This window comes from Camelus ferus, chromosome 22, assembly GCF_009834535.1.
Source record: "Camelus ferus isolate YT-003-E chromosome 22, BCGSAC_Cfer_1.0, whole genome shotgun sequence".
Taxonomy (NCBI): domain Eukaryota; kingdom Metazoa; phylum Chordata; class Mammalia; order Artiodactyla; family Camelidae; genus Camelus; species Camelus ferus.
The window spans coordinates 1,377,805-1,592,922 of NC_045717.1; the positions used below are offsets into that span (position 1 = coordinate 1,377,805).

Below are 215,118 nucleotides of genomic sequence, written 5' to 3' on the forward strand. Positions count from 1 at the left end.
TGGGCCACGTACCAGGAAATCCAGGTATCATCTGAATCCTTAGCCTGGCATCAACGTGCAGGAGTGAAATGAGTGAGGGTCCTGGAGCCCCCGGGCCCGGGCTTCCACTCTGGTGATGCCAATCACTCCTCATTAGTTGGGGCAACTTCACTGGGCAAAGAGCTCCCTTCTCTGAGTATCAGTTTCCTCATCTGCAAAGTGGGCCTACAATCCCTATGTTTGAAAGTCCTCAGGAGAATTAAATTCCCGTCCCTGGACCATGACAGATTCCAAACCTGAGCGGTAGTGTCTCTCATCACGCCTCTGTCCATAGGAGTTCTCACAGCATCACTTCACATGACCCCAAGCCCACTCCCACAGACGGAGGACGGCCAGTGCTGCAGGCCCCTTCTCCCCACGTCCCATTACTTCCCTAACACCGTGCCACCAGGAAAGGGGGGGGAACAGCTGCTTCCATCCTATAGTGGACCTCTCAAGGTAAGAGGAGCTGGGGACACTTCCATTTTTTGAGGTTCCTGGCGCATTAAAAATGAGGAAAGTTTCAGTAATTGTGGTATAATTTAAGTATCTACACCAAAAAGTATGATACAATAGAATTCATGTTATTGATACAATAATTGTAGAAAATCCAACACATTTTCTGGTGAACTCCAAGTGGTACATTCTGTGGCAGGACACCAGCTCAAAGGTGCAGGACGAGCATCTACTTCTTAGATCTGCCGGAGCTGGGGCTGTAACCTCAAAGTCTGAATTTCTAGAAAAAGACATAACCAACTCCAATGCAGAAACATCATTGGATCCCATTCAGAGAAAACGGGGTAGGGCGGCATTTTTAGATATTAGAGAGCATTTGAATAGGGTGGGATATGGGCTGATTTTACAGAATTACTGTTCACTGTCTTGGTCATAGTAATATCACAGAACAGCTCAAAGAGATAAAAATGGTTCAGGAAAACCAATTAAAAATAAAAGGAATGGGTAAACATTTATGACAAAGTGTGAACCATGGTTCAGCCCAAGTGGTGGGGTACAGGGGCTTCACTGTGTTGTCTTCTAACTTTTGTTTTACTTGAAGTTTTCAGTTAAGAAAGGCTAAAAGTTTTGGATTACCGACACAAATGTATTGTACATTTTTCTAAATAAAATGCTGTTAAGCTGTGCCCCTGCTTGCTGTAGGGTTCCTGGTGCCTGAGTGTGCAGGACACTGGCCAGCCTAAAGGTCTACCCCTTCGGGGACGACCTGTTCTGGGTGATGCCTGTGAGAGGGCAGCCACTGGAACTCTTCACAAGTCCCTGTGCCTCCAGCAAGAAGTCAGAGGGAAATGGGGGTGGCTGCAGTAGCTACAGCCTCCAGGTACCTATCATCCAGTTTGCATCTGTCAGAGCTAGAGAGGGAGAGGTCGTTAGGAACACTGCACACTGGGAAACTGACCCCAGAGGGGACAGGAGCTTGCTGAGGTCACACAGCTGACATGTAGTCAAGCAGGGATTTGAATCAGTGGCATTCTGGTAAACCACGCTCTGAAAAATAAGAAAAAGAAAGACAGAGGGAGGAAGGAAGACAGGGAAGGAGCCCTCATTTATAACGTCTACCAATTTCTGTGGTGTAAATATTACTCTACCATGGCTAATTTCAAGTTATTAATGGTTTGACAAATGGCTCTCAAAATTCCTGAACATTTCACAATCAATGCCATTGATTTCAGCCCAGTCCTGGGCATCTGTCTCTGAAGCCCCTATTCTTTTCTCTGTCAGCATTTCCTACACTTTGGTCCTTTGCACATCACTTTTAAAATTTTGCCACATCTGTGTTTCACATGACTACTATTTATTAAATATTTCTCTCTCCAATGCCTCAGTTTTTAAAGACAGGTGACATTACTAACATTGAAAGTGATAGCACTTGCTATCTAACGAAGAGTAATGTTAAAATGAACATTTAATTATTAAAATAAAAACATTCTTTGCACTTCCTAAAATAGTGCAAAGAATGTTGCATGTACTGGCCCAAATAACCCAAAGGCTGCACTCTGGGAACCTGGGGGCTGTCCTTCCCCCTGTCTTCTGTAAAGGCCATCATGTGAAAGGAGCATGGCATGTCACTGGCCCTTCAAAAGGAGGAGACAGCAAATCTGATGTGAATGTAAAAATGTGCGGCCAGTATTTGGAAATGTCTCTTGTACAGTCTTTTTTTTTTTAAAGTATTTACAACAGCTTTATATGTAATAGCTGTAATAGGAAACCACTCAAACATCTATCAACAGATGAATGGATAAACAAGTTGTGGTACGCCCCTACAATGAAATGCAGTAAAAGGAAATGTGCTATTGACACAACAATATGGATTGGTTCTCAAGATCATTGTGCAGAATTTTAAAATTAAGCAAAAAAAAAAAACCTACTGTATGATTCCATTTTTTTTCCCTTTTCAGTTCTCTTAGGTAGAATTATCACAGTCCAACCGCACACACACATTACAGTGCATGTAAGTACATGCAGACTGTACACTGCAACTTTTTTAGTTTACATATGTGTACTGATCATTGTTTCTAAGAACAGATTTGAGCTTTTGCTTTTTATACTTACATAGTTATCAAAGGAATAATGATTTCATTTATATTAAATTCTAGAAAATGCAAACTAATCTATAGAGAATGACAAAAAGAGGATGAATGTCTGAGAATGGGGGTGCAGAGAAGTTTGGATTAACAAGAGATGAGGCACTTTTGGAGTGATGGAGATATATGTTATCTTTTTTACGATTTAGTTTCACTTTATTTTATTTTGGGGGGTAGGTAATTAAGTTTACTTATTTATTTGTTTGTTTACATATTTTTGAGGAGGTACTGGGGATTGAACCCCAGAACTCATGCATGCTAAGCATTTGAGCTATACCCTCCCCCAATCTTCTTTTAAACACCTTTACTGTGGTATGTTTCCTGTAAAGTAAACTACACATATAATCGTTTCTCATGCCAGGGGGCATGGGCACCCCACACTTTGACAGACCCTTGTAAGGACAGGGGAGCAGGGAGCATGAGCTTCTCTAGGAGGGTCAGGCCAGGGCGTGTTAAGTGAGAGGAGCAGAATAAGGAGACCCCCACCAGGGAAGAGCCCTGTGGGACCTAAGTAGCCCAGGGCTGTTTGGAACGGGAATTCCAGGGCCTCAAGTGCCTGAGCATGAGTACCTTGGTTTCAAGGACTCCCTGCCCTATGGGAGGGGTCCAGCTGTGAGAGGGCCAGAGCAGAGCCCGCGTTAAGTACAGGGCCTAGGGAGGTGGCCTGGTTGCTTCCTGGATCCAAGTAAATAAAATCCAGTCTCAGTGAGCCACGACATGGACTGGCAGACTAGGGTAGTGGGGATGGAAGGGAAGGAGCTGGAGGGAGAAATCGTGAAGACTGTCGCTAAGAAGGCGGCAGTGGACATCGGATGTGTTGGCCGCACTGCATCCATACCCCTTCCCTGGAAACAGCGCCTCGGCTTTCCTTTGGGAGACAGCCTCTCTCTGGGATCCTCGGTACATTTGGTTGGGCAAGGCTGACTCCACCCCCTTTCCACTTTGGGAAGCAGGAGATCCAGGCCTCGCTGGTCAGCAGATGCCGTCCTTCTCCCCACCTCGTGGCAACAATCAGTATACCGCCCAGTATCACGGAAGCTTCTGAATTCAGCCGCACCCAAAGCTGCAATCATCCTTCCCTTTCATTTGTGCTTTAGAAGGGCGCACAGCCTGCCACGCTGTGTGTGTGTGTGTGGTGGGGCGACGCGGAGTCTCGCCACTATCTCCACCTCGTCCAGGGCCTCTGTAGGTTCCATCTAGTCTACAGAGATCTTCCCTAATTACTCAGAGGCCCTTAAAGATTCGGGTCTAGGGAGCCCCTGATATTTTTATACGCACAGAATTCTACCCCGTCCCCCCGACTCCGTGATATCAATTACATGACTTGGACTTGATCAGCTGAAATGTGAACTCACACAGATATTTAATTTTAAAACTGATTTCCAAGTTTTAGCCTTTTTTCTTATGCATTCTCGTCTAAAACTTCTCCACAGGCCCTTGGAAAGCCTCCAGGCTCCGGCCCCTTGCGCATCACGCCTGACGTACAAACATGGCCGGACGCGGCGCTGGAGAGTGACCGGGAGAGCCCTCGTGCAGGCGGGCGGGAGCGGGCACGGCCTCGCACGCATGCGCACGTGGGCGGGGCTGCGCCCAGGCCTGCGCGCAGCCACTCGGTGGCAGGGGGCGGGGCGGCGGCGAGCGCGCGCCTGAGGCGGCAGCCCGGCCAGCGGGACTTTTTGCGCCCAAGACCTTCTTGTGGGCGCATCTCCCACCCGCGTCGCGGCCCCGCGAAGTGTGCCCAGCTCGGTGGGACCGGCCCCGGGGTATGGAGAGGGCCCGCCCCCACAGCCGTGGAAGGACCTGGAGGAGACGAGCGCGCGAGGCCTGACCCGCCGTTCTCGCTGAGGGGCCCATGGGCGCGTCCCCGCGGCCGAGCCACCGACGTGAGAGCGCCGAGCGCCGCGGCCTCGGCGCCGAGAACGGCCGTGCTCGAGCCCGGCCCCGCGCCGGCCGCGCGCGCGCGCTCCCGCCGCAGCGCCGGCCGCGCCCGCCCCGCCTCTCGGCGCCGGCCCGGGAGCCCGGTCCGCGAGCGGCGGCGGCGGCTGCCGGAGGGACGATGCGCGGTTTGGCGCGGGCGGGCCCGGCCCGGCTCGCCGCGCTCGCGCTGCTGACCTGCAGCCTGTGGCCGGCGCGGGCTGACAACGCGAGCCAGGAATACTACACGGCGCTCATCAACGTGACGGTGCAGGAGCCCGGCCGGGGCTCCCCGCTCACGTTCCGCATCGACCGCGGGCGCTACGGGCTCGACTCGCCCAAGGCCGAGGTCCGCGGTCAGGTGCTGGCGCCGCTGCCTATCCACGGAGGTGAGTGCCCGGCGGGGCGGGGAGGGCGAGGCCGCGGCGGCGGCGGCGGGGCGGAGGTCCCCGGGCCCGGGAGCCGCAGCCTGGGGTGCGGGGGCGGCGGTCTCCCGCTGGTCGGCCCGCTCCGCGCCGCTTGGCCGCGGCCCCAGCTGGGGTCCAGCGCCCCGCCAGGAGCTCCCCTACCGGCCCGCTCCCGGAACGAGGCCCCCGACGCGCTCCTGGGTCCTGCCTGTCTTTTCGGAAAGTCTCGGAACGCTCCTTTCGGTCTCGGCAGCTTGTTTACGGGAAGGCGCCGAGCTGCGAGTGTGCAGGGGCGGCTCAGACAAAGGAGGTGGCGGGGAGCGCAGAACCGGCCCACGACGGATGAGGTCTTAACCTGCGTTCGGAACCCGCAGGATAGTTGCCGAAATCCCAGACCTAACGCGGCGTTGACTCTCGGATGGGGAGGCCGTTTTCTAACGTGGAAACGCGCCGTTTTCCCTCAGTGGCTAGTGGACGGGGATGGGAGAGGAAAACGGGCATCTTCCCTGCTGCTTTTGGCTCCTGTTCTGCCCTAGTCGCTTTACCGTAATTTGACGCCTGAAAATCTCACGCTGTGAAGAATCAAATACCAATTGGAACCTGTAGCCAAGTCTTCAGGTCAGCGGAGTCTACCGAAGGGAAAATTGGTTAAATTTTGAAGAGTTGTTTTTGAAGCCGTTTGATTTATCCACATGTCTTCCTATAAAGGCAGACTCTGTTTAACTATTTAATGTTAGACATGTATTTGTATGGATTTCTGGTCATATTTTAAAGGAAACTTTTCCCACCCTGGAGGATGATTTTGTTTGTTAGCCCACTGCGAACTTTTTGGGAAATATCTACCGACTTCTTCACCCCCACTCACCCTAAGAATGCTGAGAGGGGATTTTTTTTTAAACTACTATTCGTATTGAGATGACCTAAACTAGGCAACCTAAATAAGGCAACGGTGTTTGTTTTTATGCTCTAAAATATTGAAACATCATGCCCCTTCTGAGATCTGCATTGGAATGCTCAAGTGCTCAGCTGTTTTCTTCTTTAGGGCATTCTAGCTGAGGAAGAAGAATCAGATAAGGCTTTCACGGCAGCCTGTCCCCAGTTTACACCTGCCTTTTAAAAGTTCATTTTTATACCAGTAATCAGGTGCTTAGAGTACATTTCTCACCTCTACTTCGTTAAAAACGGCAGTTTGGGTCTCAACTTCCCCACAGAAATAACTTTGGCCTCTGGTTCATTCAGTAAATATTTGCCTGTTCTGTGCCAGTCACTGTGGTTGGGACACATAATGTTGCCAAACTAAGGCACTGACAATGGTAGTCTATTTTCTGGTGCGGAGATCTGTGAGGGTCACATGAAAGAGGAGGAAGAGGAAGAGAGAGAGGCAAGCTGTTCTGGAGCAAGAGCTGGCCCTGTGCAGTATTTTGAAATCTGTGGTTTGTCTTTGGGGCTTGGTTTCCCCTAGGCACCCCAAGGCCACCACCCTCACTTTAGGTATTTCCCTCCCAAGTGGTCCATGTTGTGCAACTACTTGTTGCTTTGCCTGTCACTTCAGACAAAAGCCCCAACTGTCAGAGAGCTTGTTTTAGGTGTTTGGACAGAAGGGTGTTGGGAACTATGACGTGTGGGTGAAGGTTAGTTCTATTCCCCTGTCAGTGGTGAGGTAGCATTAAAGGATTGATTAAAGGTTCTGGTCATAAACTGACACTAGGAAAGTAATTCAGCCTCTTAGATTCATCTGCAGAATGGAGGGATGAAATGTTTACCCCATAAGGTTGCTGAGAGGCTTAAATGGTTCCTGCATTCTTAAAAGAGGAGACTTGTTAACCTGCGTGAATCTCTAAGTTGGTGGCGTTTTAGACATGGCATCAAGTGTGGACACACTGGGGCGGTGTGTGGGGACTGAGTCTGTGGTCCGTTCCCCGAGCGCCTGTCTTGTCTTCCTCTCCTCTGTTCTCTCGGAACTCATTTTGTATCGGCACAAACATGAGATTGCCCCAGATTTTCTCATGGTGTTGGTGATGAGATCCTACAGGTGGTTTGAGTCTGGCTTTGTGCTAAGGGGTCTGCACACATAGGTTCTTTTAGTCCAGCAAATACTAATTGAAAACCTGCGTACCAGCCACCATCCAAGGTACTGAGGAAGAGGGAGGGGCTCCAGCAGTGAACAAAACAGATAAAAATCTCTCCTCTTCCTGAAGCTCACATTCTAGTGGGGGGTTTTTTTTGAGTCAGTTTTACCTGTAAATTGTTTCTCAGCCTATGAATTAACATGAAATCCAAGACATTTTTTTTTTGCTTTTGTAGCAGGAACTTAGGAAAGTATTTTAAAAACAAGAATGGTGGTAGAAATCTGCTAAAATCTTTCATGTTTAAGAAAATGGCTATGTCAATTATACCTCAATAAAAAAAGAAAGTGGCTTAAAACTGGAATATTTAGGTATTTCACCCTATATATTCTTGATTTAGTCAGTCTTAAGTGTTTGTATTTTTAGAAAGAATAATGCATTCCTCATGACTTTTGTGCTCTTATAATTTTAAATAGAAGGGAATTCTTAACATGTTTATTGAAGATTTCCTGTGTGTTGAAACTAAACAAAGTGATGTTCAAATTAACCAAAAAAAAGTTATGAGACAGAATTCTTGGCAAAAAAACAGCTATGGTCAGTAGGTGGGAAATTAATGAAAATTCATTTTGAGGACAAGTGTTTGGTAGAAATGAATGTAAAGACAAAATTACAGTTTTCTGAGAGCTTAACATGATGACTCATTTTAAATCCATGACTTGGTTTGTGAGAGTGAAAACCTTTCTTGTTATTTTGCGTTGTTACTATCAATTAGGCATGTATGAATCACTGAGCAAGATTTATTTGTCCTATACCTTTAAAGGATAAATTGGCAATATTTTCCTTAGATGCTGTGGTATTTTAAAAGTATGTTTTAGAAAGTGTTAAACTTTATAAAATATTTCATGAACAGGTGTTATATTTTGAAAATATATTCTTTGTCATTAAATAGAATGCATGTGTAAATGGAGATTTGTTTGTTTGGTGGTAACAAATTTCATATTTTTACTGACAAAGAATTCATTTTTAGAATGGGCTTTTGAAGGAACATGTATTTATGCACAGATCAGGGTTGCTTTCTTATTACTAGCTTACTCAAAGCATGAGCTTAGATCTGGAAACAAAAGTAAGCTGGTTAGTATTTACTGTGGAGCAGACTTTGTAAATGTGCTCTATGTGTGTGCACACTGACTTTTTGTTTGAGCCTAGGGTGGGGGTTGGGAGAGGAGAAGGCCGCGTGTTGATGATGTCATTTTGTATGCAGATGTGCTGGTGGGAAGAATTTGGTAACAGCCATTTTTTTGCTTTGCGTAGAAATTTTCAGGATTGGATATTTACAGCCTTGGAGAACAACTTAACCAAATAATAAACTTTTTTTGACCATCTTGCTGACTGTAGAGATGCAATAACATTTTTTTTAAGTCTTAGGTTTTTATGTTTAAAGAAGTGATTCTATCAAATGAATCCAATTAAACCTGAACTTGGTTTTTTTAATTCTGATAAAGAGTGAAGGCAATTGATGTGGAAACAAGACCTTGGATGAAAGGGGCCATGTAATGTTAGATATCATGGTGGTGAAGACGGGGCTACTGGATATAATTAGAGGTTTCAGAATATTCAGAGAAAAAGTAGATGTGATCCTGGAAGCAGAGAGTCTGAAAGGAAAAAGAATTCAGAAGGAGTTGGAGGCTCTAAAAACCAAATTTTGACATAAATTAGATAACCAAGCAAGAAGGTAAAGGAGATATATACAATAAATTATGTTTGTATTAAATTTTGACCGTTTAGAATTTAACAATTTAGAAAACGTTTTTGCATACTGTATTTTCCTTTGCTTTTAGACGTCCATTAGCATATAAATACTTGAATGTATTTTTTTAAATGTTTGATCTCCCCACCAAATCCTCATCCTGCTGTCATCCTATTTCTCTGTTTCTCTTTATGGCGAAGTGTTGGCTATACTCGCTGCCTTCAGTTTTTCCTCCTGCTATTCTTCACATTGTGAGGGTCTTTGCTGTGCCAGTGATTTTGATAAAGGCACGGCATATTTAACTGAAATATTGGACTACAGGATCCTTAGGATCTCAATGTGAGGAATGGTGGGCAGCAACAACCTAAATAGTTAATAGGAATGAATATGTAGTATTGAATTTGGGTAAAAAAAATCAGCTGCCATGAAGGGGGTTGAGGAGGGATAAGGCTTAGAGCTGCATGTCACAGGACAGAGCCTGACCGGCTCAGTCTAATCTTGCATGCGTTTAAGCGTCTGGATCCTTGACAGCACTTGTCCCACTTCACAGAAGTCACGCGCACACGCGCACCTTTCGTTCACGTTTAATTCTGAATATGAGTTTTAAGAGATGAGCAAATTGCAGTGCATTGTCTTGAATATTATAAAAGAGAAATCCTTCCTTTGAAGGAACATTAGATGGCTTCTAAGATCCCTGCATCTGAACAAGGTGTGACTGTAAAGTCCTAAGACACATCATTTTAAACAAACCTCTAGAATGTAACTATTAATGAGACTGACAAGGGTTTAACTTCCAGAATACAGAAACAGCTCGTGCAGCTCAATAACAAAAAAGGAACACTCAATCAAAAACTGGGCAGAAGACCTAAATAGACATTTTTTCCACGAAGACATACAGTTGGCCAACAGGCACATGTAAAGATGCTCGGTATTGCTAATTATCAGACAAATGCAAATCAGAATTACCCATTAAGAAGATTGTTCTTTTCACATCAGTCACATGGGTATGTGTGTGTGTACATAGGATATATACACACATATTGTGCAACAATGAAAACATAAATTTAAACACTTAAAATTTGTTTTGTGAGATTATCTTTTTGATTGAACAATTTAAAAATATGTGCAATGTAAACTGACTATAGCTCAATTTAAAAAATAATTTTTTAAATGTGCAATGTATCAAATCTTTGTCTTTTCTAAATAGATTTGAATTTTGACAATTGAAATTTTTTTTTTTTGAGGCAGTATTCTTTTTTTAAGTGCTTGTGAACTTCCTTTGTGGATAATGCTCAAAGAAGTCCAGTAGTGTTTTGGGCCACATCCACATCAGGGGGATGCGTGGGTAGTCCTCAGAGCTAGTTCTTTTAAGTATAGCAGTCTTGACTTATTTACAAAATGAAACTCTTTTTCAAGATCATCAACGTTTGTTTTACCATCCTTAGAGTAATTTTACGCACTAGACAGTCATTATTTCCCATAAATCGGACTAAGTATGGCTTTCTTTACTGTTGGAGGCAATTTTGAATAAAATAAAGGGGACCCTTCAAATGTCAAATGAAATAAGTTAAAAAGTCCTTAATAAGCACCTACTTTGTGCTTGTGTTATGCACTTTCTGTGGTGCGTGTGAAAGAGTTGGTATGTAATTCCTACCTGAGAGAACTTGGTCTTGTTGAAGAGCTCAGCCTTGTCTGGATGGCACAAATAAGACACACCGTTGTAGAAGATAGTTCAGGCTGTCTGCAGGCTCCAGCCAGGGGGCCAGCCACCCGTTACTGTAAACAGAGTTCATTGCAACACAGCCATGCCCATTCATTCCCATGTCTGTGGCTACTTTCAAGCTACGCCGGCAGAGTTGAGCGATTATTACAGAAGCCTTCTAAGCCTAAGCTCCTTTAAGAAAACTTTTGACAACCCCTGCTCTAAAGTTTCATTTATTACCTTAGTTTTTCCCATGAAAACTACATTATGGATTTATGGGTGAGAATTTAACTCCCAAGTTGTCCCAAACTCTGAGCTCCTGGAAATTAGGGACAATGTCTTCTTTGTTTCAGCTAAACACCTAGGACTGCCTGGCACTAGCAGGCCGCTGTAATATGTGATTTAATCCTGTGGTGCTTAGTCTGGTAGTGAAACTGATGGCAGGCGTCGTTGGAAGCTGTATGGTAGGATAGGGGATGGTGGGGTGTCGGTGGACAGAATGTACTATAGGGCCTCTGTTGTTATGCTCAATCGCAAGTGGTACAGAGACCAGAGAAATGAAAAGTTACTTGGACTTGGAGTCTAGAGAGGTTCATTGAAAATGTGGAAGTTGAAGTCAAACTTGATTAGTTTTATTTCCAGCCATAATGGAGTAACAGACAGCAGCTTTACCTTCTTACCTCAAGTGCCTGGAAAACCTGACAGTTATGAAATGGCAACTTTAGAAATCGGCCAAAAAACAGCACAGGACAGTGTTCCCTGAGAGAAAGGGAGCAAACAGGAGCTCTGTGACTGCCTCGGCTTACCACCTGGAGAGCTGCTGCGGCAGCACAGGGAGGGGGAAATCCAGAAAGAGTCTGCTGGTCTCCCTGAAGCTGATGAGACAGAGTTCAGAGCTCAGGGAGGCCAGCGCAGCTGAATGGGCTTGAATGTGTGAGGAGGTAACATCGGAGAGGAGGGAACTGCACAGAGAGCTGTAAGGGGTCCCCTCAGGCCTTTGGTTCGAGTACTGATCTGCACATTTGGCGAAGAACTGTCAGAAATTAGCAGGTGGAAGAATTCTTGGAGTTCACACAAAGCTGAGAATGGTTCATATTCTCACTAATCAGAGTAGGAAGACCTAATGCACAGGACGTGAAGCGAGGCCAAGTTAGCCCTGGAGGAAAACCTGTTCTGGACCCATCTCCCAAAGCTTAGCAGCAAACCTGAAAAGGATTGGATTGATGCCAAGTAACTGGTCCTGAAAAAAACCCCAACAGTCTTTGAAGGAATACAACAAAATCTAGCTCCCAGAACATGAAACCCAAGACTAACATTCAATCAAAAATTACCAGGCAAGCTAAGAAACAAAAAAATATGACCCATAACCAGACAGAAGACATCGGTAGAAGCAGGCCTGGAGGTGGGGCAAATGATGGAATTGCAGGTAAGGATGTTAAAACATATTATAAGTATACTCAGTTTGTTCAAGGAAGTAAAGAACATAAACACGTTAAGGAGAGAAATGGATCTGAAGAAGACCCACATCAAACTTCTAGCAATAAACTCAAACCTGAAGGAGTGTAGGATTTGTATCGACAGAGGAAAGAGGAGAAAAGGACACTGAAAGGAAGTTTCCTGCTGTGGAGCTCTTTGTTCATCCCCGGCAGTGATGTAGTTAACACGTAATTGGGTACATACTGTGTACCAAGAGTGATGCCAAGTACGGGGCGTGGATTATCATGTAACCCTCGTAGCAGCTCCAGGTGGTACTCTATCCTTGTTCTGTGGGTGAGGTTTAAGGCACTCCAGTCTCTCACTTGGTGCTTCTTTTCTTTATAGCACCACACGTGATTGGAAGTTATGTATCTGATTCTGTTTGTTTCTGCAGGCAAAGATGCTTCTCTGTGTCCACTCTTGTATATTCAGTGCTTAGTGTGGAACCTGAAACATAGGAGGGTGGCACTGGGTAACTAGTGTAGGATGAATTGAAGAAAGTGAGGTGACCCACAAGCAGTGAGCCCGTGGGGATTCAGTCCCTCTGGGGCTTGATGTAGGTCTGTGGCTGCAGAGTCAGATTTCAACCACTTCTTTGTACTGCTTCCCGTGTGGGTTTAATGAATTCTGATCTATCCACCCAGTGGGATGTTACACAGCCGTTAAAAGGGGTCGTTGTGATTCTGTCCTACGGAAGTAAATACATAGTGATCGAACTGTGACTGTGTTAAATACGCTTACAGTGGGTAGGGACTCCAGGTAGTATGCAGGAGTAAAAACGATTGTGTTATGTTGATTGGATCGTGGGTGACGTTTCTCGTTTTCTTTTCTCTCTCTCTTTTTTTTTTTTTTGAATTGTTCATTTTTAATATGAAACTTTCTTCATAGGGGAAAAGTCATACTCTCTAAAGGGTATGTTCTCTACCCTTATACTCTGAAGGGTAAAGTAAGTCTCTGCAGGTTGATTTTTTTTTTTTTAAGTTTATTTCCTAGTGTCAAGAAGAATGGAATGAATGCCAAGCAGTGGTTAGGATAAGTAGAAAACTGGAAGATACTAGGAATATATTGAAAAGGCATGTTTTCCCCCAGTACGAACAGAGGACTCTGAGACCAAGAATACTTGGTCCAAATGTGAAACGAGTGGAAACGTGGTGTGGTTTTGAGCAGCTAGTGGACGCTAGAGTGGGAAATGGAGTCCTGACTCGGCTTTTCTATAATATTTTTATGATGATGATACTGTTGCTTGTATTGGTTTTGCTGATTTTCACCGTTTGAAATCAATCCATAGTTAAAGCGTGAAAACTTAATCACGGGCAGCCCCGGCTTTTCCAAAGTTCCCTTTTGCCACTTTGCTTTTATAAAACACCTACATTACTACCTATTTTTGCTAGCCGGAGGAAGTCTGAAGAGGATTTTCGCTTTTATGAAGAAAGGCAGGAAGCAAAAATAGCGTTCAGTGTTTGTCTTGTAGCCAGACGAGCTGGCATAGAGGCAGCGGCACCCAGACCCGTGAGTGCGGCCCCACCAAGCTCCTTCCCCGGGAACGACACTCACAGCTCAGCATCGAACTGCCGTGGCTGTGAACCTTGTCTGTGAGCATCTGTGTGCTATCTCGATTTATTTTGTGCATCCTTCAGGAGGATGTGGCCTAAGGTAATGGCTTCTTTCCTTTTCACCGTTTTGGTTTACAGGAGGTTTCACAGGAACACTCTACTTTTGTGTAGCAGGGAAACCTGTATAGTTGCAGAACAGAAAGGAAATATTATCAACCTTAAGATTATATAATTAAAAATAGATGACAAAGCTGGAGAAATGGAAGAGAGAAAAGAGATGTTAGGGACAGGTGAGGGCTGGTATCTTTGTCTCATCTCACAGGTGAAGAGTCAAGAGATAGTCTAATTGCAGAAACTAGAAAAGTTTAACCACAGTGGAAAGTAAATCAGGAGAGAGGAAAGATGGAGATGTGTAAGTGAGCAGAATCCTAATTTGTGACATAAATTCACAGGGAATGGCTAAAGTTGAAAAGCCAGGAAATGATGGCTTTAAGCCTTTTCGGAACTGGTGGAAGGTGACCACTGGAAGAACTGTAAAACAGATCGTTGAAAGTGATTGCTTCTTCACAGCTACAGAAACAGTAAAAAGAGCGCGGTTGCCAGGGGTTTGGGGAGAGGGAGGGAAGGAGGGGTGAGTAGATGGAGCACAAGGGATTTTTAGAGCAAATGAAATTACTCTGTAGGACACTGTAGTGGCGGCTACATGTCATTGTGCATTTGTCAAAACCCATAGAATGTACAACATCAAGAGTGAGCCCTAATGTAAACTAATGATAATAATGTGCCCATGTTGGTTCATCGATTGTACCAAATACGCCACACTGATGAGGGATGTTGAGGGTAGGGGAGTATAATATAAATGTGCGGGTGGGGAGGGCTGTGTGGGAACTCTCTATATTTTCTGCTCAGTTCTGCTGTGAACCTGAAACTTCTCTGAAAAAATAGTCTTATTAATTAAAGTAATTAATTAATTAATTTTTTAAAAAACCTAAGATGGTTGACATTCTTCCATTAACCAGCACTTTTTGGGGAGGGGGGTGGGCATTTCAGTTTTCTGATTTACTTAATTGACTGCATTTAGCACATAATTCTTTGTCTTATCATAAAAGATATAATCATTTCTTTGGTGGAAAAAAGCAAATATATTGTGTTTACTTTGTTCCTGATTTGGTAGGTTGAGAACCTTGGCAAGGAAGGAGAAGAAGCAAATCTTTATGGCTTGGCCATATTGTGTTAGTCTTCTGTTGACACTGTAGTCAGTTACCTCACACTAAGAGGCTTAAAGCAACACAAATTATCTTACAGTCCTGGAAGTGGGAAGTCCTAAATGGGTCTCACCCGGCTAGAATCAAGGTGTTGGCAAGACTGCGTTCCTTCTGGAGGGTGTAAGGGAGAATCCGTTGCCTTGCTTTTTCTAGTTTCTAGGAGCCACCTACATTCCTCGGCTCACAGCCCTTTACTCTGTCTTCAGAATGAGCAGTGAGGCATCTTCAGAGCTTTCTGTGACTCTGACCTTCTGCCTCTCCCTTCCACAATTAGAAGACCCTGTGATTATATTGGGCCCAGTCGCATAGTCCGAGTTATTGTCTTTATTTTAAAGTCAACTGATTACCGACCTTAATTCCCTCTTGTCATGTAACCTAATATATTCACAGGTCCCAGGGATTAGGATGGGGACATCCTGGGCGGAGGGCATTCTTCCTCCTCCCATACACAGTGAGCCCGTGCAAGCATCCCACGATTACAGCGTTTTCTTCTGAGTGTCTACAAATTGTTCCTTTAATAATCATTCCTGAAATTTTGCTAAGGATTAATAGTACCCTAGCTAGTCCATAATTTGCACAGTCCATCTCTATCATTTTATAAATATTGGTGTGCTGTTTACACAGGTTAGTTTTCTAATCTCTGTTCTGTGATTCCTCAAAGATCATTATCAGTGATGCAGTTTCTCATTTGCATGTTGTCACCAGACTAATTCATCTGCATCAGAAATCCTAAACTCATGAGGGGCAACTGCTTCAGATGCCCATTCAGCAAATGATTATTAAACACCTGCTGTATGGCAGGCAGGACAGGAATGCATGCTGCGTGGTGCGGGAAGCAGGGTGAGTCAGCACCTATGTGTTGTCGCGTGGTGAAAACAGACCTTAAGCTGATAATGACAGCAGCAAATATTTAATTATTATTATTGGGGAGAGTATCAGGACGCTGAGTGCGTGAGAGCATTAGCCCGGTCCAGGGCGGTCGGGGAAGGCTTCTCCTGAGGGATGAAGTTTAACCTGAGACTGAAACCTGAGCAGATACTAGGTTAAGAGGGGCGCAGAAAGGAAGGCCATTCCAGGCCACAGGAACATACGTGAAGACCACAGGCACAGAAGACCCTTGGTGTGCGTGAGGAACTGAAAGGAGCTCAGAGAATAAGGGGGAGAGGTGAAAGGTGGGTCAGTACTTCCCAGGCTGTGATGGGACTTTGGACTTCACCTCAAGAGGAACAGAAAACTGTCGCAGGGTTGGTTGGCTTGTTTGTTTAATTTTTAATTATAGTAAAATATATTTAACACACAGTTTACCATCTTAACCACTTTTAAGTGTATGGTGCAGTGGTGCTGAGTGGATTCCCATGGTTGTACAGCCTCCAGAACACTTCTCACGCTGCAAACCGAAACCCCTTACACAACTCTGCGTTTCCTTCGCCCTCCAGCCCCTGGCAGCCACCCTGCTGTCTGTCTCTGTGAATCTGAGTACTCTAGAAACCTCATGTAAGTGGAATCATACAGTACTTGTCTTTTTACAACTGACTTACTTCATTTAGCGTAACGTCCTCAAGGTTCATCCATGTTGTAGCATGCTCCCCTAAACTGACTTACAGACTCAGTGTAACCCCAAGAAAATACCAGCTGGCTTTTTGCAGAAATTGACAGGCTGATCTGAAAATGTATATAGACCCAGAATATTCAAAACAGTCCTGAAAAAGAACAGAATTAGAGGGCTCATATTTCTTGATTTCAAAACTTACTACGAGACAGTGTGGTACTAGCTAAGATAGACATACGGATCAGTGGAACAGAACTGAGATCCAGAAATAAACCCTAATATTTATGGTCAGTTGGTTTTCAACAAAGGTACCAATACAGTTCAGTGGGGAAAAGAATTGCCTTTCAACAGAGGGTGCTGGGACAGCTGGATAGCCAAGAAGACTGAGGGAAAGGGAGGAGACAGAGAAGTGTATATTACCTGAGAAGTTAAGCGGTTCCCTGCCTCTACCAGTGCTGAGGAGGATGGGACGCTGAGGGCTGGAAAGTATTCTTTGCATTTGGTGATGTAAACCAAAGTCACTGGAAATTTGGAAGAAAGCAACTATGGCATTTTAAAATTTGCAAATCCCAGGGCAAAGAAAGCTGGGTAATTACAAATTATTTTAATGGGATGATAGAGTATTTGAAGAACCCAACATGAATACACTAAATGTAAACAGCAGTTTTGCTGAGATGAACTGAGAGTACGTAACAGGGAGACCTATCCTAAGGATATATTTGTTTTCTTATAATCTCTGCACCCATTTTCAGTGTCCTTTTAGCCTTGCTCTGATTGTCTTGAGTTCTCGGGTTATTCTCCTTTATAGGGAGAACAAAAGCAAAAAGGTTTTGAGAAATGTTTTCCTCCGTTGTCTTGTTAACCCCGAGTAGTGGACCTGTTTCTTTCCTATTCTTGCTCTGAAAAAACTTAAAAAAAAAAAAATCTTTTGGACAGGGGATAAGAGAAGCCCCTTTTCTTGTTCTTGTCATTATTGGCAACCTTCAGCTCTTTCTGAGCTTTTTAAAAGATTTTGGGAAAAAAAATTGTGGAGGGGGAAATTTCTGTAAGTCTATACTGTCACCCTGCATTTGCCTTTACTTTGTATAAGTCTTCCTTAAAGTTGAATTTATCTTGTGCATTCTTGTTGGTTTCTTCTTTTCTTTCTCATCAAGATTATTTGTAATTACCCAGCTTTCTTTTGCCCCGGGTTTTGCAAACTCTAAAATGTTAGGTTGCTTTCTTCCCAGGTCACTTCACAATCTGGGTCTGTGTTAGGTTCTGGGTAGCTAGACTGTGTTAGTGTCCTCTGGTTATCCCTAGCAGTTATCCTATGGAAGATGAACAGTAAAGCAGATCAGGAACTTGCTAGACATTTGGCTTTTAGCTGAGTGAGATTTTTGCAGTTTTGGAACCCCTGTCAGGACTCTTATCTTGTCTGCCAGTTTTGTGATCTGTTAAGAACTTTCCTATTCACTCTGTTTGGCCAGTTGACCTTCATGTGTTGCCCCATCAAAGTCTCATTTCCTTCTCTCAGATATGTTCTTGAGTTCTTCTTTTCACTTGGATTTTCTTGAAGAACATACCTTATCTTGATGTAAAATAACTGCTTTAACACTTTCCCCTCCAAATAGTAGTTTCTTAGGTAAAGTATACTTTTCCATTATTACAGGCCAATCTTGAGACCCACTTCAACACATCTCATTGATTATTTTATATACTTAGGGTAAACTTTAAAGGTTTTTCTTATTTTTTATTGGTTTATGGACGTCTCGGATTATGAAAACTTTAAACTTCTGGTTCTCATTTGTTTTCTCATGTGAATAGACTCTCACTGTGTTATTTTTTTTCTAGTTGTCCTCCATAGGGACTGATTTCATGGCTTTTTTTTCATGTTCTCCTCTCTCCTTCAGTTTTGCTTGAAGTCCTTTGATCAGTGGTCAGTCAGCCTTTGGACAAATACTTCTGTTAGTGTGAGCTCCACTATTCCTAGCCCAATTTTTTTTTTCCCCATGAAAATGAGTCATCTCTTTTAACTTGCATCTCATTAACAACACTTAACTACCACCTGGGAAATGTAAGGGCTAGTGGGGAACTATGAAATAGAATTTATGCATAAAACAAGGACCCTAAGATGAAAAAAAATGCTTTTGCTATTGAGTTGTATGAGTTCTTTATATATGTTGCATATGAACTCCTTAGCAGATGTATGAATTGCAAATATTTTCTCTCGTTCCATTGGTTGCTTTTTTATTTTGTTGACGGTATCATTTGCTGAATAGAAGCTTTTTAGTTTGATGTAGTCTCACTTGTGTGTTTTGGTTTTTGTTGCCTTTGTTTTTGATGTCAAATCAAAAAAATCATATCCAAGACGAATGTCATGGAGCTTCCTGCCTATGCTTTCTTCTAGGAGTTCTGTGGTTTCAGGTCTGGCATTCAAGTCTTTCATCCATTTTGAGTTGGTTTTTGTGCATGGTGTATGAGAGTGGTCCGGTTTTGTTCTTTTGCATGGGGTTGTCCAGTTTTCCCCCACCATTTATTGAAGAGGCTGTTTCCTTCCCCCATTGTATATTCTTGGCTCCTTTTTAGTAAATTAAGTGACCATGTACGTGTGGATTATCTCTGGGGTCTCTGTTCTGTTCCATCAATCTGTGTGTGTGTTTTTATGCCGGTATCCTAATGTTCTGATTACATACTTTGTAATGTAGTTTGAAATCAGAAGCATGGATGCCTCTAGCCTTGTTCTTCTTTTTCAAGATTACTTTGGCTATTTGGGATCTTTTGTGGTTCCATACAAATTTTAATGTTATTGATTCTGTGAAAAATGTGGTTGGAATTTTTATAGGATTGCATTGAATCTGTAGATTGCTTTGGGTAGTGTGGACATTTTAACAATATTAACTCTTCCAATCCATGAACACAGAATACCTTTCCATTTATTTGTGTCTTTTTCAGTTTCTTTCATCAGTGTCTTAATAGTTTTAATTGTATAGGTGTTTCATCTCCTTGGTTAAGTTTATTCCTAGGTGTTTCATTCTTTTTGTTGCAATTGTAAATGGGATTGTTTCCTTAATTTCTCTCTCTGATAGTTTGTTATTAGTATATAGAAATGCAGCAGATTTTTTTTGTATGTTGAATTTTTATCCTGCAACTTTACTGAACTTGTTTATTCTAACAGCTTTTTGGTGGAGTCTTTGGGGTTTTCTATATATAATATCATGTTATCTACAAATAGAGACAGTTTTACTTCCTCCTTTCAGATTTGGATGCCTGTTTTTTTCCTTTTTCTTGACTAATTGCTACGACTATTACTTTCAGTACTATGTTGAATAAAAGTAGCAAGAGTGGGCATCCTTGTCTTGTTCCTGATCTTAAAGGAGAAGCTTTTAGTTTTTCACTGTTTATTATGTTAGCTGTGGGCTTGTCATTATGTTGAAATACATTACCTCTCTACCCACTTTACTTTGTGGAGGGTTTTTATCATAAGTAGATACTGGGTTTTATCATATGCTTTTTCTGCATCTGTGGAAATGATCATGTGATTTTGATCCTTCTTTTTGTTGATGTGGTGCATCGCATTGATTTGTGGATGATGGACCATCTCTGCATCCCTGATCACAGTGCACGTTCCTTTTAATATATTGTTGAATCCATCGTTCTTACATCTGAAATTACTTTCCAGGTAACCCGATCTTTGTCAACACTGTCTTTTTGTCAGAGTCATTAGTACTAAAAGTAGTAGTACCAGAAACAGGAAGTGATAAACAAATTAGAAGTGCTCCCACGCCTTTTACTTTTCTGCCCAAGAATTAATAATGCTTTCTGAAGTTGCAAACCCTCAGTTATAAAATGAAGAAGTTTTGGAGGTCTCGTGTATAGCATGGTGACTCATTAATAATGCTGTATCGTACACTTGAAATTGGGTATAATAGTAGATCGTAAGTGCTTGTGTGTCCACACACACACGGAAAGGTAACTGTATGGAGTGCTGGATGTGTTAATTGGCTTCAGTGTGTGTTCACTTCACAGTGTGTAGGTGTAACAGATGACTGTGCTGTACACCTTAGATGTGTACAGGTTTTGTTTGTTAATCATACCTCAGTAAAGCTAGAAGGGAAATAATGCCTTCAGGTGCTCCCCTGGGCCTTCGATGGGGCTCAGACATTTTTCTATACACCAACAGAGTGGAGTCACAGTCAGTGGCTTTGCTCTGTTTGGGTGGGCTCTTGGTGACAGCCAAGAAAATGAACACTACTGACTGAGCTGAGTCTCTTTCTATCACTTCCCTGTTTTCAGGAATTTCAGCCTAACGGATTTAGGTAGATGATGACGCTAGCAGTAAGGAATTCCACACAGATCACCTTTTGGGCGGGTGGGGGGAGGATAATGACTCCGAGATACTCAGTATTCATGGAGAAGTACCTAGCAGTTGAAAATTCAATACTGAAGCTCAAGAGAGGTTTAGATTTAGACGTCATCTACATATAGGTGATGGTTGAAGCCACGTGAATGGGTGAGATTGCCCACTGAGAAAAGAAGGCCTGGGGCAGAGCCTCAGTGAGCGCCTCGAGCAGAGAGGCCAGCAGTGGGAAAACGAGAGTGATCAGAGCCGTGGGAGGAAAGCCTGATGGGTGGGAGCCAGCGGAAAAGAGAGCCTCAAAAAGAGGTGTGCTCGGTGCCGTGATGCTTCTATGGAACGGGGAGGGAAGTGGGTTAAATAATTAGCACCTGCAAATGTCATGCTCTGATACCATGACTGTATGAGGACCTAGCAGTGATTTTTTAAGTTACTTTGATTTTTAGCATCTCTCTTGAATGGAGTATTTGTTACATCCATTGTAATAGAAATTATTTCTGAACATGACTTTTCAAGTTAAGTGATTTGTATTAGCCATCATTTAAAATTACTCTTAAGATGCTTTTTATTATGTCTTGGAGAACATCCAACAGATAAATATATATAAATTCTAAGGATGTAAAAAATAATCAAAATCCATTTGAGATCTACAGTAACTGAGTATAGAAGACAAATGATAATGGAGAGCTATTGACAGTTAAACTTGCTGACAATTCAGCTTTGTGTGACTCTTCTTGCAATGTTGATTGATATATCCAGCATTTTAGGTATACAGAATATATTTTATTGTTCCCTTCTTCCTTAAAATTCTATATTAAAAGGTAATTTATTGTAAAAGTTTCTTTCTTTAGAATATACCTGAAGAAGTAAAAATTTCCAATTAATAGAAAATTTTAAAAAACACTTATTTTACTTTTTTTAAGTCAGAAGTAAAAAGTATACACAGTAACATTTGAGCCTACACAATTAAAATGTTTCATTGAGCTGCTTCTCAACATAAGAAGCAGAAGATAATGGAACAATATCTTCAGCGTGCTGTCAGAAAAATAACCATCTGGATTTTTTTTAACCTCATTAAGCTATCATTCAAGAATGAGAGCAAGTTAAAGAAGTTTTCAGATATGTAAAGACAAGCGTAACCTAAAAAGTAAGTTTACCCTGAAATCTTAAATGAAAGAACTTCTAAAGGATGTAGAATAAATAAGAAGGAGGAAACAGAGGGGAAAAGTGGAATGTGAAGTGTGCTGTGATGGTTAATTTTATGTGTCACCTTGGCTGGGCAGCAGAGGTCCCAGGTATTTGGTTAGACATCATTCTGGGTGTTTCTGTGAGGGTGCTTTTAGGCGAGATTGACATATAAATTGGTAGACCGAATAAAGCTGATTTCCCACTCCCACCCCCATTGTGGGTGGGCCTCAACCAATCAGTTGAAGGCCTGAATAGAACAAAAGGGCCGATTCTCCTCCAACCTGACTGCCTTCAAACTGGACATTGATGTTTTCCTGCCTTCAGCCTCAACTGAAACATCATCTCATCCTGAGTCTCACTCCTGCCAACCTTTGGGCTGGAACTCCACCATCGGCCCTCCAGTGTGCTGACTTCCGATCCTAGGACCCGTCAGCCTCCATAATCACATGAGCCCGTTCCTTAATAAATCTCTTTATACACACACTTATCTTACTGGTCTGTTTCTCTGGAGAACCTTGACTGAAATAAGGACTGAGAAGCATCTGTAGGCAAAGTTTAACAAGCACTGGCTATGTGAAACATTGAGTATTAGGGAGGGGATAATTAGATGTAAGGTGCAACTGCGTAGCGGGCAATTACACATCAGAGGGAAGGAGATGGTCAGAGCTGCATTCTGAAGAGGGGTGAATGGTGGCCTGCCAGAAGACAGGTCCATGTCCTAATGCCTGGAACCTGTAGTTACACCTTGCAGGTGTAATTAAATTAGAGATCTTGAGATGAGATCATCCTTGATTATGTGGGTGGGTCCTAAATCCAATGATAAGTGTCTTTATAAGTGATGGAAGTGAAGAGGCAGACACAGAGGAGGCCATGTGAAGGCAGAGGCAGGAGTGATGCAGCCACAAGCCAAGGTCACCTGAAACTGCCAGAAGCTGGAAGAGGGAAGGAAGGATTCTCCACTGGGACCTGCATAGGGAACATGATCCTGCCAGCACCTTGGTTTCAGACTTCTAGCCTTCAGAACTATGAGAGAATTAATTTCTGTTGTTCAAGACCCCAAGTTTCTAGTACTTTGTTTTGATAGCTGTTTTAAGAGCCTTGTGTTCGTCAGGAAGAGGACAAAGATAGTGATTAAATGTCAACTTTTTATCAGGTATGCATGTTAGTATTTAAAAGGTACCTTCAAAAAAATAGAACTTGAGTATATTGATGGAAGAAGAGAGGGAAATAAAGACAGTTTGATCCATACATGCGTTCAGAAGCAGAGAAGAGGAGAAGTATAAAGGAGCTTGAGAATAGTAAGAACAAACTAAAGTAGTGACAACTGATCTGAATGTGTACGTTAAACAAACTAAACCAGGCAGGTGAGACTCCCTTCTGCAGTCTAGTGAAAAAGAAACCTGTTGGCTGCTTCTCAGAATAGTGATGAGTACAAAAGTAAATGGGATTAAAGGAAACCAGGTATCCTGAAACACAAGTATCAGTGTATTCAAAATATTCGTAACATAGTAAAATGTGGGCTTTTTTTTTTAACATATAAAGTAACAAGCTCTAGGGCTGGATTAAATAACTTTAATTACTAGTATTTTGTGATACATGCAAAAATCAATGCAATTGCTATTAATTACAAATTATAGATGTCTTTTTGTCTCCATTGATAGATGAAGAAAATGCTAGATTTCAGTTAGTGTTTAGTGAAAGTAAAGACGATTTCCCTGGCGTCCTGGATTCTAGCCGTGGATCCTTGTCACGAACCCTTGCTCTGGATGTTAGTCTTCAAGTGAAGCTGTCCTCTCCTGGAAAACTACCACTCTGCTCAGGTGTGGGAGGGAGGCAAAGCACTGGCGTCGCAGCTGCCTCCCTGTGTCAGGGGACTTTCCCAGGAAGCTTTCCCCTTAGGTCCGACCGTCCTGCTGGGCTTGAGTTGCCAGTTGTGGATCCTGGTGGGCTGAGTGCCCCTCAGCTGGGAGAAAGCCCCAGTTCGAGCATTGCCGCTTGACTCTCACGAGAGCATGGGTGCTCCAAGTAACAAATCCCTGCTTAGACTGATTGCAAGTAAGGAGGACGTTAATCCCATCTCAGAACTGGAAGCGCCAAGGCAGGGCCACCTCCAGGCTTCAAGGATTCAACAGTTGGCGTGTTACCAACGATCTTGTCCCTTCCATCAGAGTTTCAACTTTACCCAGAGATTGAGCCCCCGTTTATCATAAAATGGCTGCCAGCAGCAGCTGGAGTCACAGGTTTCCTGATTCACATCCTGTGGCTTCTCCTTCATATGTTACTTTTGTGTGGCTCATTTTGGTCTGTCTGCCTTCACCCTCCTAGGCTCAAGTAGGTGTCACTTGAGGCATATGACTGTGTAGAAGTGATGCCCGAATTAAATAAGGTCTTTGGTTTGGGGGTGGGGTTTTTTGGGGGGCAGCTAGTAGAATCTACCTCGAACCCCAAGTTGATCCCATGGCCTTGCCTGGAAATGGGGCAGAGCAGGCAGAAAACACATACATTGGAGAGTGACTGCCTTACCCTTGCCTGTGCCTCCCATGCCTCCTTCCACGTGAACCAGGAAAGACATTCCAGAATATCTGTGAGCTCACCAAGGCCAAGACCTGTCTCTGCGCAGAACGGGAGGGAGTGACTTTCCTCCCTGTGTGGAACTTTCCGTATTTCTCTCTTGAGTCTTAGCATTCTGATTTAGTTGTATGTTTTGGAAACTGTGGATTTATATAAGTAAAGTTTGAAGAATAGTTTCTCAGAAAAGGGCTGATTGGTATGAGAAGTTAGTAAGCATCGTTGTTCCAGTAAGTAAAAAAGTCTGCCCTCCACGTAGAGAGAATTCTAGCTCTGGAGAGTCTCAGGCCTGCGTCCAGATGGTTTGAGGGCTCAGGAGCATCAGCGGTGAAGAATCTGGTGGAGGGAGAGGAGTCAGTCAGGAAGACTAGGAAGGAGGGCCGTTGAGGAGGAGGAGGAAAGCCAGGAGGATGAGGGCTCTGGGAGCCAAGAGAGGAGGGTGTTCAGCTGGGACAGAGGTTGCGGAGAGGTCAATTTGGAGGAGGGTTAAGATTTTTTAGCGTCCTGGGATGTAGCAACACTGAGGTTATTGGTGCCTCTTACAGCTCTTTCAGTGGAGAGGCTGAATGCAGAGATTAAAATGGGATGAGTATAAAAAAGACTAAAATAATGCCATTTGCAGCAGCATGGATGGACCTAGAGAGCGTCATTCTAAGTGAAAGAAACCAGAAAGAGAAAGAAAAATACCATGTGATATCACTCATGTGTGGTATCCAAAAAAAAAAAGGACACTGTAAACTCATCTACAAAACAGAAACAGACTTGCAGACTTAGTAAACAATCTTATTGTTAACAGGGAAAGGGGGTGGGAGGGTATAAATTTGGGAGTTTGAGATTTACAAATGTTAGCCACTGTATATAAAAATAGATTTTTTTAAAAAGTTTCTTTTGTATAGCACAGAGAACTATGTTCAATATCTTGTAATAACCTTTAATGAAAAAAATATGAAAATGATTATTTGTATATCCATGACTGGGATGTTGTGCTGTACACCAGAGATAGACACACTGTAATTGACTGTACTTCAATTAAAAAAAAATATGACGAGTAATGGGTGGACACCGAGGAGATGAGAATAATGAATACAGGCAACTTATGACAACAGCAGAGTAAAGGGGGTCTTCTGAGAGATCTTTTTCCTTGTGTATTTTTAAGATGGAGGAAACGACCATGTTAAAATGAGAGGGAAAGAAAAATAGGGAATGATCATGAAAACAGGTCCTGAGAAATCAGGACAGTCTAGATCATTTTTGCAGGTGATAATGATAATAAATCCTGCCATTAAAAAATGTAACAAATATCTGGGGTGGGGAGAGGGATTAAAAAATGGAACAAAGTTAAGAAGGAAATTGAAATTTACAAATAGGTTAACAGAAAATTAAGAGGAAGAGTAAACATTTTCAACAAGATGAAATAACTGATGATGGTAAAGTAATAAAAAGAAATCAGATGTTTAGATTTAAGTGAAAATGTAGAAATAGTAAGAGAATCAAGTTTATCCATGGAACTAGATGAAGGGATGAAAGCTGGACACTTAAGTCCAGTGGCTGAACATATAAAATTAAGAAGTTGGAAACAAAAATAAAGAATTGTATTTTTTTCTTTGAATCATTAAATTAAAATGTAATGAACAGAAAATAAAGACAAGGTGGAAGCAAGAAATCTAAAGATGAAAGAGATTACAATTTAATGTGAAAATAGGAAAGCAAGTATCAGAATGTACTTGACAATGGAAACATCTAAATTTAGGGTAACTAGTTAGGCCCATTTTTATTTTTACTTCTTTTGTAAGAAACAGCTGACAGAACATTACGTGTCAGAACATTACCACAGGAAACAGAGGTCCCTGGCACAAGCCTTTTCTGTATATCAATTCTTGCTTAATCTCCCACTATGTCACTCTCTTACTCCCTTCAGCAGGTAAATTAAGCACCTACTGTATGTCAGAGATGTTGGAGGACATGCTAGGTCTCACGCCCTAGCAGAGACTCAGAGCAAACAACCAGTTACAAATATAGTATGATAAATGCTAAAATAGATGTAATCTCAAGGTACCATGGAAACACAAGTAAAGCACCCAACTCAGCCTTAGGAGACCGGGAAGGCGTTCCAGAAAAGATAGTTTGGCATAACTCTGAGGCTTAGGAGGTAGTCAACAAAGGAGTGGTAGGATTGGCATTTCAAGTGGAGGAAGCGAGATACACAGCCTCTGGGAACAAGAGTCACACTAGGGCAACTACACTGTGTGCCTAGAGAAGCCACTGACCTTCTGTCAGTGCCCCAGCCCCATGTGGCTGAGGGCATGGAAGGAAACATTACCCACACCACAACATATGGGGATCACTGCTTACTAGATGGGGTGTTGGCATTTTTAAGAAATGGGGTCTTATTAAGTGAAATGAATCAGAGAGCTTCACACTGTTTACAATAGCCAAGTCATGGAAACAGCCTAATGTCCGTCAACTGACTGGATAAAGAAGTTATGGTGTGTTTATACAATGGAATACTACTCAGCCATTAAAAATGTTAAAATAATGCCATTTGCTGCAACATGGATGGGCCTGGAGATCATCATTCTAAGTGAAGTAAACCAGGAGAAAGAAAAATACCATATGATACCACTTGTATGTGGAATCTTAACCAAAAAAAGGACACAAATAAACCTGTTTACAAAATAGAGACTCAACAGACATAGAAAACAAACTTATGGTTACCAAGGTAGGGTGGGAAGGGATAAATTGGGAGTTCGAGATTTGCAGATACTTAGTATATATATGAAATAGGTAAATGACAAGTTTCTACTGTATAGCACAAGAAACTGTGTTGAATATCTTGTAGTCACCTATAATGGAAAAGAATATGAAAAGAAATATATGTATGACTGAAGCATTATGCCGTACACCAGAAATTAACATTGTAAACTGACTACTTCAATTAAAAAAATTTTTTTAATAAAAAATAACAAAATGGAGCGCTTCAGGCTGCTTTGGGGTGAGGAAGGGAGGTTTTATTTACTCATTTACTTACAGAACCCTTTAAACATTTGCCTTTCCTTTGTGCCAGAGTATTCTTCCTCTTTTCCCATTACAGATGGGATCTTCTTTTAAGAGCTTGGTTATTTTGAATTTGTATAGTGTTTTAGTTTCAATCATGTATCATTTTATTTGATTTTCACAAGAATTTGAGAGAAGTGCTTTATCTTTGTTCTGTTTTCTTATGCTAGTCACTTCTGCACCCCCTCCTTTCTGCCTGAGCAGTTTTCAAGGGCTTTAACTGCCAACTTCCACTAAATCTTTACCATTATGTTGCTCTTTTCCTTTCCTAAATTTCTCTTAAACTATAGTATCCTCTTTTTAATTTATATTTTTAAGTTTTTTTGGGGGGGAGGAGTGGTAATTAGGCTTATTTATTTACTTTTAGAGGAGGTAACTGGGGATTGAACCCAGGACCTTGTGCATACTAAACATGTGCTTTTACCACTTGAGCTATATATATACCCTTCCCCTTCCTTTTGTAAATTCTAAGCACTCTTCATGTTGGCACTTGAAACTACCTTGTTGCTATTTAATTTCTGTGCTAGGCATGCCCCATTGATACATGTAGAGGTTCTTGAAGATTCAAGACCAAGGTTTTTGGTTCCATTGTATTTCTCTGGTATTCAGTATGTTGCTGGGCATGGAGGTTAATATTCATTCAGATGAGGATTCCATAATTGTTCCTGTACAGAATTATTTGGTTCTTGTCAAGGAGTAAATAAAAGTCCCATTACTATTTCTGGACTCATCAAGAAAGGCCATATAGAAAGAAATTGAAGTTAAGTTTTTCTGTAATATACAATGTTTTCAGAATTACTGAGGTATAATTGACAAATAAAATTGTAAAATACTTTAATATTTTATATCACCTATAATTTCACATTTTCATTGTGGTTTTTAATGAAAAAAATTTTAGTGGTTCGTAATTACACAGATCTTTTATGCCATACTACTGTCTTCACTGAATAAATTGCTTCAAGTATAAGCAACTGGTATTAAATTTTGAAGTAGTACCACTTAATCACAGTTATCAGTCCTCTTGGAAAGTTGTTTTAGAGCTGTTAACATTATTTTCATTGTTCAAGTTTTTCTTAATTATGGGAAAGAATAGATAAATAAAATAGCATATCATGGTATTGGTTATGAAAACCCCTTATTTTCTTTTTCTGAAAAATGAAAACTACCTCCTTGAGCAGGAACTTGAATTTCTTTTATTGCGTATAATGTTCTTACTGATACACATGTTTCAGAGACCTGTGAACGATGATTTGGGTCAGTTGAGGGGAACAGGAACATTCTTTTGCTCATGCAGTCTGTTGTTGGAATTTGCTTTGATGATGCAGTTGCTCTCAGAATCTGTTCTTAGTGGGTGGGGATTCCTTTAGGAGAATTTTAAAGTCAGCTTTCAGTGTGTTTGATTTTGCTTTGTGGTTGCACCCCGTGATGTGTCTTTTCAGTCTCAGACATTGTGTGTTAGCGAACTGTTGTTCGTCTAAGTGGACAGGGATACTGTCACAGCAGCAGAGGGAGAATGAACCTTGGGAGTGGTAGCTGTCAGGAGCCAGGGGTGTGGGGCGGGGGTGTGCTGCTGGGCTGCGGGTAGATGTCACACACATGCCTGCAGAAGTCCCCATGGCACCAAACTGGATCACTCGGACAAGGTGGGACGACACTGCAAAAACTAAGGGCAGGAGAGTTCATTTTTCATGCTCTCCAAGGGTAGAGGAATATTGTAGACTTTTTAACGTTTATAGCCCTGGTTAGGTAAGAACTGTATTTCAGTCTTTATAAATTAGTCAAAAAAATTGAAGATCAGAAAAATGACAGTTGCTCGGATGGTCTAGAATTTGAATTCCAGGTCTTGCTGATTCCGTTAACTGTGTTGTCTTCTCTTTACTATATACCATGAACGTGTAGGGAATCATGGGGGGACAGGATAAGTCACAGGAAAATGAGTGAGTGTTTCACAGAAGACAAGTGTACAGATCTCTTTATATATTCTTGAAAGTTTTCCCAAGGCAGTGAGGTTATCATATCACATTGCCTAAATGCTTATGTTTTCAAACAGCATAATTATCTGTGAAACAGATACTATTGAAAGTAAACAGTCTGTTTCAGGATTTCAAAGTTTCGTTATGCCGTGTCTGTCAATAGTTGACTACTAAAATCATGACATAGGCTTTTTTTCTCTGTTTAATTCGACTGAGAAAGGACTAAAGTTTCAGAGTGCAGAAACTGTTTAAGGAAAAGAATGAGTCAGAGTTGCCAACAATCATGACAAATTGTGAAATCGTTTATCCCCCACTTGCTATGTATTAGCAGACCTCTGGTAGCAAGTACACTTTCATTGCCATCCATCCGTCACCACGATAGTAAGAGAATTGGGGGAAAGGTATTATTGAAGTGGAAACGATAGATGTAACATTTCTCTGAAGTTAGGGGCACCTCTGTGTTTTATAGTTTAAGTAGTCTAAATGTTTCATTTCTTTTGCCAAGCAGTGTGCTTCCAGGGGTGTAAAAGGCAACCATTGCCCCACTGGTGTTATCTTTTCATATACTTTATTATTGATTAGTATTTATTTAATATTTTCGTTGTTTATTTACATCTAGTAACACCCTTTTGTGGAGTGTTCCTCTTCCTCCCTCCGGCTCAGCCCTGGAAGTACTGGCAGTGACGGGCTCCAGGAGGCTCGGGCCCACCGTCCTCTGGCACCACGTACTCACAGTCTTCAGACTAACATTTTGACTTTCGTCCCCCTTCTGAACCGCCCTTCCCTTTTCATTTTAACCTGTTACAATTGTGAGGATGGGGAGTGGAAAGAGCAGCCAGGGGCAGCTTCCTAAGACTTGCTGAGTGCCGGAGCTACGGTTACCAAATTTGCAGAATCAAAAATCGAGGCGCTTGCCCTGACAAATTTAAGTGTACTTGAAACAAACTGTCCCTCCAAATATAGGATGGTGACCATGGAATTTGTTGTCCCAAGGGATAGTTTTGGTGTCTTTGTGTGTCTGGTTAGACAAGTGGATATAGTTAAATATGTATCCTAAAGTAGAATTGTAGAGTAATATGTGTCAGTAAATATAAATTAGAGGAGTAATCTGTTGATTCTAGGTTCATGTTATTCTGGCTAATTTAAGCTTCCAGACAGCGATCTGAACTTCTCTAATTTCCTTAGACTCTTAGAAGTTTGTTCAATCATATCTGAATTTCAACAATACCGCTTGACAACTGAACCGAAGATGAGTTTGCCTTCCTTGTTTACCCCAAGCAGAATCAGTCTCCTTGTGGTAATGGTGGGAGGTGGGGATCAAGAGATGAGTAAGTGCAAATGAGTGAGCAGAAGTCAGGGAACGTCAGTCACTTGGGTTTCTGGGCAGTTCTCCATGCTTGCCTTCTCTTCCTCGTCTCCACCAGCCTACACTGGATTTTATCACTCTTTGATATTTTTGTAAATCTATAAAGTCAGACAGTTTTTCACTCTTCCAGTTTGCATTGCAGGTAACATTTTAATGGAGCATCTCTCTCCTTGTGCAGATATGGATTCAGAGTCACTGCACTGTCCTCTGTGGATGTATTTTATCGCTCTGCTGGCAGTGAGCAGCGGGAAGTGCTTGAGAGCTGTGTAGTATGCAGAGAGCAGTAGAGCGCTTTGATGAAGGCTTGATTGATTTTTTTATCTTTACTTGAGAAAAAACTAATGTCTGTGTTTCTTACCCCCCTTTTCATCTGTTTAGTTGCTGATCATCTGGGCTGTGATCCTCAAACACGGTTCTTTGTCCCTCCCAACATCAAACAGTGGATTGCCTTGCTGCAGAGGGGAAACTGCACGTTTAAAGAGAAAATATCGCGGGCTGCTTTCCACAATGCGGTGGCTGTAGTCATCTACAATAATAAATCCAAAGAGGAGCCAGTCACCATGACTCATCCAGGTAAACCGGAAAAGGAGATGCTACATTTTGTTTCTCCTCCTAGAAATCATTGCTTTATAGGTAGGCATTCTACCTCTGCTGAAACCGTATCATTTCCAACATTATTCTATGATTGTATTTGTTTTTGGTATTACTGTTTGTTGAGTCTCATATATTTTTCCCTTTCGTTGTGCTTTTTTATCTTTTTTTTTTTTTGAGTAATGACCATAAGAGCCTGTAAAACTTGAACTAATTAACTGGCTGTGATTGAATCCTTACTCATTTTACATTTCTGTATTTCACTTGATAACTTTGAAAAATAATATAGATTTAGAGTCACTCATCCAAGGTGTGTCGTGGGTTCTTAGGGACTGCCTGCTTGAGAGGGGTGCTTTTCATCTTGTCAGGGTAGATGTTGAAACTGACTTAGTAATTATTATTATAAGAGTAGTAATATTTCTTCATTTCTTTTGGAAGCATTTAGGATATTTCCAATATAACTTTTAATAACAATAGTTAGAGTTTATTGAGCACTTATTGTATATACGGCAGGCTCTGTGCTGTGAGCATTTTTGGTTTTTAATAGACTTTTTTTAAGACCAATTTTAGGTTCCCAGCAGAACCTGGGCCTTTTTCAGGCTGGCTTTTTTCACTTAGTATACATTTAGGTTTCCTCCCTGTCTTTTCCATGACTGATGGCTCATTTCTTTTGAGTGCTGTTTGTCTGGATGTACCAGTTTATTTATCCCATCGTCTACTTAAGGACACCTTGCTTGCTTCCAGGTTTTGGCAGTTATGAATAAAGCTGCTGTAAACATCCATGTGCAGGTTTTGTGTGGACATACATTTTTGACTCTTTTGGGTAAATACCAAGGAGCACGTTTGCCGAGTTGTATGGTAAGAGGATGTTTAATTTTGTAAGAAACTGTCAAACTGTCTTCCAGAGTGGCTGTACCATTCTGCACTCCCACCAGCAGTGAGCGAGAGTTCCTGTTGCTCCACATCCTCACCAGCATTTGGTGATGTCAGCTTTTGTATTGTGGCCATTGTAATAGGTTGTTTTAACTTGTGTTTCCCTGGTGACATGTGATGTGCAGGGGCCCCTTGTTTATGTATTTTCTTAGACAGTCCTCACCATGACTGTGTATGGGGTGGATGCTCTCCCACCTTGGCAGATTGGGAGACTGCAGCAGGTAGGGGCCAGGAGGAGAGAGGCTTAGATGCAGGGTTTTTGATACTCTTTCAGTTCAACAGTCTGTTTCTTAAGTTGAAACCTGGATAAAGTTTAATTCTGCATTCATAAAAATTTTAAGATTAATGAAATTTATCTTTAATGAATTAACTTTGTAATCATATAGTTAATATTTCAATAATCAATCTTAGACAGTTATCTTGCAAAGATCTGCTCACCCTAATTGAGGGTTATTGATACCCTTGTATTTTGATAGAATAATAGACAGATTTATATTTTATTGATCTGTGACTTTTTTTTTCTTCCCTTCAAATTAAGCCTTTTAGAACTCAAATATGTTTCCCAAATTGCAGAAGTAACACATGCTCATTGTAGACAGACCGAAACTAAAGAAAAGCACAAAGAATAAAATAGAAAGATTTTCAGTATCCAGAGATTACTTTTTATTTCTTCAGGGAAACCAGAAGGAAATCAAGGGGCAGTCTGATTTTGCAGAACCTCGATGTGAAACACTGGATTCTAGACAGTGGTTTGCTGCTTAGGTCTCAGAGCGGGTGCCAGTCTGCTCTCCTCAGTTGTGTTAGAGGGGAGAAAAAACTTTTTGAAATTTTGGACCTAATCATTCCTTACTGATTTCTTCCTACTGAAAACATGAGGGAAAATGAACTCAAGGCCCCTGCAGTCTTCACAGTGCCTTTTTGTACCTCTTTGACAGTGCTGTCCCTTTTGCTTTTATGTTGTCATTGTTTGCATGCTTAACTGGCAGCAGAGAGAAGACTGCACATTTCTGGAAGTTAAAATTTTTGCCTCATCTTTCTATCCTCTGCGGTAGTCATAGAGCAGAATACCTTGAACAAAATAAGTATGTGCTGCATGGAAATGATTTTGTGCAGACACTTAGCTTTGTTAAGCTTTCTTTGCATATAAGGATATATTTTATAACTAATTTTTAAATTCCACATTGTTAGTTGTAGGTATTTTATTTTCTTGCTTTGTCAACGAGGCTTCAGGAGCCTGCTCCTGTTTGTTCTAATGAATGCCCTTCATCTGGTGACTGAAGGACATGTTTTCCCGGCGCAATGTCCGTGACATCATTGACAGGAAAGACCGCTCAATTTGTGGTTTTATTTGTTACCTCTAGTTAGCAGAATACATTCTTTGTAATGTAGTCAGCGGATATGTGGTAGTATAAAGGGGAAGTTATGGGCTCTTGCATAGTTTAAAATAATGCACATTTGTCTGAAAGTTAAGGATTTATTTTTCTGGTTTTTAAAAATTGATAAAGACTTTACTGTTTAACAGTCATAAATTGTGTCAGATCATTGTCAAGTTGGAGATCTCTTCTATAGTTTTATTTGTATGTCTGTGGACATCCTTTTCATTCTTAATAGGACAATGAGGTAATTTAGATAAACATGTAACCAAATAATAATGTTGCTTTTCTATCTTTATGTCAGTTAGCAGTGTCAAATGTTTCTTACTATTCCTTTAGCTGGTTGAATAGAATTAGTTAAATAACTTCACCGTTTTTCCACTGTATTCTCTTTTTTAAAAAACATATAGCTCTGTATTTATTATCTAACAATCAAAAGAAAAATATCACACTTCTGTAAAATACAGAATATTCACTTTGTGAATATTAAAAAGTCCCACTATGAAAACAAAGATGCATCACATTGCAAAATATCTTTAAATGTCCGTACTTTGGGCCACTTAATGCAAATCTGTTATTTCATTCCAAAAGCCCATCAGGAAAATGAATAATATAATAGTCATACTATTGTTATAACTGTTTAAAGTTTTTAGGTTCTGATTAAATATGGATTTAATCACCTCGGCAAAGATTGAGCCTGCAGTTTAAATGTACTGCCGTGGCAGGAAATAGAGTTTTAATTGTATGTATCTTTTTGCCTGAGTTTGTAAATCTCTCTTCTGTATCTTCCATATGATCCATACACTTTTTCAGAAATTCATGATTATCAAGAAAAGGCTAAAACTGAAACAAGTAAGCAGTAGCTTTTCTTAAATAATAGCTTTTAAAAAAAAATGACTGCTGATGATTCTGATTTAAAACTTTTCCGTATGCTTAAATGTTTTCTTTCCTTCTCTGAACCCTAAGTGGAAGTGGGGAGCCCTCCCTGTGCCGGACACTTGGGGCAGGCCGCCTCCCAGCCTTGCTGTCTCACTCAGCCGTTGCAGGCTCAGTGCCCTGAGCAGGTTGCTTGGACTCAGCAATCGATTTGCCTTTCTGTCTTGCTTGTGCTTATCCCTTCTCTCCAGCAGCAGAAGAGGAGGACGCTAAAGTCATGTAAAGGGTCTGCATGGGTTTAGAATACTGGCTTAGAACTCAGTTCCGTCGGTTACAGGACGGAAGACATTCTTTACTTGATAGCTGTTCTTACTTTGATGACCTGGATTCACAGTTGCAAGCTCAGAGCTCGTCCCAGGAGCACAGCTGCTGAGGGAGATGATACAGCCTGGCTGTGCGTGTGAGAGGCCCGGGGAGGCTCCATGAGGCCTCCTGAGGTTCTTGAGTTGAGGGTTTTCAAGGGGGAGGGTGTGAGGGACATTGGGGCAGGGTCATTCTTTGCTCTGCAGGACTCTTCTGTGTTACGGAATACTTAGCCCCCAGGCCCATGCCTGCTAAATGCCAGGGGCTCCCTCCATGTTTGCAGCACTGTGAAATCCTTCCCCAGAGTTTGTAGGCAGACTGCCTAGGAGGGCTTTTCTGCCCCTATTAAGACCCACTGTCAGACTCGAAGTCCATGGATCCTTTATAAGAGGCATGAGAAGAGACCCTTTGTTGGCGAAGGTAATGGGAACAGCAAAACCGATGAAGGAAAAGGTGATAGGCTTTTGCATTTACCCACAGATCAGCATTTCTGGTGTTCTTTATTTCTTTCTATAGTTCCAAGTTCCATCTGGTGTCATTTCCCTTTCAATTCAGATCTTTTTTTTTTTTTTATCATTTCTTGCAGTGCAGATCTGCTGGTGATGAATTCTCTCATCATTCACTTATCTGAAAGTGTCTTTTTTTTGCCATCATTTTTCAAGGACATTGATATGGAATTCTGGGTTTCAGCACTTTAAAAGTGTTGTTTCTTTGTTATCTAGACTCTTTTTTTCTGATGAGTTATTTCCATTTGTGGAATGAGTTGTTCCCTTTTGTAGCGTGAGTCTTTTTTTAATGAACTTTTTTTAGACCAGATTTACATTTACAGAAAAATTTCAAAGATAGTACAAAAAGTTCCCATAGACCCTACACTTAGTCTCCCCTGTTGTTAACATCCTGTATTAGTATGGTCGGTTTGTTAGAATTAATGAACCCACATTGATGCAGTATTATTAACTAAAGTCCATACTCTATTCAGATTTCCTTAGTCTTTATCTGACATCTTTCTTCAGTGCTAGGATCCCATCCAGGATAGTCCAGGACAGTGAGTCATTCCATCTCCTTAGGCTCCTCTTGACTATGACAGTTTTGAGGACTTCTGTTCAGGTATTTTGTAGTGTCCTTCAGTGGGATTTGTTTGATGTGGTGTTCCCGATCAGACTGAGGATGTGGGTTTTGGAGAGGAAGACCAGACAGGTAAAGTGTCATTCTCATTGCATCACATCAGAGATGTGTGCCGTCACCTCGAATGACCACTGTTGACGTTAACCTTGGCCACCTGGCGGCTTGTCAGGCTCCTGCACTGTGAAGTTCCTCCTCTCTCCTCCACACAGCTTTCTGCAGGAGGAGGTCTCTGTGCACAGCCCGCACTTCAGGAGTGAGGAGTCAGGCTTCCCCTTCTCAGGATGGAGTATTACACGTTGACTTGGAATTATTCTGCATGGATGATTTGTCTCTTCTCTGTTAATGTGTTCAGTCATTTATATGTAGCAATACGAACTCATGGATATTTATTTTATACTTTGTCTTGAAATATGATACAACTTTGCTTATTTTTTTTTGCTCAAATTATTCCAGCTTTGGCCTTTGGGAACTCTTTCAATGGACTTCTGTGTCCTTTGACATATTACCATGGGTGTTGGGCTTTTGGTTTCTTGTTTGTTTTGCTTTTTGAGCACTTCCTTCCTTTCTGGTGCTCTGAGGTGCTCCAGGCTCGTCTCTTACGTATTTCCTATCCTAGCTCTAGGATCAGCCATTTCTCCAAGGAGCCTGTTGGAGAATGATACGAGAAACCAAGCTCTGGGTATTAGGTGTACTTGTTACTATTGAGGTTTTGTTGCTCTGGGCCTTCTTAGTTGGCAGAGCAAGGAAATATATGTGTGTATACAGATAGCTGTATATACACATGCCTGTAAATATTTCTATGTCTGTATTAAGCATGAGTTCACACTAGGTCTGTGACTCTAATCCGTTACCGCATGGATTATTCTAGTTTTCTCCCTTTGCTTATCTGTTAACTCCCATTCCAAAAGTGAGAAACCTGGCTGCCACCACCTACCATCCGTTTTCTTAATTGTTCCTAGTTCACTGAGCTCTCAGACTTAGAAGTTTCTCTTGAACGTAAATAACATATTGTAAGGCCTTTGGAGTGCTGGTGCTTGGTGTGAAAGCTCACGTAAGTTACTTTCATCTCAGCTTACATCTTCCCTGGCTAAGAAAAGAGAAAGAAGAATACCGTATGATATCACTCATATGTGGAATCTAAAAATAAAAAAAAGGGCACTGTGAACTCATCTACAAAATAGAAAGACACTCACAGACATAGTAAACAGTCTTATGTTTACTGGGGAAAGGGAGTGGAAAGGGATAAATATGGGAGTTTCCAGTTTACAAATGTTGGCCACTATATATAAAAACAGATTTTTTTTAAGAAGTTTCCTCTCTATAGCACAGAGACCTATGTTCAGTATCTTGTAATAACCTTTAATGAAAAAATATGAAAACGAATATATGTATGTATATGCATGACTGGGAGGGACATTGTGCTGTACACCAGAAATTGACACATTGTAACTGATGGTGCTTTAATTACAAAAAAAAATCTTCCCTGCTAGAATGCCTAACTCTGTACTTAACTTTTCTTTTTCCACCATTAAAATGTTTTTATCAAAAACCTATAGGAAAACATAAATACAAGTTTCTTAACTTGAAAATAACACAAAACTAGGTAGATCTTGGAACTTATAACAACAGAAGGAAGGTATTCATTAAGTCATCCTGCACATGCGTTCAAAAAAATTAGTAACAAGGGTTTATGGAGACCTAGTTTAAGTAACAGTTCAAGTTGAGGACTCCTGGGGACCTTCAATCATGTAAGCCCAGCATGCGCTAACGTGTGCCATGGCTGCTAAAAGGTGTTGAGGGCTTAGCCTGTATCCCTGTGAACATAATGTTCAGATGAAGGAAGATGTTAGTCTCATGCGGCTCCTGATATTGGAAGCATTGTATTCACTCTTTATTGAAAGAATTGAACAAGACATTGAAAAATAATATCCAAAAAAAGAACAGGATGGAGAAAGTCTATAAGCAATGTTTTATCAAACACAATTTGGAATTTGAGCATCAAAATAAATAATGATAGTAAGTATTTCAGCCCATTAAATAAATGAGGAACCATGAGTTCATACTGATGGAATATTTATCTAGTCTCAGCGTACCTCTGCACAGAATACTTAATAATTACTAAGAGGGAAAAGAGTAACTTATCAGTGGAGATGCCTGGGGGCCATCACTTTTACCAGATGGTCAAAGTGAGCTTCACCAGCAATAGGATGTGTCAGAACTGTACCACCTGGTGGTAGCCACCAAGAAGAGCACAGCGTCACTTCTGTGATGTTGCTGCCCGAGGTGCACAACCTGAACCTAGCCACGAGGAAACACCAGATGAACCCAGAGGGAGGGGCATTCTGCAAGTAACTGGGCTGTAAACTTCACAAGTGTCAAGGCTGCGAGCATCAAGCCAAGTCTGAGAGACTGTTCCAGACTGATGGAGACTAGTGAGACGTGACTGTTAAATGCAACGCACGGTTCTGATCTGGACTGCTCTAAAGGACATTATTGGGAAATTGGGGAAACGTGAATGGCCTCTCAGATTAGACAGTAATCATATATCACTGTTAATTTCCTGATTTCGGTGGCTGTGCTCTGTTTATAAGTATTTGTTTGTTTGTAGAATACACACTTAATATTTGGGGTGATGTGGCATCATGCCAGTAACTTACTCTTGAGTGGTCTGGAGGAAAAGAGGTTTTATTTCCAACTTGTTAGTGTTACTTTTTAAAAAGTGGATTATTTGGGATTCTGGGAATAATTAGTATGGAGAAGAGACTGAAATGGAGTCCCAGGGAGGGTGTCTTTGACTGTCTGAAGGACTGTTGTGTGGAAGAGGAGTTTTCATCGATTCTGGAAGTGGTTCTTATATTTGGTGGCATTTTAGTTTATCGACGGGATTTTTTCCCTTCATGATACGTACAGTAATGATGGCATTTTACACAATCAGTGAAATACAGTTTATTTATTCAGTGGTGCTTCTCCAGAGAAGAGAACGGAGAGTCATGAATTGGCATTTAGGAATCAAGATTTTAGTTTTAAGAAAGACCGATTTAATGCTTAAAACTACCTGTGGATAGAACCAGCTACCTAAAAGAGTCAGTAATTTATAGAGAGGGTTCCTATAGTATGCTGAAGATGACCCCTGAGAACTCTTAACTAAAAGTTAGGTGACTCTCTGGTGTCTGGTGATGTCTTCCTAATATTTTGCCTCCCTACTTTTCTGCCTTCCTACATGGAGGAAGAAAGTGGCTTTCTTTTCCATGCTGGTCTTTGCTCCTACCGTCTTCTCTTTTTTATGATGTGGAAATCACAGAGATGATCTGATGAGGGCATATGGGCAGGAAATAGTGTAAGGAAAAAAAGAAGCTGATATTGGGGTGCTGGGCATTGAGCCTCTGCTCTGCTTGTGTGAGGCTGACCAGCTTCCTGCCCAAGGAGTGAAGGACAGGGGTTCAGTAGCCCTTGTTCTTCCTGAGGACAGTCTGCAGGTCAGCGTCGTCCGGGATTATCGAGTGGCTCTAGAATGGCCTGGTGGCTCATACACTGAGCTCCCAGGTGTCAGCCTCGTGGCAGGAGGGTTAGATTCAGGCATCAGCACAATTTCAAGTTAGTCAGTGTCATGAACCTAGTAGGCATCGACTGGATACTGTGGTGCTGGTGTGGTTGTGAGTACTGCTGCTTTCAAACCAGGGCACCTCCACAGTGACAGAACGTCACCTTCATTCTCGTGCTCCACGCCCTGTGTGCCTCCTTCACTCCCCTGCCTGCTGTCACTGTCAGGGGCCTGGACTCCTGGCTTGCCTACCCGCACACCGTCCTGAGCAACTTTGGAATCCATATGGGAAGTGAACACCCTGAACCTAAAATTCTTCACTCAGGGCCTTTGACCTTTCTGCCTCGTGAGGACCCTGGACTCCTCGCTCCCTCTGGGCCTCATTATCTCCTGTAATTTTTACATCTCTTGAGTCTCAACTCCAGTGTCCTGTTCTCTGACTGTTGCTTCTTTGCTTTCTCTCCCTCTCCTGTCATTTGGTTTTGTTGAGCCTTCAGTTCCTCAGGCCCTATGTTTTCTCCTGATACCTTCCTCCAGGCTTCACTCTATCATTCTGCTTGGATCCCATGAGCCAGGATTTCCGTCTCTTTGATCAACAGTTCCATTTGGTCAATAAGAAAGTGTCTATCATCATGTGACTATCAGGTACCTCTGTGTCCATCTGGCTCCCAAAATGCCCTGAATGTCAAGTTAAGGAGTTTGAACTTTTTTAGTTGACAGAAGGGACACATCAGAGGCTTTGAACAGAGAGATGACACGACAAATGTGTGTTTTAGAAAAAACCACTGACAAATCTCAGCAGGAAACCTGTAACAACCTGTCGTCTATGTCTGTCAGAACTGTTGCTGGATTCATTTCATAAAAGAACGCAGCGTATCTTTTTCCCCCCTTGAATTCTTTAAGGAGTCAGTGAGAGAAGAATGGGTACTAGGTGTGAAGTGAACGTATTGCAGAGAAGCATCTGAGAAGGACTTAAATTTAGTCAGTGGAAGCGAGAGTGAAGGCCTCCGACCACGAGTGAGCAGATTCACCCGCAGGCACGCGGGGCTCGGCCAGTCTGTGCAGCCTGCCCGAGAGGGAGGTACAGAAACTCTCTGACTTACACCTGCCTGTCCCCGCAGCAGCGGCCATTCTAGAACTTAAAGACGCCTTAATCCCTTTCACTTAAAGTATGTGCTCTGCTTTACATAGAAAGAGGTCATTGAACTTTTTAGGAATAACGGATGTGCAGGCAGCCAGTGTGGGAATGCTGCATCCCCCAAAATCTTTCTTATGGGAAATTTCCTCAAATGATCTGAGAGCTTTAACATTCCTTAAAACATTGGCAGCTGATTTGAGCTTAGCAAACGAGCTCATCTGTTAAGGCTCAAATCCTGTGCTAAGTGGGGTTTTGCACAGGGATGCTATTTTCTAAAAAAAAAAAAAAAAAAAAAACAGGTAAGCTTAGAGTACAAAAGTGAAAAAGCTCACCGTCAGTTCACTTTCCCCACTTGTGACCTGGTACCTCAGACAGTGCGTTTGTTCTTTTCCAGCATCTGCCTTTATAGTTAAGGTGCCAGCTGCCCGGCTGAGCTGGGCTTGTCTTGAGAGTCTTCATTTCCAGGATGGGGGCCTGGTTCCTGATACTTCCCAGCCAGGGGGGGCTCACTGAGCTGCAGCTCGAATCCTCGTGGAGGCCTAGACTGATCAGCAGGTGCCTGAGTGTTCCCTGAGGTGATGGGAGGAATGAGAGAGAGGAAGCAACAGTCCCCGAGTTCTGTGGTAGGGGCTTTCTGGCTTCCTCCAGAGAATGCTTTCCTCTACTTCCTATGAATAGTAATAACACAAGTAGGATTGGCTCGGGAAACTGTAGCACTTACTGAGCATCTGCCGTGAAGCCTGCAGGTAACACACCATTTTTTGAAAGAAAAAACAAGTTCAGAGAGGTCAAGTGTCTTGCTGGAATTTGCACCTAGACATTCTGACTTCAGAGCCCAAAGGAGGTTAATTCTGAGGTCAATTTTGTTGTCTCCTGAAAACTGATTTTATAGTCAGGGTTATAGCAGTATTATTATATTTTTCCATTTATTCTTTTTTCCCAATTAAAAAAATAGAATATAATGTGTATGTGCAGTCAAACTGTAATAATTCTACCTAATAAACTGAAAAAGGAGGGGAAAAAATAGAATTGCTAGGTGTGGGGTGGGGGGGCTGTTGGTTACAGAAAAATTGCCCACCCATCATTTCTATTTATTTAATGGGAAAAAAGATAAGTAGAAAAATATGTTAATCCTTCTGATTACAGAACCACTTCACAAAATGGTGAAGAAATTACAGCATTAGAAAAATCACCATTTTGCAGACACTGCTGTGGTAACCGGTTCAGATGGGCATTAGCATGTTCTGAGAGCACTGCATGAAGGCTTGTGGGGGACTGGATATTTTGAAAGCATCACCCCACAGATTGCGTATTAATTAAAAGGAGAGAAGCATCCGTTTATAGTGGAGGAAAATGGCAGGAGCCAGGTGAGCCAAGTGATAAAATGCGCCCCCTCCGATGAAGTGAAAGCCTGGCGCGTGCTTCCTGGCACAGCGCCGTGGGGGGCACCGCATCCCCCTGGTCCCGTTCCTGCCAGAAATGTTCCCTTTGGAGGCCTGGGCATAAGGAAGCGGTCAGACAAATCCAGATTGAGGGACATTTTTAAAACATGTGGCCCGAACTCCTCAGAAAGGTCAATGTCGTGAACTTACAGAAGTGACTGAGCGACCTGCTGTAGATCGGAGGGGACTAAAGACGAGACTGCCAAGTACAGGGCCCGCAAGGCCTGCCTGGGCGCTGGGCGCTGGGCGCTGGGCGCACCTGAGCAGCTCTGAAAGTCACTTCTCCGGGCAGAGGTGGTCGACTGTGGGCTGTACGTTGCAGAGCAGGGTTGTAGCAGAGTTCAGTTTCTTGAGCATTACAAATGAATCGTGTCCTTGTTCTTAGGAGATAATGCTGAAGTATTTAAGAAGGAAATGGCATGATGTTTGCAGTTTACTCTCAGTTGATTCAGAAATACACACGGAAAAGTTAACGTGTTACCAGTTGACAGATCTCAGTAAGAGGTGCATGAGTATTCATGTAGTATTGAAACTGTTCTGAAGGTTTGAAAATTCTCAAAAGAAGAAAGAACAGAGTTGTTTATTAGAGTGTCCAGGCTCAAGCAGGGGAAACGTAGATTCACATTAAAGAATAACAGTGGGGGAGGTTTTCAAGAAAATAAGTGAGAGCAGGGATCACAACTAGGTTTTTATGTAATTCTCGTCTCTGGTAAATTCATCCTGGCAGCTGGGCGTGTTGAAATGCATGGGATTCTGAGGCCACATTCATGATTTATTAGGGTTGCTTGTCAAGAGCTTAGGACGTGAGAGTGTTGATGGATATTCCAAATATTTGTCATCTTTCTTTGAATGTTTACATCATTACAGTCTAAATAGTTCTCAACTCTTTTATCAGTCGCTTATTGATCTAACCCTAATTTTATCCTGAGTTTATATTTTCTCTGACATTAATATCCCCCACCTCTGCCCCAGACGCAGGACCAAAGCTTCACAAATCTTTAAAAGTCAAGTGTCTGGGGCATCCTTAAGTCGGGGTCTTAGAACCCAGGTCTGCTTTATGGAGGGAAAATGAGGAAGTCCATGAACCTCTCCTGAAGTTGGGGTGGGGAGGGCGTTCTTCTAGGAGGGAGAGTCTGGTTAAGTGGTTACGACCTTAGTGCCTTTGCTAGTATGCTGATGACACGCTGTGATTAATGTCCATTTTGTTTGACCATCAGTGTCTCCATCTCCTTTCCTGTCGCTCTTCCCAGGCTCCTCCTTTGTACTAGTGTCACGAGACCCCCTGTGTTTGGCTTCTCCCTCTAGTCCCTTTAAGATTCTTCTTTGCCCCTTGAGGGTAGATGCAGTTTTCATGTAATCGAGATTGGGTGTAAGGGAACAGCCCTCCTGTGTGCATCTCCTTTAACTACTCACACAGAAACCTTCACCTCTGACACTTCTGGTCTCTAAATGTGTGTGGGGTCTTCCCTACACCACGCAGTTCTCAGCAACGCTAGAACACTAGCTGGGTGTCCTGTAATTCAATTTGATTCTGACACTGTCTTCATGGGGTTAACATCAGATCCCACAAGCGAAGGGCTCAGTCCCGCAAGACTCTCCCCCTCCCCCACCACTTCAGAAGCCGGTTGCAAGTCACAGGTTGTCACCTGTAGTTCTGACGCATGAGCTGTAAGTTGAGGTTCCCACAACCTCCTCCTCCGGTTCAAAAATTCGTTAGAATGGCTCACAGAACTGAGGGGGGAAACTTAACATTTACTGGTTTATTATAAAGGATATAAAAGAATACAGATGAGGAGCTACATAGGGCAGAGTGTGTGAGAAGGGGCTCTCTGGCATGCTGCCCTCTCACCCCCCTACTTTTGGGATTTTTATGCAGGCTTCATGTAGGTACGATCGATCCTTAACTCAGTCTCCGCCATCTCCCCTCCCCAGGGGACTGGCAGATGGGGCTGACAGTTCCAAGCTTCTCATCATGGCTTAGTCATGCCAGACCCCATCCTGAAGCTACGTAGGAGCCCACCAAGATTCAGCTCACTGGAACAAAAGGCACTCTTGTCACCCAGGGAATCCCAGGAGACTTAGGAGCTCTGAGTTGGGAACCAGGGGCAAAGGCCTGATATTAGAACAAGATGTACTCCCAGTGCTGTCACTTAGGAAATTGCAAAGATTTTAGGAACTTTGTCCCAAGAACTAAGGACGGAAACCTATCTCTTTTCTAATTTCGCAGCAGGTAATTTTCTACTCTCTTTGAAAGGTGAATGTTAAGGAGCCTCTATGATAACATATGCTCAATAAATACTGAAGGGATGATTGAAATAATTAAATGCTTCTTTCCCACACAGCCTTCCCTTTGAGATTAGATGGCGCTCGTTTAGTGTTGTTTGAATGAATGAATTGCGTGGACTGGTTCCCGTGGCTACCTGTGCAGCTTTCCCAGCTCCTCTTCCAGCTTGAGTCTTCGAGAGGGAACCTCAGAGCTGATTTCTAAAACTGTCTGTACCTGGTGTGATTATAAAGCAACGAGACTGATTGTCATGTGTTGTTTGTGGGATCCGTCTCAGTTACTTTATAGCCATACCTCGTATCTTATACCGCAGATCACTGCCTGTTGAACAACATTTTAAAAGCATAAACTTGAGGTTTCTAAATGGAAATTTAAAATGGTTTAGCATTGTTTTATGGTTTTTTCCTAACTTACTGGTCAGAACACTTATATCTGAAAGATAAATAGATGTTAACTTTGTTGCTTCCTTTTAATTTTGCAGTTTTCTTTGTTTTTGGATTTTTAATCAGTATTCTGATAAATTGCCGATAAATGGCACAGTTTTGAATAAGATTATACAAAGGTATATGTTCCATTGGGTTAGATTTTTCATAAAACTTTTAATAATTAAATTTCTTTTCAATTGCATGTGGTCTTTTGATTGCACATTGTATGAGGACAGTCCTTTTAGTTAAATACAATAAATGAAACATATAAATCAAATATTTAGTAATACTTATTCATTGAAGAAGTCTTTGATAGGACAAGTTTTGGCAGTTTTGTTCTGTTTTGGTGTTTTACATTTATATGTACAAACCTTATTCAAATGTAAATAAGTGATTATAATTTTTTCTTTCCCCAAATAAAATGTTTCTCCTCTTTCCTGACCCCCAGAGTCTTATGGGCTCTTTGAAGAAGGCGGTTGTCAAAAGTTGCATGTTGCCACAGGCAGCTGCACCTTCTGAAAGGGCAATCACTGACAGCTGGATGGGTCATAGAAAGGCTTCTCTTTTTGCTTAAAAGAAAATGGGAAATTATTCCCTTTGTACAAGGGGAAAGGGTTAGAAATTTCATGCTGTGCATAAGAGAGAGAGTCGCTTGCCTTTGCTGTATTACTGCTTCTGGAAATTATGTAAGTGGAAGAATCAGGGGGAGAACAATTTACAGACATTCTTACAATTCATTTAAGTGGTGAGTGGCTGTCGCAGAACCTCTGGACAGCTGTTAGACTCAGGCGTGACCAGTCCGGAACGTGAGGCTTGGGCATGTCTCAGGAGGGGTTTAATTTCCAGAAGCGTTCTGGGGTAAACTGGAAAGGAACCTTCCTCCAGTCTGGTCTACACATAGGACCAAAGTCAGTTTCAACTATTGGTGATTAAAGACGCCACAGCTTGGCACTTTGCTGTTACAGCTCTCTTACCAGATTTGTGTCCGAAGTCAACGATACTGTGAAACTGTATACTTTGTACCCCTTTCTATTCCTTGCACAAGCTCTGCACACAGTAGGTGCTCCATGAATGTTTGTAAGATTAATGCAAAAAGTACCAAATTTTGTACTACAAATAAGTTTTTCTCTTTTTCATAAGGAGTTGGGACCCACTAAAGAACATTTTAAGACGGAAAAGGCTTTACTGTGAAAACCTGCCATGATTTTATCATATTTCTGTTGCTGTATAATACAGTGTTGTGTGCTGTCTTTTATCACATTTGGCTGATTAATAATCTGTTTTTTTAAATATAGTTGTAAGACAAATTAACACGGCTCTTAACACGGCAGTCATTTCATGCTTTAAGTGTGTTTAAGTCTTAAGTAGTACACGGCAGATTTCTGTCCCCCTTGGTGCCAGCATACCCAGCTGCAGCTCCACTGCATTTGAAACGTTGAACCTGCAAACCCTTGTCGGTAGCAAACTGCAGAAGTTTTTCTAAGTAGCGCTTATGTATAGCTGATGTTCTGTTAAGTTGTAAATGTCACTTGAGTATGTATATTTATTTTACGTTACAGGCACTGGAGATATTATTGCTGTCATGATTACAGAATTGAGGGGTAAGGATATTTTGAGTTATCTGGAGAAAAACATCTCTGTACAAATGACAATAGCTGTTGGAACCCGAATGCCGCCAAAGAACTTCAGCCGTGGCTCTCTGGTCTTCGTGTCAATATCCTTTATTGTTTTGATGATTATTTCTTCAGCCTGGCTTATATTCTACTTCATTCAGAAGATCAGGTACACGAACGCTCGGGACAGGAACCAGGTGAGCTCCAAGTACTCTGCAGTGACTGCTGCTTAGAACAGGTGTCACACTCACGCTGCACAGACGTGCTTTCATTTAAGAAAAGCTGTGACCCGTATTTTACTGTATTGAAAACATACCTACTTAAGTATTTTAAGGATATTTTAAATGCCTAAGTGGGGAAATTGTTCAGTTCATGGTGATCACTTGGAATATTCTAGGTAAATGTTTAGCTTAATACCATAATGTGATCTACCTAATGGTAGTAACTTGAAGAAATGTGACAAAGTTGCATTTTTAAGCTGGTAACATTTGTAAGTGACGGGAGAGTTGGGAGGGTGGGGGAGGGAGATTTTTCACTGTATACCTTTTTGTTTCACGTGAAAAATTTTCCCCATGTGAATTTTAAACTGTGTAATATCAATTCAGAAAAAAAATTATTAAAAAATAAATTATCTGTCCTATTTTAGGCTTAGCCATGGGGTGATGAGGAGGTAGGAAAGAACCAATAGAAGACATGCATCTAGATGGTCATCCTAGAAATTCCATTGACCAGCACAGCCTGATACTAGGTGAATGTCACACAGGACACAGGAATAAAGGCACAGGAAAGACAGCGTGCTGCCCTGGGGTAGAGGCCTCGCGGCCAGTGTTTCGGTCGGTCTGTTACTTTGATGGGCTGCAGACCCAGTATCTACCCTAGAGCCAGGGGTGAGGTGTTGGGTCTGTCCCAGTCCTAGGCTTCTCTCCTAGGGCCCTAAGAAGTGAATTTCATAGTGGTTTGAAGCCAATTTTTATGTAACACCATCCTCTCCTCAAACAGTACATCCAGCTCCATGGGGATGGGAGATGGAGGGTAAATATTCATTATTCCTCCTTCTAGTGAAAGGAACACAGACTCTGGTATGGAACACCTCTGAATTCAGATCCTGACCTTAGCACCAATTTGCCGTAGTCCCTCTTGAACAGTTTTTTTAGTGTCTCAGCTTGTTTCTTCATCTGATAATAGATTTTAAAAAAAAATCTGAAGGCTATAATTTATTGAGCATTTATGTACCAGGCTCTGTGCAGCATCCTTTACTTCTTTAAAATTTTTTATTGTGATAATTTTTATTATTTATAATTTCAGACTTAACAGAAAGTTGCAAGAATAGTATGAAATACTCCCTTGCCCAGATTCTCCAGCTGTTACCATTTTACCATATTCCCTTTTCTGTGTGTATAGACTCTTTTGTAACCGTTTGAGAGTAAGTTTGAAATAAGATGATAATTCCCTTGAGATCCATCTAAATACTTCATTGTGTATTTTCTAAAAGCAAGACATGCTCTTACATAACCACAGTATGATTATCAAAATAATGAAATTAGCATTAACACCATTATCTGATCTCCAGACCTTTTCTAAATGTTTAAAATTGTCTTCATAATGTCCTTTATTGCAGAGAAAACCCTGGATTGATCCAGTCAGATCGTATGTTGCATTCAGTTGTCTGATGTCTTTTAATCTGTTCCATGACATTGTCATTTTTGGAGAGTGCAGGCTGGTTGTTTTGGATTTGAGTTTGTCTGATGTCTGATGTTCCTTCATGAATAAATTGAGGTTATATACATTTTTGTCAGGAACCACCAGTCCTTTATATATGCTTAATTATTACTTTGAGATAATTGTAAATTCACATGCGTTTGTAGGAAATAATACAGGGAAATCCCATAAACGTTTCACCCATTTTCCCCTCAGTGGTAAAATCTGGAATAACTATAGTAAATATCACAGCCAGGATATCAGCATTGATGCAGTCCATTGGTCTTATTCAGGTTTCCCCAGTTAAACTTGTGCTGGTGTGTTGAGAATAGTTGTGTGTGGTTGCAGGTGACCACCACCACTGTCAACACACAGAGCAGTTCTCACAAGGATCCCTTGTGCAGATCCCTTTATAGTCACAGCCGCCTTTCTCTTACATTCCTACTCCTCACTGCGCTGAGCTGTTCCCCACTTGATCATTTTATTGTTTAAAGAATTCTATATACATGGGATCCTGTGGTACTTAACCTCTAGAGTTTGGATTTCTTCACCTAACATGATTCCCTTGAGAACCTTCCAAGTCGTTAGGTCTGTCAATAGTTTATTCCTTTTTATTGCTGGCTAATACTCTGTGGCTTGGATGTACCATAATTTGGTTAACCAAATTATTTCCAGTTTTTGGCTATTATAAATAAAGTGACCATGAACATTCATGTACAGGTTTTTGTGTGTACATTAGTTTTCATTTTCCTGGTGTAAATATTCTAGAGTGCAGTTTCTGGATTATTATGATAAGCATGTATTTAATTTTGTAAAACACTGCCATACTCTTTTCCCAAGTGGCTGTGCTGTTCTCCATTCCCGGTGGAAACGTTTCCCTGATAGAGTTCCTCTGTGTCCTTGACAGCGTTTGGTGTTGTCACTGTTTTTCATTTTAGCCATTCTGATAGGCCTATAGTAATACCGTTTTTGTGATTTTTGATTTGCTGTTCTTTAATGGCTATGGGCGTTTACCGTCTTTGGTGTGCTAAATGCCGCCTCTTCAGTGAAATGTTCATTCGTGTCTTTTGCCCACTTTCTACTGGGTTCTTTGTTTTTTGCTGTTGAGTTAAAGAGCTCTTTATACATTCTAAATAGAAGTCTTTAGTCAGAATTGTGGTTTGCAAATATTTTCTCCTAGTTCATCCCAGGGACTCTGGAAGAGCAGAATTCTTTAGTTTTGATAAAGCTTCATTCATCAGCTTTTCCTTTTAGGTATTGTGTGCTTTTGCTTTTAAGCCTCTTTGCCTAGCCCTAGATCATAAAGATTTTCTAATTTTTTTCTAAAAGTCTTAACATTTTACAATTACGTCCATGATCCATTTTGAATTAGTATTTGCATGAAGTGTGAGGTTTAGTTTGTGACTCATTTTTCGGCTTACGTTTGTCCAGTATTGCACCTTTGTCAAAACTCAGGCATGTCTGTGTGGGCACGTGTCTGGGTTTTCTGTTCTATCCCGCTGATCCCTGTGTCTGCGCCTCTGTCCACACCACACTGCCTTTGATTATTGGCTATATGCTATGCCTTAGTATTGGGTAGAGTGATTCCTCCCATTTTATTCTTATTTTTTCAAGATTATTTTATCTATTCTAGGTCCTAGAGTCTTTTCATACAAACTTTAGAATAAGCTGTGTCTCTCCCCCACCCCCCCCAAAAGAAAAAAAAAACCCACTTTCTGGGATTTTGATGTGAATACATTAAATCTATTGATCAGTTTGGGGAGAATTGATATATTTACCATATTGAATCTTCCAGTTCATGAACTCTGAATGTTTTTCCATTTGTGTAGGTCTTTTTTAATTTCTTTCATCAGCATTTTATAGTTTTCAGCATACAGACTCTGTACATATTTTGTTAAGTTTATACCTAACAATTTTGTTTTGTTTGAAATGACTAAATAGTAATGTTATGGTAAATGGACTGTAAATGTGTTTTTAACTTCAGGTTTCACCTGTTCACTGTAAGAGTATCAAAATATGGTTGGATTTTGTATTCTGCCACCTTGGTAAACTCAGTTATTATTGTAAATTGCTTAGGATTTTCTGTATAGACAATCATGTTATCTGCAAATAGTGACCATTTTATTTCTTCCTTTCCAATCTGAATGCCTTATTTCTTTTTCTTGCCTTACTGAACTGGCTAGAACTTCCAGTACTATGTTGAATAGTAAGAGTGTGTGCATCCTTGGCCTGTGCGCAGTCTTAGAGGAGAGGACTCAATCTTTCATTGTCAAATATGTTGTTAACTGTCACATTCTGTAGATGTTTATTACCAAGTTGAGGAACGTTTTATTTCTCGTTTGCTGAGAATTTTTCTCAGAAATGGGCGCTGGATTTTGTCAAATGCTTTTTATGCGTCAGTTGATGCGACTATATGATTTTTTGTTTTCTTCTTTAGCCTGTGGTGGATTGCATTCATTGATTTTTGAATGTTGAGCCAGACTTGCATACCTGGAATAAACTACACTTAGTCTAGTCTTGTATATCTGGAATAAATCCTACTTGGTCATGGAGTATAATTTTTTGCGCATTGCTGGATTCAGTTGGCTAGTACTTTGTTGAGGATTTTTATGTCTCAGTTCATGAGAGATACTACTCTGTAGTTTTGAGAGAGTTGCAAGAACTTAATTTCTTTCATGGTTAAAAGACTATTCATATTGTCTGTTTCATCTTTATTGAATTTTGGTTATTTGTGGGTTTTGAGGAATTGGCCTGGTTTTTAGATGTCGTCATATTTATGAACATAAATTTGTTCATAGGATTTCCTTGTTCTTTGAATGCCTGCAGTGTCTGTGGTGATATTGCCTGTTCATTCCTGATTTTAATCATGTGTATCTTTTTATCTTTGTAAGTCTTCCTAGAAATTTCTCAATTTTATTAATTTTTTAAAAATGCAAGCTCTTTAAAAATTTCATTTCTTAAAGATAGGAACTTAGATTACTTTTCTCTTTCTAATGTAAGAGTTTATTGCCATTTCTCTCTCAGCACTACTTTAACTGTGTCCCGTCTACTTGGATACCCTGTATTTTCATTTTCATTCAGCTTTATGTATTTTCTTCCTCTGAGATGCATGTGTTATTTCGAAGCGTGTTGTTTAGTTTCCACTTGTTTGGAGATTTTGCTGTTGTCTTAGTGTTACTGATTTCTAGTTCAATTCTGCTGTGATCAGAGAAATACTCTGTATGATTTCAGTTCTTTTAGATTTGTTGAGACTTATTTCATGACCTAGGATCTGGTCTGTCTTGGTGAATGTTTTATAGGTGCCTGGGGAAAATGTGTATTCTGCTGTTGGGTGGAGTGTTTTATAGATAAATGTCAGATCAGTGCACTCAGCTTGCTTCTGAGGTGGGGGAGTGAAGGTCACTTTCCCAGTGGGCCTTGCTGAAACCATCGTGGGAGGAGGGGTGCAGTTTTCCCATTGGCATTTGGCTAGAGTAGGAAGGGTGCAGCGCACTCTCCCTGGCCCTTCGGCTAGGGGAAGCAGGCTGTGTGTGTGTCGGCGTGGGGGAGATGGCGGGGTTCTGTTCCTGTTGGCTGTTGCAGATTGGAGGCTTCTGCAGCACCTTGTCTGGGATATGTGAGAGGCCGGGGAACTCACCTCTAGGCGTTCAAGTCTCAGAGTCCCTGGGCAGCCCACCTCGTCTTTCTACCTTTCGGAGATGCCCTGTGCTCGTCTGTTGTGTTATGTCCAGGGCTTTTCTGGATGTGAGCTAGAGGAAGTGGCAGGAGTGGGGCTACTCCATCATGGCCCAGCTGAGAGGCCCTGTAGCATCTCACGCAGTTTGTGACTCAGACACAGGGTTGAAGCGCTGAAGGGATATTAGATGAAAGTCTTAACTGACCTAAAAATAGGCCATTTCATAGAAAGGATTATTGGATATGCATGTACGAAATCAAATTTACAGCCTTCAAATAGGATGTACCAGTTTTATGAGATTTTTGACAAAATGTGTAGACGTGAAATCGAGTTCTGATGAAGTGAAGGAATAAAGGGTCAGATCAGCACTAACAGAAGAACAGCATTTGCGTATTTATCATCAGAGCACCTGACAGTAAATTCTGTCTGATGACGTTTGAGGAAAGCAGGTGTCAGCTGAAGCTCTTTGGCTTCTTGAAGGACAGCAGCTCAGCCCTGGAGTGCTCCGCCCTCTCTAACCAGTGACGTTACCTTCGTTTTTAAATTTAAAGTTTTAACCGATATAATACATGAACGTGATTTTTAAAAATAAATCGCACCGCGAAGTCTGGTTCCTTGCCCAGTCTGTTCCTCTTCCTAAGTCTCGTTTCCCAGCAACAGATCTCCTCTTTCAACACTTTTATCTGTTCCTTCTGTTACTAACGTCATATAATGAAGCAGCATGCTATACTCCTTTGTTTTAATAAATTAAAGATGTTTTTAAAATATATTGCCATTATGACAGACTAAAAGTAAAATGATCATCAGTAGCCCTGAAAGGGTGTTCTTGACATGAAAACCCGGTAATAGTGAGTTGAACATAGCACAACTCAAGGACCTTGGAAAAAGCGAATGATTTGTCCCAGGAGCCTGCTCTTTGACGGTGGTGCTTTAATTAGCGCCCAGTGTGGGGCCTGTGTTGATGAAGGACTCAGCGCAGTCACCATCTGGCACAGACCACCAGCGGGAACTGGCTTCCCAGCGTCTGTTTCGTGGCTGGCTGCGCACAGACTTCCAAAAGCATCCGTCTTCAGACTCCAGTGTAGCGGAACGTAGTCCTCTGACCTTTGTTCCTCCTTCCGTTTTTCCTAAGGTTGAGAAGTGCTTGATGAAATTTTTATGTGGCTTAAAAAGCTTAGCTTATTAAAGTTTAATAAGAAGGTGGCAGCAACTCAACTGGTTGAAACCTCTGGCTATTTTAAAAGAGAAGTCAGAAGTATTAGCAAAGAAAAAACAAAGTTTAAGGAGAGACATTTCCTCCCACAAACTGTCATCGTGAAGCAGTTCTTTCTACCGAATATGCTACCGAAGAAAGCCGTTCGTTGCAAATATCTTTCTAATAAGCACAGCGTAATGTACAAAATTGACACGATTTTACACATGAAATAAGAATCTAATGCTTTGGCTTTTTAGTTTATCTTCCTGAAAACCTGTTCGATTGTATCTTAAGTACAGTGTTCAGGTACAGATAGCTCAGATGTGGCTGATGATAAACCTAAACGTCACCTTACTAATGAGACAGTGATTGTTATTTCACACAAGAGGATAGATGTTTGGTGTGTTTAATTGAAAAGGTGCCTAAGGTTTTTCTGAGAAATGTAAAACTTTTTCACAATTACATAGTTAATAATGCACGCTTAATCTCAAAGTAGTCAAGTTTGATTCCCAAACCAGAACAGTAAAATTTATATTTTACTGTAGAGGAATAAGGCAGTATAAAAAAATTCCATAACCTAAGACTGCCGAGTTTAGAAGGTGGTCTTGTGAAAAATTCCCTGTGAAGATGTATATGGTTTCTAAGGTATTTAAAACTCATTAAAACTTCTTGCCAAAGTGTATGTACCATACTCTTATACTTTATAAATATCTCAAGGTTTCTGAAACGAAATATGCTTTTAAATATTTTGTTAATTTGTTTATTATGTTTACTAGGGATTAACAATTCCAGAAAAGGAAAACAGATCTTTGAGCCAAGAGTGTATTATTTTTACCACTTTTTAAAAATAGTGCAAGTTCTCTGTCTTCTTTTTCATGTCCTGCTATTATGATCAGTTTACATAAATAAATGCCACTTTCTGTATACGGTGACTATATGGCCTTCTAAACATTATGTCAGGAGCTTAAGGTTTTGTTCTTCTAACACAAACTGTGCTCTTGAGATCAGAGTTGTCTCTGAGACATTCAAGTCTGCATCCTTGGGGTTTAATTTAGGGCCTAGCATGTGTCACAGTGACTCAGTTAACACTTAAATGAACTAAAGAATGAGCTTACATTCTATTGGGAAGGCAGACAGATGTAATCAAAATACTGTGTGATTGTAAGAGCTACTCTTTTTGGACAGAGTGATAATACTAGAGTGATATCACAGAGGAGGTGGTGACATTTGAGCTGAATTCTAGAGGATGAATAAGACTTCATCAGACAGAGACTGGGAGGAAAGTCAGGCAAAGGGATCCTTTTCCACAGAGCTGTGGACAGATGAAAGGAGAGACGGAAGAGTCGAATGGCATCAGAAATAATAGGAAGGAGACCTGGGACTGAACTGGTCCTGGGTGAGTGTATTGACCCTGAAAGGTGAAGGGCTTGCCTCTCACACTGAACAGTTTAGACTGTACTTTCTAAGCAGTAAGGAATCATCAGAGGGTTTTTAGCAGCGGAGTGATACGAGATTTTTTTTTTCTGATAGAAGAGGCTTGAGGAAAGAAATTCTTAAAGAGGAAACTATTGAAGAGCAAAGGAAAATAATATTAATAAAGCAAGGTTATGTGGAGAGCCAGAGGGAGGGATTGGAGCACAGACAGACGGTTACCTTGGAAAAGTGTTGGGGATATGTCTTTTCAGACAAAAAGGAAAAAAAAGGTAGTAGTGATGAGAGAGTGAATGAAAGAGAGTGCAGACTACAAGACAGTTTCGATCAGGGGAAAACTGTATTTACAGCACCTGGATTTCACCAGTGTCTAAAAGAAGAAAACCGTGTTACCTGCTGATACAGACCTAATTCTGTTCCTGTGGGAGAGTTCTGATGACTGAGATGAGCTTCGTTAAAGTGACCTGCCCTCAGTAGCTGTGAACCACCTGGCTTTGAGCAGATTATTCCTGTTAGATTAAGCAGTGTGAGTTGTTTTAAATTGTTTTCTACCAATTTAAAACTTTTGGACACTCTGCATCCAAATATAGAATAGCGTTCACACTGATATGTCTTTAACCAAGTGAAAGAAAGTAATCTGGGCCCTGATGATCAGTGTCGCTTCACATTTTATAATACGCGAAGTCTTTTAAGCATTTATAATGGAAAAAGAACTGGACCAGAAGGTCAGGAGACCTGAGGTTCTGGTCCCACTTGTGCTAACTTCAGATGGATCACTGCAGCTCTCTCTGGCTTTGGGTTTCCTCCTTTGTAAAACAGTGCGTCCCTGTGATTTTGTCCCTGTAATGTTGTGTGCGTGGCGAGGTGGAAGCTTGAGTAGCTTTGTTACCTAACGTCAGAGGTACGGGGCATGTGAGGGGGTGGGTAGAGCGTTGTGGGAAGTGCTTTGGAAGGCAGGGTTGTGAGCCTCAGGCTTCACTGTGCAGAACAGTCATGTGGGGGCACTCCCCCCCTTCCTTCTCCTTCACTTTTGAAAACTGCAAATTCCCAAGACACCTCCCAGCTCCAGTCTTTTGAGGAAGTCTGCATAGGGCATACGTACCAGCTCTCAATCTGGGCAAGTACATAAAATGATTATGAAGATTTCATGAGTCAGTACATGTGCAGGGCTTACCACAGCACCCAGCACACAGTGTGGACTGGGTAAATCTTAGTTCCTATAAATATCAGTATTACTCATATTAGTAAGTACCCAAGGTAGATTTAAAGCCCCACAGACTACATCTTTACAGTGATTTAATAGCATGGTAGTCAGATAAGGGAATCTTAAAAAAATGATCTTCACAAAAGGAATCTGTGCTTCATCTTAGATATTTTAGAGTCAGCAGGACGTAAATTGTGTTAAAAACCAAGAGGGGAGGAAGGGTGACTTTTAGACTGATTCAAGTAAAAGAACAAAGTCATAGCTGAGGTGTACCTGTCACAAAATATGGGAAATGTTGAGGGAGGTATTTAAAGCTCCAGGGATGATTCAGAAGAAGGTAGTAACACAGAAGCCAGGTTCGAAGAAAAATATTACCATGAAGATATTTGACATTATTATCAAACACAAAGAAGAGTCTTTTTTACTTTGCCACAGGAGGCTTTGAAGTTCAGAAGTGGAAGGGATGATACATCCAAATATTTGTGGGAGCTCTCTGACTGCGCACCACCTCACCCTTCGTGCGCTCAGATCAGCTTGCTGAAGCTGAGCGGCTCCCAGCAGCACCTGCTGCCTGCCCGTCTCTGGTCTCACGCGATGCCTCTGTCACAGCTAGTCACCCAGCTAGGAAGCTGGGACAGCTTCTCTGTTCTCTTGCCCCCGTTATCAGTCAGTCATTGGGTTCTGTCAGTTTTACCTCCTAAATCTTTCTTACTTTGTTCCCTCCACTTGCCTGACTGTTAATTGCCTAATTCAAGCCCTACTTACCTTTCTGAAGCACTAGACTCCACTGGTCTCACTGGTTCCAGTCTCTCCTGTGTCACATACATTCTTCTCTGGAGGTCAGATCTAAATTCTCCAGAATTCAGATCTCATTCTGGAACTCTTCTCTTTAAAATTCTTACATAGAATCTGATCTCTGCAAGATGGAAGCAGTGGGTATTTTTTTTAATCTTCCCAAATCTCTTTTAAAAAAGAAAAGTACAAAGAGCAACTAGGAAAAACCCACAACAGCATCTCCAGTGATACCAAGCAGGGCATCTCCAAGAGCTCCTGGAACAGGAGTGGTCAGGCCAGACAGGCCAGCAGCAGCAAGAGCTGCACGGTAACTCCAGGAAAGGTAGCCGAGGGAAGGCAAGGAGAGTCCTAAGAGCCAGAAACCCAGAAATCCGAAGGAGAGGGCTTCCTTCACCCAGAGGGCAAACTTCAGCAAATAAATCTGAGAACTGGTGAAATAGAGGCACACCACAGACTCTACTTTGAAAACAAGTTGGGGGAAGACCCTGGAAACCCATTAAGGATTCTCAGGGGACACAGGACGATGGGGCAGACTCAGCCCTTGAGGCAGTCAGTAACACACATGAGCACACATGCGCATACATACACTCAGCCCAAAAGCCAGACTCTTAATAAATATGTAGACATTTCAGCTAAAGTCAGGACAAAACAGAACTGCCCGTATTCTGTTCTTCTGTTCAGTATCGTGCTGTAGGTTCTGTCCCAAGCAGTTAGATGACAAAAAGCAACAAGATGTATAAGACTTGGAAAAGTATCTCTATTTTCAGCTGATACAAATGTCAGTCTGAAAATTCCAAAGGAATCAATGGAACAGCTACTACGAACAGGGTATAAAATTAACATACAGAAGTAATCAAAAGGTATAATGGGAGGGAAGGCACCATTTACAACTGAATGAACAGATGGACGGGCCAATCTAGGTATGAACTTTCAAACTGTAAAACTTGTATGAGAAAAACTCCAAAACACTCCTGAAAGATGTAGGTATATACTTAAACAACTGGAAAAGACACACCTTCTTCCTATTGAATGTAAACATTCAATACATTAAAGACATCAGTTCTCCCTGAATTCTTTCACAAGTTTAACTTAATCCAATAAAATCACCTTCAGGTATTTTGGGGGGTTAGATAGAGTACTTACGAAATTCATTTAGAAGAGAGTTAAAAGTCCATGAATAAACAGAACAATAGAACAAGATGCAAAATCCAAAAATAGACAAAACTGCATATGGAAATTTAACACAAAACATCATCCCAAATTAGTGGGGAAAGGTGAACTTTTTAATAAATGATTGTGGGACAACTGGAAAAAAACAAAATCAGATCCTTTCCTCAGCTGTGCACCAGGGTAAATTTCAAATGAATCAGAGATCTAGTTATAAACAGTAAAACTACAAGTGTTAAAAGAAAACATGGGCTGAATTTTCCTTTTTGATGGAGAATTTGTAAACCTTTGAATTACAGCTCAAAATTCAGTAGAATAACAAAAATAAATGATAAATTTGACTATCTTTAAAGGAAAAAATAAAATTTTTAGAATAAGTGACAGGCTAGAAAAAGATATTTACAATTCATATTATAGACAGAGGGCTAATGACACTAATATATAAAGAAGACCTCACCTCCAAAAAAAGACTGAAAATCTGATAGGAAAAAAAAAATAGGCAAAAAGATAAGTAGTTCACTAAAAAGAAATGCAAATAGTTAACAGATGTTCAGCTGAACCATAAGTTAAATGTAACTTAAAACCATACTGAGACACCATTTCTAATTTATCTGTTTGGGAAAAAAGAATTTCTTAAGGTTTGACAACATACTTGCTTTGACAGGGTTGTTGGGAAAACAAGCATTCTCATATGCTGATGGGAGCACAAAATGGTACAGTTCCTGCGGTGAGGAAGCGGGGATTTGTAGTTATCCTGCAAAAGGCATGTGCTCTTGTCCTTTGTCTCATTAGTAACCTCACCCGTGAGAATGTAGCCTGATGGTAAACTTGAAAAAGTGAAAAATGATGTATTTGTTATACAGCTCGTTGTGATACTATTTATAATAACAAAAGACTTAAACTGTTCAAATGTCCCTCAAGTCCTGTTTGCTTAAATAAAGTAGTGCTCTACACATGAAATACTCTAAATGCAACGGAGCAGTGTATAGATGTAAAAGAGAATGGTGTTCTAAAGATCTCTGTATGTGCTGTGGGGTGACCTCTTGGTGCAGAACAGTTTTAGTATACCAGTTTATTGTAAGAAAGAAGGGGGACTGTGAAAACCCATAAATGTGGATATACATATTACATAGCTATATGTATACACATATATGTGCTTTTATTTTCAAAAGGAAACAATATAAGGATAAAGCAAAAACTAACAAAGAATTATTATTTGGAGGAAAGAGAACAGGGTGGAGGAGACGAGATGGGAGTGATACCTCCTTGTCCTGGTTTTATAATTTTAACTTTGGAATCATTGATGTGTTTTAGGTAATATTTTTTAAAAAGAAATGAAATCATCAAAATTGAAAATAAATGGAACCTAAATATATTTCAAGATGGTGGCATAAGCACATGGACAAAGCAGTTGTTTTAGGGGACCTTTTTTTGGACAGTGTGTATCTGCTGGGGTACATTCTGAGGTTAAAAAATGTCTAAGCTGCATTTAGTAGCCTTGTTGTTAGTATTGATTGTTATTTTGAAAGTATTATATGTAATTGTAGGATAAAGCAAGTAATTATGTTAATGGTATTAGAAACCAAAATTTTCAGAGTAAGAGAAAAACATATTAACATTAAAGAAATTAAATAATGACCATATAACCTTATTTTGAATTGGAAATATAAGTATGAACTCCCGGTTTGTTTTTCTTTTTCTAAAAAGTACAGAGCTCCTCTGTCCATAGCAATGACAGTCCAGTAACAATGAGTACCTCTGTTTATAGAAAAGTTCCAGCTAGTAAGTGAATGACAGAATTGGAAAATTATTTTATATCCTTAATAAGATAATGAATCTCAGCCCTCACCCCATTCCACCCTCAAACTGCTCGAAGGTTGTTTTTAAGTACCATTTCCCACTTTAAAAAAATAAATAAATAACAGGGATCCTTGGGGAAAAGGCTTTTTCCAGGTTTAAGGCAGCAGATGTGTAAGAGGGATATTGTACCAGAAAGCAAGGAAACTATTAAAGACTTCTGTCAAAGGACTTGAGTGCCCTCTTAAAGGAACTCCCTATATCCAACGATGAGACCAAGCAATCAGGGAGTGATTACTGCAGTTGATTGAAACTAGAGGTTGTTAGTGGACCAATTTGTTATTTTGAAAATCACTTAAAAATTGATTCATCTGTTTTTCTGTACAGATTATATTGCGTAGTGGCCAGCTAGTGGTTGAGGGAAACTTCTTTATAGAAGAATTCCAGCTAATAAGTGAATTACAGAACTAGGAAATCACCGCTTTGTGACCCTCCGGGAAGTGACGGGTTTATAGTGGTCAGCCGGGATGCTGAAATCAGGTGAAGGACTGATGGGCGCTTCGTAATGGATGGATCAAGCTCTGAGGACCATCAGGCCCTCCTCTCCCCCCGCGACTCGGCACCGCCGCTGATTCTGAATCTGCAGAGCAAGGCCGCAGCTGGAGGCTTAGCCCCGCCTACTTGTGGGCTGGGGCTTGTGAGACACTCTTTCACCTGGTTTTGTTGAAGGTGTTTGTGGACTTGACTTTTACCCTTAAAATTTCTCTGTGCATTTTTAGAAGGAAATTTGTTAAGATTTTGAAATTTACCCTGATAGCATCACCTTGTCCCTGTTGAAGCCCACTCCATCAGGCTTTTCTTCCTGTCCTTCCACTGAACAGCTCTTGCCAGGGCCACCATGACTTCCACTTCCATCTCCAGCAGTCAGGTCTTAGTTCTTTTTATACTTGGTCTCAAACTTCATGCATCTGTCGGTTCTCTCAGATCTACCTTCAGAATGTGTGCTATACACTAACACTGAACAATTCAGAAAGGAAATTAAGGAAACAGTTCCATTTACAATAACATCAAAAAGAATGAAGTACTTAAGAATAAACTTAACCAAGGAGTTAAAAGACTTATGCTGAAAACTACAGGATGTTGCTGAAACAAATTAAAGATGCAAATAAATGGAAAGTCATACTGTGTTCATGGATTGAAAGACTTAATAGTGTTAGGATGTCAATACCACCCAAAGTGATCTGCAAATTCAGTGCAGTCCCTATCAAAATCCTGATGACTTTTTTGCAGAGATTTAAAAAAAAAAATCTATCTTAAAAATTCATACAGAATCTCAAGGGACCCAAATAGCCAAAACAACCTTGAAAAAGAAGAACAAATTTGGAGAAAGACAACTTTCTTTGAGTTAAGAAAAACAAACTTCTTTATTTAATAACTTACAACAAAGCTACAATAATCAAAACAGTGTGGTTGTGGCATGAAGATAATGGAATGTCATTGAGAGCCCAGAAATAGACCTTCACATATATGTTCAAATGATTTTTGACAAGGGTGCCAAGATCATTCAATGAGGAAAAGGCCGTCTTTTCAACAGATGGTACTGGGAAAACTGGATATCCACGTGCAAAAGAATGCAGTTGGATTATTACCTTACACCATGTACAAAAATTAATTTGAAATGGGTCAGAGACCTTAAGAGCTTAAACTATAAAACTATAAAATCATTGGGGAAATGCTTCATAACAGTGGATTTGGCAGTGATTTCTTGGATATGACACTGAAAGTACAAGTAATAAAAAATACAGATAAATTGGACTATATCAAAATTTGAAACTTCTGTCCATCAAAGAACACAGAAAAGAATGAAAAAGCAACCTACAGAATGGGAGAAAATATTTCCAAATCATGTATCTGACAAGGGGTTAATATCCAGAATATATAAAGAACACCTACAACTCAACAACGACAACAAAAACCCTGATTGTTTTAAATGGGCAAAGGACTTAAAAACACATTTCTCAAAAAGAGATCTTACAAATTGCCAATAAGCGCATGAAAAGATGCTCAACGTCACTAATTATTAGGGAACTTCCAATCGAAACCACAGTGAGATACCGCTTCACAACCATTAGAGCTAATGTCAAAAAAAAAAAAAAACAAGCAAACGATAAATATTTGTGGATGAGGAGAAACTGGAGCCCTTATGCATTGCCTACAGGAATGTAAAGTGATGCAGCCACTATGGAAGATGGCATAGCAATCCTCAAAGTGTTAAACGCAGAAACACCGTGTGAGCCAGCAGTTTCTCTCTGGGTATATACCCAGAAGAACTGAAAGAAGAATCTCAGTGAGATTAGTTTATACCTTTGTTCAATAGCAACTGTGATCATAGTAGCCACAGGTGGAAGCAATTTGGGTGTCCATCAGTGGGTGAGTGTATAAAGAAAATGTTTTATATATATAAATATACAATGGAATATTATTCAGCTTAAAAAGGGAGACAATTCTGACACATGCTCCAATGTGGATGAAGCTGGAGGACGTTATGCCAAGTGAAACAAACTAGTCACGAAAAGGCCAATACTGTGTGATCCCTGACTTACGTAAGGCACCTCAAGCATCAGACTCAGAGAGGGAACGTAGAATGTTGGCTGCCAGGGCCTGACGGCTAGGAGGAGGGAGTGCTGTTCAGTGGATGTAGAGTTCCAGTTTGGAGATTTGATGCATAAATACGTGAATGTACTTAACACTGCTGAAGTGGACACTTAGAGGTGGTTAAGATGGTAGATTTTGTGTTATGTGTTTTTACCACGGTTAAAAACTTTTTAAATTTGTAAGATCTTTGTCTACATGAAGAAATATGATGACAGTGTATGGTGGGGTTATAAGTACGTATAAGTAAAATGGATGACAACAATAGCACAAAGGCTGAGAGGGAAGAAATGAACGAATGCTACTGGAAGGCTCTTACGCTGTATGTAAAGCGCTATATCACCTGAAATCAGACTGTGGTGAGTTAACGTATACTTAAACCCCAGGGTAACCACAAAATAACACGACAAAGAGTTGTAGCTAAAGCCAACAAAAGAGATAAATGGAATTTTTTTTTTAAATACTCAACCCTAAGGAAAACAGAAAAAGCAGGAAAGGGGAATAAAGAACAGGTGGGACAAACAGAGACAAATACCAAAATGATGAACATAAACGTAGTCATATCAATAACCACGGTGAAGTATATGGTCCAGACACCAATTAAAAGAGATTCACAGCATGGGTAAAAAGCAAGACCCAACCATACACTGCCTGCAAGAAACCTACTTTAAATATAAAAATACAGATGGATTAAAAGGATGAAGAAAGCTATAACATACCAACACAAATCAAAGCAAAGCTGGAGTGGCTGATTAACATCAGGAGATTTCAGGGGAAACTGATTGCCAGGGATGAAAGTTACTTAATAATAAATGGGCAGTTCAAGAGGACATTACACTTAAACCTTTATGAACCTAATAACAAAACTTCAAAATATATGAAGCGAAAACTGATAGACCTGCAGTGAGAAATAGACAAGCCTGCAATTATAGTCAGATTTCATTACTCCTCTCTCAATAACTGAAAGAGTTAAGTAGACAGAAAATCATTGAGTATGTAAAACACATAGTCAACTAAGTTGACTTCATTGATGTTTATAGAACACTCCATCCAACAAAAGCAGAATATACATCCTTTTGAGGTGCTCTCTGGGACATAAAACAAGTCTCAATAAATTTTAAAAAGATATCAAGTCATGGGGAGAGGGTAGAGCTCAGTTGGTAGAGTGCTTGCTTAGCATGTGCAAGATCCTGGGTTCGATCCCCAGTACCTCCCCTTTAAAAAAAAAAAAAAGATTTAGAATCATACAGAGTATGTTCTCTGATCTCATGGAATTAAGTTAGAAATCAATAACAGAAAAATCTCTGGAAAACCTCCAGATATTTAAAACTAACTTGTAAATAACCCATGAAATAAAGAAATCAAAAGGGAAATTAGAAGGTCATTTGAACTTAAAGAAAATGAAAACACAGTATATCAAAATTTTAAAGATGCCACTAAAGCAGTTTCTGTATTAGAGAAGAAGGTCTGAAATTAATACTCTCAACGTATACCTTAAGAAACTGAGGGGAGAAGACCAAATTAAACCAAAAGTAAGCAGAAGAAAGGTAATAAGAAATGTCAGAGCAGCAGTTGGTGAGCTAGAAAACAGGAAAACAGTAGAGAAAATCAGTCACACAAAGAAAATAAATTGATAAGCCTCTGGCCAAACTGATCAAGAGAAGAAGGGAAGGCACAAATTAGCAACATCCAAAATAAGAGATGACGTCACTATGGAACACAGGGGTAATGAGGAAACCTTGTGAACAACTTTATGCCCATAAATTGGACAACTTCTATGAAATGAATGAATTCCACGAAAGTCACTAGTGACCTCGTTCAAGATAAACATAAATTTAAGGAAGTTAAATTTGTAGTTTTAAACTTCCCCAAAAAGAAAACTTCACGTACAGGTGGTTTCTGATGAGAAAAATTTAAGGGAGAAATAATAATTCTGTACAAACTCCAGAAAATTTAAAAAAGCAGAAGTATTTCGCATTTCATTCTGTAAAGCCAGCATCATCCTGATACCAAAACCAGACAAAAACATTACAAAACAGAAAGCTACAGGCCAGAATAACTTCTGAAAATAGATTCAAAAATTCTAAACAAATTTTAACAAATCATATCCAACAATATACAATAAGAATAATTCATCATGACCAGGTGGCATTTATCCCAAGAATGCGGGTTGATTTAACATTCAGAAATTAATCAATGTAACTTACCATATTAACAAATAAAGAAAACCATATGATGTCAGCAGATACAGGAAAAAAACAGTTACCAAATCCAGCATCTATTCCTGATTAAAAACTCTTAGCAGGGTGTCCCAGACAGTGCAGGGTCTTGGAGGGGGAGTAGGGGGCAGCTGGCCAAGCATGGGCTGACCTGCAGCATCCCCAGTCTCTCCGGGACGGCCTGAGTGGACAGGCCCCCAGACGGCCGGCTCAGCACATGGGACTCACCTCTCTGAGGCCCTCTGTGGGCCCCAAGCCAGAGGAAGACCTGGCTGGGGGAATGATAGGCTTCTCCTGGCTGAGCCCCTCTACATCTAGAAGCCAAGGGCCCAGGATAGAGCCAGACCCTGTGAGCTGAACCAAGAGAAGTATTAGTCTGATGACAACGTGAAGATCGTCTGCCTAGGGAGAGCACCATGGGCAGGTCCAGATTCATGGTGAGATTTCTCATAGATGGATTTCAGCAACATCAGCTGTCCACGTACACCCTGACCCTGTGTAATAACACGGCCATGGTGGACGGTAAGACCATCCTTGTGGACTTTGAGGACACAGCAGGCCAGGAGTGGTTCCAGAGCACACACACCTCCTACCACAGGGCCCTCGCCTGCATCATGGTGTTTGATGTGCAGAGGAAAGTCACCTACGGGAATCTGAGCACCTTGAGAAATGGAGCTTTGGAAGTTCATGCTGGAGATCCCATGCATCAGGTGGCCAGTAAAATTGATGGTGACCCAAAAAAGCTTCAGTTTTGCCTGGAAGTTCTCCCTGCCCCTGTACTTGGCCTCAGCTACTGATAGTACCGTCACAAAGCTTTTCAACGATGCACTGCAGTTACCTGTGTCTTAAAAAAGAGCACCCTGTGCACTTCATGGACGAGGTTTTGCAGGAGTTTCAAAACTTTGGAAACAGGAGGAGGAGGATACACCCGACTGAGAAGCAGTGGGGCAGCAGTGAGAGCCCACTCCCTCCCCAGTCAGAGAGGGGATCTTCCTGCCGGCTTGTTGGGGGTGGGGGCTTTCCCTTCAGCAACTCAGTGGAGAAAGGACAGCCTTTTCAACAAATGGTGCTGGAACAGGTATATATCATATGGAAAAAAAAAAAAAAAGAACTTGTGTGTCCATACCTTGCACCATATACAAAATTAACACAAAATGGCTCAGAGGCCTATATATAAAGCAATAAAACTTCTAGAAGAGAAATGGTGAGGGGGAAGTTTGTAACCTTGGGATAGGCAAAGATCGCTTAGATGTGACACCAGAGCACAGTCCACAAATGAAGAATTGATAAACTGACTTCGTTAAAGTTAAAAACTTCTGCCAGAGTGAGAAGACATGTGCAAAGGGAGCTGTGTCTAGAGTGTGTAAAGTACTCTCAAGCCAGTAACAGACAATTCAGTAGTGGGGCGGGCAGTGTGTAGCTCAAGCAGTAAGGCACATGCTTGGCACGCACGAGGTCCTGGGTTCAATCCCCAGGACCTCCTCTAAAAATAAATAAACAAGCCAACAGACCAACCTAATTCCCTCCCCTCCACCAAAAAGTAAAAAAAAAGAATTCAGTAGAGAAATGGGCCAGAGATTCTAACAGACACTTCGCCAGAGAAGATACACAGATGGCAAATGAGTACATGAAAAATGCTCAACACCATTGGTCCTTAGGGAAATGCAAAGTACAGCCCCAGTGAGGTACCACTGTGCACCTGTGGGAATGGTTACAATCAGATGATAAAGACTGGCCATACCATCTCTATCGAGTCACCTGTCTTTTTGAATTAGAGTTCCCTCTGGATATATGCCCAGGAGTGGGACTGCTGGATCATACAGTAACTCTATTTTTAGTTTTTTAAGGCACCTCAATATTGTCCTCCACAGTGGCTGCACAAGTTTACATTTCTCACCAGCAGAGTAGGAGGGTTCCCTATTCTCCACACCCTCTGAAGCATTTATTATTTGTAGACTTTTTAATGATGGCCATTCTGACTGGTGTGAGTTGATGCCTCATTGTAGTTTTGATTTGCATTTCTCTGATTAGCGATAAAGAATCTGAAAAAATAAATAGGTACGTATATGTATAACTGAATCGCATTGCTGTATAACTGAAACTAATGCTGTAAATCAACTACACTTCAATAAAAAATAATAATTAAAAACAACAACAAAAAGACTGGCTATACCAAGTGTTGGCGAAGGGGTAGGGTTTTCATACACTGCTGGTGGAAATGTAGAATGCTACACTCACTTCCAAAAACACTTTGGCAATCTCTTTAAAAAGTAACACACGCCTGTCATGTTAGCCAGCCTTCATAGCCGTTGGCCCCAGAAAAAAGAAAGTGTGTGTCCTTACAAAGACCTGTACACTGTTTGTAGAAGTAAAGAATGTTATTTTTAGCTTTATTCATTACAGCCAAAACTGGAACACAATACAGATGTCCCATCAACAGGAAAAAGGATAAGTAAATTGTGGCATATATGTATATATATAGAGAGAGAATATGTACATCTAATATATACACATATATTAATATGTAATATGAGATATAATAGTGATATGTAATAGTGAGCTATTACATAGCATGAGAAAGAAATGAACTGTTGATGCATGCAGCAACATGGATTAATCTCAAGATAATTGTGCCGAGTGAGAGAAAGCAGACACAGCATAGCACACGCACCATCATTCCATTTATATAAAGCTCCACAAAACACAAACTGCAGTAGCAGAAGGCAGATCGTGGGGGATGAAGCAGAAGGAAGGCCAGAAGGGACTAGGAAAGGGGCACAAAGGAATTCGGTAATCATGGTGGTTTCATGGGTCAAGTTAAACATCACATTGTACCCGTTATGCAGTTTAAGTCTATTATATCTCTCTAAGGCTGTTTGAAAAAATATATGTGTGTATATGATAGAGGGGACTCGGATTAAAAGCATCTGGAGACCTAGAAACCAAATCCCATGTTTGGACTTCGTATCCTGATTCGAGCAAGCTGACTATCAAGTGAAGTTCTGGGGACAGCTGGGGAAATAGTCTGAGTATTAGATTATGTTGATGATTGTTAATTTTGTCTCGTTAGACAATGGCACCAAACAAAAACCCGTATCTGTAAGACATAGTTCACTTTGGGTGGCGATGGGTGAAATCATACAGTGCTTGTGATATGCTTTGAAATCCTCTAGCACAGTAAAGGGGGGGGGTGGAAATTCATGAGGACTATAGGTAAAATACTGATCATTGAAGCTTGATGATGAATACAGCTAGAGGTTCATTATATTTTTTCCTTTTGTGTGCTTTAAAATTCCTCCTAAAATTTCACGTCGTTTTTGTTTTTGTGTTTTCCTCGGGATAGAGTGCAAGGTCTCCCTTTGTTTCAGCCTCCACCGTAGTCCTTCGCCCTCACCGTCTGCCTCCCGTCACGGTTTGAGGTCTGTTATGTGCAGGGTGGCCCTCTGTCCCAGGATGTCTGGGGCAGTCATGGTCAGCACCTGTTGCTCCAGTGTAATTATTGTAGGGCTCTCTGACTCTCAGAGCATCTAACTTGGACGATTAAATGTCACTCTACTTATGTCAAACTGTTAATTACCTTCACCTACCTGTGCTTCACACCCACTTGTCTTTACTGGATTATTCCTTTGTCCAGAATCCCCATTTCTACCTCAGTGAGTTCCTTGCCTAACTCCTTCCTACTCACTTTTCCTAGCTAGCTAAGCTCAGGCTTCGTTTACTCAAAGCCTTCCCTGGCACTCCTCCTCCGCCCTGCCCCGCCCCACCTTACCAGGGTGCCTCCTTTGTGCTGCCACACCGCTCGGGCATGCTCTGCTGTACAGCACTCGATTAAAATATGTTTACTAGTCTGTGCTCTAATTCAGTTAGCGTTTCAACGTCTTTTCATCTTTGGGGTCCTTGGTGTCTTAACAGTGCTGGCGGTGTCTGCAAAATGCTAGATGAATTCAGCCTTAGCGATTTCCTGACCGAACCCTCTCAGATAAATGAGAAAAACCCAGGCCTGGGAAGGTAAATGCACCTTCCTGAGATCCCAAAGCAGTAGCAGGGTCAGAAGGAGAGCTCACAACTGCATCCCTTCTCCCACACATGGTGATGTGACAAGCAATTTTAAGGGCGCATTTGATGTTGTCCTTTCACAAAGACGGAGCTTATGTATCTAATGGTGGTCGTCCTTGGAGCAGAACAGAAAAGCTGTCGGGACCCTGGTAGCAGCTCTGACATGTACAAGAATTAGATGTTGACAGTGCTGTAATATTTCAAATGCTTATTAAATACAAAATGCAGTGGGGATTATGACACCTGGCTTTTTCACTGTGTACATTTACTCACCAGAATGCTAAACCTAGGGGGAAACTGCCAGTTTTTCTGATTTTTTAATTGTTTTTTAAGAATCTTCTCACGTGATATGACATGGAAAGTAACGTAGGGTAATAGGGACTTCGTGCATTTAATTTTCTTAAAATACAGGACATCATCTAAAGTACACAGACGTTAACTAGGCTTATTGTGGTCGTTTCAGAATATACACAAACGCTGAATCATTATGTTGTACACCTGAAACTAATGTAATGTGTATATCAATTAATTTAATTTTTTAAATGTAATAAAATAATTGTCAGCTGTAATATCAAGAAAAGAAGAAGAAGAACGCCGAGAGATCTTGCATTTTAATGTCTGTTTTTCTTTGCAATTTTCATAGCGTCGCCTTGGAGATGCAGCCAAGAAAGCCATCAGCAAATTGACAACCAGAACCGTAAAAAAGGGTGACAAGGTACAGTGGTGAAATCACTCTCGATGCTGTACAGACAGCGAAGCGTTTTGCCTTTGAATCGGGAGGGAGGGGATGTGCCCTGACCGTTTACTTGGGTCTTGTCTGTTGGATTATCCTTCTTCAAGCGTGCTAGCTGAGCTCTGTTCTAACCAGCTTCTCTTTGAAGTCTTGTTCTTGGCATGCCTGCCATGTGGAGGCCCTCTGTTCAGTTCCCTGATTTTCCTGGACTTAAGTGCTCTTGTCATTATAGCTTCACTGGACTACTTACAGGTTCCCTAGCTGTGGTGTCCAGCAGTTTTCTTTCGCTGAAGCCTGGCATCCTTCGGGGAAGAGCTCTCCGTAGCCAGGAACGAGCGTTCTCTGCCTGTGCTTCCCGCGAACTCGCCTCTGTCTGGTGTTTTGGTTCTTCACCGGTTCACTAGAGAACTGGCGGCCCACATTTCAAGGGAGTGGTGGTTAGCAAAGTGTTCTCCTTACGGTGGGCTAAGCAGGTTGAAAGAACACAGCATGGGGCCTGGTGGCTTTGGGGACCAAATCAGAGCAGCAGTGATAGCAAGAGGCTACCTGTGGCCGAGACCACCGGCTCGAATTCCCCAGTCGGATCTCAAGTTGCGGTAGAGCCCTGCTTCTGCTCTCTAAGGACAGCATAGCAGCGGGACGTCAGACCCTGTGCTCAAGGTTATCTAGAGTGAAAACACTGCACCTCTGAAGGGATAGAACCAAAATTGTCTTCTGCCCCAAAACCAACTCTGATTTTTTTTTAACAAGGAGCCCTGGAGGGATAATTACAAGTGATTCTCCATCCTCTTAAGTTTTACCACGGTTTTGACTTTTCTCATTTTCCTTCCCACTGCCGTGACACCCCACATCTGGTTTTCCATGACACAGAAGGTTGGAAGCATTTTCAGTGAACTTCATGGTACACTGGGGAAAGAAGAAAGTAAAAATCCTTACAGAAATATAGGCAGCGTTGGAACAGCTGCACTTTAACCTCGGAGGAGGGGTCACCCGTATAAACGCTTTCTTGACCTGGTGGCCTTCAGCTGCCACATGAATCTGAATGTCCACAGAGCTGGTCTGACCTAACCATCCTGCTTTGTCCCCTGTGCTAACACGGAACCCTCTTTCCTTATTAAAGCCAACTCTGCTAGTTTGTGCCTCCTAGACCCATCGAGAGTTGTCCCACTGCGTTTCAGTCCAAGGGCGGTGATGTGGCAGTCAGTCTTGCCTTTTCTGGCTCAGGCTCCTGGTGGTGCTCCATTTTATGACAGCTCTGGGGAAGCCTGCCTCAGCCCAGAGGAGGACGGAAGTCAGTGACCCTGGGTGACCAGACACCTGGCTGACTCCTCCTGACTCTTGATAAAGACCTGGTATAGAGTTGAGTCCATGATGGTTCCCCACCCCAAATCTGTGACCAGACACACAGCTCCCATCCTTGGAGGGGGGTGGTCTCTGGATAACGGTCTTTTGGGGGCTCTCCATCTTTTCTGTCAGCACTTAGCTATGTGGTCCAGTGAGCCTCCTGATGAGAATCCAGTGAAACCTGCCCAGACTGGAACAGTGATGCAGCAGAGTGAGAAGACAGGAGGGTCCAAGGAGACAGCTGATTTGAATCTTGAAAAAAAATTAGTGTTCTTGTTCTAAGACATTTTACAAACAGAATTAGTATTAATTGTTACACCATAGTAAAAGCAAAATAGGTATGATTTGGGCCAATACAGTTAAGCAAATAGAAACATACTACATTTTTGTTTACAACCTTCCCTTTATAATCACCTGTGTATCGTCGTTGCCACAGGAGGACTCTTGGCCGCTCAGGCACCTCTGGCTGCAGCGTGTGACTTCTGTTCTGTGCCTTTCATTTCAGGAGACAGACCCAGACTTCGATCACTGCGCAGTCTGCATAGAGAGCTATAAGCAGAACGATGTTGTCCGGATCCTCCCCTGCAAGTACGTCACCTTTTCTTTGTTTAAAAAAGAGCGATACTAATGTGACTCGTATGCCTCCCTCGTTTTTGAGAGCCACCTCACCCACGGCTTTTCTGGCAGCGGGGGGCCCGGCTGCGCAGGCGGCGAGCTGGGCCACCGCAGCAGGAACTGACTACGGAGCCTTCTCTAGTGGAGAAGCGGGCACAGCCGGCGGGCACATCAGGGGCTTGAAGGCATGGAGGTCGGGAATTTTTTTATTTCTGTGACTTGTGTGGGTTTCAGAACTAGCCACTGTTCCTCTTCTTTTATTTTATTTTTTTTATTGAGGTATAGTCAGTTTACAATGTGGTGACAATTTCTGATGTGCAGCACAATGCTTCAGTCATACATGAGTATATATATATTCATTTTCAGGTTCTTTTCCACTGTGAGCTACTGCTATACAGTATAAACCTGTTTATCTGTTTTATTTATACCACTCAGTAGCTGCAAATTTCGCACTCCCATTTTATCCCTTCCTACCCCTGCCCCACCCCCAGGCAACCACAAGTCTGTTTTCTATGTCTTTGAGTCTGTTTCTGTTTTATATATAAGTTCATTTGTCTTTTTTTTTTTTAGATTCCACATATGAGTGATATCATATGGTATATTTCTTTCTCTTTCTGGCTTACTTCACTTAGAATGACAATCTGCGGGTCCATCCATGTTGCTGCAAATGGCATTATTTTATCATTTTTATGGCTGAGTAGTATTCCATTGCATAAATACACCACGACAACTTTATCCAGTCATCTGTTGATGGACATTTAGGCTGTTTCCATGTCTTGGCTATTGTAAATAGTGCTGCTGTGAACATTGGGGTGCAGGTGTCTTTTTGAATTACGGTTCCCTCTGGATATATGCCCAGGAGTGGGATTACTGGGTCATATGGTTCTCTTCTTTTAAATCAGAGTACATCACTAGGCCCTCCAGTAAAGCCCCAGAGGTGTTCGCTTGGCACTGGGTACCAGAACTCTAGGGCTTGACTTAAATATTTCCATGAACCTGTGCTGTGTAAAGTGGGGGGCACTGGTGTGTGCTGTGTACCTGCCCAACGTCAGGTACTCTGCTCTGTTCGGTTTACATTTACTCTGTCCTGTAAGAGGGTCCGTGTTTCTCTCCCCGTTGTCCATCCAGTGAAGGATGGTGAAGTCCATAATGGATCTGCCGGGGTCACACAATTCAGAAATGGCTGGGCCAGTACAGAGGTCGGCCTTTGTATTATTTTTGCTTTTTACGTGGGGCCACGTCCCTCCCTCCAAACGGAGGTATTCGCCTGTAGTTTGGTGCCCTAAAAAGAGCAGATGTTCTTTATAAGCGCGTGGATGTCTGACACGGTGCTGTCCCAGGCTGGGGAGTATGAAACAATAAGATGCACAGTTATGAGCAGTGGCTGGAAAACCATGAAGTCACCTGCGGAGGAGCCTCAGACAAGAGACTTTTCCTCTTCCTTCTCCCCTCGCCTTTAAACACGTCCACACCACTCCCGCCTTCCAGTAACGCGAAACGTGTGAGTGAGCCAGACATCCGGTGGTCGTGGTCTCCGTGAGGCTGCTGGTATTATCTTACTTATTCACAAAGTCATGTATTTACAGCCTAGAGAGAGCTTTAAAAAAATCATTGAACTTAAGAATAATTTCATATACTAAAACAGAAAACCAAAATTCTAGAAGTCAGGTCATTCTAGTTTACATATAAAGGGAAATCTATAAAACTCAATGTACGCTGTTCTATAGAAAACTAAATTGTGTAATTACCAGTTTTTCCAGTCTTAAAGCATGAGGCTAAAGGAAATACAGTTGACCCTTGAACGACGTGGGTTTGACCTGCACCTGGAATTTTGTCAGTGGTAAATTCTGCAGTCCTGTGTGGTCAGCAGTTGGCTGGATCTGCAGATGCAGAACCGTGGATACGGAGCGCTGATTACAAAGTTGTATGTTCATTTTCAGCTGCATGGGCTGTCAGCACCCCTGACCCCCCACATTGTTCAAAGGTCAACCCTACAAATCAGGAGAAAGATCAAGAGGAAACATTATAAAGCATAATCAGCTTTCACTTGCTTTTACAAAGTGTTTTTACCTGCACAGATGTCTTCCGGCACTGGAATGACTAGGAATAAGCCAAGTCTTTCCAAAGTGCCTTCCTGTCTCAGTCCAGGGTCCCCTGGCACCACCTGGGCAGTGAAGGCCCCCACTGCCAGCGGTGGTTATTTGCAGGCGCCAGCGTCTCCCTCGGGGGGGCTCCTGCTGGAAACAGACTGTGCTGGGACGTTTGCTGCCTGTTCTCTCTGTCCCTCAAGCATTGGGTTTTGGAAAGTTTCATTCTTGGTTCTATTTTTTCCTTCCAAACCCGACTTTGCCTCAGAATCAGTGGGGAGCCCTGGGCGTGTTTATTTCTCATTAAGTGCCTGGGTGACTGATGCTGCAAGGCCCCACCGTCTGTTGAAATGCAGAGCTCTGCTTGGTCGTAGCCCTTTTGGTGGCTGCACCTCCCCGCAGAGGAGTGGCCTCAGCCTTCATGTTCATGGTCCGCTTTTGAGTATTAGGATTTGGCAAACTTGACAGTGTTTCTTTGCACTTGTAGTTAGGGCACTGCTCACCTGGCTGACTTGAGTTCCGAGATCCTGGTCTGGACTGTCCATGCCCACTGCCCTGACACCCCTCTGCTTCAGGGCAGGCTGCAGCTTTCTCCATGTTGCACACCCTGCCCTGCACACATTTCCCCTCCCTGAAATTGTGACAGCAGTGGGATTCTCAGGTGTGGTGAAAACCAACTGGGCGCGTTGTGCAGCGTTTTGTGTGACCCAAGTTGACAGCTTCTGACCTAGAGCAGACTCTCCCCGTGGGCACAGTTGACATTTGGTACCAGATAATTCTTCGTTGGGCATGTTCGGGGGCTGCCTGTGCATTGCAGGTTATAGTATCCTTGGCCCCACTCACTAGATGCCAGTAGCGCCCCCCACACACAGCTGTGACCCCCACGGATGTCTCCTGACCTAGAGGAGGGCTCCACTTAAATACTCATCTTTACTCCAAATCTTCCCAAGCCTGTTTTCCAGGGGTGGCTGCCTCATGCTGCTACTTGCTCTGTTCCTCTGCCTGAGATACCCTGCCCTTCCTCTTTGATCTGCAGGTCTTTTTAGCCGTGCAAGGTGTGACTCTGCTACGTCTTCCTTCAGCTCTGGTTCCTCCCTGAGACGCGGAGCAGACCTCCAGCCAGGCCTGGAGTGCCACCCCGAGCCCCTCCGTCCCCCTGGCTGGCTCTCCCCATCCCCTAGCGGCGCTGCCAGCGGTGTCCCTTCTCCTTCCACACCTTCACGTGTCCTTTCTTCCTCACTCTCATCAGATAGCGTCACCACCCACTTCACAGAGAAAAGAATGGCTCTTGGACACCTGAGCTCCTCTCAGCCTGATGACGTCAGGCCCTCGTGTGTGCCTGCCCCACACCCGCGCCTGCAGCCTTCCCTCATGTCGCAGTGAAGGAGACAGTCTCCGTGGTTCTGGTGTGCTCCTTCCACCTGGGCCTCCGCGTGCCGACACCTTCCCTCATTGGGGACTGTGCTCTGCTGGATCTGTGTTCCCTCCAGCTTTTATTCTTTCAGCACTTCATCGTGCTCAAGCATTTTCTGTCCAGTTTTCATAACTGTCTTTCAAACCCACCTCCAGAGCTGTACCACCCACAGCCTCTCCCCTTCACAGCCAGAGCCCAGAGCGGGTCTGCACCCAGTGTCCGTTCTCCCCTGGCTCAGGAAAGAAGAAAAGCCCACGTGCCTCTGTGTGTCTGTCCCTGCTTCTGTTTAACGAGCCTGTCCGGAGGCTGGGCCGAGACTTCCCGCAGATAGCACACCCATCGGGGACTGCTGGCTTCTTGTTGCATGACCTTTGCTTTTCACCTTCTGTCACATTAATTTACTGTGGACAGATGGCAGCTGGCATCGCTTTGGGACCTCCTACTTGTGTCAGTTGATTACAGTTGATCATCCTTTGGACGTTAGGCAACACAGGTTAGAAACTAAAAAAACTATCACCTTATTTAGACCTCTTATATTTAAAGGTCAGCCACAAAATATTTTTAGTAGTCAAAAGTACTTTTCAGAAGTAGAGTGCTGGCTTGGATAAGGCTTTGTCTAAGATGCCACTTCGGGAGCTAAAAGGGTCAGTCATTTGTCTGCTGGCAGAGGCGTCACTGTGATGCCCCCGCCTCGGAGCAAGGGTCTGCTGCCAGTCCCAGCTCGGGCGGGGAGAGTTCTTGTCTCTGACCTTTGATAATCCTGGATCCTTTTACGTTTGCCAGCTCCTCGCACAGCACCAAGAGGCTGCAGAGCTGTGAAAAGCACTCACCTTCAGTGTAGGCTCCTCTCCCCGCTCCCCCCACCCCCCCACCAGTGTCCTGATCACTCTAGTTTACAGCATGTGTGGGAAGTAGGGAAGGGCGAGGGCAGCCTATTTCCATGTAACTGGTTTTGTTCCTTTTGTTTGTTTGGGTTTTTTTGTTTCTTGGTTTCTTTTTTGGCGGGGGGAGGTAATAGGGTTTTTAAAATTTTATTCATTTATTTATTTATTTTAGAGGCGGTACCGGGGATTGAACCCAGGACCTCGTGCTTGCTAAGCACGCGCTGTACCTCTTGAGCTACACCCTCCTGCCCCCTCCTCCGGGTCTGTTCCTTTTATGTCCCATACGTTTCACATTCTGTATCCCGAAGTATTTCTCGTGGGAATAAAGGACTTTTGTTGAAGCTCTGATGAGCTTGTCCTTTTCATGCTTCACCATTCATCAGCACATCACCCCCTTTCCACCCCTGTACACCGCTTGGCCCAACATACGCCGTGCCCTTTTCTGCTTTTATGCGCGTTTTTATTGTTTTGAGCCTTTTATAACAGCGGGAAGGGACTTCTTTCCAAGGTCTCGCTGGCCCCAGGTGCCACCCTCTGAGGCGTCCGTGGATGCCTGAGGTACGTCTGCAAGCTGGGAAGAGGTCACTGGTGCTGGGCATGCTCGGGGACTCTGACCATTCATCAGGGCATCGTGTGGAACGTTGACGTTACTTTGCCTGAATTTGTGTTTAATGATACTTCCGTTTGCATGTCCCTGGTGCTTTTTCTTCTCTTTTTTTTTTCCTTTTTCAGTTTTATTAGGTAGAATTATTACAGTCCAACTGCACACACACATGGTATTGCATGTAAATACATGTAGACAGTACACTGCACCTTTTACGTATGTGTACTGATCATTGTTCCTAAGAACAGTTTCGAGCTTTAGCTTTTTAAACTTACATAGTTATCAAAGGAATAAAGCCAACTATAAAATAAGAATCAACAGAATGTGGTGATCCAGTCATAAAGGACAGTCAGATGTGCTGACACATATTCAAGGAATCAGTCATCTTAGTTGTACATGATAAGTAGTTCATTTGTGTGCTTTTTCAAAGGATCACACTTACGGTTTTTCGCTTGCTGCCCCAGACAGCCTCACGAGGGGGGTGGCACACCGCCTTCCCCACAACGCCTCGCCCCCCCCTCTGCCTGCAGCTTTCAGACGAGACAGCTGGGAGTGAGGGCAGCAAGTCAAGGCTCAGACAGCTGTAGGAGCAGGACTCCGCTTAGAAGGAGGGGAAGGCCATGTTGAGCCTGGTAAAACGGGAGAGCGGAGGAGACAGAAGCAGGAGTGGAGAGAGTGGGTGATGAAGAGAGGTGTCAGTGAGCGCAGGGAGCCGGTCAGCGCATCCTGTCACGACCGGAGGGAGGGGGATGTGATGGCCTTGGGTCAGAAGAGCCAGCGGGTGAAGACGACAGCCGCTGGGTTTTGTTTGCAGAAGAGAGAGATGTGCTGTGGGAATCAGACTGATGGTCTCTGGGCCAGGTGCCGGAGCTGGACTGTCGAGAGTCAAAGATGGCTCTGGCGGGGGGCGCGGGGGGAGCGAGGGCGGCTTACTGGCCAGGGGTAGGAAAGCCTTGGGGTGGACAGGGAGTCCAAAGAAAAGGGTTTTTTGGGTTTTTCTTTCGGATTTTGAGTTAGGTAAAGAAGGGAGACTTTCTCAGTTTGTCCCTGAAGAACAGTTAGTCTCCGTTTTCCTTCGTGTCGGCGCCCCCGCAGCAGGGCTCCAGACCCTTTCTTTTGGATCAGCACACCTGCAAGGGGACGGCTAAGAGCCCCAGCATAAGAGAGATGCATCCATGACGAAGTTGAAAGGAACAGGTGAACAGAGAACAGCAGCTTACGCGGCTTTGAATGTTAAATACGGGATTATACCGTTTTGCTCTCTGAATAACCAGTAACAGGAAACAAGGCACGACGGTAAGGAAAGGGGAGGCGGGAGCGCTGGTGAGGGCGGGCAGGCGAAGGCAGGCTCCACGCCAGGCCGCCGCCGCAGCTTAGCCGGGGGTCTCTGCAAGCGGCCGGTCCAGGCCAGCCGCCCCTCGCCAGAGTGGCCACATCAATGATCACACGACCTTCTCTCTCCTGCCACTGGTCAGCTGGCTGCACTCCGTCGTCCAGACTGCCTAAAACTGGCTTGGAGCACCTTCCCAGCCGCCCATCCCCATCCCACACTGATCAAACCCTCAGTGGTCCGTGGGCCTCCCAAAAACGTATGCCAGATACTAGAGGGGGCGCCCCTGTAACGGGGAGGGTCTGTCATTTATGTCAGACCTAAGGGAGTCTGCGTCTCCAGGAAGGACTGAAGGCCTCGTTCTAGTCTTGGTTAGACTACAGCCAACACTGGGCACAGTCCCCAGCCGGCTGGGGAGCTACGCCGTCTCTGAGAACACCCTCGGTGGAGGTCCTGGGGCAAGAAGCCTTCTGCCTTAGAGCACTCTCATTCACGGATGTGAGGAACGGGCAATGGACGTGACAATGCCTCATGTGTACTAAGTCAGTTTAGGTCTTGCCTATGATTTGGTGACTTTCACCCATTAAATAAAAACTTTCAGGTTTAAATAAAGGCCTTCAGGGATGATGAGGTCTGGTTCACTGCGTTATGTACGAGTTTCAGTACTAGACTGATACATTTAGTTGTCAGGGTCTTTCTTCTTACCCCAAAGAAATGGGCATAAGGCCACCAGGTGACATTGGGTGGGTACGTATGTGTTGTTGGGGTCGAAGCTATAAACCCAAATGTTTCTTCCAAATCCCAATTAAAACTGAGTTTTCTAGGTCTTTTGCTTTTTAAGATCAAAACTGCTCTTTAAAACAGGTATATATAACTACTTGTAAGCTATATACGAATTATAAATTAAGAGGCGTACCATGGTTCAATTTGATGTTTTTCTCAAATTTTCTTGTATCTTATGCCAAGACTCTGATGATAGCTCCTCCAAAGGTGCCCAGCTGTCCTGGCGCCTGCCTCGGTCCCTGCTGGGCCAGGACCCTGGGGCTTCCGTGCGGTTTCATTTCGGCTACTCAGAACTGCCATGGGGAGGTAGTGAGAGTGAGAAATGACTTCCACAGCTCCCTCAGAGTCTTTTCTCCATTCCAGAGGGCACCAGCCCCTTTTTTAAGAATGCAGAACCCTCCACGACTTACTTCCACCCACAAGGGTGTGACTTTCTTCTCCCCTGAGTAAGAGCGAAACCCCCCCATCCTCTCTCTCCCTTCATTTCAGCTGAAAACGGCTGGCTGAATGTTAGCTGATTCTTAAACACAGTTTATCCCTAAAAACAGCCCCTACCACCCTGGAACTTTACAAACATTTAACATCGGTTGCTTACAAGCCTTTTTAAACACTGTTTTAAATGACATTTAAACAGAGGTCCATGAAACTAGTAATTACATGGAGAACTCTTCCAACTCCTGGTTAGTATCTTTTTGAAACTCCATTTTTCTGCTTTTGCTGTTGTAGAAAACAACTGATGTATAAGGTATAATTCATTTTCTTCATCCTTAATAAATTTCTGCATTTCCTCAAATCTCTTTTGGAATTGGGCAGAAGAAAAATACTTCTTACCAGTTCTCATTTATACGATTCTTTCAGTGTATGACGTTGGGTTCAGGAGATTTTCTTCCAGGTACGTTGCAATACATCCCCAACATTTGTCTCTTAGGGCCTGTGAGTATGTCCTAATGGGGAAGGAAACAGAGTGACTAAAAATTCCATTTCTTTGCATTTTGGCCTAAGAGTTTTTCAGTATATAATTTGTCATACAGTTCTCCACTTTTTTTATAGGCATGTTTTCCACAAATCCTGCGTGGATCCCTGGCTTAGCGAACACTGTACCTGTCCTATGTGCAAACTTAATATTTTGAAGGCCCTGGGAATTGTGGTATGTTTCCTGTTTTGTGAATACTTTCGTGTAGTGTTATCTCTAAGCATGGCACTGACATGGACGAGTGGATGGTTCAGAGTCCCACAAGGACACACTGACTTCCTTTGCTGTATAGCCTTGTGAGCCTAGCACTGACTTTTTTCCCCACGTCACTTAAAGTCCAGCCCACTTTGGAGAACTCCTGGCAGAGAAGGTGAAACACTGTGCTGGTCCACTTCAAAGCGTGCGTCTATTGGGTGGTGAGGGTGTGGTGGAGAACTGAGACAGAGAGAAGGAGACCATTTTCCTTCATTCCAGTATCTTTTTTTTTTTTTAAGGAATTTAGAATATAGACTTTTACACTGGCCAATAATAGTTTTTCTGAGGTCAGCATGATGTAAGATGAGGTCATCACTTATGTTCCTTCGTCTTGAATGTGGTTTTGCTCCCCTGGGCATGGGTCACTGCAGGCCGTGACCTGATCAGTGCCAGCCCCAGGCAGACCTCCAACAGCCTGGCGGGGGCCTTGGGCGGGGGCCGTGTGGAGCAGCACTGCAGCCCTGGCCGGGCGGGTCAGCCGCTGACCAGCCAAGGACCTTGGAGGCTCCCTACGGTTCCTTCCTTGAGAGGAGTATGTATCCAGGATTATTGCTTTTTAGAGGCAAAGGAAGTATTTTCTGGTCTCAAAAAAAGACTGAACAATCTTGTAGAGCAAAACATTTGTTTTGACCCAACAGATGAATTTCCTCACTGTAGCCTTGCAGATCAAAGTAGTCCTATCTGAAAAGTGCCCTCAGATGGCTGTTGAGGTGTGATCCAGTTGGGCAGTGACGCTGATCCTCCATCTCCAGAGATCAGGTCGGCGATGCTGTGTTTAGCACAGTGTGCCTCCGCCTCTTCACCACCGACACTTTGGACTAGACAGTCCCTTCTGGGGGGCCGTCCTGTAGACTGTCCAGCAGCGTCCCTGGCGTCTACTAGTAAATGCCAGTTTCACAACGCCCTGGCCACACAATCAGAAATGTCTCTGGGCCCGGCCAAGTGTCCCCTGTCCACCCCCACGCGAGGAGTGTATCATAGAGCATCTGCCATAATGCCTGGTGCGTAGCAGACACTTGGGGAGATACTAACTTAACTGCTTCTGTTGCCTCCAGCCTTCTTGGCTGTTGTTTTGTTATTTAAGTCCTATTCTTTGAAGGACCAAGACATACTCTTTCCTTCTGTTTTTAATGAAAATTGTTCTGAAATGTATTATAAACTGCCATGGTTCCTTAAATATGAAAAACGTAGCAAGCCCTCTTCTAAATGAGTGTCATTATTAGCCTTGGTTATCACACCGTGCTGAGATTCTTTAAATTTGGGGTGACAAAGAACAGAACTGTTTTGCCCAGGAGGCCACTGCCCTGGGTTTGGCTGGCTGTCACCTCTCTGTAAGCATAAGCTTCTCTCAGCCACCCTTCCCAGCTCTGCTCCTAGTACGCTGTCTGCCGTTGGCTGAAAGCACCGTCGGTTGCTAAGGAAACCAGGTATCCATGCTGTTAAATCAGAAGACTAGCATCCATTCACTTTTTCGCTGGTAAGCTTTGGCTCTACGGCAGCTCTGTACCCCTCCTTCAGAATTAGATGCTTGGGTTTTGCAACAGATAGTTTTCTCAGAGTTCAAGACTCTTTCGATGTTGATTGGCTCTTGGTTGTATGCATTACTTATATTCAAAAGTAGGAGATATTTAAAAACTTGACTACCAGATGGACGGGGCATTACAGAGAAGTTAGTAGGATGAAAGGGGGTATTTACTGTTACCTGCGTTAACATAAGAGCCAAAGTGATACACCGAACTGTTTGTCAGCTTTATAATAATGATAATGAATCACTTTGCCTGTGAGCCTTGTCCATAAGGGGTTGTCATTTCTTTATAAAGATGAAGTATCCAATTTTCTCAGTTCTGCAATGAATTTTGGTTTTCCTTTGTACCATTTTTGGGGAGAAATCATGTTTCTTTTAAAGAAAAACTCTTGGATGAGAGTGGAAAGTGTAGATGAAGAGAAATGAGAGGAAATCACATAGAAAAAACTCGGTAAAGTGTTTTCAACAGGGATGTTGAACTTTAAGAATTTTATAAAAGGAATTCTTAATCTTACAAGTACTTTTAATCTGGAAATGTTTTGCAGCCAAATTTGCCGTGTACTGATAACGTAGCATTTGACATGGAGAGGCTCACCAGAACCCAAGCAGTTAACCGGAGATCAGCCCTAGGTGACCTCGCCAGTGACAACTCCCTTGGCCTCGAGCCACTTCGAACTTCGGGGATCTCACCTCTTCCTCAGGATGGGGAGCTCACTCCTAGAACGGGAGAGATCAACATTGCAGTGACAAGTAAGTGGGCCCTGTGCCCAGGACACGGGACGGCTTTGCTGCTGGTGTTCAGTGTGTGGTGGAGAGCTGAGGCCGTCACCAGGGCCAGTGGTGGCGTCTGTAATGGAGAAGGGAATGGGGACTTGCTAAAGCAGATTATTTGGAACAAGGAAGCTTTCTTTATAATAAGAAGTGTGTGTATTTATGTGTCATGAATAGGAATAACTGCCATTTGATGAGTGGTTGATCAGAGGTCTGTCTTAGTAGCTGTTTATAAGCCTGATTTGAAATGCAGACAGGGACGTGATGTTGAGTATCAGCAGCAGCTCAGGTGTGTGGTGTCGCTGTGAGCTCAGCGCTCTCTAGTTCCCAGGTGGCAGGCAACTCAGTGAAAAACAAATCCAGAATTTGAACCTGAAAATTCACAACTTTAGAAACAGCTGAGATGGCCGGTTGCTGCTCACTGTATTTTACACTTTTTATGAAGTTTGGTATCTTGGCACTTACCTCTTTGGTATAATTGGACAAGAGGTAGGGGAGAAGCCAAAAGATAATCTGCCCTAAAAATGTTCTGGGCTGGTTATGAACGTCATGATTGTTGAACTGTTGACAAGAAGGAAAGTAATACGAGTGTTTTGATGGCCTTGCCTAAGTGTGAGTGGGCTGGCGGGCGTGCGAGTGGGCCTCGGGGACGCTCCCCCGGGACAAGCAGCTGGTTTCAGTTCCATTCTCTACATGTTGCTTCCATCTAACCACCTCTCACCCGTCTTCCTCGCCACCTCTCTGGTGCTGCCTCTCGGTGCTGTTGCCTGCCTGTAGCTTCGAGCCCTAACCCTGGTGGGACTCCTCTCAACTCTGCAAGTCAGGAAAACAGATAAAGCTGTTCCCGGAGTTTCCCGAACCTAGTAAGACTCATGTGGTCTGTTCAGTCTAACCAACCAAAAGGTGTTAGAAAATGAGTTCCCAGGTTTTAGTGTCTCGCTTGTCTAAACTCAAGGAGACCTCACTCAGTTGTAAAGCAAGTAAAAGTAGTCTTTGACACAGTTTGACTCATTTCTTACCATTTCCCAGAGATTTGTTTGTTTAACAGCATCTCATGTTTTCCTGTTTTGGCATTTAGGAATTACGGGTGAGATTTTTAAAACCTGATCTAGCAGTAACAAAGGAGGCAGAGGGTGTCTGTTCACTCCTGCGTTTCGGGAGGCCCTTCGTTGGTTGACATTTATTGAGCACCTGCTACTACATTAAGTGCTGATCCTATTACATTTTATATATAAGTGTCCTTTCAAAACCTTATGCCTTGATGATTAAAATATTACTTCGTGCATCAAATTAATCACCATTAGCAGACTTTATGCACATTAATCAGTGAATTTCATGTGGTTGCACTAGACCAGTGCTCCCTCGACTTCAGTCTCCAGCCCTGTGGTGCCCTGGTAGCTACCGTGCTTCTAGCCAGCGTCCACTGTGTGCAAGGCACTGTGCTAAACACCCCCGGGAGGACGGGGGCCACCGAGACCCCGGCCGCCGTGGGTCGCTGCTGATGTACCCCTGGGCCGCTGGGTATTATTCTAACGGTGTTTAGTCTAACTTTTTGGTCACACTGATTTTTATAGCTGAAATGCCACGCAGGTATGGATGCTACATTCACAATCAGAAACAGACATAATTGAAGTCCTAAAAGTTAGTCTGCTCATCACGTATAAAAGTCTAAGAAGAGAAAAATAAAGACTGCTGTGTCAAGGGTCTTGATGTCAATGACTAGTCATCTCTTAATTTTTTCTTAAATGCCAGTGTACATTTTTTTCCTAACTTAAAATACATGTGGGTGAAAATGGTGGATTCTGCATGGGTTCTTGAGTGTTTATTTTGACTTAAATAAAAGCCTTATATGTTCACGCTGCTGATGAGGAATTTGCATTCCAAGAAGCAGCAGCTGCACTGTTACCTAAAAAGAAAGAGTTTGCTATGCATTTTCACGACATAAAGCAAAGTGGACAGACAAATGCTCACAGAACAACTCGGCATCCTGGAGTCCTGAAGACCAGTTCTTCCTCTTCTGAAGACCGCCACCTTTACAGTCCAGTAGAAGTGTGATGCCCTTTTTCTGGGAGGTCCCAGGCACACACAGTGTTGCACAGAGGCAGGATTCGTGGAACCAGCCTGAGGAGCACCCACGTTACGCACAGCTTTCACATACAGACATTTGGCATTCCAAGTAGGAATGTCTTCTCTCTGCGTTAGCGCAGGTGTGTGGGGCATTTCGCTGTGTGACGCTTTGTCAGACCAGCCCTAGCTCGTGTGTACTCTCGGAAATATTTTATAGTTAAGACTTTTTAGGCACTCAGATTGGCTCTTGGGTTATTTTTGAGGTTCTCAATAAATACTGTATCTGATCCATTACCTTGACAGTACAGACTCTGAAAAGTTAAGGGAAAACATGAACTGATTTCCTGGATCTAGAGAGAAACAAGACAAAAACCCTTAGAGTTCTGTGTACCAGGGGTTTTCAGCTCTTCGATGGGCCATGGACCTTGTGACTCACCTGCCCTTCCTACCCCTGCTTCACAAAGCCCGAGCAGCCAGCGCTGCTTCCCCGCCGTGGGCTGGTGAGGTAGTCCTCTTCTGGGCAGGAGACACCAATAAGAGGCCCTTTTTAAGGAAAGACTGCAAGTACCCACTCGTAACAGAAGAGAAAGTAGACGTGAACGCCACGGGAGGCCGGCCTGCGGACTGCTTGGAATATCACAAGATCTTTGGGAACCGCTGCTCCATATTCCTAAAGCCTTTCTCTAAGAATGAGTGACACAGCCATGCAGCAGTGACCAAATGAAGAAGGAAAGGATAACTATAAATATAGCTGGTCTATTTTGCTGTTATTTAAATTAACAGTTTAAAAAATCTCATGTCCATGAGCAATTTTATATATATTTTTTTACTGCACACTTTTGGTGGCCACGCTTCTCACAAACCTCAGGACGTCAGCGGGAAGAAATGTCTGGGCCGTGCTATCCTTTCTCCCTCACAGCTTTCACCTCTACTTCCACTAACCTTCTGCACTTAGTAGCTCTCTGGCAAACCTCCTCCTGCTTCACTTCCTTGGGCCAGTCTTGGCTTACACCTCCGTTGACGTCTGCTTCGTTGCATTTGAGGGAAATGTTGGCATCGATTTGACTTAAGCCTTCTCCCCAGAGTGACTTCCTCCCTTTCCTTTGTCAACAGAAGAATGGTTTATTATTGCCAGCTTTGGTCTCCTCAGTGCTCTCACGCTCTGCTACATGATCATCAGAGCCACAGCTAGCTTGAATGCTAATGAGTAAGTAACAAATTGTTTTTTTGGATTGCATGTGCCAGATGACCCCCCAGAAAGTATGTTAGAGTAATTTTCATAAAAATCATGAGAACTGACGTCCACCAGTTTCACACTGATCCAGATGCGATCATACCTAGCAAAATAATTTCTTTCACAAACGTATATTTTCAGTCCGTAACACTGGTTGGGAGTTGACCTTGCTCAGCAGCAACCGCTCGGTTGAGAAAGGGTCTTGGGGCTGTCCTTGGCCACAAGCTTAGAGTAAATCAACAATGGAACAAACGCCAGGGGACCCAGTACGGTCAGAGGAGGCAGAGAACGCCCCTTCCGGGCCGCTGGCAGGAGAAGCCCCACGGTCCTGGGTGCTCATCACACTTACCTGGAGGCTTGTGGCTTTTGGTGGATGCTAGCACCTGGGCCTATGCACAAAGGAACACGGATGTTTAACCTGTGAGAAAGAAGCAATCGGGAAGACCTGCTGTTTCCAAATATTAGAAAGAATGTCGGGGTGGGTGGAAATAAGCGTAAACTATATTTCCATAGGGCAAATTGAGGACCTAAGGGTAGGTTCCAGGAAGGCCGAGTTTCACTGCAGTGAAAGGAAGAATGCCTGTTAGCAAGGCTGCTTACCGTTGAGGTGGTTTGCTGTGGGGGCAGGGAGTGCCCGGGACTGGGAATGCAGGCGGGAGCTGGGTGTCGCTTGTCGGGGCTGCCGTAGGTGAGGCGTTTTTCAGAGGATGGAAAATTGGGCTGGATGACTGTTAAGGTCCATTTTGATTCAGTGGTTTTCCAAGAGTAGCTTTCTACAGGGTATGATATAGAAAAGGTTTTTGGTTTTGTTTGTTTTGTTTTAAATTTGGGGCATTTACTGTAGGATATTATTCAGTCCTTTCTTTCAACCATTATTCATGAAAACTGATTCAAGATGAAAGCATCCCTGGGACACGGCCCAAATCTGAACTTAAATCGGTGGAATCCATGTGCTCTCTCTGTTCACTTATGTCCTGGCATTTTAATTGATTAATGACAACCACCCACGCTCATGTAGTTGATTTAACTGAATGCTCATAGTCCAGGCAAGTAACCTCCACTCCATTGACGTGATTTTATTACCTCGAACCTGATCTGCTGGCTAGATGTTTATGTAAGAAGTACCCTTTGACATCCCTGACATATCACGTATTGAGGATGTCTTGGTCCGTGGACATTCCTCAGCCTTCAGATGAGTAGTCTCTGCCTCATCCAGCAGGTCGACAGCTAGTTGCTTCTGTTGGGCCCCCCGATGAGGTTTTACTTGGACATGACACAGCGTTAATTGCTCAGGTTCCAGAGTCAGACGTGCCTGGATGTGACTCCCCGCTCCTCTGTGTTTACTTGTGAGAACTGGGCGGCTGTATTTACCTGAAGCTTGTTTTAGTTGTCCATAAAACGGGAATAACGGCAGGAGTGCATCACAGGGTCGTTGTGAGAATTAGCACATAAAGTGCTTAGCACAGTGCCTCGTACATATTATGTGCTCAATAAATGTTAGGCAAAACAATTCCTCTGAGAGTCTTTCAGAGTTCTGTGAAGATGGCCATCTGCCTTTATCATTTGGCAAGTGAATTTCATTTTCTCCCATGAAATAGACTCATGGGAGCTTGTGACTACCTGTGATTCAAACCACAATTCAGAGGGAAATATTTGTTTCACCTGCAGTCACTTTGCTTACTCCCATGCTGATCCATCAGACTAGATGAGGGGCTTACAGCCAGCCCACTTCCTAAAAATTTCACAAATGACTGAAAACTAGTCACAGCAAGTAGCTGCTCACTGGGCACTTTTACAGAATTATTAAGTCATTTGCTAGTCAACCTTGCTGCCTGCCAGTGGCAGCAGAATCTGCCAGGTGCTCAGTTCATGTATCAGACATTTTAGACAACGTTCAACAGGCTTGTTACCCATTATGAATTGGAGTTCGGTGCGTAAGTGCCTGCGTGACTCAGAATCTATGTCATAGGTCTCAGATCCATGTCTCAGTCCAACTCTTCTCTAATCAGCCTTTGTAAAGGTTTGAACTGCAGTTGTTTACTTGAATATTATTTCTGTGCATTCAGTCAAAACCACGCTGAAGGACAACTTCCATGATCCCATTTAGAGAGAGAAATTGAGAGAGAATGAGAGTGTGTGTCTGTGTGTACTCATGTGGATGCATGAAAACATGGTCACCAAAACATTAATGGTGGTTATCTTAACTTAGTACAGTTTTGCGTGATGTTTTCCTCTCCTGTTGTGCTTTTATGTGTTGGTTTTTCTTTTGTAACCTGAGTTACTTAATTTTTTAAAGGGCATTTTAATTGGGATAAAAGAAAGTTAATAGCCACTCTTACTCAATATCTCTTTCCCAAAAGTGATGAAAAATTCCTATGCGATTTTAATTCCAGCGAAAATTTTATTTCAGCAAATAAATTTATAATTATTCTTCATTAATGAATTCTTTTAAATCTATCTTATTTCCCTTTTTGCCTTTACTGAAAAATTAGAATGAGATTGCCTTTTCAGTTTCATTGCTCTGCTTCGGTTTTCTAAATAACCTCGTCCATTTGTAAGATAATCTTCTGTATAAATAGATTCCGTCTTTTCACAAGTCAATGATCTGTCTGGAAGTCAATAGTAAATTCCACCTCTGTGCATCCTACCTACCATTACAGTTTACTTTTCTGACAGTGTTACGCTGAGCCCGTGTGTTGCGATGTCAGCGAGACCTTATCCCAGGCTAGTCACTAACCCCGGGGCAAGAGAAGCAGCCTGGAGCCAGCAGGTCCAGGCTCCGCGGGCTGGTGGGCAGCTGCTCTGCTGGGGCTGGAAGCCCGCCCATCTCCCGCCCGCGCGCTGCACCGTGTCCCCAGGGCTTGATGCCATTGGCTTGATTCAGAAGCCAATCAGAAGTCCCCATATCTGGGGCCACGCCCCTTCTGTTGTGACGAAATGCTATTTAAGAACTCGACCATGACTAACTGACATTTTTAATACTGCAAACAAATCTCGTGACTTTTGAGACTTTGCCAATATAAAGGGGCTAGTAGTCAAAGAAGCAGATAGAAGCAAGGTAAATATATTTACATGTATTAGCTCCCCGTCTGTTTATTTCTTGGCTCCTAAGTAAGCAAGGTTATTGAACTCCAGTTCCTAACCGACGTTTTCTGCTCTACTTCATTCCTCAAATAAACCTTGTTAACCCCAACATTTACCAGCTTATATTTATATAAATCTACTTTCCCCTCAGCATAACAAAAGTAAATATTTTCATCATTGCTTTTATTTGAGGAACAAGTTGTCAGATTCGCGGATGACGAAGGAGAGGTTTTGAGTTGAATGGGAGGTTCAGCTAGGTGTCCTTCACAGCCCTTTCTCAGCTCCCAGATTCTGATGCATAGAAACCATGTTCTGAGATTTGCAGGAGTGTAGCCCAGGCGTTCAAGATGCAGAATAGTCCCCTAAGGGGAAAATGAGTCTGATGCGGTTAACCTGATGAAGTAGCTGGAACAAATGTGAGATCCTCTGGCATAGCCAGGGACCAGGAAGCCCCACCTCTGCAGCAGGACGCCGCACTTGCGTTGTCTGCACCGGTCTTCTTGTAGAGCTGTCCCCCTCTGAGATTTTGTGGTGGAAATGTAGGGGCCAGCCCAGAGGAATGGGTGTCTGTTATTCTCTGCTGAGTATTTCTGACTTGTTCTGCTCAGACTCTTTTGAAAGGAACATCGACATATTTCAGTATAAAAGGGTCTGAAAATGTAATCATTTGATACCTTAGGAATGCTTACCTTAGAAATGAGGGGAGTGGGGTGATATGAGAGGTGTTTCCAGGTATTTGAAGGATTTTCAGAGGTGAGAACAGCTACTATTTGCTGCAGGCCTACCAAGAGGGTACTCCTGTGTTGGGCTCTGTTACTGCCCACGTTGCCCCATTTAGTGCCCGTGGTCGTCCCACGGTGGCTGACCGGCGCATGCAGAGGGTGATGCCTGCTGTGAGGTTCTGGAGCTCGGGGGGTAGATTTCCTCCTAATGTAGGAAGGAACTTCCTCCAGTCGGAGCTGTTCACCAACGACATGGGCCATCTTGAAAGCTGACAAGCCTGCCAGGACCTGCCTGTTCACACAGAGGCCGCCAGGCTGCAGCTGTTCAGAGGCAGGCCCGGGGTCAGGTGGAAGGAAGTCTGACCCCTCCCAGTCCCACGAGTCCCTCCTGTCCTGAATGGTCCCAGAGCCCAAGGAGAGAGGCTGCCTCTTTTAGAACCTTCAGTGTCAAAAGCGTTTTTAAAACTTTTTTTGCAGCCACCTCCTGCTGTAAGAAAGACACTTTACGCTGTGGCCCAGCACTCCCGCATGTGTACCTGAAACAGAAGTTTCACAGGTTCCCTCACTACCTGCAGTATCTCTGACCTCTCTTCCCTGTGCTCTGTTGCTCACACTGATTTTATAATCCATTAGTAGGTTGCAGCCTGCACTTTGAGAAACACTGATCTAAAGAATTTTGAATTTTGAATTCTCAGCCGGGTACCTCTGCTCACACGGGCACCCATGCCTGGCTGTTCACTCTCCTGAGACAGCCTTTTTTGTAGCAACACCAGCAGAGATGTGCCCCCAGTTTGATCATGAATCCTCTTCTCCCTCTTAGCATCTTCCCCGTTTAGCCGCTCTGAGCCTGAGAGATACACACAGAGGAGCAGCCCTAGGCCAGAGGGGCCAAGGGACCCCCGAGAAATGCCACAGGAAGAAGGGCGTGGGGCTCACGCCCAGTGTCTCTAGTCCCAGCTCTTTCCTTCACAATGCTTGTTTCTGACTGCTCCAGGGGGCCGTTTAAGGGCTCCAAATAATGTGGCTGAAGAAGACAAATTTGCTTTTCTAAAAATGTGATGACAGAAGGAAGATTAAAGCAATGGGCCTTTTGATTGAACTTCTGTACTGGCTTTGACAGTAGTCATTACTTTTTCTGAAGTACCTTTAATGTTTGATTGCATTATAATTTCTTAGAAAGGCAGCAAAAAAAGCAAGATGTAAAAATCTTGATTTGCTCATTCAAAGTCCTTATATCTAAGATCCAGTTTTTCTGAGCAAATATTATAAAAAACCATGTATTTTCTTAAATATGAGCTACAATAAAGTGTAGAGCTTTACCTGAAGCTGCTGTGAGCAGCCTTCATGCCTGGCCGTTCATTCATTAGGCACCATCTCCCTGGTACTCCCAAGGCTCCAGGCCTCGCCCCGCAGGAGCCCTGGGGAGAAGGGGCTGTGCCCCTCGGTGCCCTGCACCGCAGCGCTGGCTGAAGTGACAGGAGATCCAGGGAGTGCCTGTGGGCCCAGCGGTGTGAGAGGAGCGCAGCCACTCAGCATCACACAGACACGAGGAACCGCCACTTCTGCAAAAGGCTTCCTGGAGGGAGTGACTTAGGGACAAGGCCAGGCGTAATTAAGGCACAAGGGGTGGGGAAAGCAGATCAGGTCCAGGGAGCTGTTTGGTTTGATGTGCCTACCGTAGGTGGTGGTGGGGGTGGTAGGTAGACTACAGAATTTGGATTTTATTTTTGGAAATAGCAGGAAGTGTCTAAGGCTTTTCAGCAAAAAGAAAATTCCTGGTGACCGAGAAGTTGCTTTGACAAGGTAGTGACAGGAGGCAGGAAGGTAGGTTAGGTGAAAATGTGGAGCTGAAGGAGGAGGTCAGGGGGATGAAGAGGAGATAAAACAGGAGATGCTGGAGAGTTGTGTGATGCCTAAGGATTGGCTTGAAATATGGACCTGGAACTGAGCATAGAGAAGAGAGAGCAGAACTGAAGTTACAACATGGGAACCACAGCAGTGAACCAGACCACATAGGGTCCAAGCCAGGGCGATCTCCCGGTGCCAGGCTGCAGCATTAGCCTGAGGGTAGCACAGGAAACAGAGAGGTTTCAGGTCCCTTCAGGCACCTGACTTAGGGACACACACACACACTTAAAATCTGGGGAATTCCTGTAAGAAAACCAGACATCTCTGGAAGTCTGTACTGTTCAAATCTTATTTTAAAATAAATAAATGACAAACTAGTTTGAGGTATGAAGGGGGAGCATACTATAAAGACAGCAGCTACAGATTTCAAGACGCTCAGCATTTAGAACATGTGTTCAAACCAGGAAAAGTTGTAATTATATATATGTCCCTGCATTTTCAAACAAGATGCCATTAGCCCATACTTTTCCCTGCATTCCTTTTGGGAGTAGGAACACACTTTTAAGTGACTGAGCCCCTTGACCTCAGATCGGAAGCTGCTGGGTTCAGGAAAATGCTAATGGCTTACTGGCTTTACCAGATACTGGGCTGGGAAGTAGCTGGGGACAGCCCCAGGCCACCCTTCAGTTAGGATCACTTTCTCTGTTATTTTGAAACATTGACAATGACACTCTGACTAACTCTTGACCTCTCTTTTTTCCTTTTATTCCATAGGGTAGAATGGTTTTGAAGAAGGAAAAAACTGCTTTCTGACTGATTGCCTTGAAGGAAAAAAGAACCTATTTTTGTGCATCATTTACCAATCATGCCACACAAGCATTTATTTTTAGTACATTTTATTTTTTCATAAAATTGCTAATGCCAAAGCTTTGTATTAAAATAAATAAATAATAAAATTAAAAGACTGTTATCGAGTGTCATTCACGGTCGTATGGTTGGAGGGCTGATTCTGAGATCACGTGCTCAGCTTCCATCTGTGTGCACTTCAGAGACAGAAAGTGCTCACCCTCCCCGTGGGAGGGACAGTGTTTCTGCTGTGTTTTCTGTTGGCTCCTGCTGTGCCCAGATAGGACCCAGGCTTTGGGGGCATCCTGTGTGGTGATGCCCCCTCGGGCTCTGAATTGAGTGGGTTACTCCATTTTATTTTCTTCAAGGTTCACTCTCTGATAATTTCTTCTTTCTTTCTTTGTGATTGATCTGCCTCTGCCAGAACAGACAGTCACAGGACATCGAGTTGTGTCACTTGCCTCTGTGTCACTGGTACCTAGTAGGGTTCTTTTGCACATAGTAAGTGCTCAATAAATATCTGGTGGGGTGAAAGGATGAGTGTAAGAAAGTGTTTCCAAAACACACACCGATTAGTAATAAATTATGTCTGTCTAAGATTTTTTTTTTACCTAGTTTGTACTGAATTCTTTTAAAAACAGCAAACTCTGTAAAGTTGGATGGAGCAATTTCACATGTGTAAATGAAATGTGTTTTGCATTATTTTTGAGGAAGATGTTGGAATATTTTGTTCTATTGAATCATACACTTGAAGGATTATCAGTATATGTAAATGTTCTGAGCAGTGAATTCTCAATCCCCAACCCCAGCATTCCTGAAAGATGAGAGTATTCCTGTCTGTAACAGGTTCATTACAGCAGTCCTACTCAAATCAGTAAGGGGTTGAAGACTTTGTTTATTGAGATATAATTCACACACCATAATATTTATTCTTTTAAAGGGTAAGCCATTTCAGTAATTCTTGGTATATTCACAAGGTTGTACAACCATTGCAACTATCTAATTCTAGAACATTTTTATCATCCCCAAAAGAGCCTTATTTATACCATGAACTGTAACCTCTCACCCCTGTCGCCCCCACTGCCAGCCCAGAGACCGCTAATCTACTCTCTGTCTTTGGATTTGCCTGTTCTGGGCATTTCATGGGGACAGAATCATACAATATGTGGCCTTTGTGTCTCACTTCTTTCACTTAGTATAATGTTTTCAAAGTTCATCCAGTTGTAGCATGTATCAGTGCCTCATGCTTTTTCAGGGCTGAATACTATTCCATTGTATGGATGTACACCACACTTCGTTGATCCATGCATACATTGGTGGACATTTGTGTTGTTTCCACGTTTTGGCTGTTATGAATAATGCTGCTATGAACGTTTGTATACACATTTTTGTGTCAACATACTCTTTACAGTTCTTTTGGATAGATCCCTAGGAATACAATTGCTGAGGTGTATGTTAACTCTAACTTACTAAAAAACTACCAAAGTGTTCTCTAAGCAGCTGTACAACTTCACATTTCTACCAGCAATGTGCAAGGGTTCCAATTTCTCTACATCCTCACCAGTGCATATTATTTACCTTTTTTTAAAAAAAATTACAGCCATGTCTAGTGGGTGTGAAGTGGCTCCTCATTATTGTTTTGATTGCATTTTCCTAATGAGTAAGGATGGTGAGCATCTTCCTGTGCTTTTTGACCACTTGTATATCTTTATAGAGAAATAGATCTAAGTCCTTTGCCCATTTTTTATTGTACTTTTTTTTTTTTTAAGCTTTTTGTTGGGGGAGAGGTAATTAGGTTTATCTATATCTATATCTTTTTTTTTTTTTAATGGAGGTACTGGAGATGGAACCCAGGACCTCATGCATGCTAAGCATGCACTCTATCACAGAGCTATACCCTCCCCCTTGGACTTATTTTTTTATTACTGAGTTGTAAGGGTTCTTTATATATTCCAGATACTAGGCCCTTAGAAAAACAGTTTGCAAATATTTTCTCCTGTAAGTTCCATTCACTTTCTTGATGGTATCTTTTGAAATACAAGTCTGTTTTGGGGGTATTTTAATGGAGTCCAATTTGTCTTTTTTCTTTGGTTGTTTGTGTTTTAGGAGTCATATCTAAGAACCCATTACCTAATTCAAGGTTGCAGAAACTTCCAAGAGCTTTATAGTTTTAGCTTTTATACTTCAGTCTTTCATCCATTGTGAATTAATGTACGTATATGATAGGAGGGAGAGGTCCAAATTCATTCTTTTACCTGTCAATATCCATTTGTCCCAGTACCATTTGTTAAAGAGATTATTCTTTTTTCCCTGTTGAATGGTCTTGATAACTTTGTCAAAAATCAGTTGAGCATAATGCATAATATATTCTATTTTATTGATCTCTATGTCTGCCTTTTTGCCAGTATCACATGGTATTGATTACTGTTGCTTTGTAGTAAGTTTGAAATCGAGAAATGTGGATTTTCCAACTTTGTTTTTCCCTTTTCAATATGAAATTTATTAATTTTAAAGTAGCAGCAGAAGACTGATAGTGTCTTGACAGAAATGATAAAAACCAGAAAACAGTGTAATGAAATTTTAGGGGGGAAAAAACCTGCCAACCTAAAAACCTCAGGAAAAAAATTCATCAAAAATAAAGACGAAACAAGGCATTTTCCAATAAACAGAAACACCAAGAGTGAGTTCTTCAGACAGAAGAAAAATTATTCCAGATAAAAACATGGAGATGCAGGAAGATTCGAGAGCAACAGAAAGGGTAAATATGCAGACAGAATGATAATTGACGTACAGAACACTAATGTCTTATGAAAGCTAGTCAACATTAATTGCACAAAAGATGGGAGAGGATAAATAGAATAAAAGTACCTTAAGACACTTGCATTTCCAGGAATAATTAAAATTTTTAAATAAAAATAATAAACATAGAATGGGATAAATATAAAACAATAAAATGATAGGTTTAAATCCTAATATGTCATTAATGAATGTAAATGGATGCTTAAATACTCAAAAATTAGACTAGATATAAAATTTACATACAAACATCTATGTTTGTGTGATATTTCTTTAATATACAGATACAGGAATGTTGGAAGTAAAATGATAGGAAATATATATATCATGTAAGTATTAACCAAAAGAAAATTGTTATATAAATAAAGGGCAAAATATGTTTTAAGATAAAGAGGGACGTTTCATAATGATGAAAGAGTCCGTCGTGAAGAAACTAGTTCTCAATTTGTGTACCTAATATGTCTTCAAAATATATGAAGGAAAAATTGACAGAGCTAAAAAGCAAAATAGACAGTTTCACTATCATAATGGGACTTTTAAACACATCTCTCGTTAACAAGCAGAAAAATACTCATTACGGATCTAGATTTGAACAGCACAATAAGTAATATGTAATTGACTATAGGATATATATTATTTTCAAGAACACATAGATCATTTACTAAAATAGACCATATTCTGGGTGTTAAATCAAATTTCAACAAATACGTAAGAATTGAAATCATGCAGAGTATGTTTTCTGACCAGTGGCATTAAGTTAGAAATCAAAAACAAAAAGATAATTGAAATGATTCCTAAATTATTGGAATCAAATAATATATTTCTTAAAACACTCATGAGTCGAAGAAATTGCACTTGTTTTTAAAGTGTTTTAAAATTTAACTGAATGCCAATAAAATCACAATATATCAAAACTTGTGTGATGCAGCTAAAGCAATGTTGGAGTGAAATCTGTGGCCTTAAGTGCGTGTATTAGAACTGAAGAAGGGCTAGAAAATCAGTGTTGTAAGCATTCGTCTCAATTAAAGGACAACAAACTGAATCAAATCAAGGCGATAATAATGCTAATAAAATAATATAGTAGAAAACAAATATACAATAGAAAAAAATCAACCAAGCATGAAGTTGTTTCTCTGAAAAGAATAATAAAACTGACAACCTCTGCTGATCAAGAAAAAAGACTCAAATGACCCATAAAAGGAGCAGAAAGGGGGACATCCCTACAAAGCCTACACACATTAAAAATAATGATTATAAAGTTCATAAAAACAGAAAGTCGGATGGTGGCTACCGGGTTAGAAGGAGGGGGTGAAAGGGAAGTTGTTAAGGGGGTACAGATTTCAGATCTGCAGGATGAAAAAGTTCTGCAGATCTGTTTCACAACAATATGAATATATTTGACACTACTCAACTACACACTTAAAATGGTTAAGATGGCAAATTTTATGTATTTTTTACTGTAATAAAATAATGAAAGTATTATGACAACTTATGTTAGTAATCTCTGAAATGTAAATGAAATGGAAAAATTCCTTGAAAAATACAAAGCACCAACATTGAGAGAAGAAACAGGAGATCTGAATTCTACATCTAGGTAATAAATTAAATCCCTGGTTTAAAATACTCCTTCAAAGAAAAACTCTAGGGGTAGGGGATTAAGAGTTACAGATTACTACGTATAAAACAAATGTGATACAAGGATACAGTGGGCAGCATAGGGAATATAACCAATATTTTATAGCTTTAAATCAGGTATAATCTATAAAAATACTGAATCACTATGTTGTACACCTGAAACTAATATAATGTTATACATAATATTAATATTATAATATTGTATATACTTTAATAAAAGTAATAATTAATTAAAAATTTTAAAAACTCTAAGCCTAGATGGTTTCACTGGTGAATTGTTTATAACATTAAGGAAGAAATAACAACAGTCTTACACAGATTTGTCCAGAGAATAGAAAAAGGAGCACTTCCAAGCCTTTCAATGATACCAGCATGACTTTAACACCAAATCATGACAAAGACAAGAAAAGAAAAGTACAGGTTAATTCACTTTGATGCAAATATTCTAAATAAAATATTAGCTAAATAAATCTGACAATGTATAAGTAGGAAAAAATACCAGGTTAGATTTATTTTAAAGTGCAAAGTTGAAAATCAGTGTGATTCAACACATCAACAGAATAAAAGTGGGAAGCCATGTTTTTATCTTAATAGATATGGAAAAGGCATTTGCTGAAATTCAACACCCACTCCTGATTTTAAAAGAACTTTTAGCAAACTAGAGAAAGAAGAGCACTTCCTTATCTAATAGTGAGTATTTTCAAAACTTCAGCAAACATTATGCTTAATGATGAAATATTTAAAACTTTTCCCTAAGGTTGGCAATCAAGATACCTCCTTGACTTCTCCATCAACATTTTATTGGTATTCTTAGCCATGTGATAAGACAAGAAAAAGAAACAAAAGGTGTAAGGATTGGAAAGGAAGAAATAAAACTATTTACAAACAGCATAGTAGTACATGTAGAAAATCCAAGATTCTGCACATCAGCTCTTAAAATGAGTGAGTAAATTTAGCAGGGTCAACTGTATTTCTATATGCCAATAATAAACAATTAAAAATGAAATTTTCAAAATGATACCATTTACAAAAGCATCGAACATACATCAAGTAATAAGGAATAAATCTAAAAGAATATGTGTAAGAGCTCTGCACAGAAAACTATCAAGCATTATTGAGAGAAATTAAAGGTGACCTAAATAAATGGACATGCTAAGTTGACAGGTTTTTAAGACTGGATAGTATAAAGATGTTAATTTTCCCCAAACTGACCTATATATTCACTGCAGTTTCAGTCAGATCCCTGGAGGGTTGTGTGTGTGTGTGTGTGTGTGTGTGTGTGTGTGTGTGTGTTAGAGAGAGAGAAACTTGAGAAGCCGCCTGTCAAATTTGCGTGGCAATGAAATGGACCAAAAATAACAAGGCAGTCCTGAAGAATGATAAAGTGGAAGGATTTTACGGAACTGGATATTAAGGGTTTTTATAAATGTACAGTGATTAAGACTGTGAGGGGTTGATGTAGGGATGGACAAATAGCTTAACAGAACAGAATATGGTCCCCAAAACAACTATGCATTTTTGGACACTTGATTCATACGAAGGTAGCTCTGTGTAGTAGTGGGGATAAGGATGGGCTTTCCAATAAATGGTGCTGGGTCACCTGCAAATCTGTAGAGAGAGAAACGAATCTTGATTCCTACTTCACACCATTCTCAAAGGTGAATCTGAAGTAGAGCATAGACCTAAATGTGAAAGGCAAAACAATCTTCAAAACCTTGGGATACGCAGTTCCTTAAACAGGACTCAGCTCTAACCGTAAGATAAAAGATAGGTAAATTGGTCCACACTAAAACTGAGAAACTCTGTTTATCAGAATACGCTTTTTTGGAAGAAGATAACTTGTAATACTTGTAACAATGTAATAACTCACACACATTACTTACGTAAAGTCCTAAGAAGTAATCCTGACAGAGGACTCATACTCAGGACGAAGGAGGGGAAGACTGACAGCCTGACAGAAAAATGAGCGAAAGAAATAAGTGCACATTTCAAGATGAGCAAGACGTACAGATAGCCCAAAAGCTCGAGGAAAAGTGCTCACCCTCTTCAGTCATCAGGGGAATGTAAATTAAAACCACAGGGAAATACCATTATGTACCCACCAGAAGTGAAAAAATGAACGAGTCAGAAAACACCAAGTGTGAGTGTAGATACAGGACAACTGGAATTCTCATCTACTTGGGGGGAAAGATTGGAAAGCCGCCGGTGTCTGCTCGGACTGCCAGGACTCGCGTGCCCGGAGCCAGCCACCCGCCCTGGTGCAGCCCAAAAGAGCCGTGTGTTCATGTTTACAAAGGAGAGGCGCAAGGCTGTTCCGAATAGCAGTGTTCACAGTGGCTCCCAGATGGAGACAACAACGCAAATGTCCATCAGCAGAAGGTTAGACAAAGTGCGGGGCAGTCACACGACAGAGTATCAGGCAGCCGGGAAGACAGACAAACCGCTGCCATGTCCAGGGACACGGATAAGTATCCCAACATAGCCTTGTCCAAGAGGGTCCAGACGCAAACGAACATACGCTCTTTTCTGTTCACTTTTATTTTCTGTTTCTGTTTATGTAAAACATGAAACAGAAAATAAAAAGTCTGAAAAGGTCTGGATTGTGGTTTTCTTTGGAGAAGAGAGGACCTAATGATTGACATCAGCAGAGGTCTGTGTAGGGTGCTGGTGGGTGCTGGTCCTTTTTTTTTTTTAGGTTTCTTTTTTTTTTTCCTTGAAGTGTAGTCAGTTAGAGTATGTCCATTTCTGGTGCACAGCATAATGTCCCAGTCATGCATATACACACATATGTTCATTTTCATGTTCTGTTTCATTAAAGGTTATTACAAGATATTAAATATAGTTCCCTGTGCTGTACAGAGGAAATTTGATCTTTATCTATTTCTATATATGATGGCTAACATTTGCAAATCTCAAACTCCCGAATGTATCCCTTCCCACCCGCTTTCCCCCAGTACCTGTAAGGTTGTTTACTGTGTCTGCGAGCCTTTCTGCTTTGTAGATGAGAGGGTCTAGTTCTGGATCCAGTGACTTCATGGGTGTGTTCTCTCTGTGGGGATTCACTGAGTTATATGCTTATGACTTGTGCACATCTATATATACGTTATACCTCAATTAAGACGTTACTTAATAACATTATGTAAACAATAACAAACATAATGACCTGTTAATGAGTAGATAGGGTGTGTTTCCAGGTGTTGAAAAATATGCTGTGCTTTCTGCTTCTTTTTTTTTAATTTAGCTGCTTATGTGTTCCTCTCTTGATATTGTATTTTTCTCAAGTAAACTGGATAACAGCTGAGTAGATTACTGACTAAATTCTGACCCACTTTTTATTACCAAAGATTTGGTGTCAGCTGATCTGTTACTAACACAAAAAGTTAGGTCATTTCCATCTCTGGTGGCTTTAGTTCTTCCTGCAGAAAAGGAAACCTCTTCATCTTTTGCTGGGTGTCTTTTGTTTCTTTGTTTCTATTTTTAAGTCTTTAACCCTTTAGCCCTGTTGGATTATGCAGCTTCCTCTGGGGCTAAGTAATACTCGGTTGCCTGAGCTCAAACATCCCACCTCTTACTTGGGACCATTCTTGGAGGGCTGCTTTGTGCAGACAGCAAGCATCTTTGAATTCATCTGAGTTTTTTAAATGCAGATATTTTTAATATAGGAAAGTTAAAAAAGAAAATAGAAGTGGTCCTATTACTCACAGTAGTGCATGAAATACTTTCATTTGATACTTGTCTATACTCTTTGTAACAGCCTTCCTCTCCTCCCTGCCCATCATACCACTTGAAAAATAGGACAAAGTTGAAAAACTTATAATACTTGATTTCAAGACTTATAAAGCTATAGTAATCAAGACAGTGTTGTATTAATGTAAAGTAGACAAACAAATTGGAACAAAATAGTGCCCCAAGAAGACCATACACATTGATCAATAGGTTTTCAACCAAAGTACAAAGGCAGTTCAGTCGGAAAAGGATAATCTTTTAAACAAATGATGCTGGAACAATTGAATATCCAAAAGCAAAAAACTGAACTTCAACCTTTATTTCCCACCATATACAAAAACGTACTTGAAGTGGATCATCTAAATGTAAGAGCTAAAAATATAAAACTTCTGCCCAAACACACAGGAGAAAATTGTAATGACCTTGGATTTGGCAAAGATTTTTTTGTATTCTGACACAAAAAGTACAAACTATAAAAGGGAAAAAAATCAATAAATTGGATTTTAATAAAATTTAAAACTTCTGCTTTTCAAAGGGCATTGGAAAGCCACAGACCAGAAGAAAATATTTGCAAAGCATATGTCTGACAAAGGACTTGTTTCTAGAATATATATATATTTTTAAATGCTTACAACTCAGTAATAGGAAGACAATTAAATTTTTTTACCAGGCAAAAGGTTTGAACAAAATGCTTCACAAAAGAAGATATACAATTGGCCAATAAGCACATGAAAATATGCCAAATATTAGGGAGATGCAGACTAAACCTGCAGTGAGCTACTACTGCACGCCTGCGAGAGTGGCTGAAATGCAGAAGGTGACCATCTGAATGTCGATGAGGCTGCTGAGCACCTGGAGCTCTCCTGTGCTGCTGGTGGGGCGCCCAGTGGTACAACCATTGAGAAAAGCAACCGTGCACCTGCCCAGTCATTCCACCCCTAGGTATCTCCCCGAGAGGAAGGACGGCACGTGTCCACACTCAGACTTGTACACGTGTTCACAGCAGCTTTATTTGAAAGCGCCAGTAAATTACACTATGCTTCCACTTAAATAAAATTTTAGAAAGATGCAAACAAATCCGTGATTTATGTGGAGATGGGAGTAGGGCTGGAGAAGAGGAGGAGTTCTCAGAGGCACCAGGAAACTCTGGGGGGTGATGAAGGTGTTCACTGTCTTGATTCTGGTGATGGCTTCAGGGGTGCACACACGTGTCAAAATGCATCCAATTGTTCACTTTAAACGTGCATTTTGGTGTATCACATACACTTCAATAAGGCTATAAAAACAAACAGTTATCCAGAAAAGGAAGGGCCAGAGTGAATGTGGCTTGGCTCTGAATAGTCCAAAGAGTCAAATAATGTAAACATCAGATTTTTTAATCAAAATATAGTTATATTGGGGCAATGGAAAGTATGTGTGGATGGCAGAGGGGAGGATGGGGAGGAAATCCTCATTTTCCATAGTAGGGGTGCAGGAGATAAAATCTAAGACAAAGAAGTAGGAAGGACTGATACAAAGTGGCCGCCTGCGAGAAAGGGGCTGGAGATGACAGATCTTGACTTGTGTAGAATTAACCGTGCGGAGGTATAACTTTAAAACAAATAGAAACTTTTTAATGCATTATCAGAGCCCCCAGGTCGCAACCCCAAGTCTGCGCAGCTGAGGAAGGGGCTCTGTGCCCAGCCCCAGCCTCCCCCCAAACAGGTGCTCAGACAGGCAGTTTGGGAGCTCGCCACGTGATCATGTGTCCCAAGGCGGAAGTCTTCACACGTGTGAGAGGAGTCTTTCTCAGAGCACCAGGCAGCCTTTACTTGGAGATCCCCAGCGGCTAATCTCAGGGACCCCAACACTGGGACTTACATGTTTGTGTGCACTGAGGGACGCCTGCGTTCTTTCAGCCATGAGAGTCCAAAATAGAGATATTTGAGAAAACATGATGCTTTGACGATAATCCACGTTCTTTTCCTCAAGCCACGTGGGGAGTACAGCCTGACGACCTATTAAGCCTGTGTTTCGTGTTCCCTTTCCAGGCGGTCACTTCTTTCATCGGAACTCTCTGTCCCCTCGGAGCCTGGTGTACGAAAGTGAATTCTCCACGATCGAGCCTTCTTTGGACATGTATGATGAGAACAAAACCTGATTTTTTTCAAACGGGCTGTTGGGGGTCACCTCTTTTGTGATTTGATTTATGATCACCTTTCTTATTTTGTATTCTTCTGTCAGCGTCCATTTTGGAAGAATGGCAGTGCTTTCCAAGCACAGGCTGGGGCTCAGGGTTAAACTGCAAAGTTCCCCCCCGGTGAGGCTTTGAGGACAGCATTATTGCCCAGGTGGCCTCATGGCACCGAAAACCTACCCGAAGCTGGCCACTGAACGTGGGCCCCGACAAGCTTGGCTGTTTTCGGAGAAGAGGCGGGGCTCAGGGGTTACTGTTGCACTGCGAATGTGTCTGTGAATAATCACCTGCTATTCCGTGTCGGGGTGACGCTGGGGTTTTTTAAATACCTTTTGTGCTCCCCACCTATGATGCATCCTAAAGTCTGCAGGTGCCGCTTCTTACTGATGTGGGGCACAAGTTGCTGCTCCCTGGCCTGCTCTATGTTTTTCTGTCACTTATTCTACTTCTGGTTAATGGGCCTCTTTCTAAAGGTTCCTAAGAGAAAGCCTTGTCTTTTGTCCCTGTCTGAGACTGACCACCCAGGGCACGGTGGAGCTGCAGGCTGTGTGGGATGGGCATCATTCATATTGTCATTTCCAGCCTCCCCCAGAGAGCGTGAGTAAGGTGACAAGGGCTTATGTGGCCGCTGAAACACTGAAGGCCCTCCCTGACCCCGAGGCCAGTGGACTTGCCTTCTTGGCAACCACTGAGGTGTGTGGGATGGTGGTGCTGGGGAGGCCAGCCGGGCGGTCTTCCCCAGGCACAGTGGTCCCAGGGTGGCAGACAGTGGGTGTCAAAGTCAGAACATTCTGAGTACTTTCTTGAGGAAATCAAACCACCTTCTTGCTGTTAGACCCCAGATAAACACCCTCTTCAGCCCTCCCTGGTCCAGCCCAGGCCTCTCCTGCCAGCCTCGGCGTCGCACGGAGCAGGCACGCGAGCTTACAGGAAAGGACGCGGTGGCCAGCGTGGGGGAACGTGGGACACGTGTGCTCCTCCCGCATGCCTGGGATGACCTCAAGCTAACATCACAAGAAATTTGTACCTTAAGAGTCATCCCAACACAGAACCACAATAAGCAAATTTGTAAAACACATTACGCATCCTTTCTGCTCAAGGACACACCATCTCTCATCGACACGAGCCATGTGAAGATGTGAGTGTAAATCCCCAGCCCCTCGGATGAGACTGGAAGCGTCGGTTCCGTGTGCCCGGAGTTAGATCCGGCAGCAAACCGCATGGACTCGCCCTGGTTATGCTTACTGACTCTGAGGGACAGAAGTTTCCAGTGAACACTTGCCATTTCTCCGTGTGCGGCTGGTTTCTCTCTATCAGTGTCTCCTCTTGTGATGTGTTGCCAAGATGCCTGAGGCCCTGTTGTGCCCGGAACAAACCCCCTCAGAGAGCCAGAGTGTGACATTGCCTTGGAGTGACCAGCAGCATTTTATTTCTAATCATTTGAGGCTGAAACAGTGCAGATTTTTAAGGTCTTAGCAGCTTTTTCTTTTTACCTTTAACCAAGGGCTTTAATTTGTTTTTTCCTCTTTATAGTCTTTGTACTATAAAAATATTTTTGATAAACAGTTCCAAGCAAGCACTGTTGAGAAAGACAGGTTTGCCCCACTGGCTTTACAGCAGGAGAATATGTCTCAAGGAGATGCCACGGGTTCCAGACACGCACCTGCGTTTATATTTGGTTTGGCTCATCGGACAGAGAAGAGGGCTCAGTTCTGACCACGTTGTCCACACCGTGACCTTGTTTTCCTGAACCAGAACTCAGATCTCAGCTGCGTGTTTTCTTCTGGTTTGTACAGTCTTACAAAAGCATGTCCATTAAATTTCACTCCAGATATTTATTCCTCCGCTGAAAAGAAATGAAATTACTTCAGAAGAAATTAAAAATTCAAGCACCTCAAAGTCCACCTATTAATACAATATTTGAATTTCTGGTAAATCTAGGGCACACCCTCAGTGTCAAATGACCAATTTCTTACAGGGGATTTCTCTCAGAATAGTGCTTCAGATCCCAGCTTGACACCCTTTTCCTAAAAATCGGGGCCACTTTTCTGCTCAGCTACAGAATGTCTTGCCTTTGTCAGGAGGGACAGTAACTTCTCAGTGAAGGTCATGTACTCCGGGAGTAATGAGGGTAGCACTTTTCATCCCAAACAGCAAAGCCGTCTCGGCTGGCAGCTGGGCCAAGGAGAAGTTCTCGGCGGAGCCACCCAGGGACCCTGGCAGGGCTGCCTGCCCCGTGAGCTTGGTGAGCACACACTTCTCACCATGGGCAGCCCTGCCTGTGAGAAGCTTGAAGTTCGGGGAGCAGAGGTAACTGGCCACACAGCACAGCTGGGCTACAGAGAGGGCTTCTGCTATGTGTGAGTGCTCTCAGCTGCTGCCAGCCTTACAGCTGCAGTGGTTATTAGCCAGGAAGTGCATGATGACCTCTGAGTGTTTTTTGTGGGGTTTTTTGGTGGGGAAAGGTGGGGAGTACATTTTGAAGAGTGGAAGGGACAGAGGAACGAGCTTCTTACACCACAAACCCTCTGTCCCTCCAGCAGACTGCTCTGAGCTGGGTCCGGCTCCAGCCCCTGCCTCCTGGCATGGCCTCCATCCACCTTGCCTCCAGGCCACGCTCGGTGCAGAACCAACAGACACCACAGGACGTGTGTGGATTGGGGTCTGGAGCAGCCAGAACCATCAGCTAATCAGCTTGGAACTGGATTGTGACAGCTGAAATGCAGGCACTTACGATTTGGCGATTTTGAACTTCCTAAGGGGAGAACTGCCCATGGCCCTCCTGTCCTGTCATCTCAGGGAGGGGGGAGAGGCAACTGGACAGCAGGAGGGTCAGGCTTGGGGGAGTGAGTGGGCAGCACGTCTGTCCAGGGCTGCCTGCCTCTGCCCGCTCAGGGGAGGACAAGCTCCCCCCAGGACGGTCAGAACCACCTGGCAAAGTCGGCGAGTCCGGCTTCTGAGGAAAGGCTTCGTCTCCCTGGCCCTCCTCAGGCCCGGCTCAGAGGTGCGTCACAGGGCACTTCCCTGAACACCAGTTTGAACTGATGCACACAACAGCCCAGCTTCGGAAAGATGCAGACGCAAAGGGTTTAAGCAAAGTAAGATTCCTAAATTTCACTAACCTGGTATTTCCCGTGGGCTTCGTAAGCTCTTCTCGTATTTTTATTACCCTTTACATCTAGTTCTTTCCTTGATCTACATGTTAAGTGAAACTGGTTTCAATGGAAGAAAAATCAAAATGTTATCTGGCTTACAGTTCCCCTTTATTATCCAGGCAGCGGTCCTGCTGCAGGACAACAAGGAGGTGGTGTTAGAGTCAGGTCACCTTGACAGAAGGTTGCTGCTTGTAAATGTCATGAAACAGAAATACTGTGTCTCCAGGAAGTAGCATTTAGAAGGAAAAAGGCAGGGCTAGCAGACCTTTAGTCAGCTCCCACTGTGTGCCACACACACACACAGGCAGTTAAGGTGAATCCAGGGATCATCAGGATTTTGGCTGTTGTGGGAAACCGGCACATTAACAACCAGTTGGGATGTGAGACCAGATGAAACGATGGCGGATGGCGAGGGGCGTTCCCTCGGGCAGGTGGAGGGGCGTGGCGCGGTAGCCCCGCCCACGCGACCCGCGCTTGCTGAGGATGCCACAGCCCCCGCCCCGTGAGGACAGGCCAGGTGGCGCCGAGACCAGCAAGGCTGTGGTTTCACCTCCTGGGCAGGGAGGGCTTTGCCGCAGGGAGGGCCCAAGTCTGTTTTGGAGAGAGAGGGCGCTGGGGTGGGAGTGGGCCGGGGAGGCCCTGCTGTGCCTGGGTGCCGGGGTCTGATTGACAGAGGGAAAGGGGGGAGCCACGAGATTGAAGCAGAAGCCAGGAGCTACCTCGGTAACTGGGTGGGTGTCGGGGAGACACAGGGAAAGAGCCACCGTGGGTCTGGGGGCTGCTGGGGCCTCAGGGGAGGCCTGGAGATGCAGCTCTGGGTCTCAGGCAGTGGTTTGGTGAGGCGAGGGTGGCCAGCGTGTGGCCCCTCTGTGCATCAGAACCCTGGGAAGCTGTGTTTTAAATGTACATGTGGCTTCGACCTGCTGTGACCACTTCGACTCTCCATGTGACCGCAGTCCCTCAGGCACCCCGCATCGCTCCCTCTCCCCCCTCCCCCACACACACTCACTAGAATTAGACTCAGGCCTGGTGTTCCTAAGCTAAGTTCAGATTATGATTGAAGCCAGAATGGGGCTAAAATTGCCCAGTGATCTGAGAACCAGGCTTGGGATAAAGCCCTGGGGACTCTGATATTGAAGGTATGGAAGAGAAGGAGCTATAGACAGAAGCTGATTTAGAAAAGCCACTCAGTGTAAAGGAAGGTGGGGCTTGGTGAATCATTCCAAAGCCCACTGGGAAGAGGAGGAAATGAGTATTGAGTACACACGTTCACACAACGTCCATGGGTGCGGCTAGGATCCCCTCCACAGGACTGGAAAATGCCTTAGACGTTCTAAGTTTCATAACATCAGAGAAAACACAGAACGACGGAGACAGAGGTAAGGTGCGTGTTTGCTTCGTGGAATTGTTCTTTTCTTACTGTCCTACAAAACGGCAGGAAAAGCAAAGCAAGCTGGATCCCATAACTAAGGGAAGAAGGGTTTCCCCCACAGGGGCTGTGTCCCCAACCCGCCGGCCCCTATCACTTCTCTGGGGTTCCGGGTCCCCAGCTCACACCAGCCTCTTAAAGCCTGAGTGAGGGAGGCTGAGTGCGGTCAGGAGCCCCACTGTGGCCCTGGGGCTCCTCTGGGGCTTTGGTCAAGTCAGGAGGTTTGTCTTTCTTCGGGGTGCCCTGAAAGAGCCCAACAAACTAAGCCTTGAAGAAGAGAGCCCCGTGGGTCCCCAGCAGACGTGGGGTGAAGGCAGTCAGAGCTGCGTCCCACCAGCCTCAGTGACCGTGCAGGGGAAGGGATGTCGTCAGTCTCAGCTACTAAAAGGACAACGTGTCTGTCCAGGACTTGACTCATGGTCCCACAGGGCCCTAGGGGACCCTCCAGTCCATGACCCGGGACTCATCTGGGGTTTGGCCTCTGCTCAAGCCATTTTTTTTCTTCACTCCAACTTGGGGAAGAGGGAAGATACAAAAAACAAAAACACCTTGAACTTCATGCAAACTTGAGGATTAAAGTCTCAGAAGGATGCAGTGCTGTTGGGGTCACTCAGACCCCTGTCCCAGCCTCTCCTACTTCCTCCCCTTGAATCTTCCACGTGCATGTTCCACAAAGGACAGAGGTTTAGGGCAACACGGACCCAGGCTGGCAGCCTGAAAGGCAGGACTTCCTCAGACACAGAGCCCTGAGAGACATTGCTGGGAGCCCAGAGGCAGGGGCTGGGGCATGCGTGTGCAAGCCAAGGGTGGCGTCCAGCTCAGCGGGAAGCGCCTTTATAAAGCGCACACACTCTTCTTCTGCGGAAAGCCAAGAGCTGGAGGATGTCACCTGCAGCCTTTCCTCAGCTGCGGCAGACCCTTGATCAGTGGGGACACATCTTTCAGGGTCCCCCACTGTTTAACGCTGGGCGGGAGTGGCTCATTTCTCACCGTCCACTGCGGTCCACGTGGGTGGGCGTGTGTACAGGGAAGGGGCCTTTGGGTCAGCTGGCAGCCTGACTGGCCTTCGTCAGCTCCTTACCCCTCAGCTGATCATCGCCCTCTCTCTCCAGCTCTCTACTGGCAGCTGCTGAGAGTGACAGATGAATGATCTGAGCAATGTTTTACAAATTTAACCCAACACCAAGGGAATTCTAATCTGCTTTTGGAATGATCCTTCATCAGTAATTAAGTCCAAGGATATTTACACTATGTGATATTAAAGGACTTTTATAGTGACTGGGCGCTACTGAGCCAAGATGTTTGTCAAAACAGAAATGGGGAGGGAGGTAGACTCTTACATCCGAGGCCATTTCTTTCCCTTAAGGTGAGTGAGCTGTCCCTAAGCAGAAAGGCTAACTGCCTAGTGCCTACCAGCCTGCTGTGCGGACCAGGTCACTGGGTGTGGCCAGTGCCAGGGTCCCAGCCTCCCAGCCTGAGATGACACATGCCATCCTGGAGAGGAGTGGAGAGGGTACCATGTCCATTCATCCCCTGGCAGCCCAGGCCTGTCTTGCTGACCCACCTGGAGGACGGGCACCCTTGGCCCGTGCTTGAGGCAAGAATCTGGTGTCTTAAGCTGAGCGTGCAAAGCAGGGTCTTCTCCTGAGTGGCAATGGCTCTGGCTAAGGAAACTTGACCATGATCACAGGAACAGGAAAAGACTCCAAGCTAGGAAATGCTGTTTGGACTCTAGGGGACACTGTCACACTGTCACCACCTTATGGAACAGTCTGTTCCTGTACAAGAGAAGGAGATGGTCCGAGCCCCAGGCCACATATGTCACAATTGTTTTTGACCCTCAGTAGCTTTTATATATAAAATATTAAAGTCAACCCCTTTCACATTTGGGTCGTTCAGAGAGCTCCTCTTGCTCTGGGTTCCTGCTAACTATGCACAACATCTCAGAGGACGGCATCCAAAGCTATTTTTCTAACTATAGCACAGGGAATTTGGGGTGGGGGAGGCTTGGGATATACCTAAGTGTGGCAAATAGCTTATCGTCCACCTTGATGGATGGAAGGTTACACAGTGCACTTGACTTTAATTCACTATTGGAGAGCTTGTGCCAGAAAGAATGCACATCAAATCTCCAAGAAGCAGAATTGATCATTAGCTTAATTAGGGGGTTCACAACAGGGGGGGGTCACCTTGTCTAGAACACGGGCACCTGCAATGAACGCGAGCTGATTTCTTGGCCATCAGATCTTAGCCCTTTGAAATGTTCTGGCAGCACAACTCCTAGGCCTATATGGTTGATATAAGCATAGTTAAACCGTGAACCTGTACGGTGTATACCTGTATGCCGATAGTGTATACCTGTATATGTGGGATTTACTAATATAACCATTTCAATAAAAACCTATTGAAAAAGATGCTCTGGTCACGTGGAGTCTTGTTGGTGGTTACTTGTATCAGTGAGGACTTCTTTGGTTGCAAATGACAGAAACCCCAACCAAAACTGGCTTAAGCCAAAGGGAAGTGTAGTGCTCACAGAAGCTAAAATGCCATGCTCACCTCAGTTATGGCATGACGTGGCCCTCAGTCACTGACACCAGGACACATTGCAACTTTGGTCCCTCCAGGTAAACTCCACTCTCAGGCTCAGGGAGATGGTAGGCCCACCAGCTCAGGAGCTGGTCTACTTCCCCATGAGGTAACCCAGACCAGAATGACATCTCCTTGACCCTGATTGGCTTGGTTGGACACACATGGCTGTTTCCATCCACTGTGGTCACAGAGGTAGAATGCACCATCAGCCGAGGCCAGCATGGGCTCCACTTGTGCAGCCCAGGAGTGCATTCAGCTTCACCTGAGAGCTGTAAGGCAGAATCATGATGCTTCCTGGGGAGAAGTAAATGCTGGGGCAAACACAGCAAATGTCCAATACATGTAAGAAAGAGTTGGAACCAAAAAGTTCTGGACATTAAAACTACCTCCACCACTTACTAGGATGAACTTGGCAAATCATTTCACCTGTCTGGATTTCAGTTTTATCTCTATAATAGGGATCTTAAAGTACCTGCCTCATAGGGTAAACATGTGAGGATTAGATTTAAAATAATAAAAGAACTAGGTTTAATATTATATATCTGATAACAGTATAGTATCTGGAATATATAAATAACTCTTACAACTCAACAATAAAAAGACAGCCCAATTTTAAAATGGGAAAAGAATATTAAGAGACATTTCTCCAAAGAAGATATGTAAATAACCATTCAAATGACCATCACATATCTAAAAAGATGCTCAACATCATCATAAGTCACTAGGGAAGTGCAAATCTAAACCACATGCGATACTACTTTATACCTGCTAGGGTGGCTATAGTAAAAAAATGTATTAGACAGTAGCAAGTGTTGACTAGATACAGAGAAACTACAACCCTCACATATTACTGATGGGAATGTGAAATGGTACAGCTGCTTTGGAGAACAGTTTGCAGCTTTACCATGTGGCTCAACAATTCCACTCTTAGGGATCTACCCAAAAGAACTGAAAACACATTCACACAAAAACTTATATACAGATGTTCACAGCAGCACTATCCATAATAGCCCCAAAGGGGAAACAACCCAAATGCCCATCAACTAATGAATGGATAAATAAAATGTGGTATATCCATACAGTGGAATATTATTAAGCCATGAAAAGGACTGAAGTACTGACACCTGCTACAACATGGATGAACCTGGAAAACATTATGGGAAGTGAAAGAAGCAAGTCATGAAAGGCCACACACTGTATGATTTCAGTTATATGAAATGTCCGGATGGGAAAACCTAAAGGGATAGAAATAGACTGGTGGTTGCTGGGGGTGGAGGGGGATGGAGAAGGGGGAGTGACTGCTAATGGCTAAGAGGTTTCTTTATGAAGTGATGAAAATATTCTGGAATTCCGCTGCCACCTCTCAGCCATCTATAAGCCTCCAGGGATGATCTTAAAGTGCCCCATCTGGCCTCCTGCCAGGTTCTGGCAGATTCAGTGCAGCAGGGTGATCCTGCATCCCAGTTAGCCCTGTGCTCTCTCCCTGGTCCCCTCAGGGCTTTGCCTTCCTCCTGGAGCTGGATTTCCTCCTTTGCAGACAGATAGTGTTAATTGTTGCACAACTTTGGGAATACACTAATCACTGAACTATGTATTTTAAAAGGGTGAATTTTATGAAATGTGAATTATATCTTAGACAATAAAGGGGGAAAATGAAATAGGCTTAGCACATCCTAAGTGTTCAATAGCTGTTCTTTTCCTTCTAATAAAGAATAGTTCTCAAAAGGTGGTCTCCAGGTTAGTGACATCACCATCATCTAGGAACTTGTTAGAAGTGCAGATATTCTGAGGTGGGTCCCAGAATCTGTGTTTCAGCAAGCCCTGCAGGTGATTCTGACACACACTCAAGTTTGAGAACCACTGGAATGTGGGAACAAAATAACCCTTTACCTCCCCTCAGGGTGTTTACAGGTACAGTTGACCCTTGAACAACACAAGTCAGGGGCGTCTACCCTCTGCGAGATTGAAAATCTGAGTATAACTTGGTCGGCCCTCTGAGTCTGAAGTTCCTCTTTTCTGCAGTTCTTCATCTGTTGATTCAACAAACCACCGATCATGCGGTACTGTAGCATTTACTGTTGACGAAAATCAGAATATAAGTGGACCAGCACTTTCAAACCCAGGCTGTTAAGGGTCCACTGTGTTTCCAAATTCTTGAGAGTAGATCACTCCCCATAGAGCACAATGACACGTTACCAGTTTAAGCTCCAGAGTTCTTAAAACCAGCCTCTACATCTTGAAAGTTGATTCAAGTCTCAAGCAACATCTCAGAAGACTTTCAATCACTCCGGCTATCGGCCATGAAACCACCAATTTGTACCTACATCTATCGTATTAGATTCTTGAATGCCAGTGACAGAAACCCAATCCAAAATCAGCATAAGCCTCCAGGGATGATTCTAAAGTGCCCCCTTCCCTCTGGCCTCCTGCCGGGTTCTGGCGGCCTCAGTCCAGCAGGGTGATCCTGCATCCCGATTAGCCCTGGACATTCTGGAGTCATGCCTGTTGCCCAGACAGAGTAAAGAGCTCCCCTTTCACTCAAGAGTCAGTGTTTGGACTGTGAGGGGTCGACCCCTACAGGTCAGCCTGGGAGAGCAGGGATCCACATTCCCAGCCCCTCTTCCCTACCTGCCCCATCCATGACGGTGCAGACACCTTTGCGGGTCCCAGGTAGGGCGGGTCCTGCCCCCGACCCTAAGGCCACTCAGCCTCCTCTGTGAAGTGAGGGGGCCGTGCGGGTTTCTGAGAACCCTGCCAGCCTCCGGGCTTCCTGACAACCCATCCCGGCCTCCCCGAGGTTGTCTTCATCTTAGGCCCAAGCATCAAAATTATGAGAGTTACCACAATCGACTAAACCTTTTCCAGCCGCCCTTTGCAATGTTAACACGCACTGGGTTGCCCTGCACAATCAGCCAAAAATGCTGCTTTCTTTACATTTTCCCCCCAAACCCTGGACATGTTTTTACAAAACGTCCAGGGCCCTGCTATCTGTAGACTGTGGACTCAGCCATTAAGGCCAGAGGCCTGTGGGCCCGGGACTGGACCGCTCCTCCTAGATGAGGCTGCGGCGCTGGGTCCTGAGGCGAGGAGGGCGAGAGGGAGAGAGGGAGATGGACACCGCCGGGCTGAGCTGGCCTGCGGCCCTTGGCCGCGGCCGGTGAGCGGGGCCTGACCGGGAGGGGAGGGGCGGGGCCGGAGCCGGGGGGCAGGCCGGCGGGCAGGCCGGGGGACAGGCCGGTGGGGGCGGTGGGCGGGCTCGGGCGGGCCGGGGGCCGGAGGTCGGTGGGCGGGTCCGGGCAGGGGAGCGCGCGCCCAGCGAGCCCGCAGCCGGCGTCCGCTGGTCCCAGCGGCCGCCAGGGGGCGCCGCTCGCTCGCCCCGCCCCGCCCACCGGCCCCGCCCGCCCGCTCTGCTCAGCGCGGCGACGGCGGCGGCGGCGGCGCTTCCGCCTGGCGGGCCTCGGCCCGGTGCGCGCGGCCCCACGATGTGGCTGGGCCCGGAGGAGGTGCTGGTGGCCAACGCGCTGTGGGTGACGGAGCGGGCCAACCCCTTCTTCGTGCTGCAGCGGCGCCGGGGCCACGGGAAGGGCGGCGGCCTCACTGGTAAGAGGCGTGCGGCGGCTGGGCGAGGAGGGCGCTCGGGGCGGCGGGGGCCGGTTCGACCCGCCCGGGACGCGCCGGGCCTCGGAGCGGCGCTGCGGACGCGCACGTCAGCGCGCGCGGCGGTGCCCTGGGAGCGCGAGGCCGGGGCCGGGGCCGGGTGGGGAGGCGCGGGGTGACAGCGGGCCGGGGAGCCCAGGACAGACGCGCCCGCGTTCGCAGGCTGTTGGGGAGCCTGCGTTCGGTCAGCCAGGGCGGGAGACGGCTGGCAGCGGCCCCTGCCCGGACTCAGGCCCGAGAGCTTTCTCGTGCTCAGCGGGGGCGTGTGCAGCTTCCCAAAATGAGATTTCACAGCGTAAAGTCCGCGAGATCTCCCAGTCCTCTGCCTCAGTTTCCCCAAGTGCCTCCGAGGGGACAAGTGAAAGAAGCATTTGTTTCCTTTTGCGTCCTTCGTTTCCAGCTCACCCAACAGTTGCCGTTTTAGCAAGATCAGAGTTCCTCCGAGCCGCTGCTGGCCTCAGCCCCCGTCCCTGCACCTTTCCTGCTTCCTGGTGCGTTGGAACTGCAGGCCGAGGCTTAGCCGAATTACCAGTATCTGTGTTCTCGTGAACTAGCCAAGGTGCCCCTTTGCCCGTCTGGGCACCACACAGGACTAGACTGGACAGGCATCTCCTGGAGTGTGTGACATGTGGGATCCAGGGGTGTCCACCGGGCATTCCCTTCACAGGTGTTGCCCAGGGCCCTTCCAGGACCTACCCCAGACACTGGCCGAGCAGAGCTGGGTCAGTCTTAGGGCTAGACCAGTGCCTGTGCTCCTACACTGGCCCGTTGTTGCCATTTAGAACCTTAGGCCCAGAGTTGCCAGGTCTTCCAATTATCAAGAGAATTTTCTGTGACATGTCCTAATTTTAAACATTAGCAGCTAATGCAGTCCTACCAGATGCAGACGGAGGCTTCCCCTGGGAGACCACCAGCCTCTCCTGACGTGTAAGAGGCTGTGCGGTTCCCAGGAAGACTGTTCCCTTCAGTGCCTCTGGCTCCCTCCCTCTAGAATCGCAGGAGCCAGTGCTGGATCTGCCTCCTCAGCTAGGCTGTTGAGTGGGGGTCAGACGGCAGCCCCTCTGGAGAGAATGGCTAGTGGTCAGCCTGGGAAGCTACTCCAAGCCAGTGTAGGAACGCGAGGCATGGGCACCCGGTACCTTTGGTGGCACCAGCATCCGTTGTGTCAGAACACAGGTGCCAACTTAGATTTTTCATTGAAGAGTCTGAGTGTGATGAGATGGCCTGCCTATGAAAAAGCTTTCAGGTCTTGCAACATGGATATGCCAACAATATAGGAATTAGAATAAAATTTCTGAGACCGGAAGAGAAATCTCAACACGGACAGTAAAAAGAAGTTTATTCCAAACACTGATAAGGCTTGAATGTGCCCCTTTAACTGCAATTTAGAGGACATTTTAGAACATGTCAGTACCAGTGGGAGATTACAGGTTCCTGACTTGAATGTATGTGAAGAGTACCTTCTTTTGCAATTAGTAATTTTATTTATTAAAAACTAGAGGGGGAAAATTAGATTAAAAACGGAATATGAAAGTGTTAAGGCCAAGCAATAAAATTGATAGGAATTATTCTGATATCAACAGGAAAATGGAAACAAAATATTTTCAGATCATACCAAAAGCAGCACTTCATTAAAAGAAAAAAATAAGTTTCAAATAGGAACAATGAGCAGGCTTTCCTGTAGCTTGATAATTCAGTTAATGAAGAGGAGTGACTCAAACAGTGGTAAAAGGTAAACATTTCCTCCAGTTCGTTGGGGACATAGTGATACTGACAAGGATGTATGTGATGAGAAGGAAAATATGAAATGTCATAAGGTGCTTCAGTTCAGAAATGGAAAAAAAAACTGGATCAGTGTTTTCCTAAATTGGACAGTTATAAAAATTTGCATGCCCTTTTCAGTTGACCTTTGAGGCTACATTATCTGTCTGTTGTTGATGTGGGAAACCATGTTACAAAATCATCATCTTAATGAAAATACCGTCAGAGTACACGGCCAAACAGGCCCAAAATGTCAGAGAACACGTATCTTAAGAGATGAGTTTGGCAGCTAATAAAATACATTGTGTTATTTTTCTGGATTTTTGTGATATTTGTGGTAATGTCGTTTGTTTTCCACTTGTAACTGTTGTACTTTCTCATCCTAAAGAAATGCTGGTTTTCAAACTTGATGTTGCATTTTTCTTGGAGAGGGCCTTCGGGATTGTGTATGTTCTGGGCCCCGTAAAACCTGCATCTGTCCCTGCCTGCGAGTGCTACTGAGTCAGGAGCAGAAGCAGAAGCTTCTAGGAAGAAGTGGGAGGGGATTTTTCAGGAGGGACCAGACACCAACTAAAGGCCTTTAAGGAAAAAGAAGTAATTTAATGGGCCAGGGTGATGCAAGCTATTTCGCCCTCTGGGCGAGGGCGCTGAAGGCACTGCCCCGGCCAGGCGCAGCCCTCGGTGCAGCCCCCCTCACCACCCCCCTCTCTGTCCTGTTGCCAGGTCTTCTCGTGGGCACCCTGGATGTGGTGCTGGACTCCAGCGCCCGGGCGGCCCCTTACCGCATCCTGCACCAGGCCCAGGACTCCCAGGTCTACTGGACAGTGGCGTGTGGTAGGTGCCCTGAGTCACAGGGGCTGTCGGACGGGGCCCGCCCCAGGAAGGGAAGGGACACAGCCTGCACCCCTGGGCCGGGCTGGACATGGCCTCCCGAGAACCTGACGCGGCCCCTCATCCGCATCACAGCCCAGGCCGGGCTGCAGCCGAGGAAGGCAGCTCAGCTGGGCGCAGTGCAGGGCTGGCGGAGGTGGGCCCCACACAGCCCTGCGCCTCTCTGAGGGCTTGGCCTCGGGCCCTGTCCACATGCTCCTGCTAACCTTTTCTCAAGATGGACGATCTACCAGTATTCATGGACGACATATTTTTGAATTTACCTACTCGCTGAAAGTGATCTGTAAACCCCCAGATCAACACTTGTGGTGCTTTGGGGGTCATTCATGGACGTTTGTGGGAATGCGCAGGTGCAGAGCTGTGAAAATTTTGAGTCACAGACACACAGATTCCCGGCTGAGGCATCTTCCTGCCTCCTTGTTTCAGCTCTCAAACCACAAACAAGCTTCTTTGAGAGGTCTGAGTGCCATGGTTTTCACTGTTGTGTTTTTTATTGGCAACTCTGCTGTTTACAATGGCCCCAAGCATAATGCTGAAGTGCTGTGGGGTGCTTTTAAGCTGGAGAAGCTGTGATGTGTCTTATGGAGGAAACATGGGTAAGAGGAGCTTCCTTCAGGCGTGGGTTACAGTGCTGCTGGCCATGAGTTCGGTGCCAGGGTGTTAAAATCAAACCACCAAAAGGAAAAAGAAAGGAACACATATTAATTAAGTAAGGTGCCTTTAAACAGAAGGACACACAAGACAGAGTGGTGCACCGATGGGCTGACAAAAACGCTGGGATCAGGGGCTCACAGGAACTCAGCCCTGCATTCCCCCCGGGAACAGTGCTGCCGGGTTCGGTGTTGGGAGACTTTGCGGAACATCACCACCGTGAATGCCGAGAATCAGCTGTAGTTGTCCCCCTAGGAGGGCACCCCCCTCACCACTACCCCCAGGAGTCCAGGGGAAGTTGCCTTTCAGGGGCACCAACCTGGCTGGGTCCCCAGGGTAAAGCAGCAGTCGCGGCCGGCACTCGGACAGCACTCCCTGTGTGCCAGACACGTGAACCTCCCATAAACTCCAAAAGGTTGGAACTTCAGTTTTCCCTATTTTGAAGATGAGTAAGCCCAGAGAGGTTAAGTAACCTGCCCAAAGTCACACAGAACTGCAGGCCAGACCCAGAGCGCCCATTCATGTCCACTGTACTGAATACATCTCTGTGTAGAAGCCACAGGGTCACTGTCCCTCAGGATAATGGCTTTCCTTGGAGACTTGAGAAGAGGTAATGATTCCCCAGACCCACATGCCTACCTCTCTCGCCCCATGGGACTTGCCATGTCTCCACTGGCACCTTCACACTGGGCTTGCTGGCTCTCCCACTAGACCAGCCACCCCCTGAGGGCGTGGGTGAGCTCTGCAGCTTGGGAGCCTGGACAAACATTACGGTTTGGTCACTTCCCAACTTGGTGACCTTGGGCAACTTACTTAAGCTCTCTGTGCCTCAGCTTCATCCTATAAAATGAAAATAGCGTTGCCTCTAAGGTGCTCTAAGAATCAAATAAAATACTCCATGAAGAGTTCTGGAAAACAGAAATAGCACTTAATAATTTAATTAGCTGTTCTATTTTTTATTCCCTGTACCTACCATAGAGATGGCGTAGTTTAAGTGTTTACTTAGTACAAAATGAAGATTGAGTTGCTTTTAACTAATAATTTTTAAAGTGAATATAAGAAAATACTTACAATTAGAGGACAGACAGGTCCACACAGGTATAGTGGACAAGATCCCTCTGTTTCAGGCTGCCAGGAACATGGGGGTAAGAGGAAATGATACAGTGGAGTTGCATCACATGCAAATTCAACTTCGGATCCAAATGTGACTTCTTGGCATAAAGAGCAGGAGAGGGAGAAGAAAATCTCTTCCCTACCAACTAGACCGTGGCCTCCGTACACCAGAGAAAAGAGGCCGTAATAGATATGCAAAGAAAATGAAAAAACATTTATGGATGATTTAGCAACTTCCAGGGGTAATTTATGATCATCTGTTATGATTATCACTGTGTAGTTGTATGATTCCAGGTCTAATCATGTTCACATGGGCCCCCTCACATAGGCCCAGAAGGGAGGGTCTTTCCATGGAATTGCTTGTTAGGATGGTGAGCTGCTTGGGTAAATGTAAAGAAACCTACAGATCAACCCTAACTGAGACCGGCTGGACCGTGACATGTGACAGAGCAGTGAGCAGGTGCCTGGGCTGGAGGAGATGACCGGACGACTCGCCTGGCCAGGGCAGAGTCAGCGTCTTCAGCTGGTAGGAGAGTTGTAGCCAAGTAGGGAAGGTTAGGGTGCCCAGGGATCAGGCGCCCAGCAAAAATTGTCTGTGGTCCATAGCTGGGCTGGCCTTGTGTCTCTGCTAAGGCTCCCTCCTTGCTGAGTGTGTGGGCCCTCCCATGGTCGCAAAACTGCCTGGCCATCTGGGTGCTGCAGCCCACAGACTGCCCATCGCAAGGCGTTGAGGCAGGCAGAGCCTTCACTCCTTCCCCTTCTTATTCTTGTGTTAATTCAGTCGGAGTTCTTAAGCGCAAATCGCATGCCAGACACTTGAAAAGCCCCCAGAAGTGGGCTCCCGGAGTGGCGGGGGGCCCAGGCCACGCAGGGCCTTCCTCCTCCCTTCACTTCTCCTCCCGGGGCTCCTTTTCCCAATTTCTTGGCGGAGGCAGAGGTGAATAACTGCCCCACTCTTGGGAGTGGCATCGGGCTGCCTCTCTGAGTTTTTCGACTTCCACTGGGCATACAGTGTCCTCAAGGGCCCCTCCCTGAGAAGGACAGTGACCCCGCAGACACTGGGGGCCAGCCGGAAGCGGAAGGGATCAGATAGGGGTTCCTGGAGAAGACGGGGTCAGGGCTGGGATGTGAACCCGGATGAGGAGGAGGAGCACCGCAGGCGAAGGCCTGGGTGGGGCATCTGGCCTCAGAGAGGGAGGGAGGGAGCCTCTGGCCTGCGCAGTAGAGGACCAGCCAGCCAGGGGCCTGCAGTCCTGCAGGAAGCTCCGGTGCTGTCTGTGGACGCCTGAGTTCACCGGAGAGCTGCAGTCACTTACGTTAGGTCTGTGTCTGGCTTACCACCTATATTTGGAAGATCACATTAAGTCCTTTTGTCTCAAGAAGAAATAAGCAAGCAAACCTGCAGGTGTGTAGACTGTTTCTGGGAGGACGCGTAGGAGACCAGGGGCCCCTCTTACTCTTGGCATTGGAGGGAAACTGAGGCTTTGTTTTCCCTCGTGCCTCTGTGATTTCATCTGAGCTTTTTAATTTTTTATTTTACCAGGACCACTTACGACTTTTGTTACATATATACGTATACATATACATATACATAAATTAAGAAGTAAAGGATAAGCAGTTCAAAGATTGTAGTCACTTTGGTAAAACAAATCAGGTCATGAGTTTATGTTGAAGGCCTGGTGGTTTTATGATTTTCCTTTTCTTTGCTCCACCCAACTTGCCCTAGGTTCTTCCCGCAAAGAGATCACGAAGCACTGGGAATGGCTGGAAAATAACTTACTCCAGACACTGTCCATCTTTGACAATGAGGAAGATATCACCACCTTCGTCAAGGGCAAGATACACGTAAGGTTCACTTTCCGCTGCTGGTTCTCACTCCCTTCTGCCAGCAGCGTTCCCCTGTGTCATCTCCTGTAACCTTCAAGTAACGGGGTGTAGGTCTTTCCCCCCTTAAACAGAGGTGGAAGCAGTGTCTGATCCCGTTGTCCTGGTACTGAAAAGGGCAGCTGGACTCATTGCCCACATATAGGTCCACCTCCTGGCCAGCCACTGGAGTCTGGCTAAGCTTAGTGGGGACTTTCCAGTTCCTGCAAAGGGCCTTAGGGCAAAGGGGCAGATACACACCTCTGACGGCCGGTTCCTTGGCTAACAGGGGAAGTGGGAAGTGATAGGGGAGTTGGGGGTATATTTCTACTGTGAAACTCACATTTACTTCAAACTGCACAGACTCTTTGACCCAGCAGTTCCATCCCTTGGAATTTGCCCTGCAGTGTATGTGTATGTGAAGAATGACGTATGTGTCAGGATGTTCCCTGCAGCAGTGTCAGCAGAAAGACTGGAAGCGGTGCCTCCCAGGCCCGCCCTGAGAGGGGAAGCAGCTGTCCTCTCCTCTGCAGAAGGCGAATGGTCATACTTGCCTGCATAGCATTTATTCAGTACTTTCTGTATGAGTATAGTGCTGAGCACTTTATATTCAGGGGATTTTGGTAAACTTAATGGAATATTTTACAGCAATCAAAGTAATTATGAAGATTATAGCAGTGTGTAAAAATGGCGTGAGGGCTGTTTCATCTTTAGGGAATAATTGACATTATAATGAGCGTCTGTATGAGTGCATGTGTGTGTCTTTTTCTTTCTGTTGGATTATTGCCTTAGGCTAGATTGCTCAGAGTGCTCTTACTGGGTCAAAGTTTTATTGTGCAGACTTGCTTTGGACAAGCCCTTGTGACTTCTTTATGCCAGCACCTCCTAGACCCGGGCAGATGGCACCAAGAGCTCCTCAGCAGTCCCCTGTGCACCCTAGGGCTCAGGGGGGCCCTGTGTTGCCTTTCTAGCTCCAGGAAAACAGGCAAAGAGAGTAGAGGCAAGTCTTCACTCTCCTAACGAGCCAGCTGGAGTAACTAGTAACTGCAGCAGCGATGTTGCGGAATGTTTCCCTTATGCCAGGCCCAAACGGGCTAATCAGCAAGACAGAACAAAGTTCTAGGGGAGTCAAAGGAAAAATGAAAATTAGAAAATATTGAGAACTGAACGTTTTATGGAAATAACACTGTGTATCAGAATCTGTGGGCTAGAGGCTGCCAGGAGGCTGAGGAGAAGCAGTGGTCTGGACCACGACACTGCCTTGAATTACCTTAGTTTATTGAGTCATTGGTCTCCTGGAAAATCTGCCTGTACATTTTGAGCCAAGTGCACTAAGAACCTGTTTTACCCCAGGAGGGTTGGGGCTGGCTCTGTGGCCCAGGGTGATGTCTCTGGGCACCCTGAGCCCAGTGCAGATGCTTGCAAGACACAGCATAGATACGCCCTGAGCTGGGTGGGCCCTGCGGCTGGCTTGTGAGTTGGGGCAAGAGTTGGGGGCCTTCTGGTATGGGAAGGAGGAGGAGTGCCAAATAGAGAATTTCCTCCAAGACGTTGTCATGAGGAAAGCACTTCACAGCACAGTGCAACAGCAAGATCCCATTTGGCTAAACAGAGGGAAAGAGAAGACCATGTGTATCTTTTGAAAGATGCGTCAGTGCCTGCGTGTCTGGGAGGAAAGCAAGGTGGCTACAACTGCAGGGGAGATGGAGGTTCCCTTCTCGCTGAACTGAGAACTCACTGAACACTTTTCTACTATTTGCATTTTTTTTTTACCATATTATACTTTTCAGATTTGTACATTAAAATGTTTCTTTAAAAGCCCCTGCTCCTAGCCAGTGGTGGTAACAGCTCAGGGAGTTGGGGAACCTGCCTGGCACCTGTCCGACCATGTGCACCAGCCAGAGCAGGCGTCAGGGCCTACCTGCTCATGGCCCTTGGGCCAGCGTGCAAGCACCCTGGGTTGCACTGCCTGAGTTCCCTGGGGCTGTGGGAAGGAACCCTGGGGCCTACTGGGAACCAGTCCCCTTGTCCTCCCACAGGGAATCATTGCGGAAGAGAACAAGAACCTGCAGCCGCAGGGAGACGAGGACCCTGGGAAATTCAAGGAGGCGGAGCTGAAGATGCGGAAGCAGTTCGGGATGCCCGAGGGGGAGAAGCTGGTCAACTACTACTCCTGCAGCTACTGGAAGGGCCGAGTGCCCCGGCAGGGCTGGCTCTACCTCACCGTCAACCACCTGTGCTTCTACTCCTTCCTGCTGGGCAAGGAGGGTGAGTGCGGGGGTCTGGGACGCCCCCGTGCTCCCCCAGCCCCACCTCCTCGGTCCCTTCATCCACAGCTCCTCTGCCTCACCTCCAGAAAGTGTGGCCTCCTCAGACTGCCGGAGTTCCTGAGGGCTCTCCCTCTGCGGCCCCTGGACATTCTGTACCCCCACCCCCACCAGAGGGTCTCCCCATAACCCAGTGGCCCACCACTGGAGTACCCAGACTTGAACCAGGAGCACCTGGCTCTCCGGGGCTCCTATCCCGTCTCCATCAACCAGCATGGTCCTTCACATGGGGACTTTCTGCACAGGGCCTCCCCTCCTTCAAGTCACGTATGCCAGGGCACATGGTATCCCTGGGTGGCTCCAGATTACATGGTGCCTTGGACGTGGACCCCTGTAGCCAAATGCTGCAGGCCCCTCTGCAAGGGAAGCCCTGGCCTCTGGACACAAGGCAGACGCCCAGCCACTGCCTCTGCTACCACGTCTCCCCCGGAAGGAGCCCCCAGGACTTTAGTTGTTCTCAGTGTTGCCTTTCCTGGGCCCAGCGAGGCTGCCTCCCTGCCAGGCACGTCACAGCCTCCCCTGCCTTCCTCCTGCCCTTGCATCTTGTTGGGCAGGATCCGGCGCCCTCTCTGTGCTGATCAAGCCATGTTGCAACTTTTGTTCCCCTATCAGTGTGCTTCTACTCAGTGGGGCTTCTCAGGTCCAGGGTCTCAGCTGGCTCACTTCTGCTCTGTTCATGTCATCCTTCAGCTGTTGGGTGGGCAAGCGTTCACCCAGGAGATTCTCAGGGCTAGGCATTGGGTTGGCCCAGGGCGGTGTGGTCCCTCCTTGTGGGGCTCGTGTCGCAGTACCACCAGGCTCAGGCAGGGGGGCAGGCTGTGAATACTGCGTGGCTCCCCCCCGTTGGGTTCCGGGTACAGATGTGAGTCAGAAGCCTGTCCCGCCCAGCCCTCCAGCTGGTTAGACCTGGTGGTGTGTCTCTCCCCTCTGGTGTCCAGTGAGCCTGGTGGTGCAGTGGGTGGACGTCACTCGGCTGGAGAAGAACGCCACGCTCCTCTTCCCTGAGAGCATCCGCGTGGACACCCGGGACCAGGAGCTCTTCTTCTCCATGTTCCTCAACATCGGCGAGACGTTCAAGCTCATGGAGCAACTAGCCAACCTGGCCATGCGGCAGCTGCTGGACAGCGAGGGCTTCCTGGAGGACAAGGCGCCGCCCAGGCCCCCCCAGCCACACAGGAACATCTCGGCTCTGAAGCGGTGTGTTGTGCCTCCCCTGCCCCCAGCAGGGACCCGCCCTCCTCACACTTCCCAGGCTACCCTCGAGGGAAGAGGACTGGTAAAGGGTGGTCTCTGATAGTGGGGGGAGGGTCCCGAGAGATTCACAGAGGTGTTGTCCTAAAAACCCTACCGCTGATGTGGAGGGAGTTCTTACGTGACTTCTCGCAGCCCTGTGCTGGGAAGGTGCCTGCTGGCTCCTTGGTCTTAGACAGGAGCTGAGGCACAGAGAGGTAGAGTGACTTGCCCCGGACCCCCGTGCCTTAGCCGTAAGCCAGGGAGCGGGGCCATCAGAAGGCTTCACTGAGTACTTGCACAGAGTGCGCTGCCGCCATCCCACCATGACTGACAGCTCTTCCTGGGACCCCTCGGCCCTGGCCCCAGGCCCCCGGAGACTGCCCTGCGCAGGCCTGACTGTGGGAGCTGGTGGACAGAGCAGTGAATCGCTGGGGTCAGCCCCCCTGGAGCTGTTCTGTTTGCACTCCTCTGTTTGAGCTTCGTGGAAAACCGCGAGGCTGGTCAGGAGCTCAGAGGTGCCCTGAGCCCCGGGGTCCCATGGTCAGATTCACACCCATGTGCTCAGAGACTGTGCCCTAAGTCTAGACTCTTGGGTGCACCTTCAGAACCAGAATGCCATCCAAAGATGTCACTCTCCTGATGCGAGTGACGGGGGCTCTCAGAACCTTCCAGAAAGAAAATCAGCAGGGCTGGGACTTGACCGACTCTGGCGCCGTCCATCAAGGTGTGCCCGCAGGCCAGCTCAGGCCCTCGGTGGCCCCCAAGGGCTGGGCAGAGTTTATGAGCACAGGGTGTCCACAGGGGCCCAGAGCAGGCTGCCCGGCCCGCACCCCATGCAGCCATCTGACGGGCGAGCGTGTGTTTCTGTTAAGCAACCGCCCCCTGTGTTTTAGTCTTAACTCCACACCTGCCTGTCGGGAGGCCCTTGTCTGGGTTTCTGGGTGGGGCTGGGTCTTCCTGGTGAGAAGCAGCAGGGCGGGTGTGGGCACCCTCTGGGCACTGCCCACCCTCAGTACCAGGTGGGTGACATGTCACACTCGGTCAGCCTCCTGCAGCTGTAGTGTCCCTTGGGTGTGCTGCTGACTGGCTACACCTCCATGCGGCACGTGGGTGTCCACACTTCACTAGTTGGCCGTTTAATATGCATGTTTTATTGAAGTCTGAGCTCCCCGGGCACGACTTGCTCACAGGAGGTCCTCCAAGAGCCTGAACCAATGTGGAAACTGAGGGCATGGGGCCCCCTCGTGGGTGTGCTGGCCCCAACTCTTGTCGCCTTTCCTCCCACCCCCACCTTGGTTTCCCCAGAGACTTGGACGCTCGAGCCAAGAACGAGTGCTACTGCGCCACGTTCCGGCTGCCCAGGGACGAGCGCCTGGACGGCCACACGGGCTGCACCCTGTGGACCCCCTTCAACAAGCTGCACATCCCCGGCCAGATGTTCATCTCCAGCAACTACATCTGCTTCGCCAGCAAGGAGGAGGACGCCTGCCACCTCATCATACCCCTGCGTGAGGTGATCCCTAGGCCTGCGTCGGCTCTGCCCTGACTTGCAGGGCACCTGGCGAGGTCCCCAGCCCGCGCAGCCCCCTGGGGTTTGGTGACGGGCATACGGAGGGCACATGCCGGGTCAGCACCTCCCCAGGCACCCATCCTGTACGAAGCCCCACCAGGAGTGGGGTGCACTGGATGCCCCCTCAGGGGTCAGCTTGCCTAGTGGGGAGACAGGGGGGGGCTTTGGACTGCCAGCAGAGTTCACAGTGGGACATAAGGACACTGCAGGAAGCACCCGCCTCCCTGGTCAGAGCCCAGTGGCCTCCTGCAGGTGAGTGTCCCTTAGTCCTGCCTTCCTGGGCGTTGCAGTTGGACTTTGGCAAAGCCCTGTTTTGACTGAGCTTCGAGGTCTCTGACCCTAGCCCCACCATGTCGCTCTCGGAGGCCCCATCGCTGTTCCTCTCCTGACACCTGCCGTGAGTGTGATTCAGGCTCCAGCAGAATCATGGAAGTCAGCTCTCACCTGTTAGGGGTGGGGGCAGCTGTCCCCTGTCAGGAGTAGGGGTCCGTTCTCACTCACCAGGGGTGGGGGCAGCTGTCCCCTGTCAGGAGTAGGGGTCCGTTCTCACTCACCAGGGGTGGGGGCAGCTGTCCCCTGTCAGAGCAGGGGTCCGTTCTCACCTGTCAAGTAGAATGAGCTTTCCCCGGTCAGGTGTGGAGAGCAGCTCTCACTTGTCAGGTGTTTTTCTTCAGGTTTCTTGGGCTTCCGTGGTGGCTCTAGTAAACAAGGCCGTTTGTCCTGTGCTGCAGTAGAGGGCGGACAGTGAGGAAGAGCCTCCCTCGACCCCAGGCAGAACGCACTGAACCCGCAGTCAGGGTAGATCCCGGGCTCCCTTCCGCTTAACAGCCAAGCGGGGCAAACTGGCTGAGGGGCAGTGAGGTTCTTAAGTTATAACCCAAACCACAGTGCTTTCATTTTAGTTAAAACCCAGAGCAGTGTGATCTCCCTGGCGCTCGTACAGAACCCTCAAGCTGGGGGTGCGGCTGAGAACAGGTGTTGGGTAGTATGCTGCCTCGGTTTCCCCAAGGGACATCAGAGGCAAAGGGCTTAAAACAGCCCCAGCTCCAGGCTGAGGGGCTCAGAAGTGGCCCCTGACCCCACGCTGTCTTTTGGCGCTGGGCTTGACCAGGCCCTGAGGCCTGGGGGCTGGCTGTGGGGTCATCTTGGGCCCAGCCCCGTTCTTCTTGATGAGTCCTGACATTTCTGACAGCAGAGAACTCTGGCTGAGCCGGGAGGCAGGACCACCTTGCGCCCTCGGGATGGGGCTCTGCAGCTGGTCAGGGTGGAGGCCCCTGCCCTGCACTGACCGGTCCTCAGTGTCCCAGCTGGGGGGCTTCACAGGGGCTCCTCGCACAGAGCCAGCCACACTCGGGTGTCCACTGGGCTCTTGAATTTGCACTCCCAAACGTTCTCTCTTCATCCTCGCCTCCGGGAGCCACATCGCCTCCATTCACCTGCTCTGGTGAAAAGCGGGAGCCGTTCTTGACTGTGACCTGGCCGCATTCGCACGTCCTGACCACGGCACATCCTGCCCGTCCGCTTTCAGAGCACGCCCCTTCCTCTCCGCAGCCGCCACCTGGGACACCGCTGTCTGCTTGGGCTGGGTCCACACCGAAGGCTTTAGGGCCCTTCCTCCCCCAGCAGCCAGCATGATTTAAAGTTCTGCCCACCCTGTGTAGGCTGACCAGCGCCTTCTGTGGTTAGAGGAGCCCCCAGCTGCCTGCTGTGACCTGGGAGACCTTCCACCCCCACTCAGAGCTCGCCTGCACACATGCATGTGCACACGTGTGTGCCCACACTCACACACAAAAATACACCCCGTCCACCCCTGCCCACCTGCCCCAGGTTCTCCAGCCTTTCTTTGTCCATCAGGCCAGTCTGGCCCCTCAGGGTGGTTGCCGGCCTTCTCCCCAGCTCTTCATCTGGCTGTACCAGGTCTCAGCCCACTTGCTGCCTCCCCAGAGGTACCTTCAGCAAGAAACACCCAGGGGCCTCGCAGCTCGCCCTGTGGCCCCCACCACCCCAGGGGACCACGGCCACTAGCCTGCATGTCCACTCTCTCCCCCCAGCCCAGGCTGCAGGCTCTGCAGAGGCGCCCCCTGGAAGCCCTGCCCCGAAAGCGGGGCTGCTCACTGTGCTCTAGGGTGGGGCATCGCTGGCCATCTCGGGGAAGCGGAGCAGGGCCAGCAGCAGGCTCCGGCTTTGCATTCTGCATCCTGCATCCATCCTCATGACGGTCCTGCAGGGCCAGCGTGCTCACACCTGTCGACAGGTGAAAACACACGGCTCAGACATGCACCTAACCCACATAGCAGTGAGCGGCAGAGCCAGAGTGTGAACTGGCCAGGCCCAGAGAGCCTCTCGTCCGGTACCCACACCACGCACAGGAGAGGACGACCTGAGCCCGCCACGCGCTCACCTTCACAAAACCATCCAGCTTTGCGTCCCAAGACACAGACCCTCAAGTGGTGTTTTTGCTTTCTCAGGTTACCATTGTTGAAAAAGCTGACAGCTCCAGTGTCCTGCCCAGTCCTCTGTCCATCAGCACCAAGAGCAAAATGACCTTCCTGTTCGCCAACCTGAAAGACCGCGACTTCTTGGTTCAGAGGATCTCTGACTTCCTCCAGAAAACGCCCTCCAAGCAGCTGGGCAGCAGCAGAGCTGGGAGAAAAGCCAGCGCCGTGGACCCGGCCCTAGAGGTGAGAGGGCCCCTCGGAGCAGTGCCTGGGGGGAAGGGCCCGAAGAGCCCGGGCAGCCCTGTGGTGCCTGCCAGGGGCCTTAGGTGGGGAGGGTCGGGAAACCTAACCCAGCCTCAGTCTCAGGTGTCCCGGCCACACTGCGGTGCCCAGGTCACAGCCTCTCTACCCAACTGCCCTGCAGTCCTCCTGAGCATCCCCCACCTGCGTCAAGTCCCGTTCCACGTAAGAGGCCGTTGCTGGCTGGACCAGCCACCTGCATCTCTGTCCCTTATCAACTGCTGCTGCACCGATAGCCGCCCTCTTTAGGCCTGTCCAGCTTGGGTTTATTTGCCTGGCCCTTGTCTCATCAATGTCTCTTACAGAGAAAGTCTCCCTTTTGAACACTTAACTGCAATCTCTTTACTCACCAACAATGTTAACAATAATTCTTTAACATCAATTACTTGTATTTACGTTTCCCCAAATGCGGGGGGTAAGTTTTACAGTTTAGTCATTTGAATTGAGGCACACATAGGTCATATATACATTACGATTGGTTGATATAATTCCTTTTCATCCGTAGGTTTCTGTTCCCATCTCTCACTCTTTTCTTTCTTTTTTCTTGCAGTATTTTGTTGAAAGAGTTGGGTCGTTTGTGCTGTAGAGTTTCTCACAGTCTGGTATACGCTGATTGCATCCCCTGGAGGCATTTAATGGATTCTTTTGTCCCCTATTTCCTCTAAGTTGGTGCTTGAGTAGTGAAATCCGGATCAGATTTGGGCTCAGTTGTTTGAGCTTTGTGGGGACAGGTCCACTTGTACGTGGGACTGAGGTGCTGTGTGCTTCCAGGAGGCACACAGCGCCTGGTCATCTTGTTAGTGCTGCTGCCGGTCATTGACAGGCACTGCCTGGATGATGCGTTAGGTAGTTCACCAGGGACTGCAGGATGGTGGCTCTGTGATTCTATCAGTCCTTCTGTTCACGAGATGGAATATGTCCATATAGAGGAACTGACCCCATCAACTGTGTGGTTACCCTGAGGCACAGTTCAAATAGAAAAGGCAGAATAAATCTTTTGTTCTTTCCTTTTATTCACCAGTTGTTAAAATGGTGAGTTGGTTTTCTAGTATCCTCCAAATGTGACCAATTTGGTTTTTATGTTTATTTTTTAGTAAAATTAGGAACTTACAGATTTAAACAACTTTAGTCCGTGAGTTACTATTCTCATTCCGTCTGTGACCAGAAGGGACTTATTCAGGGTGGCATCTGAGTCCTTTCAACACGACCCTGGCTGTTTGATAACTCCCTTGCTGCTTGGTAGGACAAGACGTGCGCTATTATCAGTCCGGACTTGTGAAAACACTTCATGACTAGGAGAGTCCGTATAAAAATCCGCACATCTGGCTGCTGTAGGAGAGTCAGCAGCCCTGGCATTGTAAGGCCCACATTCCCCCTGGGTGGCGCTGGAGCCGAGTGCTGGCATGTACCCTCTGGCTCCCCAGAACCCAATCTTTAAAAGTAAAGGCCCATGAAAGCCTTAAAATTTTCCACCCCTGTAATCGACGCTCAGTAAACTATTAAGTAAACAAAGAATGGACGGGAAGGGAGTGGGCAGAATCAGTGAGCATTGGAGACATTAAGAAAGGTTTCCTGGAGGAGGTGGGGCTGAATCTGGGATTTCAAGAAAGAGTGAGGTTGGATTGGGTGAAAAGGGACATGAGCAGGAACATTGAGGCCCAGCACCACGAATGACAGGGCCTGACCAGCCAGAGTCAGCGCAGACCTTGGCCCCTTCTGAGCACCTGCCATTCATTCATCTAGCACACTTTTCATCACGTTCCTGATAGGTGCCAGGGACTCTTCTAGGCACTAGGAATTTAGAGCACATTGGACAAAATGCATGCTGTCTTAGTGCTTATGTTCTAGTGAGACAGACTATAAGCAAATAAACATCCAAGATGTCAGGTGGCAGCAAGGGCCACGGATAAAAATAAAGCAGGATGAAGGGACCAGGAGTGCCAGGGGTGGGGGAGCTCTGACCAAGTGGTCTTTGAGCAGGAACTTGAAAGAAGTAAGAGAACAAGCCATGAGGTATCTGGGGAAAGGGGGTTCGAGGCAGAGCGAATGGCAGGTGCCAAGGCCGGGAGGCAGGCCTGAGCCTGGCACAGGCTGCTGTGATGAGAGGAGATTAGAGGGCGCGGGAAGCGGGATCATGCGAAGCCGCAGCCCTTGTAAGCACGTTAGCTTTGACTCTTAGTGAGGTGGGAGCCGGTGCAGAGTTTTGACTGGAGGAGGAACACAATCTATTTCTGTTTTAATAGAATTACTCTGGGCAGCAGGTTGAGAATGGAATAGAGGGGCAGCTGTCCAATACAGGAGCCACACGTGGCTGTCGAGCGCTCGAAAGGCAGCCAGTCCACACTGCAATGTGCTGTAAGCGTAAACTGCACCCCAGAGGCGGAAGAATTAGTGTGAAAAGGAGAATATAAAACATCTTGATAATTTCTCTATTGGTTGATTTCATGTTGAAATGATCATTTTTTTTACTATATTAAATAAATATATTATTAAATTTAACGTCACAATTTCCTTTATGTGTTTTAATGTGGCTACTAGAAAATCTTTGATTACATATGTGGCTCTCATTGCATTTCTGTAGAACAGAGCTGGACTAGAGAGTGACAAGAATAGAAGCAGAGACGATTGGAAGGCTGTCACAATGACCAGGGCGCAGATGGTAGGACCTTGGTTGAGGGTGGTGGCAGTGGAGTTGGTGAGAAGTGGTCAGATTCGAGATACATGTATTTTTTTTTTATTGTGGTAAAATACATATAACATAAAATTTAACATCATAACCATTTTTAAGAGTATAGTTCAGTGGACAACACTGGTTGTCCAGCCGTCACCACCAGAGCTTTTTTCATCTTGGAAAACTGAAACTCTGTACTCATTAAATACTAACTCCCCATTCCCCACCCCCTAACCCCCACCCGCAGCCCTTGGCAGCCAACGTTCTGTTTTCCGTCTCTGTGAATTTGACTACTCTCAGCACCTCATGGAAGAGAAGTCATACGGTATTTATCCTTTTGCGCCTGGCTTCTTTCACTCAGCATAGTGTCCTTAGGGCTCATCTGCATGTAGAATGTGTCAGAATTTCCTTCCTTTTTAAGGCTGAATAATGTTCCATTGTGTGTACGTGTATATGTACACACCACATTTTGTTTAGCCATTCATCTTTTGATAGATACTTGGGCTGCTGTCACCTTTTGGCTGTTGTGAATAATGCTGCTATAAACATGGGTGTACAAATGTCTCTTCAAGACCCTGCTTTCACTTATTTTGGGGATATACCCAGCCATGGTATTGCTGGGTCAAAGGGTAGATCAGTGTCTGATATCTGCTGGATGGTCTTCCACAGTGGCTAGACCGCTACACGTTCCCGTCGGCAGTGCAGAAGGGTTCCTTTCTCGCCATCCACACCAGCACTGCTGCTGTGGTTTTTCATAATGACGTTCTGGTGGATACGAAATGGTGCCTCATTGTGGTTTTGTTTGCATTTCCCCAGTGATTAGTGGCATCGAGGGTCTTTTCATGTCCTGTTGGCCTTTTGTGTATCTTCTTTGGAGAAATGTCTGTTCAGGTCCTTTGTCTATTTTTTTAATCAGGTTGTTTTTGCTGTCAGGTTGGAGAAGTTCTGGATATTAACCTCTTATCAGATACATGGTTTGTAAGTGTTTTCTCCCACTCTGTGGATTGCCTTCTCACTCTGATGACTGTGTCCTTTGAAGCACATAAGTTTTTGATTTTTATGTAGTCAAGTTTGTTTTTCTTTCATGGCACTTTTGATTTCGTATCCAAGAAATAATTGCCAATCCAGCGTCATAGCTTTTCCTCTTTGTTTTGTTCTAAGAGTTTTACAGCTTTAACTGTTACATTTAGGTCTTGACTCCATTTTGAGTTAATTTTGTACATGGTATGAGACAGGCATCCAGCCTCATCATTTTACAAGTGGATATTGAGCTTTTCCAACACCAATTGTTATAAAAACTGTTTCCCACTGGATGGTCTTGGCATCCTTGTCAGAAACCGGTTGAACCCATACTCAAGGGTCTGTCCCGGGCTCTCGTCCTGTCCCGCTGGCCTGCATCCCCGTGCCAGCGTTGTGCTGCCTCAGCACTGTGGCGTTACAGTGAGTACATTTTTTAATTGGGTAATTCAAGAACCCCGACTTTATTCTATTTCTGGGATTGTTTTGGCTGTTTGGGGTCCCTTGAGATTCCATATGAATCTTAGGTAGATTTTTGTATTTCTGCAGAAGTCATTTGACAGCAATGGCACTGAATCTGCAGATCACTTTAGGTAATATTGACGTCTTAACGGTACTAAGTTTTCCAGTCCATGAACACAAGATTTCTTTCCATTTATTTGCACCTTTAATTTCTTGCGTCGGCGTTTTCTAGTTTCCAGCATACAAGTCTTTCACCTGCTTAGTTAAGTTTAGCCTCAAGCATTTTATTCTATTCGATCTTGTAAATAAAATCATTCTCTTAATTTGCTTTTAGGATTGTTCATTGTTAGTGTGCAGGATAGAGTCTGAAGGAAGATCTGAGAGAACTGATGGATTAGATGGAGGGTATGGGAGAAAGAGAGGGGTTTACAAAAACCTGTCGTTTTTGGCCTGAGGAACTTAGAAAATAGAACTGCCATTTAATGACACGAGGAAGAGCAGGTTTTGAAAGAGAAAGAGTTGGAAAGAATTCAGTTTGGATTTGAGGTCACGTATCATAAAAAGTAAGAACTGACTGCTGGAGATGGCAAGTGGAGGTCACGGCCTTGGCAAGGGTTGTTCAGTGGAAGGACAGGAAGAAAAGCCTGGTGGAGAGGCCTTCAACTGGGACAAGGTGGTGGTTATTAGGGTAGCTTTTCAAATCTTACCGAATTTTCCATAAAAATGCACAGAGCAACCTTAGGAGTAAAAGTTAAAAGCCCACAGACAGCATCTTCAGCTAAGCCAGATGAAAGGGTATCCCACAAACCACAGGCCACAGACAGGTGGGACCAGACCACCAGCTGCAGCCCTACACTGCAGGTCCAGCGTCCGCAGCCGTGCCGAGGTCATGGAGGGAAGAGAAAAAGGGTTCTGACAGTCCTAAGAGCCAGAGTACCCAGAAATCACCAGAAATACCCCGACACGTACGCTGTCCTCAAAAGACTTCTCACTGAACAGAGACCTCAGCACGTGACTGAGAAACCACCAGTGAAACTGGGAGCACATTTCTCAGAATCCAGTTTATAAATGAGTTAACAACACAAAACATGGGAGTCCCCTGACAGCCTGAGGGAAGATCAGAGGACGCTGGGGCAGACCTGAAACACCCAAGGGAAACTCCCTTCCAGGGGAAAGAGCCCTCCCTGAGAAAAAAAGAGCTGCGACTGAGCAGGGCGGGAACCTTGGGGGGTGAAGAGGCGAAGCTTCTGACGCTGGAGGAGGCGGATCAGGAAGTCCTGGAGGGGGCTCCACAGGGAGATGCAGCAGCAGACAGACCCCCCCCCCAAACTGTGCAGTGCAGACAGCCGCCCCGTGCATACAGCATCCTCCTGAACGTACAGAAGTCACGTCATGCAGACACGACAGCGGGAGGTTCTGATCGCACCCTATGCAAAGAGGAAAACGGGCCAGAAAACCCTCCACAGACAGACAGTGCACCAGGATGGCGTCCCCCCAAAGCAGATGAAAACTGTACCCTAATATTCCAAAATGATCTAAAAAAACAATTAGAACAGTGATAGAAACTACTAAAAAATGATGTAAATACAAAATTTTTAGAAAGCTCAGGAACAAAGTGACTAGTCAACAGAAAAAAATGTGAAAAGAGAGTTGACAGAAGTCAGGAAAGAATTAGAAAAAAATGCAGAAATATTTCAGAAACAAACATGTAAGCAAGAGCACAAGAATGAACAGACCCCACAGAAATTCCATTAAGGGAAACAAGGAGGAGATTTGGGGTGGGAGTGGTGGGCAAGAGGGGAGTCCAATAAGAGAGATGAAAAATAGTCAGGAAGTGATAAGGAAGCCAGGCAGAGAAGGCCCAGCTTGTGTATGACGTAGGTCCCCAAGAAAGAGGAACACAGCCATGGGGTAACAACGGATGGCAACCACAATTTGAGAAGAGTCTTCTGAATGTAAAAGAAGACGTGCACCTGCCTGGTGGGAGGGCATGTTGGGCGCCTGGGAAAATCAGCACAGAGTGTTAGCTACTGAGACGTACTCTAGTAAAAACGATTGGACTTTAAAGATTAAAAAAAATTCTTTGGGGCAGCCAGTCAAAAAAAGGCCCAGTCATTTATGAAGGGATGACATTCAGAGAGGCATCAGACTTTCTGATGGCAACACTTGGTGCAAACAGAGTAACATTTTTAAGATATATGGTAAAGAAGCTGTGACCCCAGGATTTTCTGTCTGGCAAACTGACGTTCCAGTGTGAGGGCCTCAGGCCGTGAGGAGCGTGCAGGGACTCAGGGCAGCTGCCAGCTTTCTCAGACAACCATGGAGGGACTGGAGAGGCTCTACCAGGTCTGGGGGAGCACTGAACGTATTTAACTGTAGAAATAAGGTGACAGCAGGGTTACGGGTGACAAGTCATGTGTAACTGTGCATGCTCTGAGCAGGGGGAGAGCATGGTGACAACATGAGACGAGAAGGTACGGAAGGTGGGGTAGGCTCGCTGACCGCCCTGTTAGCTGAGGGCAAAAAGGTACCCCTTTAAGTTGCATGTTAGCGGGGGAGGGGAGGGGGTAAGGGCGGGGCTGCTTGTGAACTTCAGTGCTGCCCATGGGAGGGGATCTGTTGTCCAAAAAGAGGGGGCCCAGGGTACTAGATAAAGACACTATATAAAAGTAACTTAGAACATAAACATACACTTTCTGACCCTTAACCGAGGAAAAAACGTGAGAAGGGGAAAGGATACACCTGAGTTTAAGCCACTCTTTCACGAAATTGTGTAAAAAGGCTCACAGGGGTCCCTTTGGGGGTGACTTTGTCACTGGAGTGTGGCGTGGTCACTCTGAAGTGCGTGCGTCTGAGGCGTACAGCTCAGTGCTCTTCCACAGGGCGAGCACGGCGTGTGAGCGCCGTCCGCTGCAGAACAGGGAGGTCTTGTAGGGGCTACTGCGTGAGTCTGTGCTGATGGCAGTGAGTCCAGTGGAGGGGGGCAGCTGCCAGAAGAAAGTCCGAGAGGCGAGGGAGGCGGGATCTTGGGCGAGCCTGGAGGGAGGGTTGGGCCCGGCGTGCACGGCCGCAGATGCGGGAGGGTGAGCCGGTGGGGGTGGCTGTGGACGGCCCTCAGCTCCTGCTTCCGCTTGCTGGGACCTGGACTAGGAAAATGTGGCGTTCCCAGGCAGCATGGGCCCCGGGAGCTCACCATCACCCCACCCGTCTCACCTGTCTCACCTGTCTGACATGAAGGGCGGTTTATTCCTTGAGGTCACATCCTCAAGTCAGCCTCCTTTCCGGCACTGAGGGTTTTGACTGTCTGCCGTGCTATGCAGCCTCCAAGTCCATCTGTGTCCTGGTCCCTGTGGGGAACCTCGGGCCAGAAGCAGAATCTCTACACCAGAGTTCCGTCGGTCGAGACTGGGGCGGGCCCCTAGATTAGGGCAGTTTGTAATGAAAATGTATTTCAGTCGATCTGAAATCCATTTTGAAAACCCCAGCCTGGCACAAAGGGGTGGGACTGGATGAGAACCTAGCAGAGTCTCTTTTTTTTTCCTGTTGTCTCTTTTTATTAAAAGTGCTTTTACTGAGGTAAAATTGACATACAGTATGTTGTGCCTATGGAAAGAGTACAGTTTGATGAGTCAACAGGGATTCCCTGTGAAGCCCTCATAGCCGGGCTGTGGGAACACAGAGAAGGTGGAGTGCTGGGGGGTGTGCCCAGCACCCCTGCCCTTCCCCGGATAGGACCGCAGCCAGTGGGATCAGAGCTGACAGGCACGAGGGTAGAAACCCTGCTCGGGCTGGAGCACTCAGAGGGGAGCCCCCTGGCTCACGAAGCCGAGAAGTGCACGCAGTCAGTGGCCTGTCGTCAGAGCTGGCCTCTCTCCACTAGACCTGGCTTGCGTCCAGGAGAGCGTCATCGCCGGGGCATGTGTGGCACCAGGATGGTGGCAGCAGCCCCTGCATCCTCCTTGAGTCATCCTGACATTCCGTGCAGAGTGGCCGACACCATCACCCCAGGCCTCAGCAGACCCCACAAAGTGTGAGGCCAAGAGTGGAGAGAGACGTGATGTGCCCCCAGATAAAAACGGGGAGCTGCGCAGGCAGAAGGGGAAGTAGATCCCAGGGAGCCGGTGACCAGTGTTCCCCCGAGAGCAGCGCTGTTCCCGCCCTTGGGCCCTTGGGGAGGGGCTGAGAGCAGAGCAGGGTGGGCGCTGACTCACCTGGCCCCGGGCCGGGGCACAGGCTCCCTGCACAGGCCGTTGCCCACGGCGGCGAGCTCACCTTGAAGTCAGGTGCCGGCAGGCAGAACACAGTCCACAGGCGGGGGCCAGATATATGCCGTCACCCACAGTGTTCCTGAAGGGTCACAGATGCCAGGCTGGGTGAGGGCTGGGGGCAGGGCTTCCAGAAAGCCAGGGGAAGAGCCTCTAGGGCTGAGGCTAGCTGTAAGGCTGTTAGGGCTTCCTTGTAGACCTTTGCCCCTGAGGCAAGTGCCAGCACCATTTTGCCCCTAGATGCGCTCCCAGAACCACCCAGCATCCTTGTCTCTTGCCCCGTGGCCCTCTGTGCCATGGGAAAGCAGCTTCCCAGGTTCCTGCACTGGGGAGGGGCCTGCAGCACACGTGGTCCGTGGGCAGGGCCCCTCCGCACACACCCATCCTAGGTCTGTGTCTTTTATCTTCGCCTCCCGAAGCCCCAGCAGCCTGCTGGGAGCGTGGCAGACGGTTGAGGAGAAACCCGGTCTAGGGCTGCTCGAGTGGCCGGAGCAAAGAGGTGGGGTGGCTGAGAGGTGTGTGGCTGCTGTGGACCACACCACGCACCAGGCACGTGGGCCACAGGGAGGAAGGCGGACATGCGGGGAGGCTTGAGGGAGGGCCTGGGAGCCCCTTCTTCAAGGGGCCCTTGAGAGCACAGTGGACAGGTAGCCTGCGGAGCAGAGGACAGGAGAGAGGACTCCTTCCCTCACTCAGCAGTCACTGGGGGCACCGGCAGGAGGAGTGGCCTCAGGACTGTCGATCTGGAAAGGGCGGGGCAGGCTGTCGGCTGGGGACCTGCTGGGTGAGCAGACCCCGATGTCGCCCCAGCCTCTGCTCCGCTTTCTCCACACGGCTCTGCACTTGGGCTCCTGAGGGGGCCCCACAGCTCCTTCCCAGCAGCCCCAGCCTGAGCCCATCACTGGGCAGGCCCGTGGGGCCGCACTACAGCGGCTTGCGGTCTGAGGATGTCCCAAAACTCAGTCAAAGCTGACACCACCAGCAGCTGTCTCTACAGGGGTTGGCAGGGTCTGCACCCTAGAGGCTGGAGGAGAGAAGGTGCCCCAGGGAGCACCCGCCAGCGCTGCCAGTCAAGTCCTTGTAGGGGACAGAGTTCAGGAGGGGACGCATGGAGCTGTCTCCTTGGGGTTTCTTCTCTCCTGGCCCTGACCTCACAGAGAGAGGGCCTGACAGGGCAGGCACAGACCCCATCCCTGTAAGACACCAGCCAGTGTGCTGGCCTTGGTGAAGGAGGGTGGGTGTCCACTGGACAGCGAGGAGACGGGGCTGGGCTGCAGCACGCCACCCCACAGGCAGCGGTCCCACACTGTGACCGATGAACCCCTCATTCTGGGCAGCTCGCTCACTCGGCGTCTTCTCTCCCCTGTTGTGTTTCCCAGTCTCCCCCAGCTTCTCAGGATGTGTCAGAGCAGCCCGCCAGCCCGACCTCTCCCCTCGATGGCCACCAGAGCTCCCGCGCACAGGATGCTCCAACCGCTTCCCAGGGCCTGCTCAAACTCTTCCAGAGAAACGCGCCCGTGGAGGACCTGGGAGCCAAGGGGGTACGCCCAGACTTGGGGCTCCACCCCGACGCAGGCCCAGGCCTGGGGGGGGTCGGGGTCAGGGCCAGGCTGCGGCCCTTGGGTGACGATGGGCAGCACGCAGGGCCTCCCTGCCTGGCCTGTTCAGTAGTGCTGGTCACGGGCTCCAGCCTCTGCAAGGAGTCCCATGTCCCCCACACCTGAGGGGTGTGGTGTGTGCAGCCCAGCCTGGGCTCATGGGTTTTTCGCCACAAGCCCTTGGAGGAGAGGCAGAGGCCCCGACACCCGGCGTCGGCACCCCGGGTCACACCCACAGAGCCCCCGTTTGCTGCTCCCCCAGGCCAAGGAGAAGATGAAGGAGGAGTCTTGGAACATCCACTTCTTTGAGTATGGGCGCGGCATGTGCATGTACCGCACGGCCAGGACACGGGAGCTGGTGCTGAAGGGCATCCCCGAGAGCCTCCGCGGGGAGCTGTGGCTCCTCTTCTCTGGTGAGCTGCCCCGGCCTCCAGCTGGGAGCCTGGCTGGCCCTCCTGCCATGGCCAGGCAGGAGCTGTCAGCCTTTACAGGGAGGAAATGGGGCTCCAGCTGTGACAGGGCTTGTTTGGGCCCACGCCAGGAGGGGTGTCCCGGGGAGCAGACACCAAGGGCGTGGCACTGTCACCGTCGCCGGGCAGCGCCCTCCCACCCTCAGGAGGAGGCCTGCTCCCCTTGGGACAGGCTCTGACAGCATTCACGCCCTTGGCTGCTCGGAGGGTTTCAGGAGGGGGGCACGTCAGCTGCTCATACTTGGGTGGAGTGACTCCCAGGACAGTCACCAGGGAAACTGCCTGGCACCTTGTCACTTGGCCCCAAAGTGCCGCTTCTCTGCGGTGCATTGACGTCTCCACCCTGCCGTCATCGCCCTCAAAGTCCCGCGAGGGCAGTGAGTGAGAAACAGCTACCAGCTGTGTCTCCACAGGGGCCTGGAACGAGATGGTGACTCACCCCGGCTACTACGCTGAGCTGGTGGAGAAGTCCACGGGGAAGTACAGCCTGGCCACGGAGGAGATCGAGCGGGACCTGCACCGCTCCATGCCTGAGCACCCCGCCTTCCAGAACGAGCTCGGGATCGCCGCGCTCCGGCGGGTGCTGACTGCCTACGCATTCCGAAACCCCACCATCGGCTACTGCCAGGTACACGGGGCTTAGCGGGGTCCAGAGGCAGCATCTCCCACCAGAGACGCGCAGAAGCAGCTCCCCCGGCCCTGGGTCTGAATGATGGCCTCACACACCTGAGCTGTGCCCTGCTCCCCAGGAACGTCCCGACCACAGAAAAAGATGAAGTTACAAGCAACGTTAATTGCTCACCTCATCCCCGTGCCACATACTAAGTTGTCATCTATGTGCTTCTGGTCTAGGTCCTGAGGCATTTCATTGTGTTGTGCGTGGTAAAATACATGCAGCCTAAAACTTAGCATCTTAATCATGTTAAGTGTGCAGTTCAGTAGCACCAGGCGTGTCATTGCACCGCCATCCCCACCGTCCATCTCCAGAACCCTTTTCATCTTTCAAAACAGAAATTGTACCCATTCAACAGCTCCTCTGGTTACCCGTGGCAACCACCGTTATCCTTTCTGTCTCTGTGGTTTTGACTGCTCTAAGGACCTCATAAAAGTGGAATCATGCAGCATTTATCTTTTTTGTGACTGGCTTCTTTCATTGGCATAATGTCCTCAAGCCTCATCCATGTTGTAGCCTGTGTCAAAATGTCCTTCCTTTTATGGCTGAATAATATTCCATTGTATGTATACACCACGTTTTGTTTAGCCATTCATCAATGGCCACAGGTTGCTTCCACATTTTGGCTGTTGTGACTAACACTGCTGTGAGCATGGGTGTACAAAATCTGTTCCAAACCCTGTTTTCAGTTCTTTTGGGCGTATACCCAAAAGTGGAATTGCTGGATCATATGGTAATTTATATTTAATTTTTTGAGGAATTATCAACATTTTCCACAAGAGCTGTACCATTTTACATTTCCACCCGCAATGCGTAAGAGTTCTGATTTCTCCCCACCCTCACCAGCATTTTTTATTTTCTGTTTTTTTGATGATCACCCGAATGGTATGAGATGGCATCTCGTTGTGGTTTTGATTTGTGTTTCTGGGGGCATTTGATTTTAAATCTAGTGGGCATTTTCCTGGCCAGGTCAGATGATTGTCTGTTTCCCTTTGACTGTGTCTGGAGTTCAGGGAAATCACCATCTGTAGGACAAATTACCAGTGTGTGGAAAATCAGTGTGCTGGCTGTAAATAATTTTTAAGATAATTTGCCACCATTGAAGCTTTTTCTTACAAGCCTTGGTATCAGCCCAGGCTGTGCGTGATCCCTGGTTGGCCATGGCCTCCCTGCAGCGTGTGGCCGCCACCTGCAGCTGCGCACACATCCTCCTGGCCCTCGGCCACACCTGTGTCGCCAGACACCACTTAAAAGAAGTGCCTCGCCTTCTCGGGCGTCTGCGTGCCTGCCAGCCCAATTTGCAGAACCTGGCTGACCGTTTTGGTCAAATTGATTTCCTGCAAATTGCCTCTTGGCAGGTTGCCTGGAGTTGGACCGGGCAGTTTTTGTCGCCAGGCTTGCTTGTAGCGCAAGGCTGCACGGGCCCCTTGGGAAGGGACAGCTCCTCTCACCGTCTCTGTGCCCACAGGCCATGAACATCGTCACCTCGGTGCTCCTGCTCTATGGCAGCGAGGAGGAGGCCTTCTGGCTGCTGGTGGCCCTCTGTGAGCGGATGCTGCCCGACTACTACAACACCAGGGTGGTGGGTGAGTGCCTGAGGCCGGCGGCCCCCCCTGGGGGCAGCGGGCCTCCCTGGGCCCGGCCTGCGCTGGGCATGCCCCGCAGGAGAGCGCCTGGAGGCCCCGCAGCCTTGTTGCGGGTGGCAGACAGCCACGGTCCCCACCCTGCAGGCCGTGGAACTGGACCTCACACGGCCAGAAAGTGGAGAGCCAGACACAGGCCTCTGCCAGCCTGCCCAGACTTGATGCTGGTTCCCTGGGAGTTGCTGCCAGCGAGAGGGGATGGTACACATTCAGCAGTTTTCACAAGTTAGCTTGGGGCCTAAATTCACAGCCACCTAATTCTCCTTAAACATTTTTTTTAAACAGGGTTTTTTTGTGTGGGGGAGAAGGTAATTAAGTTTATTTACTTATTTATTTATTTATTTATTTATTTTTTTTTTTTGATGGCAGTACTGGGGATTGAACCCAGGACCTTGTGCATGCTAGGCATGCACTCTACCACTGAGCTATACCCTCCCCGCTCTTGAAACATTTTTATTGTAGAAAATTTCCAACATCACAGCTAGAACATGCAGTACACCCCTATATCAACTGTTAAGAACTTACGGCAAGTTGAACCTGTGTTGTTAGATGGAAATACATTTGGAACATTTGATTACATATACAGTTACGTCTGTTAGTGTAAAATGTCCTTCCCCTACAGTTTTTTTGGGGGGTTTCTACTCTTGGGGTCCTTTGGAATTACATCTATTCACAAACTTCAGGTCAGGGCACATACAAGCTACTGATGCCACTGTTTACTTCTGATGCCCTAGAGAGACATGTGTATGTCCCAGAAAGAAAACCCAAGTATAGTGGAAGAAATCGTTCTTTTCACACAATGGTTTGGAAACTGTAAAAAGGAAACTTACAGGGTTTTTTTCTTTCTTGTTTTCTCCACCCCACCTGCCCCCTCCAGCCCTCCGTTGTAAGCAGAGCTGACCGGGGACAGGGTCAACTTCCTGCACCCTCAGACCCTGGGCTCCCACACGAGAGCCTGCCTGAGCCAAGGGTGTGAGTTCACCATTCAGACTCCTTCGTCCTCTCCGTAGGGGCCCTGGTGGACCAAGGCATCTTTGAAGAGCTCACAAGAGACTTTCTGCCCCAGCTCTCCGAGAAGATGCAGGACCTGGGGGTGATTTCCAGCATCTCACTCTCCTGGTTCCTGACCCTCTTCCTCAGTGTCATGCCCTTCGAGAGTGCCGTGGTCATTGTTGACTGCTTCTTCTACGAGGGCATCAAGGTGATCCTGCAGGTGGCCTTGGCTGTCCTGGATGCCAACATGGAGCAGCTGCTGGGCTGCAGCGACGAGGGCGAGGCCATGACCGTTCTGGGCAGGTAACCGAGCCGGCCTCCTTCCTCCTGCAGGGGAGCTGGCCAACGCTCCCACGGACGGCAGGGCCTGACCCCACCCCACGCATTCCTCAGTCAGCATCCTGGGACTGTGCCCACCAGGTGCCCAGAAAGGGCTAGACCTGGGGACACACCAGGGGGCAGGAGAGAGCCTCCTTCCTGGTAGGCACTGGAGTGGTAGCAAGTGCTAGGAGAACAGGTCTGGGCCAGAGCACACGGGCCTGGAGGGCCTGGTGGGCAGGAGGTGACTGGGACAGCAGGGCCTCCCGCCTCTAGTGAAGGCCGGTGTCTGTTATCCCACAGAACAGTCTGGCCGTGCCTTCCCCAGCTCAGCAGCATTGCTCCCTAGATGGGGGGCCTGTGCTGGGCTTGCTGTAGCAGCTGCGTGATACCCAGACAACCACACCTAAGCCCGGGGCCATCCTGTCTGCCTCCTCCTTCCTCAGTCCCACAGCCCATCCTCAGACTCTCTCTGAAATCCAGCCCCTTCCCTCAGCACCCTCAGCCTCAGAGCAGGTCTGTGACACCCCTGCCCTGGGCCCCAGGCCTGCTTTCTCACGGTTTTCCTCACCCGCCAGCATCTCAAGGGTCTTTCTGATCAGAATCTGACCGTGTTCCTCCCTTGGGACATGAGGACTCCCTGTGCCACTGGTGGTTCTCTGAGCAGAGGATCTGAGTCCCCCAGCCTGGCCTTCAAGGCCCTTACATCCAGGCGCCCTACCAGGGGGTCCTCCCTCTGGCCCAGGCCCTGAGCTCTGTAGTCCTGCTAGCGCATGTGCATGTATTTGCCCAGTCTGGAATGCCCAGCCACCCGGCACAGCCAGGGACGCTGCCCCCTGTCTCCTGAGCCAGCCCAGTGCTTGCTGACCAGGAACCTACAAAGGTCTTCAGCTGGCAGAGTTGCTGCCTCCCTGCTGTGGACTTTACTAGCTCTCTGTCCTCAGTGATGACAAGACACTGCCTGTGGCCAGAGTCTGCAAGCGTTTTCATGCCCGCGTCCTACACCAGGCAGATGGGGCCCCTCCTCAGGAGCAAGGCCTGACCTGGGAGGGGACCGGGGCCAGGGGGTATCGGGGCACCAACCACTGTCTCCCACCTGGGTGTCAAGCCCAGCCAGAGAGCCTGGGAGAACGTGGGGTCGTGGCTGGGCTGGTCCAGCCAAAGTCAGGCCCTGTCCTGAGGCTGTGCTCCCACAAACACCCCCACAGCTGGGCTTCTCCCTCGCCTTCCTCCTGGGACACTCCTTTGGTCCCCGATTCTCCTGGCCAGGGCAGGGAGTCCTCACAGCCCCAGTGTCCCACCAGGTGAAGGGAGTGTGTCATCTGTCCAGCTGGGACAGACCTGGTGTGGTGGGGTCTGGGCCTATAAAGGATCCCCACCTAGGGGCCCCCCGAGGGTAGCCTGGCTTCCTCAGAGTTAGTGCTGAAGCCTCTTAGGGGGCAGGGCCTTCTCTCCACTGCCTTCAGGGGGCACCCCTGGTTTGCTAGGGCACCCCTCTCCCCTCTTCGCTGCAGTCAGTGGCTCACACCCCGCCCTCCTGAGGATGTCCAGCCCTCAGCAAGCTCGCTCGTTAATTGGGAGTCTAGGCAAATTAGGTCCCTCCGCATCGTTCAGCTGTGGGTAAGACACCTACGTCGCCTGTGGGTGGCCTAGACTTCTGTCCTTTAATCCTTACAGATACCTGGACAACGTTGTCAACAAGCAGAGTGTTTCTCCCCCTATCCCACACCTCCATGCCCTGCTGACCAGTGGCGATGCCCCTCCTGAAGAGGTGGACATCTTCGACCTCCTGAAGGTGTCGTATGAGGTCAGGACTTACCAGGGCTGTTTGGCCAGGCGCGCCATCGGCCGTGTGGGTGCAGGTGGCCGTGGTGGGGGGCTGTCCTCTGCGCTGTGGTCCCATCTTACCTCACTGAATCACTTCTGGTGGTAGAAATTCAGCAGCCTGAGAGCCGAGGACATTGAGCAGATGCGGTTTAAGCAGAGGCTGAAGGTGATCCAGTCCTTGGAGGATACGGCCAAGAGGAGCGTGGTAGGGATGGGCCGGGGCCCCGGGGTGCAGCTGGGGCTGGGGCCAGGGTGGCGACCCAAGCGGGCTGCTCCTGCTGTGCTGTCTTCAGACCTCTCTGCATGGGGAGGGGTGCAGAGCCCCCAGCACTGCCTTGTGTGGGACTAGAGTCCAGGAGTGCAGGTACAAAGTTGGGGGAGTGGGGAGAGGCCTGGTCACTATTGCCTGCTCTTAGATTGGTCACAGGGAAGCTGCTCAGATGCCCCGAGGCCTAAAAGCCAAGCACGATCCTGCTCTGGGCTGAGCCCTAGTGCCTGGCTTTGCCCCTGCCCCTGGGTAGCAGCACTCAGGCACCCAGCCCTCTGTCCACCCAGCCCACCAACCTCTGCTGCAAGGCTTCACCCTCCCGACTCCATAGGAAGAAGTTACTGGGAAGTTCTGGGATGCCTTCCAGAGAGCTGGTGCTGGGGTCTTTTCAGGGATCCAGATAGCATCTCTAGGTCACCGCCCCGCACCCTGTGTCCCTGACTAGTTCAGGACAGAGAAGTCCCCGTGTGCCCACCAGGAAGGAGCTCAGGGAGTGTGAACGGAGTGTCAGGGTGGGTGATGTAGGGTAAACGTGTGAACCACGCCTTCTTCCCTGAGTGGACCACTCTCGCGTGATCAGCCAGCTGGCGGCACCAAGAGGGTGGTTTGTATCTTTGCCCTCATCCTTGTGGGGATTTTCTCAAAGAACAGGAACTTGAGAATCCATCAGTACATCATGTTTCTCTTTCCTTCTAGGTCCGAGCTATACCTGGAGACATTGGTTTCTCAATTGAAGAGCTGGAGGACCTTTACATGGTGTTTAAGGTGACAACCAAGAGCAAGGGCAGGGCCAGTAGGACCCCATCCTAGTCCCCTAAATATATTCTCAGCACAGCAGCCTCCTGCCAGGAGAGCACTAGATTTAAAAGCATCCTTTGATGCAGTGACCACAAACCTCACATGGTAGATTTAGTCCTCCTTGGAGTTTAGGCCGACACTCGTTTAAGGGGAAGAAAATCCACTCAAGTAAACTTATACAAGAAGGAATGTATTGGTTCATGTAACTGAAAAGTGTAGGAATATACAGCTTCAGGCATGGCTGGATCCAGGTGTTCCAACATGCCGTCAGGCTCCCCTATCTCAGGTATCATCTAGACTGCCCTTCCTACAGCGTGGCAAGAGAGATTGTCAGCAGCTCCAGGGCCATCCAGTCCTCCCAATAACCAAATGAAAAGAGAATTTTTCTTTCCAAATGGTCTTAGCAAAAAGCCCAGGGGTTGATTGTTGGACTGACTCAGGTTAGGTGCTTTAGGAGGCTGTTTTCTGCTGACCCAAAACTGGGCCATGTGCCCACCCTATGACTTGAGGTGAGACAGGAGGGGTTCTCCAAGAAAAGTTCAGGTGCTGTTGACAGGAGGAGGGGAAAAGGGAGGAAGAGCAGGCAGAAGCAACCTCATCTACACTGTCTTTCTGCTCTCGTCAGGTCCCATCTGCCCCTCCGGCTGCCTCTGGTTCAGCCCCTAAGGTGGCCACCCTGCTGTGGCCTCAGGGTCAGAGCAGTCGAGCCAGCACCTGGCTGTGACCTCCCCTGCTGTGGGCCCTCTCACCCGCTGTGGCTCGCTGTGGCTCGCTGTGGCTGGCGGCCCTCGGGCTCTGTCTCAACTCCCATGTCTGTAAACAAGGGCTGATGGTACCAGTGCAGGAGGTTCTGTGAGATGCTGTCTGGGCCAGTGCTTGATGTCCGAGACTGTGCCAACTCAGACGGAGGAGGGGGGTGGACACACCCACCAGCCTGCTGATCCTGAGCACCCAGGGGCCAGGAGGCCAGGCTGTCTCACCGGGCTGTGCCCCCTGCAGGCCAAGCACCTGGCGAGCCAGTACTGGGGACGCAGCCGCCCAACAGCGGCGCGTCGGGACCCCAGCCTGCCCTACCTGGAGCAGTACCGCATTGACGCAAACCAGTTCCGGGAGCTCTTCGCCAGCCTGACGCCCTGGGCCTGCGGCTCCCACACAGCCGTGCTGGCGGGGCGCATGTTTCGGCTCCTGGACGAAAATAAGGACTCGCTGATCAACTTCAAGGAGTTCGTGACAGGGATGAGTGAGTGGCTCTGGGCCTGCAGGCGCCCGTCCATGCCCGTGCCCTTTCTGAAGAAGCTGACTGACTCCCTGGATGCCAGGCTATCCAGCCTTCCCCCCTGCAGCAAGCCGAGGGCAGCCCGGGGCCCCTGACCCTTGATAAAGGAAGGGCAGTCTTCCCAGTGGAGACACGTGGAGGTCCAGTGGGAGCCCCCCCTTCCCTCCCTCAGATCGGGGCTGCTAGAGGTGGGTCTGCAGGCCCCAGAGAAGGGAAGGTGGGAGGCCTGGTGCCCACTCCCAGTGGCCTCTCCAGGAGGGAGTCAGGCAGTGAGGAGGGTCCCACCAGAACCCACTGGAAGGAGAGGAATTCAACTGTGGCCTGGCCGTGGGACGCGTGAGCATGCCTCCTCGCTGGCCTTCCTCCACAGGTGGCATGTACCACGGGGACCTGACAGAGAAGCTCAAGGTGCTCTACAAACTGCACTTGCCTCCAGGTGAGAGCCTCCCCTCCCCATCCCCAGCAAGGGCTCCTCATGTCCAGAGCTGGGGCTGCAGCGTGCCATGGTGCAGGCACAGGCTTCCTGGGGGTGCTGGGCCTCGGGGCTCTCCGGTCCTGACGGAGAGCAGGGAGCAGCTGGAGGGCCGGGGCAGAGGCCCAGCCCAGTCTTGGTCTGAGAGCAGGGCCATGACCTGGGAGGGGGTGTGTGGGCGTCTCAGGGAGGACCCCGCCCACGGGCAAGGGTGCAGATGGAGCCGGGGACCGCTGGACTGCAAATCCATGAGGCAGGTCACAGGAGTGGAGATTCAGGTTTTGAAGCTAAGACCCCTTGTGTTCATTAGCTGGTCCTTAAGTCTCTCAAGGGTTCCTGCTTATCACCAGACGGGCAGCCGGGAGGCAGTGCCCAGGCCCAAGGGGCGGCCAGGGAGCCCTGTCGTGTGGCTGCTCCCCGCTGGCTTCGCTGTCCGTGCCTGCGCCTGCTGGGACACAGACGGGGGCTGGCCTACGGCAGCTGGTCCAAAAGCAGGCCGAGCCCACCTGCTCAGGGGTCGCCACTCAGAGTTCTCCAAGCGGGGGGCTCCCGCTTTTCGCAGGAGAGAGCTGGGGCTCAGGCAGGTGAAAATTCTGGCCCCAGAGAGGGGCCACCCCGAGTCCCTGCTGCTCCTGAGCTGCCACCAAGGAGTCAGCGGTGCCTCAGAGGTGGCCTGAGTGATCCTTCATCCTGGTGCTCACCTAGCTGGCCTGGGGCCGGCCCAGACTTTAGTCTTAAAGGTGCCCGCAGGGTTGCTCTGTGCATTCGGCGCCGGAGAGCCCTGCTCTCACCTGCAGCTGGTTTTCCCCTGTAATGTGATGAGGAGCAGGGCCTCTTCAAGGGAAGACTGGGACTGGCCACCTCTGATTCTGCTGAGAGAGGGGCCTGGGCTGGCAGACCACTCTGGGCCGACAGCCTGTGGGTGAGGGCACATGGCGCCTCCATCAAGGGCTCTGGTGGTGGCCCACACCTGCCACCTCGCCCTGTGCCACGCCTGTTGAACCTCTCTGACCCCCCCTCCTCCACGTGACGGGCTAAGCCCCCTGCAGAGAACCTCGTGGATCCGAGTCCCCAGGGACTCCTTCCTCACAAGATGAGGCAAGCCAGTGTGTACGGGGTGGAACAGTGCCCAGGGTATGCAGGGTGAGAGCAGGGAACAGGCTCGTCCCCGCGCACGTGCCTGCAGGAGCATAAAACACCCGAAAGGATCCACACCACCATCGGGCGGGAGAAAGGATGGCCGTTCACCTGACTGCCAGCTGCACTGCCTGGATTTTTATTTGGGACATGTATTATGTTACGTTTCAAACACGAGTCAGCCAGAATCAATCGTCACTGTTGGCACCATGGCCACGCAGCTTATCGACAGGGCTGGGAGCGGTGGGCCACATGGTGGGCGTGGTGGGGAGGCCTTTGTCTAGGACTCGGGGAGTTTTGCTTTGGTGAGAATCACTTGTTCCCTCCTGCCCTCACCCTCCTTTCTCTCTGAGTACAGCCCTGAGCCCAGAGGAGGCCGAGTCAGCCCTGGAAGCAACCCATTATTTCACTGAGGACAGCTCCTCAGAAGGTGAGCACTCCGTGTGCCACTGGCCTCAGGCTCTGTTGCCACGCAGTGGCCCGCGGCCCTGCTGGGCTAGGGGAATGCGCTGCCGTGGAGAGCTGCAGAGCGACGGCCAGGGGACGCTGCCTCGCTCCCTGAGGCCAGGCCCCCGGGGCTGTTCTCACTCCTGTTTCTCTTTTTCTCTGCCTTCCTGGACCCTGGCTTCTCCCTCCCTCTGCCTCCGCTCCTCCTCCGCTGTCTCTTCCAGCATCTCCTCTGGCCTCCGATCTGGATCTTTTGCTGCCCTGGGAGGCTCAAGGTCAGTGCCTGGGGGGCAGGGGTGCCCCCTTTGCACTTGGCTTCCCCAGGGCCTTGCATTTAGTCTTCCAAACACTCCCTGGCACCATCAGGAGGCCTGGAAGCTCTTGGTCCAAGAGACACCTCCTGTGTGGCTCAGTCCCAGGGAGGACCCAGAGCCAGCCGTGGGTGGGGGATGGGGAGAGGGGTGGCAGCTTGGCCTGTTGTGAGCGCAGCAGATGGGGACACACAGCACAGTGGGCGTTGCACAGGTACCAGGGCTTCAGCTCCCCGCCACACGCAAAAAAAAAAAAAGAAAGGTATCCTGTCATCACGTCCATAGGAAAAACCACGAAATGCTATCATTGCAAAGCTGTCGTTGTGAAACAGACAAAGCACCGATGATTGGAAGTGGAGAGAGTAATGGATGCTTTCCTTGGAAACAGTTTCATGTCCACACAACTTTTTACATGTGTTAGTGCCAATTAGAAGCCATTCCTGTGCTACATTTAAAGCCCTGTGGGAGTGCTGGATCCCAGGTGACGGGGCATTCTGGGCCTGGGATTTGACAATGAAGCTGGTGACCAAAACTCTCCTACAATTTCTCATGGGGGATAGATCACACGGGCCAAACGTAATTCACACCCAAAAGGGAAGTGCAAAGCAGTGTGTATCGAGATACCCAGAGCACACAGGGAAGTGTGTTCGCTGTCGTGCCGCAGCTCGCAGTGAAAAAGAGTATGAACGTGAATATATGTGTGTTCCTGTATGACTGAAGCATTGTGCTGCACCCCAGAAATTGACACATTGTAAACTGACTATAACTCAATTAAAAAAAAAAAGACCCAGAGCAGTCCCGTTGACAGTGTCAAAGGCTTACTTGACTGTGAAGCTTGAGGTCTTTGATTTCCAGTGCACAAAACTAAAGAAGCAGATGAACCTTGGAACCTGGCAAATCAAAGATGCTTTTGGCTTTTCGCAGGCACGTCCAGGAGAAGCCAGGGACTGGGGCACAGAGCCCTGTGTCCCCAGACCTCACGAGCCTCCAGGCAGTGGTCTGCTGCCTGGTGAGAGGCCTGAGCCCAGAGAGCTGCGCCCTTCCCGGCCACCACGTGGCTGGCAGGGCCATTTAGAGCTGGGATGTTGCCACCACCCCAGTCACACCTCCTTGGGGGACAGGTCTGGGAGAGCTGGGCAGCCTCTTCTCCCCAGGCTCACTGCCAACCCAGGAAGCACAGTGTGTGCGGACTCCAGCAAGTTTGTCGCTTTAAGAAATTCAGTGCTGAGCACAGGATTCACGTGCATAAAAGTCCTCATCAGCTGGTGTGGCAGTTGCAGGTTGAATTGGTAATTCAATTCAATTCAGTTAGTCTCGAACTTTTGCCCGTACATGCATCACCGTTCACTTAAAAACTGTAGTGTGACTTGTATTCTTTTGGAAGAGAGGACGTGAAGGTCGGTGGCTCTCTGGCTTAACGTACCCAGGTGGGGAGAGCCAGCCCTGCTGGGGGCCAGAGAAGCAGCAGCGCGCAGGACCCGCTGGCCCAGGGGCCAGGGCGGGGCCGCTCCTGCAGGAGAGCACAGACTAGGTAGACCGCTCACAGACCAGTGGTTTGGAGTTGTAACGGAAGTATGTTCTTGTTCTTTTTTTTCTTCTGGTTGTCCAGAAACACTACAGCAAGAAGAGCGAGAGGGAGCTGGCAATGAGGATGTCCAAGAAAAAAGAAGAGGTACATGTAGGCCTCTATCCACTGATGCCGGGGGAGGTCTCGGGGTGGTGGGGTCTGGTTGCCCCTTCGCTGCGGAAGAGCCCCCTGCCCGGGGGAGATGGCGGACTCGTGCCTGGCACCCGGCTCTTCCTGAGCCCAGCCCCTCAGCCGCCCAGCGCTCAGCAGCCCCAGGCCTGACTCTTGTAGCTGTGCACACCCCTGGCCATCACCACCTCCCTCTGGGGGTGCCTGCTTTCTGCCAGAACTCCTCCAGGTGCCCAGCCTCTCCTCAGGCCGCCCTCTCTCCAGCTTCCATGTGGTTCCGTCTCCACCTTGAGGTCAGGACCATCCTCATCAGCTGAGCTCAAACCCCCTTCAGCGTAACTCAGGGGAGACCTGTGGATATTCTGGGGTGTTTTTCCATCACCACCACAACCTCCAGATGCCAGGGTGTTTTGCAGTAGGGCCCAGGTAGCTCCATGCCAGACGACACTTAAACCCACTTAGCCCCTGCTGCCAGCCCCCAGCCTTCTTTCATCTGACAGAGATTTATTTTTTTCTCCCAACTCGCAGAGGAGAAAGCATCCAGCCCTCCTGACTGTCGGCACTACCTCCGCATGTGGGCCAAGGAGAAGGAGGCTCAGAAGGAGACGATTAAGGATCTTCCCAAGATGAACCAGGTAGGCCCAGTGGGAACACGCAACAGATGCTTCTGGAAAATTCTGACCACGGCTGGGCTCTACCACCGGCACCCTGCCACCCTGCCTCCCAGCAGCCCCTGGGATGTAGGAATTCCCCTGCCCTCCTCTAGAGCTGCTAGTCCGACGGCAGTCAGGGGCTATTCCAGAAGGACAGTGGTCTTGTCCAGGACACCCCTTGGGTGGTGACTTGCTTCAGTTCAATCGGTATCTATGAGCCAGAGAAGCGCTGGGGAAGGTGAGCCGCGACAGGCGGAGATTCACACCACCTTTCACAAGGCAGGGTCACAGTGCTCCTGCCCCCCTAGCCCAGCCCGGAGCTGGGCACACTCGGGCCTGCTAGGCCCACCGCCCGCCGGCCCCCTCCCAGCCCAGCCCGGAGCTGGGCGCACTCGGGCCTGCTAGGCCCACCGCCCGCTGGCCACTTGCTGGTCCCTAGGTAGGGAGTGTGGCCTCTTGCCAAGGGTCTCACAGCCAGGACCACAGACATCTGACCAAAGGCAGTAGTTGAGCTGCAGCCTGACCACGGCCCACTGTGCCCCGAGAGGTACCCAGCAATTCTGAGCACTCCCTCATCCCCAGGCCTGAAGGATGGGGTACCCGGTGGAGTGAGGCTTCATCCCACTCTCAGGCCAGGAGGCCTGAATGCATAGTTTCGGGACATGGAACCTGACCTCTCCTCCCCTCCCAACCGGCCCAGGCCGCCTGGCCTTGTCATCACTCCAAAGAGCTTCATGAAGGACAGAGCTGAAGTCGCTTCTGGTTAAAGACATAAAAAGCTCAAAGTGACTCTAAAACACAGTGAAGAAGGCCTTGCCGTCACTGGGTCTGGAAAGTCATGATTGAAATAGGCCCATCTCTGCCAACAGAATGGACACAGAGACAGAGAGAGACCCCAAATCTTTCTATCTGTGCTGAAAGAAAGGCAGCTGGAAAAGAAAGCCCTTTCCCTCTCTGCACCTCAGTGTCCTAATCTGTGAAATGGGCTTGTCAAGGCACAGGTGTGTGGAGACAACTAACAGGACAACACCCCCACACAGTCAGATGGGCAGCATTATGAGTGGCTGACCTCAGGGCAGTCTGACCCAGCTTTTACCCTCTCCCTGTCCTTTTTCTGTTTTTCCCCTTAAAAGGAGCAGTTCATTGAGCTGTGCAAGACGCTTTACAACATGTTCAGTGAAGACCCCATGGAGCAGGACTTGTACCATGCCATCGCCACAGTGGCCAGCCTGCTGCTCCGCATCGGGGAGGTGGGGAAGAGGTTTACTGCACGGCCAGGCAGAAAGCCCAAGGACGATGCCCCTGAGGAGGACCAGCCGCCAGCCCCAGACCCCCCTCAGGACACAGCCCGGGAGCTTCAGCTGCCAGCTGCAGGGGACCCCCAGGCCAAAGCAGGTGGAGACACCCACCTCGGGAAAGCACCGCAGGAGAGCCAAGTGGTGGGCGAAGGGGGCGGCGGCGAGGGGCAGGGCTCCCCCTCGCAGCCCCTGTCTGACGATGAGACCAAAGACGACATGTCTGTGTCCTCCTACTCGGTGGTCAGCACAGGCTCCCTGCAGTGCGAGGACCTGGCCGACGACACAGTGCTGGTGGGCGGGGAGGCGTGCGGCCCTGTGGCCACCACCCATTGTGGGGGTGCTGTTGACACGGACTGGTGCATCTCCTTCGAGCAGATCCTGGCCTCCATCCTGACAGAGTCCGTGCTGGTGAACTTTTTTGAGAAGAGTGTAGACATTGGACTCAAGACCAAGGACCAAAGGAAGGTGGAGAGGCAGTTCAGCACCTCCAGTGACCACGAGCTGGCCGCGGGTTTGGGCTGAGGGCTCCGAGGCCAGGGGGATGGCCTGTCTCTCCTGACTCCCTTTCTGTTTTCTCCGTAAGGACACACTCCTCCCGTTCTCCCCAGAAGCAGTGAGTTGTAAATGGAAAGAAGGCTGAACAGCTGCATTTGGGCCCAGGCAGGGGCTCCCCACCCGCTTGTCCTGCCTTGGGGCTGCCTGCCCCTGCATAGTGCCAGGGGATCTCTGACCTGCCACACCCCGTCCTCCACTTCCTCTCCTACAGCCACGTGCTCTGGGGGCTGTCCTGCCACTTGGCACCAGGTAGGGACGTCATGTGCCTGTTGGGCACCAAAGTGGTGAGAACTTTGAGGTGCTCTCCAGGAGCCCCTGCGCCTGAGCTGGCTGAGGGACACCGGGGTGGGTGCCACCTGTGCCAGCATTACACTAAACTCTGTTTCAGCTTGTCACCCTCACCATTAACCTTAAAAGCATATCCCTCAGGTCCTGATATATTTCCTTGTGTTCATTTCAGTTGGCTAAAAATCACACTGTGCTCAATGCCTTAATAAATCCCTGAAAGAACTCAAAACCACACTGTGTACAGAGAATTAATATGGCCCTCAACCACGGCTTCAGCCTCCTGGCTTCTCCCCAGGCAGGTATGGGGCCCAGGCCATGTTCCAGAGGCTCCACTCAGTCCCCCACAGGAGGTGGAGATTCAAGACCCCCCAGGGAGGATGGAGACATGGAAGCGTGCATGCAGGCTGGGCGGGGCCTACGGACCTGCACCGGCAGAGGAAGCCCCGAGCTGCGCAGCCTGGGTCCCAGGTGCAGGAGGTGTGTGCTCGGGCCTGGGCTGCAGCACACCTTTGGGTTCAGGAGGCAGACTGTGGGGACATGTGCAGCAGGCTGAGCCATGTGGAACCCCAAGCTTTGCAGCAGGAGCCAGTCGTCAGTGTCAGCATTTGCACTGACATGGGGTTGCTCTTATTTCTACTAAAAGATACATCTCTGTGGCTGTTTTTTTTTTTAATTTAATAGCTTTAATTGAGGCAAAACTTACATACCATAAAATTCCCTTGTTTTAAGTTATAATTCAGTGACTTTTAGTAAACTTACAGAGTTGTGCAACCATCACAATTCAACTTCAGAATATTCCCATCACCCCAGAAAGACACCTCTTGCCCAGTGCTGCCGACCCCTGTTCCCTCCCCCAGCTCCAGGCAGCCACTAATCTACTTTCTGTCTCTTTAGATTTTATGGATGGTTTTTAAAGTAACAATCTCCATGATTTTACCTTGTTCACAACTGCTGGGTCACATCTCAATAAATGCAGCAAAACAACATCAAGGAAACTGAACAATGTTTTTCTTTCTTAACAACAAGTAATGTAATTTCCTTTATAGTATTTACACAGACTAACATGTTCTGTCATAAATTAATTTCAGCAGATTCATTGCCAGAGAGACTGTTGGCTGTAATTAAGTAAAGATGTACATAAGAATCCCACACAGTTGGCAGTTTAAAGTCTTAAATTGGTTGTAATCAATTAGAAAGATTTATATAAGTTGGAATTTGGATAAATGTTTTATGTACTATGTAGAAGAATAAATTTGAGATATACCAATTAAGCAGAAGAATATAAAAGCGGATGCTAGCCTTTTTATATGATAAAAGAATGTACAATAGTACTTACATCTGTTAATCATTTAACCTGGCATGATATTCAAACTGTTTAACAATCAGAACAGTAACACTAAATATATGGATAATACAAAGTTTTAAATACATTTTTTATTCTGTAAGTAAACATAACTGTGTATTTTAAAACTGCTTACCAACTGATATGTTGTACCAAATCATTCATCAAGGCATTCTTATAATTTCCAAGAAGGAAAAAAATACATGTATATGAATTTTTTAAGGATTACATGTTTATTGCAAAAAGGAAAAAAACACAGGAAAGTAGAAAAACAATTTTCCCTAGTATTTAAGACTCAGTTTTTTGGTGTTTTTGTTTCTTCTCTATCTTTTTCAAAGTTGAACTCATACTATATGAAATTTTTATTCTGTTCTTTTCATTAACCACCTAACATTCTTTGCAAGTTGCCTTCTGCTCTCAGCCACGATGACTCAGACATGTGGAAATAAACACAGACCACCCAAATGAGAACAGGGACCATTTATCCAGCGCTTGCTTTAGAAAAGGAGTCAGCCACCATTACTTACATTTGGCAGAGACTCAAAGGCTGGCAGAGGGAAGGCTTCAGGTGTGCTTTGAATAGAGGCTGCTGGTGGGGACACAGTCTGGCTAACTAGAAGCAGGATGTCTTACATGGTTGGTTTGATGAGCGTAACTGGCTTTCTCTGGTTGGTCCTGAGATGAAAGTGGGGGGTGCAAAGAGGAGGGCAACTGGCAGTCCTTAACCAAGCCTTGACTGCTGTAGAGGTTGTGATTTGAGGGGGCGGTGGGGGGAGGGAGCCTGGTTGCTGCAGAGGTGGTCTGGACACTGTATATTCAATATCAAGCATCATTTTTTTAACTAATTTTTTCTAATATATGCTATTATAGAAAGTTTGGATTTTCCAAAATTTAAAATCTAATCCTTCTCCCCGACACCTGGAAATAATGCCTGCTTTTACCTAATTGAAAATATGTACACTTTGTAACCTCCTTGCTTCCCAACAATACACATGCCAACTTTTTAACTTCAAACTAAAACTCTTTGTAATGGACTTGCATAGTCGTGCATTCTTTAGAATATTTATTTCCATTTGTTCTTGTTACACATCAGTTAACATCAGTGTATAAATTAATCTGGGTGATTCAGATGTTTCTTAGGATAGAGGTCATTTCCAGGTTGTTTTTCCCTTTTACTGTTCTAGCATCCTTTAAGATGGGTTCTTACTTGTCAGGATTGGGCATTTCTGGTTTTCTTTTATACAAGATGATTTATGTTGTCAGGCACATGTGAATGCCTTGACGGGCATGCTGGGTGCAAAATTCCTCCCTGCCCAGAGCAGGACTTGGCCTCCACCTTTCAGAATGGGGCTTCCTCAGGACTGCAGGAAGGACTGATTTCGTTTTCAACTGCTGGCCATCTCTGTTTCTCTCTCTGAGAAGCGTAGAGCTGGTGAACTGCCTACTCTCCTAGGATTCTCTGGCCCAGTTCAAAGGTTGACTGACTACCTCTGCCCAGGGGTCCTGCAAATTCTAACCATGGGCCCAGGTGTAATAGAAAAGAACAAATCTGACTTCATACTAGATTTGCTCCTTTGACTTGAACACTGTGCTCTGTTTCCCAGGCTGAGTCATGCTGATTCTGCACCTTTTGTAAAAGAATGTTGCCCATATCCTGAAATATACAGGAGAGCCTATTTTCAAGGCTCTGACCTTTACCAGTATAACACTTTCCCATTCATATAAAGATAAAAAGTTGCAAAATAGAAAATAACATTTGTCTTGTTGGAGGTTTGCAGCAACATCAGGACCTGACCTAGGTGGGCAACAACCAACCAGACTCCCTCCCCTCCCCTTTTTAGTATAAAAGGAGCCTGAATTTTGACTTGGGGGGAAGATGGTTCTCCAGGACTTCATGGTGTGCCATCTTTTCGGTTGGCCAGCTTTCTGGATAAAGTCGTTCCTCCTTGCCCCAATACCTCGTCTCTGACTTACTGGCCAGCAGACTGGGAATCAGGGAGTGCCAGCTGGAGAAGGGAAGTGCCCTCCAGCTCCCTCTCTCCAACCTGAAGGAGCAGAAGGTAGGGAACCAACAACCGCCAGACCGGAAAGGGGACTTGAGGCCCCGCCCTTGCAAATTCAATCTGCCCAACTAGCCCAAGTGGAAATGGCTCGGGCTCAGAGAACCTGTGACCTGACTGCGGAAACTCCAAACAATGCCGGACTGGGCAGCGTACAGACGGCCTGAGTCCTGAGGTCGCCCTTGGTCCCAACCCACCACCAAGAAGCGCCACGGGATAGAGGGGCCTCCGGAGAGCGGGGGGCGGAGCTTCAGAGGGTCGGGGCGGAGCTTCAATGGCCGGCGCGTGTTGCGCACGCGCAAAAGAAGCTGCGCCGGGCTGGAGGAGCCGCGCTCAGGAAGTGGGTGGGACCGAGGCTGACAGGGCAGCGGAGCGCACGCGCCGCGCGCTGGTGGCCGTAATGGCGCCTCCTCAGCAGGCGCGGGTCCTTCGGTGTTGCAGCTGCCGCCTCTTCCAGGCTCACCAGGTGGGGAGGGCGCCGGCCTCCCCCTCGTCCTCCGAACGCGGGGACCGCGGGCAGGACCGGTGGGGCCGCGGGGGGCCTGACCTCCTCCCCGCGCCCTGCCCGGAGTGGGCGCCGTCCCGTGCGGTCGCGGGGCCCGTACAAGTGACGCTCTGTCCTGAGAACGCGGGTTTATCGATGTCGCGTCTTCGTGACGTTGTTCTGGGCTTTTTTCGGGTTTTTCTTGGTTGTTAGATTCGTTTCTGTAGGGGCAGCTCATGAGTATCTAGCAGGCAGGCGAGCGCACGGGGTGAAGGTGGAGGGAAAGCCTCCTTGCAGAGCCTGGCCCCCAAAGTGGCTCTTTCTTGTTTTAAACAGAAGAGAAATGATAGTTTTTAAAACTGAGGCACGACTGGGCGCCCCTGCTGGCACTCTGACTGGGCGCCCCTGCTGGCACTCTGACTCTGCCCGCGTCTTTACCCGCGTGGGGAGGGACTCGACGCCTGCTTCCCAAAGTGTAAATAATCTCGCGCCTGGACTGTATTAAACAGGATGACCGAAGTTTCTAAAACGTATTGCTTCCCTGACTGTCAGAATGTAAGATGGGAGGTGTCACTTAACCTCTTCTTTCCTGGATCGTGGGTGTCCCCTCCTCCTCCTGGCTGTCTGCTAGTCTGCTGTGCCCTGAAGAATAACGTCTAACTTCTTTAAAACGTTTGCTAAAAAGTCAGATAGAAGCTGAGTGTGCACCGGCAGGTTTGCTGTGGCTTCGTAAGGGCTATTTTAGGGGCTCAGGAACTTTTTGCTTATTTCATTTTGGGGTTCTAGGAGTTGAGACTAAATGGGCATCACTCCCACTGTTAAATTATTGCATGTATATGATGTAGTGCATATTCTCATGGTCATTTTTAATTCTGAAAAGTGCTTTGAAACCAAGTGAAAAAGAAGGATTAGCAGTTTAATTCCAAGTCGATTGTGTACCAGGCAGTTTCACACATCTCATTCAATTTCAGCAACCTCTGAAGTCTATATCGTTTTACAGAGAGAATACTGAAATCCAGAGAAATCAAGTAGTCTCTCCATCTAATAAATGGCAGAGCCAGGCCTGTCCAATTGCAAAGATCCTGTTATACCATGTTCTGCCCGCCCCCACCCAGAGCCAGCCAGTTACTGTGTGTCCTTCCAGAGCTTTTATTATTTTTTGAATGCATTTCTTAAATACCTGTAGAAGGTACACAGTATTTTTATGGTGTTTGAAGGTAGATGCTGAGAAGCAGAATTGCTGAATCTTAGGATGTACCCACTTAAACGTGTAACAGATGTGCTTTTCCTTCTTAGAATCCTTTTGGGTGCTTCCCCAAAAGCCCTGATGATTTTTGTATTAGGACTATACTAATCATATTAGTTTTTATTAATCAACCTAGATGTCTTTGTGATGTGATGTTAAGCATGCTATTTCATTCTATCTCTTAAAACAACTTTGGTGCCCCTTGATAACATTTACTTTGTTGCCATTATAAATGGACTTTTTTCTTTCACTGTCTCTTCTAACTAGATGTTTGCTTGCATAAACTCTATTAATTTTTGAAGATGTATTCATTTTCCACCCAGCCCCTATGTTAGACTGTCGTACTGGTTTTAGTAGTTTTTCATTTGATTATCTTGGGTTTTAAAGAAATAAATCATATCTATACATAATGATAGGGTTTTTTTCTCCTTTTTGTACCTGTTATTGCTTTCTCTTTTCCAGTGCCATCAGCTAGTACATCCAGAAAAAATGGTAAATAATAGTGCAGATCCTTGGCTTGTTCTTGACTTTCATGGGAATGGTGGTGGTGATTCTGCAGCTTTAGAGGTCGACGTCAGGCATTTTATTATGTTAAGAGGGAACTTATCTAGTCAGATTTATTAAGAATCAAAATGTAGGGGGGAGGGTATAGCTCAGTGGTAGAGCGTGTGCTTAGCTTTCATGAGGTCCTGGGTTCAATCCCCAGTACCTCCAATAAAAATAAATAAAAAGTTACACCCCCCCCAAAATAATCAAAATGTTATGCGGTTTTTTTTGATAACCACAGGTAGTAGCGATCTAATTAGATTTTGTTTTCGTATGGATAGCCAATTTCCAAGAATCACTTATTAAAGTCTCTTCTTTCTTCCTTTATAATATACTAAATTTTCATACATGTGTGGTGATTTGTTTCTGGACTCTTCATTCTTTTCCGTTGATGTTTTAAAATTACTATTTTTTGATCCAGTTCCACCGGTTTTAAATAATTATCTTAGTGATATTTCTGAAATTTCATTGTAGGTGAAAAAAAGTCTCAAATGGACATGCAAAGCTTGTGGGGAGAAGCAGTCATTTTTGCGGGTGAGTCACGAGAAGCAGGGCACCTACTGCTTCCACCAGGGGGCAGGTGGGACCCAGCCCTGCAGAAGTATGTTTCTCACGGAGCCCAACTACGTGGTCTCAAGTTCGTTAGATACAGCCCTCCTGCTGCCTGAGTTCCTGTTCCTTGAGGAAGTGAAATGGATGGAGCAGTGCTTGGAAAGGGTCCTTCCTCTGTTTATTGCCTTCACAGCTCTGCTGTCATGTAAGGAAGAGAAACTAAAACACACATGGACACGCCATTTAGAACTGGAGTGAGCACAGTGAGAGGAAGCACAGGGGTCTGTAAGGATAACTGGGGACTCAGAGCTAACTGGGGATGGGCAGGCAGCTAGCTGTTCATAGAAGCAGGTGTGAGAAGGAGGGTGGGCAGGGAGACTTGATGGGGCATGTGGACTGAAGGGAGGAGGTTATAAGTGCTCTTGTTGGTCCACTTTTTTCACTTAGCATCACAGTTCTTTTCAAGTCCATACCTGTTGACCCACCTGGTCTCTTTAAAGCCACAGACTCCTCATTGAGCCCCTTGTTCACCTGCTCCAGCCCTTGGTGCCACTGCTCCAACCTCCTCTCATCATCTTCCTCCATTAGCCATAGGGGCTTTCCCTTCTGACCTTGAAACAGGCCATATCCACCCCCTTTTTGGGGCCTTTGTGCTTCTTGTTGGGACCTCCCTTAGCTAATCCCATCATCCTGATCAGAAATATATTCGAAGGTGAGTGCTGTCCGTCTTCGCAGACTGCAAGTTTCACAAGAGTGGAGCCTTTGCCAGTGTTATTCATGCGCCCTTTTTTTTTCTTTATTGAGGTGCAGTCATTTACAACATGTCAGTTTCTGGTGCACAGCACAATGTCCCAGGCATGCACATATATACATATATTAGTTTTCATATTCTTTTTCATTAAAGGTTATTATAAGATATTGAATATAGTTCCTTGTGCTACACGGAAGAAATTTGTTTTTTATCTATTTTTATATGTAGTGGTTAACATTTGCAGATCTCAAACACCCAAATTTATCCTTTCCCACCCCCTTTCCCCCGGTAACTATAAGACTGTTTACTATGTCTGCGAGTCTGTTTCTGTTTAATAGATGAGTTCAGTAGTGTCCTCTTTTTCTTTTTCTTTTTTTAAGATTCCACATATAAGTGACATATGGTATTCTTTCTCTTTCTGTCTTACTTCACCTGGAATGATGATCTCCAGGTCCATCCATGTTGCTGCAAATGGCGTTATTTTATTATTTTTTATAGCTGAGTAGTATTCCATTGTATAAATATACCACAACTTCTCTATCCAGTCATCTGACAGTGGACATTTAGGTTGCTCCTTTTTTTTTTTAAATCAAAGTGTTGATTTACAATAATATGTTAGTTTCAGGTGTACAGCAAAGTGATTCAGTTATACATATTTTTTTTTCCAATTCTTTTTCATCATAGGTTATTACAAGATAGTGAATATAGTTCTCTGTGCTACACAGCAGGTCCTTGTTTATCTGTTTTATATGTAATAGTGTATATCTGTAAATCCCAAACTCCTAATTTATCCCTCCCCCCATTTCCCCTTTGGTAACTGTAAGTTTGTTTTCTGTGTCTAAGTCTGTTTCTGTTTTGTAAGTAAGTTCATTTGTATTATTTTTTTAGATTCCACATATAAGTGATATTATATGATATTTGTCTTTGTCTATCTGACTTACTTCACTCAACATGATAATCTCTAGGTCCATCCATGTTGCTGCAAATGGCAATATTTCATTATTCTTATGGCTGAGTAATATTCCATTATATATATATATATATCACTATCATATATATTAATATATATATATAAATAAAATCTTTATCCATTCATCTGTTAATGGACATTTATATACCCTTTTTTATGTATGATAAACCCTTGGCACCTAGGACAGTGCCTGTCACATAGTAAATGCTTGCTCAATAAATGTTTGTTGAACGAATAAATGACCAGTCCCACATTGATGGGCATTTAGGTTGATTTTCGTTTTCATTGCTGTGAACAACTCTGCAGTGAAACTTACTACAAATACCTCTTTCTTCACTTGGCCAATTATTTCCTTAGGACAAATTCCTAGAAGTTAAATCAAGGAATTCTTTCGACCAAAGATCTTTTAGTTGCAAATAATAGGGAAAAAGAAAAAACAACTTCAGAATGGTTTCAGCAAAAATTTTAAAGTTACTGACAAGGTCATGGGGTATCTTGGAGAATCCAAGGGAGGAGTTTCATCCTTGACCCCTTGAAGAACTAAACTGAAGAGCAGTCGACAGCACCAGTGCCATCTTGTCCTGTCTGCCTCCTTCCCTCACCCAGTTTCTCCCTGTGCCTTCCTCCCCGCTCCCTACCTCCACTCCTTCCCTTCCTCTCTCTCCCCAGTTCACAGTAACACACTCCACTCACGGACCACAGAATCTCATTTGAAACCCACTGTAAGAGCTGAGTCCCAGTTATGAACTCCTGGGAGAAGCAGTCGGGTTGGTCTAGCTGACTCAGGTCTCCCGCTCTGGTCCAGTCAAGTGGGGTGGGGGGAGTGGGGACAGTCAGGCCACCTGTCGGCAGAGCGGCCGAGGCCCACCCTGAGATTGGGCCTCAGAAGACGGGGGCCTGGCTCATGAGCCAGTGGCTGCTGCTGCTTTTAGATGTCAGCTTGTGTTGGGAAGTCTTGAGGCTCTGCCTTCCTCTCAGCCCCTCCATGCTTGTGCAGTGGTGGGTGGCTTACGATTGACTAGGCCACCGTAACAAATAGTCACCAAACTGTGGTGCTTAACACAAAAGAAGTCATTTCTCTTGCGATTGTAACAGTCCTGGGAGGGACTGAGATCAGAAGGGCAGCTGTCCTTGGTATGGGCATCCGGGGACCCAGGCGCCTGCCGTCTGATGGTTGTGTTATTCCCTGAGATTTGTTTGCTGCTGTCTCTAGCCGCTGAAGGGGCAAGAGCATGGAGGCGATACCCAGGAGGGCTCTGGAAGCGACTCACGTTCCGCTGGAGGGAACCTGGTCTCGTGGCCACACCTGACTGAAAGGAAGACTAGAAAATGTAGTGTAGTTTGTTTCCAGGTAAAGAGAGAACGCATTGCAGTGTCTGCTCTGCACTCTGCCTACCAGTTACGCCAGACGCAGGTCGTCATTCCTTTTGAACCATGCCCTTCCCCCTCCCGTTCCTCTTCTTCTACCTGCACTTGAACTTGCCCCAAACAGGATCTCACTCCCCATCAGTCCACTAACGTTGCTCCTGTCCAAGCCAGCAGTGATCTCTGTGTTGCTAAAAACGATGGTCGGCTCTCAGCCCTCAAGTGACTTGACTTACTGGTGGCATCTGTCCGTTTGTCACTTCTTCCACGTCTAGGCGGTGTGTGCCGTCTATGCCCAGGTACCGGGGTCACCCATAACCCGAGAGGCCAGGCTTTCCCTTGGAACCAGAACTTGCTTCAGTTGCAGAAAGAAGGCAAGGCTGTTCTAAAAATCCTGAACAGCCAAGGATATCTGTCTTGTCTTCTCTTACTCCTGTTACCTCCCTGGAACTGCCAATCACTTATGAAAATACGGCACAGAAAGAGGGAAAGACAGTTCCTTTTCCTCTGAGTCTTCCCTTACTCCTCAGTGAGCTGAAGGCTGAGAACACGGATAGAGTGTCTGTGTACCAAGAAGTGAAGTAAGCGTGAGTTCACTGGAATTCCTGTTCCTGGGGCGTCAGGCATACTGTGTGAAAACGGGCAAGGAACAGTGGGCACCCTGGGTGTCCTCGACTCAGACATGCTTCCTTATCTCATCAGACTTCACTTACACAAGTTCGTGTAAGATGATTAAGAATTTCGGGATGGGGACAGCAGAGCAGGTCTCACAGCCCCTGTAGGGCTGACCTGCCTGTAGCAGGGCCTACACTCCCAAACCTCATCTCCTGCCACCTGCCCCCAGACCGCTCCGCTCCGGCCACCTGGCCTCCTCACTATTCCTCCAGAACGCCAGGCTCGGGGGCTTCGCACTCCTTCCCGTGTCATTGCTTCTGCTGAATGCTCCTCCCCAGGTGTCCGCGTGACTTGCTCCCTCCTGCGTTCCTATTCTGTGTTGAGATGGCACCTTCTCAGTGGTCCAGTCCTTGACCCCTCGAACACCCCATAGAAATTGTCTACTCTGGCCCCACTCCGCCCCGCCCTTCATTGCCTAACTTTCCTCCACAGCCCTTCTCACCACCTGATGGCCACGTGGGTGACTTAGGTACACACTGTCTGTCCCCTGTCACTACAGTGTGAGCTCCACGCTGACAGTGATGTGTGTCCACTGCTGTGCTGTGTTGTCCTTACCTAGCTCCGCGATGACACATAACAAGTGCTTAATAAATAATACTAAGTAAATGAGTGTCCTCTCAGTAAAAGACAGTGTCTCATTTATTTTGTAGTCTTTGGCTTGTGGGTGAGGGGTAAGTATCACTTCATATGTTTATTGGCAATTTGCATTATTTTTCTTCTGAATTTCATATGACCATTAACCAGTTTGTGTGGGTGTTTAGGGGTTGAGTTTGGCTTTGGCGTGAGGAGTCAGGGTAACTGTGGGCAGCCAGACGGGCTGAAACTCTCGGTTTGTGGAACTGTCAGTTTATAAACCACTGCAGACGTGGCAGGCAGTCATTAGGGCCCCTTTCGTGGTGCTGTGGGGCTTACCCGCCCCGAGGTGAATTTCTGATGGATCTGTTTCTTTAGCATTCTGTCAGCACTTTTTAAACTTAATATTTTTGTTTGTTTGTTTCTCAGGCTTACAGCGAGGGCTCTGGTGCAGACTGTAGACGCCATGTCCAAAAGTTAAATCTGCTTCAGGGACAGATTTCAGAGACGTCACTCAGGTACAGCAGTTCGAGAGGGGCTCCGTTATCCTGCCCTGTTTCCATCTGGAGCAGACGGCAACGGCATACAATGGAGACATCCCTGACATGTCTGTGTCTTACAATATGGCGATTAGATATGGAACAATCTTCCCACTGAAAATAATTTAAAATGCAGGCCACGATATTTTAAATGCACTGATATAATGACAAGAAAATAAGTAGCCATCAAAAGCCCAAATCCGGAGGGGGAGCAGCCGGGCTGCTGGGCATTGACACCTGGTGCCCCGCAGCTCCCACTTCGGCTGGGAGGAGGCAGGAGACAAGACAGGGCCCGGAGCCCGCTCAGTGTGGGAAGGCCAATAGGAGACCGCCACATGAAGCCCAGTCCCCAGCGGACCACACCCGCGGCATACAAGTAAACTAGCCATGCACCCCTCACCGCAGGGAGCCCGCCGGGGCTGACCTTGGCACTGGCTGAAGAGGGGAAATATGGCTCCAGGAGTTTATCAGCACAGGGAAGCTGTCACATGGCCTTTCAGCCTTTTACACATGCTGTGTGGAAAGTCTCAAGCTGAGATTTTTTTTTTTTTTTTTTTGTCCCAGGAAGCAGAGGTAAATGCAGCTCTGTTTTGGAGCAGTACGTCTTCAACCCAGGTGTCAAAGAATTCTCACAGATAAAGTTCCAAGGGGCATGTGCCCAGAGGTAAAAAAAAATCAGTATACTTACTTAAAGAAGCACATCACCATGAGCGAAAGACAGCAGAAATGACAGAAAATCTGACCCACACAGACTTCAGGATACATGATTTGTATGTGTAACATGTTTAATGGAATCAGAAGAGCGGGGTTGATAATATGAGCCAGAGATAACCAAACAGTTTTGAAGAAAGAATCAAAAAGAGTTTGTAGAAATGAAAAGTGTAGTCATTGAAATTAAAAATTTAGTGGGCCATCAAAAAAAATCAATTAAAAAAATGAAGTGAACCGTTAAACAGATTATGTGTAGCTGAAGAGAGAATTAGTGAAATGAAAGATAAATCTGAAGATGGTTCACAGTGCAGCACAGAAGGATAAAAAGGTGGAAAATATGAGTTGAGAGACAGGAAGGACACAGAGAGGAGTTCCAGCAAGAGATAATAAAGGATGCTTCTGCAGAGAAATGAACAGAGCACTTCCCAGAATCAAAGGGCTTACGTTCGTAGATTCAGGAAACAGCAAATCCCAAACTGGATAAAGACATGGTGTACACAGAATAATCCTAAAGAATCTACACAAAACCTTCTAAAACTTACATAGTTGGCATAGAAAACTAAATTTTACTTCTATATAAGTGCAGCAAACAATAGGAAAAATGATTTTTTTAATCAAATACCATTTATAATACCATCAAAAAATACAGTACTTAGGGATAAATCTAACCCAAAAATGTGCAAGATCTTTTCAGTAAAAACTACAAAACATTGCTGAGAAAAATTTAAAAAGATCTAAATGAAGAAATTTAACACATTCATGGATTAGAAAACTCACTACAGTGGCCTTGTACTCAGCAACAAAAAGATGGGCAAACCTCGGAAACATTTTCTGTATCTTGCTAATTATATCTCAAAAAAAAGTTTTCAGTATCTCAATTGAGATGATAGTTTCAAAGATATAATTTATTAAAGCTCATCTAACTACAGGGGTGGGCACAGCTCAGTGGTAGAGTGTGTGCCTAGCATGCACAAGGTCCTGAGTTAAACCCCCAGTACCTCCATTAAAAATAAATCAATAAATAAAAGCTTAATGACCTCCTCCCTCAAAATAAAAATAAAAATATGCAATTGTAGCAAAAATTCTTAAAAAGAACCCTCATCTAACTACATTTAAATGGGTATGTGTTAGTGTATGTTAATTATACCTCAGTAAGTTTTTTGGTTTTTTGAGGGGGAGTAGTTATGTTTGTTTATTTATTTATTTTGATGGAGGTACTGGGGACTGAACCCAGGACCTCATACGTGCTAGGCATGACCTCTACCACTGAGTTATACCCTCCCCATTTTTTATTTGGGGTTTTTTGTTGTTGTTTTATTTTTTAATGGAGGTACTGGGGACTGAATCAGGACCTCGTGCATGCTAAGCATGCGCTGTACCACTGAGCTATACCTCACTCCCAATAAGTTAACTGTAAAAGTTAAAAAAAAGTCTGCCCTTAGACACAACAACATAATGAAATTGTGGAACATGGAAGACAAAGGGAAGGGCTGAAAGGTAGCTACAGGAACTGTAGACAGCAGCTTCTCCGGGTAACGCTAAAAGCAAGAAGGCAGACAGTATCTTCCGGCTGCTGAGAGATGGCCCGTGGCTGACAGAGCTGAGTGCCTGCACCAGGGGAAGGTGAGCGGGGCTCTGGCCAGTTGCTGGTGGGACACTGCTCACCTGAACGTTGGGCGTATCCGCCATGCGACGGGGTGGGTGTTTCCCATGCATGAGCTCATCTCATGTCCCGGATCGCTCTGAGCATCACTGACTTCTTTTCATAGATGAAGAAACCGAAGTGGAGGTGGGGTTCTCACCCTAGTTCACTAGAGAGAGTTCCAATTGATCATGTGATGTAGCAGCCCTGTCTGACGTGGGTAGACGTGGCTTTGGGGCTAACCTTGATTCCTTGCAGAATAAATGTTTTCACTGACCCTCCAACCCCACTTGAGGCTGCGGAGACTGGCTCCTCACTCCGCTCTGTGTGGTAGGGCCCTGCTGTCCCTGGGAGGCTGGATGAAGTCACTCTGGGACGTCAGACTCATGAAGCTGCCTTCTCTCTTGTAGTGTGGAGACACAGCCCAACTGGAAAGACACTCATCTGACCCTGTGTGATGGGGACATGTCCATTGCTGATGGGAGGGCCTCTCTGTGCTGCAGGAGTTAGCTAACTTTAGTCTGTGGTCCAGGCCCTGAGCAGGGCATGTGCACACTTACTGTCTCATTTATCTTCATAGTCACCCCAGCACTATTATCCCCATTTGTGGATAAGGAAACTGGGATACAGTGATGTGCCCAGGGTCACACTGTCAGTGACAGCCAGGCGCTGGCAAAGCCAGGATGCAGACTCTGGTCTCTCTGGGTTAAAAGTCTGTTCCTTCTGCCCTGTGTCAGCTTTTCCTGTTGATCAGAACAGATGGTCCCTCTGCCTTCTAAACTAGAAAATTACCAAATCACATCCCAACACCGGAGACAAGTTCTAAGTTCCCCTGAAGAGGCTCTGATGGCCATTGTCAAGTCCTTGCATTCTGCTGCCCCCATCTTCCTTGTCCTTCTTCCTGGTCATTTCGCAAAGGACACATGTACAATTTTTCCCTCAGGTCTCTGGAGGAATCCGTAAGTGCCAACGAGGAGGAAAGCACAGGTCCTGGGTGGGCTGTGCACGCGGGTCTGCAGGTAAGCCAGCAGCGCCGTCTCCACCAGCTCCCGGAGCCACTCCATCACGGAGGGGCTCCCGTGTATTCACTCATTTTATTCATTCATTCATCGTTTGTTCAGCAAACACTTGTTGATGTCACCGAATGACAAGCACGTGGGGTAAAAGCTTCAGGGAACTCAAAAATAAACCTCCCCCTTCCGTAAGTGTGGAGACAGCCAGCCGCGTGAACAAGTAATTACAGTACTCGTGGAAAGGGCTTTTTCTTCTGGCTGCTTGGAGAATTCTGAACTTGGCTTGAACTTCGCCTCCTCGTGCTTCTCCTCTGTCCCTCAGCACTGGGCACACCCCTGGTCAGGGAAGGATGCTGCTGTACAGTGCCTGCATTTCCACGTTCCCTCTCTCCGCACTGAGCCCCACAGGGGGCTCGCGTTCAGTTGCTCTGCCCCGGGGCCTGGTAAGTTAGGTGCCCAAACGGTATTGGATGGGCAGCACGCGCAAGGGTTCAAGTGAGTAGGTGATGCCCTCAGTACATCCAGGACTCCGTGGGTATGCGGAACACTGTCCTGCCAGCAACAGGGAAGTGCGGACAGTTGTCCACAGGCTCCCTGCCTGCCTGAGGGCAGGGCCCCGCCTCTGCTCACAGAGCTGCCCTGGCAGCATCCTCTCTCCAGTTGCTCTTTGAACCTTTATTATAAATGGGAAATGCTCATAAGCACACCATTTTATTTGTTTGTTTGTTTGCTTGATTTCCCTTTTCAGTTCTATTAGGTACAATCATCACGGTCCGACAGCACACACACGTGCCGCACGTGAGTGCATGCAGAGGGCGCACCGCACCTGTTTTAGTTTACACATGTGTACTGATCATTGTTTCTAAGAACAGGTTAGAGCTTTAGCTTCTTAAACTCACAGTTAGAGCACCAGTTGAACACACCAGCTCTCGTATGGTTGGATTACCCAGTTTCTTTAATTACAAGCTTAACCTTTCATCACCTCCACTGTAAGACATACTCGTTCACATCCTGGAATTTTTACCTGTGTCATTCTTCTATGTTCCTATGCAGTTTTCAATGATTTTCATTTTTAAAAAGTACATACAGAATGGAATGGATGTGCCAATATTTATTCCCTTCTTATTGGGCATTTAGATTGTTCCCAAACTTTTGCTGCTATGACTGCTTTGTAAGACTTTGATGAGCATCTTTGTGCCTTTGTCTTCATTTGGAACTGCTGGGCCAGGGAGTGTGCACACTTGCAAACTTCTTGATAAGTTGTGCCCTGCAGCTTCCCCAAGGGGTATGCCAGGGTGCTCCGTCCAAGACACCCATCTCCCATTACCTTCCAACCAAATTCCTTTCCTGGTCACAGGGTAGCCGTGGGTCCTGAGGCCCTCAGGCTTCCGAGTTGGGCTGGGGAATTTGAGTAAAGGTGCCTGCTTTCCAACTCTGAGGATAAACTAACTTCCCAATCCTGTAGGAAAAACCCCAGCCCTCAAAGAACCGCTGGCTGAAGTATCTGGAAAGGGACTCCGAAGAGCCGGGGCCAGGAGGAGGAGCGTGTTCCAACAGACAGCCCTCACCCGAGACAGAGAAGCCAGAGCCTCCCCGCCGCACAGGCCTGCCTAGGAAAAGGTGCCAAGTGGTCACTAACCCAGCCCCTCCCCCGCCCGCCTCGCCCACCCACATTTGGGGGGACTGGTGAGCGGCTTCCTGTGGTCGGCATCGTGGGAGAAACCTAAGGGCTGTGAGCCGGCAGCGCCGTCACTGCAGGCTGTCTGGCCTGGCCAGGCACCGGGTGCTGCCCGTGCAAGGTGAGGGCTGGGCGGATGCCAGCACGGGCGCCATTCACGAGGCTTGCTTAATTCTGGACATCTAGACTGCAGTGACGTCAGGGAAGATCCTGAGGGCAAGGCTGACGAAGTGTGGCCAGAGAGCCGACAAGCCTGGCAGCTTTTAGCCAAGAGCAGGAAAGACCTGACCCTCCGGGGTCTGTTCTCGTCTTCTCTGCGCTTCAGTGAGTTTTCAAGAGACTGTCTCGCCTACATCTAGGGTGTCTCCTCTGGGGCAGATGCCAGTTCAAAATAAGATCTTTCTAGCAACCGCCAGCTGTGGAGCAGAGAAGTGGACTGCCCTGGATGCCACCAGGCAGCCTGTTGTTGGCAGCGGGGCACCTGGGGAGCTACAAGGGGTGACAAGGTCCCTACCTGGGCTGGGGTCCGACCACCAAGTCAGGGTCACGGCCACTGTTGAGCGGTAGGACTGGGTTCTTGACAGCACTTTCCCTCTGCCAGGAAGTGGAGCCAGAGCACGGTCCAGCCTCCGTGCAGCCCTGATGTGCAGGACTTCAGAAACCGTGGCGTCACCTTGGAGCCCCTGAAGGTCAGTGACTGAGGACAGTGTTTCTCTTTAGTCCCAGTGGCCACTGAAACATGCAGGAGTTTTTCATTGTTTTGTGGACAACTGGAATGGGAGACTCACGTGCCCCCAGAGCCCGACTTCCCACCCAGGTGTCGTGTCTTCTGTCTTGAGCCGTCTCCTCTCTGGCTTGCGCTGCCCCCGCCGCACTTCTGCCAGCGACGCTGACCCCGGGCAGGAGGGCAGCTTGGCGCCTTGAGGGCGGCTGGGGTTGACCAGCGGAGCTTTTCTCTTCTCTTCACTCCGCATGGAGAGTCTGTGTCAGACTGTTCAGCATGGGAAGTGCCCCGGATTTCTGGGTACCTGTTTCCTCCCTCACCTTCACTTACCCAGGTGGGCTCCTGTGCACCTGGGGCACCCCCTTTGCCCCAGGCCTGCTCCAGACCCCACCACACCTTCAAGACCGAAGAATGCTGGCCTTGCTTTACAGTCATGGGAGCCACGAGCACCCAGCAGAGGAAGCCCGCCACCCCCTGCACAGGCCAGGGCCAGCCTGGCCAGCTTCAGACACGAGCGCAGGGCTCCAGTTCAGAGCCAGGCGGCTGAGGCCAGACCTTGGTGTTGCTGCCAGCTAGCGGCGTGACCCCGGGTAAGGTCGTGGCCCTGAATCTCCCAAGTGTGGAAGGGCGAGAGTGACAGTTCCTGATGCGCAGTCCCTGGGCTGAACCTTCTACCTGCATCCTGTCTAATGCTCGCCTCAGGCCTGTCCCGTTTTGAAGGTGAGGGACTAAGGCTGGCGAAGGTTCCGTGAGGTCACAGCAGGTCAGGGGCAGAGCTGGCAGTCCTGCCACTAACTGCTGGCCACAGAGCCTCTTCTGTGTGCCTGCGGTGGTGATGCAGGATCCCGCTCGTCCTTGCTTTTAGACTCTTTCGTAGGCAGTGAAACCCAATTTTCAGCACATCTTTGGTTCCTGAGGTAGAAGGAAGCCAGGCCCAAGCGCCACTGTCATATCCCACGGGACCCTGTGCAGCCACTTCACAGCCCAAAACCTTCAACATGCTTCTAGAGACCGTCCCACCCACCTGGAGATGAGCACGCGGTCTTCCCAGGCGGTCTCTGGGCCGCCCCTGCTCGCACTTCAGGGGCTCCCTCACTGGACCCTGTGGTCCCCGTGAGATCTGATCACATGAGGACACCTCCCCTTTTTGGAAAGCCTATCATGGAATTTGGCAGAGGTTTGGAGGCAGAGGGCGTTTATTTGCTCTGCTTTGCTAAACCTCAAAAAGCATGTCCCTAGCCTGCCAGCCCAGACTAGCAGAGCAGAGCAGAAAGCGTCGAGCCCAGACGTGGTGACAACCACTAGTGCAGGCCCCTCCCCTGCCCCTCAGGCCTCTGGGCACATGTTCTGAGTGGAGAACGGGGCCATCGTATTTCCACCACAGGACTGCACTGGCCTGGCAGGGAAGGTCGAAGGAGGACGCAGCCATGAGGACAGGGGCATCAGGGAGCTCGTCGTTCCTTGGGGGGAGCCACCACGTCCTGCCCAGCAGGTCAGGGCCACATCTTCCAAGTGGGAACCATTTCTTCTGCCACATGTGGACGTGGAGCCCCCGACACTCCTGCAGAGGGGCCCCAAGCCAGCCCGGGCAGCACAGGCTGAGCAGGGGCCCCCCGGGGCCCAGACCCCAAGGGAAGGAGGCTTCAGCACGACCCCTGGGGTACAGCCCCCTCCTCAGGCCACACACACGCCCGTGCCTGGGCCCAAGGGGCTCTGTGGGAAGACCCCAGAGCAGTCATGGGGCACAGGCCCTTGGGCAGGGGGTGAGCCCTTGGGCAGAGGGGCGCAGGAGCCTTCTCTCATGCGACTGTGTGACCTCTTTAAAACCGGTGAGGACTTTGATGACGATCTGTGAACTGAAACTAATGTCATTTGTTAGGTGAGCCCTTCTTCACTTGACCTCTGCCACTGGAAACAGGGCCCCCATGTTGCTTTTCAGTAGCAGAACTGAGGGTGATCTACAGGCACTCCCAAAGACCGACAATAAACGCAGCTATCAAACAGATCACCTCTTGCTGCAGTATCTTTGATTAAAGTGCTTATACCATTTAATTAGATTGTTTACAAATAGGATAACAGGATGGCTACAAAGTGATTTTCTTTAAAAGCAGTTGACACATTGGAAAAACAAGAGAAAGCTAGTGGTTACGAAACAGGCAGTACTCAGTGAACACTAACGTCAGCTCCCCTCAGCCCTTCCTCCCAGACACGCAGCGGAAGGCCCGGGCTGGCCCGCCCTCGGGTACTCACTGCAGGCAGCCTCCGCCCCCACAGAATGTGGGCTATACTCTTGCTAAATTCAGAGCGTATCAGGTTTCTAGCAGAGCATCAATTACATGTCAGTGTACTGTTAGTCCCTGGAAAAAAAGAAAAAGCAGAAGGCCCCTAGGCAAGGTGCACTCGGGACTGCTGGTGTCATCCTGGCCGGGGGGTGCAGGAGCACGATGCAGTGTGGCCCCCGCGTCCTCCCCGGGCCGTGAGGAGCCAGGGCGCCCACGGGAAGCTGGTAAACGCTTCTCAGACGTCAGCACACGCGCTTGGAATTAACCTCCTTGTGTTACTTGCTCTACTGCCCGAAATGGCTTCATGCGTCCCCACCCCCCAGATGCTGGAAGAAGAATGCAGAGAAACTCACCCTTACAGAGGCACTGGGGTTCTACACTAGCTCAACACAACTGTGAGACAAGAAAGGGGACACAGAACAGGCAAGCACAAATTGTCACAATGGCGGTGGGTGTTTTGAATACTGGATGGTGTCCAGCGCAGCCCCGATGTCGTAGTTCTTGGTCTGCAGGAGCCTGGTGAGCCAGCCGCCTTCATCGGAGAACCCCATGGACAGCATCTGGGAGAGGGACTCTATCAGCCGGGGGTCAGCTTCTGCCAGAGAGCAATGAGAGCCGTGAGGAGGAGGCCTGGGCCCCCAGTGCGACCTGCACAGGGCAGCATCCTATCCAGCCAGCAAGGACCCAGTGCCCGCAGGGCCTGACCCTTCCACAAGGTCTTAACCTTCACAAGGACCCTCCACAGCAGGGACTGGCAAGCTTCTGGCAGAAAGGTCAGAGGATAAACACTTTAGGCTGCTGGCAGTCTCTTTTCCACTTGAATATTGTCTTAAACATCATTGCCATGTCATGGTAATGAACCGAAGCAGCACGTCAGCTGCTGCTGTTACTCAGTGTGTGTTCTCCAGGCTGCCACACTCTCCACCCGGCCCTACTGCCTTCCACACCACCTGCTTTACACGGTGGCTTCCTGCCTGGCTCCTACTTGGGAGCTTAGCTGTGACCCCGGCTCTAGGTCGGCCCCCTCCCTGAGGACAGCGGGAAGACCCCCAAGTTCCAGTGTGAGGCAGTGCCAAAGCCGGCGCCGCCTCCACGGCACACCTGCCTTTGTGACTCTGCGTCTGGATGTTGTTTTAGTCATTTCTAAAATTAGCTGAGCTTACTAGGGCTCTGTGTAGATACAGAGGACAAAACCAACTCATTATTTTCCCTCATGTCAACAGGCAAGCTCTGCAGTAGAGAACATAACATCCTTCTTTGTTGCTAGAAGCAAATGACAGGATGCTCTGAACGACAGAGGGAGAAATACAAAAGTGCTCGAAATGACTTGCCTGGTGGCAGATGTGGGTACAATGCGGCTTCCTTCAGCCCTGTGGGTCCTTCCTGGGTAGGGTCCAGAGAGCTTGGCCCCTCGGATTCGGGCATCTGGAGAGACTGGAGTTCACCTGTAGATGGGTCCACCTCTTTCGAAGACAAATGAGTCCAGTCGTCATCTCCTCCTGAGCAGTTATCAGACTCCATCTGCTCCTGGAACAAAAGCCCCATGAGCACAAAGACATGGACAGCATGCCCCCCCGCCCACAGCCTCGGTCCCCGCGGGCACTGGGCCGTAGAGCACTGGCAAGAGGCTGTAGGAGTGCTTTTCTTCACAGAGATCTAGCAGAGGGTTCACAGAGTGACCACGTGCCAGACAGGGGGCCCGTGGGCCGCGCAGATGCCAGGCAGCGGCTGCGGCTGCAGTGCTGGGGGGCGCGGGGCAGCGCAGCGTTGGGGGACGGGGCTGGAGGGCGCTTGCCTCAGGCTGCCCCCCTGACTCCAGGGCAATCTTGTTCATTTGCTCCACCAGCGACTGGGCCGTGCCCTCTGCATCCCCATGTGGTTTGCTGGGGTCAGAAGAGCAGCTGCTTGGCCGAGAGCCGCACTTCTCCTCTGTGCTGGAGCCGCCGGGGGAGGCGGATGTCAGACGGCTCCGCTTCCCGCCGTGTTCCACATCAATGTCGACCTCAATGCCTAGAACCCGAGGAGCAAACAAAACCTTGATTAATCTCAGCTAACACCCCAGACCAGCTTCAGAGCCAGAAAGTCCAGAAAGAGACCTTGTTCTCCCCAACGGTGCAGACGGGGCCAGGCCTGCAGAATGGGGGTGAGCGCCAAAGACTGCGTGTGGCCAGAACCCCCCACCCCCGACCGTGCTGAGGCCCACATGAAGCACGGCCCTCGTGTGCAGGGGCCTGGCGATGTGGAAGACACGCACACTGAACACTCCTGTTCTGCTCGTGCAAGGCCCACGAGCCTGGTAGCACAGGGCCGGCGTGTCCACCTCGTCTCACGCTCTGGGACTCACGCTCACTGATGGGAAGGGAGGCCACAATCACCCCAGCTGTGTTTCTAATCAATTTTACTTTCTCAAAGGACTACATGCCCACAGCTTAGAGTCAAACAATTCCCAAAGGCTTAGAGAAGACCCCCTGCCCCGCAGCACCCACCCCTGCCCACTCCCCAGGGACGACTTTCAACCCAGGACACTCTTTCTTTGACTGAGTTTACTGTTTAAATTTTCCTCTCTCACCTCCTCCTTCCCCAATCCTTTGAAAAACTCAAATTTTGGTGAAAACAACATTCAGTGTTCATGTTCGTGCAGCTACACAAACACTGCTCCCAGCAGCGGGCCTGTCCCGTGCACAGCTGCTCTGTTTGTGTGGCGTTAACGACGCCCCCTCTTTCATTTGCTAACTTTCCCCAACAGCTCCAGCAGCTTCTCTAGAATTTTCTACTTGAGTTAAGAGTATGGGGGGGGAGGGGATGGGAAGGGACAGACTGGGAGTTTGAAATCTGTAGATACTGACAGGCATATGCAGAACAGATGAACAAGATCATACTGCACAGCACAGGGAAACGTATACACGAGCTTGTGGGAGCTCACGGTGGAAAAGAATGTGACAGTGAATATAAGTGTGTTCACATATGGCTGAAAAATCGTGCTCTACTCTGGAAACTGACAATATTGTAAACTGACTATAACTAAAATAAAATAAAATAAAATAAAATAAAATAAAATAAAATAAAATAAAATAAAAAAACAGAAAAAAAAAAAAAAAAAAGCATAGGCGAGCCCGTGAGTTCTGGCTTCCCCTGGAGGCCCTCCCTCGGGCTGAGCCTCCAGCCGTGGCCTGGACGGGCGGCACTCTGGGCCAGAGGCGCAGCTCCGAGGCCTCTCCTTCCATCCTGGCAGCTCCCCTGTCACTCTCGTGGGTTGGGGCCCATCTTTAAGCACCCCTTCTTTCAGTCAGGCCTTACGTCTTCATTTGGCCAGAGAGAGGGTTCCAGCCCAGGTACGAGGGCTCAGACCTTGCAACCCTCAACAGCTCTGTCCTGCTCTCACCCTTGATCGTTTTAGTTGGGTACAGAACTCAAGGTTGAAAAACCATTTTAGAAGAGACTTTCGAAGCCAGTCTTCAGCTCCCAATGCTGTGCTCTTTGAATTCCCAAGCTTTTATAGCAACCTACAGTTTCAGGAGCTTCTCTTTATCCCAAGATAAAGTGCTGCCACTTGACAACATTAAGCTTAGGTGTGGGGTCTTCCTCAGTCATTCTTGGTTCAAGGCATCTGGGGGTCCCCTTCCACCCAGAGGTTAACGCCTAGTGCTAAGAAACTCTTACACTCTGCTAACAACTTCCTCCCTTCAGTTTAACCCTGTGCTCTTTCTGGAATTCCTTCATCCTATACTGGGCCTCCAGGCTTAATCCTCAAATCCCATCTTTTCTCTCCTCCAGCCTATTTGTTTTGCTTCTAGAAAATCTCCTTGAAATGATCTTAAAATCTACTTTTCTGGGAAATGTTCATGCCTTATTTATCTGATGACTTACCCCCTAAGCCTTCTTTTGAGGTTTTCTTTTTTCTGCTATTTCTTTAAATTCCCAACTATATTCTTATTCTGTCCCCTTCTGTTACCACTTTCATGGTATCCTGTTTTTCACGGATGCAGCTACTTTTCCATGCCTCACTGAGGATGTGCTAACATTCTCTTCCCTGTCAAGTCCTCCCTCAACTCCCTTCTTTCTCGTGCATAGAGGTTTTCCCAAATGGCTGGTGACCCGTGGCTGTCTGAGCCTAACGCACTAAGAAAAAGCTGACAGGAAGCACTCCCCATGGGGCCAGGGCCGTCATTAGCTTCCCCGTGCAGGTGGCGGGGTGTCTGGCCAGGCACCAGGACCCCAGGGGGCAGAGCCGTCGGACGTGTCCCTGGTGCAGCTGGCCTCTCCGGCACAGGGCCTCCCCAGCTCCTGCTGGGCTCGCTCTCACGCCTGATGCCCAGTTTCAGGCTGGTGCCTCACCCTGCCCTGTGTCCCAAGTGTCCCCACCCTGAAGCTCGCCTGGGTCAAGGGCTCCAGCAATGAAACACTGGGTATCCTGCCAAGGTTGGCAAGGCCGGCATCTGGCTGAGTGGGACCCTGGAGTCTCTCCATGATCCTTAACAGGAACCCCGTGTTCCCAGGCCCTCCCTGGTCCCTGCTTCTCAGCAGCATCCCCGTGCAGGTGCACAGCTTTCTGGTGCCTCCGCTGTCGGTTACTGCCCTCCACCCACTTCCCATCTTCCAAAGTTTGGTGACATCGTTTTATCTTGTCCGCTGTTACTCTGTTCCCTTTTTCTTTATCCATGTTGCTTTATATTTCTTTGTTTAATCCCTTCCCTATTAGCCATTTTCCCCTGACAGACTCAAGCAAACAGAAGAGCTGGACGGACAGTACAGTGAGCACCCACATGTTCTCTCGCTTTTTAAATGAGTGAACGAAGTGACTCTTGTGTAAATGGAGCAGAGAGATTACTGAACGAGGGTTTCTCCAAATTGATAACCTGAGACTACAGGGCTCGCAAGGCTGTTCCAGTCCGTGCTTTGCTGCCCCGAAGCTCTTGTGTGTTGGGGGGTGGACATTTATCGAAAACCCCATGACAAGGAAGAGGCCCGCTGCTGCACGTCCCCGGTATCGCTGACTGTGACCTCCAGCCAGGTGCAGCCCGGGGCTTCATGGTGCCATTCAGCTGGCACCTACCTAAAAAAGGCCTTGGGTTTTTAAAGCCACTGACTCACTGCACAGACCACCCCCGCGAGGTGTCACTGGCTCTGTCCACGCTGGGCCCTGCTCTGGGAACTGTCCCTTCTAGGCAGTTAGCAGACTGTCATCCTGTCAGTTTCTCATAAGAAAGGAAAATACCTGGAACTCCAACAACAGAGTTTAGTCCCCCCTCGCACGGCTCTCCGAAATGGAAGCTACTCAACGGCATGTTTTACTGAAACGTTCCTTGTTTTGCAGGGTTCCAGGCTCCTCCATAGTTAGCAGAAAACAACTCCATCCACTTTGAAAGACCCAAAAAGGCCTTATTTCTTATCCCAAAAGACCCCTGAGCACTCCCAAGATTATTCCCACGTGTCCTGCGCGGGGAACCCAGGTCAAGTTCTGAAACACTGAACAAGCTCAGCTGGGTCTCAGGATGGGGAGCAAGGGTGAGGCGGGTCTCCCGGGGAGCCTTCGGGACACACGGCGCCCAGGCGCCGCCCGGGCCCTGCGCACCAAACCAAGGGGCCTGGAGCTCCCTGCCTGAGCCTAGACTTGTTTTTGTGACTCCCCAGGTTGTCCTGTTCATTCTTTTAGTAAAGGACTTGGTTCTTCAGGGTAGTTTTAAGTTTCCATAAACCAAAATGTATACCAAAAAAAAAAAAATTCTTTGTCGGGGATTCCGACGCTCAGCCAGACTTGAGAACCACTGTCCATTTACTGTCTTCCAAAGAGAAACTTCCCAAGGTCCCTAAGTAACAGCCCATTAGTTGGAATTTCTTAAAATTCTACTCATTGTGTCTTCACTATGTCACTATGTCTTGAGTGAGTGGCAGGGTTCAGGGAGAGCCTCTCTCGGTTATAACCTCATCAGTGCCCACTGTTCTTGGAAAGCATGAGATGCAGGAATTCTTCCTCATTCTCTCAAGAGCCTTTAGCTCCAGTACAGAAACCATGTATGATCTGAGCTGCGTCATGTATCAGCAGTGCCAGGATGTCATTGCTGCTTCAAAGCTGCTTCAACGAGCGTGAGCAGAAATGGCCGCAAGTTGGAAGTGATGGTGGTCACGTCCTGCGGGTTGGGCACCCTCCTATCGCATTCTTTCAGACACTGGACATGGCTTTTGGACAGACCAGGTGGACGCTCCCTGCCACTGCAGTCACAAAGATGAGCTCTCCTCTAGTCTGAGATCACGGGTGCACCACAAGGCACCTGCGTCAGCTGACCCCCGCTGCCGTGACACGGCAGGTGCCTTCTAACGTCTCGGCACTCTGGCCTCAGGCTGGCCACCTGCGAAGGTGCACCGCACACCCACCCTGAGACCTACCCTGGGCCTGCACACTGGGAACCCGGCAGCACACTCAGCACTGCCTCCCTCGCTCCCTTCTCCCCAGTGCCCAAGCCTGGCATTCGGGAAGCACCAGGGGAGCTTGCGGGTTGCAAAAACGGGAGGAAAAGCAAAATGGCGCCTCAACTAATTACTCTCCAAGTCCTTGGGTAAACCCCAAGTCTCACGTTAGAGAAATGCAGACTGGTCTTCTCCCAAAAGACAGACAAGCAGAAGATGACGGGCCAGTCTTGCAACTTGCAACCTTCCCTAGTGGATTACCCCAACCAAACACTGGCTGTCCACTTCACTCCATGTGAAAAGCTCAAGAATTTGTCAGGGAATTCAACCTTAAGTGGCCTACGGAGCAGCACTTGGCAAAGGTTGATCTGAGGCAACAAATCCTTACCAGTCTCGACACTTCAGCTGCCATTCCTCTGCCATCTCCCAGGTGAAAGCCACAGAACAGCTACCCACCCACTGGCTACCAAAATGCTCCTCTGATGTCAAAGGATGGACAAGGGAGCCACTTACCCAGAGGGCTGAGGGCAGCCGCCACACTCTCCCCTACATTCTTAAGGAAATTCACACTGGGATCCTCTGATGGGCCAGAAGCTTTGATTTTAAAAAACAAAAATACAGGTAAGTTTAATTCAAAGCACATTTCTCAATAACTGACACCTGCCACGGTCCTGTCACCTTCCTCCCGGCAGCCTGCACTCCCAGCACTGCCCTCCCTCCCTCCCCAAGCCACCTCCTGGGCTCCTTTGTCCCTCAAACTGCTCCTCCTTCATCTGTCAGCCTAGTGCTCAGGAACCCCACAGGGAGCTCAGTACACACAGCATCAAATACTATTTACTCAAAATCGAACAAGTATCCCCATCCTTGTTCTTAAAGATGAGGTGAATCAAAGGATGTAGTAAGGTTAATAAAATCAGAATAAAACCAAAACTTCAGAATACAAGCTGTGTGTAAGTTTTTAACTTGGGGACTGTGTTTTAAAGACTTGAGCAAATTTGGCCCTGACTTTCCTGACAGCCGACACAGAAGAGAAGGGAGCGCGTGGTAGAGATGCAGGGGCTGGAAGGGCCTCCCTGTCTGCGGTGAGGGCCGTCTCAGAATGCAGCGCAGCGTGGCAGGCAGCAGCAGGTGCAGCTGTGGCCTCGGGCACTTGGGCACCTCAGTTTTTCCACATGTGCAATGGAGACAGTGCTCCACACCTTGCAGGGTTTTGCGACGATTAAATGCTGTGAGTGGCCCTGAACTGCCCAGCCACAGGCATGCAGGAATTCAGGACCTGGGGAAGGTCCTCCAGGTCTGCCGGCCCTCACATCTCACCCTTCACAGGTCAGCAGACCAACCTCACCTGATTCCGCAGCGGGGCCAGGTCGGGCATCCCCTGCTCGAGGCGGACGTGGGCTCCAGTTCCCAGGTGGGCCCATCTCCCAGCCAGGCCACCCGAAGTGGCCGTGTTTCAGCTTCCGGAGCCAGCGGCTGTGAGAGAAGCCCTGCAGAGGGGCAAGCAGAGGGGCAGGGCAGTGCCAGGTCAGGGGGGCTCCGGCCACCCAGTGCCCACCCCGGGCCCATGGGGAGGCCCTGCTGACCTCGGAAAGGTGCCCGAAGGGGCTGGGGAAGGCCAGCTTGCTGTGCTCCCTGTGCAGGCCCTTCCCCTCGCAGACGGCACACAGGTCGTAGTCTGGGCAGACGCTGCACTTGTAGCGGGTCCCCACCACTGGCCCGTTGCAACCATCACAGATCACGTTGGGGTGCACCATGTTGCGGGGCACCTCCTGAGCACATGGAGGGCGGTGGTCCCGCCGGCACTCCTTCTTCTCTGCAGAGAGGGCAATGAGCCATGAGGCTCCCTTCAGGAGCCACGAAGACTCCTCTGTGGGGCCATCACAGTCAGCAGGCCCCTAACCCCACTCTTCAGACACTGAACCCACTTGGAATTCAGTTGCTCAAGGGACAATAACTGCTAGGAGGTTCCCAGTCCCTGTGCCTGTTATCTGGGCACGTGTGGCCCAGGCAGAAGAGAAGCCATAGGGACAAAGCTAGGTCTGCACAGCTTTGGCCTTGCCCGTGCTCAGACCAACTCCATAGCTGCCCCTAGCCCCTGGGCCCAATCAAGAGTGTGCCCACAGACCCTCCAACCTCTCCCAGGTGAAGGACACAGACTCCTTTCTCAGGCCAAGCATAGCGATGATTATGGCCCTGTCTCAAACAGCCTGCAGTTTCCTCACCCCTTCTTTGGGGGAATTTTTCCAAAACCACAAGCTTGTTTTACTTAGCAGGGAGCACCTGGCTTCAGGCAGCACCCCGGAGAAGCCCCCTTACCTTTAATGTAAATACGGAAGATGTCATCCTTCACATATGACATTGCCATTGTCAGTTCCTCGTCGCTGGAAAAGGCAACCAAGTCCCCGTCCTCATCTAGATGAAAGAACAGCATGTGAGTACCCAGGGTGTCTCAGCTGGACACAAACTACCAGCTGCCCTGTCAGAAAGGTGCTGTCTCCACCCACATCCTACCAGACCCAGGCCCACTGTCAACAGTGGGAGATCTCCGTCTGTGACCTGCTCTGGGGCAGTCTGGACCTCTTCTGGCTTTGGAGAGTAAAGTAGAATACTTCCGCCCGCTTCCTCCCCCAACGAAGCTAAAACCATGTATTTGTATGTAGTCTCGTTTTTAGATGTTGCCTCCAATGGTTTAAAGCACCACCATAAGCACAAACCATACATCTACAGGCTGAATCAGGTCTGTGGGCCACAAGACGCAGCACCTACCATAAAAAGAGGCTGCTTTGAAATATGGAAACAACCCAAACATCCATCAACTAATGAATGGCTAAACAAAATGTAGTGTATCTATAAAACTGAATATGATTCAGCCACAAAAATGGCATACTACAACATGGGTGAATCTTGAAAGCATTATGATAAAGAAGCCAGTTACAAAAGACTATATATTTTTACATAAAATGTCCAGAATAGGGAAATCCATAGAGAAGGTAGATTAGTGCTAGCTTAGGGCTGGGTAGAAGGGATGACGAGGATGAGAGAATAGCTAAAGGGTACGGAGTTTTTTTAATAAGGAGGTGAAAAGGTTCCAAAATGATTGTGGTAATGGTTGCAAATCTGTCGATACGCCAAAAATTGGACACTTCAAATGGCTGGATTCTATGGTACCGGAATTGTAGCTGAATAAAGTTGTTATTTAAAAAAAAGGAAAGCTGGGGGCCTGGCAAGCCGGCAGCAGTCCTGAGGGAGGTCCCAGCACGGCCCCACCCACTGCCCGCCTCCTTCCCAGTCACAACAACCTCCCCCAACCCCACCCCCAGCAGCCACCAGTCAGGCCAGCGCCACTCTGTCCCTGCACCAACGCTTCTCAAGAACGCTTTCATCTTGCCCCTCTATCCACTGCCAGTGGGATAAGCTCCGGACTCCGCCCGGCCTTGGGCGTCCTGTGGTCAGCCCCCGGCCTCCCCTCCCCGCCGCGGGCCCCGGGCTCCCGGGCCAGGCCGCGCAGTGCCGAGCCCTCCGCACCCAGGCCTGCCAGCCGCGTCACCCTGTCCGCGGCCCGCCCTTCCTCCGCGCCTGCTGGCCCAGGCTCTTCCGGGTTACTATCTGAAGCCCACCTGGCGCCAGCTGACCCACACTCGGCAGCGACGAGGTGCCAGTGTAACCCGAGTTCCCCTCTGACCACCCCGTGTCCGCCCCGGCGCGCCCCAGCCAAGATCTGCAGCATCACGGCGGGGGGAGGGGAGGCCGCTCACGCCGCCAGGCCGGAGACCCGCCAGGAGCGCCCGGCAGCGCGTGACCCCACAAGGGCCGACCTAACCGGGGGCCGCCGCCCACCCGGTGAGCGGCCAGAGCAAAGCCCGCCGGCGCCCCCAGGCCCGACGAGAAGGCGGGGCAGGGCTGAGGCACGGCCGGCTCACCGCGGTAGTGCGCCAGGAAGCCGCCGGGCCGGAGCACGGGGAACAGCGCGGCCACCCGGCTCAGCAGCCGCTCGCAGGGCCCCGGGCCCGCCGCGGCCTCGGCTTCCGCCTCGGGCTCCGGGCTGAAACAGAAGCTGAAGCGGCGGATCTCGCGCGCCGCGTCCTCCTTGCCCAGAAGGTAGGCCTTCACGGTGAACGACGCCATCGCCGACGGTTGGGGAGCAGGCGCGTAGCGGGGCAACGGTGGGTGCCAGCGCGCGGCTTTTGTAGGGGACGCCGGAAAACCCGCCCCCTCCACGCCTCCTGGGGGCGTGGCTTGAGCGCGCCGCGTCCTGCCCTGGCCCCGTCCGAGCCGTCGCGCGCGAGCCGCCCTGCAGGAGCCCCACGGTCGCTCCCCCCTCCCCGCTGCTGGGCCCCCTCGGTGCCGACCCCTTTCTCACTGCCCCTACGGCACCAGGGACCCCAAGAGACCGGCCCCGCACTCTGACATCTAGATCGGGCGTCCGCCTCTGCACCTGAGGGAAGGAACCGTCCAGGGAGGGTCCCGCCCCAGACCCCTCCCAGGCCTGGTCCTGGCCATGACTCAGCATAGCAGAACCCAGGCCGCCCGGGAATGCCCAGTGCAGAAGGGTGGCGGGGGATAGAGGCCCAAAGCCACGAAGCTCCCAGGCGCTCAGCGGGCACCACCGGCTAGAACAAATTGGCTCCCAAGGTGCTGTCCTGATCTTGCCACTCATGTTGGCCCCCATCCGTTCAAAGAGATCAGCTTCTCAGGTGGCAGCCCACTACACCGCCCCCAGCATCCTCCATGACGGCCCTTACTGGATTGAGGGACAGAGCCCCTAAATCAAGCCTGAGTGCCAGAGGAGCTCCCAGTTTAATAGGGGGTTGGGTTGAGAGGTGCCAGAAGAGCACAGAATCTTCCCCATCCCCACCCAGCCGGAGGTCCTGCTAAGGCTTCCTGGAGCTTCAGTGGCCACAAAGTGGTCACTGCAGCCCAAGAGAGTCCCCATGGGCGCCTGGACACCCACTTGTCAGCTCAGGATTCAGCTCAGCAGGTGGTGCCCAAGGGCCCGAGGGTCTCAGGTCTGTTGGCCTCATGAGCAGTGCAGGGGTCAGACCAACAGCCCCCAAGCTAGGAACCAAGAAAAACTGCTTTGTGACAAAAGTGATACGTTTAAATGGCCTGGGGGAAGGGGGTTTTTAGGGGGTGGTGTCTTAGAAGAAGGTAGGCTAGAAGAGTATGTCGCCCTATGAATCCTCCCAGGTAGAATTCTGTGAGTAGAAAGTCAGACCTGCTGAGTCAAACTCGAGTTTTTCACGGTGGGGTTTGTGGGAGCAGGTAAAACTTCAAGGGGCATTTGGATTTGGCTAGTCAGGTGTGAGAGTGACTTGCTTGTGGAATCACAGCAGGGACTTGTCCACAGGTGTAACTTGTCCTTCCCAGAGAGCTCCAGAGCAGGCAAGGCTTTGAACCCCTGCCCAAAGCAGCCCCGTGGAGAGGGCAGGCCCCTCTCAGGCTTCTCCCCACTTCCCTGCTATGAGCCTGGGGAAGTGGCCCTCTCTGCCCTCTGCCCTACAGACAGGGTCGGGGTCAAAGAGGGGCCAGTGCTGGGCAGAGGCTGCAGCAGCCCACAGGTGCCCCTGCGTGACTCAGCAGCCCGGGAGCCACTAAGCCCAGGGCAGGCCAGGCCAAGAGCCCGGCTCTCTGCCCCCTGGGACTGTGGCGCTTCATCATCTCCATCTGAGAGCGTGGGGGTGCACAAGGAAAGCCCTGTGGTTCTGGGGAAACTTGAGTTTCAAGGATTCCAGGCACAGCCTGTGTCTAAACAAGCAGCTGAGACAGAGGCTGCCACCAGGAACACTTTTGCTTTTTTGCCTTTTGGCTCCGTTTGGAACAGTGGTGGGTTTAGAGAGAGGAATGAAAAGCTCAGGGAGAAAGGGCGTGACAGGAAATGGGGCTCTGGGAAACAGGGAGCCCCCTGCCCTGGGGAGCCCGGGTTCTGGCCTTCCCAGCATGCCCCACTGCTGAGCCCTGCCCTCCAGCCAGGCCTGCTAGAGGTAAACAAGGCGGCAGCCGGGGAACCCCCTGGCAGGGCCCTCTCTGCCTTACAGTCAGGTGGTGTGGCCAACAGTGAGTCAGCGTCCCATGACCAGCGTCATAACAAGGGGATCCCCGGCCCCCTTGCAGCCACCAGTGACATCTTATCAAGCAGCCAGGCAGCCAGGCTGGGGAGCATAGGTCTTGTCAGGACCCAGGAACCAAAAGAGCAAGTAGAGGCCAGGGTAGCAGGGAGCTGGCAACTAGACCCTGTCCCCATGATCCAAGGCCTCCTTATGACATTTGTTTTCCTTCCCTTCCTAGGGCTGCAGGGAGCTCCCCAACCTCCCTGGTGCCCACTGCCCACCTCCCCACCCTCCAGGATAAAACATGCACACTCCGCCAGTGGGAAAGCTTGGTGCCTGAGTCAGGAGACCCACTATCCACCAGCACTGCCCCCACTGGGGAAATGACCAGCCTCTCGGTTTCCTCATCTTTGAAATGGGACTGGAGTGGGACAACCTGAGTCACCCCTCCCAGGTGATGGCCCTTAGGTGTGCTATTTGTTGTTTGGCTGCTTTGGGGGGGTGTCGGCTGGGAGCGGGGTGTCACGGAGGAGACTGCATCCAGGGTTGAGATGAAAGAGTTGGGAGCGCAGAGCAGACCTTGCGTCAAGAGGTTCTGGGAGATGAGACAAGCAGGGGTGGCCAGAAGGTCTTCTGGTTTTATTGCTGTCTCGTGTGTTGTAACCACTCCCTCATTTATCCCTTCCTCTCTTCCAAAAATAATCCTTGACAATGGTTTCCTGAAGTTCCCTTTAGTTTATTTTCTTTGGGGTGTGGAGCCAGGCTTGGAGGTTAGGTGGTGGGCCAGACAGAGACAAGGCCACTGCAGGACTCAGGCTGAGCTGCTCTGGGCCACTTTTCAGACTGTGGATCAGAGGGGATCAAGCCTCTCCCCCACCCCAACGCTGGGCCTAAGGGATGAGTCCGTCTCGCCATGGGGGAATAGAGTCATGGGTAGGGTGCCTCCAGGCCACACTGCCCTGGGACCTGTCTGCCATTCTCTTCCCTCACACAGGAGGTACACACCCCTGGCTTGGGTTCCTAACCATGCCAAACCAATCTACCTGGTGACTTTTTCCCGGCTCCTTCCCCTGCCTAGAACGCCTCACCTCCCGTGGCAGCCTCCCACCCTAAATGTCACCTTCTCAGTAGGGCCTCCCCTGACCACTCCCTTGGGAAAATACCCAGGCACTGGATATCACCTCGCTTTAGCCCTTCCTGCAAAAGCCCACAGCCCAGGCAAGAGGGGGCCGAGGGGGCCTTGGGGGCTGCAGGCAGGCTTCTGAAAGGAAAGGAACTGAAGTCAGTGTCATCCAGGAAATGAAATAAAGCCCCTGAGGAGGCATGGTTGGAGAGTTAGGTAATGCCAGATTGTGGTTCTCGGGAGCCTGGGGCCCTCCTACACGGCTGCTGGCGGGAGGAAGCAGCCCTTCTTGCTGGGCTGCGTGCACTAGATCCGGGGGCAGGCAGAAAATCTGGTCATACCGGGGGACCTTGAGCTGGACGTGGCCGCGCCGTTCCCAAGGGCCGTGGAGCCGGCTCTCGGAAAGGGAGGAGGAGTGAGGCCTAATGCGGGGCCATGTCTGTAAATACGTATCTGAAAGCCCGAGGCCTAAGATTAGCGGAAGGACTAAGCCCGACGGGCGGCACCTAGACCTCTGTGGCTGACACTCCAGCCCTGCATGCCTGGCCCAGAAGGAACGTGCGGCCCGGGGTGGAAGAACCCGGGCTGGGTCTTGGGTGGGTAGAGAGACGACCCTAGAAGGGGGCCGCGGACCGCCTGGGGAGCGGCATCAGCCAGCCAGCCCCTTCCCCTCCAGCGTGTGTCCCTGGGCTCCCGGCGTGGCACCGGGCGGGGTCCTTGCCTGAGAAACCGGAAGGGACTTCGGTTTCCCCGCAGCGACAGGGAGCGCACACCTCGCTTCCTGCGTCAGATCCGCTGATCAGAAATGGTCAGGCACGGCCGCAGGTCTCCTAAGTGGAGCCTACGCCTGCCTAGGGTTGGGGTGGGGATGTAGAGGGGCTCAGACAGGTGTCACGACTCGAATCCAATGGTCCTGCCCCTCGTCGGCCTCTCCAGTCCTCGGTGGAGACCGACCTAAGGGTGGACACGGCTGGGGCCTCCAAAGCAGAGACCCAGTTTAACTACGGAAGGTTCTGGAAAGAGCAAAGGAGGAGCCATGAGGTGTGGGGGAGGGGGGCTGTGAGGAAACCGCGCGGAGACCCCTGACGGGTCCAGGCATCCCCAGGCCAGAGACCCGCGGAGGCGCCTGGGCCTGCGGGACCGGTGCACAGCAGCCCAGGGCGGGGGCGGGGGGGGGGAAGGTCCAGGGGCTCCCGGCTCGGCTCGGGGCGGCAGTCTCCGGGGAGCGCCAGTCCCAGGCCGATAAGTGAGAGGGTGCCGGGGCGGGGCGCGCTTTCTGGAGCGAGTCGGGAGTTTGGGTCACGTGGAACGGACGGCCTCTGCGGGTCAGGCTTAGGATCCCGGCCCTCTCCTCCCCCTACCCCCCGCTTCCCCCCACCTCCCGTCTAAAACCTTCTAGAAAAGTTATCTGGCGTCTTCCTCGTGTTCCGAAGTCCTGCTGCGCGCCCGGGCCGCCCCCCTTGGTGCGGGGCACTCACGGCCGGCCCCGCACGCCCTGAGCACGCGCTGCTCTGCTGCGTCTCCGCCTCCGGGCCGGGCCGGGCCGGGCCGGGCCCCGCGCGCCCTCTGCTGCCGGCGCGGGCTCAGGTCACTCCCTTGGCTCCGCCTGGGCTCCCGCGCCTGGCACCTGGGGGAGCTCAGGTAGCGTTTGCGGGGTGCGTGGGGGCCGTGCGAGTGTTGGACGTAGAATGTGCCCCTCATCGTGTGACCCTGACGCTCTGGAGCAGGTTTCTGCGCGCGATCTTCCTTGGATAAGCGCTCCTCGCTGTAAAGCCGCGTCCCGGGCGCCCCCCTCGGGTCCCTGACCGCGGCTCAGCACAGGAAGGCGGGCTCTGCGGGACTGCGGTGCCGGATGCGGGCTTTGCGCAAGTGACCAGGATACCGGGAGGGCCTGCCGGGGCCCTGGCGGCTGAGCCGGGAGTTAGTCTGGCAGGCCCTGAGTTGAGGAGAGGACCGGAGGGCCCACAGAGCCTGAGCTTCCCGCAGGCCATGCTGGATTTGGCAGGATGCTACGTAGACATTATGACCTGACTAAAAACATGTCTGGTGGGGAGAAGGCAGCAGGGCCTGGGTCACAGCTGCTGAGAAGGGCACAGCCCCCGCCCCTGCGCTGTAGGGACCCACACTTCCGCTCTCAGACTGCGATCCCAGAGGAGCTGGTGTTCCCTTAGACAAGAGTTCTGGAGACAGAAGAGGGCTAAAGCCCCCCGCACCCCAGATTTTATATGCATTCCCCAGTCCCCTTTTTATCGACCTGAGTTCTTGGACTCTTTAACGAGTTTCTATTGATAAAAGGCCAGTTGAGAAATTCCAGGCAAAGCTGTATTGGACAGCAGCAAAAGGGGAGTGAAAACAAGTAACAGGCTTCCTTGCTCCCTCACTGGGGGTCGGAGCAGGGGCTGTCGGTCCCTTAAATGCGGTGAGGGTAGGGCCAGATCAGGGGTGGGCGGGAGTGGTTGGAGCCCTTGGTGGTGCTGTGTGCAGGGGTCGTGTGTGAGACTCTGCTTTTTGCACCCGGCACCTCAGAAGTGGCAGCTGGGTTTTGGCCCTGCTGTACCTTACTGTTCATAGTTTGCCCTAACTGTACACACGTGCAGTTATTTTTAGTTTCTTATAGTGTCTTTGTATGCAGTTGCTCCAGGAGACTTTGCCAGGTGCAAGCACTTCAGTAAAGGGTCCCAGGTCGCAGCCTATCCCACCCTCACCCTGCTCAATTTACATCCCTCTTTGGCAGGCACTTTCCTCTAGGGATTCATTTCCCTTCTACCCTGGTGGGGAGGGTGGGGTGTGCACGTGACCTCAAGCTTGGCCAAACAGAGCACTAGTAGCCCTCTGGATCAGGGTCATATCCTGGAGTACTGACTCACCGCCTCCCCACCCCATGCCTGCCACAGGGTTCCCAATGGCAGTGAGGGTCACCGCAGTGTAAGCCAGAAATGTGGGGGTCAGTTGTGGCCAGGCTGAGCCCTCAAATCCCCAGCAGTTCCTGTTGATTGAGCTTCCCAATAATAAAAGTAATGACACTCTCACAGTGCTTCTCTTATGCCGGGAAGCATTCTGAATATTTTATATTGAGGTGAGACCATGTGATCAGCTCTGGCCAAGGACCTGAGACAGAAGAGCCGTGTATCACTCAGAGGCCAGGGCATTTATTTATCTGCCAATGCCAGAGCTTCTAAAGCTCTCTTCCCCTTTGCCAGGGAAGCCTGCAGTGTTCAGGTGGTTATTCCTGGAAAACCTGGACAGGAACTACCACGAGCTGAACCCCCCCAGGCTTTGAGAAATACACCTTTATTAAATCATAGAACTTTGGGATTATTACAGCAGCATAATCAAGCCTATCCGGATTATTATCCCCATTTGACACCCTGAGGAAATGGGCACAGAAGGGATAAAGTAACTCGCCCAAGGTCACACAGCTTGTGCCACACCCTACTGGAGCCAGGATTATGAAGCCAGGCAGGCTGGCTCTCCACGCCCAACAGCTTGCCTCAAGAGCGTGTCTGTTCACACTCTTGACCTCAGTGATGTATAGTCTCCCAAAGACTGTCCTGAACCCATTTACTTTTCACCTCTAACCCCTGTCCCCCATTCCAGACTGTGTCTCTCTCCTAGCTGCCTATATCAGGGCAGAAAACCTTTTCCTCTACCTTCTTAGACTCAGTGCTTAAGATCTGTGAATTAAACAAACAAGATAGATTAGCAAGAAAATATTTTTATTTACATACTAGGCAGTTAGAATTTGGGGCTAAATTTACCAATTTAATGGGGGCAGCAGAGAAGGAAAAGAAGGAGAAACATGTTTACATGGAAAAAATATGACTTTTAGGAAAGATAAATGGGTCCTTAGGAGAATGATAAGGAGTTTTGTGACAACGTCTGTTTGGGTTATCATGTGAAAAGAGTCAATCTTTCCTTAGTTGCTCCCAGGGAGGGGATTTAGGACAATCTGGAATTCTTTAGAGAGGCTCTGCTTTTAGGCAGATAAGGGGGAAAAACAGCTTATTCTCAAACGCCTTCAGCTCAGAATAATCTTTATGTTACAGTGGCATATTCTGGACTCCTTCCCCTACAACAGCCCCTGGCTGGTCTTCCTGCTTCCTCTCTCCCTCTCTCTAGTTCCTTCTCCATCCCTGCCAAAGTGATCACTTCAAAATGCAAATAGGACTGTGTCAATCCCATCACAGCTCCCACATCTCTCCCTGCTTTGGACCTATCCCATTGCCCCAGGGGTAAAAACCCAAATCTCTGACAAGATGTCCTGGTGCTCTGGCCTGCCGCCGTTGACCCAGGCCTCCTCTCTCACTGAGCTCTGCCCAGGCTGGCACTGACCGCATGTTCTGATCAATCCTTTACTGAGGCAACTCCTCCTCTCCCTGGGTCATGCAGCTAACCTCACTTTCCCAAGGAGGCCCTCTCTTCTCATCGTGGTAATTCCCCACATTAGAAGCTTTCTGAGCCCCAGGGACCTTTCCTTCCCAGTGCTGGGCACGGTGGCTGCAGACGGGACTCTGGGAGGACAGGGACCAGGTCGATGTCAGTACACAGTGTATCTATGTCACCAGCAACTCAAGGGCACAGGGTGGACACTCAGGACATTTGTTATGAATGAATAAGGAAAAGAGGTGTCTAAGGAAAGGACCAGTGGAGGGGTGAGGTGAGTCTTTAGGGCACGACTACCAAGCTCTCACTGTACCAGAGACACTCTTAAGCATCTGGAGAAAATGAAGGACCCCTGCTTGGAACCATGTTTTGCAATGCAGAAAATAAAGGATATCGCATTACAAAAAGACTACTAATATTGAAATGCAAATATCAAAATATAAAAACATACAAATTTGTGATATAGGAATACCTGTGATTCTTTATTAACTCATTAAATTGTAGGATAGAGAGGAAGGACTACTCAGTACCAGAATCACGAAGCAGCAGTGAGTGCCTCACTGCTGTGTTGAAGGGTCTGCAACACCTGCAGTGAGTATGAAAGCCCCTGCGATTTCTGTGTGACAGTCCTAAGCTCTGCTAATTCTGCTGGACTTTGCTGCCCCCATTCATAATTGAAGGAAATTCCAAGTTTCAGTTAGAGGTTAGTGAAAATGAATGCTTTTTTTTTTTTTTCTGTCTCAGCTCTTGGACCTCCTCAATTCTGGATCCCTGGACCACAGGTTAAGAAGCTCCAAGAAGAAGGATGGAAGGACCTGCCACAGCTGAAGGCTGTCCCAGAGAATCTCCAGGAAGGCAAAAAAAAAGCTGAGGGCTGGCATGCAATCCCAATAGGAAAGCACGTTTTCACTAGGTGGGAAGCAAGGACCGAGGAGGAAGGGCTCGCAGCCTGGGGTCTGGAAAGAAAGCAGGACTTTCCTGTGCCCGTTGGGCTCCACCCTCCTTCCTAGTGGGGGCCAGAGTCACTGTCCCCTGGTACAGGAAGCCGAACCCCTGGCAGGGAGACAGGCAGAGCTCACCCACCGGGAAGTGCCTTGAGGGAGTTTGGGTTGCAGGCAGGTCCTGAGGGATTTATAACTACAGGGGCACAGAGAGCAGTGGAAAACTGGCCCGGAGCCAGGCAACTGCCCATTTCAAAGGGAAGAGTTGAGAGTCCAGAGGCTACAGTGAGGGTCAGGCTACAGGCTTGCCAGTGCTGGAACAGCAGGACCTAGGCGCCCCCGCCCCCAGCAGTGGGCAGAATGAATGCATGCATGCATGAAGGAACTAATGAATCAAGAAACAGTGGGCCTTTCCTCGCTGTGATATCACTTCTGCAGGCCCGGGGTGACATCATTCCCTTAGACTTCTGCTCTCTTTCCATGACTGCCCCACCTCCAGTCCCCTTTCGGTGATAGCATCAACTTTCCTTTGGGATGTCCCTTCTCTTCCCCAATGTACAATCCTGGCAGGACAGTCAGGCATGGTGCTGACCCATTCTCAGCCAGGTGGTGGGTGTGTGTCCCTGAGCGGATGTGTGGCTAAGAGGACCCCCTCCTGGAATTCTGAAGGGGCACCGGGGAGGAGGTAGAGGTAGGTAGCCTGGCTGGGGGCATCTAGAAAGACTACTGTCAGTCTTGGCTGCCTGCATCCCTACGGCTGCCCAACCCCAGCCATCAGTTTTGGTGTGTGGCCCCTACCAGCTTGCTTACCCTAGCCCCTCCCCCACTCTTCATCACTCCAGACCTCTTCCCAAAGTCAATCACCACCTTTTTCCACAACCCTAGCGCTGGACAGTCCCATTTCTAACAGAGGTCCTGCATTCACCAGATGTCAGAGCAGAATTCTGTTCCCTTCCTGGGTCTCCCGGTCCCTGCTCTTCCTCCCGAAAGCCAGAGTGTGGAGGGGGACGGGACACAGATGAACTTCCCAAAGTTTTAGTCATTGTCAGACCATCTCCTTAATTTTTACCGGTTGAATAATTTTCCTTAAGTCAACTCACTGTTAAGCTTAAATACACATTTAGAGAAAATTTTAAACCCTCTTTATCATAATCCAAATGAAAAACCATTATCCCTGCCACAAATAAAAGATGCCTGGGAAAACATTGGAACACAAAACAAGTTTACTCCAGAAAGCTCAGACAAGCCCAGTCTCAGTTAACAGAGTTCATTAGCAAGTAGAGCACAGTACCACTGTGTCAGTGTTGGGAATCTGTTCTGCAGGAAAACTTGAAGCCAGTCATTTAATCAGGCCCAGGATAGAGCCGTGTCTCAGTCTCTGGCCCTGCCTCACCTGCTACTGGCATAAATACCTCTTCAGAGGGGAATGCCCAAGAACCTACCACACTCTCTGGCTTCCATCCTGCAGGCCTGGGCTGGAAGAGGAAGGCAAAACCCACCGGCTCCCAGTCTGAACCCAATCACAAGAGGTCTCTCGCCAGGGTCCCTTCGGAGTCCCTGCAGCCAATTCTGGGGACCAGGACTCTTAGGAATGGCGCCCAAGCAGGGACGTGGCCAGGGCACCCCCCAGTGCCCACCCAGAGACTTAGCTGGAGGAATCCCTTTCTTGTTTGTACCCATCTTCGTTCCACAGAGGACTGGGAAAGCTTGCAATTAGTACAGAATAAAGGTGTAAGCGCCCTGTGGTCAAGGGAGAGGAGACGCTGGACCGTTAGGGGCTCGGCCCCCATCACTTCGCGGTTCCACCTGCCTCCCGCCTACCGGCTCGTGGCACCGGGAGGCCAGCCCCGCTCTGGGCAGCTCATCGTGCCCAACACCCCCACACTTCGGCCCTTTGACTCCTGAAAGCAGCCAAGTGCCCTATTTGATGGAGCAGGGCGCCTTTATCCTGCAGACTCGAGACAGCAGCCCCCGAGGGAGGGGGAGTGAAGTGCCCGTGGGCGTCGCGGCAGGCAGCGCCACTCCGGCATCCTCCAGCTGGAGGCACCGCCAGCTCCGGAGCGGCCACACCTCTCCCCCTCCCACTGCCTGGACCCCTCAGCCCTGGGGGAGGAGCCTGAGGGTCCCCGAGTTAACGCGCGCGAGTGGGGTCCGGATCCGGGCTGGGCGAGTAATGGAAACGCTACTGACGAGGGGTTCGGAGGACCCGGCACGCCGCCTTCACCGCAGCGGACCCGCCCTCGCGAAGGCCCCAGCCCCGACCTCCCAGAGGCGGGAGCCCAGGGCGACCCGAAGGCCCGAGCGCGCGAGCCCACGCGCGGGCCGCTGTCCCGAGCAGGGCGAGCGGGTTCTGGGCGTTGGTCCCCCACCCCGCCCCCTCGCGGTGCTGGCGGCGGCAGTGGGTGATGCGGCCCCTTTAAGTCCCGGCCGCCCCGCCCTTCGCAGCCGACTCCGCGGCGGCCCCGGATCCAGGCCGGGCCGCGGCTCTCGCCGCCCAGCCTAGCCCAGCCCGGCCCGGCCCGGCCCAGCCGCCGAGCCGAGGCCGTCCGCTCCCCGCGCCCCGGCCCCCAGCCCGCCAGGCCCGCCCTCATTCCCGCCCGGCCCCGGGCTCCCAGCCCCTCCCCGCCCCGGGGCCGGGGCCCCTGCCGCCTCCCGGTCCCCGCGCCCCGGCCCCGGTCCCCCGGGCCATGCGGCCTCGGCCCCGCCGGCGCCCACCGCGCACCCGAGGAGATGAGGCTCCGCAATGGCACCTTCCTGACGCTGCTGCTCTTCTGCCTGTGCGCCTTCCTCTCGCTCTCCTGGTACGCGGCGCTCAGCGGCCAGAAAGGTGAGCCCCTCCCCCGGCCCGCACCTGGGCGCCGGCGGCCCGCGCGGGGTCCGGGCGACGGCCGCGGGAGGGGGCCGGAAGCCCGCGCGGACGCCCCTTCCCCGCCCGGGCGGCGCGGGAGGACGCCCCTCCCACCCTCGCCCCCACTTGTTTGCTGCCGGAACGCCGGAATCCTCCGGCCTGGGCTGGGGGCTGGGTGGCCGGTGTCCCGTGCCGCGCTCGGACCGGCCGCCGTGAGTACAGTCCTGCCCCTGCTAGGGCGGGCCGCCCCCTCCGGCGAGCTGGGGACCTCAGAGTTCTCAGAGAGGGACGGAAACACAAGGTCACAGAGGTGGCGGCTCCAGAGGGTCCCCAAGGTACCGGCTCCAGGCACCTGGGTACGCTGTTCCTGAGACAGGTGTGAGGAGGCAGCCAGACATCCGGGCAGTGCCCTCACTTCACACCACCTCTCCACCCCGGCCCCCTGTGGGTGCGACTCCCTGGGGCCTCCGCGTTGCTCCTGCATGACATCTGGCCCTAGGACTCCACAGGGTTGTGAGTGCTGCGGAAGCCTTCCTGTGTCTACTGGCCTGGGGTGGGGGTGGGGGGCGTGGAGGGCCTCCCGAGCAGCCAGCCCACCCCTGGCTACTGGCTGAGTTACTTTGTGCGCTATCACCTGAAGTTTGCTTAGGTTGACCAGTCCACTGCCATGGTGGTGGGAGTGCTCCGAGTCTGGCCAGCATACAGGGGTGAGGGGCGGGCCCCAGCACTGGCTGGAGTTGCTCGGTGTTGGTTGGGATGGCTGGGGCCTAGTGGGGCCTTGGCTGAGAGCTGAAGGCCCTTGCAGACTCTTGTCCACCCAGCCTGCAGCACAGGAGGAACCAGGAAAAGCTGCTTCCTTCCTGCCTTCTGGCCTTCCTGCAGGAGGCCTAAGCAGCACCTGGCTGAGGGCCAGCTGACCCTCTGCCTTCCCCCCACCTCCTGCTTCCCTGCTCCCCAACACCACACTGCATGAGGCTGCAGGAGGGCCTGGAGACCTTCTGACCGTCCGCGTCCCGGGGGTCCTCTCCTTGCTCTACCTGCACAGCTCAGTGCAGCCCAGGCTGCTGCAGTCTTCCTGTCTGGATGGGGCCCCCAGGGCTCCAGAGGGCCTGAAAGGGAGACCCTCAGGACTTGGAACAGGGAGGACATGGCTGGGGCAAAGTTCTCCCTGTAGGTCTGTAGGCAGGATGTGTCACCCAGCGAAGGGCATGGCTGGGGCAGAGTTCTTTGCAGGTCTATAGGTAGGTTGTGTCATCTGCGGAATGGCATTTTGGCTCCTTGAGAGAATGGCCACGTAAGCAGACTGGCAGGGAGGCCAAGGTGGGGCCATGTCCGACCAGCTGGGCCACATTTGTTCAGTTGTGTATGATGAGCCCTTGCACACTGTCCTGGGCCAGGCCTCCTGCAGCAGCCACATGCCCTCAGCCAGATGTCAGGAACTGCAACACCAGGCCTCCACCAGGACACCTCCTCTGCAAGCCTGGCCACAGGCAGCCGGTGTCCAGGAGCATCAGAATGACGGGGTACCCATGGCTCCACTGAGGGCCCACTCTCCTTCAGGGGAGCATCCAGGAGGCTGGGACTCCAAGGGTCTGGAGAGCAGGAAGGAGGGCACTCCCAGCCAAAGAAGTGTGGGGCTCAGAAGCCTGTGAACGTGACAGCCAGGTCACCTGGGCCTTCCCTGTAGAGAGCTGTTACTGTTTCTGGAGGCCCAGTAGGGTCAGGTCTTTGCAGGCCCACGAGAAACCTTTCTCATTCTTACAGGGAGACAACTGTATTAAGCCCATAGAAAAGCCAGACTAGATTTTAAGGCCAGGCTGGACCCTGGCTTCCAATTACCTTGAGTCGGAGACTCAAGATAGGGCTGGCCCAGTCACTGATGCTTAGAGGAAGGCCAGAGGGACCCAGATCTGAAGGGAAGGGAGGAGATGGGCAGGAGCAGGAAGCAAATGCAGGAGCAGGTGGCATCCTGGAAGCCAACGTCCAGGAAGGACATGTGGGCCTGGCAAGACATTCCCTGGATTCAGGTTTCGGGCCCAGTTTCACATCCAGCCTTGACCAAGTTTGTGCAACAGCTTCACTGGCACTCAGACTGCAGCCCGCGGCCAAGTACCTGCTGAAGGCCCCCAGGGAAGATATCAGACCCTCCAGAGGGCTGGCCTCAGCTGCACAACCCTCCCCAGTGTCTAGGGTACCCCCTCTCCTGGTCCTGGGCCAGGTTCACCCCCAAGCAGCCTGGATCTCAGCAATGATGGATGCCCTCTTGACCACTGGGAGGGTAGGTGCTAGTCCTGGAGAGGAGGTGAACACCTGCCCCCTCTCCATGCCCCTGCCCCACCAGCAGGTTAACAGCAGACCTTCGCTGGGCCTGGCACCTGCCTGTGCCCCTCTGAGCCTGCTTCCTCTTCCCTAAGTACAGGGCACAAGGCCTGTGCCCCAGCTTGGCTCTTGAATCTGTTTCTTTAATCAAGAGGACACCAAAGGGAATACTGTGGTCCACGGGCCTCAGATGTCCTGATTACTCTGCCTTCTGGTGGAGGGAGGGGTGGGGACATCCCCAATAGTATGGTCACAGCTGCCCACAGGACTTGGGCAGAGGAAGGCTCCTGGGAAGGGAGGCCAGGGTAGGGAGCAGGCTGTGCCCAGGCCTCGGTGGTCAGGGCGATTCAGGACAGCAGGCCCCCCCCCAGCTGCCCACATGGCCTGTCCACCTGGGGCAGGCTAAGGTTGGACAGACCTTGGCCTACTTAAAGATCCCAGAAGGACTGCATTCTATCGAGCCGGCTGCATCGGGGCCAGGCCCTCTGCCCCACCTTCCTGGGATAGGGAGGTATGGATGGAAGGAGAAGCCAAAGTCCCTCAGCCTTAGCACCCAGGAACTTCTGCCCTACTCCTCAGAGGCCAGGGACTCCCCAGGCCTTTGCTCCTGCCAGCACTTGAGCTGCCTCCCCAGCCCACTCACCACTTCAGTCCAGCCACTCCACCCACAAAGGTTGTGGGAAGCCAGGATGGCCTGGCAGAGCTCTGGCATAAGGCTCAACCCATGCAGAGGCAATCAGAGAGCTTGGGTTTCTGCCTTTGACAAGCAAGGACAGAGTGGAGCCACGACCAGAGACACCAGGGATGAGGGTCAAGCCGGGGACCTTGCAGGCAGCAGGCAGGGCAGGAAGAGGGGCAGGCTGTGGAGGGCCAGGGCCTGCAGCGTTCAGTGAAATGACAGACGAGTCAGTCTGAGCAGGTGCCAGGCCCAGGAACACCCAGGGCCCATCACTTCCTGGTAAACAGAAGCTCAGGACTTGGGCAGGGAAGACCCCTGGGTAGGGAGCAGGCTGTGCCCAAGCCTCGGTGGTCAGGGTGGTTCAGGTCAGCAGAACCCCCCACTGCCTCCCTGGCCTGTCCACCTGGGGCAGGCTAAGGCTGGACGGAGCTCACCTGCGTAAAGATCAGAGAAGGCCCCAGAGCGGGAGCACGGGCAGCAGTTAGAGGGGGACAGGCGTCCTTACCCTTCCTGCAGCTTTACAGGGCCCCACTGCAGGGGGCGCCTTGGGTGTTGCCAGTGGCACAGGGGCTGCCCCTATGGGACTCAGTGGCTCCCCAGCACTGGGGTGGCATTGGGGTGGGCATCAGGGACAAAAGGTGGGTGGGTGGGGACTCAGCTACGCAGAAGGGAAGCTACCTGCCCTTTTAGGCAGCTCTGAACTCCCTCCTGCTGGGCCTGAGCACCTCCAGTCCCCACTCCCTGTCAGCGGCTGGGCAGGTGAGTGTTGGGGGTGGCTGACTGCCTGTTGAAGGGGTCAGGTTTCCAGGGTAACCTGGCCTCAGAACCCAGCTGGAAGCTCTAAGATCCTGTAACCCGACTCCTGACTCCCTCCCCAGTGGGGATGTCCCTGAGCACAGAAGCTTGGAGTGGCCTTGACCTTTGGCCCCAGGCAGGCAGGGTGTGGGGAAGGAGATGGGAGCAAGCTACAGAGTCTGGAGTGCCTCGTGGAGGATCCACTTGGCTCCTGGCTCCCCCCCAAACCCCTCCCTCCTGCCTATGGGCTATGGCTCCCTCTTCCCCTGGGACTTAGCTCTCAGACTAAGTCCTCCTGCAGAAGGGGGATGTCTTGAGGTGAGCTTTGCCTTGGTCATGACCTTTGGTGTACCCAGCTGTGGGGAGGTGACACCATCCCAGGGCATTCTAGGGACTGTGACCCCACAAGGGATAAGGAACATAAGAGCTGTCTGGGGGTGAGAGGGGAGATCTGGAGAGCTTCTTAGACTTGGGAACTTTGCTGCTAGGCCTTGAAGGCTACAAGAGTTTTCATTAGGCCCAGAAGAGACAGCATGTGTGAAAGCATGGATCAGACAAGGAAAAGGAGATGTGTGTGATGGGAAATGAAGAGGGCAAAGCCGAATTGGAAATGGCCTTGAGTGCACAGCCTGGCAGGGCCTGGCTGCCTCAGCTGCAGGCAGTGATGTCTTTGACTTATTTTTGCTCGCTGGGCCCTGCCAGACCAGTGGAGCCAGGTACTTGGCACCCTGGGGATCCCTCTTCACTGTCAGGGAGCCCCTCCTCTGTGCTGCTGCTTCTGGCCCATGTGCACCCCTAATGCCTGCAGCTGGGACCCAGCTGGAGGTTCTGACACAGGTCCCCCTGGGATGGCATGGTGCAGGCCTGAAACAGATCTCCAGAGAACCAGGCCTTGGGGCACTGAGAGCTCGTGTCCCCTCTCTGCCGCTGACTTATTGAGGGACCCTGGACTAGTTTCTCAACTTCATTTGTTCAGCTAAGCACGGGGGACTGTAACTGCAGCAGTCACCCCCTGGGGCTGGCTGAGACTATGAATCGTGAGCTGGTGCCTGGTGTAGAATGACAAGCGTGATGTGAAGACAGTGACAAGGGGGCCCCTGGGGCTCAGTCGTACTTGGAGGATGGGTGGGGGAATCGAGGGAGGTTTTCTGTGCCCCGGGGGCCTTGGGGATGGGGCTGCCTGTGCTCTCAGTGAAGAGGGGCAGGGAGCGAAGTGCAGAGGCTGAGGGGCGGGACAGGGGGAGGCTGGGGGGCTGAGTTCCTTGAGGGAGGGTTGGGTCCTTGTGCCCTGGATGGGACCTTGGGTGTCCTACCTCCTGGAAGGAGCAGATGCTGCAAGGAGAAGCAAGAGGGGCTTTGGAGCCACTGGATAGAGAGGATTTGTCCCACCTGGGGCTGGAAGTGATCCTGCAGCCCTCCCACTTCAGATGCCTCCTCAGTGGAGAAAATAGAGGGGCAGATGGAGAGCACTGGAGAGGGCAAATTCCCTTAGTGGAGGCTTTTCTTCCCCAAGTGTGTCAGTGTGACTTCAGAGTGACCCTTATGTAACCCCATGTGGCTTGCATGTGGCAGGCGTGAGAACACATAGATGGGCTCTCTGTGTGTGGGTATACTGGTGACGGTGCGCACACCCACAGGCGATGTGGTGGACGTGTACCAGCGGGAGTTCCTGGCGTTGCGTGACCGCTTGCATGCGGCTGAGCAGGAGAGCCTCAAGCGCTCCAAGGAGCTCAACCTGGTGCTGGACGAGATCAAGAGGGCTGTGTCGGAGCGGCAGGCGCTGCGAGACGGAGACAGCAATCACACCTGGGCCCGCCTAACCGGTGAGCCTCGGCCAGCGCGAGAAGCAGCAGGGCACATGGGGCGGATGGCGGGCAGCCAGCCTTGTCTGACCTGTCCCTTCCCGACCCACCCAGAGGATCCACGCCTAAAGCCGTGGAACGTCTCCCACAAGCACGTGCTGCACCTGCCCACTGTCTTCCATCACCTGCCGCACCTGCTGGCCAAGGAAAGCAGCCTGCAGCCGGCGGTGCGTGTGGGCCAGGGCCGCACAGGAGGTAGGGACAAGCCTGGATGGGGCAGGGGGCGGGGCGGCCGGCAGAGTGCCCGGGACCAACCCTCCGCACCCCCACAGTGTCGGTGGTGATGGGCATCCCCAGCGTGCGGCGCGAGGTGCACTCGTACCTGACAGACACGCTGCACTCACTCATCTCAGAGCTGAGCCCACAGGAGAAGGAGGACTCGGTCATCGTGGTGCTGATTGCCGAGGCGAGTGGGCTGGGGTAATGGTTGGGGGGACGTTCAGAGGAGGACACAGGGCACAAAATAACAAGGAGAAATGAAAACAGAGCAACATTTAAGAGGGAAAACCTATCAGAAGGTCAGTCGTCAGTTTCATCCACAAACACCATGATAAAGTTGAAGGAAACATGCTAGTGCCCCCTCGTGGAAATGCCAGTTACTGCCCACACCACCCCTTGGCTGGAGTATCTAAAAGGGCTTTTTCTGAAGGCACCTGTGGCCCGCAGGCCCAGCCTTACTTAGCCTTCAGGATGGTGGGCTCACTCTTTTCGTGTGTAGGATGGTAGCCTGTGCCCTTCCACCCATCCCTTTCAGGCCATTTGGGGTGTCAGCCTGGCTTAGGGAGGGCACTTGGTCTCCCCACAGACTGACCCACAGTATACCTCGCTGGTGACAGAGAATATCAAGGCCTTGTGAGTACTGGGGGCCAGACGAGGCTGGTGGGGGGAGGGGCCTTTGCGGGGTGTTGGGCAGGTGGGTGCTGGCCTCCCCTGCAAGATGTGCCTGCCCTCTGTGGAAAAGGGTACTTCCCCTCTTGGCTAAAAGGGGGTGAATATGCAGAGGTTGCCCAGCCCCTCTGGAGTCTCACTGCCTCAGTAGGATGAGTGTGTATTGGGGGATGTCTGCGTGGTGGGTTTTAAGAAAGGGACGGGGTCTGGCCAGCTCAGCTCTGCCCCTGCTCCAGTCCGTGGCAGCTGCACACCCACTGGGCCTTCCTGTCCCCCAGGTTCCATACAGAGATCCATTCCGGGCTCCTGGAAGTCATCTCCCCCTCTCCCCACTTCTACCCTGACTTCTCCCGCCTCCGAGAGTCCTTTGGGGACCCCAAGGAGAGAGTCAGGTACTATCACTACCCTCCTCCCTGTGCCCCCAGCAACCTGCCCACCCGCACTAAGAACCTAGTCTGTTGGCGTCTGAGTCCCGGGCACTTCCCTGCAGTGCCTCCATTTTTCCACTGGGGGACCCCTGCATGAGGGGGCACCTACCCACTCAGTGGCCTCTGTGGTAGCCTCACTGGAGGTGGAGGGGTTTGAGCTCCTGAGGCCCCTGCCCCACAGGTGGAGGACCAAACAGAACCTCGATTACTGCTTCCTCATGATGTATGCACAGTCCAAAGGCATCTACTATGTGCAGGTGAGCGCTGAGACCCTGCTCTGCCCCCCTTTCCCCTGGATCCTGGCTGGGCCTGGGTGGTGAGCCCTGCCCTGCTCCTGTGCCCATGCTGAGTCCCAGCCCCTTCTGCCCACTGCTGTGCAGCTGGAGGATGACATCGTAGCCAAGCCCAACTACCTGAGCACCATGAAGAACTTCGCACTCCAGCAGCCCTCGGAGGACTGGATGATCCTGGAGTTCTCCCAGCTGGGCTTCATTGGTGTGTCACCCCCCCCCCACCCCGCCCTCTGACCTGACCAGGATGCCTCCATCCAGCCCACCTCTGCCTCTGTCATCATCTCTCAGCCCCTGCCCTGCTTTGAGCCCCAGTGCCACGCAGCGTCCTGCTGTGAGCCTTTGCCTGGAGTGCCTGCTGCAGCCCCACATGGCCTGTTCCTGCCCATCCTCTGCATCAGGATGTTCTGCCCTCTTGTACCTATGCCTGCCTGCAGACAGTGTCCCCCACGGGGATTAATTCAGCACCCTTTCCCCCTACTCCCACCCCCAGGGAAGATGTTCAAGTCGCTGGACCTGAGCCTCATTGTGGAGTTCATCCTCATGTTCTACCGGGACAAGCCCATCGACTGGCTCCTGGACCATATTCTGTGGGTGAAGGTCTGCAACCCTGAGAAGGATGCGGTAAGCAGGGCCAGCACTGAGTCAGGCAGGGCAGTGGGGCACGCGGCCTCCAGCGTGGGCTGTGTCGGCACCCCACGCAAAGAGACGGTGCTGCGGGGGAGTTTCTGTCTCGGAGGTGGAGCAGAGCTAAGCCTAGCGTGTCACCCTCCCACCACAGAAGCACTGTGACCGGCAGAAGGCCAACTTGCGGATCCGTTTCAAGCCATCCCTCTTCCAGCACGTGGGCACTCACTCCTCACTGGCGGGCAAGATCCAGAAGCTGAAGGTGGGCTGTGCCATGCTCGAGCCTGGTCGAGTGTGGGCAGAGCCTGGGCTGAGGTTGGGCAAGGGGGTGGCAGGGCAAGTCTTGGGGCCCAGCTAGCACCACTGTCCCTCCTTGGCTGTAGGACAAGGACTTTGGGAAGCAGGCCCTGCGGAAGGAGCACGTGAACCCGCCGGCCGAAGTGAGCACAAGCCTCAAGACATACCAGCACTTCACCCTGGAGAAGGCCTACCTGCGCGAGGATTTCTTCTGGGCCTTCACGCCTGCTGCAGGAGACTTCATCCGCTTCCGCTTCTTCCAGCCCCTGCGACTGGAGCGGTCAGTGCCCACACGTCCGCCCCGGGGGTGGGGCAGGGTGGCTGCCGGGCTGCAGGCCTCACCCACAAGTGTGTGGACCTGCAGATGCCCCTCTGTGACCCCCAGCAAACTATTTAACTTCACCATGCCTCAGTTTTCTTACCTGAAAAGTGGGACTCAGAACATTAGCTACCTTTAAGGACTAAGTCGGGCAGTGCCCACAGGAGCTCAGTGACATCGTCCTTACACGTAAGGCCCTGGTTGCCTAGCACAGTCCAGCATCTGCCCCTGGAGATGCCCAGCCTCATCCAGAGCCCCAGGGCCCAGCACTGCACTCCCCGGCCAGGCCTGGCCTTTTCGCTGCTGGGTAGTGTTTCGGGGCAGTGCCACACCCCTGCAGCAGCTCACAGGCCTGTCTGGCCACAGGTTCTTCTTCCGCAGCGGGAACATTGAGCACCCAGAGGACAAGCTCTTCAACACATCTGTAGAGGTGCTGCCCTTTGACGTGAGTGTGGTAGGGGGTGGTGTGCACTGAGGCCTGCTCCTCCCACAGCCACTGGCTTCAGCCCCTTGGTTTTGCCCTCAGAACCCCCAGTCAGACAAGGAGGCCCTGCAGGAGGGCCGCTCAGTCACTCTCCGGTACCCACGGAGCCCTGACGGCTACCTCCAGATTGGTGAGTAAGGGGCAGTCAGGTGGAGGTGGGGGGAGAGGCTGGACTGACCAAGGGTCTTTGGGCAACCTCTCATTGCTGCCTTCCCCCAGGCTCCTTCTACAAGGGTGTGGCACAGGGCGAAGTGGACCCTGCCTTCGGCCCCCTGGAAGCACTGCGCCTCTCCATCCAGACAGACTCGCCAGTGTGGGTCATTCTAAGCGAGGTGATGCAGGGCAGGGCCGGGTGCAGGGAACAGGGAGCTGGACCCAGCAGCCAGACCAGGGCTACGTTCTGAGGCCCCTGCTGACTATGAGCCCTGCTCTTCTAGATCTTCCTGAAAAAGGCTGACTAAGCTGGAGGCTTCCGAGGGTGCACTTCCGCTGGCCCTGAAGCCCATGAGACCTGGGATATTGTCGCTGCTGCCCCAAGAGAGCCAGGCATAGCCACCCCGGCCCGAGGGGTTCCGGCCAGCCCCAGCTCTGCCGGCCTGGGGTGGCCGCTGGCCCGGAGGCCCCAGGAGCTGGTGCTGCCCCACCCGCCGGGCTGCGGGAAGAGGCAGGCAGCCCCCACACTGTGCCTGAGGCCGGCCCGCGCCGCCCAGAACGGTTCACACCCTGGCCAGCTTGAGCCAGGCCGTTTTAGAAGAGCTTTTTCCTGGGCGCCCGCTGTCTCCGGCGCGAACACTGGAATGCATATACTACTTTATGTGCTGTGTTTTTTATTCTTGGATACATTTGATTTTTTCACGTAAGTCCACATATACTTCTATAAGAGCGTTACTTGTAATAAAGGGTTAATGAAGTTTGTGCCTCCGAACTCCAGACATCTCCAGACATCGTTGGACGGGCATGGGGAGAGGGATTGCGGACTTGGGGAGATGGAAGCGGGGTGGGGCGGGTGTGGGGCGAGGCGCCAAGCGATGTCACCCGGCGCCCCTATGCCACAGAGTGGGACTTGCCCTCCGCGCAGCTCCGCACCACCTCGCCCCCATTTCCTGGGAGGGTCATGGCCGGCCGACCGCTGGGTCGGTAACTCACTGGAAGTAATTCCGCTGGTGCTGAATCTAGGTCCAGGCCTCCAAACCAAGCCCCCTGGCGCCTATCATCCCGCTTCAACCAGCTGGAGCCGCCTCTCACCCGAGGCAGCCCCCACATCCTCATCCCCCTCCCTGGTGGGTCTCAGCCCCACCCTCGTCCACTGTCCCCAAGGCCCTGCTCCTGTCCCTACTCTCTGACTCATTTTAATGTCTCCCATCCACCTCGGGGTCTTTGCACACGCCGTCGCCCTGCTTGGAAAGCTCTTCTCTGCAGGCTGGGCTAAAGGTCACCTCTTTCGGGACGCTCTGCCCGGCCAGCAGGCCTTCTCCGGGTCTGGTCCCCCAAGGAACCCGGGCGTTTTCTTGAGAGCGCCTGTCACAACTACATTGACTACATTTATGGTCGTTCCCACTGCTCCACGGGCCACGGCTTGCCCTGAGTACCTACACTGTTCTAGATGTCGGTAACCGAGTACTGACAAAAAAAGCTCCCTCGTGTTGGCTGTGAAGGCCAGGGTATGAGGACTAGGGCGGCTGAGGGTTAATGGAGGGGGCCAGGCCAGGGCAGAGCTGACCGCAGGAAGGAGGAGCCGTGGGGTGAGCCCTGCTAGGAAAGGGCACCCGCGGGTCGGCTGTGTTAATCCGCCGTCTCGGAGCAGGGCGGGAGAGGGGCGGATCCAGGACCCGACGGAGCGCTTTTCCCGGGGAAGTAGCCGCGCCCGACGGCTGTGGCCCGGAGCTAGGCCCCTCCAGGCTCTATAGCCCTCTGACTCAGAGAGTGCACTCGGGGTCCGGTCACGGCACTTTAATGAGAGACTGCGATGGGAACGAGCACCCTCCCCGTCCTCCAGGAGGCTCCGGCTCTACTCCAGCTCTGCCCACCCGGCGTCCTCAGTCTCAGGCTGTCTGCAGCATCTTCTGGAGCGTTCCGAGGAGCGCGGCGCGCAGGGCCGCCGGGAGGAAGTGGGCGAGCAGACCCAGCGCCGCCAGCGCCACGAGAAGCCAGAGCGCGCGCGCGCTCGCGTACAGCGGAGCCAGCCTGCGGGCGGCGCTCAGCGGGGGCCAGGCGGGGCGGGGCGTGGACGGGGCCTCCCCGACCCCACGGCCCGCCTCCGCCAGGACTCGCCCCCCTGCCCTCCCAGGGGGACCCACCGCCCAACTGTCGCTTGGTCCCGCCCGCCACTCGCTCGCGGCCTCGGCCGCCGAGGCCCCGCCCGCAAGCCCCCTTTCCCCGTCCCGCTTGACCTCCCGGGAGCCCCGCCCCGGTTCTCACCTTTGCTGCGCGGAACGCGCGTAACCCTGGAAGTAGCGGAGGCGCGCGAACAGGTAGACTAGGCCGCACAGCGCCGCCGCACCTGGGAGAGGGCCGGGCGGGGCGCAGGGGGTGAGCCCGCGGACCTGGGGGCTCCCGGAGCCGTAGTGCGCGCCCCTGCCCCGCACCCGGACCTTCGTGGAAGAAGATGCCGGCGACCCAGAGCGTGGCGAGGAACAGCGGGAAGTACTCGCTGCAGTTCACTCTGCGGCGGGGACGGGGCGGCATGAGGGCCTCGGAGCGCCCGCCCGGGGCTGCCTCGCTCCCCGCCCCGCGCCCTCCCTCCGCGCCTCACTGGGCTCGGTAGACTCGCTCGAACTCCGGCGGGCCGGTGGTGAGCGGCGGCGACACGCGGAAGGCCCTACGCGCCGAGATCACCTGCAGGGAGAAGTAGGCTGGGGGAGGGGGAGTGCAGGAGTGAGACCTGGCACCCCGACCCCCGCAGCCTCTCCCGGGCCCCCGCCTCCGGTCTGGCCGCGCGTCTTCTCTTCTCTCTTCCCCACGCGCCGCTCGTCCCGACTCCCCTTTAAAGTCCGGCCGAAGGGACCCCCGGTCCCCGGTCGTCTCCGGGATTGCCCTGTGTCCGACACTCCGAGAGTCCCTGCCCCACCCAGTGTGTGGAGGAAGAGGGGCTGACACGTCTCAGGGCAGCTGTCCCCTGGAGGACTTTGCTCCTGAATCATTGACTTGCAAAACACAGGCAAATGTCCACTTCTATCTCTCTAGACGTGAACTTTGGCCCAGGTCCCTGGACGGGGACTGTTAACCTGAGGGCACAGCTGGCTGCATCCTTCCAGGTGCCAGGGAGCACACACCTTGTGGCCAGCAGTCCTTGCTCCCCAACCCACAGAGCCCACCAAGAGGGACCTCCCGACCCTTCCTCAGGCCAGGGTCAGCCACGCCAGTGTCTCTGTGCCTCCAAAGGGTGGTGTGGGTTCCTGCTTCAGTTTCTCTGTTCAAGCTCTCTGGACCCTGCCTTAATCTGACACTCTCTCCTCTATCCCCAGGTGGTTGGAGCTGGGACACTTCTAGTCCAACCCCAGGCCACCAAGGCTCTGCCCCTCTCCATTCCAACATGGATGCGCACAGAGAGTAGACTGGCCCTTGGTGGTCCGAATGCACAGGAGCCCTTTTCTTGGCCTCAGTCCAGATACCCACTACACACACAGTCCCAGCTCTGGGCGTCCCCAGCTACTTTCCTGCAAGTCCTGTGGCCCTGCTGCTTTTGGTGCCAGACCCTCTGCAGACCTCTACCATCCTGAGTGCACTGTGGGTGCCAAGGGTGGCCGTGCCAGCACGATGTGGGATCTGCATGAGGAGGGGCTGTGGGCCAGGTGCGCCAGGGTGGCTGGACATCAGGTCAGTCTGTCTGCTCAGCTCTTCCCCAGGCTGTGTCTTGTCCAAGCTTATGCAGTGTGAGGGAGCGGTGTCCCAAGTCAGAGTATCTATCCCAGGAATGTGTGGTCTAGGGCCAGTCTGAGAAGGGCACCCAGCAGACACCTCTGGGGGCCGGGAAGCAGGTTCCAACCCTGTCTAGCTCCACACTGTCCCAGCATAGAGAGGGTGCTTTCGAGGGCAGGGCCAGGGGATAGAGCCCTTCTATTGGGACACCCAGAGGAGAGTCAGCTGGAGTAGGGCTGTCCCATGCCCATGGCTGTTCCACTTCTGTCCCCGCTGTCAGAATACCCAGAACATCCCGGCACCCTGGCACCATGCGCCACTGCTCAGCCCAACATAGCCGGCACCCCACCTGCTCCCTGAAAGCCCTTGCCCTCTTCCAGGGTTTTTTTAATGCTGGTCCAGGGGCCACCCCCTCAACCCCAAGCCAGGTAGCTAGCATGCCTACCTCTCTTGTCCCTCAGGGGCCTGCCATCCCCTAGGTCAGGCACCTTGCACAACCTTGGCTCCTGTCCAGGGTTTCACAGTTTGCCCTGCAGACATCCCTCTAGGGCTTCCCCCCTCCCCACCTCGGGAAAGTGCAAGCCCCTCAGCCCTGGGGCATCCCACCCTCTAGTGGGGGACCAGAAGAGCTTGGGCACCAGGAATCTGGGCTGGGGCCCTGCCTCTGCCCTCATCTGGGCCTGGAGGGCAGAAGGCAGACTGCAGGGGTCTGAGGCCCACCCACCTCCCGAGCAGGGGCCAGCCCACCTTGCAGCAGGACTCCCAGGAGGGTGACAGTGGCCAGAAGAGCCACCTCATCCTTCATGGTGCTGGTGGCTCTGTCAGGCCAGGCTGGCATGTGAGAGGGCTGTCTGCGGAGCTCTGATCAGCCCAGTCTGCTGCTCAGAGGCTGGCCCCAAAGAGGAAGAGTGGCCTGCTCTCCCCGCCTCTTTTCAGTGGAGCGGGTGGGGGAGGGGTGTGGACATGGCCTGAGAGAGCCAGGAGCTGGGGCAGGCCTAGGCGGTGGAAACCAGGGCCAGATGGAGCCTGGGCAGGAGAGAGCAGCCGACTGGGCACAGCCCGGCCACCTCCTCCCAGTCCTTTTGTCCCTTCTGTGCCCAGCCTCGTGCTGGCAGAGCCCAAGCTGTCCACCCAGGCTTGCTCCAGCCTGCGGTATGTCCAGCTGCCATGTCATCTTACTGTCCCCTAGACCCTGCACTCTCAGCAGGTCCCAGTTGGCCCAACAGACCTCCCCTTGTCCTGGGTCTGGGCTAAGGGAGAAGCTCCAACCTGAACCACGCACTGCCACCGCTTCCCATCTATCACCAAGTCCCATGCATTCTCAAATCCACCCCAGTGCCACCTTCCAAGCCCTGCCCTCCTCAGTCATCTCTTGCCTGGCCACAGGTCCATGGGCTCCTCACAGGTTCCCAGCCCTGACCCTCCCTGTGGCTCGGTACACACGCATTGATCTGTTTCCTCCTCCCCAAACAGAACTGTTTTGAACATCCAACTCTGACTGCAGGGCAGTCCAAGTGTTAGAGCAGGCAGATAGCTAGATATGAGCAGAGAAAGGGGGATGCAGGCCAAATGGCAGGAATTGAGTAAAAAGGGAGGGGCACAGGCCAAACGCAGGAAAACATACATCATGCAAACAACAGGGGTTCCTGGGCAGACAAAGAAAAGCAGGAACCTCTGGGCTGATAAGTGGTCACACATTTTGGGGTGATAAGAGGCCTGGAGGCCAACAAAGGAAGGTGGGAAAAGGCAGGAATTTCCAGTGTCTGAACGTAACTTTTTGCTCTCATTTTAATAAAATTAGCCTTGCAGATTAGAAGTACCCATCCTGCACCGAAGCCATGACACTTCCTATCCAGACTAAATAAGGACAAAACTCCCTCCCTCTTCTGGAAGGTGGAGGCGGAATGAAAATTCAAGGAATACGATCCCAAACCCTTTCCACCCCAGTGAATGTTCTGCCCATTCATTTTTACACCCTATGTTACCAACTTGCCAGAGAAGCTGCACTGAGCCTGCCTGCTCTCCCCTTGGCAGTGTACTATCCCTTCATCCTCACTTTATTTTCTTAACCTCTGTGTCTTTTCTCTGAATTCTTTCTGCAACAAGACAAGAACCTACTTGCTGGCAACACAAGCACCTGGCCTACACCAGGCACAGCCAAGTCCTTGCTGCCTTCCAGGAAACCTGATGCCCGCCAGCCTCACAGCTACATCGTGCACATGGTCCATCCCATATGCTGCCTGGCTGGCCTGGCAGGGCAGATCAGCACACTCAGGACGGCTGAACCCATCGTCTCCAGGCCCTCAGACCCCAGAACAGGCACCTGCCATTTCTGCCTGCCCGGCCTCCCTCCTTCCTGAGGCCCCAGCCCTACCCACACTCAGGTCCTGTGGCTTGGACAGAGCTGCCTCCCACCCCTTCCAGGCCTGATGGATAGACACTTGGACCAAAAGTGACTGAGTCAAGGCTGACTAAAGATGATGAGTCTCAGTTCTGGAAACTTTCTTAGAATTTTGGGAAGGGAACTCAAAATGGGGAGGGAGATTACCGAGGCCACTTACGGCCACTTGCCACCCTGAGAAGGATGGAGCCAACAGGGCTAGGATTTGAGAAGAGAGATGGTTTATGTCCTGAAGCCCTGGGGCCAGCTTGCCTGGAACAACCCTCTTGGGTTCAGCCTTCCCATTTTGTAAGATGGCCACTTCTCCTTTTTGCTCAAACTGGTTTGAAGTGGGTTTTAGTCAGCGGTAACAGAGTCCAGACTGGTACACAGCACAGGCAGGAGCCAGTGAGGCCACAGGCAAGCACAGGCCATGCTGTGGGAGGGATGGAGCAGCTGGACCCTGGGGGCAACCGCTGCTGCCCCCATCATGGTCCACTGTGATGTCCTGGTGCCCCTCTGCCTGGTCACTCTGGGGAGTCTCTGCACATCAGGGTCATGTGCCCTTGGGAGGTTGGCCCTTGCCATCTACCCAGCCTCCTTCCCTGCTGCGCACAAGCCTGGGTTCCAACCTGAGGGCTTTGTTACCTTCTAGACTCTCCAGGAACCACTTTTACCCTCTCATCACCTGGCCAAAGCCCAGTGAATGCCCTTTGTCTGTCACCACCCCCAGGGAACCAGCTGTCCCCCTGGCTGGGGGCGCTGCAGAGCTGGGTCTCCAAGTCTGTGCCCTGCTGTGGACCAGGTCTCACCACAGCAGTAGTAGGTGCTCAGTGATGTGGGGATGACTGATAGACACTCGGGAACAAGATGGGAGTGCCAGGGAGCAGATACCAGGAGCATTCTCCAGCCCTCTCTCGGCCACTCAGCCTCCTGACTAAGCCCCCTGCTCTGGTTCCCCCTCCAGCCCCAGCCAGGCCCTCCTGAAATGTGGGACATATGCTAGGCGGGCCTCGTGTGTCTGTGTGCCCTGATCACACCGGTCAGCGTGTTTGTGAGCATACTGGTGCTCATTCGTGGGCCAGCCGTGTGTCTGTGGGTCTCCGCACGTCTGCAGGCTCTCCTCTCTGCCAGGCTGCCATTTCCTCTGAGGCCTAGACATACTCCCTTCTGAGCTCATCCCCTTCTGCCCTGGCAACAGGAAGCTGAGCCCTAACATCAGCAGGTTCTGAGGAAGTCCCTGGGCAGATGTCCAGGCAGCAGGGGCCGGGGTCTCGGCCCCTGAAACCCTCCCCAGGTCCCTCGGTCTGTACTTCCCTCCCTCTGAGCTTGCCCAGCCTCTCAGGTCCCTGCCTGGGGTGGGCCTGCTCAGACTTACAGAGGTCCAGCCTAAGGCCCTCCAGGCAGAGGCCACCCACCCACCCTCCTGGGCAGCCCTGGAGGCACCGGCATCACAAGGGAAGTGAAAAAGCCCCTCCCTGAACCCCTGCAGGACAGGCCTCTGTGACCTTTGCCATCTGTGCCGCAGCCCCTGCATGGCTCAGAGAACACCCTGGAACCTGGGCTCATCAAGGGCCTCTGGGGAGTGGAAAGGTCAGCCAACCATTATGTTGAAAAGAAACCACAATTTCAGTGCCATAGACTGTCATAAGCAGTGTGCAACTCAGACCCTAAACTTAAACTAAAAAAAATTTTTTTTGAAATTATTGTATCTACCAAAAAGTTGCAAAAATGGCACATAGTTTCCATAAATCCAACATCACCCAGCTTCCTCTAATGTTAAAATTGTATATAATCAGAATTAAATTTTTGGAAACTAAGAAATTAATATTGATACAATTCTATCAGCCATTTTACACATTCAAGTTTCACCAACTGTCCCACTAAAATGGCACAAAGACCTCAGAAACATTACAGGAAGTTGTGGCAAACACCAAACATGTATCGTTTGATTCCTTTTATATGAAATGTCCAGAAAAGGTAAATCCATAGAGACAGAAAACAGATCAGTGGTTTGGATTGTCTGATGTCTCTATGTGATTAGACAGAGGTTATTCATTTTGGGCGAGAGTGCCACAGAAGTAGTGAGTGTCCACACTTATCACAACCCTAAGCTTTCTGCCCAAGGAACTAGCATCCATGATGGTGACCCATCTTGCTCTTGACTTGACCCAGCTCATGCTCACCCTGCAAAGTCACCTTGTGAATGCACGGCTCTGACCTTGGCCCTCCTTAACCTGATGCTTTTTGGGCACCTGGGGTCCCTTACACTCCCCCAGGACCCCTGAGCACCCTTCCCTGGCAGCCTTTGTGCCTCTCTGTTTTCTGTGTTGGATCTTATCCCCCACCCTTCCAGGAGAAGATGAACCAGACCTCTGCCTGGTCCCCAAGCTCCGTGTGTTGGTGCTCAATGAAACATGCCTATGGATGAGCAACGAGTAACTATCCAGCTGCCCTGGCTGCCCTCCCTCTACGTTCCCCCTGGAAATCACTGAACTTTGCCCCGCCGCCACCATCTTATCTTTTCCAGAATGTAATATGGTTGGAATCGTGCAGCAGGTAGCCTCCTCACGTTGGCTTCTTTCACTTAGTAATATGCATTTAAAGCTCCTCCATGACTTTCCTTTTCTTTTTATTCCCCTCCATGTCTTTTCATGACTTAATAGCTCATGTCTTTTCAGTGCTGAATAATATTCCATTGTCTGGATGTACCACAATTTATCCATTCACCTGCTGAAGGACATTTTGGTTGCTTCCAAGTTTTGGCAGTTATGAATAAGGCTGCTATAAACAACTGTGCACAGGTTTTTACATGGATGTAAGTTTTCAACTCATTTGGGTAAACACCAAGGATTGCAATTGCTGGATTATATGGGAAGAGTATGTTTAGTTTTGTAAGTAACTATCAAGCCGTTTTCCAAAGTGACTGTATTTCACATACTCATCAGCAATGAATGAGAGTTCCTGTTGCTCCTAATCTTTGCCAGTATTTGGTGGTGGCAGCATTCTGGATTTTGGCCATTCTAGTAAGTGTACAGTGGTATCTCATTTTAATTCGCATTTCCCTAATGACGTATGATGTGAAACATCTTTTCATATGCTTATTTACCATCTGTATATTTTCTTTGATGAGGTGTGTGTTAAGGTTTTTTGACCTTTTTTTTTTTTTGGACCATTTTTTAAAAATTGAGTTGTTTGTTTTCTTATTGTTGAATTTTAAGAGTCCTTTGTCAGATTCGTCTTTCGCAAATATTTCCTCCCAGTCTATGGCTTGACTTCCCATCATCTTGACAGTATCTTTGCCAGAGCAGAAATTTTAAATTTTAATAAAGTCTACATCATCAATTATTTCTCCATGGATTGTGCCTTTGGTGTTGTATCTAAAAAGTCCTCACCATACCCAAGGTATCTTCTAAGAATTTTATAGTTTTTGTTTTACATTTTAGACCTATGATTCATTTTGAGTTAATTTTTGTGGAGAATGTAAATAAAGTCTATGTATAGACTCTTTTTTTTTTCGCATGTGTATGTCCAGTTGTTCCAACACTTTTTTTTAAATTATTTTTTTTTCTCTATTGTATTGCCTTTGCTCTTTTGTCAGAGATCAGTTGACTATATTTATGTTAGTCTATTTCTGGGCTCTTTATTCTGTCCCATTGGTATACAAATAGTCTATTTTCTTCTTTCACCAGTACCACACTGTCTTGATCACAGTAGCTTTATAGTGGTTCTTGAAGTCAGATGGTGTCAGCCCTCCACGTTTGCTCTCCTTCAATACTGAGTTGGCGATCCTGGGTCTTCTACTTCTCCATGTAAACTTTAGAGTCATTTTATTGATGGCCACAAAATAATTTGCAGCAACTTTTACTGGAATTGCATTGATCAAGTTGGGAAGAACCGACATCTTGATGATATTGAATCTTCCTATCTATCTATGAACATGGAATATCTCTTTGTTTATTTAATTCTTCTTGGATTTCTTTCATCAGAGTTTTGAGTGTAGCTTTTTAATAAGATTTGAAACCAGAAAGTGTGAGTCCTCTAAATTTGTTCTTCGTTATCAAGATGGGGCCATTCTGGATTCCTTGAATTTCTATATGAATGTTAGGATCACCTTATCAATTTCTACAAAGAAGTCAGCTGGGATTTTAACTGGGATTGTGTTAAATCTGTATATTAATTTGGAGAGTATTGCCATCTTAACAATATTAAATATTCTGATCTGTGTACATGCTATGTCTTTCCATTTATTTAGGTCATCTTTCATATCTTTCAACAATGGTTTGTAGTTTTCACAGTGTAAGTTTGCATTTCTTTTGTTACACTTATTTCCAAATAGTTTGTTCTTTTTGATGTTATTGTAAATGAAATGATTTTATTAACTTTAACCTTAGATTATTTATCAAAACGTATAGAAATACAATTAATTTTTCTGAGCTGATCTTGTATCCTTCAAGCTCACTGAACTTATTTAGTTCTATTAGTTTTTTAATGAAGTTTTAGTATTTTCTATACAGAAGATCATGTCATCTGCAAATGGAGATAGTTTTACTTCTTCCTTTTGCACCCTCTCATTTTCTTGCCCAACTGCTCTAACTAGCACATCCTGAAGGGGCAGACGAGTTATCTTGTTCTCAGTCTTTGGGGAACACACTCATGTTTGTGCCATTAGGTATGAGGTTAGCTGTGGGTTTTTGTAGATGTCTTGTATCAGATGGTCCTAGTTCATTGGGACTATTTTTATAAAATGATGTTGGATTTTGTTGAACGCTTATTTAACATCTGTTGGGATGATCTTTTTTCCCCCCTTTATTCTGTTAAAATGACATATTATGTCACTTGAGTGTTGAATGTTGAACCAACCTTTCATTCCTGATGTAATCTCCACTTGGTCATGGTGTATAATCCTGTTTATAGGCTGCTGGATTTGGTTTGTTGGTATTTGTTGAGGATGACAAATATTTTTCTTTAAATTTTAAAAATAAACTTTATATCATCATCATTAAACTAAAATCAATATTATTTTTCATAACTGGAAAACAAGACGCCATTAAGTTCTGGCTAGATACTCTTATTTGCCATGGGCTTAAGGCCTATGCTCTGTCATCACTGTTGTTTAAAATAGAGACCAGAAGGGAAAAGGCACGAGTCAATAATGGCTGCAATGTACTGAGATATCAAATATGTGAATATTTAAACATTCATGAATTTATATTGATACTTAAAAACCTCACTGGACACTTTCGGTGGCTGCTAAAGGACTAACTTAGTCTTCTGATAATTGACAAATAAAAAGAAAAAAGTAAGCATTTGTCTTGTGTTCTCTTCTGTGATGGTCAGTCCAGTGTGGCCGCAGGGGGCCACCCCACACAGAGCCATGTGGGAAAGCAGCAGGGTGGTCAGGTGAGGGAGGAACGTCATGGCCACAGCCTTTACTGGGGTTCCTACAGGGAAGGGAAGGCAGAGCGGGTGAACCGCTTAGGACTGGCTAGGTGGGACACTGTGAAAGGCCCTAAACCATAGGGGTGGTCTCTAATGGCCTGGTGCCTGGCCTTGGGATGATCAAGGTGGAGCAGCGGTGCCCCTGGGGTGGGGGGCCCCACAGAGGTGCGACAGCTCAGGACTGGTTAATTTGCACATCAAAGGCAGGTGGGGGGAGGGTGTAGCTCAGTGGTAGAGTGTGTGCTTAGCATGCACAAGGTGCTGGGTTCAATCCCCAGTGCCTCTGGTTAAATCAATCAATCAATCAAATTGCCCCATCACGGAAAACAAAAAATAGAGACTCAACCAAGACAGACATTGGAAAAAAAAAAAAAAAAAAAAAGGCAGGCAGGCACCCTGCTGAATTTGCTATCCCTAAGAACCGGTTAGCCTGGAGGAGTAGTCTGTCACCAGCCAGGAAAGGTTTTCAAGACGTCAAGACATTATGATAAAAAAAAATTTAAAAACGTACATATATATACACACATTACAGCATTTATCCTGCTTCGTTTTGTTCAAACTGAATATCGGGGGTAGGTAAATAAAAGAGGAAAATGGTTCCTTTGTAGATGAATTCCACATAATATGTGCAGGAGGGATGGACTCTTCCCTTTGTTTCTTTTTGCACAAATGAGCAGACATGCGTACATTTTCTTACACAAAATGTAGGACACACAAAAGGCTCCCGGGGGGTCAGCTGGGTGTCGGAGGCATTCTCCGGCCCCATCGTGGATATGTTCTTCTGCGCTTTGCTTTCTTTCCTAACGAAATATCCTGGACAGTGCACTGGACCAGTTCACAGAAGTCTTCCTTGTTCTTTCTCACCGCAGCAGGCGACCCCGCTGTGGGGAGGTGCTGGAGTTTATTCGATGATCCTGTTGCGTTGGGCAGTTTGGGTGATTCCAGTATTTTGCAATTACAGGATGAAGCTTCCCTGAATACTTAGGTTGTATTTTTTTTAATATAATGATTTTTATAAAATTTAACTTTTATGAATAGCTAATACAGTCACTTGATCAAAATATAAATATATAAAACCCAGCTATCGTTATAAAATGATATTATATCAATATTGATTTAAACATCACAGGCAATCAGACCCTTTGATGACATTCACCAAAATCCTCTACCTGGAAGTTTTAAAGATCTTGAAATCAGTTAGAAGGGAGATGCCCACGACGCTGAAAATGCTCACTTCCCGGAGGCCCCATGCACGCGCTGGGAGGCCGCAGTGGTGGGAGAGAGCGGGTCTCGTTCCCGCGGGCTCTTCTAGAGGCTGAAGGAGGGTGGGCTTCCAGCTGACCTGTTCTGGGCCCCCGAAGCTTTTGAAACGCCCATAAACTTATCCCCAACAAAAGCGTACGTACGTAAACGCAAAACCTGCCGCTTGTATGGGACGCGTTCCTCAGAAACAGGATTTGGGTGCTGGGGCTTTCTTGGGACTGGAAACACTGGCTGTCAAAGAGGCGAGGGGAGCATAGGGGACAGACCCCCTGGGAACAGCCCTCTGACACCACGGATCTTCTAAAAATTTTACCGTGGAAAGAAGACTTAACATGAAACGTGCCCT

General features: G+C 48.4%; 6 protein-coding genes, 2 long non-coding RNA genes and 1 pseudogene across 15 annotated transcripts; 6 read left to right on the top strand and 3 right to left on the bottom strand.

Annotated features, from left to right (window-relative positions):
- The first annotated feature begins 4,236 nt into the window (after window positions 1-4,236).
- Window positions 4,237-91,611, top strand: RNF130 (ring finger protein 130). Of its 2 annotated transcripts, XM_032464878.1 has the most exons (9): window positions 4,237-4,921; window positions 31,161-31,355; window positions 46,433-46,683; window positions 69,020-69,091; window positions 70,959-71,041; window positions 79,221-79,317; window positions 81,469-81,673; window positions 84,875-84,968; window positions 91,424-91,611. In XM_032464878.1, the coding sequence occupies exons 1-9, from the start codon at window positions 4,471-4,473 to the stop codon at window positions 91,437-91,439; spliced, it is 1,464 nt and encodes a 487-aa protein (XP_032320769.1). In that variant the 5' UTR covers window positions 4,237-4,470; the 3' UTR covers window positions 91,440-91,611. The 2 variants fall into 2 exon arrangements, with proteins under 2 accessions (XP_032320769.1, XP_032320770.1); XM_032464879.1 differs by lacking the exon at window positions 84,875-84,968 and having other exon boundaries at window positions 91,424-91,477.
- Window positions 60,015-65,810, top strand: LOC102503706 (annotated as a pseudogene).
- A 10,074-nt stretch (window positions 91,612-101,685) lies between the features above and the next one.
- LOC116658954 lies at window positions 101,686-108,826 on the top strand. Its single transcript, XR_004314180.1, has 2 exons — window positions 101,686-104,138; window positions 104,369-108,826. It is a non-coding gene; the product is annotated as an uncharacterized LOC116658954 (long non-coding RNA).
- Window positions 108,827-112,394: 3,568 nt separating this feature from the next.
- Window positions 112,395-152,936, top strand: TBC1D9B (TBC1 domain family member 9B). Of its 4 annotated transcripts, none has more exons than XM_032464884.1 (22): window positions 112,395-112,601; window positions 115,143-115,253; window positions 118,801-118,919; window positions 120,977-121,205; window positions 122,203-122,461; window positions 123,803-124,010; window positions 126,536-126,748; window positions 136,600-136,761; window positions 137,081-137,231; window positions 137,702-137,916; window positions 139,430-139,547; window positions 140,615-140,900; window positions 142,593-142,722; window positions 142,849-142,947; window positions 143,707-143,775; window positions 144,808-145,048; window positions 145,455-145,520; window positions 147,052-147,123; window positions 147,365-147,415; window positions 149,061-149,123; window positions 149,676-149,782; window positions 150,383-150,857. In XM_032464884.1, exons 1-22 carry the CDS (start codon window positions 112,484-112,486, stop codon window positions 150,386-150,388), a joined length of 3,093 nt encoding a protein of 1,030 aa, XP_032320775.1. In that variant the 5' UTR covers window positions 112,395-112,483; the 3' UTR covers window positions 150,389-150,857. The 4 variants fall into 4 exon arrangements, with proteins under 4 accessions (XP_032320775.1, XP_032320772.1, XP_032320773.1 ...); XM_032464881.1 differs by lacking the exon at window positions 150,383-150,857 and adding an exon at window positions 150,934-152,936 and having other exon boundaries at window positions 112,397-112,601; XM_032464882.1 differs by lacking the exons at window positions 147,365-147,415; window positions 150,383-150,857 and adding an exon at window positions 150,934-152,936 and having other exon boundaries at window positions 112,397-112,601.
- LOC116658956 lies at window positions 115,775-117,100 on the bottom strand. Its single transcript, XR_004314181.1, has 3 exons — window positions 117,033-117,100; window positions 116,281-116,395; window positions 115,775-115,941 (listed from the first exon to the last, which is right to left on the bottom strand). It is a non-coding gene; the product is annotated as an uncharacterized LOC116658956 (long non-coding RNA).
- A 2,724-nt stretch (window positions 152,937-155,660) lies between the features above and the next one.
- On the top strand, window positions 155,661-171,186 carry MRNIP (MRN complex interacting protein). 4 transcript variants are annotated; one of them, XM_032464887.1, is made up of 9 exons: window positions 155,661-155,809; window positions 158,094-158,153; window positions 161,106-161,243; window positions 162,935-163,023; window positions 163,609-163,617; window positions 166,341-166,416; window positions 167,876-168,030; window positions 168,690-168,777; window positions 170,197-171,186. In XM_032464887.1, the coding sequence occupies exons 1-9, from the start codon at window positions 155,744-155,746 to the stop codon at window positions 170,665-170,667; spliced, it is 1,152 nt and encodes a 383-aa protein (XP_032320778.1). In that variant the 5' UTR covers window positions 155,661-155,743; the 3' UTR covers window positions 170,668-171,186. The 4 variants fall into 4 exon arrangements, with proteins under 4 accessions (XP_032320778.1, XP_032320779.1, XP_032320780.1 ...); XM_032464888.1 differs by lacking the exon at window positions 163,609-163,617; XM_032464889.1 differs by lacking the exon at window positions 161,106-161,243 and having other exon boundaries at window positions 155,662-155,809.
- Window positions 170,838-181,667, bottom strand: SQSTM1 (sequestosome 1). Its single transcript, XM_032464886.1, has 8 exons — window positions 181,420-181,667; window positions 179,816-179,911; window positions 179,083-179,312; window positions 178,845-178,986; window positions 178,013-178,093; window positions 172,890-173,104; window positions 172,426-172,621; window positions 170,838-171,689 (listed from the first exon to the last, which is right to left on the bottom strand). The coding sequence occupies exons 1-8, from the start codon at window positions 181,622-181,624 to the stop codon at window positions 171,532-171,534; spliced, it is 1,323 nt and encodes a 440-aa protein (XP_032320777.1). The 5' UTR covers window positions 181,625-181,667; the 3' UTR covers window positions 170,838-171,531.
- A 10,906-nt stretch (window positions 181,668-192,573) lies between these two features.
- Window positions 192,574-202,740, top strand: MGAT4B (alpha-1,3-mannosyl-glycoprotein 4-beta-N-acetylglucosaminyltransferase B). The gene is made up of 15 exons (XM_032464885.1): window positions 192,574-192,820; window positions 198,272-198,457; window positions 198,551-198,691; window positions 198,769-198,902; window positions 199,302-199,348; window positions 199,663-199,776; window positions 199,994-200,069; window positions 200,193-200,307; window positions 200,596-200,726; window positions 200,884-200,991; window positions 201,113-201,306; window positions 201,712-201,790; window positions 201,872-201,959; window positions 202,049-202,161; window positions 202,267-202,740. Exons 1-15 carry the CDS (start codon window positions 192,724-192,726, stop codon window positions 202,288-202,290), a joined length of 1,647 nt encoding a protein of 548 aa, XP_032320776.1. The 5' UTR covers window positions 192,574-192,723; the 3' UTR covers window positions 202,291-202,740.
- A 1,024-nt stretch (window positions 202,741-203,764) lies between these two features.
- Window positions 203,765-206,596, bottom strand: LTC4S (leukotriene C4 synthase). Its single transcript, XM_032464892.1, has 5 exons — window positions 206,435-206,596; window positions 204,582-204,681; window positions 204,421-204,491; window positions 204,248-204,329; window positions 203,765-204,013 (listed from the first exon to the last, which is right to left on the bottom strand). Exons 1-5 carry the CDS (start codon window positions 206,523-206,525, stop codon window positions 203,872-203,874), a joined length of 486 nt encoding a protein of 161 aa, XP_032320783.1. The 5' UTR covers window positions 206,526-206,596; the 3' UTR covers window positions 203,765-203,871.
- Between the last annotated feature and the right edge of the window lie 8,522 nt (window positions 206,597-215,118).

Coding starts and splice junctions, on each gene's coding strand:
- RNF130 (XM_032464878.1), top strand. CDS start 4,471: ATGGGCGCGTCCCCGCGGCCGAGCCACCGACGTGAGAGCGCCGAGCGC. Junction 46,684..69,019: donor ACGCTCGGGACAGGAACCAG/GTGAGCTCCAAG, acceptor CAATTTTCATAG/CGTCGCCTTGGAGATGCAGC. Junction 71,042..79,220: donor GTCCGGATCCTCCCCTGCAA/GTACGTCACCTT, acceptor CTTTTTTTATAG/GCATGTTTTCCACAAATCCT.
- TBC1D9B (XM_032464881.1), top strand. CDS start 112,484: ATGTGGCTGGGCCCGGAGGAGGTGCTGGTGGCCAACGCGCTGTGGGTG. Junction 122,462..123,802: donor AACATCTCGGCTCTGAAGCG/GTGTGTTGTGCC, acceptor TGGTTTCCCCAG/AGACTTGGACGCTCGAGCCA. Junction 139,548..140,614: donor CTACAACACCAGGGTGGTGG/GTGAGTGCCTGA, acceptor TCCTCTCCGTAG/GGGCCCTGGTGGACCAAGGC.
- MRNIP (XM_032464887.1), top strand. CDS start 155,744: ATGGCGCCTCCTCAGCAGGCGCGGGTCCTTCGGTGTTGCAGCTGCCGC. Junction 155,810..158,093: donor GCCTCTTCCAGGCTCACCAG/GTGGGGAGGGCG, acceptor ATTTCATTGTAG/GTGAAAAAAAGTCTCAAATG. Junction 161,244..162,934: donor GTAGTGTAGTTTGTTTCCAG/GTAAAGAGAGAA, acceptor TTTGTTTCTCAG/GCTTACAGCGAGGGCTCTGG.
- MGAT4B (XM_032464885.1), top strand. CDS start 192,724: ATGAGGCTCCGCAATGGCACCTTCCTGACGCTGCTGCTCTTCTGCCTG. Junction 198,903..199,301: donor TCGTGGTGCTGATTGCCGAG/GCGAGTGGGCTG, acceptor GTCTCCCCACAG/ACTGACCCACAGTATACCTC. Junction 200,308..200,595: donor CTCCCAGCTGGGCTTCATTG/GTGTGTCACCCC, acceptor TCCCACCCCCAG/GGAAGATGTTCAAGTCGCTG.
- LTC4S (XM_032464892.1), bottom strand. CDS start 206,525: ATGCCAGCCTGGCCTGACAGAGCCACCAGCACCATGAAGGATGAGGTG. Junction 204,492..204,581: donor GAGCGAGTCTACCGAGCCCA/GTGAGGCGCGGA, acceptor TCCCCGCCGCAG/AGTGAACTGCAGCGAGTACT. Junction 204,014..204,247: donor GCGCGTTCCGCGCAGCAAAG/GTGAGAACCGGG, acceptor CGCCGCCCGCAG/GCTGGCTCCGCTGTACGCGA.
- SQSTM1 (XM_032464886.1), bottom strand. CDS start 181,624: ATGGCGTCGTTCACCGTGAAGGCCTACCTTCTGGGCAAGGAGGACGCG. Junction 179,912..181,419: donor CTTCCTGGCGCACTACCGCG/GTGAGCCGGCCG, acceptor TCTTTCATCTAG/ATGAGGACGGGGACTTGGTT. Junction 179,313..179,815: donor CTTCCGTATTTACATTAAAG/GTAAGGGGGCTT, acceptor CCCTCTCTGCAG/AGAAGAAGGAGTGCCGGCGG.